This window comes from Archocentrus centrarchus, chromosome 4, assembly GCF_007364275.1.
Source record: "Archocentrus centrarchus isolate MPI-CPG fArcCen1 chromosome 4, fArcCen1, whole genome shotgun sequence".
Lineage (NCBI taxonomy): Eukaryota > Metazoa > Chordata > Actinopteri > Cichliformes > Cichlidae > Archocentrus > Archocentrus centrarchus.
In genome coordinates this window covers 7,472,621-7,741,613 of record NC_044349.1, presented here as the reverse complement: position 1 = coordinate 7,741,613, position 268,993 = coordinate 7,472,621, and the positions used below count along the sequence as shown (strand labels likewise).

Sequence of the window (268,993 nt, the reverse complement as noted above, 5' to 3'; positions counted from 1 at the left end):
ATGACAGACATAAATAATGGGACTTTAAAATGGATACATCTTTATTTGCAGTATTCAGAATATATCAATATATTTATATGTATCTGAGACTTCAGTATGAGGAGTCGCAAGTTTGCCAAATTGGGGGGGCTTAAACAGTCATTCATCAGTGAGTGCCTGCTGAACCAAATTATGCCAGGGCCCTGGGCTTCTTAGCTAATGGCTAATACACAGGATGCAATGCTGCAAAATGCTCCTGCATAATAGACATTTTTCTGCATACAAAAATATCTGGGACTACAAACAGAGTTTTGGGAGGCCTTTTACTAGTAATCTGACAGACAATTGATTTTCCTCATTCAAGGTGCAATATTTATGTGTTTGGTTTCACTTACCAGTGTCATAGTTTCCAATTTTCTTGTTTCTATATAGAAATGAGAAGTGAGCTAGAAGCATATTTTCTGGTCACCGCTTTTGTCAGTGACATTTGCTTCTCTAGTTGCGAAGCAGGAGAATTATTGGCACGTCTTTGAGCTCTCTATTGTGCCGTGCAAGCTGATGAACCAAAAGCGCATTTCTAATTGTCACATTCATTCATGTGATACTGCAGTTGTTTGAGTTAATTTGACAAAAATGATCATTAAGAGGGATTGAGCTTTAAATCGAATCTTGTGCATTTACTCAGAAATACTTTTCTTACTCTTTGAGAGCAATCAAGGCTCATCTGATAGATGGTGGGCACTGGTTGTAGAGCACTGCAACACAGCTGATGTCTTCCTTTCACACTGTTGAACTCAACATTCAAGATGTCACAACATGACTAAGGCAAACTGCTACTCCACATCATGCTAAAAATCAACCAATAGATTATTAAACTGTTGCCGTCATCCTTTAATTGTGGTCTTCTGTCCACATTAATTTTTTTATGGACCGATTTCCAGTGGTTGGATGCTTGTCACAGAGAGAGTGTAGGCTGCTCCTTTCAGGATCTGGCTGCTAAAAAACTAAATGGAGAGAAAGCACAATAACTATCAGAATGTTTATCACATTTTTTTGTGTGTATTATATCACTGAATGTAAAGCATTCACAAAGTAAACAATAAGATATGGCTTTATCTACCTGCTGAAGAAGGCTAGAGATGGTTACATTGCTGAACACACCATATGTAGTTATTCTAATCTTTAGATGTGCCAGTGCTAAAATCATCACATTTAGAACTGAATAAAAGATCAAAATATTTTTCATGAATGCTTGTGTTACAATATAATACCAGTAATTGCTGCAGTTGTTGTGGTTGGAGCTGCGGTTGTTGTGGTTGTTGGTAAAGATGTTGCTGCTGCAGTTGAGGTTGTTAGTGGAGTTGTTGTGGTTGCTGCTGCAGTTGTTGTTGTTGCTGGAGTTGCCGTGGTTGTTGCTGGAGTTGTTGTGGTTGATGCTGGAGTTGTTGTGGTTGCTTCTGCAGTTGTTGTGGTTGCTGCTGCAGTTGTGGTTGGTGGTAAAGAAATTGTGGTTGTTGCTGCAGTTGTTGTGGTTGGTGCTGCAGTTGTTGTGGTTGGTACTGCAGTTATGGTTGTTGCTGGAGTTGTTGTGGTTGCTGCAGCAGCTGTTGTGGTTGGTGCTTCTGTTGTTGTGGTTACTAAATCAGTTGTGGCTGCTGTCACAGTTGTTGAGGTTACTGCTTCAGTTGTGGTTAGAGCTTCCGTTATTGTTGTTGGTGCTTCGGTTGTTGTGGTTTCTGCATCAGTTGTTGTGGTTGCTGCTGCAGTTGTCGTGGTTGCTGCATCAGTTGTTGTGGTTGCTGCATCAGTTATCGTGGTTGCTGCGTCAGTTGTCGTGGTTGCTGCATCAGTTGTTGTGGTTGCTGCATCAGTTATAGTGGTTGCTGCATCAGTTGTCATGGTTGCTGCATCAGTTGTTGTGGTTGCTGCATCAGTTATAGTGGTTGCTGCTTCAGTTGTTGTGGTTGCTGCATCAGTTGTCGTGGTTGGTACTGCAGTTGTGGTTGGTGCTGGAATTGTCGTGGTTGGTGCTGCAGTTGTTGTCGTTGTTGCTGCAGTTGTAGTGGTTGTTGCTGGAGTTGTTGTGGTTGCTGCATCAGTTGGTGCTTCTGTTGTTGTGGTTACTAAATCAGTTGTGGCTGCTGTCACAGTTGTTGTGGTTGCTGCATCAGTTGTTGTGGTTTTTGCATCAGTTGTTGTGGTTGCTGCATCAGTTGTCGTGGTTGCTGTTGCAGTTGTCGTGGTTGCTGCATCAGTTGTTGTGGTTGGTGCTGGAATTGTCGTGGTTGCTGCATCAGTTGTCGTGGTTGCTGCATCACTTATCATGGTTTCTGCATCAGTTGTCGTGGTTGCTGCATCAGTTGTTGTGGTTGCTGCTTCAGTTGTTGTGGTTGCTGCATCCATTATATATTATCTCATCACAAATAGTAAGGAAATTTGTGTTTGGTCGATTATTTCTTTGTTGTTACAATGCTTCTTTGCAATAAATTTTGTAATGTTGGAAAAACAGTTTCTTTGGATTTTGTGGGTTGAGTATGAAGCTTGAGCCCCTGAAAAACTTGCCTAATCTTCTCTGCCAATGTTAATAAGCTTATTCTGCTATGTGTGTGTGTGTGTACTGCTTCTTGTTTATCTGTCTGCAGTAATATGGAGGCTGTTCTGGTGAAGAGAGCTATGAAAGCAAAGGAATTGTTGAGTTTAGGCTCAGTCTACATTCCCACCCTCATCCATGGCTACAAGCTGCAGGTAGCAACTGAAAAGAATGAGATTGCAGATAGGCAGAAAGGCATTTCCTCCAATGAGATATGGTGAGTCATTCAAGAGAGACTGAGCAGGGTCATAGTTGGGGGGAAAGGTGATGCTCACTAACCAGGGTCCCAGTGGCAGGAGACCCTTTGCATGCCTGGAATTAAAAAAGGGGTTTTTTTGTCTTTTCATTTTAAAATTCCCTGAATAGATCAGTTGGGTAACTGAACTTTGATTTTGAAAGTGGGGACTATCTCATCCCACTTTCACCCCATGACATCTCCAAATCTTGTGTTTCTTTATTGGACAGAGTGAAGGTTGCACTTATGGTGATAGGAAGAATGAGGAGAGGGCAGAGTGTGTTAAAGAAGTGTTACAAAACTAAGATTGCGTGTTGAAGCGTTTTTATACCATGGGAATCATAAATGCTCCAAAAAATGTAAGAAATGTTTGCACTCTTAGACTTAATATTCAAAGCAACTCATTTAATCATCAAGTAATTCTAGACTGCAGCATATTGAGAAATGTGAGGAGATTTTAATTATATCATACGAGAAATATCACAGTTTTTTATTATATGTGGTATTTGAACAGTTCATTAATGGCTACCCCGAGGACAACTACAGATTATTGTATACTGTTTTCAACTAAGTTATTTTTTTTTTAAATATTCAAAAGATGTGAGAGCAGTATGAATGGGGACCCACAGAGCCCACATATGTATAACACCCTAGGTGCTCAAAATTGACCTACTCCTACACAGTGAAAGGAGCCAGTGGTTCGGGCATCAGACTGAGGTATGCCCAGCTGACAGTAAGCTCTGGGACAGATTATGTCTATCAAGATGTGCTGGAAAGATTATGTCTCAACATCTCAGAAGAACTGGAGGAGGTGAATAGGGAGAGGTAGGAGCCTGAGCATTTCTGCTTAGACTGCTGCAACCCGTATCATTCCAAGAATTTTACCGCTCAGTCACTTCTGTGTTTCTTTGCGGGCATACATGCACGCTAATGACTTTACTCTGCCCAATCTAATTTTATTAATTCTAAGGTGGCAAAATTTTAATTATTTTATAAAATTATTTAGTACAGGCATTCTTTATTTAATGTGTTGCAATTTTTAAGAACAAATTAATACATTGAAATCTAATTTTGATTTGATCTTGCTCACAGTAACATGGATTTCGTTATAGAAGATTAAAAATTCTGGGAGAAGGTACTAAGACTGTTTAGTTAATTAATTAGTATTATGCTACATTTACTGGTATTGAATTACTCCTCTAAAGCTGTTTAATTTTAACCTAAAACTTAAAAAGTAGAAACACTGATGAAGATGTGACTTGTAATAAATACTTACTTTGTGTCTGGGATGTGTAAAAATGTGCAAGCAGACATATCCAACAAAGCATTCCTCTATTCATGATGAACATAGTTATTACTCACTGCTCTCAGACAGACTTTTTTTTTTGTGACTGCACATTGTACATAGACAATGAATAGCTCCTCCCTCTATTATTCAAAAGAATGATCACACAACAAAAGAACCGGGTCTGTGCACTTAAACATAAATGTCTATGTAATGTAGGCCAAGTTAAATACTAAAATGCATCACATAACTGAAAAATGATTAATGATGCAACATGTGGAACATACAGAATTTAAGGACACCACAATTGTAATTTTTAAAAAGTGAGCTATATTTATTTTAGATGGCAAAAACGTCCATTGTTGACAAAATGTCTGAAATATACAACTCTAGAGGTCCTATTTGCTGTTTAATTGTATGTAAAACTTAAACAGTATGTAACATATAAGAAGTGTGTTACATGAAGTTGCAGTGGGAGCATAGAGGGAATAGTTATATTTCAATTTAATGTTGTAAATGCATGAAAGCAGAAGTTCTGCACATGTTGTAATAGTATTTACTAATAATTTGCTGTATAATTTTATTCAGCCTTGCCAAACTCCAAATCTGAGTGACTGAGATATTACAACACTGATGCAATGTGTAAAGATTACCTTAAAAGATCAGGTTTTTTTTGGGTTTTTTTGTGCAGTGCAGCTCTTTTTTCTTCTTGCCAACCTGATTTTGACCTCAGCCTCTACTAATCTCTGTGATTACTGTACAATTTACAGTTCTCATTCAATTCAGTTAGTTTGTTTTTTCCTGGCAGTTTAATTGGCTGGTTTGTGGAAATATTGTTATTTTACTATTACTCTCTATGGCACCCATTTTAATATTTAAATAGAATTTTTAAAAATTTGGGCTACTAGGTTTTTTAAACTAAATCTCCTAAAGAAACTACTGTATGAGCTTTCTGATGAGAGAAGCCCTAAAAGGAATTTCCTTGCTCTGTTATCACTTATTTATGTTTTTTTCTATTTAATGGCATCATTTGTTACAATAGTCTCATGTCCTTTCACAAATATGACTTTGAAAAAGCAATATTTGTCATATTGTGTGTTTGTAGGGCTATATCACACATGCATTTATGAAATAAAAATGCTTAGTGCCAGGCTCTAATGCGCTTACTTAAATTGCATTCAAAACACCAAAATCAAAACCCAGTAACTTATTTTGATGCTCACTAATTACATGAGACTTTAAGGGGACAAATAAGATAGTGGTTTATTTGTTCATGTTTTGGCTTTTCTTGTTTTTCTTTAACCATGCCACTGCAGCATGAGTCACTCTTGACTCTTCTTTAAGAATTTTTTTTTCTACTACAGCTAAAATTGGTACAGCTGAAATAGTTGCAACCACTGAAGCATCTCTGTGCATGTAACACAGTTTATTTATTTTTTAAAAGTTTTTACAAAAAACCTTTTCTTCTTTCAGCCGCTCCCTAGCATCCTCCTCTGTCACACCAACCCTCTGCATGTCCTCCTTCACTACATCCAGGAACCTTCTTTGTGGTCTTCCTCTTTTCCTCCTGCCCAGCTTTGTCCAGTATATCCACCATCCCTCCTCTGTACATGCCCAAACTGCTCAACCTGAGCTATCCTTCTGATAAACTCATTTCTTGTCATGGCTGGCGGCTGTGCAGGCAAGAAGGGGGACCCCAAAACGCAGACTCCAGGAAGTGTGTAATTCAGTCACACACTTTATTTACACCAATCTTACAGACATCAACATGAGCCCTCCCTGGCATACACTTAACAGGGAGAGAGACGTGAAACTAACTAGACTTGACTTAATCAAACAGACGAACATGCAGGACAGTGGAAAACAACCAATGACGTGACGACAGGCAAGGAAAACACCAGACTTATATACACAGGAGGTAAAGGGCAGATGGAAAACAGCTGGGAGGGAACACAGACAGCAAAACAAAACCTAGAGCAAACAGACCAAAAACAGGAAGTAGCCTGACACTGAACACAAAGACTAAACACCTAGGGAACACATAGGCACACCAGAACAACAGGGAGACAAACACAGAAACCAAGATAAAACAGAACTATACAGCAAAACATAAAACACTGGGCCATGACATTTCTAATTATGTCCATCCTGGTCAGTCCCAGTGAAAATCTCAAAATCTTCAGCTCTGCCTCCTGTCTTTTTGTCAGTGCCACATTCTCCAAACCAAAAATCATAGCAGGTCTCACTACCGTCTTGTAAGCTTTCCCTTTTGCTGCTATCCTTCTGACACTCATCTCCACTGTTCATAAGCTGAAATGTGAATGAAAGTAAATTCCAGGCTTGCAAGCTGTGGTATCTGACCTATGGAGGTGTGTTGAAGACATAGTATATGCACGACATCTATTGTTTAGGAGGAGACTGAACCTTAATAATACTTAAGCACAAGAATAAATTGGGTAAAATGGCACAGTGTTCATGTCAAAGCCACCTATAACCACAGCTTCAAAGACATATTGGTGAGTTACAGATCGTAGCTCAACAGAAAGTTCTAACAGAATTCCTGAAATCATTAATAATAATCTAGAAAATACAAATGTAATGTATGTAAGTCTTTTACTAAGTTCAACCTGCACTGCCTGAAAAGTAAGAACAAAGAAATCATCTAATGCTATACATTTTTCATTTTAAAGCTTGCATGTTTGTCTGATTAGCTGTCGTGAAGTTCTGGTTAAAGGACATCAGAGGCAGACTTGTGTAAACAAAAAGAAAGTGTTAACAAGACATTGGAAAAAATGACTAACAGTGTGGAACAGGAACAAATGAAAGAACTAACTAAACACAAAGGCAAAGACAAGAACAGCGAGGCGCTGGAGGAGGCCAGAATAATATGCAAAGAACTCATGAACCAAATTCAGATTGCACACTCCAGGAATCCAAAATAGAAGTCAATTATACATAATAAAATATAAATTAACATAAATCACCAGCTAGTATTAATAATTGGCTGAACAATCTTAACCAAACCACAACAAAACCCACAGACTTCAGCAGCTTCAATTTGCAAAAATTTGCTTGAAAAATTACTGAAACTATTAATTAATAAAACTGATGCTCATAAAATTTATGTTCTTTTACTAATGTCACACTCTTTGTTTTAATCTCTTTATTTTTGATGCTAGCGTTCTGCCTCATTTCTTTCCTCTTCCTGTATCTCCCTGTAGTCTGAGTGAACTGAACCACTTCATGTTTACTTGCTGTTTCAGTTTGGATCTGAAAATCCTCGTGTGGTTCTATTTTTGCTTGTGTCATGTCATAAACCCCGTAAGTAAAAATAGTTTAACAATACCTAATAATATATCTGTGATGTGATGTGATGTGAATTACTAAATGACAGTGAGTGGGAACTGCACTGTGGTTGTTGGATGTTTACCTGAGCAAACAGCAAAGCAAAAGAAAAGAAAAGAAAGAAACAAACAAATTAACAAAACAAAAAAATCATGCTTGAAATGCATTGTCTACCAGGTCAAGGTTTTGACATATTATCACGTTTTAATGTCTTCAAATGCAACTATTTATAGATTGAATTATCCTGTGTAATTTAATCAGTAAGTAAGCATTACTAACACAAAACATAAATGCATTTGTTATGAAGATGTTCCTGTGACTCATACCAGCAACACCCATAATTGTAAACAACAAAAGTTTAAATGGGTCAGTTACATAACAAATAAATAAATTAGATACATTTAAAATAATTACACCCAGTATTATTCATGATGTAAAATTCAGATATATAGGCTGTGGACAGGTTAATTTCTTCATTGATGATGGATGTTCTCACAAGGAGAGCCTGATAGAAATGACTAAGTTTTAAATAATTTCACTTTTTCATTTTAAATTAAATCCTCTCTGAGAGGACACCTTCAGGTGCATAAGTAGTGAATTTGGGGATGTACCCCAGCTTTTAAATAAATGGTAAAAATCAAAATCCTGAAGAATTAAACATACAGGCTTGTGTTAATCATTAATTAAACATTTTTAAAGATATAAATATATTTGCTTCTGCAGTCTCTGCTGTGCGGCCCATCCCTGCTGACTCCATCTGCCGTGCCTCTGTTGGAGTGTCAGACAGAAGAAACATTAAATAGCTTCAGCTTGTGCCTCCTCAACTCCACCAGAAGGGGACAGTATGGCAGCAGCATTGAAAAGCACCCGACCTGGGCATTGGCTAGGGCTTTGGGGGTCAGGGTGACTGCATTCTAGGGTAGCTGCTTGTTCTGGGGGCATTCATTTGCCCATGCATCAGAGGGTGAGTTGATGTGGATGAGTGTGTCTCATTGTGCATTTGTCTTTGTCTTTATATATGTCTGTGTGTGTGTGTGTGTGTGTGTGTGTGTGTGTGTGTGTGTGTATGTGTGTGTGTGTGTGTGTGTGTGTGTGTGTGTGTACATGTGTGGCTGGTCCTGGGTCTGGAGCTTTCTGTGCCTTGGCCCCTGTGGGACATGTTTGCTCCCCACTGGCTGTTGCTGCCCACCCAGAAGGTGGGCACATGGTGGTTCCTGGGTGTTTTGTCATGGTTGTTGGCCCACTCCCTTGGGGGTTGTGATTTGGGTTAGCTCGGGCCATCCCAGCACGAGCTGAGGGCAGGGCCCCCAGTTTGTGCTAGGATGGCTTGCCTCTGGTGGGGTTGGCTGCCCATTGTCTCTGGTTCTCTGGTGTTCATGCCCTTTGGCTGTGGGAACTCTGGCTGGGACCTCCCTCCTTCTTCGGGGTTGGGCACGAGATTATCATTAGGATGTGTTATGTCGGGTCTTCAGTGCTCTTAGGGGGCTGCAGACAACCTGGGTTTCCTGAGTCTTTCTCTGTCTGTCTCTGGCTGTGGGGGTCATTGTTGTGGCTTCTCACTCTTGTTGTCAAGTACATTTCATCACACACACACACACACTCACACACACACACACACACACACGCACACACACACACACACACACACACACACACACACACATAAATCTTCCTTCTGCCATTCTGACATTTTAGAGATGTAATTGTAATGATCTTGGATTTTCTCTTTAGATTTAAATTATCTTTTGTTTTATTTTGTAATCATTGGCTCTTGTGCATCCCTGCCAGTTTTACATCTTTCCTTTCCTTTCCTTTCCTTTCCTTTGCTTTCTTTCCTTTCCTTTCCTTTCCTTTCCTTTCCTTTCCTTTCCTTTCCTTTCAGTACTTTGTGATTTTCTGCCTTGCCGTCATTAATAAGCCACCTTTGTCACACCTGTATCCATATTCTGGGTATGTAAAATCCCCCCCACCACTTTCAGTTACACTTTAGAGCCAGTTCCTAAGTCCACAATCCTTTTCCCCCTAGCTGATTTTGTACTTGTGTGCTTCCTTGTGTATGACATTTTGGACTTTGCTCTAGCATACTCCATTTTCAGACCCCATGATTCATTACATTAATCTGGTTATATATTAGATTTTAAAATTAAACTCATGATATGTGAAGGAAGTTATTTACACATTGACCTACAACTATTTTACTTAATTTTCTTAAAACATTTTAAGGTAAGTCTATATGCACTTTGAAAACCACATTTTGATTAACGTTCCTTAAAAAAAAGACAAAAAAGTAATTGAAACCCAGATGTATTTTTATTCATCTGTAATCAAAGTCTTCATGTTTTTAAGGGAAGAAAATATCAGAAATACTTTTAAATGTACTGAAGCAGGTTCACCATTAACACCCACTATGACCTCATTAATACACACAAAGCTGGGCTGACAACGCTAACAAAAATTGAACATTTATGAATTGTCAAAATAGAGTGTTAGACAGATTGTTGTTACTTATGTACAGCTCAGTCAGTCAGGTCAGGCTATGCCTTCCACTGGTAACCATGTAACCTAGTATTACTTGGTGTTACCTCATGCAGAGAAGGAAAACTCTGTCAACAACCTCCGCTGCCTTGTGGCCACACCTCATTTGAGGGAAGGCTTCAGGAGTAAACCTTGAGAAAAAATGTGGAGTTGGAGTCCCATAGGCAGTTTGTGGTTGTATGCAATCTCGCTCTGGTAACCACTGCGACGACACGGGTCCCAAGCTGTATCGGCTCTGCTGCTCCACTGGATCAACCAATGTTGTGGAGAGGGGGGACCTGCTACTTGGGCAAAAGCTGGTCCTTCACATTACCCTGCCCTGGCTTGCACCCTGGAGAGGACACTCCAGCTTTGCTTCACAGCATTGAAACAACACAGGAAGCATATACTGCTCAATGAGTGTGCATGAGAACAAAGAATTTCAACACAAAAATAATAAAATTAAATCTGAAAAATTGAAAAAGGCATACAATCTGTCACTTACTGTGTGAGATTGTTCTCCTGTAAACACGATGTCTTGGACCAAATTTTAGTTATACTGTAAAGCACAATACAAATAATAGATGTGCCAGTGCTTGCAGGCCTGTAGGGTCTAAAAACTTTTTTTTATAAGTGAATAAAAGAACTTATGTGTCTTATGAATGCAGGTGTTTAAATATAGCACCTTCCAAAACCATCACTAAAGAAGTCTTTAATTATAGTTACAATAAGAATTTTGGCACATTTGTTAATGCTGAACAATCACACAATTACATTCATGGTGCCGTGCTCATTGCATTTGAAACCCTGCTATTGTGGTTTCCAGATACTTTAGCCATAATTATTATTGTAAACATTATTTTATTTGCTTTTTTTTTTAAACCTTTATTTAACCAGGCACACAGATTAAGAACATGTTCTTATTTACAACTGTGGTCTGGGACTGCTTCAGGTGTAGTTGTCGCTGCTCCAATTGTGGTTGGTGCTGCAGTTGTAGAAGTGGATACTGCAGCTGTGGTGGTTGAAGTGGTTGCAGCTGAAGCAATGGTAATTAGTACTCCAGATGTAGTGGTTGATGCTGTTGTTCGATTCAATTTTATTTATATAGCGCCAAATCACAACAAACAGTCGCCTCAAGGCGCTTTGTATTGTGGGTAAAGACCCTACAATAATACAGAGAAAACCCAACAGTCAAAACGACCCCCTATGAGCAGCACTTGGTGACAGTGGGAAGGAAAAACTCCCTTTTAACAGGAAGAAACCTCCAGCAGAACCAGGCTCAGGGAGGGGCAGTCATCTGGCATGACCGGTTGGGCTGAGGGGAGAGAAAAAAAGACATGCTGTGGAAGAGAGCCAGAGATTAATAACAATTAATGGTTAAATGCAGAGTGGAGTATAAACAAAGTAAATAAGGTGAATGAATGAAAAGAAACATTGAATTATAGGAACCCCCCCAGCAACCTAGGCCTATAGCAGCATAACTAAGGGATGGTTCAGGGTCACCTGATCCAGCCCTAACTATAAGCTTTATCATAAAGGAAAGTTTTAAGCCTAATCTTAAAAATAGAGAGGGTGTCTGTCTCCCGAATCCAAGCTGGAAGCTGGTTCCACAGAAGAGGGGCCTGAAAGCTGAAGGCTCTGCCTCTCCTTCTACTCTTAAGTATCCTAGGAACCACAAGTAAGCCAGCAGTCTGAGAGCAAAGTGCTCTATTTGGGTGATATGGGACTATGAGGTCTTTGAGATAAGATGGAGCCTGATTATTCAAGACCTTGTATGTGAGGAGAAGGATTTTAAATTCTATTCTAGATTTAACAGGGAGCCAATGAAGAGAAGCCAATATGGGAGAAATCTGCTCTCTCTTTCTAGTCCCTGTCAGTACTCTAGCTGCAGCATTTTGGATCAGCTGAAGGCTTTTCAGGGAGCTTTTAGGACAGCCTGATAATAACGAATTACAATAGTCCACCCTAGAAGTAATAAATGCATGAATTAGCTTTTCAGCATCATTAGAATGTTTCTAATTTTAGAAATATTGCGCAAATGCAAAAAAGCGGTCCTACACATTTGTTTAATATGTGCATTGAAGGACAAATCCTGGTAAAAAAAAGACTTCAAGATTTCTCACAGTATTACTGGAGGCAAAAGTAATGCCATCCAGAGTAAGTATCTGGTTTGACACCATGTTTCTAAGATTTGTGGGGCCAAGTACAAGAATTTCTGTTTTATCTGAATTTAGAAGCAGGAAATTAGAGGTCATCCAGGCCTTTATGTCTTTAAGACATTCCTGCAGTTTAACTAATTAATGTGCGTCTGGCTTCATTGATATGTAAAGCTGAGTATTATCTGCATAACAATGAAAATTGATGCAATGCTTTCTAATAATAGTGACTAAGGCAGGGGTCGGCAACCTGTAATCCGGAAAGAGCCATTTGAACCCAGTTTCCACGGAAAACAAAACAGTGAGACCCGCAAATACTAGCGGAAGCTGGTAGTGGCTACCGCGAGTGACGCACAGATTGAGAAACTAAAATAAATAAATAAAATAATTTTATTTTAATATTTCAAGGTCACAATAATGTCCCAATTTAAAACTACAACAAAAACCGAACTGACAAAAATAAAATGCACATGGATACTTATAATTTACTTCCGCGAGCCGCATAGAGCCGCAGATTATGCCTGAATGAGCTGCATGCGGCTCCGGAGCCGCGGGTTGCCAACCCCTGGCCTAAGGGAAGCATGTATAATGTAAATAGAATTGGTCCTAGCACAGAACCCTGTGGAACTCCATAATTAACCTTAGTGTGTGAAGAAAACTCCCCATTTTCATGAACAAATTGGAGTCTCCATCCATCCATTCGCTTCCGCTTATCCTGTTCAGGGTCGCAGGGGGGCTGGAGCCTATCCCAGCTGTTATAGGGCAAGAGGCAGGGTACACCCTGAACAGGTCGCCAGCCTGTCACAGGGCTAACACAGAGAGACAAACAACCTTTCACACTCACGCTCTCACTCACACCTATGGGCAATTTAGAGTAGCCAATTAACCTAACCCCAGAAAGTGCATGTCTTTGGAATGTGGGAGGAAACCGGAGTACCCGGAGGAAACCCATGCAAGCACGGGGAGAACATACAAACTCCACACAGAGAGAGGGAGAGGCCTGGGCCAATCGAACCCAGATGGTATTCTAACTGAGGCAGCAGTCTAACCACTGCGCCACCGTGCTGCCAAAAAAAAAAAAAATGTAAATTGGAGTCTATTAGATAAATATGATTCAAACCACTGCAGTGCAGTACCTTTAATACCTATAGTATGCTCTAATCTCTGTAATAAAATGTTATGGTCAACAGTATCAAAGCTGCACTGAGGTGCAACAGGACAAGAACAGAGATGAGTCCACTGTCAGAGGCTGTAAGAAGATCATTTGTAACCTTCACTAATGCTGTTTCTGTACTGTGATGAATTCTGAAACCTGACTGAAACTCTTCAAATAAACCGTTCCTCTGCAGATGATCAGTTATTATACCTCGGAGTCAGGCACTTCTGATTTGAAGCTTTCCTTTGAGGATGTAAAACTATTGATGAGATAATCTACCTCACTGGGAGCAGAGTTTAGGTAGCTGCTCTGCACTGTGTTGGCACATGGCACTGAAGAGCATAATAATGAAGGTATTAGATCCTTAAACTTAGTTACTTATGATGTAAAGCAGTTTGAATTGCCTTGCTGCTGAAATGTGCTATACAAATAAATTCATGCTCAAAAACCCTCCAGTGTGGCTGAGTTAAAACAATTCTGCAAAGAATAGTGGGCCAAAATTCTTCCACAACAATGTGAAGGACTCATTGCCAGTTATCTCAAACACTTGGTTGCAGTTCTTGCTGCCAAAGGTGGCACAACCAGTTATTTGATTTAGGGAGCAAATACTTTTTCACACAGGACCAAGTACTGTAGGTTTGGATTTTTTTCCCCTTTTAATTCTGTAAAGTTTGAAACATGAAATAATTGCCAGAACATGCAACTTTTTTGAAACCACAGTGTTTATTGAACATCTGATAAATACATTGTGTTTTTCTTCTAGGACTGAGATCCGGTATGCCAACCGAGTCCCCAACCATGATCTTTGCTACACCCACAGAGCTGGCATCAGAAGCAGGGCTGTGGTGGAGCAAACAGTGTTATTGACCCCCAGAACTTATTCCAGGTAATGCAGAGCTGAGGCTGAGTAAGGTGCCAATTTCACCAACAAGCAGTGACAGTTCACAACCAGCTTGCTTCGAAGTAGTGAAGATTGATTAGGATTAGTTGATAGGCAATGTTTATTTCACTCTGTTTTTAATGGCTCTCTGCCGCTCCCAACCGCACCACCGGCAATATTCACCACTCAAGATGCATTAATAGAAATCAGATTGCTCTGCCAAGATTTAACCAATCATTAGGATAAGTGGAAATCACACTATCAAGTGCTACAATTCTTGCAGCAAGCAAAATCCTTGTCTGCATGCTCTGTTGTGCCAAACACTATTTCTGAGCCAAGAGGAGCTGTATTGTAGGCTCTATTTGTTAGTTTATTTTATTTTCTTTCTTTGTTTCTTTATTTACAAGTTTAAATTGCATTCTCCAGCAACACCCGGGCCAAGACAGAGCAAGCCCCAGACACACACACACACACACACACACACACACACACACACACACACACACACACACACACACACACACACACACACACACCCCTGGATCATCTAATTTAAAATTTTTGCCATTATTGGGTCGAGAACATGGTTTGTACTGAGCACAGGGCTTACATTTGTAAGCCTGTTACCTCACTGTGTAGCTGTATTTTTTATTTTGTTTTTGATTTCATAACCACTTTTACCCTGTCTCAGTGACGTGTATAATATTTGCAGTCACTGTGGTTGCAGAAGTTGCTCCCGGAGCTTTAGAACTGTACAAGAGCTGCCTCAGCTAACAGCATCCTGCTGGCTGCTCTCAAAGGTAGATTTTTTTTTCCCAGAGAACTTTCACTTTTATAGTACTGGCGGCTATGGCGGACATCATGGATTAGATTTTGATTCCCAGCAGAGTGTTATCTGCAAACCTGCTGGGCAGTATGTTAGTAATGCCACTGAACAAACCTGTGCAGCCGTGTTACTCTACCACAAGCTTCGTGTCTCAGGTTGCCACAGGTATTTGGTATAAGTCTTGAATTTAGTTTATGGTCCTTTTTTAATTTTTTTTAATTTTTAGCCCCATCTGACGCTTTGCACTGAGTTTGGCGGTGTAAGGCTTCTGTAAAGCAGCTGTTTACAGCAGCTGAAACCCATTCCATGAAGCTCTCTACACACTGTTCTTGAGCTAATCTGAAGGCCATGAAGTTTGGAGGTCTGCAGCGATTGACTGCAGGAAGTTGGTGACCTCAGTGCACTATGTGCCTCAGCATCCACTGACCCCATTCTGTCATTTTACATGGCCTACCACTTCATGGCTGAGTTGCTGTTGTTCCCAATCACTTCCAATTTGTTATAATACCACTAACAGGCAGGGGTAGGAAGTAACAAAGTACAAATTCTTTGTTATTGTACTCAAGTAGAATTTTCATGTACTTTACTTGAGTTTCCATTTTTATTTTTACTCCCTACATTTTTACACAAATATCTGTACTTTCTATTAACATTTTTGAAACAGGCTTGTTACTTTAGTATGAGGGAAGTTTTCATTTCTGATCTGAGTCTAAATAGAGGAACAATAACAAATAAGGGATAATCGTACTGGCCCATCCATCCCTGGGGCTTATCGCATACAAAGACATGAAAGAGTTAAAACCATATAATTTATGCATAATTTATTGCACTGTACTCAGGGGTTACTGTGGGCCAGAACGATCGCAACAACGTTTTAAGTTGTGGTCGAGTACTGCAGTATCTAGCTAGCGCTACAGAAGAGGAGCAAAAATAAAGGGAGTAATGTACTGTCGCAGGCAATTCAAATGCAATGTTTCTAAATGCTCACCAAACATCAGTAAACACAAAGAGTCTGCAGTTTGTCACTCAGCTTAATGGATTGCAATTTATAAGAGTATATTAACACATTGAAATCTAATTTTGATTTGATCTTGTTCACAGTAACATGGATTTCATCATCATAAGATTAATAATTCTTGGAGTAGGTACTAAGACCGTTTAGTTATTAGTATTATGCTACAGTTGCTGATATTGAATTACTCCTCCAAAGCTGTTTAATCTTAACCTAAAACTTAAAATGTAGAAGCACTGATAAAGACATGACTTGTAATAATACTTAGTGTCTGCCAAGGATGTGTGAAAATGTGCAAGCAGACATAGCCAACAAAGGATTCGTCTGTCCATTATAAACATTGTTATTACTCACTGCTCTCAGACAGACTGTTTTTTTTTTTTCAGTGACTGCACATTGTCCATACATGAATTGCTCCTCCCTCCACTATTCAAAAGAATGATCACACAACAGAATAACATGTCTATATAATGTAGGTCAAATTAAATGCTAAAATGCATCACACACCTGGAAAATGATTAATGTAGATCAGGGCTCTTCACCTCCAGGCCTCGAGAGCCCCTGTCCTGCAGGTTTTAGATGTGTCTCTGCTTCAACACACCTGAGTCAAATATAGAAGTCATTAGCAGGACTCTGGAGAACTTGACTGCATACTGAGGAGGTAATTCAGCCATTTGATTCAGATGTGTTGGATCAGGGACACATCTAAAACCTGCAGGACAGGGGCTCTTGAGGCCTGGAGTTGAAGAGCCCTGATGTAGACCATCTGGAATTTAAGGACACCACAGTGGTAATTTAAAAAAATAACTATATTTATTTTAGATGATACGTTTATTTGTTTTGTTTAATTGGATGGTAGTGCTACTGGTACAGTATTACCAGCTTTTCCCAGTTCAAAGAATCAATACACAAAAACATAAACAGTATGCAACATATAAGAAGTATGTTACATGAAGCAGCAGGGGAAGCTTATATATTTATATACTTGCTCACTATTTTTCCGCTTGCCACATGCCAGTCCTAGCTCACCCTTTTTTATTACCACAGTTGTTGAACAAAAGCACACACTCACACACAAACAACAGAGTGGATATAAATGAAACATTCCAGTGTCAAGGGCAAAGTATAGTGCCATCCACTTGGTATGCTTTATTGGAAACCCTCACTGAAGTTGGCAATCAGGTTTTTCATTTATGCAGTGCAGCTCTTTTTTCTTCTGGTCACCTCAGCCTCTATTAATCTCTGTGATTACTGTACAATTTACAGTTCTCATTCGAGTCAGTCAGTTTGTTTATTCCTGGCAGTTTAGTTGGCTGATTCAGGGTGTTTGTAGAAATACTGTTATTTTACTATTACTCCCTCCATAAGCTGACACATTCACCCAGACTGCTGAAGTTAGTGTATTAACTGAAAAACTCTGAAAATCCAGGGAAAAGTTGAGCTTATTTTCTTCAGCGCTCAGGTGCAAGTTGATAGAAATAACATTCAGACTCAAGGCTGCATTCAGGACTTTGTCACACAGGTACATGGAGACCAAGAACATATGTGCGCGCACACACACACACACACACACACACACACACACACACACATGCACGCACACACACACACACACACACACACACACACACACACACACACACACACACACACACACACACACACACTGTTTTCTGTACTGAAGGGGACCATGACCTCATTTTCAGAACCTTCTCTAGCATTTAATGTTAATGAAAAACACTGTTAACAAATGTTAACAGTGGAGATGCGTTCTGTGGAGTGCCGAATCACACTGATTGATGAGTTGGGTTTGGTGGTTGCCAGGAAAATGGTACTTGTCTGACTGCATTATGCCAAATGTAAAGATTGGTGGAGGGGGATTATGGTGTGGGGTTGTTTTTTAGGAGTTGGGCTCTGCCTCTTAGTTCCAGTGAAAGGAACTTTTAATGCTTTAACCAAAATGTAAAAATTAAAGGGTTGAAGACACAAGATTGTGACACTAAAATTGTTGTTATACTATGAAGCATAATACAAAATGTGCAACAAACAAAAAGGGCTTTAAAATTCAGTCTTTACAGTGAACCTGAAATGTGTACTTGAATATAACAGAATCACTTACAACAAGGTTTGTCAGTTATGCCTGACATTTGATTTTCTGAGGTGCAATATTCATGTGTTTTGTATGGCTCACTCACTCTAATTTCACTGTTTATTTATAGAAAGCAGGAGTGAGCGAGAAACATGCTGGAAAGTTTCCTGCTTACCAGGGTTGTCCAAGTGACCTCTGCTTCTCTAGCTTAGGAATTACTTGCAAGTTTAAAGTACTTACTTACAAATCTCTGACAGATAAAATGTCCAGGTTTGCGATTCTCACATTTATGCAAAATACAACCTAAAGTGTGGCACTGGAATTACATAGCTGACTGAAATTTAGTTTACTCAGAAATGCATGTGTCGACTTGTAAATCTGGTGGCTCATGCAAACCATTGTAGATACAGCCATTGTCTTGTTCTCACACAATTGAACAGATATTTTGCAATATGATAAAATAAACTGCTGCCTACCAGTATTTTAAAACAAAGACATCCTTGAATTATTGTCTTCATACATTTGCCTTTGATGTTTGTCCAAGCAAACATCTTATGGGTCAACTCCCAGTTTTTGAATGTTTGTCACAGAGAGACTGTGAGCTGTTCCATTCAGGATCCGGTTGCTAAAAAACTAAACAGAGACAAAACACAGAGAAAAAACATCTTAATGTTTATCTAATTTTCAGATCACCCAAAGTCAGTTGTAAAGAATACAAAATTCAAATGATTTTTAATTAAGATATAATTTTGTATAGGCCTACCTCTTCAAGTAATTTGATGATAGTAGCATTGCTGACCTCTCCATGGGTAGTAATTCTCATATTTATATGTGCTAGTGCTTGCATGCCTACAGGGGTTGAAATTATTGGCGTGGTTGGCTCTGGGGTGGTGGTGGTGGTGGCCTCTGGGGTTGTAGGATCTGGGGTGGTGATGGTGGTGGTGGAGGTTGGCTCTGAGGTGGTAGTGGTGGTGGGTTCTTGGGGGGTGGTGGTGGAGGTCGGCTCTGGTGTGGTGGTAGTGGTGGTGGCCTCTAGGGATGTGGGCTCTGGGGTGGAGGTGGGTTCTGGGGTGGTGGTGGGTTCTGAGGAGGTGGTTGTGGTGGGCTCTAGGGTGGTGATGATTGTGGTGGTCAGCGCTGGGGTGGAGGTGGGTTCTGGGGTGGTGGTGGTGGGTTCTGGGGAGGTGGTTGTGGTCGACTCTGGGGTGATGATTGTGGTGGTCAGCGCTGGGGTGGAGGTGGGTTCTGGGGTGGTCGCGGTGGTGGGTTCTGGGGAGGTGGTTGTGGTTGGCTCAGGGGTGGTGGTGGTTGTAGTGGTAAGCTCTGGGGTGGTTGTTGGGTCTGGGGTGGTGGTAGTGGGTTCTGGAGAGGTGGTTGTGGTTGACTCTGGGGGGGAGGTGGTGGTTTTGGGCTGGTGGTGGTAGGTTCTGGGAGGTGGTTGTGGTCGGCTCTGTGGTGGTGGTGGTGGTGGTCAGCTCTGGGGTGGAGGTGAGTTCTGGACTGGTGGTGGTGGGTTCTGGGGTGGTGATTGTGGTTGACTCTGGGGTATGGGTGGTGGTGGTGGGTTCTGGGGAGGTGGTTGTGGTTGGCCCTGGGGTGGTGGTGGTTGCGGTGGTCAGCTCTGGGATGGAGGTGGGTTCTGGGGTGGTGGTGGTGGGTTCTGGGGGGGTAGTTGTGGTTGGCTCTAGGGTGGTGATGGTTGTGGTAGTCAGCTCTGGGGTGGAAGTGGGTTCTGGAATGGTGGTGGTGGGTCCTGGGGAGGTGGTGGTGGGTTCTGGGGAGGTGGTTGTGGTCGGCTCTGTGGTGGTGGTGGTGGTGGTCAGCTCTGGGGTGGAGGTGAGTTCTGGACTGGTGGTGGTGGGTTCTGGGGTGGTGATTGTGGTTGACTCTGGGGTATGGGTGGTGGTGGTGGGTTCTGGGGAGGTGGTTGTGGTTGGCCCTGGGGTGGTGGTGGTTGCGGTGGTCAGCTCTGGGATGGAGGTGGGTTCTGGGGTGGTGGTGGTGGGTTCTGGGGGGGTAGTTGTGGTTGGCTCTAGGGTGGTGATGGTTGTGGTAGTCAGCTCTGGGGTGGAAGTGGGTTCTGGAATGGTGGTGGTGGGTCCTGGGGAGGTGGTGGTGGGTTCTGGGGAGGTGGTTGTGGTCGACTCTGGGGTATGGGTGGTGGTGGTGGGTTCTGGGGAGGTACTTGTGGTCAGCTCTGGGGTGGTGGGTTCTGGGCTGGTGGTGGTAGGTTCAGGGGAGGTGGTTGTGGTTGTGGTCGACTCAGGGGTGGTGGTGGTTGTAGTGGTAAGCTCTGCGGTGGTTGTTGGGTCTGTGGTGGTGATGGTGGTGGTGGAGGTGACAGTGGTAGTGGAGGTTAGCTCTGGGGTGGTGGTTTGCTCTGGGGTAGTGATGGTGGAAGTGGTAGTCAGTTCTGGGGTGGTTGTGGTGGGTTCTGGGGAGGTGGTTGTGGTCGGTTCAGGGGAGGTGGTTGTGGTCGGTTCAGGGGTGGTGGTGGATGTAGTGGTAAGCTCTGGGGTGGTTGTTGGGTCTGTGGTGGTGATGGTGGTGGTAGAGGTGACGGTGGTAGTGGAGGTTAGCTCTGGGGTGGTGGTTTGCTCTGGGGTAGTGATGGTGGTAGTGGTAGTCAGTTCTGGGGTGGTTGTGGTGGGTTCTGGGGAGGTGGTTGTGGTCGACTCTGGGGTGGTGGTGGTGGGTTCTGGGGAGGTAGTTGTGGTCGGCTCTAGGGTGGTGGTGGTTGTGGTAGTCAGCTCTGGGGTGGAAGTGGGTTCTGGAATGGTGGTGGTGGGTCCTGGGGAGGTGGTGGTGGGTTCTGGGGAGGTGAATGTGGTCGACTCTGGGGTATGGGTGGTGGTGGTGGGTTCTGGGGAGGTACTTGTGGTCAGCTCTGGGGTGGTGGGTTCTGGGCTGTTGGTGGTAGGTTCTGGGGAGGTGGTTGTGGTCGACTCAGGGGTGGTGGTGGTTGTAGTGGTAAGCTCTGGGGTGGTTGTTGGGTCTGTGGTGGTGATGGTGGTGGTAGAGGTGACAGTGGTAGTGGAGGTTAGCTCTGGGGTGGTGGTTTGCTCTGGGGTAGTGATGGTGGAAGTGGTAGTCAGTTCTGGGGTGGTTGTGGTGGGTTCTGGGGAGGTGGTTGTGGTCGGTTCAGGGGAAGTGGTTGTGGTCGGTTCAGGGGTGGTGGTGGATGTAGTGGTAAGCTCTGGGGTGGTTGTTGGGTCTGTGGTGGTGATGGTGGTGGTAGAGGTGACGGTGGTAGTGGAGGTTAGCTCTGGGGAGGTGGTTTGCTCTGGGGTAGTGATGGTGGTAGTGGTAGTCAGTTCTGGGGTGGTTGTGGTGGGTTCTGGGGAGGTGGTTGTGGTCGATTCTGGGGTGGTGGTGGTGGGTTCTGGGGAGGTAGTTGTGGTCGGCTCTGGAGTGGTGATGGTTGTGGTGGTCAGCTCTGGGGTGGAAGTAGGTTCTGGGATGGTGGAGGGTTCTGGGGAGGTGGTTGTGGTTGACTCTGGGGTGGTGGTCAGCTCTGGGGTAGTGGTGGTTGCAGTGGTAAGCTCTGTGGTGGTTGTTGGGTCTGGGGTGGTGATGGTGGTGGAGGTGACGATGGTGGTGGAGGTTGGCTCAGGGGTGGTGATGGTGGTAGTGGTAGTGGTTGACTCTGGGATGGTGGTGGTGGTTTCTGGGGAGGTTGTTGTGGTCGACTCTGGGGTGGTGGTGGATGTAATGGTAAGCTCTGGGGTGGTTGTTGGGTCTGTGGTGGTGATGGTGGTGGTAGAGGTGACGGTGGTAGTGGAGGTTAGCTGTGGGGTGGTGGTTTGCTCTGGGGTAGTGATGGTGGTAGTGGTAGTCATTTCTGGAGTGATGGTGGTGGTGGGTTCTGGGGAAGTGGTTGTGGTCGGCTCTGGGGTGGAAGTGGGTTCTGGGGTGGTGGTGGGTTCTGGGGAGGTAGTTGTGATCAGCTCTGGGGTAGTGGTGGTTGTAGTGGTAAGCTCTGGGGTGGTTGTTGGGTCTGGGAAGGTGATGGTGGTGGTGGAGGTGATGATGGTGGTGGAGGGTGGCTCAGGGGTGTTGATGGTGGTAGTGGTTGACTCTGGGATGGTGGTGGTGGTTTCTGGGGAGGTTGTTGTGGTTGGCTCTGGGGTGGTGATTGTGGTGGTAGTCATTTCTGGATTGATGGTGGTGGTGGGTTCTGGGGAAGTGGTTGTTGTCGACTCTGGGGTGGTGGTGGTCGGTTCTGGGGAGGTAGTTGTGGTCGGCTCTGGGGTGGTGATGGTTGTGGTGGTCAGCTCTGGGGTGGAAGTAGGTTCTGGGGTGGTGGAGGGTTCTGGGGAGGTGGTTGTGGTTGACTCTGGGGTGGTGGTCAGCTCTGGGGTAGTGGTGGTTGCAGTGGTAAGCTCTGTGGTGGTTGTTGGGTCTGGGGTGGTGATGGTGGTGATGGTGGTGGTGGTGGTGGTGGTGGTGGAGGTGACGATGGTGGTGGAGGTTGGCTCTGGGGTGGTGATGGTGGTAGTGGTAGTGGTTGACTCTGGGATGGTGGTGGTGGTTTCTGGGGAGGTTGTTGTGGTCGACTCTGGGGTGGTGGTGGATGTAGTGGTAAGCTCTGGGGTGGTTGTTGGGTCTGGGAAGGTGATGGTGGTGGTGGAGGTAATGATGGTGGTGGAGGGTGGCTCAGGGGTGGTGATGGTGGTAGTGGTTGACTCTGGGATGGTGGTGGTGGTTTCTGGGGAGGTTATTGTGGTTGGCTCTGGGGTGGTGATTGTGGTGGTGGTCAGCTCTGGGGTGGTGGTGGTGGTGGGTTCTGGGGAGATAGTTGTGGTCGGCTCTGGGGTGGTAATGGCTGTGGTGGTCAGCTCTGGGGTGGTGGTGGTGGGTTCTGGGGAGGTGGGTGTGGTTGTGGTTGTGGTTGTGGTGGACTCTGGGGTGGTGGTCAGCTCTGGGGTGGTGGTGGGTTCTGGGGAGGTGGTTGTGGTTGACTCTGGGGTGGTGGTGATCAGCTCTGGGGTGGTGGTGGTTGCAGTGGTAAGCTCTGGGGTGGTTGTTGGGTCTGGGGTTGTGATGGTGGTGGTGGAGGTGACGATGGTGGTGGAGATTGGCTCAGGGGTAGTGATGGTGGTAGTAGTAGTGGTTGACTCTGGGATGGTGGTGGTGGTGGGTTCTGTGGTGGTGGTGGTGGGTTCTGGGAAGGTGGTTGTGGTTGTAGTTGTGGTTGACTCTGGGGTGGTGGTGGTGGTGGTGGTGGGTTCTGGGGAGGTGGTTGTGGTCAGCTCTGGGGTGGTCGTGGTTGTAGTGGTAAGCTCTGGGGTGGTTGTTGGGTTTTGGGTGGTGATGGTGGTGGTAGAGGTGACGGTGGTAGTGGAGGTTACCTCTGGGGTAGTGGTTTGCTCTGGGGCAGTATTGGTGGTAGTGGTAGTCAGTTCTGGGGTGGTGGTGGTGGATTCTGGGGAGGTGGTTGTGGTTGGTTCAGGGGTGGTGGTGGTTGTAGTGGTAAGCTCTGGGGTGGTTGTTGGGTTTTGGGTGGTGATGGTGGTGGAGGATGGCTCTGGGGTGGTGGTGGAGGTGACGGTGGTGGTGGAGGTTGGCTCTGGGGTAGTGGTTTGCTCTGGGGTGGTAATGGTGGTAGTTGTTGTCGGCTCTGGGGTAGTGGTGGTAAGCTCCGTGGTGCTGGTCATAGTCGTCTCTGAGGTTGTGGTGGAGGTGGTGGCGACCTGTTCGGTGGTGGTGACGGGCTGTTGGGCAGTGGTTGTCGTCTCATTGGCGGTGGCGGGCTCTGGGACGGTTGTGGGGGCCATGGTGGTTGAGTCTAGGGTGGTGGTAGTCGGCTCTTGGGTCGTGATTGCTGAGTTGGTCAGCATCGTGGTGGTGGACTCTGGTGTGGTTGTGGTAGGAAGCTGTGCCATCGTTCCTGTTGTTGCAACAGGTGATGTTAATATCAATATTTTTTAACATTGCCATCAAATGTTTTCATGAGTAAACGTTTGATGGCATGAGTATTTATTACTCATGAGTATTTATTATAACATGGTCCCTTTCATTTTGTACTCTATATAAAATACATTTTGTTTTTTTGCATTTGCGTTATTAATGACAGTCTCCGTATACTGAAATTATGAATCTGGTTTTCTTCATTTATTTGTTATGTGTATAATTTTAACTACTTTTAATGCTCATAATGAAATTTCATTGTGTCCACAATGAGTTTTTTTATACACCAGAAAAAAGTTTTTATTCTTCATCTCAGCAGATGCTGATTGATGTTTTGCCTTATATTTTATATGGGAGCTGTTTTTCTCTGCACTTTCTTTTATTTTCATGGCTATTAAAAATTAAAAAACATTAAAAATGACTCTGGCATATGATTTCAGGTATCCCTAGAATGTAAGCAAGATCTATTAATTCATCCATGTCCAACCCAACTAACTGAAGTACTTAATACATGTAAACTAAATGTGCTTTAAACAACAAATTATCGTTTCTTTAAACTTTAGCACAGAGTATTTATCCTGTTATTACTCAATGTACTGTAATGCCTAAAAAAATTAGTGGAATAAGTTTTGAAGTACTCTGGAAACTATTTGTTTTTAATCCGAATATCAATCACTTTTGGAGCATACACTGAAAGAATGCAAACATCTAGCAATATTTTCTGTACTTTAAAATAAATGTAATTTAGTTATAGGTGTTGCACATGGGCTGCTAACAAACTACAAGGATAAACAATGATAAAGCTGTGACTTGTAATAAATGCTTACTTTGTGCTGTATGAAAATATCCAAGCAGAAATATCCAACATAGGATTCTTCTTTCCATGGTGACTGTTGTTACTTCTCACTGCTCTCAGTACAGACTTTTTTCTGATTGTACATTGTACTTAGATCATGAAGTGCTCCTCCCCCACTTTTCAAAAAGGGTGTGACTGAGACAAAGCATCAGGTTAACACTGTTGCCTGCACAGCAAGAAGGTCCTGGGTTTGAATTTGCCATCTGGTTGGGACCTTTCTCTGTGGAGTTTGCATGTTCTTCCCACGTTTGCATGGGTTCTCTCTGGGTATTCTGGCTTCCTCCCACAGACCAAAGACATGCAGTTAGTGGGGTTAGGTTTAATGGTGATTCTAAATTGCCCATAGATGTGGATGTGTGAATGGTTGTCTGCCTCTCTGCATTAACGAATTGGCAACCTGTCCAAGGTGTACACTGCCTCGTGCTGTGTGACAGCTGAGATAGGCTCCAGCTCATCCATGACCCTGAACTGGATGTGGATGAATGGATTGTAACAGTATTGTATTGTTCTTTTGTCCACTGCATTTGTTTCACACACTTAAAAAGAAGAAATGTAAACAATTTGTGTACATAAAGTACATATACACACACTTTTCCAAGCTGTGTGTGTCAGTGGGATAGATGCTGTGTAGAAGCATCTTGCCATTGCCTTTTGAACTTAAAATAGATGGATCAGTATAAAATTAAACTGAAAGCATACAGCCATAGTTCAAATACTAAAGCTAGAATTTTGAAAGCACAATTGTGCAAAAGTGCTAGTGCTGTCAATCAACTAAAATGCCATTGCAGTTAGCAGGAAAGCTATTCATGAAGTTGGCAAACAGGTTTTTAATTGTGTGGTGCAGTTCCTTCCTTTTATTCTCTCTGATTTTTATTCAAAGAGAAAAGAACTCAACCCAAAAACATTAGATAAATTAGGCTACACATTTTTATTTTTATTTAAATTTCTCACACCAAAAGACAAGACTTAAACACAAAAAACAACAAACTGAACAAAACTGGAAATTTGCAATCACCAGATCACCAAAATTAAAATGGATTAAATGTAGAACAGCAGCCAAATAAAAACAAAGAATGCTAAAAGGTGAATGTAAAACAATAAAGAGATAAAAATGAAAAAATGCAGTGTGAAAATTAGAATATAGACTGAGAATGAAATATGTCAAATAGCTATATAAATAAAAGCAATCATACTGAAAAAAGGCTAAATTTGCAAAAAAAAAATAAAAAAAATCAGCCACGTAATGAACACCAGTGTATTTTATTTTAGCCTTTATTAGATAGTGCGACAGTGAAGAGTAGACAGAAAAGTGGAGAAGAGCGGGGGGTGCAACAAAGGGAAGCGGCTCGGGGTCGGACTTCAACCCGGCCCGCTGACTTTCAGCCCTAAGGCATATGGTCGCCTGCTCACACAGTGCTTATTTATTTGAATATTTAACTTATTATTTACTTAAACCATGCTCATTTGAGTGAAGTCAGTGACCCGGTTCAGCTGAATCACCTGAGTCAGCCTGATTCAGGTAGATTCGAGTCATTAACCCGGTGATTCAGGAACCGGCCAGCAGACCAGCGACAAGAGCAGCAGTTCTGGAGATGCTCTGATCCAGTCGTCTGGCTATCCATCAGTTTGGCCCTTGTCAAACTCACTCACATTTTGCCCATTTTTCCTGCTTCTAACACATCAACTTTGAGGACAAAATGTTCCCTTGCTCCCTAATATATCAAGTTCCTTTGACCAGCTGACTCTGCGGTGAGACCCAATATATTAATCAGCTGTTCGCGGCTTGTAAGGTCAGGAAACCCGCACTTCAGCAGCGATCGCCTGGCGTTAAAGGATAGACAGAGTGTAGAGTGCAAATTTAAAATTTAATATCAAGCAGGCTGCACAAACAACCTACATAGGTATACTGTATACGAATTGTTCATCCCTCAGTGTAATTAGAAGAACAAAACAGGGCAGAAGAAACAGGATCAACTCCTCAAAGGCCCTTGTTTTTTCTAATTTCCAATATTTTGTTTTATAATTTGTATTTGGAGCACTCTATTATATGTTGAGTATATAAAGAAATGTTTGATATAGGCCTCATGTACGTTTTTATATTAGTAATCCATTTTACACTTTTTTTTTTTTATTATTAAAATTTAAGGAGCCATTTGGGAGCCGAAAGAGCCGGTGTTGTGCCAAAAAGTGATCGTCTGCCAAAAAGTGATTGCCAGAAAATGATTGCCCATATTTAAACTGTTGTAAATGACTTGCTGACCTATAATCTGTGAAAAATATGTCAAACATATCTCTCCTTAATGATATCAAGTCATTTTGAGTAAGAAACAACATTTCTGTCACAAGGTAGAAGCTGCAATCAGTTTTTGGCAGCGACTTTTATATATTCTTTATTTATCAGGTTAAAAACTGTGATTGGCCAGATTTTAAAGAGATATCTGGACAAGAGGGCAGCGCAAATCAGAACAAATATGACATTACACTCTATATAGATATTTTAAGTGACCAAAGAGGACTGGATTTATTATAATGTACGTGCAATAATGCAGAGTCATAAACATACTTGAATAACAGGTCATTTCTTCATTTTATATTTAAGCCCTTCATAAATCCTATTGACTACACTCTATTCACCAATATAAGCAAAGACATTACACATAAAAGCACATAGAAACATCAAAAATCACTTTCTGGCAGACGATCACTTTTTGGCACAACACCGGCTCTTCTTTGGGAGCCGAGCCTAAAGAGCCGGCTCTCTGAAAAGAGCCGGAACTCCCATCACTAGTGTCTAGAATTAATATTATATTTGCAGTCAGCGGTAGCCACCATGGTTCCTACATAGATCTTGTTTCCTCCGACTGTTTGAGTGTGACACACACACAGCGCATGCTCCTTCGTGCATGAGTCCTGGCTATTTGGATGTTTTCGTCTTTTTATTTTTGCGTTAGCTAAATTTTAATAACTGAAACAAGTGTCTTTGTCTAGCAAGAGTAGAGTGTCTTGGTGTGTTGTGCAGTAATATTTGGAGTTTTTGCGAAGACAAACAAACCGCACAAATGCGGAAAAAATATTAGCGTGACTGTTTTGCTAGTTGTTAGCTAGCCAAAAAAAAACCAAACAAACACAGAGAAGCGCTGTTATCTAACTTACTTACATTGGATTGGCTCTATCAGTCTTTTCCGCAAATAAATATTTTTAAGGCTGGCAAAAAAAAAATTGCGTAACTTTAAAAAAAAAAAAAATGTCCCACGCAAGGTAAGATCCCAGCTGAGCACTGGGCCGCTGCAGTGTTTTTCTCTCGAACAATAATGTGAGTTCAGTCCCGTAAAAGCAGAGAATGGACAGAGACCTGTTGAAGCAATGTCTCACGTATCACGGACAATCACTGTTCAACACGCTGAAATGTGAGCAAACGGAAAACCCAGACTTCCAGGCGGTGGTGTCTGACCTCTGCAAAGCCACGTATGAGAGGTATGAGCTCCACGGGGCGCTGCTACAGAGTGCCTGAAGCCATGAGTACAGACAAAATGCTATTGTTTCAGTATTTTCTTAAGTTTTCTTAGGAGGTAATGATGATATTGCATATGAGCTTTGAGTTAAATGGTCCAAAAAGAAAGATGAATGAATATCACAGTATCCTTAGGTCCGATATGATTTTACAGTGTAAAGCTGCCATTGCTCGCCCAGCAGTATTTAGGGTTAATAAGGTGAAAACCTTCACACTTGATATGCTGAAGCTAACGAGCAGTTGGCAACATTTGCACATCCATCCATTCATTTTCACTGAATTTAAACGAGCTTATAATCAAAATGTACATTATATGGATACGTCCATGTTGCAGTCTCTGAATTCAGGTGGTAAAATAAACAACCTATCCATGCAGTCTGCCTTTATAAACATTAGTGAAAGAATGGGACTTTCTAAAGATCTCACTAAATTTGAGTGCAGCACTTTAAAAGGATGCCACCTTTGCAATAAGTCAGTTTGTAAAATTTCATCCCTCCCAGGTATTCCATGATCAGCTGTCAGCTGAAGTACTGCAGAGTGGAAGCATTTAGTAACCACAGCAAATCAGCCCTGAAATGGAGGACTACCTAGTTAGAAAGAGGCTGAGACGCATAGTGCGTAAAAGTCCCTGATGCTCTGCAGAGTTCCAAACTTCCTCTGGCATTAACATCTGCACATAAACTGCACAGTAATCAACCAATCAATCACTTAGCACAACTTTTATTTCCAGGCTGTTTTTTTTTTTTTTTTTGTAATCAGTGGTATAGTTAATCTGCTATACCACTGTATTAAAGGGGATGCAATACATTGCGTCCCTTTTTAACTGGTTGTTGCAGCTGTGGTTGTAGAATAAAAATCTGATATATAATACAAAATCCTAATGAAGTGACGAAAGAGCAGCAATGTGTGGAAATTCAACTTTTTTTGCTGCATTATTTAATTTTCCTTTGGTGTCATAGGTGACCTCAGTCTAGTGCCACTGCTAATTATTATTTGATTTGATTTATCGATCTTTTTGTTGTCGTTGTCCCGTGCAGCAGGTCTGAAGAGAACAGCAATGAACTGCTTGTGGAGCAGTTCATTGCCAGGAAGGCTGACATCCTGTTCAGTCCAGCATGGAAGACTGCCGCTCTTCGAGGAGAGGACCACGAAGAAGAGGAGGCTGTAGGTGTGTGTTTGTTTGACCGCATACTGTTTCTCGGACTTCATCCACACTAAGCTGTTAAATTGCAACAGGCTTTTATGTTCCTACATAAACTATGAACTTGAGTATGAGTTACTTAATCTGATGTTGAGAAATATGTCTATTTTGTGGGACATACTGCATCTCATGCACGCTTTTCCAGAGCCCTATGCAGTCATGCCACCGATGGAGTTATTCATGGAGGTGCCATATGAGGAGAGACGATCCATGATCTACAGGGATTTGGAAAGAGGAGACATTGTGGTGGGGAGGATCAACAATATTAGAGAATATGGCTTCTTCCTCACTCTGTTTTGCACGGCAGGAGGTCTGAAAAGAGACATTGAGGACTTGGAGTTGTCGGTAGGTCAATAAGTGAAGCCATTTGAATGTATTTGATTTATTTATCATTTATATTTATTACACTTTGTACGTGTGAAAAGTCCATCACTGTAGTTGCTGAAAAATGTTACAACTGTGGTTGAACCAGTTGTGTGGTTCTGTGAATTCCTGAGTGACTGCCAGGAATGTCACAGGTTACAGAGTTATGTAAGCATAAAGTTACTCTTGAAATTCATGTTATGACTCCACGCGATGACTTTTGTGTCATTACAGTCATTTGGCCTTGTGCTTTATGGGATGTACAGGAGTGGCAGTTGTGCAGGAATTTACAAAGATTTAATCGCTTCTTTTCACATCCTCACACACCTGGTGTAATGAAAGACTAGCTGGTGGCATTTGGCTGAAGCTCACCATCAATTATGACTTTCAACTGAGGTGTTAGAAGTGAAACAATAAATCCATTACATTGTTGCTGTCTTAACAAGAAATAGTTCTCTACAAAAAGATTCCTGGAGGATTTTTGTTGTCAGTTTTTTGGCTGTCTAGATTTGTGAGGGCAAATGGTGTGTAATAAGCTTTATTGCTTTTTCCACCTGACCCACTCCTGCCATCCACTTTGCATTCTACTGTTGTTTTATAAAGGCAAAACTTTTTTTTTTTCTCCACTTTTCTTTCAACCTTCAGGCTCTGTGTCATGTCAGAGAAATTCCCTCCACTGGCAGCCATGACGACCCTCTGTCCTACTACCAGATTGGAGACTTCATCAGAGGTTTGTTAAACAACCAGAACATTGAAGTCTAAACCTAAAATTAATATGGGGTTGTGATCTCTCTCTTTTTTTTAATCACAGTTTTCACTACAAGATCTTTGTGCTATAATTTCTAGAATTATATAGTGCAGCTCTTTTCAGGAGCCTTTAAAAGTTTTTATTTTTATTAATAGACATGTTAGATTTTGTTGTATTGCAGAAAATTGTCTTTGTTGCTAGATGGTGTGGCCTTAATAAAACTCTGCTTTCTGTGTTTTTTGATTTGGTGCTGAGCACAACCTAATCTTAAAGTTTGGAGAATTCCACAAAGGGATTGTGTTTGGAATTATTAAATTTCTTTTGTCACAGGTTTGCTGCACGTTTGCAATGCAGTCATCACAACAGAAGAAATCCTTGCAGGATTTTGAATTCTGAAATGCTTCTTCGCAGTAGTGTAGCTGGCTGTGTAAAAGAATGAAAATCACATCCAAAGCTGTCTTTTTTTTATTCCGTAGCTGGAGTGAAAGATATTGATCGCTACCAGGAAAAAATCACAGTGTCCCTTTATCAGGCCTGTCTTTCTCCCAGCTTGGAGCACATCAAACTAGGTGTCATTACCCGGGAGGAGCTCCCCATACACTACAGGTAACAACACAACACAGATTATTTAATGAAGAGAAACGCACTTACCTAGTTCAAGGGAACCTTGCTGGATACCATTAAATGAAAAAGAAAGTCTTACAAAATTGTGAACTAGTTATTCATATCAAGCTTCAGTTGGTTGTAGCTGCAGTAGCCCTGCTGTATTCTCAGTCACTGTTCATGCAAAGGTTTTATTTTTTATTTATTGTGAGCTTAATAATCATTTTATGCCCACTAGAGAACATACTGGCCATTTCAGTCCGACCTCACTGTTGATATTTGTGCTTTTCAAGAATATGATAAAAAATATTTTCATTAGCAGAATCTATCTGGCTGATATGTTAGCTGAGCTTAGTGTTTGGTTGTAGTGATGCTGTACTGTTTTCTCCTTAGTCGTAGCGTTCGTGCAGCCAGTGACTCCAGTGAGACATACCAGCATATACTGACAGGTTGCCATGGCTACCACAACCCGTCTGTAGTGGACTACTTGCTGGAGAAGGTCGGAATTAGTGACACGCAGCCGCCGTCAATGATGCGGGGACTGCAGAGGTAAACCTTTCAATTGGTGCGACCATGCAGCATTTTCTATAATTCTGTACAAATTTCAAAGTAGATTCTTGCATTACTTTTTACACCTGAATCCTAAAAGTGATTTTTGTTCCTGAGATAATAAAGGTCTTCCTGCGCTTCTAGCTAGGCTATTAAATAGTGGTGCCTGTGGTCCTTTTCTCCACAGTAAACTTTTCCAAGAGGAGGATTTTGCTTCTGCGATCAGGAAGAAGCAGTCTGCATCCTGGGCCTTAAAGTGGTAATGCTGTTAACTGTTATCTTTAACCACAGGCAATGGATGGAATGAGGCATTTTTTTTTATATCTCATCATGCCACTTATTTCCCCCGACTTATCTTCACATTAATACCAACCTGACTTGTATCTTGCTTGTTTTCCTTAAGTGTCCGTGCAGGGGTGGACCACTTCAAACACGGTCGCCATGTGGAAGCCATGAATGAATACAACAAAGCCTTGGAAATAGACACGAATAATGTAGAAGCACTGGTGGCACGCGGAGCTCTGTGAGTCTACTTTCAGGTTAACCGGTGAAACCTGTTTTTTGTTATAATGCTGTATTACTGTGTCCTTGTTTGTGATATTCCTTTGTAAGGCCCTGCATACACCTTTTGGTAAACATTTCTCATACCATTCTTTGATATGAATGGTATGAGGAACAGTAATTGGGCCACCACGGCTTTTCCTGTCATTGTTTTGTTGCTGTTAAACACAATACACCTTTCATATCCTCAAAACATGACACAGTTCATTTTGAGCACACCTATAAATTATTGTCCTCTCTGTGTTTCTTTCACCTTATTCTCAGGTATGCTAACAAAGGCAGCATCATGAAGGCAATAACAGACTTTGAACAGGCTCTTGAGAACTGTCCAGATCACCGCAACGCCAGGAAGTATCTGTGTCAGACACTAGTGGAGAGAGGAAAACAGTAAGCACTTCTTCACTGAGTAGGCAGACAGGATGTGAGATCTTACAATTCAATAATATCTTGTTCCATAGGGGTGACAACAGAGCGTCTCCATTGGTTGTTTTAGTATGTAAAGTAGCTCAGGTTTGTCCACTAGTTATGAAAGACTGAGATCAGAGAGAGAAGTTTATGTTCTCAATAGTGGTGGTAAGCAGCTGACACATCTTACTTCAAGAGAAATGTAGTAATTAGAGGCATACATGTTTAGTGTAAGTGGAAGGATTTTCTACAACCTGAATCCTGAAGAGCTGCATTATTTGAAGCCTTTTCTTGCTATGTATAATGTTTCTTGCACAATGGGTCTGATAAGCAAGTATAAAGATATCATCATCAAACAGGGAAGTCTTAACAGCTAGGTAGAAGGTCATATAAAGTAACTTGAAATTACTGACTTTTCCCAAGGAGGAAAGTAGTGCTCGTATATGAGGAGGAAGTTTATTAAGCAGGAAAAAAGCCACAGGCTAGTTTGAAACGGGTGAGTGAGCATCAACTGGTCAGTAATAGGGAGTGAAGAATTAACAGGAATATTGCTATACAAATAAGTATTACAAGCAGGATGGTGGTACGGTGGTTAGCTCTGTTGTCTCACAGCAAGAAGGTCCTGGGTTTGAATCCACCTTGGCCGGTGCTTTTCTGTGTGGAGTTTGCATGTTCTCCCCATGCCTCCCCAATAAGCAGAAGAAAATGGATGGATTGAAATGAGTATTGTTGTTGTTTACTCAAAGGATTGTTGTTTGTGTTTGTAGGCTTGAGGAACAGGAAAAGCTAGTAACAGCAGAGGGATTGTACAGAAGAGCTCTAGCCCTAGATGATTCAAACCCTGAGGCGCAGGAAGCCCTGCACAAGATCACAGACACAATACAGGTGAGTGGACACAACACACACTCACACCTGAGGGTTTCGCAAAAGTTGCCAGGTATGCGATGTGTGTATTTCAGGCTTAACTATTACAGCACATGTAGCAGTAATGGGCATATCAAAGCTTAGTTTCAAATGTGGGGTTATTTATGTGTGACTTCAGAAAAATGAATGAAACGGGTGGAAAAAGTGAGAGCCTGCTTGTTTTCATAGCACAGATTAGTTTCTCATAAAACCAGCTAACAAGTTCCCCAAGTGGTATTTATGTATGCTCTGTTTATCTTATTTGTTTTTAACTAATAAGTGTGGGTCAATATGTTTTTGAGATAAATACTGTTAACAGAACAGTGCCTGTGGTTAATATTTTTCACTTGAACAGTGGGTGGTGCAGAAACATGAATCTGAAAGGGGACCGTGATGATTTTACTCTGTAGTTTAATTGTAGTTCGTTTTAGCCTGGTACCGTATTGTTTTGGGTTAATTTTTACCGATTATCTTTGGTTACAGCAGTCAGAATTTTCAGCAAAAAAAGGTCTGACATTCATTTTCTACGACCTATCGAGCACCAGAAAACAGGCACACAAAGTTAGCAACTACCCGGTGAATAGTGGGCACTAAACAGCTACAGAACCAGATGTTTCTGTCAGCAGTCAGGATTTTTCCCTGCTTAAAAGGAGCCTCTTGGGGTGACTACACACATGACCACTATTGCATGTAGCTAAAGCAAAGAGTCTGTTAGTGAGGAAGAGATTGGAGAAATACCCTTGTCACAAGTGCTTCTCAGTTTCTCTACCAGACGGCACTCTGCAGCTTCCCTGTTGGCATGTGCTTTGGGTGTAAATGAGTAATCCATGACTTGTAACAGCAAAAGTTTATTTTTAAACTGCATTTTCAAATGATCTTAGTACGGACATGTAAATAACTACATATAAAAAATGTCAGGGAAATCTGTTTATGTTTGTGTGACTGGGAAAAAAAAAAAACTGGCTGATATATCAGATTTTTAAGTCGCCAAATATCAGTATCTGTCTGAAAAATCCTATATTGGTCGAGTTCTGCTTTATACTCCCATCAAGAGGGCAAAAATATATTAAATTCAAAGTCTGAAGAAGTGTGAATATTACAACATTAGCAGAAACTTTACAGGCCAGTTTATAATAGTAGGTTAAAAACAGGTGTTCCTAATTATAATGATGAAGGCTCTGTTATATGTAGGGTGATGCCCTAATAACTGTCATTACCGGTGTCCTTATGTTAGAATGGCTGCTGTGAAAGGCTCTATTGTTAAGATAAGATAAGATAAGATAAAACTTTAATGATCCCACGACGGGGAAATTTGTGCATTGGCAGATTCTTAGTAGTGATTCTTGCGTTCACGCTAAGGCCTGTTAAGCTTGACTAAACCTGTGGACAACTTTTACATATTTAACAGCTCAATCAATAAGGAGTGAAAGAGAAGAGCAGAGTGAGACAACAAACAGTATAACAATAAACACTGAATGTCTGAGCTGCTGTCCATGGTCCTGAAAGCTGTTTGAGCACATTTCCAAAATGCATATTCTTCATGTAGGCATGTCTACTAAAAACAAATACACTAAAGCTTTTCTGCTTAATCTAGTTATTTCCCAGTACTGTGGTTTGTAATACTGATGAAGTGTTTTGGTGTGTATGTGTGTGTCCGCAACCCTTGGACTCTGTCCCCTGACCCTCCGACTGCCACGGCCTTGCCACCTGCCTTGTGGGGGGAAAAATAACCTGCACAATGCCAACAATGACTCTTCTTCTCCTGGACACTCGTGTCCTGGGTCCAAATACGGTAACATTGAAATCTTCTCTATCTCAATCTGGGACAAATGCTGTTTGAATTCTCTGCACATCTCTGCCTGCACCTCTGTTCATCTGCTTTGATTAAAAACGGCCGTGCTCTTGGATTTTACCACTTTCTCTATGGTAAATCTGTGACTCATCACATGTTTTCCATCATCCTGCAATCTGTTTGGTTTGTGGTGGTGATGTTCTTATCTCCTCCACAAACCTTTGATTTTTCTTTCCCTCTCCATGCATACTTGATGCAAATGACTGAATAAATGAATGAATGAATGATTTTTGTTTTGGGATCTTTGCATGGCTTGGGTCATGGCGTGTATTTTTTTGAATATCTTTCTGTGGGCTTTTGCCTGCCTGCCTGCCTGCCTGCCTACCATTGTTATATCTTGCCTTGCCTCGCCCGGCGACTAAAGAAATCGATTCGCCTGCGAGAGGAAGCATTGGCAAAGGAGCAGGTCACAACTACGAGCAGCCAGAGCAGCGCTGAGAAATTACGTAAGATCTTAAAAGAGGAGAAGAGGTAAGCTGACTGACTTATTTATTTTCTAAGTTATGGCAGGTACAGATACTGCCGTTAAAGACCGTCTTGTAATACCTCCATCTATTTTAAAAGAAAAAAGATTATCAGTAGATATCTCCTCTTTTTCAGGATGAAGAAAAAACAGAAGAGATCAGCATCTTCCTCTTCCTCATCCTCCACTTCTTCCAGGACATCCTCCTCTTCTTCCTCATCGTCCTCCTCTCGTAGGCGGTCTAAAAAGAAAAAAAAGAAGCGGAGGAAATCAGAATGTGGAAGCAAGCGCCATCGCAGAATCTCCTCAAGGGAGAGCAGGAGAAGCAATGAGGGTAAGAAAGACAGGAAGGAGAAAGAGGAGGATGAGGTGGAGTGGTATCCCGCACCTTCCAATACCTCCGCTACTTTTCTCAACCAGTTGGGAGGCCTGGGATTTGGAGTTAGGGATGAGGAGCAGGTAGAGGGGAAGGATGGAGATGATAGAAAGAATTTCAAACTATATTCTCTTTCAGCAGCTTCAGAAGAGGAAGAGTCTGACTCCTCACGGAGAGAAAGAAAGAGAAAGGACAGAGAGGAGAGCAGGACAAGGAAAACGAAGAATAGCTGGAGCAGAAGCCCAGATAGAGAGAAGAGGAGGAGCAGGAGTAGAGAAAGGAGGGATAGGAGTAGGGATGTTGATAGGAAGAAAGACAGAAGGGAGAGTGACTCCAAAAGGAGAAGTAGTTTAGATGAGAATCACAAGCGAAAATTATCGTGCTCGTCAGGTGAGTTGGAGTATTCTCGTAAATCCAGCTTCCGATCTGAGCATTCAGGAAATTCTAATTCCAAACACCCACAGAACAGGATGAGGCATGACTCATCAGCAAGGAACTTCTTTGAAGGTGATAGGTGCGAGAATAGAGGGAGGCTGGAAGCTCGTGAAGTAGATGAGGTGAAAAGAGAGAAGGAAAGTCGAAAGGAAGGCGGCAGCATGCCAGACCAAGGACACAGTAAAAAAGAAAGTGCTGGAACTCATAATGAAGAGAGCGATATGAGGCGTAAAAAGGACCTCCCTGCGAACCTGTTGGATATTTTTAACCAGATTGCTCAGTTTGAGAAAGACAAAGGAGTGAAGCCAAAAAAATAATAAAAGCCCATAATACCCAGGTGTTGATTGAAATGTGTACCATGAAAATACTCTGGACTGCATCAATACTCACTATAGATCTCTGTGGCCAAGTGTGTTGCTGATTGAATGTCACCAGTTCTTGTAAGTTACTTTCAGTATTGCATAAAATGAGCCATTTTACTTTGAAAGGGTTCTTATTCTTTATGTTGGACTTGAGGCCTGCTGGCAGCTGTAATAAATCCTGGGTAAGTGTTTGTCAAAATGTCATGAAATGTTCATCCGAATGGGTTTAACACTTTCAAATCATACTCCAATAAATTCATATTTTTAAATGGCGGATCAGTAAAACCTCATATCTAAACATGGGAATACCAGATTTAGTCCATATTATTACATTATCTTTGTAAACAACCCTTTTAGAGGATGATTTTCTGAACATTTTTGACAAGCTGTTACACAACTTGGCTCTGTAGGCTTTATCTCATTCTGTGATGTTGGTACTTTTTCCCGTTAAAGAAGGTAAAGGTAACTGCCTTATGTTTACTGATGTGTGCCATGTTGTGCTTTCTTTCTGTGGCTTGTTAAACTTCTGTCCAAACAATCTTAAAAGGCTTTACTTAGTGCAGAAGTTCCAGCTGTATTCCAAGTCATTTTCTCCTGTAGTAAAATAAACTCAGTTTAGTCAATAAAGCATTTCAAAAGTCAAAACTGTCATTGAAGTCCTTGGTTTTTAGTTTTCATTCTATACATGTATTACATTTTATCTACAGTGATGAGCACTGTTTTATGGAACTTAAAAGGAGACCAGGTTCAAAAATGATAATCTAGTACTGTTAAAAAGTACACAGCGCAAAAAAATAAAGGAACACTTTGAAAACACATCGGATCACAATGGGGAAAAAAATCATGCTGGCTATCTACGCTGATATGGTCTGGGTAATGTTTTAGGACGAAAGGATGGCGCATTGTTTGAAGGCTGAATTCAAAGACACCCCAAAAATCAAAGTGAAAAAATTGGGTTATGCAGCAGGACAAAGATCTGAAATACACCAGCAAGTCCACCTCTGATTTTTTTGGTTTGTTTGTTTTTTAAAACGAAGGTTTTAGAGTGGCCTAGTCAAAGTCTGGACTTAAATCCAAAGGTTTACAGGGGTTAGGTTAACTGGTAATTGTAAATTGCCTATAGATGTGAATATTAGTATGAATGGTTGTCTGTCCCTCCGTATTGGAAGGACAGACAACACGGTGACCTGTTTAGGGTGTACCCCTTGGGATAGGCTCCAACTCCCCATGAATTGTATAATTGGAAGAAAATGGATGGATCTGAAACAGAAAGTGTGATAAATATGCAAAAAAAAAGAATAAATCAGCAAGGAGCCAAATACTTTTTCACAACACTGAACATGAATAACAGTGGTGAGCATGATCGCTCCATTCTGAAGATCTCACCTCTAAGATCTCACACTGATAAGGAAGTACTGGATATCTCTGCTCTTAATAAGCAGCGAGGCTGTCCTCAAGACCCTTCGTAGAGCCACAGTAAACCACACTAAACAGAACAAAGGTCAGTGAGTTTCAAAAGGTTCCACTGGGCTTGACTTTCCACAGGCCTCTCAAAATGGTGAAACCTCATAAAATACACCAATTAACTAAAAAAAACCATTGCATTCAAACAGCTGTAGAGAAACTGTCCTTGATTTTTACAAACTGAAGTGATCTTTAAATCAAGATCAAAGCAGACATGGAGAGACCTCACGTTCAGTAACAAATTTTAAAAATAGATTTATAATCAAGGACAACATACAGCCAAGGTCACACGCACTCTTAAAACAATCGATATATTAAGAGTATCAAAGAGCTTATTAAAAAAAAAACACAGTACATGATGATGTAAGTGCAACCATGCAGAAAACCCCCCAGGCTGTTTCAAGTGAGTTGCACAGGATCCTTCAACAGAGAGAAATACCACTGTATATGCAGACACATTGCTACCTCTCTTGGCTCAATAATATGTGTGGAAGAGGATTCATTTTCCAGCAGCGTATTGATCGTGAACATGCATGGAAGCTGCTGTATATGGCCCTGTTTGAAGTTCTGGGAAGGCACAAGTACTGCAGGCCTGCGTAGCTTTCCATCCACTTTTCAAGACCTGAACTTCATTCAAAAGAATTAGGAAAAATCCAAAAGTGGGAACACATGGCAACATCACAAGAAACTGATTTAGGATACCGTGAGAGGGTTGGTTCACCCAAAGCCAAGTGTACAAACTTGACACTCTGTTCTTATAATCTTAGTAACAGCAGAGACCTTCCCCAAGGTCACGTCGCATGGTCTTTATCACCACTTAAAGTTTGTGCATTAAACCACAGTGATCAAAGTTATGGGAACTCTTGGAAAGCTTCATAAGTAATTAAGTGAACCTTGATTGGATATTATTTTTAATGATTTGGGTAAAGTTTACATAGAGCTAGAATACCGTTGAAGGCAAACTAGATGCCAAATGTTAAAAAAAAAAAAAACTCTTCAACTTCTGTATAGACCACAGGTTTTAAAACAATAACATGACCAAGCCATCTTTAACAATAAAAGAGTATTCAAGTTCAATTTTAGCTGGTTTCACTCCATATATTTCCCTCGGTCACCTATGACCCCCACAGCCCACGCTTTGAGAACCATGACGTATACTAACACACTTGATATGCTCTTTTTTTTTTTTTTAAATTTAACATCTATTTATTCTTCTGTAAAATTGTTGTAGTATCTTTAAAGTGAGGGAACACTGTCCCAGAAATCATGCGGTGTAACGCACATGCGGTTTCATCCCTGAGCAAATTAAAGCCACAGTGGCCTTATGGCTTATTGGCGCTTTAAGCTACTTGGTGTCACATATTTGATTTAATAACTGGACACACACGCGCACACTTTGGTGGCTGTGGGACCAGCCGTGCGTCACCCCGAGCCAAAGTAGCTTACTTCAGGCTTAGCTGCCAGTCTCCTGCTTTCCTCCTCCATCATTACTGGTCCCATCATCAGTGATGCAGTGGAGAATGGTATACATCAGAGTCTATCTTGTTAGGGCAGATTAACCACTAATATACAGGCAGAGAAGAAGCCTCTTCATCTAATGCTGTTCACGCACAGACTCCTGATCCTGTCCTTCCTCCCTCAGATGCCTGACATCTTAATCTTTATAAATACTGAATACAGGAGATCTCACTAAGTGCTCACTCTGTGGGTCATTAGTCCCATAAAGAGCCACTGGAGAGGAGTTTTTGGTCCTCGCCAAGACGCATCACTGAACACATGGATTATTCCATCCTAAAGAAAATTGTGATAAATGGATTCTCAGGCAGATTATGCCCTTCACTTTCAAATATAACACTGAATGGCCAAGAAATGGCACAAAAGCAGATGTCTTTGCTGAACAGTAAAAACATTTCGATTTTTCTCTTTTTTTGCCAGTGATCTTCATCTCGAACACCTTTGCTTAGTAACATGTACATTGGACATAAACAGGAAGGAAGAAAAAATCTTGTTCATCTATAATGAGGACATGCTGTGTACTCAGCACTGATCCCACAAGTCTTTCCTCTGCCTTTTACAGCATCGAAGGAAAGAGCAAAGGAGGACATGGTAGCATTCAAATGTTGGTCTCTAATTTGTTATATCTGATCCTTTTTACCTGCAGGGAAGTTGATTAACCTGGTAGATTTTATTATTTGTTATGTCTTTTTTTAAAAAACAAACAAACAAAAAACCGAATCTAAACATAGACAACTAGGTGGAATTGTACAGACACAGTCCTCTACCACAACAATAAACTATATTGTGAATTGAGACACTGAATTGAGACAAGTTAATTATCTTTTTATCTAAACTGGGTGTATTGGGGTAAAATTTTGTCATTTAACATAAACAAACTGGATTTTCAGTGTGTTTACAGGACTATTTCTAGCTGCTAAATGCATCCTAAGATGTCAAATTATCAATCAACCAAAACCTACAGGATATGACTATCAAACAGAATCTCAATTTTTAAATAAAATACTTAAAGAAGACACTGACCAATGACTTCCTCCAGGAAAATCCCCCCATCTAACTTAAAGATCGCTCAAAATTACATTTTAAAGGGAATAAAACAAACTTAATTCATTCTCACTCGGGTTGACTGCAGTTCTGCAGCGTTCCACTGGAGGGCAGTGGAACACTGCATTTGTGCACTCCAGAGTTGTGTCTTTGGGAAGTGAGCAGACCACAGCAGGCCAGTGTGCTCTCCATCCATACTGCTGGAACTGCCTGGCTTTGTCTGAGTCATGAATTGTACTTTAGGTACAATCTTTCTGTGAGTGAACCTGAAACAGAACTTTGCACTTTAGAAACAATGTTTCACTGGTTTGAATAAACATGTTGCCTCAAATATCTGGGTTTTTAAAACATATTTCACTTGAAGCTATTTACTTATGTAAAGTTTTTCTCTCTGCTCAGTTTGGTGTTTTTTAATGAAGCCAGAAAAAAGATAAAATAATTGTGTACATTATGAATTTTTATGATTATTTTTTTTTATTAAAATAAAATTTAAAAACAGCTACATGAGCTAGACAGATACATGGATGGACAGAAATAAAGTTTTTCACTTTATTATTATGTAAGACTGGAAAAAAAGGTGAAAAATTGGTCTCTGTGAAGCCACAGACTGGTTAAAATCAGCATATATTCAGTTCAGCCATCTCTTAGAATAAAATTTCACAGTGATGTGTTAACAGGTGATTTGTTTAGGAAATGTAAAGTACTTTTCTGATCACTCAGACAGATCATGCTGTGTTCTGTCTTTGTTTACAACTCCGTTGGTCATCCCGCAGTATAGGGAAAGGATTCACAGCCGATTCCATGGCATAAACACAAAGATGTGCGCTGGATTTCAGGCCCAGAGAAACCACATCACTTTGCTCTTTTGCAAACCTGAAGGACTTTATTTCTCCAGGTCATGTCCTGAGCCTGCACTGTTGCAATAAGTGAAAAAGTGGCTGTGAAAGAAAAAAGAATGGCAGAGGGAGGGGGAGAGGGAGGAAGGCTGCCTGAGGGAAAAGAATAAGAAGACCTTTAGTCCTTGAAGGTGCGGGTCTCTCCGCTAGTTCGGGAGGTCAGCGGCAGCAGCTGTCCTGCTTGACCGACTCTGATGAAGCTGCAGATTTCTTGCCTTCGTGAATCATCCCACTCCCATTCTCCTCCTCCTCCTCCTCCTCCTGCTCCCACCTGGACTCCTTTTCACAAAGAGGGGATTCCTCCTCTTAGGCCTCTTTCTTCAGCACTGAGGCAATCAGACTGTTGAACACGCAGAGGGAGATGAGACATTTTAAATTAGTGTTAGGAGAGGGGGAGACAGAGAGAGGGAGAAGGGGGAAATGACATTTTTCATTTTCTACAATAAAAGGTACTACATTGAATTCTCGGAGCATGACAATACAGAGCAGTAAGTAATGGAATAGGAGCAGACGTGGTGTCTGTGTGTTAGTGGATAATGAGGAATTTAAAGATGTATAGTCCTCTGCTGCCATTCAATCACACTCTCACCCTGCTGCTGTCGCTGGCCCTCGTCTCAGTGCTGTCACAATACTCCACAGGGACTCAAACTTCTTCTGCTGGAAGACTTTGTAAAATCATTTCTGGGGTCATTCAGAACTGGTCTCTGAGGGGTTTGGGGTATCAGCTAATCAAGAAAAGTGGACCCTTGTACTACATTTCTAATGTTCTCAGCCACTGTATTTATCTGCAGTTTCGACTTTTACAGTAACTAGGCACAGTGGGCCAATGCCCTACAGCCTCCTAACAGCAAGGGTCCTTAAAGAAAATAAAAATAAGGGCCGTTAAAGAACTACATAAAAGTACAAACCACCACTGAAAATCATTCTGACTGCAGAAGAGTAATAGAATGTGATTGATAGAAAAGCTACACAAATACAGCATTAATGTTTGAAAGATAAGGACTTGCTTCTCCTTTTAGTAATAATGTCTTGTGGAATCTTTAACTGCATACAGAGGGGCACTCTTTTACTTGGGATTCTCAGAGGTTAAACATTATATAATATGTACAAAGTTGTTACAGCCTAAGGCAAAATACACAGTGTGCATAATAAATATACTACAAGCCCAGAGTAATCCCAAGGGTAAATTTGATCTAAAATCAAAGCAAAATGTCTTTCAAAGGCACATAAAAAGACCCTTGTGACTCAAAGTGCTTCACAAATATGCCTTAAAAATAGAAATAAGCCACCAACCATTATATAGGCAAACTATTTTAGGGATGAGGTTTAAGAGTATTTTATCAAATCCAGCACTGAAACAACAGGTCTGTTTAAGTTTAACCAAGCTGTTAAAAAATAAATATATTAGATGCAAAAACTCTTAATTGGCTCTTTAAAATATCAAAGAAGCACAGATCAAAGGTTTGATTGTGTGAACTTCCCCTTTCCTTAATAATTCCAAGTCTGAAATACCCCCCCCCAAAAAAAAAAGAATTAAAAAAAAATCATACTTCTTGAATCATGCCAAAGAATTTCCCTGTATGACTTTGTGTATATAATGTATTATAGTATGCATATAATGTTTATCACAAGATCACAAGACAAATAACTGCTGCACATTTTTTGGCCCAATAGAGACTTTAACTTTTTATTGTTGTTTGTTTGTTGTTGTTTTTGTTCTTTTTGCCCTTTGCTATAAGTCCACTTGAATCCAGCTTATTTGTTATTTATTATTCTTATTGTTTTTCCACTGTAATGTGCACAATACATTTGTATTCAATTTTGAAATTAATTCAAATCAATTCAATTCAATTCAATTTTATTTATATAGCACCAAATCACAACAAACAGTCGCCTCAAGGCACTTTGTATTGTGGGTTAAGACCCTACAATAATACAGAGAAAACCCAACAGTCAAAACGACCCCCTATGAGCAGCACTTGGCAACAGTGGGAAGGAAAAACTCTCTTTTAACAGGAAGAAACCTCCAGCAGAACCAGGCTCAGGGAGGGGCAGTCATCTGCCATGACTGTTGGAAGTGTGGGGAGGGAGACAGGACAAAAGACATGATGTGGAAGAGAGCCAGAGATTAATGATAACTAATGATTAAATGCAGAGTGAAGTAAAAATAGAGTCGAAAGAGGTGAATAAAAAGAACCAGTGCATTATGGCATTATTTTCATATTTTCTGTGTTTGTGTGGTCAAGAACAGTGTTAGGGTTTAGCTAGCAATGGACTGCCATGATCAAGAACCCTGTAGCAATTAATTATATCCGCCCAGTGCTCACCTCCAGGGGAATTTTAAAAACTGTGTCATTCAAAGAGTAGAGCAGGAGCAAGGACATGCAATTTTCTTTTAGAGTAATAAACTCTTCATGGAGATTACAGTCGAAACTTTAAGATAACAGTAGAACCAAGAGCTAAGTATAATACTGTGCAGTGTATTCTTTACAGCAAAGTACCCTTTGTTTTTACAGTAAAAAAATGCTGTTGCAGATTACATTACAGATTAAAAACTGTAAAATAGCAGTTTAATCTAGCTGTCGGTACATTAGTGTAATTTAAGCTTAGTTTATCTGGCTACACCTCAAATTTCATTTTTGAACCTCTTTAAGATTATTTCCAAGAGCAGTTGTGACCCTCCACCCACCCCCACCCGCTACCCTCTTAAAAACATATATTTAGTGTTTGCAGTCAAGAGAAAGAGTTTCCATCAATTTGATCCAGCTGTGATGCTTTTGGCTGCTGTAGAGTAAAATACAGGCCCTAGTATAAGAGCGTGCACAATAAACATCCGTTTCCATACATTATTTATATTCTTAAACAATGCGTTGCAGACATCACATGCTGAAGTGTGTCAACACAATCATGTTTTTCTTCTTTGCTCATGCTGACAATAATAACCGTAGTATTTGCAAACTATAGGCTAATATATCATTTAGGGACATTATATGGTGACATAACGACATGATAATTTCAACTTCAGAAATCCTGTCAAGAACTGAAGGGCCCATCTTCAGAAGGCAGAAAAATTCTTTACTGTTACAACTATAAACACTGTTTTGACATAATTGCTGCCCTGAGAGTGCATGAAGTGGAGAGTGTACCTCATTTATTAGAGTCTTAGCGTCCCCAAGGGGCTGTTTTCCTCACAGCGAGCAGTCATTAGAAAGCACATACACACAGCAGGAAGCCTCAAGACCAAATGCAAACATGTTAGCGCATCATTATTGTGTGTATCCTCTGAGCTGTCCCTCACAGCCTAATGCTGTATTGTTTCATTTATTTCTTCTGATGGATTTTGGCAGAGGTATTCACTGTTCCACATTTATTGCTCTGTACATACAGTACAAACTTTTTTTAAAATATAAAATGCACAAAGCTTAATGTGTTGTTCTCATAATACAGTTTTGACAGCTCTATTGTCAGCAGGTGGGCAATCTCTTCTGTCTTTCCTCGCAGCCGGGCGGTTTTTAATTCCACACAGTGTCAGGATGTAACCTTCGAGTGTTCAGCTCACAACCAATTTAGATTTTTTTTCACCTAATGAGTTTGTGTGTTGTTGTTGTTGGTGTGTTATTTTTCTCCGCTCTCTCGCTCATTATTGAATCAGAGCCACAAAGGAGGCAAGGGTTCAGACTAGAGAGAGACTGTACAGCCAGCCATCAGAACATCCTTCAACTCATGTGGATAAAAAGGATGAATGTTCTGGAAGTGTTCAAGGCCAGAGTGAGAGATGAGAGGAATCTGTTGATTTGCTAATGGAGCAGAGGTGGCAGAGAACATACAGCACCCTTTGAACAAAAACACTTCTGCCATGACCTGTTTTTTTTTTTTTTTTTTTAACAAAAATAATTTTTACACTTTGCTTCTGTTTCCTCTCGCCTTTCACAATTTTCATCATTCCCTCTATATTCATCTGTATGCATAAATAAATATTTCAGTCGCCACTTATGACTGATATTTTCTAAGTCTTCAGCATTCTATTGTTATAACCTCAGTTACTCTGAAGATGCGGGGACAAGCACATTGTGCGCCCAAAGGAAATTTCCTTCCAACAACAAAATGACATTCAGATACAAAACAGTCACACGCGCCCGAGTGTACAAACGTACGCTCGAACACACACGTGCATTCTCCCATTGGTATACAAGTGTGTAGTAGCATGCACGCAGATAGACACTTGGGAAAATGGATGTTCTCACAAAGCTTTCAAAATTCCATTACACTGAAAAACTCCCCCTCAAAAAAAAAAAGAAAAAGGATTTGGGTTAATTTAGTAAATACAGGGTCAGAGCTGCCACAAGAGCTGAGAGGAGCTGAGGTGCATCTGCACGGGCTTTGGTGTGTTTGCACATGTGTGTGCGCGGGAAAGAATCGCTGACTGTGTGAAGCAGGGAGTCCTGGCAGCAGCAGCAGCAGCAGCAGCAGCAGTCTAAACCCAGCCACACTCTCCAGAGATAGCGCTTCTTTCTCATTTGCTCTGGCCCTATTTTAATAATAGCTGTGCATAAGTAATTTCTAAGAGGCCAGGCAGGCACATGGGCACGGGTGGGGGGAAATTAAACTCATTTTATCTGTGAGCAGGTGGATTCCTATTTATCATTAACATGCATAGAATTTGCACAATGTTATTTCTTGCTGCTTCTACTGATGGCACGTCATCCAAATAATGTCAGAGGAGGGTCTGCCTTTTTTTTTTTTTTTGCTTATGCTGGAGTGAAATTCATAGATAAAGGTACTAGGGAGCTTTTTTTCTCGCAATTTTCTGCAAACGGAAACTAATTCTGGGAAGCTTCTTATTACAGTGCAGGCTCATTTGGTTTGCATTAAAAGAGGGACAGGAGCGACATTAGGATTTCTGCCAGATTTCCCGGAGATGCTCCAACATTCACTCTTATATCATTAGTAACGCTCCTCCCCCCTGCCTTTTTTTTTTTTTTTTAACAGAAGCCCCTTTTCCACTTTTAACTGGCATTAAACAATCTCAACTCATTATTGGCCCAATAATAAAACTGGAATAAATGTGACTTCCTGATTTAGATCCTATCAAAATATTGGAATGTAAATGTGTAATTTTGAACGCATGATATGGAGGTTAATAATTGCTGGATATTCTCTGTGTGATTTTAGCATAATTCAACAGCAGGATTATTTGTCGTTCATTTAAAATTACGATTGTTCTTTCTTCATCTCTTTGGATTGATAATATTTTTTTGTTGCAGCTCTTTGGGAGCTGTTTCTAGTTTAAAAATATATGTATTTTATTCTTATGCCATATATTTTTATAGGTCAGATCTCATATTGATCAGCTTTAATGTGAAATCTTCAGATTAATGGATTTTGCCTGATCATTGAGTTTACCAATAAAGATCCAAGAAGCAGAGAATTTCTGATCAAAAGACAGAAAACAGTCAATCGATTAAAGTTTTTTGTTCTTTAATTTTGTAGTTTTAAGCATCAAACTTTATATTTCTGTGCTATCTCCTCAAAACACTTTGCAAATCAATCTTTCAAAATGAAAACCCCACAAACATGATATGAAACTAAAAATCAAAGCGCATTTAACTGAGCCCTCTTCAGTCACCCTTCCTGTCACCTCTGCACCCCATGTTGTTGTCATGTAGTGGAACAACATCACACGGTGCACTTTGCAGAGGGGGGATCATGGGAGATGCGTGTGCAGGCGGGATTATACTCTCTGTGACCAGTCATTCACACCAGTGTTTACGGCGATGAGGAGTGAGATGATGATGTGTGTCTCTGTCTCCTTTTCTCTTCCCCTGACAAATAACAGCATGGCAGCTCATGGCAGCTTCCACAGCTCCTCCTGACAGCCAGCCAAGCAGCCAAGCAGGCAGGCAGTCAGCCATTGTTTTGTAATGTGTTTCACTCTGCCAGCGCTGATCCTTGCTAAGGTACTTACCACGCCATTGTTGTCTAAGTATGCTATTTTCTGGCTGGGCACCTCCACTATAGAATAGGGTGCTTTCTCCCCCCTTTTTTTTTTATTTTTTTTTTTTTTTTTTTTTTTTCAAAAGAGAGGTTTGTTACAGTCACCGTCATACTAATCCTGGTGTGTGATATGTATATGTGTCAACACAGAGAAAGAGAGAGGGAGAGAGGGGAGTCTTAACCCATGAGAGAAGTGGTGCGAATGGCACAGAGAGAGAGAGATAGACAGACAAGTCCCATTCAGTCTTTACTGTCCTCCATGACATCAAATTACTGTTTATCAAAATAAGACGAGCAGTATAATAAGGATACTTTAGGAGTGTATCGTCTAATGCGTCTCAAACGTGTACAGGCCTTATGGCATTTCCACAGAAACATTCACCAGAAGATTAACAGAGCAGGTCAGAGGAGGACTTTGAGCTGCAGCGGGGATTGATTATTAATTTATGCGGTAAAGAGTCTTGTTGCAGCGACGCCAAAGAGCGCTGCCATTGTTTGATCCTAAAACTTATAATTAGACATTATGCTAAATGTTTATTCGGTTTACTACAGAGAATTAGATGAGAAAGTTGACACCATCTTTCCAGTAAATGTGAACTTGGCTTAACATAGTTGGAGGAAGAAGCTAGCCTGGCCCAAGTTGGGTGTCAGTCTAAATTAATTCTGAACAAGAATCTTTAACTATTTACTGAGTCAACATAGCTTGATGTTTACTCAGCTGAGCAATTTTATTTTAGATTCAACCACATATAGATTCAAAGGGACCAACAACTACGACCTACGTAGCAAATTTGCATCACCTTTCAGCAAATTTAATTTACCTACTAATGGTCCAAATGTATTTGGGGGCCAAAATAAAGACAAAAGTAAGAATATGCATATAAAAATACAAGAATCAGCTATATGTGGAGTTTATTTACAATTGTAGAATAATAATTCCTCAAAAAAAAACAAACCAAAAAAAAAACGAATCTCAGAGACAATCCCGATCACATGCCCACAGTGTGGCTGCATCGGCTACACCATAAAATACATTTTAACTGCGGCATTTCTCTCTGTGACAAATCGCTGCACAATCTCCACTTTGATTAATCGCCACTCAGGGACCTTTTATTTTCCCATTTCTGGTTAACTGTGCATATTTCACTCAGCCATTCTGACAGTGGAACAGAAAATCTGTGGGAGCATTAATAAGCTTAATATAGAAACATATTTGAACCCTGGCCCTCCACTAAGTAGATTATAAACATTTATTATTGCATGTTATCATAATATCCTGCACAGCATATTGCAAAACTTCTGTGGGCCAGTTTTTCTCCCGGTGCAGTGGAAGATCATAGTTAATTCAGCAGCGTTATGGTAATGTAGAGGTCCCTATCGGTCCCAGCATCACACATACTAACAAGCTTAGGATAAGCCCAGCCTGGAATGGTATGAGGTTTGAATTTCTGGAACCAGTGCGGTCTCTGCAGCCAAATCTCACTTCAGCAGAAACCAGTGGGGTGATTCCTCTGCTTAAAAAAATTAGTGCTAGTGCATATATTTTTTTTGCAAGGAAAGGAGGTTTGATACCTCGCGAGGGGAGAAAAAAAAATGCACTGTATGTAAAAAAAATATATATATATTTTAAGGATGGCAAAAATCGTCTTGAGAGGGCTAATCAGCTGGCAACTCTGAAAAGCCTGTAAGGTGCATTAAGAGATTTATACACAGCGCAGGGGTAAAGCCTCACAACATTGTTGACTCATTTAAAGATGCCAACATCTCAACTTTGTGCACTGCTAACAAATGCACACATGTTAAGTTGGTGTACTCTGCACTTCTCCTGTCTCTGTAAATCGGAGTGTATCTGCCATAAGCATGTTATGCCCTGGGGCTCATCAGTACCATGTGATCCCAGGCAGAGCTGCCACTATGAGACAACATGCTAAATCCTGTTTGTGAGACTTGACTGCTCTCAGCTCTTAGACTAATCTAACCACCCTCAACCTCCAACACCGGAGAGGAGCGTCTGTCGATCCGTGCGGAGGGGAGGGAAGCGGAGTGGAGAAGAAGGTGCTGAGCAGTTGGGAAAACAGTGCATTCATGTTTTTTTTTTTTCCATCAGTTTAAGAGAAATGAAGAGTGCAGAGGAAATTTTTACTCTATATTTCAGGCATTTAAGCATAACTGTACATAAAAGACTATTAATGAAGCAACCACAAAGATGATTATGCCTAACACAACACTAATTGTGACTTCCTTCAATTCACATTATTCAAGTGCCAAAACCTTCTTCATCCTGCAGCCGTCAGAATGTCAGAATCGCAAACTTGTCAAACTGGATGTGCTGTATGTTCATCACTGCATCTATGATACAGTTCTATTCATAAAATGTTATCAAACTATATCAAATTATCAGTGAAACACAGTGGTCATTTCATCAAAGGTATACCTGCACAACATAATCTGGTGCACAGGATGAATTCCTGTATGACCACAGAGTTTTGCTTTTACACTGAACCATAAGACAGAGTGGCCGTAGTTGTATTTTGCACTGCATTCATTTACTTCATAGGTTCTCAGTCCTCCACAAAGTTTGTACCAAACATCAACTCTCTGATCCAGGCTGACATCTTGTCACTCACAGATGAACTGAGGCGGATATAAAGTTAGTATTTGTCTCACTTTTAGTCTCTTTTGCTGTTTCGGTTAACGGTCTTTCTCTTTGTCTGTCCCTGTCTGTGTCTGTCTGTCTTTCATTTCTCTCTAAATGATAATTCAGAACATCACAGATTTGGCACTTGTAGCAGGTCTCGCAGAAAAATTAATTAATGCAAACTCCAAGTGCTATCAAAATTATACATTTGGAGCGAGTGCAGATACAGAGAAAGAGAGCGAGGGAGAGAGAGAGAGAGAGAGATGTGAGGACGTTCTGGTCTCATTAAGAGAGCAGGCAGAGTGGAATTAGTCTGAATATAATGACAGGCCACACTATCTCATGTAAAAACAGCCCTGTTTTCCTCTCTCATTCATTGGCACTAGTAATTAGTTTTGGCCCTAAAACTGTCACCCTTTACTCTAGAAAAGGCAGATGTGATTTGAGGTGCAATTTAATCTTGCTTTAATGAAGAACTAATGGACGCATTGCAAATTACTTTTTCTCCCCCTCCTCTTCCAACCCTCCGTGTGATTGAACAGGGGGGGAAAAAAAAATCTATTTCCTGCTTTTGAAAAGATCAAGAGTATCTTTGATAATGGTGAGAGCGTCACCGGCAGCTTCATTGCATCGAGCCAACAAGCTCTTTTAGCCGAATCACAATTCAGTGGAGAGGAGGCCACAATTAGTGACAAAGCACAGAGAGCGCTGTGGGGCCCGGCCAAGCAGAAAGCCTCCCGGTGCTCCAGGCTCCTTGTTAGAAACAGGCCCTGGAGGTGTCACACAGGAACAATGAGGCCTGATAAATTACCCCTCAAAAAAAAAAAAAAAAATATGTACTACTAATTTTCAATTACACCTATAATGCATTCCCGATTGGAAAGTGAAATTGGACATGTGTGGAAGAGAACAAACAGCCATAGGCTTAACACTCCTCTCTCTGTTTGTGACACTGGCACTTACTAAGGGCTTATGATATCCAGGGTGTATTAGCAATAAATGACACAGTGTTTAATATGGCAGCTCGCTGGTGATTTCGCTCCACAGATACAGAAAGAGAAACCTGGAGAGGAGGGAGCAAATATTGGTCTCCAATAATATCTTGTCATTACGTTAGATTTTTGTCAAAGGATAATCACTGGGAAAGAGACAAAATTGCATTCTTATCTTATTTAACCCAATTTCCAAAATGATGTTGTTGTTTGGAAAATGAACATTTGTACAGGCCTCTTTCAGAAGAGAGAAAAGAGAGGATGTGTATGTATGTCTCTGTGTGTGTGTGTGTGTGTGTGTGTGTGTGTGTGTGTGTGTGTGTGTGTGTGTGTGTGTGTGTGTGTGTGTGTGTGTGTGTGTGTGGGAGCAGCTCGCTAAACCACTTAAGGGGCACTGTGTTTCAAACTGGCATCGCTAACGGATGATGTTGTAGAGAATATATCAAGGCCAAATAATAGTCCTTGAAATGGGTGAAAGGGGATGTGAGAACTGAGGAGGGTCAGACATGTGGAACATGTGTATCTGTCTTTTTTGCGTGTGTGTGTGTGTGTGTGTGTGTATGTGTACGTGTATTTGACTACAGCCAGAGCAAGAAGGCAGAAAGCCTAATGGGAGTGGGCTTAACTCCTGCACACAGCCTCGCTACATATCTGATTACTGGGACCAGTAATTTTCTTTCCTTAAATAAGGAAGAAATTGGATAGGATGAATGAAATTTGGCTGTCATATTGCAATGATGGTGCAGCAGGGAGATTATGTGTTTCACATAATCGTTCATCATTTCCCAACCAGTGTTCGGGCTTAGCATAATGGAATTGGTAAACTGGTTTAAATCAGAACGTGAGGACAGACTATCAGGCAGACTGTGAGGGTCTGTGGTAATGTCTTCAGACCAAACAGAATATTTTCACCACAGAGCTGCACACGAGCTGAATTACACACAGTGCAAATACTACAGGAACACGGCGTTTTCATCTCCGGCTCATCATAGTGTCAGAACACATCAAAAGATACCTCAGCGTAACCTATTTTTATTTTTTCTTCTGTGTAAAAAAAAAAACAAAAAAAACCTTCTTGATTCAGATTCATGCATCTGGTTTTATGTTTTTTAATGCATGCACTGATTTAAAACTAAACAGCATACTTCATTTGTCATTTCACCGAACAGCACAGTGTACTGTGTAAGTCTTATTCTGAAAGCATTAAGGCTTTGAGCCACAGCCACTTCAATAAATCACACACGAAAGAGGAAAAAAACAGAAAACTGTAATTAACAAATTGACTAATTATTATAAATCTACACCACCGAGTGCTCTTGCATGTTTTTGGTATGTTGATTTAAATTCAACATATGATTATTATACTGCATATTGCACATTATGTGCAACATACGGGTAACAGTGTGCTGTTGGAATAAATGCATATACTATATATTTTAACACTTTACATTTTTCTTTATTGAATTGTATTTGGCCATTTCAAAGCAATAAATGCCACAGTCAGTTTCATTTTTTTTCCAGGCATGTATCAGCACAACTCTTTAAAAAGGCATTCTGGAATAAAGAAAATCTAGATACCATTTCAAATAAATGGTTGGCATTTATAGTGTAAATTATTATATAATAAAGATTTTTATCTGACAAATGAACACTGTCATTTTAATATTAACTTTAACCTTAAAAATAACAATAATAATAACAAACTTCCATTGTCACACAGCACCTTTTGAAGTGTTAAAAGCACCACTTACTGAGTCAGCATGTCTTCACATTTTCAAACATTAATTACAAGCAATGACGATTAGAAGACAAATGTTTACTTTGTATGTCTTTTAGTTTATTTTCATTACAAATAAAGATCACTGTTGTATTCCCATCAATCTGAGAATGTTTACGGAGTGAAAACATTAGGAGTGAAAACATTTTCCAGTCATTTTAGATGTCCCCAGAATTTTGTTGTAACTGATCTTTTTGTTTTTATAACTAAAGAAAGATCAAAGTGACATTTCCCAACTGATGCAACTTAAAACTGTTCTCCATTCAACATTACATGCAAGCAAACGCTGAACAAAAACAATATACTAACATAGAAATATCAGTATATACCATGCACACACTGATATTATATTGCTAGGGCTGATTTTAACATATAGTTTATCTCTTGTGCAGTCTGATGGTGGTGCCAGAAATAATCCGGTATACACTGTACAGGGATAAGAGAATACCTAATCACCACTAGGTGTCACAGTGGCTGTTTGTAAAAGATGAGCCAGTAACTGCTCTCTGTTTGTCTGCCACTCTGTGCAGTCTTACAGTCTGCCGGGGAGCTTTAGAAGAATGAAACCTGATTTAAAAGATACACTCAAATTAGTCATGTTTTTCAGTGAAAGCAGGGATAAAATAATATTGGACTCAAGCACCATTAGCTGGAAGCAAATGTCACCTGCAATGGATGTAAAAGTATTTTCAGTACTTCAGTACAAGTTTGAAGATTTGGGGGTAGCTGTTTTGCATTACACAGCTTTGATACAGTTTCCTTTGTGCCAGATATTTGAACATCTGTTAACAAAGTAGTGTGAAACTGGCTATCTGTGATAAATCATTTTACAAATGAGCCAAACTTACTCATCTGAGGGGAAAAATGTAATGCAGACTATTACGTTACTCCTCAGAAAATACACTGGGGGGGAGAGACCTGCTAAAGACTTCTTGCCATTTTTTTCTGCACCGCAAAATAATGATAATAATACAACTCTGAATTTTAGAAGGCTATATCTTTCTATATCTATTTGTGAGTACAAAGCAGTTTGTTTGAACGTGGTAAGCATGGTGATTATTCATTATGCTGTATTACACACCAATATCTGTCGGTCACCTGATTCAAGATACTTCATTGTAATTTCTGCAGTTGCAAGGCACAACAGAAACAAAATGGTGTTTCGCCTGGAACGAAACAGTGCAAATAAGTGCAAATAAAGTTAAAAGCAATCTAACAAAAACATAAATATACTAAGATATAAAAATAGCAATAAGGCCAGCAGCCAGCAGCATTCATACTGAGTAGTGAGAGCCTGTGTGTTGAAGTGCATATGCTGTACTGTGCAATTAAGATCGTGTAAATGTTCAAAATGGTCACCGTTTGTTTAGTGCTCTCACAGCCTGTGGGAAGAAGCTGCTGAAAACTCTGCTGGATCAACAGCTGACTGATAACAGAAACATTGAGTCTATCAATAATGTGCTGTCCCACAAGTTTCTTAAACAGTTTTCAGAGAAAGACATTTGTTGTGTCTTGCACAATATTTTGATATTATTACAATTAACATTGCCAACCTGTGTGCATGCCTAGTGGCTATTGTAGGGGCTTTTTTTTTTCAGGCATACCAATCATTTTAGTTACTACTGTCATCATTCTGGAAGAATGAACTTTCATCAGGACCACAAATGCTTCACTGAAGGACAAATGTCATCACTCTGTGTGACTTTGAAGTGACTTGTACGTACAATGGCAATACAAGGACTGAAAAGGGATTCACTGGACCAAATCCACACCTGTAAAAAAAGAGCCGAGCAACCAGAACTCTTCACAAAGATGAGGTGAAGTCCCTGTATTCTTCTTCTTCTTTTTTTTTTTTTCCTTCTAAGGCACCACAAGTTTGCCTTTTCAGACCTATTCATCAGACTGTTTAATTTTCCCCTGCTGTTCAGTACTTTGCTGCATTTTTATACCTGTGAAGATGAAGTTCCTGAGGTACAGCTGAATTAAAAAAAAATTGGTTTAAATGCTACAGATTTAAAAACTAATAAATGATGCCACACAGCCAGTCATGTTATCAAACTCTAACCACAGGTGAACAAAGTGGTTAACCCTTTTGCCACAACTCCCATTATCACTAAAACATACTCAAACATCAGAGGAACCACATTTGCCAAAAAGTGATCAACTCCATTATTACATTACATATTTTTATTAACAGACTACTACTGATGGTGTGGCGTAGTAAATAAATAAAAGACACCTACATTCATACTCTGTTAGTGCAGTTATTAATTTCATACAAATTTGTAATTAATTACAGTAGAGTTCAGGAAAGTAATAGTAACAATTTGTCCTGTCTGCCTATGATTTCCCCTCCTCGAGCCTGGTTCTGCAGGAGGGTTTCTTCCTGTTAAAATGGAGCTCTTCTGTTCCACTGTCGCCTAATGCTTGCTTATAGGGGATGATCTTATTGTTGGGGTTTTCTCTCTAACACTGTAGGAGCTTTACCTTAGAGTTTGAAGTGCCTTGAGGCAACTGTTGTTGTGATTTGGTGCTATGTAACTGAATCAAATTCAATTTGAAGTGTACTGACTGTACACTTCAAAGTTGTTTTTTACTCCACTACATTTCCAGGGGAAATATTGGTCCTAAATATCATATAATCAGATCCAAATGAAGGCATCATGAGAATAAATAATTTTATCTATCACAGTTACAGTTACTTTTCGTGCTATTATCCCTCCACCCTGGTTCTGCAAGGAAACATTGTTCTGGGAAACAGAGGGATTTTCAAACTAAAAACACTGTGTCAGCTATCTTGATTATGCCAGTGTGCTTTGATTAACTCAGCCTGATTGTGGAATGTACTGTATTATTGCACATAATGAGGATTTTGTCATCCCAGCTCTTTTAATGGTCACTATGGACAGGAGGAGTGACTACGAATGTACACAAGTCAGCAGTTAAACTCTTTGCTGTCCAAAGAGCATTCCTATTTTGTACTTTCACTTTTGATTCCTTAAGTTATCATTTTATTTTAATACGGTTTTGAATGTACAACTTTTACTTGTATTGAGTTGTATTTCATCACACTGTTGCTAAGTTGGGAATAGCCCACTTTTTTGGCAACAAGAGGCTTATTGCACTCCCCATCTTATTTAAAACAAACGTTTTAGTAGCTTAGGTTTAGTGAGTGTAGAACTGTGAAAGCAGTGTTCAAACTTCAGTCCTCTTGATGCTTGAAGGCGCACCTGTCGTCCCAACATCCTTTGCGTTTCCAATATGGAAGAACTGGCGGTGGAGGTCCGTGGCTCCAACGGGGCTTATTACAAGGTAAAAACCGGCTTATCAATACAGTTTCAAGCGTAAAAGTTTTTCATACGGTACAGTATGCTAGTTTAAGTCCGATGGACTGTGCCAGCATGCTCCGAGTTGCTCTGGACGTACCCGAGGGTTCGCTATTAGCTTGTACTAGCTGTGTTAGCCAAAATTAGCGAGCTAAGCTAGCGTGGCTCCCAAGTCTTCGCCAGATGACACCTTTTTGTGGCAACCTTACTTTTAAACCCAGCTTGGGAGAACCACAGCCTCGCGTGGGATAACTCGGATACATAACACAGGACAACTGTTATTAATTTTACTTGACTTCCTGTGTAGCTTTCTCGAGCTAAAGGTTAGCTAGCGTGCTAGTTGCTTAACTGTTGACGTCAAGAGATGTTGCTGAAGTAAGTTGTATGTGCAGCCGATAATTTCTTTGCTGTTCTTTATAACTGCTATCACAGCACCGGAGGTCCAGCCCATTATACGGACATGTAGTTTTTTAAAGTGTGCAGTCTTCTGAAGGCACCGTAGCTGGTTATGCCAGCGATTTTGAAGTCTCTCTGCACAGACTCCACGACTGACTGTCGCTGTCTATTATTCGATACTTCATCATGCCGAAGCTATTTTTTCGTATGTGTGAGCCATCTGTTCCTTGTCAATCCCGACCAGCTGGCATGCCGAGTCGGTCACTGATACCATCGACTTAAAAGCTATTTCTAGACGTGCTGCCCAATAACACTCTCGCCCCGTCTCCTCTCCCCTCAGTCTCATTTTTGTCCCGACTTACATTTTATTTCTTGTCTCACCTCCACAGTCAAGTCTGCTTCTGTACTACTGCGCTTTCATGCTGTCCTCGTTGCTTTTAACCAAACCTAGGTTCATAGGTGACTCTGTCCAGTCTGCCCAGACTTAGTCTTGAACTCTTTAGACGTATGGATGTGGCTTTCTTAAACTGTAACCCACACCCACCTTCTCAAAAGAGAGACACATGGCTTAAAGAAAAGTTGCTGAACACAGGGTTCAGTACATTCAAGTCTGGTGTGGAGAGTGGGGTACCTTTCATGTTTACGTGATCACCTGCCAAAAAGTGATTTCTAATGTTTCTATGTGGTTTTTTTTTTTTTTTTTTATGTGTAATGTCTTTGGTTATATTCACAAATATACTATAGTCAACAGGATTTATGAAGGGCTTATATATAAAATGAAGAAATTATCTGTTTTGGAACTATCTTTATGACTGCATTATTGTACCTACATTATAATTATCCAGTCCTTTTTGGCCACTTAAAATATCTCTAAAGAACTGTGATATTTGTTGCAATTTCTGCTGCTCTCTTGGCCAGAAATCTCATAAAAAGACATTTTTAATGTCAGTGACAGTGACAGTGAAAGTCATTGCAGTTTCTACTTTGTGACAGGAATCTGTTTCTCACTCAAAGTGACTTCTTATAATTCATGAGACATATATTTGACATATGTTTCGCAGATTATAGGCCAAAAATTCATTTTCACCAGGTAAAATACAGGTAATCATTTTTTGGCAAATACCGGAAATCACTTTGTGGCACAACACCTGTACCCTGCGGTACCTTTTTTTTTTTCTTGTTAGTTTATTCATTTTGAAATTCAACATTGTCTCTTGCAAAATAAGTTCATACTTCTCAAATGAAACATTTTGTTATTTATTTACAACATTTTACACACTAAATCAGTTGTCTTCTGACAGTGACTGTGATGTTGATGTCACTGTCACAGTGTTTGCATACCATAATTTTAGATAGTAATGCTAGACTATTATTGGTTTCACACAATCTCACATAATGTAAGATAGTATGTTTATGATTGTTCACTGTAAATAGCATGCTAATAAGAAATTTCTGTGCAACCAGTGTTCAATAAACCAACACAGTGAAAAAAGCCCATTTCTCTGACAAGAAGTTATGTACTCAGTGCGACTGGTGTGTTCATATTGCCCATCAAAAAACGCTGGTAGTTGTGATGTATCTGCAAAAGACAGTAGAAGAATACACAGCAACTGGACTACACCAAGTCATTTTTATGCAAATGTTTTTCTTTAAAACTGTAAAATTACAGCCCCACCTCTCAGGTTGTGTTAGTTTAAAACCTAGAAATATTTGTTGGAAAAATAATCGTTTATTGTTACACTTACAATACTCAGTATCCTCTGTGCTTTCATTAGGTAAATAGTTAATGCCGCAGTTAATTTTAAAGCCTTGTTTAAATAAAATTAAAACAATCAATCAAACAAAAAAAACAACCAAAACTCATTTTAGTCTAGTGGTCTGTGTAATAGTGAAGCTGCAAGGGGTAGAGGTAGTGAAGGAAGATGAGTTTAAACCATCCCAAGCAACAAACAGTGCACAAAAGAGGTGAAGAACAGAGTGCAGGCAGGGTGGAGTGGGTGGAGATGAGTGTCGGGGTGATTTGTGGCAGAAGGATAGCAGCAAGAGTGAAAGGGAAGGTTCACAAGATGGTAGTGAGACCTGCTGGTTTGGTTTAGAGCCAGTGGCACTAACAAAAAGACAGGGGGCTGAGCTGGAGGTGGCAGAGTTGAAGATGCTAAGATTTTCATTGGGATGGACAAGATTAGACATGTATACAAGTACCGTATTTTCCGGACTATAAGTCGCACTTTTTTTCATAGTTTGGCCGGGGGTACGACTTATACTCCAGAGCGACTTATGTGAAATTATTAACACATTAACCAAAATACTCCAGCCACTTGACATCTCCGTGAACCGGTGTTGTGCAAAATTCTGTTCCCCCGCGAAAATCTGTTCCCCCTGTGTCGGGAGCGCGAACTGCAGCCAGAGAGGCTGATGCGACTGTCTTCACGGCCCTTCTGATCGATTTCTCGATAAAACGACACTGTAAAAGACTTGCTCGTAAATTAATTTGTTATAGTCCAGTGCGACTTATATATGTTTTTTCTTCTTTATTATGCATTTTTTGGCTGGTGCGACTTTATACTCTGGAGCGACTTATAGTCTGAAAAATACGGTATGAAGACATGAGAGACAGCTCAGGTTGAACAGTTTGGAGACAAAGTTAGAGAGGCAAGACTGAGATTGTTTCGACATGTGCATAGGAGGGATAGTGGATATATTGGACAAAACAAGGCAGGAGGAAAAGAGGAAGACCACAGAGAAAATTAATGGATGTAATGAAGAAGGACATGCAGAGGAGGATGTTATGTAGGCAGATGATCCACTGTGGTGACCCCTAAAGGAAACAGGTGGAAGAAGAGGTCTTCATTTATTGCGTTCAGATTTTATTGACCCAGTTTTTAAGAGCTCTGTGCTGAGATTCAACCACAATGCGATGGTTATTATAGTTTTTCATCCATATGAGCGATTAATGCCATCCGTAATCAGTTTACTAATAGACAAATACCTTACTGTTATTTTGAAAATTTACCTGCTACTTCCTAGCTAGCCCTGGCTGTTTTCACCACCTTTTTTCCCTCATTATCAGCTGGCTTGCTGCTCAGGTTGCTGTTGTGGTGGTCATCAATATCAGTTGGCTGCTAATTAACCTCCAACTCCTGGAAGTTGGAGTGAACCTGTGGGAGGCTAGGCTATTTGGTTATTAAATTAGTTGCAGAAGAGCAAATCATTTTAATACCCAGATAATATAAACACATGATTTAAATTTTTTTAAGAAAGTCAGTGCATGCCTTTCATGCACCCAAGCTCAAGTTCACTTATGTGCATGCACATGCCCACCTCCTGCAACAAATTGAATCTAAATCTGCGGGAAATTTAGTTATGTTCAGTATTACTCTTTGTACTGTCACACTGTATTCTAGTGTTTAACAAATGTGTTCAATCCGTTTCCTTCCATGTAATGTTTTTAAGTATTTAAATCAATTTTTGTGCACATTCTTGTATATCAGCAGTTTTCTTCAATGTTTGTCAGTGCTTTGCATGTCTTAGCATGTTACTGCCAGTGTTAGACAGATGCAACAGTGGCTAACCCTCAGCAGGAGCATGCACCCTGTCACCAATGTGTATACACTTTGTGTACATGCACAAGATAAACAAAATGGGGTCCTATACCCAAAATATCCCTTTCACTGCTAGACAAAAAAAAAAAAACACTCCACAGGTAGTCTTTAAAAGCAGAAACTATATTTAAACCCATATCTGTGTCTGTCCATCCTGCAGGGCTTTGTCAAAGATATCCACGATGACTCTCTCACCATTGCCTTTGAGAACAAGTGAGTCTTTATTTTATGTCAAGTTGGACATTTTAAGACAAATGTAGGTCCACTATGTATAGGCAAGTTTAAAAAAAAAAAAAAAAATGGTTTCTATTTTATCAGTTGGCAGCCAGAACGCCAGGTGCCCTTCAGTGATGTCAGGATGTCCCCACCTGCTGATGTCAAGAAGGAGATTGGAGAGGGTGAAGAGGTGGAGGTGAGGACATGGTTATAGGTTCTTTTTTTTCCTTTCCTCGTGTCCTTGCCTGTTCCTTTCTATGTGTGTCTTATGCTGCTTCTGATTAAATCTCCTGGCAGATCTTTTCCAGAGCCACTGAACTCGAGCCGTGTGGGTGGTGGTTGGCTAAAGTCCGCATGGTGAAGGGAGATGTGAGTAAAACATTTTCTTTTGCACATGTGACTTTAAACACTAAGAATAATATCTTAATGATTCAGTTTTTTGTTGAACCTGTTCATATTTCCAGTTCTATGTGATTGAGTACGCGGCCTGTGACGCCACCTTCAACGAAATAGTGACCTTTGAACGTCTGCGTCCGGTCAACACCAACAAGGCCATCACCAAGAACTCCTTTCACAAGTGCTTTGTCCCTGTTCCTCAGGATCTACAAGAAGCGTGCGTACAGCACCTTTACAGGAACAAAATTAGATAGTCATTAGCAATGACAGTGTGTGTATATGGACTAAAGCCTTTTTTTTTTTGTAGGTGTTTTATTGTCTGTGTCGTTTTTTTTTTCCTATTAACAGGTGCCAGAGTGAAAATGCTCATAAGGACTTCAAGAAAGCTGTGGGAGCCTCTTGTATCTCATACTGCCCTGAGACCAGCCAGCTGGTGATTCTGGTAACTGACTTTGTGTAATTTTGTGGTGACATGTGGATATGTACAATGGCACCTAGACTACTGGATGATGTGCTACACCTTTGTCCTGCCCTCCATATGTGTATAAAAGATGACTCAGCTATTCCTTTCTTTTTAGTCATCATGAACAAAGGAGTTGCCCTGCATATTTGCCGAGCATAATTATTTTCATTTCCTCTGTGTGTGTGTGTGTGTGTGTGTGTGTGTGTGTGTGTGTGTGTGTGTGTGTGCGTGTGCGTGTGTGTGTGCGTGTGCGTGTGTGTGTGCGTGTAGTCCATTAACGAGACGACAGTGAAGCGCGTGTCTTTGTTGAGTGACATGCACCTGCGCAGCCTCAGAACCAAGCTACTTCTAATGTCACGCAACCAGGAGGCCACAAAACACCTTGAGGTAGGGTGACAGCAAGGAAAAAAACTGTTACTGAAGTGACCTGGGGTTACTGTATGCACTGTAGTGGCCTTGGAACAATATTTTAGCAGTTCAGGCCAGTTATTATAGTAAATGGTAAAATGCAATTGTACTGCATAAAGTTTCCTAAAACAACAGCAAAACTAAACTTTTTATTGGTTTACAGTGTTGCTTATAATTTTATTGTACCAATTACTGTTGGGCAGTTATCTCTATAGACTAATTGTTGTATCATTCCCCAATAACGGAGCTGGGAGAGTGGGGTTAACATAGTTTGGTGCACCTTCTGTAATGCATACTGTGTGGCCCAAACACAAAAAGAACAGAAGAGTGCTGCTGCTGTGAGGGAGAGGCATGGACTGGGGAATTTATTTCCTGATTCCAGTTTGAAGAGAAATAACATAAGCTATTCCAGCAGTATGCCCTTTACATACAGAGGTGGATGAGCCTGCCTTTTTTCTTTTCTAAACTTTTCTTTCAACAAACTTGTTCAGTCTGTTTTTTTGTGTAAGATAGCTCACCTGTCTCTCCTCCACCCTTCTATGTGGAAAAGCTGACATGAAACTATAGTGAAGCTGATAAAGTTAATCATGAATCTGATGATAATGTTTACTAAAATATAATGCATTAATGGAAAAACAAGACAATAAAATGCCTCGATTGTCAAGCTATTAGTAATTACTGTGATTATTGTCAGTCCCTGAGCTCAGCATCCATCGACACAACCATATTATCAAAGATGTTCTAATAATCTTATAATCTTAACCCCTGTAAGGTTGAGCGTTTTGTATTTGAATTTAATGTCAGAGCAGAATGTTCAGATATTTTACAGATATCAAAGTGATTACTACAGTTAAATGAAAAGTAAACACATTATCCTGTTTCAGACACTGCAGGAAATCTACAGGAAAACTGATTTGAGTTCATAGATTGTGACTTAACGAAAATGAACTTCACAGGTGTAACCGTTTCCTTGTTTCCTTTTTTGCAGAACTCGAGGCAGTTGGTGTCATCTTTCCAGGAGGAGTTTACGGTGAGATTGGATCTGATGGGCCTGGCCATTGGCAGCCATGGCAGCAACATTCAGCAAGCTCGGAAGGTTCCAGGTGTAACTGCCATTGAGCTGGATGAGGAGTCAGGCAATTTCAGGATTTATGGGGAGGTAGGGTGGTGTGTGGCCCTCAAGCAAATACAGAAATGGTGGTTACTGGGGTGCATGTATAGTAGAAATTGCCGAAGTCAGATTCAAATGGCCTATGGAATTTTATCCGACTTGTAAAAAAAATCTGTCTTATGTGTAAGTTGGATAAAATCCAATTCTTCAGAATTCTTCAAAATATCAGACAGTTTGTGGTCTTATATCGGATTTCGTGGCAGTGGCTTTCTGCTTCATCCCTGGATTTGCTTCCGCAAATTTTATAATCTCATATTTTTGCTTGTGTGTACGAGTTTGTAGCTTACGCTTGACTCCTGCTCTTGTCATGATTGTCTCCGGTGAATGAACTGATTCGCCCAAAGTAGCCAATCCAGGCATCACGTGACTATGTAGACACTCAAGCGATCTCCAGGCGTTTAGTGTGTGTAGCTGTGCATGAACGAGCCGATGCATGGAGTTTGCATAGATATTGGAATTGGGTGTGGTGGCAGCTGAGGAGGGCTTTAGCGCTAAACTCACCTGACTTATGCAATCTCATTTAATTGGAAATGCGTTACTGTGAGACCGGATTTTTCATTCGAGGTAGCTGAAAATCCGACTTGTACGATCCGGTTTAGGTGATATTTTTTATTGGAATTAACCTGCAGAAACCACTAGAGCGAAAATCCGATTTGTGTGACTTCGACATAGGCGATGTCTACTGTATAAGCAAAGTAAAAGTAAAAAAAACAAAAACTCAGTAAGTAGTTTGCATTTTATTTAATTTAACTTGGTGAGTGTGAGCACAGGTGAACACATTAAGAGGCGAATTGGCTGTTTCTGTTAGTCTTTCAAAATAAGTGTTCGTAAACGAACCATCAACAGGGTTTTTTTTCTAAACACCAAAATGAGGAAGTAATAACATCTTTGTTATGAACTTATTATGTTTTTAGTTGATAGGATGTCTTTCCTGCACAGACTTTGAGGACACTGTAAGAAGTCCATAACATGGCAGGTTATGTGTGATTTAATACAAAAATGCTGACATGAAATTGTATTTGTTAAGTCTCTTGTTTTTGATAATGGCCTCACATGCAGAATGTTAGATGTGAATGAGTGGAGACAAGTGTTTACAATGAGAGAAACAGTGTGAGATTATGTGGACTTGCTCTTTAAGTAGCGTGCAGCATACTGTAAGTGTTCCATTGTCTACTTTCTTTACTGTGGTTTTCTATACATGATTGTATTTAGTACATGCAGATGGTCACTGTGGCCTATGCATGAGTTTCAGCTGAGTGTGTAACACATGTAAGTGACCCTGTGTCTTCCTTTAGACAGCAGAGGCAGTGAAGAAGGCCAGGAACTACTTGGAGTTTGTAGAGGATTCAGTCCAGGTGCCAAGGAACCTTGTTGGTATGTAAATTCAACAACTTTTGAGATGGTTTGAAAAACAAAAACCTGCGGTTTAAGAATGACATCTTAAGTTGGTATTTATTACCAGAAATGAAATTCAGGACAATATTTCTGTAACTTAGAAGCAACAGAAATCCCTTTCATAACAGAAACTGAAATTGCTTTCATATGCTGTGGTTATATACCCTCAGTCCCACTAGTTTCTCATCTTTTTGGCTTAAGCTTCTGCTTCTGACCTTTTCACCTTTCCCTGCTTGGTGTCTTTAGGCAAAGTGATTGGTAAAAATGGTAAGGTCATCCAGGAGATAGTCGATAAGTCCGGGGTGGTGCGTGTCAGGATAGAAGGAGACAACGATACCAAGCAGCCCAGACAGGAAGTAAGCCTGCTACTGCAACATGTTTACTCCCTACTAATAAAACACTGTTTAATGTTCCAGATGTTTAGAAGTCGATACAGGCAGTGCACACACTGTCATTTAGTCCAGACAGTCCCATACTAACATGTGTGTCCTGTTTTTCTGATTTGTTGACACAGGGAATGGTCCCATTCACCTTTGTCGGTACTAAGGAGAGCATTGGCAACGTTCAGGTCTTGCTGGAGTACCACATCTCTTACTTAAATGTATGAACACCTTTGTGTGCGAGAGTGTACGTGTGTTTTGATGCGTGCGTGTGTGGTGTTGCTTTTGCCAACTGTTTTTCTTCATCAAGTTCTGCAGTGTGAATTCACAGCTGTCTCAAGCTGCTTTTAATGTCCATCTGCTTTTAAGGGCACAAGACTAATGACTCTGCTTGGCCTATAGCATATAAACAGTGCATGATAAGCATTGCTCCATCAATATTGCTTCTAGTATGTGCTTTGCAGATACTGTTCTCAGATGTGTTATTATAATTTATCATATTTAATTTGATTTGAATATTAAATGCAAAAGGAGGGAGAATATGTTTGCATGAAGAAAAAAGAATCTCAAATTTTGTCAAACTATTTCATATTGAAGGCCACTGCTTTAGTTCACATAATGGCCTCCATCCTTATTGACGAGCTGGATTTTATTTTACTGCCAACTCGGTCTTTAGTCTGCATCATGAATTGAAAATTTTATACAAGTAATTCCAAATAATCATAGATAAATTAAATTTGCTTATCTGCAGTCTGTATTTTGCTATGTATCCATTTTGCGCTGTGTGTTTGTGTGTGTCCTGTGCTGTTTGCATGTTTTGTGCTGCGTCGGTGCTTCGTGTGTATTTTGTTTTGCACCATTTTTGTAGGACATGGTGGAGCTACTTGCAGAGGGCCAGCAGCTAGAGGAAGAGCTGAGGCAGATTGTGGATTATACACAGGGAAGCAGCCTAGCAAGATTCAGAATAAACAGCGCAAGGCTAACTGGATGTGATGTAGATGTGTGTATGATGATTGTGCCTGTGTACACAGTGATGGCTGTCTGAAAACAAAATTCTCAGATGTGCTTTTATTTAAAAATGTTAAATCCTGCTATTTTTCCCGTGTTATTTATCTTCTACCTTTGCTCTAGGAGGTGGAGCAGCTTCGTCTGGAAAGGATGCAGATTGATGAACAGTTGCGTCAGATAACCCAGGGGCACCGACCAGTTGACAGGGACAGAGGAGAGAGGGGGGAGAGAGGAGGCGGACATAATGCAGAAAACAGTGCCAATGCTTCCTCTACATCCTTGCATGGCAGTCGCTCGTACAACAGTCGAGGCCGTGGACGCAGGGGCCACAACTACAGCAGCGGATACGGTATGCGCCTTTAAGAATTAAACTGTAATTGTTGCCACTCGTGCAAAAAAAAATCACATATAAAATCACGCAGGAGTTAAAATGTATATTGTCTCCCTGTTTGTTCTACCCTTTTGTGGTCTTTTTTGTCTTCTCACGTGTGTCTGCTCACACTCAGGCAACGCCTCAGAGCACTCCAACGCATCTGAGACCGATTCCGAGCGCAAGGACGAGCTTAGTGACTGGTCCCTGGCTGGAGAGGACCAGGAAAGGTGAACTTATTTTCTATACTCAGACTCATATGTGTATATGTTTAGTTCTTCTTGGTACCAGTGGATACTACATTATCTCAGCTGTCTGTCAAAACCTTGCTTGCTGTTGTGTGCAATCAGTTTCATTTGGTTTGGTGTATTTACAGGGAGCGTGAGAGAGGCCCACGGCCACAGAGAGATGGGCGCAGAAGGCCAGGACCCGGCCGAGGAAGAGGAAGGGGAAGAGGAGGAAGAGGTTACAGTAACAGCTCTGGTAAAATTCACAATTTAAGGACTATAGGGACGATCGAAGTTATAAATTTCTCTTGTTACAGTCTTTATGATTGAATTGTCTGTTAATCTGATCCTAAATGTGCAGCAGGGCCTCGTGACCATGAGGACAATCATGCATACGGAGCTTTGGAGATAAACACAGAGACCGACCAGACAGCTGATACTGATGCTAGTGAGTCCAACTTGCCTGCAAACCGCCGCCGAAGATCTCGGCGACGCAGAACAGATGATGACACCACTCTAATGGATGGCATGAGCGAGTCAGACAACGCCTCTATGAGTGAAAATGGAATAGGTATGGATGTTGATATAAATATATATTTTTTCGACAGGTACCACACACACAGTCTCACACAGTGTATTTAAGTAATACCTACTGCTGATTTGAGCTGTGCACTGCATCATTTCTAAGTTTAAATGTAAAGGGAGCCAGCGCAGCTCAAAATTAGACGTCTGGTTTGAAGGCAATTTAAGCCCCCCAATCTCTCTCTTTGTGATGACCTGACACCCTTAGATGACCAGGAAGCTAAACCTCAGCGTCGTAATCGTAGCCGACGTCGCCGAAACCGTCTGCCTGAAGAGAGGCAGCCAGGTAACCAGGCAGCTGCAGCTCCTAGTGTGCCCTCCTCCAGTGAGCACTCCGAATGACTTGATTAAAAAGCCTTGTGTTTGTTTGTGTTCCACCAACAATGTACTAAACAAAAACTTTCAGAGCTACAGAAAACTGAGCATTCATGTCCTTGTTGGCTTTTGCTGAAGGATTAAGTATGACTGGTTGACAGTTATGCCTGTTGTTAATTTAATACTATTATACTGTTATTGTAATACAGGATTTTCTAACAAAGTTTGGTACAAGTATGCATTTTTCTTGTGTTATTTCATTAGCATAATACTTTTTTACTAACTTGGTCGCAACTTGCTTTTGCTTTGTCAGGCTGACATTAACAGCAGTTGCAATCCAGGTTTGTTTAGTTATCATAGTAAACTGGCTCTAACATATTTTGGAGTAATCTTGACTCTAAAATGAGTAATTATTTTAAAAAAATGTTCTCAGGCTGTAAAACGGACACACTTTATTTAACTGTGTAAATGGTTTTGTACACAGGTTTAATAATACCTCACTTCATGTTGCAAATGCCACTGTTGTTGTGTTGTGTGTGTGTGTTTCACTAATTTACAGGAACTGTGACAAAAGAGGTTGAAATCCTGATTAAGTTTTGACCATCTAGATTGAATTTGTTCAGCATTCCTCTGCACTGATATGAAGGACTGTCTGCATTGACTTCACTGGCTTGTTTTCTCTGGTGTATTTGTGTAGTTACTGTGGCCGACTACATATCCAGGGCTGAATCTCAGAGCAGACAGCTGACTGCCAAGGACTCCCAGATAAACAAGGATGTGGTGAGTACTTAGTTTGTGATGCACTCACTTCTTGCTCCTCAGTGGTGATTTTGTGTGAATCCATTCATTTATCGTCTTTTCTCTTCTCTGTTTGTCTCTTCTTTCTGTTTAGGGTCAGGTGGATGTCATCGCTGAACACAGCCCAAACTCTGCCCCGGCAACCACTAATGGCTCAAACAGTGCTGCCGACGGTGACGGCAACAATGACACAAGAGCTCACGGGTCTTCCTCTGAGAAGCCCGCCAACGTCTCCTACAAGGGGGACCCTAACCCACAAGCTGTTGTTAATGGACTCTCTTAGTCAGTGCAAAGAAAATGGTTTCAAATATTTGAACTTCTTTGGCCGCACTTGATTGAATCTCCATGACTGGAGCAGCCTCAGAAGTGAACCTTAATATTTAAACAAGCACTGTTCTTTTTTTCTTTTTACATTTTGCAAATATTTGAGACCTGTTCCGCTGTGCAAATTTCAGAGGTCTGAACCTTAACCTCCCCTTTACACCTGTTCTGTCCACTATTCATTTTACTACTTTTTTTTTTAAACAATAGTTCTTCCTGTATGAGCTTGCCAAAGATAGTCAAAAACACAAACTTATAGACATGTACACGAACTGTACTTCTCAATCCACTCTTCGCTGAGAGCTCAGGGAGAGGCTGGACTGAGTACAATATTTATAAAATCAGACAGGGATTCCACTCAAACCCATACTGTGGTATGAATGCAGCAGTTCTTTTCTATTGGTAGAAACATCACAGCAGGGTTTTAAAACAAACAAACAACAAAAAAAAAACATCTGCCTTTTACCAGGTGGACCCAGAAAGTTGCTTCCACAAACTTATTTCAGTGTAAATGAAATGTTCTGCATGAGCAGTACCACAGTGCAGATAGGTTTGTGGGAAACCCAAGTATGTTTGACATACACGTGATTAGCTGTCGTGCCTTGAGAGTAGATTCAACATGTCGTTGCCTGGCTCTGCACACCTTCTGAAATCCTTTCACCTGTTTCTGTGTTAGCCGTTGGTCTTTATCTGCCACAGTGGAACCAGTTATGGCGTCTCCATGTGCTAAATGTTCTCTTATGGTACTGCGGACAGGTGAAGGCAACCACTGAAACACCCTAAAAGGATTTCAGAGGCATCTTTTTAAAATCAGGAGTGTCTGTTTTTTGTTGGGGTGGGGTGGGGTGGGGGGGGGTAATCCAGTTATCTAAAATATATCTGTTGAAGAGTTTCACATTAGCTGCTTCCTGTTTTTCCAATATGCAACCACTTTGGTCACAGAAGAAATGCTTTTACAGCATGTCTGGAAAAGATGGTAGAAGAGTTGTTTTCTTTGCACTGAAACATAACCTTTTTCTGTTTAAAAAAAAGTGATTGTAGTTGAGTCTGGAAACTGGCCTGTTACTGTTTAGTGCTGGACTGATATGTACCATCAGTGCTGGGTTTCTTGGAAACATCTCATTCCGAAATATTGTTTCATTAAGTACAACACAAGTTATTATTTATGCTGATTTTTAATCCCCCCCCCCCCCTCATTGGGAATTCAGTTAAATCCGAGATTCTCTTGTAAGAACCATCCACTGTGGTGTTGAGATGTTTCCAGAAAACCAGGCCCACGTGACGATGTCATTTTCATGGTTCTTCCACACTGGCTGGCTGGAAACTGGTCATGACTGTTCCACTAAGGAAGGAATAATATTTGGTTTATTTATTTTTAAGAAAATGTACAGTATTTAAAAAACAAAACAAAACAATCTCTTCTTTTTCTTGACACTAACATGCGATACCTAGAGATTTTCTTTTGGGACAAATGACAATTTGGACTACTGAGAGTTGTGACAAGTGTTTTTGTTGGGTCAAATACAGTATAGTTTTCTTTCTTTCTTTTTTTTTTTTTTTAAAGGATCGTCTGGTTGGTTGATGTGCAATATGTTTTGTATGCAGGTGGTTCTTAAATAAACTCGATCTTTCATGTAGATCTAAAACCTATCTCTGCCTCGCTGTACAAACACTTCCCAGGAATGCTGTGTTGCTGTAAAACTTTAATGTGTATCCATGAGTGAAGATTCCCCACATCTGATTTGGATAGTGAACACGACATCAGTATACTGGTGCAGTCATTAGAGAAAGAAGAGTAGAAGGGTGCGTTTTGTTTTACAATTTCAAAGTGATCCAGATCTGCACCAAAATGTTCCAGCTCGTTTTAGTCATCGTCTACCTCTAGACCAAGTTTAATGAAAATTGGCTTGTTTTTGTATTATCCTTCTGCTAGAAAAATGGTGCTGGAAATGCTGATTATTTTAAATAACTGAAACACTGTATAGATACAAAGCAGGAGTCCTTCACTGGCCGTGGTTTGTCTGTGACAGCTGTGTAGCTGTTTTATAAGTTAAATACTTTTGCAAAGGGTACATGTTCAATTTCAGCTCTCAACGAGCCTCGTCTCTCCTCTGCCCTCCTGATGCACCTTTGGGTGTTAGACAGCCTTTAATATGATGCACTGAGACTGATTTCTGGTCACAGTCAGAAGGGCGAGGAGGCACAAATGAGGGAAATTAGAAAAGCCTTTTGTCTCTTGGCTGGATGTCATGAGCAGTGTCATGTCATCATTCACTCTAGGCTTCTGCTGAGCTCACCAGTGAGCTCTTTTCTCAGAAGGTCCCGAACTGTTGATTTGGCCACTCCTAATGTTCTGATATCCATCTGACAGATTTGCTTTTCTAGCCTACAGATGGCTTTTTCCACCGAGAGTTCTCCTGGTGAGGGTTCATGACATTTCCCTATGCAAATGCCAAACTTGAAATCCACTCCAGATGTTACCTGCTGAAGTTATGAAGAAATTGCCATGAATCTGCTTTTAACTTTTAAGTCAATTATCCAGTTACACTTGAGTCCGTAAGAAACAGGAGACTGTGTAAAAAAAAAAAAAAAAAGAGGCTGTAATTCATCAACAGTTAATGCAATATTTTTGTTCAGCCCTCAGCTGAGTTTAAGCTCGTATTCATTGTGTAACTTAAGCACAGAAGGTTGTATGAAGTTTTAAATGCAAGTTTTTAATGCAACCTTTTTACGATGCCACTAACAAAGCATGCTGTCCAAGGACAGTCAATAATATACTCATGAGACCAAATTTATCCAGAAAAATCCAGGTAATAAAACTCTTTATAAAAGCACTACACTCGCTGCTTTCATTAAGGTTAATAAATGTTTATGAGACATCTGCAGGCTGGAGTTAACACTGTAGAGCCTGAACCATAAAATAATTGCCTGAAAATTATAATTTTTTGAAAGTGGAGTGTTTGTTGAACCTTATGACAAAAAAAATATTTGGATATGCAAGTTTGAATTTGTATCAGTTTTGCTAAATCTGGCCAGTTTGTGTAATTTATTGCTCACAGTACTTTGCACATGTGATTAAAGACAAAAAAACAATAATCTGAAGCCCCCTTTAGAGAATATTACAGTTAATTTAAACTCAGAGTTAATAATGACAGAGCTCTGTTTTGCATTTGTACAGTGTCATTTTATTTGAGAACAATTAGAAAAATCCAGACTTTGCTCAAGTGAGTCAGTGTATGAATAAGATCAGCGTGAAGTCACTTATTTCTTGGCCTGTCCTTCCATCAGATCCTTTGCTTCATTTATCTTTGCTGCTAGGTAGGGAGAGCCACCTGTAATTTTACACACACACACACACACACACACACACACACACACACACACACACACACACACACACACACACACACACACACACACACACACACACACACACACGATCATGAAATTTCACAGTGAACTACAAAACAGTTTCTACTTTTATGCAGGATGTCTAAATTACACCTAAGACCTGTTAACAGGCTCTCACGACTTAACAGCTCAGGACTACATGCTGAAGGTAAACTGTATGTACTGGCAAAAAGAATAACCCAAGTATCAGGTTCTGGGCCTCTTATAATATTTTTCAAGCCATAGTGGATCAAATGTTTTCAGTGGGTGAGTCATTTACTATGGAACCATTCTGCAGAATGTCGTTTAGCATTGTCCTGCTGAAATAAGCAAGGCCTTCCCCCTGAATGGCGGCATATGTTGCTCTAAAATCTGCAGATATTCTTCAGTACATACGTCCAAATGAACCCTGCCACGGGCTATGTAAAGTAGCTCTCAGTGCATCTGAAAGAAGCTTGAGCCCAAGGAAGGCAGCTGCATTTGTGGATCTTGTTTTTGCATGCTAAACTTTTTCATTTGCACTTATAAATACAGCCAAACCTGATGAAATCACTGCCTACTGACCAATCAATTCTCTGGAAAAACTGCAAGTAAGTCTGGAACAATTTTATAATTTTACACACCTTAATCCTAAAGCAGGACACCTATTTGTACTTTGTAGACCTTGTATCACGTTTGTACATATTTTGCTGAACTTGTCCCAACCTTTTTGAAACAAGCCGCTGGCATTAACTTCACACTGAGTGTATTTTTTTCAAATTCAACAAAAATGATCAGTTTCAACACTGCATATATTAACTATGTTTTTCCTTTACATATAGGCTTTTAATGATGTGGAAGCAATTGTATTCTGTTACTGAGATTCAAAAAAGCATCACAGCTTTCATTTCTTCATAAATCAAAGAGTTTCATTCACTTTTCAAACCAAAAAAAAAAAAAAAAAAAAAAAATCAAGGGGTTTCTCTGGTTCTAGCTTTAACATGACATGAACTTCTGCTGTTCTTTGTCATGTATCAGTTCACACTGAGACTTCTAGAGATAAGAGAAACTGGCATTTGGATTTACATGTAACAGATTAATCAGAAAAAAATAATCACTCCATGAGTTACCTCTATCTGGATGGTTCAGGATCATCAGTTTTCTATGGGCTTCTCTGATCTTATTCTTGTTGGCTGTGGGACTAAAGACAGAAAAGTGGTGAAACAATAAGCGTATGTAACAGTTTGTATGATTAGTAGTGGTTGTAAAATTTTCTGCTGTAGCCAAGAAACCAAAAACAACAAGAAAGGTAACCACGCAGCACAAGACCTGACCCATGAATCTAAGTATTGTAACCGGTAGGCTAAGAAACAGCGCTGAGTGCTGATGAGAGATATGGATGTAAACATCCACATACCTGACACCTAAAACCAGAGTGGCTTCTCTCTTTGTCATCTTTGGTTCAAATCCACCTCTATAGTACCCTCCTCCAAATGCCTGTAACAATGTGTGAAGTTGAGGTTAGGAATTCTGAAAGAGAAAACTAAATGCTGACTGATTGTAAAGATCAAGATGTGTCTGTGTTGTCTGCATATATTAAGTACAAATGGCAGAGTTGTCACAGCCAACAGCACATTTGAGGTTCCTCTTACTGTTTTGGGGAAGCTCTGAAGGGCCTGTTTCATCTGGGGCTCCATCTGCTTCATGGCCTGCATAACATAGCGACCTGGTACGTGAAGAAGAGGAGAAGCATAGGTTGGTGTCGGGTTAGTGGAAGGTAAATCCACTTTATCTCAGGTGACATATTAATCTGTGGATTTGTCCCTTAAAATGTTTTACTGTCAACCCTAATGCAAACCACAGTTTAGGGTTGGTCATCAGAGTAACCAGAGTAACCATGATAGTGGTGCTATCAAGTTACAGCGATGCTTTGATGTCTGATAGATTGCAGCTTATAATATATCAAGATATCTGAATAAACATGCACCTAGTGCTAGCTTTGGCTGATTAGCTGGAGAGGCTGCGGTTGGAAATAGTGACTCTGGTGATTCAAACTTGCAGGGGAATCCATTTAGAGCACCTGCATGTTAGAGGTTAGAAAATATGGCAATATTATTAAAATTCACTGGTCATAAGGCTGACTGATATGATATTAAAGAGTGTTTTTCCAATATGGGCAGCATGATGGTGCAGTGGTTGGCACTGTTGCCTCACAGCATGAAGGTCCTACGTTTGAATCCATCATCTGGCCTTTTCATGTTCTCTCTGGGTACTTCGGCTTCCTCCCACAGTGTACAGACACACAGTTGGTCTTGTTTTGTCCAAACCAAAATCGATCATATCAATACAGTACGAGTCTAATGACAGTAATATACCTCGATCAAGCATAACATTATGACCACCTACTTACTACTGTGTTGGCCCCCCTTTTTGCTGAGAAAACAGCCCTGGCCCATCGAGGCATTGACTCCACTAGACCCCTGAAGGTGTGCTGTGGTATCTGGCACCAAAATGTTAGCAAAATATGCCTTTAAGTCCTGTATCACAGATCAGACTTGTTTGTTCAGCACATCCCACAGACGCTTGATTTGATTGAGATCTGGAGAATTTGGAGGGCAAGTCAACACCTCAAAGTCGTGCTTGTCAAACCATTCCTGAACCATTTTTCCTCAAACCATTCCTGAACCAGCATTATCCTGCTGAAAGAGGCCATAGCCATCAGGGAATACTGTTTCCATGAAAGGGTGAACATGGAACAATGCATGGTCTGCAACAGGGCAATGCAACACGTCATTGCCCTGTGGTCCAGTTCTGATGCTCACGTGCCTATTGTTATTGCTTTCGGTAGGTGACAGGCGACACCTCGCTATTTTATCTATTATTCCCACAGAAGCACGAGTCACCAAAATCCGCCAGATATGCTACTTACAGCATTATTTGTAAGACAATCTCCATATTCCTGCTGAGGTTAGTGTATTAAACAAAACTATTATACTATTAATGTGCAAAGTGCAAATACAACTATTAAGAAATCATTATAAAATATAAATTTACACTTATAAAATTTTAGACTGTGTAGTTTTTTTTGTGTCATGCAGATATGTTTATGCTTTTTCCCCTTTATAGTTTCCTTATATTTCTAGAATTATAATTCCTTAGAGCTTTACACTGAAGTTCAGTGTCCCTGGTGTTGTACACTCGCACAGCACTGTCTCACAAAGTTAACAGCAAAACTTTTCACTTGCCAACCTGCAAATCCAGCTGCTGCCAGAGCCAGTCCCGCTGCCACCATGGAGCTGGCCTGCAGACACAGACAGGTGGAAATCAGAAAGAACCGAAACATTTTCAGGACACAAAGCCAATCACCCACTAACAACATGCTGTCCTAAAGGGCGCTGCAAACAAAAGCGGCCGTACTGCAGCCCAAGCTGCGTGTCTACATTTGCTTTAAACTACAATCCATGGTGAGCTGGTTTAAATAAGGAGACCATCAAACATTAGCTTAGCTTTGATTCTGTCGTGTTGGGTCATGTAGGGTCAGATGAACGTTCAAGTAAAGCTAACACTAGCTTAGCTATTAAAAATAACGCTTTCAAACGCTATTTCGACAGACTCTCGAGCATGCAACAATTTCCACATTTCATTTAGTAAATTACCCGTGCAACTTACCATGTCTCTGTGTTACGTTCTATTTGTGTTAAAGATTGCGACCATAACTTTTGACCTCTTGTGTTTTCGTAGCTCAGGCGTCCATGTGTTTATGCCGGAAATGGAGGACAACTGTCGTAAACGTCGGACAGACGCAGCTGGGAGAGCTACGTCTTTGGTTTCTCAGATTTCTGTTTTTTCCCCCCAGATAAATAACGAGAATAAACACACATTTGCGATAATATTAATATTCTTTGCCTCCATAAAATCATGCAAATTCATAAATTTTAAGGGGGAAAAAAGTGAAAATAATACATTCTGTGCATGTGGCATTTCCTGTTTACTGGTGGCATCTGTGGAGCGAGGACGACGACTCAACCCTGCAAATTAAACAATGAGCTCCCTGCCGGACTCCCTTCGCACAGCAGTCATTGAAAAAAAAAAAGAAAAGAAAAGAAAGAAAATTATCTATTTAGTGTTGGTTGTTTCATTCAGGAATCTAATGGCCTGTGGGTAGAAACTGTTTGACAGTCTTTTAGTCCTCAATTTCAGACTTCTGTAGCGTCTGCCTGAGGGCGGAAGTGTAAACAGGTGATATTTTTTTAAAAATATTTCTATTGTGCTTTTTTCTTTTATATACAAACATAACAACAACACAGCACCACAATACAAACAAACAAACAAAAACTAACCTAACGACCTAACAACCAAAACTCACAGAAACCACAAGGTGGGAAAAAAAACAAAAAACAAAAAAAAACTCACTTTTGACCATCATATTCCCAGCCATCAATTACGATATTAGTATCTCCAAGAAAACGATAAAACAAGTTCCAAAATTGCCCAGAAGATGTCTAACCTGTTTTTAAGCGTGTAGCTTATCCTCTCCAGGGCCAGGTGCAAACACATTCCTTTCAACCACTGAGCAACAGTTCAAATTTTCTAATTTTTCCACATTATGTTTATGCATCGTTTGGCCTCCAGTAGACAAATATTCAATAATGCTCTCATATTTTTAGATGGGTTAAAGTATTCTGGATATATATGCAATAAACACAATTTTGGAGTAAGAGGTACTTCTTCACCAATAATGTGGCTCGCAACTTTCATTATTTTCTTCCAGAAGGCTAATATTAAGGTGCATCCCCATACACAGTGGCACAGCGATCCCTTCAAAAGCTTACATTTAAAACAGGTATTAGGGATGTTAACATTAAAACAGTGCAGCCTAGCTGGTGTAATATACAACCGGTTTAACATTTATATTGCAGTAATTTTAAGTTCACATTTATAGTTTGAGAATTAACAAAACAACATGCTTTGGACCAGTCTTTCTTTGATATATAGCCTCCTGCAAATCTATCCACCAAGAGTGCAGAGTGTTGTCTAGGGTTTTTCATTTTGTTTAAATAATTTATTCTTATTTTCAGAATATATATATATATATATATATATATATATATATATATATATATATATATATATATATATTGTTAAGGGGTTAAGTTAAGGGGCATATTAATGAAATATGATTCCATTGTGAGCCACAAGGGAGGAGATTTATTATCAAAGTAAGACACCCCAGCCCTGATCCGTGAAGCCCAGTAAATAACACTCAAGGTTCGGCAGGTTTCACCCCCCCCCCCCCCCCCCCCCCCCCCCCAATAAGGTAAATATAACAGATTTAACCTAAGTATAGGGCATCTATTGTTCCATATAAAGTTTGAGAAAAGCTTTTTCACATATGAAAAAAAGGATTGTGGAGGAGGGAGAGGAATGGACTGAAAAAATATAAGAATTTAGGTAATATTGACATCTTCAAGACATTCACCCAACCAATCACAGAGATGGGGAGTTTTGCCCATCTATTTAGCAGCTGAGTAACCTTATCTAATGTAGGACTGTAATTATTAGAGACGATTTTATCAATGGTGGGATAAATCCAATACCCAAATACGAAAAACCATTTGACGTGACAACTAAAGAAGTTGAAATAGACATATTTCTTGCCTCCTCTTTATTCAAAAACATCATCACAATTTTAGATTAATTAACTCTATAGTCTGCAAAGACACCAAATGACTGTAAAAGATCAAGCAGGGAAGGTAGAGTAATTTCCAAATTAGAACAGAACAGAACCACATCGTCGGCGTATAACACTATCCAATGTTCTAAATTCCCAGTGTCTTTACCTCTAAAAACTTTACTCTGCCGAACTGCCAGAGCCAATGGTTCAATAGACAATGTAAACAAAAGTGGTGACAAGGGACAACCTTGCCTTGTTCCTTGCTGTAGGAAAAAGGGATGAGAAATCAAACCAAAATTACCCCCTGTGGCTGTGCGTAGAGAAGTTTAATCCAACTCAAAAAATTTCCTTTTATACCAAATCGTACTAGCACCTCAAACAACTAACACCATTCCACCCTGTCAAACGCCTTTTCAGCATCTAATGACAAAATGGCAGTATCTTTGCATCCAGTCTTCTTGAAGATTACAGTAAGAACTCTGTGAATGTTGTAAAAACCTTGTCTTCCACGAACAAAACCATTTTGATCTGAATGCACCAGCTGCGGAAGATACATTTCTAATCCTTTTGCCAATAATTTACACAAAATCTTAATGTCATTATTAAGAAGTGAAATAGGTCCATACGAACCACACGAGGATGCTGGTTTTCCTGGTTTCAATAGTAGATCAGTTGTTGCCATATTCAAAGAAGAGGGGAGATAACCTCTGACCAACAACTCACAAAACATTTCAAGCATAGGAGAAATTAGTTTATCCTTAAAAATTTTGTAAATCTCAATGGGAATTTTATCCGGTCCCAGAGTCTTACCCCCCCTTCATGCGGGCTATAGCGGTGGAAAGTTCCTCCACAGTTAAATCAGATTCCAGGGAATCCATATCTCCCTCCTGCAAAAATGCAAAAGTTAGAGAATCTAAAAATTCTTTCTGCTTAGATAAAGCCACATCTGGATAATCTGACTGGTATAAATTTTGATAAAAATCCAAAAAACTGTTATTAATATCCCGTGGGTCGTTTGATCCAGAGCTACCCTCAACCTTAATTGCATTGATTGTCCTATCTGCTTCTGCCTGTTTAATACGCCAAACTAAAAGTTTACTAGCTTTTTCTCCTTGCTCATAATAGGATTGTTTTAATCTCAACAAGCTTTTAGTTGCTTTATTTAACAACATAACATTGTATGTGGCTCTAAGTTCATTAAGTTCAAGAAATAAGGCTTGTGATGGAAACTCAAAATATCTTCATTCAGTATCCTTTATTTTCATTTCCAAACTATCCATCTCCAACCTCCAAATTTTATGTCTAGAGCTAGTGAAACTAATCATTTGGCCCCATAGATAAGCTTTAAAAGCCTCCCAACGTATACTAGCTGGCTCATTAGTATTATTGAAAATAATAATCAATTTGATACCCAATATATTTCATAAATTCCGGATCTTTAAGCCAAAAATGTTGGAGACGCCATTCAAATGGTCTAGAACAAGCTTAGACAAGTTCATCTTAAAAGTAACTGAAGCATGATCTGTGATAACTATACTGTTATACCAACATTGTGAAATTACAGGTATCAACAAGGCTGAAACTAAATAATAATCAATTCTAGAAGAGGACAGACTTGTGCTTGAATAACAAGAGAAAGTTCATTGAAGGGGGAACTCCTTCCTCCATACATCAACTAAATTGAAATCCTTAATAAATTGAGTGCTTCTTAATAAATTAATAAATAATAATAAATTATTATTCAGTGTGAAATTCTTTCAGTGAAGCTGAATTTAGTTAACTTATATGGGCCCAATGATGATAATCCCTCTTTTTTTAGACATCTTTTTTTTTAAACTAGCTAAACTGCAGGGCAATTTTATAATAGGTGGGGACTGAATATTGTCTCTTATCCCTGACCCCAGAATTCTTTTTTTCTAGCTGTGTGTCCTTCCCCTCCTGTTCTCCTGTGGTAATACTGCCTGCACCATGCAGCCAGTAGGAAGGCAAACATGAGAAGGCTGTTTAAAAGTTCCTCCACCTACTACGCTTGGTCCGTTTCATCAATGCTGTTGGAAGCTGAAAGCTGACATTAACTTTTTGGCAGTGAGTTCAATTTAACGCTTAGCAATGATAGTTTCAAAAACAAATTTTAATTTGTAAATTGTGTTTTTCTGTGTGGTCAAACTAAATACAACTGTTACCAACCTGTTTAATATTATCTTTCACTGAATGCTTTGTGGCACATATGTCTGTGCTCATGTTTAAGGTGGCTTAAGGTGAGTTTGACACACTGCAGCTACGGAGTGTCTAGGACACTTCATGTGTGATAGACCAATGTAAGCATTTAAACTGCACCCCAAAGAGGTGAGAGCTCTGAAAAAGAACATGACACTACATGTAGTAAATTAGCTATTTAATCTTTGCTAAACAAAGGTCCCTTTGTTCACAAGTAACCTGTTGTAGAGTATATGAATTGTAGAATGTCTAACATTAACACAAGTGGAGTGGTCATGACATCAATGAAATTATTTGCTCATTAATAAAATGCAGTGCCTATTACAAGTATGTTAACACTGGATACCATAAACTGGTCATATTTTCAAGTGGGACACGTGTTGATTATGAATTACTTTTCATTTGAAAGAAGAAAAGTACAACAAATTCTTGATCTTTGGTTGGTAAAGCATTCTAGACTCAAATGTGTGGCCATTTGTCCAGGAGCTAAAGCTTGGCCGAGTGAAGGTCAAGCACGACAGCAAATCTCCAACAGAATGGCTGAAAAATAAAAGAATCAAGATCTTGCAATGGTCCGGTCAAGTCCAGACCTCAGCCTGTCTGCTCTGGTGGGACCTTATGAGAGCTGTGTATAAACAAATGCCTGCAAATGTCAATGAATTGAAGCAATGTTGCAAAGACAATAGGGCCAAAATCCTTTCACAACAATGTGAGAGACTGATAATGTATACTATGGGAAAAATATGAAGAGGTTAAACACATAATAAAGACTGAAGGCAGCACAGCTGCTGCAGACAAAGCAGCAGCAGGAGTGTGTGTGTGTGTGTGTGTGAGAGGAAAAGGATTAACCAAAGCGCTTTAAGTGCTTTGGTCAGTAACATCCACTAGGCCTATATTAATAAAGTTTACCCTTTATGAAGCAAGGGAGGAAAGCTGGCAAAATGCAGTCTGTGTAAGTTAGCAGACTTATCAATATCACAGCGCTCTCATTATGACACGTGAGAATCAATTAAATGTGAGTTCAAATGTGGGCTTTAGTCTACATACAAATAGGAAGTAAGGGCAGCAAATATCAATAGGTGCCCTGTTTTAGGCTGATGTATTATTTTTTTGCAGTTATTATTGGAAATAAACATTGTTGTAAAATTGTTTACAGCAACAGGAAAAATAATTAAGGAAAAAGTTGTGTCTAAGAATCTGTATTTATTACTGATGCTCATCAAGGAAACACAAAGACTTTAAACACTACTGAAAAATTTTTGACTCTCCTACTGTCCATGCACAGAGGTCTGAGGGATCTTCCAGGAATTATGATGCTATTTTCCAGAGAATTGATTGGCCAGTAGGCAGTGATTTCATACTGTTGATCTTTAATCTGGAACATAATCTTATCAGGGTCATATACCCCGGTAAGAAATGAACCATCTTCATAGTATGGAAACCTGAAGTTAATCCTGAAGTTAGCTGGACAAGTAGAACTCCAGCTTCATAGTACAGGCATCAGACATGGATAAGAGTCTTTTTAAAATTTTTTCCTGATACTTAAAACCTTAAAACTGAAGGAGGGTGTACCTTCTTTTTACATTTGGATTTACCTATCATAAAGCAAATATATTTAATAATAAATTTATTTCAACTTACTTTTTTTAACATTCCATTAAAATTTATATTTTTTAGACCACTGCAACTCAGGGTTTTTTTTTAAACACTAATTATTTTGTGTTTTTTAAGAGGCAGGAGTAGTATGTTAGCAAACTTCCCAGCATGCACTGTTTAAAACTCTGTTTTCTTCAAAAATAAAGTTTGAGATGGAACCCTGCTGTAAGGCAACACATCTGAAGTGAAGATATGGTTGGTGTGATTTAATAATAATGGTAACTGTGATAATCATACTAAACTGAACTGCTTCTCTTCCCACACAGTGTGTAACAAAGTGACTCAGCTGCCTCACATGCTGCCGTTTTGCTCACCCTCGAGCTGCTGTGAATAACAGTTAACGATTAGAAAATGAAGCCAGACAATGTTAGAATCTAACAGACCTCCTTTTTTTAATGCTGGAATTGTTGTTTAAATCAGCATAATTAGGTCCCAGAATAGTTCAAAATAGTTCAATGAATTTATTTACAACCTCAATCCTGAAAAATTTGGGATGCCTTGTAAAATGTAAATAAAAGCAGAATTCAATGATTTGCAATGAATTGAAACTCTCATAAACCCATTTTCATTCATCATCTACAGTACATATCCAAAGATTCAGAAAATCTGGAGAAATCTCTGTGCGCAAGGGACAAGGCCAAAAATGAATATCATTAAAAGGAGGCATGATTCTGCATGGGCTCAGGTAAACTTCCAGAAACCACTGTGTGAACACAGGTCACCATGTCATCCACAAATGCAGGTTAAAGTGCGGTTGGTGTGACAGAACAAGAAGAAGAAGACAGAGGGAGCATTTTCACAATAGACCATTTTAATTAACCTTAGATAGATCTGAAAGTTCAAACAACTACTTAAAAGCTTGTTGTGATTACACAGCAGGAAATGGTATTTAATCAACATAACATTTGGTGCAGATGGGGGTGCCGGGGTGGCTCAGTGGGTGAGCAGGCAACTATATATGCTGCAGGGCTGGGTTGCAGCTGCATTGGGTTTGCATCTGCCCCGTGGCCCCTTGCTGCCCCCCCCCCCCCCCCCCCCCCCCCCCCCCCCCCCCACCTTGGGGCTGGGATGTGGATTAGGGTCACATCAGCATGGCATTCCTAGAGTAATCTTTGTTTGGATTTAGTAATCAAAAGTAACCTACAGGTGGCTTTCTTCACAGTCATGTTAGTTAGCAAGTAAATGTTAGCTAACAAGGACTAGTTGTTAGTTGCAGGGTGTGGCAAAATACTGTCTTGTAAGGGTGCAACAATTCTAAAACCATGGCCAAAATACAAACCTGAATTTTTGTTTTTAATTCAGGGTTCAGTAAACTCAGTTGTTAATTCCTAGTTAAACCATGCTAGTTTTGTAGTGGTAATGTTTGAAGATCATTTAGATATTTTTGATTTTTTTTTTCCCTTTAAATTTTTTTTTAATTAAACCCTCTAAAGAAAAAAATAAGGTTTAAACCGAAATGCAAAATTTGTGCTGCTGCTAAAACTTTTGTCCACAACTGTATTAAAAAAAGTTATACGCTGGTCTTGTATTCTCTGTACATGTCATGTAGTACATATAATAGTGCAACACGGCAGTGCAGGACAACTTTGTGCATGCTTGCTCACACTTACCTGCCATTTTCACACATACACATTTTTTGAGGCTCAAAAGTCATGGCCAGGAGAGGCCTGCTCATTATTTCCTGACAAATGAAGCAGGTGAGGTCTGGAGCTGACTCTAGTTGCTCAGGTTGTATTTGGTAGTTGTTCACTGGACCTCTCACTATGAGATCCAAAGAAATATCAGTGCAAGTGAGGGAGGCCATCATTAGGCTTAAAAAACAAAATAAACCTATCAGAAAGACAGACTAAACTTTAGGAGTAGCCAATTGGCATATAGGGAATGAGATATATGGATTCTAAATATTGCATCACTTTTGACCTCTGAACTCTTCTTCAAGGTCAAATAAGGTCAAATTTTCATTAAATGTCTTTTATCTTTAAAACTCTGATGCCTTTTTTTCTATTGGCAACATTTAGGAAATTATACTGGTATATGAGGATTCTAAATATCACATTATAATTTACATCCAAATATGCCATATTTGACCTCTGACCTCACTTCACATCTGCCTTTCTTTCAAGTTGACTCCAAAATGCGTTACATCTTTGAAGCAAGGACTGTCAAGAGAAAGAGCATGAGCTGTCTCGTTAATTAGAAATATACTGTAGTATAATATTATATAATGAGCTCAAGTTATTCATGTCCAATTATTTAGAAATCAGTACCTGATATCCATAACTACTCCTACATACTGTTTGTGTACTCAAACACCTGCCATGCTGCCGTTATCTGATTTTTTACTGCACTACAAACTTCTTAAAGTAGTTTTAAAAAGAACAAAAAAAAACTAAATGAATATATACAAAATACAATACTATTCCTTTAAAGGTAAATACTGCCCAGAGACTGAGCTGCCTCAGTGGAGGTTTGTGCTCTCTGAGTGCTTCTTGTTGATGATGTGACTGCTCGAGTATTCAGGGCTGCTCAGATTGCTGCAAAACTGATCAGTGCTTCACAGTGCAAATGGATAATGACCCAAAAGCAACCCAAGAGTTTCTCAATGCAAACAAAGGGGATGTTCTTCAGTGGCCAAAGAAGTCACCTGATCTCAACCCAACAGAGCAAATCTGAATGCAGAGATACCCACACATACATACAATACAGCTAAACTGACAGCATAAGCAAACGTAACACACAGCTAATGTTCACATGTAAAACAGAGTGTGTGGACTACAGTGGAAGGTCTTGCATAGCAGCAGGCCTTTATTCTACAGTGTTATGCACAGCTACGCTGTGGTATGTAGAGGCACCCTGGCTTAGGGTGACGGCTAGTTTTAGAACACAAGATGCTGTGAACATCTGCAGAGAGCCTGTGAGGAGCAATTTAAACCAGAACATGCCCTGCTGCGTTTCTCCTACCCTTGGACTGAAACATGACGGCAGTCAACACAATGGGACAGTGAAGGGCCTAATTATTGCCCCTATCATTTGGATAATTACAATGTTTTTTTTTTTTTTTTTCTGAAGCAGGGGCAGTATAGAAATTGTAAATTGTAGTGGACTAGCTGTCTTTCCTTAGTGGAAGTCATATTTAAATGGAAAGAGCCTGTTCTGCTAGCCAGGCAGCCAGGCAGCCAGGCTCAGGCAAGAGGTCCCAATCAGCCAGCCTCACAGAATGTTCATTCAATAGGATTTAAAAAGCCAACTGTGTGGAGAAATGAGAGTTTTGCCCCCCAAATCATATGGAATTACAGTGCTGGTTGCATATGGGGGGAGCCAGTGGAAGGCACAAAAGCCCACAGGAAGCAGCTATTTCTGTGTGTTTTATTAACCCAACCAAGCAATTTAATTCTTTTGTTCGGGGGAGTTCTACTTCATTGATTAACAAAAGCGGGGATATAATTTTTTCAGCCCCTTTTGAAAAGCCTGAAATGTCAAGCCTTTTAAAGGAGATTATTCTGCCTGTGTGTGATGAATAGAGCCCAGAGTAACCTTTTGTCTACAATTAAATATTCCAGCATAAATATAAAAGAAAATCAGAGATGGGGAAGATTGAGTCAGGAGAGATTGGAGAGGTAGATCCTCTGCCCGATAGTGGCAACAGCCTGGCTCTAATTAGATATGCCAGGCGGGCTGTGAGCAGTCACTCTCCACAGCACGCCGAGAGAAGAGGCAGCCTGAGAGAGGAGGACAGAGGAAACCTATCTGCTCATCTGTCTGTCCAGCGCCTTCCTCTGGGCATCCACAAGGTATTTCAGAAGACTTTGTTTTGTTTTGTCTTCCACCGTTATTTGTTTCCCCGACATCTTAGCTGCCAGAGAGGATGAATCTAAAAGGCAATGCCTTCTGGGAACTGCATAAGTAGATAGGACTGGAAAAAGAAAGTTGTGAGATTGTTTATGATTCTGAGGATTGATTAGGATAACAATAAGATACTTTAGGGACAGCGAGCGCTTTCTCCACTCAGGAGCTAGACAGTGAGGATTCCTGAAGGAGATGAAAAGGGATGATACTAAGTTTCGTATCCTTGTAGTGCTGCATTCAATTGTGTTTTGCGAGTTGCAGTTGGACTTGGCATTTGCATTGTGCACTTAGTAGGCTGCAGGTGATCCGCATGCTTTGATAGGAAAGCCGTGTTTTTATTCCTTCCGGAAGCATTTATCTGATGATAAAGTTCTGTCATTAGTTGATTAGAAGTTTTTCAGACTTGTGCAAATGATCAGATGCTTTCTCCTCTGAGCAGCACAGATGCATACGTTTCTGCTGGTTTGATCTGTGCTAAGCCAGTGCTAGTCTCAGTCAGGTTATAACCTCCTGTCAGCAGATTATTTTCCTGACCAATCATTTTCTGTGGTGACTTCATGAGAGCGACTCCATTTCAGCCAGTAGGCGTGGTGCTCCCTTTGACTTTTAGGCATTATACTCAGGACACTTTCAGACATAGTTTTTCTTTATTTTCTTTTTTTAAAAATCATGATTCCGTCTGCCACGTGTTTCATCAGTCTGCCCCGATGCTTAATTTGTACAGTTCTACAGTTTGCTTTCACACAAATTACTTTGAAATGTTACACAGCCTCTCTGAAGTAATCACAAGTGCTGTTCTGATCTTTGAACCACTAGAAAACGGATATTATCAGCACTAAGGAAAGAGGAGCATTTCAGACTAATATATTGACATTTATTAGAGGAATCACATTGTTCAGTCACACAATCTTGAGCTTGTAGCTGAGAGAAGAAAAGCAGTATTTTCAATGTTTGTTGCTGGAGAGAAAAAGCTTTTTGTCCTCAACCACTCCACAAAGAAAAGGCACGCGGAAACAGCTGGATATTTACATTTTTGGTAGACTCACAGTCTGAAATCTTTTTCCAACATAAATTATGTCGAAGTTACTCAGTTTGGAACATACTTTGTATCTGACTGCGCAAGGAAGAGCATGCTGGAGAGCCTTTCAGCTACAAAAATCATGTAACAGTTAACACAATAAAACAGAAAGTAGCCAGTTGCTTTGATGCCCTCTCAGTCCACACACAATTGAGCAATTCAGAATTAATTACAACCACGTCTTAAGTCCGTGGCAGTGATTGTGGTGGCAACTCTGCCTGGACAATAGATGCAACAGGCTCCCTGGGCCAGTTAAATGACTTCTCACTTGTCACTATTGTGTGTGCTTGTCTCTCCTGTCCTGAATTTTGTAATCAATGATCTTGAAATTGACTCTGAAGGTGAATTGTGTCTTTTTTGAGTCAAGCAAGTTGTCCCTGGTACCCCCCCACGGATTTTCATCTTTTGAAAATGCTGCCTTATCTCTTCTGTTTTTCCAGTCAGGATCCCCAGAAAGACATTGTGACTTTAGCTTTAGTGCCGAGTTTAAATCAGAAGTAGTCACAATGGAAGCACCCATCACATATATATTTGTGTGTGTGTGTGTGTGAGTAGTTTAGAATGACATCAAATTAGATGAGATTTCAGGGGCAAGACAATTTTAATGTATTTGCTTATGTAGGAAACCCCACAAAAGCCTTTTAATATTAGTAGGTTTAATGAATCAGTTTTTATCTCTTGTCTTTTAGGAATGATAACAAACAAAATGATGACAATCATGAACTCGGTGTGAGTGACCAACAGGTTCACAAATTAGTATTCAGCTACTGTGTTGATTATAAAGGAAGCACTCACTAGTTCAAACTGTGTCTCACAAATTGTACACTGACAGAGTGCTAGCTTGGAATTAACTAGTGACATGTTGGGCCCAGCTGATGAACTCACAGGGAGCCTCTAGAGATGATTAACCTCGTGTCTGAACGTGTGTCAATCTGACAGAAGTCCAAAGAAAGGCTTGTTTTGGTGCTGTTATGTCTTTTATTCTCTGTACAAATAAACACACTGATAAAACAGCAGTGCTGGAAAATGTGGCTTCTTTGAATCGCATTAAACCAAACACGAGAAACACTAAAAAATATTTAGTTTCACTCCTTTAAGAAATGCAAAAGTCGATGTTTTAACTCACACGTGGGTCGACCTTTTCAGTGATGAACAGCAGACAGTTACTGGTCTCCTAAGATGGATAAGCATTTGTGTTTTGTGCTGCATATTTCATCAATCAGACTTGATAGTGCTACATACATTGATGGTGCTGCAAAAGAGAGGGGACTTTCTCAGAATATTGGATATCATTAATATTCAACGATTGATGCTGGCATGGAGTTAGATGGTAAATACTGTACTCTGATGAATGTAAAATAGTCTCAAATATTTAATACAGTAATACAGTTTCATCACTGAGCTATGCACAACAGATACTTAGCAAGATGTAGTCATTTTTATGGTGACATAAAAAAGTCAGCATTTTCTAACAGGAAGAATCCAGGCCTGTTGTAAAGCAGGTAGTTGTAGCTCCCAAATTCATTGAACTTAACACACTGTTGTTTTTCTGTCAACAGTGTGTCTGTCTTGTCATTGTCATTTACCTAATGTGTGAGCCCTTGCTTACTTTATCATAATCATAATCAAAGAAATGTTGTCCACTCCTGTTTTAACTTGTACTGTATTCAGTGTATTTTCATGATGTGTTGCTGTCAGATGTGGGAAGTAACGAAGTACAAATACTTCGTTACTGTACTTAAATAGCTTTTTCAGCCTGAAAAATAAATACTCAAGTAAAATATAGATACCTGAAAGGTATCTTTAATTAACTTTACTTGAGTATTTATTTTTCTGGCATCCTTTTACTTTTTACTCCTTACAGTTTCAAAACGTTTTCGTTACTTTAGGTTTACCGCGTTTGAGGGAAGGTTTTATTTCCGGTCACTGCGCCTTCACATCTGAGGCTAAATGAAGGAACCAGAGGACACAAAAGTCAGTCCTGCTGGAGTATCCTCCATCACCGGGACTTATCGCACACATGAAATGATGAAAGAGGCAAAACCATATAATTTATCTATCATTTATAGCGCGGTGCTCAGGGGTTACAGAGGGCCAGGACCGAGTGTAGATGTCGTAACTTGTGGTTGCGGTTACTTCAGCAGTTTAGCCAGCGCTGCTGAAGAGTAGCGAGCACAAATGGAGTAACGTGTTGTGGCAGGTAACTTGAAATGAAACGTTTCTATCAGCTCAACAAATATCAGCAAACACACGAACTGTTTGTGTGCAGTTTGTCACTCAGTGTGTCTGCTAGCTAAAGGTACACCTGCTGTTTTCCGGAATGAGAGAGAAGTTCACTCAGAGATGGCGAAAGAGGAAGCAGAGGTTAGATTTAAAGGTAAGGACTGCTCAGTGACGTGAGATAAACTAGTAATTTAAAACCTATATGTAATGTCATATGATGTGAAGTTATGTTTTTTCATATTGTGAACTGTCCTGTAAACAAACTGAGGTTTACTAACTTTTTGTTATTCAAAGGTTGCTTGAAAATACTGCAGTTTAGTGCAGGATACACAGGTTAGTTTGGTGTATTTACAGTAAAGCTCTGTGTTGGAACTGGTGCACAGTGTGTGTGTTCATGATCAGAGTTACAGGTTACATCAAGTGTAGCAGAGATGAGTTTGAATTTAAGCTGGTGGTGCTTAGATTCATTCACTGAATTCAACCTTTATACAAACAGTATGCTGTCAGTGTAGCAGAAGGAAATCAGCCCAGATAGCTTGTGACATACTGGGTTACATCTTGTTGAATGCACTTCATCCTCCAAAATCAGTAAACCTCAGAGTAGCAGCAGCACATGTCAGCTGATCGCAGCCTGTACCCAAAGACAATCTACTGGAGCTCACAATAGAAGTTATTGTGATTCTTTTCCCCACACAGAGCCACTACAACTGATCTCACAGTTCCCCCATCTGCTGAATCCCACTGACTGTACTAATATATGTGTTTATGTGTGGAAGCATAGTCACCCTCTACAATGTCAATTTCTAATGAATCTAAATTCTAATGAATGTAACAGATTCAAGCTGAGTACATTCATTAGAATTTAGGATGGAATAATGTTTGTATTCTCAGTTTATACCATTTCATTATTATTTTAATATAGCAGGTTCAGTTAGCTTTACACAAAAATAGCTGGTATAAATGTCCTTCAGTGTACTTTTTCACTTTCACTTGAGTAAAGAAGCTGAATCTGTACTTCAGCGTACACCAGAGTATTTTAAGCACTTAAGTACTTATACTTAAGTACAGAATGTCTGTACTTTTTGATTGCTACTAATCAGTCTTGTTGCTGTCATTTTTTTGTCTGTATATTTTTTTCCAGTTTTTGATAGTAATTCTTTAGCTACACAGTTTTACAAGATGGGAGCACAAGCAGTGTAGAAGCCAGATAATAGACAGAGAATCTGGTTCAAAGCCAGACTGTAGTCTTTGACATTTGCCATCACTTCACTCCATTCATTATCAACTTACTGCAATCAACTTGCTATTCAAACAAATATGCAAGAAACAGAGTAAATCTTATAAATCCTCTTTAAATATAAATATGTACAGTACTGTGCAACTTGAACCACCCCCTCATTTGTCCGGTCCTTGTACCTGACCATTTTCAGTGGAGTTTTTTTTCTTGATTGTTAAGCCACTGAACACTGAGCTATAACTAATTCAAGCATAAAAAAGGCAACTAACCCAAGGGGTAAGCCAGTGTTGTCTTCACTTAACAGACAACTTAGCAAAGAACCAATTTTAAATTGTGTCTTTAGGCACTTTGTTACTAGAAGACTGTCACAAAACACATTGTTTGTTCCCATGGTACAACAGTGAGTCTCTACAACTATCTGTAAAACACGGTGGAGGCTCTGTCATGGTGTGGGTTACATTTCAGCCAGTGGTGTTGGAGATGTTGTCAAAATTGATGGAATTATGAACGCAGATAATTATCATTGGATTTTGATCCACTGTGCAATACTATTTGCAGCAACTTCATTTTTCAACATGACAGTGATCCCAAACACACTGCCGACGCAGTAAAAGCATACCTGGATAGAAAAACACACAATGAACACTCTCAGTCATGGATTAATAATAATAATAATAATGATAATATGTCTTTATTCACAAGACCATAAAATAATAACATCCATCCATCCATCCCTCCCTCCCTCTTCTGCTTATTTGGGGCTGGGTCGTGGGGGCAGCAGCCTAAGCCGAGAAGCCCAGGCCTTTTCTCTCCCCAGCCACCTCCACAAGCTCATCCGGAGGGACCTCAAGGCATTCCCAGGCCAGCCGAGAGATTTAATCTCTCCAGCGTGTCCTGGGTGTACTCCGGGGCCTCCTCCCGGTAGGACATGCCCAGAACACCTCACCCAAGAGGTGCCCAGGAGGCATCCTAGTTAGATGCCCGAGCCACCTCAACTGGCTCCTCTCGATGTGGAGGAACAGCAGCTCTACTCTGAGCCCCTCCTCAATGGCCGCACTCCTCACCCTATCTCTAAGGGAGAGGCCAGCCACCCATCGGAGGAAGCTCATTTCTGCCGCTTGTATTCGTGATCTTATTCTTTCAGTCACTACCCAAAGATCGTGACCATAGGTGAGGGTGGGAACGTAGATCGACCGGTAAAGCTTTTACGCTCAGCGCCCCTCTTCACCACGACAGACTGGTGCAGTGTCCGCATCACTGCAGACGCAGCCCCGATCCGTCTGTTGATCTCCCGCTCCCTTCTCCTGTCACTCATGAACATGACCCCGAGGTACTCCACCTGGGGCAGGAACTCATCCCTTAGCCAGAGAGGGCACTCCACCCTTTTCCGTCTGAGGACCAAGGCCTCAGCCTTAGAGGTGCTGATTCTCATGCCAGCTGCTTCACACTCAGCTGCAAACCATTCCACTGCGAGCTGGAGGCCACTGTTACGCCCCGGCCTAGGGGAAACCAGAGCACAACACAAACGCCACTCTCCCTGCTCGCTGCTCCCAAGAACAACCAGTGCCACACAATGAGGTCATAGTCTCAAACAGGTTAGTTTATTGGTAGATTATTTCAAGGTGGGCACAGCCAACATAACAAACAAAACATTCTGAAAGAAAAAAAAAAAGACTAACTTACCTACCCAAGGGTAATCCAAAAGAAAATACAGGCCTCTTACCTGCCTCCCTAGCCAAAACAGGAGGCTACCGGGAGAATTAAATGTACTTATGACAGATACAAAGAGCTCTAATCTCCCACATCCAGACACCAAAATACCCTGCACTACATGCCTCGAATGATGACACAGCTTTGTTGGGAGCAGGAAGGCAGCAGAGAAGGGCCGAGCCAGTCTCGACAGGTCTCAATTTATTGACTGGAGCACTCCTCAGGCTCCAGTCAATAGTCAGCCGCCACCTGGAACTTGCATAGCCATGAGCACAGAAAAGAAGAACAAAAACACATTATCAGCACCACCTATGGAGGGGCAAACACAATGCATCAAAACCCAGGTCATAACAGCCACCACCTGATGAAGCCAACAGGACCACATCATCCACAAAGAGCAGAGACGAGATTCTGAGGCCACCAAGGCAGAAACCTTCTGCCACATGGCTACGCCTAGAAATTCTGTCCATAAAAATTATGAACAGAATCGGTGACAAAGGGCAGCCCTTTAGTAAGAACAATGGAATAAAAAGGTGATCTAGTTCCAATTGCGAGTATCCTTCTTTACGAAGGCTTCTAATAATAAATCGAGACTTATTGGTTTCATAAAGCTTGGTCTTAATGTGCAAACTAAATTTACAGTTAGCCTGCAGAGTTACCAATAATATAGTCCTACTATCGTATTGCTTTATGTTATATATCGCAGGATATGTGTTATTGTCATATTGTTAACTAGAATGGTAGAGTCATCTGCATACTTAGTGAAAAATGCTGCCCAACTAACTCAAGATCATTCAAACACAAATTAAACAAATAAGGGCCACTGACAGAGCCTGGACCTCAACATTATTGAAGCAGTGTCTTGACAGAGAGCAGAACAAGAGGCAGCCAACATCCAAAGAAGAGCTTTGAATGTCCTTCAACAAGGATGGAGAACTATTCCTGAAGCTTACTTAAAGAAATTACAGGAAAGCTCCCTAAGAGAGTTCAGGTTATGTTGAAGAATAAAGGTGGTCATACCAAATATTGACTATTGACAACCTCTGTTTTTGCCTTGTATATTGTATTTCCATCTATGTTCGCACATTTCAATAAATTGTTGCACCTATTTTCCATTTTCCTAGCATATAAAGAAATGAGGGGTGGCTCAAGGCTTTAGCACAGTACTGTATGTTGGCTTAAACCCAACTTTTCTAAACCCTCTATATTTACCTAAAGTCAAAGTCCCAGCACAAACTACCCGACATTCAAATCCATTGCCAACCTCAACCTAATCTTAATCCTTACAGTCAACAAAAATGTTAAACTAAGCTCTGCAAGAAGTGAAGAGCATGGGGAAAAAAAAACATCTTTAGGTGTGTTTTTCTCATTTTTCAATGACCGTGAGACTGTCGTGGTCCTCATAAGTAATGAAGCGCAACAATAACACACACATACAGAGCGGGCCTGTGCTCTAGCAGTACTAACACACATACATAACTCGAATGTCACCTCTACTCCAGCAGCCTATTTGCTCCTGGAGGGCTTTTTTAGAGCTTTGGAGAGCTGATTGGAAGAGACAGCAGTAATGACTGCAGGTCAGGAGGTCACAACCCTGTTATGATAACTAAACTCTGGGGTCAAACACCTTAACGGCAGCCTGCTCTGATGGCTGATTATGCCCTGATAACAGCAGATGAATAATACTCTGTTATTTGAACAGTTTAAATCAGAATTAAATCAAAATTGAATTTTCTTTTTGCTCAATTGTCATGCTTCAAATACTGCAACTTGGTAAACCTGACTGACCCAAACATAAGTATTTTTTGGCAAGTTATTTTCTTTGATCGTGCATTTAATTTGAAAATGTTGCAGTGGAAGAATTTTGAAGACTTATAGAAACATATTATTGTGTTTATTTATGAACATTAAAAAAACTTGTACAAAGCTAAATACTCATCAAACAGTGCAATCATAAACTCAGATGAAGTAAATAACACAGATATAGTAAAAAAAAAATCTTAGTAAGACTTAGATTCTGGATAAAAGACAGACTACAGTAATAAATCAAATGTTATATATTTTTTAAAAAGTGTCTGTTATTTCCACATTTATGACCCCCCCAATGCAAGGAACTGTGCTTGAATTCTGTTTGAAATGCTGTCAGCAACCACAAATACAGTCATCATCTCTCTGTACATCCCCGGGCACACATGGAAACATTCAAACATGTACAGTAGGCAGGTAGTCAGACATACAATATTGGCAGACTTACTTCTACAGAGAGTCAGAGCACATGTTTAAATCTGGCATAATGCTGATTTTTACTTTCCCCGAAGAGGACTGCTAGGTTGGCAGAAAGGAAACAAGAATTATTCAATCAAAAAAAGCTCTCCTTCCATATCCAGATTTGACTCTAGCCACATAAAGCTGGCCACATAATCCTTTTATCAAACCTTCCGATGCAATATTCTTATTGGAAATGCCCAGAGAGAGAAATAATATTAAGGTCATTTCTATATCTAGTTTATTTTTTTTTCCTTAAAAAAAAAATCACCCCTGCCTTCCATTTTTATCTTGAGACAATAATTACTTCAGGTTTGCTGCTGGAGACCAAACTGCTGATTATGAATGTTCTAATGCCCACTAAGGGAATCTCAGTCCTCATCAGTAATAACAAAATCAAATTGTCCTCATTTAAAAAAAAAAAAAAAAAAAAAAGGCCCCGTGCTCCACTGTGGTGATCCTCGGTCAGGCAGGTTGGAGGGAAAGTGTAGTGGGTCGGCTGATGATGGTGGCTGGCTGGTAGTACTAATATCTCTAAAGTGGTAGATATGGAAGCTGTGAGAGCTGCTGTTCTGTCTTGTCAGCATTTCACAGCTTTATATCTCTGCTCTCCAAAGCTCAGTGTGTGGGTTGAGCTTGGTGTGTGCAGCCTGCGGGTTTTTGCTGGACTGAAACAATTTTCTCTACTGGAAGGAAATTATCTCCTTTTCTATTAGATCCTTTGCTTCTAAGAGGTGCTTAGGTGTTTTCTGAGTCCTTCCCTGGTGTGAATATAATTGATAACTTACAGTTATATTTGTTACTGTTGAGAGAGGTTGCATGAAAAGTTATCAGCTAAACGTATGAAGCTTGTTTAGCAATCTGCATCCATTGACTGTATGGGTGCATCACAGAGCCGCAGATACCCTCCAATTAGTGCAAAAATAACTCATTTATTACTTAATGCAATGCTAAAATGTAATTCACTGAAGCTGAAACCTGGACTTTTGGAACGATCTGTTGGTACAAATGTTGGTCATTATAGTTCAGATATTTCCATGAAAAATGCACACGAAGGCATCAAAACACACAGTGTTTGGTCAGTTCAGTGGGTCTGATTAGCTGAGGTGAGGCCTAGCAGACACCCAGCAGCTCCAACTGCCTATGTGTGTACACATCATTCAGAACGGCCACTTCTTTAACTTCAAGCCTTTACAAAATCCAAACAGGTGAGTGATTTGAATTAGAGACACCTGACAACTAGTTGGCACCCACCTTTCATTCACGGCAAACATGCCTGCAATAATTGTAACTACAGCTCTTAATACAACTTTAATGTACGATTCCTTAATCCTTATAATTATTATGAAGGGTAAAATTGCCTACATACTAGTTTTTATAATAGACTGGAAACCTATGGCTCTAAGGTTGTTGGTTTTATAATGCAGGTAATTTCCAGCCCTGGAGGTTGCCACTTTACGATTAATGGGCACTTAGCAGTGTGTATAGGTGAAATGAAGAAAGTGTATTGTGGCAGTATGCCACGTTCATGTGGTTTTTGGAGTAGTTTTGAATAAAACGTGTTTTTCTGTTGTGTTGAGACTTAAACTATGAGGCTGTGGCTACACTTACTTTCATTCTGGTCTTGAATTAGTCACAGCTAAAGATTGAAATGTTAGTAAGCTGTAAGACTGTAACAAACCAGGTAAACCTAATACTGCTTAGGTGCCAACATGATAAAAAAGTACAATATCAAGTAAAGATTTGTAGTGCTTTTAAAATTGCCGGAGCCTTTGTTTTTTTTTTTTGTAAAAGACTTAAATATTACTGATTTCTGGACAACTGTAACCATGTTAAGACCAGTTCATTCACCTGTTGGCTTATTTTCAGTCATACATTCCTGAGTTTCATGGCAGTTAAAGTAACTGTGAAGTTGCTCAGGGTGAAAGAAACAGAAGGAAAAACAAAAGCAGACTTCTGCAGTACAACATAACCACTGACAAAGGTTGAGTTTGTGCCTGTGAAAGATGCCGTCGGACCTCAGTAATGGCTGCCATTTTAACACGTTGATGCACACTGCGACCTGGAAATTGATTCCCGGTCAGTGGATCAGGGAATTAAGTGGCTTCTCTCTATTAGACTTTCTGACCAGAGCGGCCATGCAAGGTCTCAGACCATCTCTTCATCTGGGTGGACTGGTAATGGGAAAACAAGTCATAGTTCACTGTGCACTGGTTACTCTGCTGCATACATGTATGTTTGTGTTAGAAAAAACCCCAACAGCTTCAGAGCAGTGTGTGTATGTGTGCCTAGAGAGCTATGATTATCCTCTGGAGGAAAACAAGTGCAGAGTGAGGGGTCCATTGTGGAAACAGGATTATAGCCTGTGAGAGAGAACAGAACAGTCTGTGCATTGTGTTAATGTGCAGTGCTTCTGAGTTCAGTCTAAATGGTTTGATTTGAGGTGTGTGTGTGTGTGTGAGTGTGTGTGTGTGTGTGTGTGTGTGTGTGTGTGTGTGTGTGTGTGTGTGTGTGTGTGTGTGTGTGTGTGTGTGTGTGTGTGAATGAATCAAACGGTGAGTTTGTCTCATTAGATTTTTTTCTTGTCTTCTCTGCTGAATATGCTAACCTTGTTGTCTTGGAATGCAGCCTGTTGTAGGCCCAGGGCAGGTCGTTATTAATATGAATACACATATACACACACACACACACACACACAGACACACACACACACACACACACACACACACACACAAGGGTGAAAGTAAACACTTCCACAATCAGACACCATTTAGTTTGTTTTGATCAAGGTGTACAACCCAGAGAGAGTGTAATGTGCAGAGACAAGAAGAGTGAAAGAAAGGAAGAGAAAGAGAAGGCAGACTTTTCTTTCTCAGAGTTCCCCGTGTCAGTCGTGTAAGAAAGCCACCAAACCAATAATTTTGTCAAGTTCTTTTTTTAGCGGAGCGGCTGAAGCGTCTTTGGATTGCCACATGTATAAAGGCAGCCCATATAAAGCCATTCACAGCACTGAATGAACACGCCATCTGTGGGGCTTTCTTATTTCCTCTTCTCTTTTCTTCGCCTCCTTTTTCAAGCCTTGTAATCAAATTTGAGCAAAATCAAATGGCGGGAGGATAGAGGGAGAGCAGTGGGGGGGGGGGAGGGTTCAATGAAAGTACCTTTTGTTGGTCTGAAACGAGCAAGTAATTTACAAAATGCCCTCCCTTTGTGCAGGGGGCTAAGGGAAGAAAGAAATCAGTAGCTTTTAGAAGCTAGGCCTTGCGCTGCGACGGGCAAGATAATGAAAGCCGTCTTGTGTTTGTGGGCTAGAGAGCATCTCAAAGGCAGACCAGGCCCCGGCTCAGGGTTAGCTCGGCTGCTGGAAAAAAAAAAAGGAAGAAAAAAAAAAAGCCCCACAACACTCTCCTCTGTGCATGTGTGTGTGTTTGTGTGTTTGGCAAAGAGCGGCAAAACAGGACTGCTGTGCCTGGCTACTCTTGGCAGAGACACTCCGAGGAACAAGCAGAGTTGTCGATGCTGAGGAGAGAAGAGGAATGAAAGAATGATTTCAGCGGCACGGAAGGCTGCTCATCTCATCTTACCTGTTGTCCTGTCGCAGGTGCATCTGGCCGGCCCTGCATTCAGAGGTGGCAACACCTCCGCAGAGGAGTCTGAAGCTGGAGAAGAAGATGAGGAGGAGGAGGAGGAGGAGGAGGAGAGAAAACATCCTGCAGGGATCACTGTGCTGAAGGATTACGAGGGGCAGGGAGAGGATTTGAGCTGACTGGTTTCATGTTGCATCCTTCTGTTCCTCTGCTTCCACATCACGGAGTTGAGCACCTGACTGGTGAAGGACAGTCAGCCTTTACCTGCGTGGATCTTCTACGTTATTACCTGAGTGACACCTGGTTAGATTGCTCCCATGGATTATTACAGGTTAGATCATTTGCAATGTTCAACTTCTGTAAACTGAAATTAGTCAAACCTGTTAACTGGCAATTAGAGTAAACTGAAACTACCTGTAATAAACATATCTAGAAGTTATTCGTCTACCTAGCTACACGAGATCTCTTCAGGAGACTGATAACTTGTTATATACTTAACAGCGTTGTTGAGACCCAGTGATGCAGCGTTATTGAAAGTTATAATGACCAGATATGTCCTGTTAAGTTGTAATATTCTGTTTAAATGTCTGCTGTGTGTTCACCTGGCCTACAGAGTCAATCCTGGTTGACAGTGGATGGACTGGTACCTGAAGACACTACCTGCAGTGCAGCTCATTGTGAGTTAGGACACAATATGTAATGTGTTTCTCCTGCTTCCTGCACACATACACTCTCTTCTCACCTTCGAATCAGCTGTTTTTCTGTGTCTGTCTGAGGCAGCCATTTCCTCTTTGCTCCATACTTGTCTTAATCTTACGCATCATCTGAAGTGCCTGAATTATAGCTAAAAGGATTTCTTATGACCCATATTAGCATTGCTCTCTCATTTGTTTGTGTGTGTGTGTGTGTGTGTGTGTGTGTGTGTATTAGCTTAAAAAGCTTTTAAAGTTTTACATATTGTCAGTGAGGCTGCAGAAGATTGTGATAAGTGAACAAGAACTAATCGGAGCCACCTGTCTGAGGGAGAAATCAGATAACATAGTTTTTAATGCAAAAAAAGTGAGTGGCTGTATTTGATTACAAACTCACTCCTCGTGTCTACAAAGTATTGCATGTTTATGCTGCTGAAAACTGAAGCTGATTTTTGTTGTTGGTGAAACTGTTTCAGAACCTTTCTCTCCCCTCCTGCTTCCTCTCATATAGAAGAAAAACAGTTGAGTGAAAGAAAAATTAACAAAACAATCAAAAAGTCAGGAACTGGAGTATCAAGATTTGAATGAATGATGTCATCGGGTGAACTGGCCTTTGGGAAGCTGTGGATGTGTAGAGGGCTTTTTGTTTGAGATGTTGCACCCAAATGTAATATCAATGTGAATTATGAATTTTTGTACATATCTGAAATCACAGTGTTTACTATCTTACTCTCATGCACATTAACCTTCTTTAGGCAGTACTTTGCATGTGGTGGAATGTGCCTGTGGGAGGCTGGAGGTTTTTTTGAAATGTATGCAGCACTTTTTTAGCCTTACTGATCACGCAAAGTGCTTTACATTCAAATAGTGCTTTATTAAATGCACTTCAGGCTCTTTATCTGTGTCAAATCCACACCACCAGCCAATTTAGCATCTGCAATTAAGCTAAAGTGCATGTCTTTGCGTGGTGAGAGGATGGCAGAGCATCCAGAGAAAATCCAGATAGGCACAGAGAAAACATGCAAACTCCACACACAAAGGCCCCAAGAGGGTTCAAACAGAGTGTCTTCTTACTGTGAGACTGACCAATACCAAATTCCTGCGGCCATTATCGATTTTTAGGTAGTCAGAAATTCAGATCTGCCAATATTATTTATATGTATATACCTGCATCCATCCATCCACGCGTGCATGACTCCACACCACTGTGTGATAAGTGTTGATGCACACAGAGCTGAGGGTTAAGAATGATGTTAGAGCTGCTCTGCTAGACAAACTATGTGGTGACATCATTTCTAAATATCCCAAGCATTCCTTTGTGCACTATACTGTATCAGGCGATCAATATTGGCTCGTCTCTAGAGTGCAGTACTGCAAAGGGTTCACCTAAGTGTCTTAAAAGCCAAGGTGACTTTAGATGTGGGTTTTTTTGTCGGTCCAAATTCGATCAACTGTAATATAAAGTAAAATAGCAAATCTTTGAAAGACTGGAAAGAGCAGTTTTGTTTTTGTGCTTTTGCCTAAAAAAAAAAGTCAGAGTTGACGAATAAATATTGCCGCTTTATAAAACTTGTAAGTACTGAAAAATGTGGTAAAATGTTAAAACATTAACAATGTAGGCCTTATTGCTCTCAGGAGTTTTGCCGTTCTGTCTGGTATAACAGTGAGAGCAGTGTGAAGGTATGTGCAGTAAGTACATTTAATCTGGTTAATACTGATTTACCTGAGACGACTCAGTCACCCTCTTACAGAAGTTTCATACTGTTTCTCCTCCTCCTACTTTTTAATTCAGGAAACAATAAACAAGCAAGCCACATTCAAATGAGCAGATTTCTCTGTTGGCATATTAAAATGTCAGAATTTGCACTGGAACAAAAACGCTGGTTAAAATTCAATTGGAACAGAACGGGTAATGAGCTATCTTAGTGTTGCCACACGCTAACAGGCAGAGTCCCAGACTGCCTGGAGGGTTACAGGCACTTAGACACATGGCATGCATCAGCGCTTTGATTGTTACCAACACATCTCTGAGCCCCTGGCTCCCCAGCCCAGGTGTGAGAATGGGGGATGAGGGGAGGGGAGGATAAAGATACCTTTTGGCCATGTTTTTATTGATTTAATGCATAATAACAAAATATTTTTCTTTAATCAGAACAAAAGGAAAAAAAAGGTGAATTTTTTTTTCATTTTGTAGTATTCCCTTTTTTTAATTTGTTTGTCTATGGAAATGAAAATCTGAAGTAAAACAGAAATTTCCTCCACACTGCTTATGGTGCACAGTTCTAGAGTAAATTATTTGAAATACACAATAATATAACTGACTGATTTAGTGTCTTGCATGCAAGAAGTCATTGTTCATTGGTCTCCTGATGCTTCTGCTTAAGAGGTAATGAATATGTACATGTAGGAAATAATGGAAGGCACTACGGTCCATTTAGAGACTCAATAAAAAGAATAAGTTACAAGTATGAAAATCTCACTTCATCAGAACTTTGCTTCCGCTTGTTTGCAGCACAATATTAGTAGCATTTTGACTCGTCATAACAGGAAAAACAGGTGAATGTTTTTAAATTGCTGCTGAGTTCCTTATAGGAAATGATGACAGCCTGCTGGCATGTTCTCCAGGTGGCATGCAGCCATCGTTAATGCTGTTAAGAAGATGTGATGTTGACAGCAACCTGTTTGGTTACATTACCAGCTGACTTCTTCCTAAAATTATAAGAAGTCTCCTTGTGTTCGGAATCTTTCAGCCCAACGGATTTATAAACCAGCAGCAGCATTTCTAGCAAATCTATTATGAATCTTTATAACGGCATAAATGTTTTATGGGGCCTGTAAACATGAAGCATATGAAATAATTATTTCATCTTTAATTCCAGTTGCTCCTTGTTATCTTTTCACCTCTTTCAGTCTGTTATTTTCAATTTGACCACAGCAGCATTGCCTCTATTAAATCTCATGGGTTATTAATCTCTTTTAGGTTGGCAGTGTGTTGTGACCCGTACAGCTCCCTGAGGGTCCTGTAATAACTGCTAATGGGCTGTTAAAGTAGTGGGTGGGGTCCGTGCCACTCACGACTGGATGGCCAGGTCTCACCGCCAATTACAGCTCATCGAGCAGGAGAGGTTGAGGGCTGATTACATCTGTAATCTATGAGTGTGTGAGTGAGACTGCACCTGCATGTATGTGTGTGTGTCTATGCGTATCTGTCAGTCAGACTCTGTTTCCACCCAGCTAGCTGTGAGTCATTAGCAGCAGCAGCTAGTCATTAAGCCCGTCATTTCCTCTGTCTGTCAGCTGACCTGCTGATTTGGACAGCTTCTATACTTAACCTATGAACTCTGATTCCCTTTCTTGTGAGGAGGGTGTGTGTGTGTGTGTGTGTGTGTGTGTGTGTGTGTGTGTGTGTGTGTGTGTGTGTGTGTGTGTGCTGCGTGCTGCGTGCAGAGCATTCTGTACAATCAATGAAAGGAACCATATTTAATGCTGGTGTGTGCATGTGTTTGGTTGTGGGGTTTCTTTGCTGAATAAATGTGTTACCAAAACTGAAATCAGGTTTTGATTGGTTTCAGGAACAAACCTGCGGAGTGCACTTTCTCACTGACATGTCCTTCTGTTGCTGTGTTGTTACTTCATATGCCAGTGACGAGATCAACATTGCACTTATTCCTCTAGATTGACAGTGATGTGTTTGTTGTTGATCAGCTGAGTAGGAAGATATATTTTTTAAATGATTTTAGTGATTCAGATGGTGTGATGTGTTCGATCTTCTGTTATAACCTGTTACATTTTGCAGCTGTTGCCATTCTGTAAAGTGTTTTAATAAAGCTCCATTTTAAGGAGTAGGACAGGAATCCAGCTTTAAGCAAAAATAATTATACAAATTTTCCTGTGTTAGTATAGAGATGACCTGAGACTGGGACTCTGTAGAATCATTTTGAGTCAGCATACTTGTTCCCTAATGTGGGAAACATTTGGGTTACTGCTCAAAATTAAACACTGTGAGTAAATGTAATACAATCTAATCTGGTAACTTGCCTGTCTGTCTGGGAAAGATGATAGCTCAGTATCATGAGTGTAAATGGAAAATTTAGCTGCATGTATTACATGATGTCTCTTTGTTGTGTTAAAGTCTGAACTAAAGTACAGTAGAGAAGCCAAACACCATCGAAATGTGATTTTGTTGCAACTGGTTTGTTTCTCTTGACTTTCTTTCTTTCATACAAAACATCACATCTCAACTGCCACAACTCCACAAATACATCCTAATTTCATTCAAGCATGTGCTGCACTTTTACTGAATTGCCTAATAGTACTTTGAAAACCTGCTGCTGGGGGGGGGGGGGGGGGGGGGGGGGGGGGGGGAATCATATTCTCCCTCACTAAAGTTTTAAACAGGTGTATACTGTTCCCTTCATTTAAATATCTTCTAATACCTTCTGACTTCTCCACTGCTGGGATTAACCTTGTGCTACTTTGTCTTAGCTGCTGCTCCGTGTGGCTCTCAGGGAGCCTCCTGGAGCCCTGCTAGTGGTGATAGAAGCAGAAATTAGGCAGCTTTCTGCCCCAAAGCTGCTGCATTAAGACAGCCCTCACCTTGGCCCGCGGGAGTTGCGTTAGTCGCATAGCTAATCCAAAAGCTAGCAAAGTCAAGCAGTCAGACCTTGAGCTAACTAAAGCTACCTCTGGTTCCCTTTGTCTTCCCAAGATAAGGTAATAGGGATACTGAGGGGTTAAGGTGAAGTTTTGTGGTTGTATTTCAGTTTCAGGTGCCACTTGTAATGGATGACCAGTGAATATCTCAGTAAATACAGACTGCTTGGTAGAAGAGAAGGAATCACGGGGGTATTGTCTTAAGAGGATAAGGCAATGAGAGGCTTACAGAGTTGTATCAGTGGACCAGGATGGGGAGACTTGCATAGTAATACCTGCTATCTAGATGTGACACCTGAGCTTGGCCCTTGAGTACAGTAGGCAGTGTTAATATTCCCTTTTGTCTTGTCCTGATAAGCTAATGAGGGTTATAGCGAAGGGTGATGGAGTGTTAAGAGCTGCATTAGTGGACGGAGAGGAACAAGGGCGAGTCGAGCTGTTAAACCTCCTTGTTAGATTCTGTAGGGCAGCTTTTAACCCCCTGTGTTGGTTTGAAATCAGCAATTGTCTGTTGCTGATAAGGACAGAAGAGGAACAGGTTAAAATTAGAGCTCATATTCATATATAAACTCATTACTGTATAAACAGTATGTGTATTTATTTATATTTTTATATATATATATATATATATATATATATATATAATATGATTGTGTGCATTGTTTCAAATTTTTTTCTCAAACAACTTAACATACTTTCATGTGTAGTTTCCTCTTAGTCATTGAAATATCAGTTTTACAAATGATGACAAAGCCTTTGAGCAGGAAAATGGGAAATTTATTTATTTTTTATGATCCATCCAGCCATTATTTTAGGTTCAGTGTTTTGTTAAGAGTCTCAGTAGAACACGCACATCCAAAAATAAAATGGTGCAGGAAAATGGAGAATCAATAAGAAATAAGAAGTCCGCACACCAGAGCACTGCTGGAAAAAATTTAATCCAAACAGACCTTCAAAAACGTAACGTTTTGGGCCAACATGCCATTCTTCGGACTTGGCCCGAAACGTCACTTTTTAGAAGGTCTGTTTGGATAAAATTTTTTCCAGGAGCGCTTTGGTGTGTGGACTTCTTTATTTCTCAGTGTTTTGTTAACCCTTAAGCCAGTTGTTTAGCATTTATAGGCTGTCATTGCAAGTAAAAGCAAAAAATGATTACATGTTTACTGTTGACATGGTTAGTGGATTAAAGGACTCCAATGCAGGACTTAAAGGTGGGATGAATAAATTTTTTTAAATTTGGGTTAAAAAAACAAAACACAGGCCAAGAGTGGGGAAAACAGAAATCCAAATTGAGAATTGGGACAGGAAATCAGGAAAAATGAGGAGCACACAGACACTACAACAATAACTAATAACCTAATAAATAATGTGAATTGGATAAGTGGAAGAAAATGGATGGATGGATGGGTAATCAGGGAAGTAGAGATAGCTGGGGAAACAGGTGCAGTCTATGATGATCGAGGGAAGGAAGTAAAACTCAAGGACAGACACTGGAGGCAAAACTAGAATAATAGAGAAAATCTAAACAGGAATTAAAAATACAGTAACACAAAAATCTAAACTATAATCACTGGAAAAAACAATTAACCAGAAATTCTGACTCAGATATACAAAACCCAGAGACTCAATTATATAAAACAAACAAGCAAAAAGAGGCAAAACCAAGAGCCATGACAGTTGCCGTTCAGATCAGTGGGCAGTAAATAGCTTTAGTAGCTGTGTTTAAAGAAGTTTTCAAGTTTACCTTGACATGGTAGTCACATTCATTGCAACCAGATTTTGACCTGGAGCACTAACAGTTTCTACAGCTAATTCTTATATTATGAAGCCGGTAAGTGCAAATAGAAATATTAAGTTAGTCTGTTCATCTTATGCAATTCAGTTTTGAAAGACACATGGGGTGATTCTTTGGGTAAATCTTTTGCCTGAATATTAAATCCTTTACTATAGTTTCTGTTGTACCTACAACCTCAACCAAAGATGGGCAATGTAAATGTATTGTCACTGTTCTTGTGTTGGTTATAAAAATCGACTAATGCTACACCATGGTCATTTTTGTGAATTCAGTTAGCTGTGAATCATCATATTTTACTATTGTAGTGTAATCTTGTTTCCTGTGCCATCTCAGACGGATGTTATTGGAGTTACATATTCAGAGAATCTTTGGACAGGATGGGAGGTTTCACGTTTTCCACACATATACACATTTCATTTTTCACAGAGCTCATTTTGGGGAACAAAGTGCTGCATGCAGATGCATTAGTCAGAAGAGGCATAGATTTGATTTATTACTATTTCAAGTAATGTTGAAAACAAGCAGGAAAGGAGATCTCGTATCAGTTAAAGGAGCCACATAGTGGAGAAAAATCATATATTTAAAAGAAAAAAAAGAGATATATAGAGTAGAATATGTGATGGACGCCAGCTATAGAAATAGAAAGCATAAGTATGTAATACTTTTTTTGTCTTGGGAGGAAAGTGGTGTCACTGACTAAGCCATGCACAGAAAGTGAGTGAATGATCACAATGGAAGGTGTCAACAAAAGCATCGCTTTGTTTTTGTGCGTGTGCTGCCTTTAAAGATGCCCGATGGATAAGCAGCAGCATATGCTGCTGTTTGTGTCTGAGTGTGGATCTATAACTAATGGTGCTGATTATGAGCCAGAAGATGTGGCCTTGTGTAATTGCCTGCCATTCATCACACAGCAAGCTGACAGCATCACAATATAAAGCCTGGGGGAGCCCAGGAGGACAAATGACTGGAGGTGAACATGCATGCACACACTCAGAAGAAGTTAGACACACATGTAAGCATGATTTAATACAAACACAATTAAACATCATGAAGAGAATGAGAAGAGTATTTTACACTTAAGTGTTCAACATAAACTGCTTCTACACTTCACAGCTCTAATTCTCCATCTGTGTGATGCTTCAACAAAATATGTTGATAGTGCAATTTTGTTTGTGTTTTATATTACAGTATATTCTGCATCATTTCAGGTATGAACTAGTACTTGCAATGACAGCTGTAAGGTTTAATAGACTTATACTTACTATTGATTGGAAAGTGTATTTGTGAGCATACTTGTTTCTGCATGTGTGTGTAAGCCATCAGTTGTTGTTGATGGCAGTGTGTGCAAGCCTCTTGAGGCCTCAAGGCCTCTTGGCTATGTCGTGCACACACACAAAGGCAGACTGAGCCGCGCACACATCGACTGGCACCCTGCTCTGCTTTTAGAGCCATTACTGTCAAACAGCTGTTAGCATGTCAAGAGAAGTGCTGTTGATGGGATAGAGAAAAGGAGGGAGAGAAGCTGAGGGATAAATGGTCAGGGCCAATAGATAGATGGATAGATGGACAGATAATTGGGTGTAGAGGAAAGGAGGAGGGGTGTAAGGGATGAAGTGGTGAATGGGGTGGTTTGAAGGAAGAGCAGAGGGGGGTGAAGGGCTGGGCTAGGTCTTCTCTAAGCGAAGGCAGATTGATGTGGGTGTCAGAGAGGACTCCGGAGAAGAACAGCCCTTTATTTGACAGTCAATTATCAGATAGACCCAGTGGCCTTGCAGTCCAACAGCCATCACCTTCATACAGTACACAAGTGCGTTTCAAACACTGGCTCGGGATCTAGAGTTGGACAACAGGAAAATAAAACGAGGTCTTAAGAGAAAAATGGCAGTTCCTGTTGTTAAGTTTTTCCCACCATGATCTGTATCATACTATACTTTAGCCTCTGTGGTGTTTTCATGTCTTTTTTTTTTCTAAAGCTACACGGGGGGTTAGTAGACTTGACAATGAAACTGTTTTCTAAGTGAGCAGTGATAGATAAATTGCTATATTAGAGTAGCTTGATTGGTAGAGACCTAACAAAAGCATGAACAAGAAGTTGAGAAGTTGAGAAAACTTCATTGCCATAACTTGCCTTGTTGATTTGATAATACAAGACAGAACAGCATCCATACTAACATAATATAATAATTAATTAATAATAACACAAAGCACAGAAAAAATAATATATATAGTGATATTACAGTATAAAGTACAGGTGAGGAGATCTGAGTTTTGGATCTTTTAGAATCCTTTGACTTTCATTTCTAAGGTATACTACACTTTAGTTGTGGATTTCTAGAAATTGAGTATTCATTGTAACATCTAGCAACAACCTTAGTATGTTTTAAAATAATTTCAGTTTAGCACCTCTGCAAAAACATGAATGTGAGACTCATTTGGTAAATCCACCACAACACAGAAAGCAGTATTTCTCTTTTTGTTAGCTTTGAAAATGATGTTGCCCATGTAGCAGGTTCTTTTAGTGAAGCACACTCAGTGGGAATGGGGAAGTTTTTGAAGGGGCCTCACAGAGCGTGGCAGCCTTGCAGACAAGGTCAGCAGAGTTGTTTCTATTGGCTAACTGTGGGGTCTGGTGATGAAGCCTCATGTGTGCTATTCAGCACTTAGCCTTGAGCTGGGATGCCATAGGCAAGTGTTGTGGAAAAAAAAAAATCCAAAACAAAACACAACACGTGTACACACAGATTGACATGATTGCTGCCCATGGGAACAGACACATGAATAGATGTACTTTGGAGCCCTTTAATTTCTCTGCTATCTCAGCTAGTGAAAGTGGTAGCTGTCCAGTTTAACCCAAGCAGGACATGATGGAATTTTGAATCACTTAGCCTATAGTGGAGTACAACAGTGGTAAAGAGTGCTGTGTGGCCCTGTGTGGTCCTCCTACACGATCATGAATTGAGCAGCCGAAACTGGCATGCAGATACTTTATCATGATTGAAGTCTGAAGAAAAAAGACATTTTGACAAATTTAACAGTTTATTAATTTAACAAACAGGGGCCTTAGCAGCATGTGAAAGAACCATACACAGCCACAACAGCCTGGCACCTCGTCCTCATGCTGGTCACCAGCTTGGTCACACACTGCTGTGGGATGACATTCTTCAGACTTCAATCATAAATCAATCAAATCAGCGATGCCAAACAAGAGTTTTTCATGGGCACAACCCACATACTCACCCACATTCTCCTACATTCTCCTTACAAATGTTTAATGTCATTTAAAGGGAAATAAACAGGATTTCCAACAGTATGAGATTTATTGCCAAGAACCATTGTTCCAACAAAGAAATAATTGACCAAACACAAATTTCCTTACTTTTTGTGTATAGTTTATATCAGTGGAACCAGAACAACACTGATTCCTAGATTGGTTTCAAAAGTTAGAGCATTACTTTCTCATCCTTAATAGATTTGTCATACAAAGATACTGTAGGTAATTTGAAAACACTGGCAGTCTCTGTCCGTGGTGCTGAAACGCTGCTACATGCAGTCAGACGAGGACAACACAAACACTTTCTCAAACAAAACTAATTTAATAGCCACATCAGTAAAGCCATGAGTTTATATAGAGGAGGTAATTGGATCATGTTGTAAGGACAAAAACATTCTTGTTTCTTTGAAGACAAAGTGGTTAGTATCTGTTTCATACAGTCTTGATCTTGCTGTGGTATAATTTTGCAGCAGCTGTTACAGCAACATTTTCAGGGTTTTTTGTTAATACACCAAGTTGATGTGATTTTTGTTTGTTTTGTCTATTTATAAGTGCAGATGACTGTAGTTAGATTAGATTTGTTTTAAATCTTTGGCTGACACCTAAACATACCTCTTCTTGTTGATGCTTTATGTGGTGATTTTTTTATGTTTAGGTCAGCCAAGGCCTGTTGTATTCTGTTTTTTGAAGAAAGTCAATGAAAACATTCCCAGGACATGATATTGCAATACACACAAAACAGAGTAGCTATTTTGTGACCTGAAGTCCATGCTTTTGCTCCTTCAGTGAATCTTTTGTTTAATTGAGGGTGGGTGCTAGCAATTTTGTACAGTGCCCTTCATATCTACATACTTTCACAGTGACACATGTTTATCTCATACTGAGAAGCTGATATCAAATGAGCAGCCTATTTTGAAATGCAGGTCAAACTAACACCATTTAAAACAAGACCTAATGAGATCAGGAAGAGCTTTGTGTCTCTGTGCAGGTTTGCAGCATTTCCAAAGTCAGATCAGCCACTTCTATGTATCAAATCTTCCATGGGACTTTAACTTCACTCATCTTGTCTTGTTTCTTCATCTGAATAAGTGTTTTTTTTTTTTTTTTAAATCATAAGAAGATGATTCAAAGAACTTTCTTTTTTTTTTAAAGCAAAAAATCTCAATGTTAACAGCACATTTGCAGGAATCATGAACTAAGGCAGTTATTAAGACAGTGGTTGTTTTTCTGTGAGATGTTTTGCATTAGGTAGTGCTGGAGCAGCTATTGTGTAGCTAGAGAGATGATGGAAACGGATCAAGCTTTCATGGCCACATCTGCAAGAATGTTTCTTTGTAGTTCTGAGCTTACTCCTCTGATACATCTAGCATCTATAGCTTGCTTCTTTGGGCTTGATTTAATGTGTGCAGATTTACTTTGTTTATGTGTGTGTATCAGCAGTGTGCTATCAGTGCCCCCTGCAGTAAAAAACCAAAGGGAATAAAGAGACGAGGGAACGAGAGAGACACAGCGGAGGAAAGATAGGGAGAGAGAGGGAGAACAAGAGGATCGTTTTCATTATCTCCAGCCGACAGAGGAACTTAATCACAGTCATACAACAGAGAGGTCTTATAGCCAAAAAGGGATCCGGTGAGCGGAGGTACTGTATCTGAAATGTACAAAACACGCAGCACTCTCCGGAGATTTGCAGCAGTCACGCAAAAATGCACAAATCAAGTGCATCCTGAGGTTTTATTTGAACAGGTAATGTAAATAAAATGGCAGGAATTATGCATGTCATCTAAAATCTGGCTTAAATATTTTTTTAAAGATGAACATCCCTGCTTCTGCTGGGCAATGATACCCTTTTTCATTCAGGGATCCAACAGGAATGTAGCTACAGAGAGAACAGTGTGTTAAAAATGCATTTGCTTTCATCCACTCTTTGTTTTTGTTGGGATATTTACTCTTGAAGGCCTCACGTAGCTCAGTGTTCCTCCATCTATTCAGCTGCATTTTGTAAGTTATGTTCAGTCTCACCCTTACTGTTATATGTAGGCAGGTATTGGATCTCATGAAGGTCTGAAGGCTGTTAGTAGCACAAAATGATCAGATTTCAAGGTGGTCAGTGTCTACAAATTGGCAGTTAAATTATATATATATTTTTTATAACTCATATTTGCCACAGACTTTACCCTGATTAAGACATTTTGGCACAAAATATTCAACACCTGCAACCTTGGATAAATGCTAGCCTTTAATAACTGTGCCTTTTCATCAATACAGGGTACAGGGGGTGTTTGAGTGTGAAATTGTAGACAGGGGGTCTCCACATTTAAAATCTCTGACACAGTTAGAGGAGTGTGTTTTATTTTTCTAGAAACTGAGAGCAGCCAACTGGGATGCATAGCTTTTTTTTTTTATTTTTTTTTAATCCATTTGTGATCCAGAATCCTGAGGTGTATCGTGATCCAACATCACGAAAGAAAGTATAGTAGTATTTGTTTGGGTCCCCACTTGAACAATAAGCTAAAAAATAGCTTAAAAAAGTGTTAGGTTTCATTTTTCTGCTTCCAAGATATTTGTGAGTAATTTTTAGCCAAAAGCCTCCCACCACTATCACCACCTTTAAAGCATATTTATTCAACAAATAGGCTGATATTTTGCATAATGGTACGCAGAATAATAGTACAAATGTTACCACCCACTTGTCACCTATGTTTGGATTTTTCATACTTACATTTGATCAGTTAAATAGCCATCAAAAGGCACCATCAGTTTTTTTTTTTACTCATCTAAATTTACCGATTATAGGTCCATAATTCCTTCTTTCTTTTCAGCAGCATCATTCTTTGGAGCTTTTTTTCTGTGTCTGTCTAGCAGTGTGGTTTTAGCTTTAAAGTGGCTCTCCTCTCTGTTAAAAAGGCAGCTGGGGCTCCAATAGATGGCATCACAGCACTAGGCTTGAGCCATCTCTCTGTTCTGCTCTGCAGTGCTGTGGAGGGATGCAGCTCGTGAGCCGCGAGCCCTGCTGGGATGCAGAGCACATTAACAAAATATAAAATAAAATCACACACACACACGAAATATGTTCAGGTTTTTAAAAGTAAAGCCAAAATTGAGACAAACATCAATAAATTATTATTTCTTTTTTGGTTTGAGTTGCCAAATATATCTTAATAGATTTTCCCTCAGATTAGTATTACATTTTTATTTACAGTGTTCAAAAAAAACACAGAAAACAGCGTTCTGCTTCTAGACATCATATTACGTTGTAATCCCAGAACATAAATATGTGATATACACATGTATTTGTACCTGTTTTATGATGGCTAAAGCCATTTTATTCTACTTCAGCTGAAAAAGATAAGAAAAAAGAAACAAAAAAACAAAAACATATAATATGGATAATGAATGCATTTCATGTGTTTTTAATAAATAAAACTGGAGAATTAATATGTCAAAAAATAGGACCATATGCCACATCTAATTTTGTGCTAATTCAGGTTTTATTTTATTACCTTTCGGCCTTTTGAAGCCAGTCAGTCCTGTAACTCAGTGTGATTCACTTTGTTGACAGTTATGACTCAGGATTATAACCCGTGTGTGTGTGTGTGTGTGTGTGTGTGTGTGTGTGTGTGTGTGTGTGTGTGTGAGAGAGAGAGAGAGGGCATGTCTCTGTAATGTGATTAATCACACTCTATTATCCCACCCTCATTTGTCCTCACAATAAACTGTTTTGTAAGGAAGAAACACAGGTATTTATGGCTAGTGCAACAAATCAACATCGGCACCTTGCAGCTCACATGAAATAATGTTTTTTTTGAAGAAGCGTCGGTTTGGCTTTGCTGTGCAGCCCTCCATGAATCTGCCGTTGTGGCTTTTAACTGAAGATATGTGTGTTTCAGCTGGTTGTCATGTGTTTTTGTGTGTGTGGGAATCCCCTGCTGGTCTGTTTGGTGCAGACACTTAAGAAAGGAGAAAAGATAGCCAGCTTGGATAATGGTGCATTTCTCTACAGCAAAATGTATAAAAAAGGGGCTCCTGAAATGACACATGATTGTGGCCTAAAGCAGGCAGCGACAGAAAGGGGGGGGATATATTCATTAGAAATTACATGTGGATAGCAAGGAGCGCTGTGTTGGCTTTCAGTGTGGCTAGATGTCGTGATTTGAATTTGTGTTTGGTGCGTAACGCACAGAAACACAGATTCTGATTTCTCTTCCAAGGCCAGTTCCTTTGTGAGAGACCAAAATGTTCTTGTAAGTATAAAAAAAAAATGTTCTGCTTGATAAAAGAATTTACTTTGTCTTTTTTAAAATAAAACAAATGTAGAATGTATAGATATAGACATGTAGATATAACAACACACTATAACACAGTGATACAAAAAAATACTCTTATTATATATTTTCCTTTAAATAGTGACAACAACTGTTTTATGAGTGGTTGTAATTTTGCAGTGGTGCTGGTATTACATAGCAGCACTGTAATATTTAAAAGGTCAGAGCTCCTCTGCTGGATTTTGTCATTTTCCTCAGATAGAGGTATCATATCAAAATGACAGCCGCTCCGTTTAATGTCCTTTAATGTCATTTAAATCTCTAACTGTTGTGTGCAGGCTGATAATCTTCCTCTTTGTCATCTGCGTACTAATGAGACCTCTCGTCTCTGCCTCTCTGTGCTGAAGTCTCCATCCTAATTTCTTAATGTTGAAACACAAAGAATTGGCTGCAGTGTGGCCTCAGAGGAGATCTGCGCTGACCATGATTTGATTGAATAAAGAAGAAGAAGAGAGGGTGAAAAGGAGGGAGGTGGAGGAAAAATACAGGCAGTGTGAGAAATAGTGGCGGTGCCAAGCATTTTTAAGGTAGTATTGATGAAAGGCTGTCATTTTAGCCAATTAAAGGGATGCAGGGAGGGGGAGAGGCTTAATTTTACGCTAACGGCAACCACCTTTGCATACAAGGAATGAAAAAAAAAAAATCTACCAATCTTCTCTCTTCGCAGCAATGTCACATCTGTGATTAGCACACAGGAAAATCTGAAATGATATTTAATGGCAGATGAGAGGAAGGACACCCTTTAGAGGAAAGTGCCGAGACCTGGGCTGTCCTGCTAACATCACGGCTCACGCTCAAGGGTAAAGCATGGCCTCGGCTACGAGGCATGAATACAGATATTTGCGTGTGATAAAATATGCAACTGTGTTTTCTGTCAGACTCAAACCTAAATATCAAGATTTTTTTTTTTTTTGAAATCTTGCTGTTTAAAAATAAAAAAAAATATGAACCACAAAACTTTGAACTGTTCATAAAATTATGCAGTACTATAAGAACCATAAAGTGGTGGGTGTGTCGGAGGGAGTATTCCAAAAATATTGCACAATGTTATATTTTCTTTAGCATGAGAATTAATCAGTATCATTTCAACAAAGAAAAATGAAACAGTGTTTCAGATGGACTATTGTACAATCTCCAGCGTCCCTCATCTGCTGCCTGGTTCAGCCCTATCCATTGTCATTAAAACAGCTGTAAAGGTTGACTTAAGATTGCTTGCAGTTTCCCGCTGTAATATGTTAATAAGCACTGTGAACGAATGTAATAACCCAGTGTATGTATAGTATCCATTTGTACACAAAGTAAACAATGTAGTTTTAGATGTATATTAAGAATACTTAATTACATGTTCGAAACACATCAATACCAAGACACTATACTGGCAGACAATGGCTTAAATGCATCTACATCAGCTACACCATGACAGATATGATCTTATACAAAATGCTTAAAGCCTTTCTGTAGTCGTAAGTCTTCCTCTCCGATGCAGTTTGATAGCTTTCAATCTGGCTTTTATTTTGAAATATTTTACAGGGCTTCAATCAATCTTTGTTCCTGCACGTTCTCCATCTCTCAATCCCTTTGTCTTCATCATCAGACCTCAGATAATAAGCTCCCTCACTTGTCTGCCTTGTCTCAGTCAGCTTGTCTTGTCTCCATCTCGGCATTTCTTTGCTTATTTTTTTTCCTGCATCCTTCAATTGCTCCCTCCATCTCAAGAGGTCTGAGATTTGTTGTTGCTGAGGCGCACAAGCACTGCCTCAAGGTTGACTTTTATATCACAATTTATATTAAAAGTGTGAACTTTGCTTCTTTTAACTATGAAGTGGTCTGCACTTTTTGTTTTACATTGGAATGTAGAATTTAAAAGCATTTTTTAGTGGTTCAAATGATGAGGCTGTGGATATTCCACACTGCTAAAAAAAAAAAAAATAATGGAACATTCAGAACAATCAGATCTCAGTGTGAAAAAAATCATGCTGATATCTGTACAGATATGGACTGGGTAATGTGTTAGAAAGATTCCACATTGTTTGATGGAAGTGAAAATTACTGACCTACTGAGAGCTGAATTCAAAGACAACCTGAAAAATCAAAGTGAAAAAATGATGCGGCAGGCTAGACCATTTTGGCCAAATTTCATTGCAGCAATTCGAAATGGTACTCAGTAGTTTGCATGGCCCCAATTCCTGACAGTGTTGGGGCTTGCTCCTAATGATGGTTGATGCTGTCCTGGTGAATCTCCTCCAGATCTGGACCAGGGCATCACTGAGCTCCTGGATAGTCTGAGGTGCAACCTGGTGGAGTTGGATGGACCAAAACATAATGTCCCAGAGGTGTCTTATGGGATTTTGGTCAGGTGATTTTGGGGGCCAGTCAGTGCTATCAGTTCCCTCATCCTTCAGGAACTGCCTGCATACTCTTTCCACATGAGGCTGGGCATTTTTGTGCACCAGAAGGAACCCAGGATCCACTGCATCAGCGTATAGGGTCTGACAATAGATCCAAGGATTTCATACCTAATGGCAGTCAGGGTGCCGTTACCTAGCCTGTAGAGGTCTGTGTGTCCCTCCATGGATGTGCCCCTCCAGATCATCACTGACCCACCACCAAACTGATCATGCTGAGCAATGTTACAGGCAGCATAACGTTCTCCACAGCTTCTCCAGACCCTTTCACACCTGACACATGTGCTTAGGGTGAACCTGCTCCCATGTGTGAAAAGCACAGGACGCCAGTGGTGGACCTGCCAATTCTGGTATTCTACGGCAAAATCCAATCAGGCTCTACAGTGCTGGGCAGTAAGCACAGGGCCCACTAGAGGACGTCATGATTGTTTGAGAGGTCTTTTGTTTTAGAAGTCATTTTGTAGGGCTCTGGCAGTGCTCATCCTGTTCCTCCTTGCATAAAGGAGCAGATACCATTCCTGCTGATGGGTTATTTCTATGTCCATGTCCAGCTCTCCTACAGTAACTGCCTGTCTTCTGGAATCCCCTCCATGCTCTTGAGACTGTGCCGACACAGCAAGCCTTCTGGCAATGATACATATTGAAGTGCCATCCTAGAGGGTTTGAACTACCTGTGCAATCTCTGTAGGGTCCAGCTATCACCTCATGCTGCCAGTAGTGACACTGACAATAGCCAAATGCAAAACTAGTGAAAAAAAAAACAGAAAGGAAGGAGGAAGGAAAATGTCAGTGGCCTCCACCTGTAAAAGGAAATAATTTAGGCTTCTCTGAAACTGAACAGGAATTTATTGGACCAAAGAACTTGAGGTGAGTCTCAGAGACACAGCATGTAAAAGGGAGCTATTACTTATGGTCTTTTCTTGGGATTTGACAGCAAGAATAATAATAACCATAATAAATAAATGGAATAACGCCACCCTCATCTTTTACAAGTAGTGAAATAGGTTATTACTGTGGTGGACACAGGAGAGTAATTTAATAATGATGTTATGCCAGTGTTAGGTAATTGGATTAGCCTGAACAATATTTAGGTAAAGTGCATTAAATGATTTCTGATTTCCACCTGCTTGGTGATTTACTTATGTAAGAAAACATCTTGCTCAGCCTTGAACCAGGTCTGTAAACACACACACACACACACACACACACACACACACACACACACACACACACACACACACACACACACACACACACACACACACACACACACACACACACACACACACACACACACACACACACAGACAACATGAGTGTGTGCTCATACATTTAATATATTACTCACAGATCAAATACCGGCTTCCCATCTCCTTCTCTCCCCAGAGAGAGTGAGTGTGTGTGTGTTATTAACCCCAGCAACACCGCTGCTTGTCTACCGGCATTAACCCCATTATCCTCTCCTCTTTCCCCCCTCCCCTCTCTTTTCCTCTTTTCCTCTCCTCCCTCTTTCCAGCAGCAGTAATGAAGTGCAATAGGCGCACCTTTCCTCTCTCATGTGCTTATTCTTTCCTCTTTTACTCTCTCCCTCCGTTTCTCCACAGTTGGCAGTGGCAGAGGTTAGACAAGCACACTCGTTCTCCACTCTCTCTCTCTCTCTCTCTCTCTCTCTCTCTCTCTCTCTCTCTCTCTCTCTCTCTCTCTCTCTCTCTGCATCCACCCCCTCTCCCTTCCTCCCGCTCTCCCTCCCATCATCACTGGGTCCCTGAGGTGCTTTCTGCTTAACAAGGCTGGATATCTGTTTCCTAAAATCAATCGTCTGTCTTAAACGAACATCCCTGACCATCTGCTTCAGGGGCTTACACACACACACACACACACACACACACACACACACACACACACACACACACACACACACACACACACACACACGGGCGTTTCACTGTTCCAATCCCAATATTTGTTGAGGGTATGATCCAGCAGGCTCTTCAAGGGCCCCTGAGAGCCAATGTCGTTGTCCTCCCGAGGCCCCTCAGGCTGCCTGGCCGGGGGCCTCACACTTGGCCCTGCTCCCTTCCTCCTTTCTTCTCCCTCCCTCCCTCCCACTGTCACTTTTCTGTTTGATTAATCTCTAAATCTGTGTGACATGTGGACGAGGCTCTGAGACTCAGCCAGGGAAGTGTGTGTGTGTGTGTGTGTGTATGTGCATTTGTGTGAGTACGTGAGTCTGAAGAAAAAAAAAAATGAAATGCTCAGCTAATCCCTTTAGCAAGCTGTTAGCTGTTGTACTGTGTTTGCGTGGTAACACTGGCGCTAGACGACTTCACAGTGATAATCTCACATCTTAGTAAAACACTCTCACCCCTGTTCACCTTGCGACCTTCCAGTTCAGTGATGCTCAAACTTCAAAGGAATGTTTCTAAAGCCCTGTCCACATGTAAAGCGATTCCCTCTCTGCCCTTCGCTTTGTAGCTGACAGTTGGTCACTAGGCTTTGGTTGAGTAGGTCTATTTCCCACCCGTTTGTATAGCAGTCATTATTATCCTTCACTCCCGCTGGTAGTCGCTTCAGCAGCTTGCCTCAAATTTGGCAAAGTTGGCATTCCATTATTGCCACATCACTGCTGGTCGCTCCTTGTGTCTACGCCTGTTAACAATACCAAACTTGCTTTTCAGCATCCCTTGGTCATATATTTTCTAAGCATTTTATGTGACCTCATGTAGGACAATAGTGATGTAAGATGTAAAATTTGAATTTGAAAATCAGAAACAAAGTTGGACTGATGTTAAAATCCATTTTTTGCCTGTTGACAAAATGAAGGAAATCTTTTTTTTTTTTGTGTTGGGCCTTTGAGTTTAGCTTATTCAGTATAGATGGCACAATCCAAATTAAACTCTAGGAATTTAAATTATGAGCTTTTCCATATAATAATGACCCCCAAATGGTCTAATTCCAAGATAATAAATATGGAGTCTTTCCAGCTTCAACCCAATACAGCTGGAATCACCGTTTAAAACCTCATATCTTTTCAACCCCAGATTCCACCCCCCTCCTCCCTGAGCTCTATTGTATTCCTGTATTCCCTCAGCCCCAACCCCCCTTCAGTAATTACAACCAAAGTCAAAAGACGTTCCTGTCAATCAAACACTCAACTGTCACTTTCTATGCTTTGTCTCTCACATCTCTGCCTGTCTGTTTGTCTGTCTGTGTCTTTGTCTCTGCTGAGTTCATGCTGGTCTATCAGAGCAGTGCTGTGTCGTTCTGTATGTATTCGGCTATGTTTCGTCTTCGAGCATGTCTGCGTTTGTGCGTTTGCATCGTCTCCATAGTTTATGGGCTGCGAGAAGCAATTAATACCAGCCATCCTTGTTTTTTGGGATAGTGGCGTGTGCGAAAGTTGATGTCATTACTGCTGGCACACAGTGTGCTTTGGTGCGGCTTCTGCTAGTTACACATCTCCTATTTTTTATAACCTGGCCTGAGCAACATGGTTGGTATGTACGACCTAGAGGCACAAGTGTGAGAGCAGGTCAGTGAAGGTAATGAGAGATCAGTGTTCCAGGAATGGGCCTATAAAAATCAAAAACCTGGTCTGATGTAAATCTGGCTAATCTCTGTTTTAAGATCTTGTCAAGCAAGTCTGGGCTGTTTTTTTTTTTTTGCTCGTGGTGCTCCCTTTGTATTTGTGCCTCTGGGATGTGTGGTTTGTGCTTTTCAGTGCAACAAAACTTGATTTTCATTTTCATGAAGAAAACGAAGCATGTTGATGTGTCCAAAAAACTCCTGCATTTTCAATGCACTCTGTGCTGGCTCTCATCACAGTTGAGGCCATTTCTCACAGTTCTTCCTCAGACCTTTCGGGATGTTACAATTGAGCTCGGCATTGACAGTTCAGAAACCCTTGAATGTGTGCACCTGGTCTTCTTTACATGTCATGCTGCTTTTGGGCTTGGAAACTGCAGACTTGGACTGAAAACTGCTAGGTCATAGTTAGAGGCCAGGATCTCATCCCAAATGATAGTCCTTCACATGAAATTCAAGTCAGTTTGCAAACAGAAGTTGTTGCTTTTTGTGCAAGCTTGAAGCAGAAGGTGAAATTAAGGACCAATGAAAAAATAGCTGCTGGTCTGAAATCTGTCAGGTCATGCCCAAGAAGATGATTTTGACCAGGAGAACCTGCCTAATTTAAATCAGGTAAGGTTTTTGGCTCTTTTTTTTTTTTAAACAGTTGCATACAGGCCCAGTTTTTTGTAGAGGCATCTCTCATACACAGTGAGGCTGTTGCAGCAGCTGGAAAAGACGATCTGTTCTGCAGAAAACTGTGATTAAAAACCTCTGCAACTGTTTTGTTTCCTGTTCTGAGTTTTTCTATTCCTTGGCAGCTACTGAGTTGGTAAAAACTTTCACACTGACAAAGCTATCCCAAAACTTCTCCCATTGTGGCTGGGCACAGTCATGTATAAATTAAGTCAGAAAGACATCATGTTAAGCAGGCTCTACGATGAATAACTGATACCTCTCTTATTCATTCCGACATCAACATGCCCCCCCGGTGCCCCCAGCTACACAAACACACTGTCTGTTCACCTGTCATTAGTCTCTTAAAATCTTTTCAGTCACATACCCTCTGCACATGGAGCCTTGAATGGTGCCTGCAAAAATGTGGGTAGCTGGTGTATTCACCTTGGATTACAGCAGTTACCACAGATTCAGAGTAACCACACAGTAAAAATATTAAATTTGCATGAAAACATCCTTTCCGTTGATCCATATATTGTATTGTTATTTTTCAAACACCTGTTTTGTGAGTGATTCTGAGAAAAGAAAACATGTTGTGCAGTTTCAGATCCAGCTTACCTTTGCATTGATGAAGTTTTTAACTTTTGAGAAATTACTGATGATTGTCAAGTAAACAATTCACATCTTTGATGGTGGTTATTTCAAGACTTAAAGTAAATATGGAACTTGTGAAACATCTTGCTGTGTGAGGATACTACACACACACATATATCACATATATCGCAAATGGAAGCACACACACATACACTGAGCAAGTGAACGCAGGGCTAACAGGGTTAATTGTCATGTAAAACCATCACTGCAGTCAACTTCACGGCCAATCACTCAAAATCTCTCTTTTACACACACACATATTTACACATACTCCCGTGGGATCTGGCCTTGCCCAGATGGCTTTTTTCCCGGTGGTTGTGTGCTCTAGCATTTGTGTGTGTGCGTATTTGTGTGTCAGTGAGAAGTGAGTGTGTGAGAACCTGGCAGGCCACAAGGGGCTTTGCGGTGAACACAGCGCATCTTCTCCGTCTAATTAATTTACTATTATATAGCACCTGTTTCAGGCTAGATAGAGCTGGGGGCAGACACACACACACACTCAGAGACACACACAGACACAGGCTTATGAAATGGAGAGGCAGTGGGGGAGGTAGGGCAGAGAGGCAAGGATGGACAGAGTGGAGAAAATAAAAGCTGCAGAGGTAGGAAGGGCATAAAGGAAGGGAAAGAAAGGGGTGAGGAAAGGATGGAAGGAGAATGAAAAGGCAGGCTGGGGAAGTAAGCAGTGGAGGGAGGGAGGGAGGGAGACGGTAATAAATGGGTTTTGAACTGATTATATTAAGCCGATTCTTTGATCATATTTAAGGCCTTAAAATGGAAATATGTTTTCTCTGATTGGGGAGGAATGGAACTGGCGGTAGAGGAGGGGGTAGCTCATTACATTTGAGCAGCAGAAAAAAAAAAATAACGCAGCATCCTTAAGTAAAAGGGTCATTTTGTAATCTGTCATTTGAATGTGGCTATCACTTCCTCCAACCTTTTATCTTTAACTTATTACTTTTTACTTTGTGATTTGCTCCTGTCATACCTTCATTTGATGCATGGAATTTGTCAGTTTCTCCCTTCTTTTAACTTCGGTTCCTTCTATAAAGCCGCTTTGTAAGTACCAACGCGTTACTTAGAGTACGACCTCCCACAGGGTACCTTAACACCTTGAAATCTATTTTTAATTCAGTTTCTTAGCAGTCAACTGGATAAATCACTCAAACTTGAAACTTAGAAAAGCCTTGGCAGTCTATTAGAGTGATGGAATTGCTTCTTTTAAAGTCAGCTGTGTTACAAAACATCTGCTTCTTTGACAAAAAGTTGAAGGTACAGCTTTTCAAGGAAGACTCTCAAAGTGCATTTCATTAATGAACGTTTGTCACTAAGCTTAAAAATTTGTGATGTCAGCTGCTAACTGCTAAAATCTGTGGTATTACATTTGATGAAGAACTAGGACAACAAACACATTAATTTCTCCACTGGTCCCAGTGTTTTATTTTTGTGATAATATGACAATTAATTGTGATTAAATCTGCCAAAATAAAAATGCATATCAATTGCTGTCTACATACACAGAAATTCACATCAAGTAGAAATTCACATTAACTACTTACATTCAGAGTCCAGGCAGAACCTCATAGATGTGAAACGGAAATTGAGAAATTCCTCCACAAACAGTGACATCGTGGCTGACGGACAGTGATTTAACTGCATAATGACACAGACACTCAGCAACCTTGCTTTTATATAGGAATAGAATCAGAATACATAAACAGTTGGCAATGAGCTGATGTTACAAAGAGATGTCTTGCTGATGAGTTGTGCTCATCGACAAACCGATTTTGGTTGATTCTTTGCCTCCCAGCATCTGTCTGCTTTAGAGTGAGAGAAACAAGCTGTGAACTCTGAGATATCATTACCCTCTACATGAGCGTGACAAACTTAGCCAGTGGTTGATTGTGCATCTAAAAGAAATGGTTCATTTGGATGCATGTTTGTGGCTACCTGGCAGCTACTGTACGTTAAAGCTAGTGTGTGTTTTTTTTTTTTTTTTTTTTTTTTGGTGTAAAAGTAAGACATATCAACATTTTGGGCATAGCATTTTGGAGAAATACATCAAATTAGGTTAAAAAACATGCAAACTAAGTTCTTTGTGAAAACAGTGGCCCAAAAATGATCTTGTCCTCAGATTTGAGTATTTGACTGTGTAAGAACAATTTGGCAAAATGGAAATGATGCGTTGTTTCATTTTGAGGTTATTGGTTTGCAGCTAAAATAGTGTTATTCCTGTACCTCTTTCTGAATTGCCTTTCTTCACATTATTATTATTATTTTTTTTACATCAAGCCCCCGCGATCTGTCAGTCAGTCAAGCGATCACTGGGTAACACATCATCCCAGAGATGAATGCACTTTAATTAAGCACAGCGCGAGTTCTTTCCATGTGTGGGAACGAGTAAAATAAAGCATCAATGATACAAGAACAACTCCGCTCCCAATACTGTGATACACTGCCACCTCATCTTTCCGAGTTCATTAGTTTCCAGCCCGGTGCTTCTCCTGGATTACCATAACCTGTCAGCCGTGAAACACCACAAAACAATTTTCTGCTTGTAAAAAAAAAAAGAGAGAGAAGAAGAAGAAGAAGAAGAAGAAGAAAAAACAGCCTACCTCGCTCCGCTGCCTTCCACAGCCACAGAGAGGAGAGAGGGGAGGGAGGTTATGCTACCTGTATGTTTTTCTAATGAACATCACGCCGAACTAATAAAAACATGTCAGGCAGGGAGAAATGCTTGGAGTAAAGGGGTGGATGGAAATATATGAAAGTGGAATTAATGCAGACAGATGGCTGTGTTTCAAACAGGTGATAACTGGTTAAATATGAGTTACATGAGCAACTGAGCACAAGCTGTGAGCAACAAGTAGCGGATTTAAATATATCGAACGCAGATGTGCTTTTTGTATATGACTGTTAATTTGCTGCATCTGCCAGTGAGCTTATCCTGCAAGTCCTGCTTATTTACTTTAAACTGCCTCACAGGCCAAACATACTGAAGGTGTTCTGAACTTAATTTTAAACATCTAAAACTAACAATTTACAACAATTCTCCTTTTTTTGTTTTATATTTAAGAATTTATGTTTTAAAACCTTATAGCTATGATCCTCCAGGGTTGTGATTAGGGTTGATAACAAGGCCAAACACTGAACAATAAACAACAGCATCATATTAATTACAGTCTGTGATTAAAAAACAAAATCCAGTGTCCTGCATGACTTTGATATAAGTTTGAAGTGCAGTATGCTCACTGAATACTGGTAAGTAGTGGTAAATTGCATGGTAGGTAATCATCCAACCAACCAACCACCGGGAGTGAGGGCACTGCGGCAGCAGGCTACACATAGTAGTCAACACTCGCCTCAACAACATCTAAATGGATGTGTGCATCCAGCCTAAAGCGTTGAACAGCCTTCAACTTCCCCAGATTCTAATCCGATCAGGCGTCCATGGGATGCACTGGAGCCAGTCGGATCCACCAAGGCCCTACACTGTAACCCGCATGACCCAAGAATCGGCTATCAAAATGCTGGAGCCAGCAACAACACAAGACATTACCAGAGATGCCTGTACCCCTCAAGGGTCAGACCTGTTTTGGCAGCATGAGAAAAACATAGACAATTGGTGGTTTTACTGTTGTGGCTGATCAGTCTGTTTCCCATAGGTTAGGAAACTGTCCAATTAAAACTTGTCCAATTAAATTAGGAATTAAAACATCCTATAAAACTGAATGGGAAAATTGTCATAAAGTGAAACGGCTGAAATTGGAGGCCAGTATTGGCTATTTGTGAAAATATTGGCATCTGTAATGGCCAATAAATTAAAATTTAAAAAAGTAAAGAAGAGAAATTATTATTATGAATGTTGACATTACATAGTCTGCCCACCAGAGGACAATCTGCGACTTACCTGCTGGCAACATGGACACAACAACCAGCAGAGTCAGGTAGAGTGTAAACTAGTAGTCCAACAACTTTTTGTGACAGTAAAATAATAGTATTGTCATTGTCATAAGGACTCATAAATAACTATGCATAACAAATGTTTGTAAAATCTGTTTGTTCTGTCTGAAAGAAAAAAAAAATCAGCTTATTTATTATTTTTAAATCACCTAATCACAATCACTATTAGTATCGGTCTTAAAAACCCTATATCAGTTGTGATCAAGTCAAAACCATATCCATTTTCATTTGAACTGATGAAAAGTGCATAAAAACTCATAAAACTACAGCCAGTATCCAGGGATCTCTTGATTGTCAGTGCTATTTTGTTGCCTATAAACATCTGTGAAAATAGAATAAAATCACTTTAAAAACTGAAATAATATGTACAGGTAGTACATCTCCTTCTCATTATCAAGCATCATAACTGGCTTGAGAGATTTGCCAACTCAGTGAAAGCTCAGTTGTGTTTGTCTTCTTTCACAGATGTATATAAGCCAAAAGGTTGTTAAACAATTTCTCTATTTCAGTCTCTCTCAAAACATCACAGGCTTCTGTGTCTCTTAACTATGTCCAGTTTCTGTCCAGTTTCTGCCATCACACGATGCTTTTGAGTGTTGATGTTTGATTTCCTTGACAACACGCTGGCACAGATAAAGAGACTTGCTTCGTGGAAAGCAGTTTCTTGTCTCACTGTTCCAACATCGTGAGTTTACCTTCCCCACTGCTCTCTGTGTTTGTTCTGATAAAACTGCTCTCTCCGCTAATTAAAAATCGGACTTCTCGGTGTTGACAGTTGAGATGGCTGAAGGTGTTCCCCTGTGAATATTGACCCATTACTTTTGGTTGGTTGGTTCTTCTGAATGCAGGGTACTTTCAGAACTAGACTTGTTTATTCTCATGTGCCGTCAAACAACATCCACAGATCACGTCTACTGTTCAGATACTTTAAACCTCTGGAGAAAAGTGTCAAAATCTTGTAAATCGATGTCCTTGCAATAGTTATTAATAATACATTAGGCAAACAATCTACTTTTCTAAGTAAAAGTGGTCAAGCACCCTTTGTATCCTAGTGTCATTTTTCTTTCTAGCCTTTTTTATTAAAAAAAAAAAAACTAAAAACATTAGCTTTGTGTGGGCTGGTTACAGGAGTTTTATTTTCAATTCAGTTTAATTTCAGGTAGCATTCAAATGTCATTTGCAAATGTAAATATGTGTGGTGTGCAATGACACACACACACACACACAAAGAACTATTTCTTATATTTGTATTTGCTTCCTGTCCATTGCAAAAGATGAAAGTAAACTGCTATTATTCTGACAGAAGTTAATATTTTGATAAAGATGAGCAAATTCAATAGGGATGCCTGTAATTTGGTGATTGAGGAATAGACAGGATGTGTAGAACACATCTCCACGCTGCTGTGACAGAAATTCCACCTTCCAGTGACTTTCACTGTGGAACCTGCCTCTGGATGCAACATGGGAGTTCAGCAGATTTGCAATTGCTTTGGGCTAAATGACTGTAAAGAATCATTAATGATAGCGTTAGTACATGACTTGATGTTGATATTTCTGTTTTAACAGCGACCGGTAATATTTGGACTTCTGGGTCTCTGTCCTCCCTGATATGCTTACAGGATTTGTTGAGCTAAACAGAATTGTTGTTTTTATAACCACATACAAAAAGTCAACTTATTCCATAATATAAATACACGGAACAAAAGTAGTTATCAAAAATATGACTATCCTCTCAACCTCTATCTTACCAGCCATCAAACATATGCTTACATCAGTTATGAAAGTCACTGCCAATATCCATGTAACCTAACTCTCTCAATTACCAGCATAATTACACAATAACATAAATAATATTGAATAAGAAGAAATGACAGACCTCACTCATGTTCATGCACATGGGTCATTTCTGAGGCTGTAGCTGTAATTATAACTGTCTGTGGGTCACGGTGGTACAGTAAATGAGTGAGACTTGATGTTTTTGGTAGCAAATCTAATTCTTACAAAAAGGCATGGACACACACACACACACACACACACACACACACACACGCATGCAAGCAGAGAACTCAAACAAGGAGCTGTTTTTCATTCTAATATTTATTTTCTCACTTTCTCCCTGCTCTCATTTCCACATCAATGTGTGTGTTTTTTGTGTGTGTTTCTGCGTATGTGTGTGCAGGTGATTACAGTCTGAAGGCTCCCCTACTTACCTTGGTGTGAACAATAGAGAGCTGTGAATAGGAGCTGCTCACGTGGTTTACTCTAATGGCCTTGCAGGGCCAGTTGCTTGCTGTGTTTGTGCATGTGTGTGTGTGCGCGCATGCGTCTGTGTGTGTACACATGCATGTCTGTGTGTGAGACATATAGAGACAATGCATGTGCTTGTTGGCTGTATAATTACAGGTGTAATCTTACTATGCAGATGGTTTTGTTCACTGGAGTGGGGGAGAAATGGACTGACTTAAAGAGTATAGGTTGCAATATATTAGAATAATGTAAGCTTAGTCTAATGTGTGCTCCTGTAATGGCACCCCAGCGCACATGCTGTGGTCTGAAAAAGGTGAAATTACAATTATCATGGAAGAGTGGAAATGAAAAATAATAACCGTGTAGTTCAGTAGGGAAACATGAAAATTCTGGTTTCCCCCATACCATCATACTGACATTGAAATGAAGCAGGGTGAAGCTTTTGGTCATGTTTCTTACTGCTGTTATGTTTTGGATATAGAAGAAATATTTACACATATGTTTGTTTTATATTAAACTTGATTTATATTAAACTGCCTCAAGGGTTTAGTACCTAGAGAACAACAAAAACAACCACTGAATCCTTCTAATATATTACAATATCTTCCAATATAGAATTTTCCTTCATTGTGGTTCATACCAAGAAGCTACCGTATATTTGAAGTGAAATGAACACTGGGCATCTTGTTTTAGTCCAGTGCTTTCTGAGGAAAAATTAGGTCCTGGCATGTATGATGCTATTACTTTGACACCTAACACCAACCTGAACGGACCCAGCATGCCCCTATAGCAGCAGCCTCCCTCCTCAGAATGGCACACACTGCATGGTGGAAATGCTGGTCAGAGCAGCTGAAGAAACATAAAAAAAACTCCAAGCTTTGACCTGCTCTGCAATCCAAATCCCACTCCTACTGAGTATCTATGGAATATATCGGAAGAAGCCTAATTCAAAGAAACCCCACCTTGCAAAGCACAGGACCTAAAGGATGGGTGTGAGACACCACAAGACAACCCCCAAGGTCACTTGACCCAGTGAGTCAGGGCTGTTTTGACAGCATGGGAGAAAAATACATACAATTACATAAGGCAGCGTTTTGTGGTTGATTGTTGTATATCTGAGCACTTTTCTACTAATTGGTACTCCAATGGACAACAAATCAGATTACTGAATTTTATAAGCACATATACTATTCTTTTCACAGCAGGTCCATCTAAAATAGGCTAGTGCAAAAATGACAATGACCAAAAAAGAGAAAATCACCTCTCACCAGTTGTGCTTATTAAAAAAGGGCCATGGTATTTGCAGAATTCCCTGTATGACTGAAAGGAGTATCCAATTAGTCTGTTTACAGAGAATTAACTGTCAGTACTTTTGATGATAGTTATGTTGTTTAGCTAAAATCTCTCAATTTCTTTGTTTTAATTCTTTTCCTGGCCTTATCGACAAACTGAACAGTAAATTGACTGTGGATCTTCACTAAATGACCAATGCTAATTGTGCTAACTCGGTGAGGAAAATTGTGATGGACTTCAACAAACAAATAATTATTTGAGAAAATAGGCTGTCAGTTAATCAGTACTGAAAATAATTTGTAGTCTTTGTCCAGTGTGAAGAGCATTTGTGAATAACCTCTGTGAATGGCCATGGAGGTAGCAAGCAGACCAGCGTACTGGATGATATACTACTCCAGCGATAATCTGCATGCAGAGAGAAATGTCTTTATTTATGGATTTTTCTCGTAGAAGCTATATTTGCTTTCCAATAATAAACTCTCTTCTCATGCGGGTTAAGATCAGTCTCCAGCCCACAGTGTTAGATAGAGATAAACCCAACACTCCTAATGGACTTTCTACTGTAGATCTTTGTAGCTCCCTCTCTTGCTTGCTGTATATCTCTCTCCTCTCTCGCTCATTGTCTATAAAAGATTACAGAGGGGGAGATACTTTCAGAGAGAGATGAAGAAAGGGGGAGAGTTGGAATCCTCAAGCCAAGTATTTAGCAGCCAGTTAATGTACTGAGGGATAATACGACGTGTCCACAGGCAGCGTCTTTATGTCCAATGTGTTTTTACCAGCTTCTCAGCAGCTTGGCAGTGTTTACACACTCTAATAACAAGTGGCGTCTTTCAGGGACCCTTCGGTTCATTCACCATTCAACCGCCAGTCCAGCTTTAGCCTAATCCCCCCCTCCTCCTCAGCACGCCACTCCCGTACAAACAGAAGATTTCAATTTTTTCACTGTAATTGCCTGGTTTTTAATTCCACGCACTCCATCAAGCCAAGATTGGAGCTCTAGCCAGATTTCAGGGAGGGGAGGTCATCCAGGGACTGTTGGGCAGTAAAGATTTTGGGGCGGGAGAGGCACAGATTTGGGCAGCTTGGAAGTGGAACTGGGCGAAAGGGAAGTAGTTTGAAAGTGGTCTGCGTGGCTACGATAAAAAGTAAGAAATTAAAACGTCTTAGTTTTTGAACAGCTGTGGCTGAAGCCCGTGGGTCGTCCGTTGTGGCAGCTCAGAGCCACACAAATAATCTGCTCTGTTCTGGGAGACAGAGGCCTGCTGGGTGAGGATTGAGGGATGGATGAAGGGGAAAGCAGAAGGAGATGCGGGAAAAAAACAAGGAGTTTGTGGGTGATATTAAACTTTCATCTCTAGTATAAGGCTACTGTGTGGTCACTCAGTAGCTAAGGCGCACACATACACATGCACACGCACACACAGACAGTGTCCATCAAGTATAATAAAAAGATGCTGTATCCAGGGTTTATAGCCATAACTTTTTACATTTGATTACTTTTCTTAAAAATTGCTAATAAATATTAAAATGGATAATAAATTTGAAAACTGTAGCTCTATAGATGTTTCTAAAGGTTTGACATTGAGATTTTACATTTTCACCTCTTATAAACAAGCATTATAAAGTACAGTAATGTTAGAGCCAGTAATTTTACAGCACTGAAAGCCACGCTTGTCCTACAAAAGTGGCGCGGTGTGATGGTTGCAGCCATGGCGGGCTGTGCTTCCTCAGAGGAACACGGGTTGATTTGACAGGCACACGACAGGTGACTGTATTCAAACAAGAAAAGCAATCAAAAACAACCCTCAAAAGTTGAATTCACACCACCAAATGAATCAAGAGCCTTTTCACACACAGAGACAGCTCTCTGTTAGCATTCCTAACCTTGATTGTTTTACCCAACGCAACAGCTTTGCTGATCGGATTTGTTTGGAACTAGTCAAAACATGACACTGCAAAAAATGCAAAGCAGCAGAATTAATGTTATATTACCCACAAAAGCTTTTTACTGAATAGTAACTATACTGAGATATAGCATGTTTGTTGTTAATCTAGTTAGTTAGTCCCCATCCATAGCTATATGGCTAGTATTTATTGTGCTTTCGGTGTGGCTAAGACTCCTTGGTTCCCTTTAAGTTTAATTTTAAAGATATGCACTACACACTGTTTTAGACCTCAGAATGCTTTCAGGCAGAAAGATGCTTGCTATGCCTGTACATAGCAAAGCCCATAGGTTTCTGTGTTCTGAGTTTGTTTAGGAAGAACCTAAAACGCCTACGAGAGCAATGACATCAAAACTGAGCCGCCACCTTGCAAATGCATTGGAATAACAGCTGTACATTGGTCCTCACTGCCTCATCACTGTTTGACCTGACTAATGATTTGGCGTTTCTGTGGCCAGGTTACAATACCTGTCATCCTGGCATGAGATATTTGACAAGCACATAGTGGTTTAGTGTTAGGGTGTCCACATACATTTGGTCTTGTGTGACTTACTTCGTAAACATCAAAATTCAACCATCTGCTTTTACTGCTGTGATTATCATATTGTCGCTCATCGAAACCGAAGCTGCCCATATTTAGCTGATTTAAACCCAGCTGATATAATGCAGACTCACAGTACGCCTCGCTCTCTCATATACTGTACAAACAGTGCTATTATCTTCAAGTGGACAGGAAAAAGGCTTTGATTTTCTCTTTAATTTGGCTTCTACTTGATGCTGGGATGCTTTCCAAAACTCACTTTCTCCCTCTGTCTCTCTCACACTATCTCTCCTCTTGTCTCTTCCACACCTGTTAGCGCCCCACAGATGTGCACTTGCTGCGCTGTACATTTGTTCGAACAACAACACCGTCTCCATCATCAAACCCAGGATGAGCTAAAACAATCAGGCACCATTTAAACTGAGCGCCGGCCAGCTGCACTGCCCATTACCTCCATTCACACTCAAACGCTCTCACACACACTCATACACTCTTTTGTACCTCACGACAGCGCTGAGTATGAATATACCGAATATATCCACAAGAGAGTAGTTATTCTCCATTTCCCATCACTCATTAAGGTTTGTGCCGTTCCTCATTTATCTTTCTCCGCTCATCATTAAGCTGCTTTGATCGCACCTTAACGAACGACGCAGTGGCTTCAAACAAAAGGGGGATATTGTGACAGTCATAGTTTTTGTCTTTTGTCTCTTCAGAGTCTTTGATTTATTGCTAATGAGGATGAGGGAAGCATTGATTGTGGAGCAGGAGGATGGCCTTACCTGCCGCACACCATCACGCCTCCTCCTTTTTTTTTTTTGTTAGCATGTTGAGAAAGAACGCTGCAGTACTACCATCTCTGTTACACAGGATAGTCTCATAAGGATGGAAATGAATTCAGCTTCAAATTGAGAGCCACATGTGAGTAACTGGTGGCTGTTCACAGTGACATTATTTTCAGGCGATGCAAAGGCGACTTTAGCGTGAAGCAATCAGTCCCGTTTTTAGACTTAAAAGTGTATGAAGGAATACACCATCTCTCCAGGAAATTAGGCCATTGGTCAAGGTGCATGTAGTCAAAATCAATCCTCACTCTCACTCATATCATACAAAAAAGCTCATAAAATAGAAAATTTCTTCCCTACACTGATTTTAAAACAGTAGAACGGTGGTAAATGCTGGAAAACATATTATGTTGACCTGTAAGTTGTTCTGACCTCTTTCTCTCTTTTGTTTTTCTTTGCATAGATTTTATGTCATGTGGGAAAATATTTTTCATTCATTGACACTGGTAGATGGCTGCCAGATGGTGATAACTGTGGTTGCAAAAAGAGAAGTCTGTAGAAGTCTATGGTAAATGGTAAACGGTAAATGGACTGGTACAACATGCCTCATTCACCCATTCACACACATTCATACAAGCACTTCTTTCTACACTTAAGTACTTTTGGTCTAACATTCACATGCGTACTCTGATGGTTGCATCAGAGAGCAACTTGGGGTTCAGTATCTTACCCAAGGATACTTTGGCATGCAGACTGGAGCAGCCAGGGACCCAATTAGTCTTTCTGATTAGTAGGTGACCTCCTCTACCTCCTGAGCTACAGGCACCCCAACAACTTTCTGATTTGACCTCGGTGAACACTTTCCTGCTTAATTTATGGCTTCAGTCATTCATTTCGGGTCATGTTGAGTAAAAAAATTAAGTCTATTTTTTAAATCTCTGTCTTTCTTAAATCTTTATCTATGTTTCAAAATGGATTATCTATGGTACACTTATTGGCTAATGGCTTGAGATTAGCCAATGAGGAAGCAGTTTCACAGTTAGACGTGTCCCTACTCGTCACCTCCAGCTTTTTTCAGCAACCAATGGATGACGTCAATGTAGCCACATACATCTTTTATACTGTCTGTGATTTCATGCTAATGTGTGGAGATGTACTTATTTGTTTTACAGTGCACATTGTGTCTGATTTTACCAGCCATGGGTATGCCTTGTGAATGAAATCTTTCACATTATGACAAGTAGCTACAAAGACCACATCAGTGGGTACTTTATAAAGATTTTTCTTTCAGTTACAGCAAATATGACTTCATTTGAAAGCAGTTATCTCAGATTGTGCTACTCTGTCTTAAACCTGCCAATTTGAATACTCACCCTCAAGGACCACTAAACAATAATTAGTCTGTAGGAGGAGTATGCATCCTAGAACCAGTGTAAATGTCAATGCTAGTTAGCTAGCTGGCCACTTTTCTTTTGCCAGATATGAATGTCTCACATGTTGTGACACTGGTCTTTATGCATCTTAACTTTCACAACATTTATAGTCAAATATCTCAATCTTAATTTCTGTTAAGGGCACAACTTTGTTCAATTTTAAAATAACACCACTCTGTTAAAATTAAGACTAGAAAGTAGGTTGTAGGGATGTCATGATACCAGAAATATAGTAGTTGGTACCATACTACACATGGTGCTGGCAGGCAGTTTATTTAAAATGTTAACATTATATTTTGCTGACAGGATAAAGACAGAAATGTTAGGATGGTTGCAGAGTAGCCTGCTATGAGTTATAACATTACTCACATTATGCTAGCTCAAGTATTACATTAGCCGTTGCAAGTAATTTAGCCTATGAAATGTAGTTGTTTTTATAAGCACAATTCCATGTATCTCAAAAAAAGACAAAAACAAAAAACATAACAGTGGTAACATACATATATTTCGGGATCCCGAAATACATATATTTCGGGATACACCCAAAATACTTCCATACCTGACTGTTGCTGACTTTTGTAACAACAGGTTGAGGTAGAGCTATCACATGCAGAGTTTTTGCTGTGCCATGCGTAGCTTTTGCTGTGCTTGTGAACATCCTTCTTCTTCTTCAGCAATACTAGACTTCTGTAAGAACAGACTAAAACACCTAGGCATATGCTGCTCTATCACTTCTGGAAAAACTGCAGCCTTTGGTACATACACTGGTGCCTGGCATACAAAAAAAAAGAAAAGAAAAAAGAAGCAAAAATTAAAACATTAAAATACTATTGCATTTTCAAAATTTGGTATTGAAGGGTACTAAGTATCAGTTCCAGGAACATCCCTAGTATGTAGTGCATTTTCTAAAATCTTTGTAACAGTGCTTCTTGGCGATAAATCCCATACCGTTGGAAAGTCTGTTTATTTCCCCTTAAATGGTGCCAGATTTGTAAGGAAAATGCATTTGTGGGTTGAGCAGCAGAGTGGAATATGCGGGTCACATCCATGAAAAACTTGTCAAATCTCCTCTGTCAATGCCAAACAGCTTATTCTGCTATTGACTCTTGTTTGGTTTTGTTTATTGGATTGATGATTGAAGTTTGAAGAAACAAGACATTCATTTATCAAGCAGGGACATCAGCAGCATGTGGAAGAACCATACACAGCTGCGCCTCCACCTCATGCTGGACACCAGCTTGGTCATATACTGCTGTGGGATGGCATCCCATTCTTCAACCAGCATTTGTCACAAGTCGGCCAGTGTGGTTGTGTTGGTCACTCTGGCATGAACAGCACACCCAAGCTGATCCCGCAAGTGTTCAATGGGGTTGAAGTCAGGACTGCAGGCAGGCCATTCCATACTCTTCACTCCCAAATTCTGGAAGTACTCTGATAAACCCCACTCTCAGAGGATTGAGTTTGGGCCCAGACTTTAGAGTTATGGGATTGCCTCTGGTTGCTGAATTTCATCTCAATTTCTCTCTGCATTGAGATTGCCTCCAGTGATGACCAGCCTGATTGTCAGAGTCAATAGCAGAATAACCTGTTTGGCATTGGCAGAGAGGTTTATCATGGGTGCAACCCACACACTCAACTCTGCTGCAAATGAGGGACCAATTGAGGGGAAATAAACAGACTTTCTGATGGTATTAGATTTATTACCAAGAAGCATTGTTACAACATAGAAATAATCAACTAAACAAATTTTCTTACTTTTTGGATTTTTGATGAAACATTACTCTATTTTTGCAAACAGTAAATAATTCTATTATATACATTGGTAATAGTTATAGTAGTTATAAATGCTACAGCTTATTATTACTGAATCATAAAGAACGATGTCAAGGAAGGTCCATGTAGTAGTCCATGTAGTCCAAGTAGCCTGTCAGTGGTGTACCAGAAATACACGAATGCAGGTAAATTTGCCAGCATCTTCCTGAAAATATAATTCTGACTGAAGAACAGTCTCAATTTTCTGAGCTGAAGTTGGTTTGATGTTACTAACCTGTAGGTCTCTGCAGGCAGCTGCAAGGTTTCTAAATCGACGACCGGTACATTTAAAAGAAAAAAAAAAAAACTCTGCTTGTGTGTCATTGTGATGTGGAGATGTGGTCTGTGTGACCCAGTGTACTTCATCAATTACCTGCAGGTCCTAACCCGTAGTACTGAGCTGACCTCTGGGCCTGAGAGGTTAATAAACTATCTTAGTACTGTGTAATTGACAAGCACAGACACACAGAGACACACACAGAGTCTCAGAAACACGCAGGCTCTGATGGGTTTTCTCTGCAGCTCCTTCTCTTCTTTCCCTTTTTTCTCTTTTTGTCCTTGGTTTCCTGCATTTCTCTCTCTCCTTCTGTGCTCCTACTCCCTCACTTGAGGAGGTGGAATATCTCTGTGTGTTAGTATGTGCCTGCGTCTGTTGTGTATCATTCCTCATGCGAAGCCTTGGCGAAACTATCAGTGTTATCTGCTAACTTTACCACCTGTGTTAAATTGAAGGCAGTGATGTGGAAGAGGTGTCTACCTTGCTTTTCTCTCTCCTACTATCTCTTTCTTTCAATTCATTCTTTTCTCAACCCTCCCTATTCCTTTTTTGTCTATTTTTCTTATTCCATTTAACTTGCCCATTGCCGCCACCCCCACCCCTCATATCATCTTCCCATTAAACAGGATATATGTGTGTAAACCGGTTCAGTGGCTGTTGATGCCAGTAAATGAGAAGATCTACAGTGAGGTTTTTATCCGGGTGGTCGCCTTAAACATGCAGTCCAGAAGCCATTTTTTGCAGGCTGCCCATTCAGCTTCAACACTTTGCAGTCTGGCCACGACATAATCACAAATTGTGACTTCCTGTATCCAGTTTTTGATATTTTCTTTTCTTTTTGATTTAAATACATTCTTTTTCACACCTTTTCTAATTCTTTGCAGCATTTTCTCTCCACCACTTGCAATAAGCACTATAATTATTTTGGACAGAACTATATACCATAAGATTGAGACAAAGCTGTTCACTCATTCAAATAAACACTTTGATCAATGTAGCCATGCATATGTACACAGAATCCCACACAGTGTTCCCATGCAGTCTTCCCATGCAAACAGTGCAGAGCAGATCAGTAAGATTTGATTTGGTTCTGTGACTGTGTGTGTGCGCATTGTGCTGTGATAGTGCATGTACCATGACTCCAAAGAAATCTATCTCCCTCAGTAGATTTCACCCCTCGCTTCATTTCCTTAATGACTAAAACAGCGCCACTCCTTTCTCTTGGTGTGCAAGCCAGAGCTGTGACACGCATGCAGGCACCCAGAGCATGTGTGCTTCCATGTCTGAGAGAGCTGAAAATGGAAGTATGCCGCCTTTCATTTGTTTTTATGCATGTTTTAAATTTGCACGACCTGAATGAAAATTCCAGCTGTATTAAAAGCAAATTAACTAAAATCACAAAAAAATGTAAATTTGGGTGTGGAAGAAAATCTAATATGTTAAATAGGAAAATGCAATGAATGCTGTTAGTAACAGCCTTTTCCAATAAACCTTCTTCTAGTTTTAATATCAGTAGTTCATCCAGGCTCAGGTTCATTTTGCACTTTCTTTTTCCATTAGAGATTTCAGTCGTATTCTTTGACTGTCTTAATCTGTCTGAACATAGACTCTGCAGACGCTTTTCCTTCATTTGGAGGTCCTTGATTAAACTTTTCCCATTACAACTGTCAGCATATGTGCTTCTAGGTGCCTGCACATATATGTCCTATATACTACTGTAATATGTATGAGTGTTATTTGAATGGGGGGTAGGTGGTCTTTAGAGTGGTCATATAGCTCATAAATACCCCCAGTTACCCCAGAAAGAGAGAGGAAGAGATGGGGGTGAAATCTATTGAAGTGGTTCTGTAAAATAGACTTTGTTCAGGTAGTCACTTTGTTTTCATGCTGATAATATTCATTTAGAGAGGGAGATCTTCCTTCCTTTTCTTCTCTGCTCCTCTTCCACGTCTTGCTCTCCTTGGTTTAGCTCCTGGCCGCGGGATTAGCCGCCGGAGAAAATGCAGGGTAAAATTAGCCTTCGGCTGTCCTCGCAGGCCGCGACCATTGATTTTCTGCCACAGATGGGGAGAAAACGCTGCTGCTTAATGTTCTTAATACCAACACACAGAAAGGCTTTTTTTTTTTTTTCATTGCCTTGGTTTTTGTTTAGCTTCTCTTCTTTCCACTTCTTATGGCCTTGAATGGAACGGCACTGGAATTAGTCCTCTGATTTTGCACATATAAAAAAAAGATGGAAATGCACAGTTGATCAGTGCCAATAATTGTTTTGAAGATAAAGTCTGATGTCTTTTTAAAGGGGTACTTTGCTTTCAATTCTTTTGTCAGTTAACAGGAATTTTGGTCAACTTGGACTTTCCAAGAGAACTGTTGAATTATGTTTCCAGATTTTCTTTCATTACTGGTGTTAGATGTGCTGTCATTTTATGTGTCAGCTGTTTTAGCAGTGTGTTGGAGGTTGGTAATCATACATTAGGCTGTCTGGTTACCAACCAATGGTCAGTACTATCAAATACTTCATGAAGCTTGATTTTAAATTTAATAGTTTTCCTTTTTTTTTCTACTATGCTTAGACAGTTCTTAAACAGCCACTTTGTGTTGCTGTCAGAGTAGGAGAACGTCTAAATTCAGTACCACTTGGGCTTAATACTAACTTTGATACCAATTTGGGGAAATGTACACAATATTGACAGCTTACAATTTTAAACCATAGTTAAAAATACTTGAAGAAATGCTTTTGTCACACATTCAAAGTATCAGAGTACAAGAAAAAAAATGGTGTCAGTGTATCTATTCCTCAGTAGATAAATGTTTTAAGCCTCCTCACGTCAATATTGTAAAAATCAAGTGCAATTTTTTAAAAAAGCTGCGCAGTTTTAATCGTTTTAAAGCAATAAATGCGTGGGGAAAAATCAAACTGTGGTAATTACTGTTCTTATAGACATGCTTCACAGAAGCCCATTATTGTAGCCTTAAGTAAAAGACAGCACTGTGACTGAATGGAGGCGGGGCCATGTTACTAGTGTGGTATGGAACCAGCTGTTATAGAGCGGAGACAGCAAGCTGGTATTGGTATATTTATTCTGCGGAAAAGGAGCACTGAAACCATTTCAAATATTCTGCATCACTATAGGATGAAACGCAGATACTTTTGCGGTCTCTTTTGATTAAAAAATGTTTCTACCATCAGTGTCAAGAATGTGGAAAAAAGTAGATTTGTTATTGATACAGAGACGTATGTTTATGTATGTAGACATGGTCAAGACGACCTGCGGAAGCTCAAACTGGGTATCAGAATAGGGAAGAAAGGTGGTTTAAGTGACTTTGAATGTGACGTAGTTCTTGTTGCCAGACAGGATTGTCCAATTATACCAGAAACTGCTGATCTGCTGGAATTTTCTCACACAACCATCTTTATAGAGCATGGTTTGAAAAAGAGAAAATATCCAGTGAGCCAGAGTTCTCTGAGAGGATATGCCAGGGGATGCCAGAGGTCAGATGAGAATGGCCAGACTGCTTCAAGCTGATAGAAAGGCAGCAGTAATTCAGATTCAGACTCACTGCAACCAAAGTATGCAGAAGAGCATCTGTGAATGCACAACAGCAGAATAAGACCACACCGGGTGCCACTTCTGTCAAGTAAGAACAGGAAATTGAGGATACAGAAGAGTGGAAAACATTGGCTGATCTGATGAGTCTTGATTTCTGCTGAAACGTTCAGATGGTAGGATGGACGCATGGATCCATCCTCTCTTGCATCAGCAGTTCAGACTGCTGCTGGTGGTGTAATGGTTTGAGAGATATTTTCCTGGTGCATGTTAGTACCAACTGAGTACTGTTTAAATGCCACAGCCTACAATTTTCTGATGGTTGCGGGTTCACTGTAGTCAAATGACCTCCACAGTCACCAGATCTCAATCCAATAGAGCACCTTTGCAGTAGTGTTCCAGAAGGTTGAACAATTTTAAAGTGAGAGTCCAGTGAGCTTAGCAAAATCAGCTGTCTGTGGATACAGACCCTAAAACATGTACATTTCAAAATTCCCAGGTGGGAAAAATTCCTTACCATGGAGGAACACACACACACACACACACTCTACCACATCTTGTTTATATATTGAGGTTATCTTTGTACTCCATATGATTGACCCAGAGGAGTTAGGTGATGTGGATAATTGCTTTGAGACAAACCACCTGATTGTCTCCTGCCTAGTCTTGAGGCTTCTGTGAAAACCCATGCAGCGGAAGCAGATGTCTGCTGTTTGTATTCACTTTCGTGCCAGCAGCTTAATTATTCTATTGTCAGGATAGTGAAGGCATATCTGGTATATTACTACAAGAAGAGACTCATGCGGCACGCATAGGGAGACTTCAGTTGAAAATATTGATGGATGATTACTGTGAGTCTTTACTAGTTTAAGAAGGCACTAATGGGGGATGTTCAGTGGTACCCTGTGGTCTCCAGCGTGGATAAAAGAGCAGCTTTGGTCTTGAGTGTGGAACCCAGAGTGGATTGGGTACCTGCCTCATGTGGACATACTTCTCATTTCTGCTGCCAAAAGCTGTACTATGAATGTTTAGTTCTGAGCAAAACAGCTGATGGTGGTAGCTCTCCAGGCAGATGCCATTAAACAATCTTTGGAGACATGGCTGCAGTGAGACATAATTAAGAGTGCCAGTCAAACATTGGTTAGTAGATTAAGCATGGAGAAAATATGATGACATTTTGTTTTTTCTGTGCATTAATTGTATAAGTTAATGTTTTTATAAGTCCATAACATCAGATGTATTTGATTGCCACAATTTTTTCATCCCTCTATTTGAGCAGAGACTCATGCACTTCGTTCACGTTACAATTCATTTCCTAAGTCTGGTTTCACGACATCTGTTCTGCAAATGCGAATTTACTGGACGGAACATCGAGAAAGAGTGTCCTTGGAATTTATAGACTTGCTTAAATGGTATTTCCAGAGAAAGGTGTCACTCCAGCATCAAAGTGAAAAAAATCTCATGTTATTTTATTTATTTTCTACTGAAAAAGCTGAAAAAATGTAAAACCATTAACAAATGTGATCTGGTTTGAAGTAGCAGCATTTTCCTTTAGCGGTGTCTAGAGTCTTTGGGAGTACAAGCCTGTTCTTTTATTTTTTTGGTAAAAGAGTGGAAGTATAATTTTGTTTAAAGGTCATTGGTTTGCTCCATAGCAAGCAATTATCTGTGTCACAATGGGTTTATAACTAGGTGGGTGAGAGAGGCAGCCTCTTCGGTCCGAGAACCACCGTTAAAACCTTTCGCTCTGTGCGGATAAAGAAGGTAAAAGAGAAGAAAGTAGGCTGAGTTTTTTTCTGCTGATAGACAAAGCAATTTTGTCAAATTATGTATTTTGTCATTAAGTTCAGTCTCTTGTGGATTTTTATGTACTATGAGTAAACAAGACCATTGTTACTGAAAAGCAGTGAAATTATCTTCATTGATTTGAGGCATGAGCACAAATTAAACTAATTAAACTTGTTGTTGTGAGTCCTCAGTACAAAACCTGCATGGGGGTTGGTTGTGTTCATGAAGCTGAGAAGATATTCAAAACCAACCTATGCATTCTTTGAGTTTTGTTTGACATTAATAAATGGACTATTTCTTTGTTCTTGTTCCCACTTTTTGTGGTTTTGAAAGGTGCGATATTAAACTGTGGTGGTTAAATGATGCCAAGTCCTTGGTTAATACAGTAAATTGATATTTGTTGCAGTGTGTTTGCTACATTTTGTTTTCTATGGTCCAACATTAATTGGACTTGTACCACAGCAGATTAAAAGTGAGAGGTGTTGATGTTAATGAACCAAGTGGAACGGCTATTAATGAGCTTTTTTTTCCTGCTTGTCCAGCATTCATCTAATTTTTAGCTCAAGGCAATTATTTAGTTCAACAAAGTATAAAAGATGATCTGTTTCTTTGGAACCACGTTAACTTTCTTCAGTGGCATTAACACATGCATGCACTGTATGTAAATCTCTGTGTGGAGTCAGAGGGCTTGGAATTTCCTTCTCTTTTTCTGTCTTTCAGTTTTCCACATTGGCTAATCTCTGCTCTTTCTCTCTCTCCAGCCCTCACCATTACCCTCCCCTCCTCTCCCTCCAGTCATGTCATCTTGTCCGTACCCCACCTATCTGTTCGGCTACATCTCCAAGATGCTGTAATTTCCTTGGCCCGGCTTGATGTTTATTGTGAGGCTGAAATTGAAAATGGCCTGTAATGGAGCGAGCCTCGCAGCCCCGGGACCAATTCACAATCTAAATGACTTGCTCCTTTTCAATGGCATCGACTGGAGGGCTCTTTGTGCAGCCTCGTACCTAATCAACCTCCGGTGTGACCCCCAGCTCTCGGGGGCCGCTGTTGGATTAATGATAAAATCATTGGTTCAAACAATTATTCGACCTGAAATGGCTGGCCATTTTATTCTGAAAATTAAAGAATGTGAAATTAATTTTTTTTCCTACGCTGTGTTGTAGCAGCGCCACTTATGGCTGAACTCTGCCCTCTAAACTCTTGATTTCAAATGAAAGAGTGCTGTTACTTTATCTAGTTTCTCTCTTTTAGCTTTTTTTTTTTTTTCTTCAAATCCCCTTTCTGCGTATGTTGTTGCAAATAGCTTCCCAGGTGTCAGAGTAGCAAGGCTTCAGCTATGTGTTTGTCTTTCTGTCCTTCTGTCTGCCCGTCTAACTTTCCTTTTATCTGTGCTAACTAATCTGTCTGCCTGAGTGTCTCTCTGCCTGAGCTTGTGGTTAATAGCTATTCTCAATAAATGACTATATTAGTTGTTTAATCAAGAAAAACAGCAGATAACATTGAACAAAAACATGAATGAGATTAAATGAAATGTCTTGAAATGGAGAGATAAATGGTTTATACTACTGACTGGGACAGCCACAGTGAGGTATACGTAACTATTTTTAATCTTGAGTTTACAGCATAGTTTTCTCTTTTAATATAGGTTGGTGCTTCCTGTACACATCCTGGCACTAAATCTATACAGAGAACAACAAATTATAATATGCTTCATGGTCCAAAATGCTTGGATTTGTATGTTACCTTAACTAGTTTTGCAGGCAGGGACAATGGAGCACTTTGATCTCAGATATATCACATATATCAATAAATGATGTAAATGCAGTGAAAAGAAATGACAAGACTGTGGGGGCACTGTGTCAGAGTGCAGGCTTGTTGGAACAACTGATCCTGTGGTGATGCAATGATGTAATATTACTGACTTTTGAGGAACTGAGACAATTCATCTATCCAATTCTCTGCTTTTGGTTTTTTTGAACTTCTCTCTAATTATTTTCTTTAAAAACAAACAAACAAAAAGCAAAAAGAGTCTGCAATGAGATGACACTCGCGATATCATCACTGAAAGAGATATCACATCTGAAGTTTGACAGGAAGAACTGGATCTTTGAAATTTTTTGTTCATATTTTCAGTTCATTACCTGAGAATACCTCCAGTGTGAGACTGAAAGTTCTCCTTTTGGTTTATGGAAACATCGCTTTTTGGAAGTGGCTGCTGTGTGACTGTTTTTAGAGTTTTATGTCTGTTTTCCTGGTGATCTGTCCAAGGTGTGTCTCTGCCTCTTTCCCAGTGGGTGCCGGGATAGCGAGGCCAAACAAGATGGAAGCGGGATGGATTATAGATCGCCTGCCCGTGTGCAACTAAAGTCTGATGAGCCCTGCTGTGCACTTGTGTCCATCAAACACCACTTGATTACTGGCTGTGTATTTATCATCATCATTGTCATCATTATCATTATCAGTCTGCTCTCCTCTCTTAAGTCTGAGACAATGGCGTCTCCTTAAAGGCTCTTATTGAACTGGGGCTCGCTAGCCTGTGCAGCCTCAGCCCAGTCCTACTTCTCCTCAGCAGTCTGCAATGTGGCTAGGTAATTACCCGAGGATTGATTCCCCTTACAGAGACCATTTCTTCACCTCCTGCAGAATCACTAAGAGGCTTATAATAAGCCCTGCTCACCTCCATAGCTTCCTAGCTAATGTCTCGGTGAGCCAGAGCCTCTATTGACTTGTTGATGGAGATGCTGAAGCTGTGCTAAATGCAGCCGAGCGAGGGGAGGGGACTCTTCACTGTAGAGACTTGATTATTAAAACCCCACAAAGTTCTGTTTTCATCACACCTAAAATGATACACATATATGTGTGCGTATGTGTGTGTATGTGTGTGTGGAGATGGAGAATTCACTAAAAATACATCAATGAAAGGTTTTTGGGGACTTAAAACAATCCCAGACCTTTTGCTCCGTGGCTCAGAATAGATGTTGGTGATTTACCGAGAAATATCTGAGAGATCTGTTTGCCTTTTAAAAGTGACAACAGAAGCCAAAGTTTTGGATTAAAATGAAGTTTTGCTTTTAAAGTTTAAGGGTATCAGAAGTCAGTCAGGTGACCAGAAGGTTTGGCTTCATTATGTCCCTTTAAACAAAACCGCCTTCATGGCTTTGCTAATTATCATTCTGAGGACGCAGCAATTTGTTACTTCCAATCTGCCAGTCAGCAGCAGGGCATGAAGAGGGCCGTGAGCCAGAGAGAACAAAGACTTTCATTCATTCGGTGGAAGCAGGAACCACTGGCACAGGATTTTTTTTTTTTTTTTTGGTGTGTCTGTGTGTGTATGTGTCCACTAGAGATAAAGCTATCTTCTTGTACATCTTCATCACTCATATCAGTCACTTGCTAGCCACTGAATTCTTGTAGCACCTGTAGCAAAGTGCTGCAACTAATGATTATTTGTTTATTGATTAAGTTGCCGGTAGAGTAATTGTTGGTCTGTCATGTTGCTTGTTGATCTGAACAATGATATAAGTCTATGAACACAAGTGGATACTCACATTTGCAACCAGATTGCAAGTTGGAACTGGCTGGTTGCAGGTCAGTTGCGATACTGATTGGAAAACTGATTAAACAACAAAGTTTTTCATTGTGATTACTATGCCTTCAGACCGTAGACTGTGTGTAAAAGATGGACATTGGCACTGTGATATCAACTACTGGACTGAGAATTCTAGTAGTTGATTTTAACATAATGGATGCTGCTATATTATTTATTTGTTGCCAGAACAGATCATATTTAGATGAGAGGTTGGCGTCATCTGCTAGCAGAGGAGCCCACAGACAGTCCAAGACAATCATAGCTACTGTGACATAACTGAAGCAGTTTTGAAGCCTTGAGATTAGCTAGTTCACTGCCACCATTTTAGTTTCAGAAAACCGAATGTGATGAGGAGGGACGGGTCTGACTGTGAAACTGCTAAAGACTTGTAAGGCATAAATCGTTAGCCAATGCGCATACCACAGAAGGCAGTCCTTTATTTTGAACCATAGTATTATCAAGGTTTACAAAATATTTACAATTTACAAAAATCTTTTAATGTAATATGACCTGAAATGAGTGACTGAGCCCACAAACTCAGCAGATCAAGACAACACTTTTTCTCATAAACAGCTACAGGATTTTTTTTTTATCGCCATCTGGTGGGCTTCAGATAGACGTACACCCCCCCCCCCCAACACACACACACACACACACACACACACACACACACACACACACACACACACACAGACTGGAAATCATTTCTCTGTTTGTTTCTTTCTCTGTAAGCCGAGCAGAAAACATCGTTGCCTGCATTTCTGTACATCTTTTCACCTGAACTGCTCCCATCCACCTAAAAATGAACACTCATGAATAACACTTTCATTAAATCGATTACTTTTAAATGCCGAAATGCAAATGATGTGCGCATCCATACAAGCTTTCAAAGTGTTTTCATTCCTGCGTTTGCTTCTGCTGTATTCTGAAAGGTAAACACTTTTTTGCCAGCTTGCCCCAATTTTGTGAGCACAGTACAAACTGCTGACTGTCAGTTTGTTTGCGTGTGTGTGTTGTGATGAATATGGCCGAGCACAAACACGGTGGCCCTTAGAAATAAGACTTGTTATCCACAGTTGTAGTCTTTATGTGGGAGAGAACTTGAATTTTCATGAGATTTCTTTCTCACTGCTTAAAAGTCTATAACCTCTTGTGGAAGCTTGAAGTGACAAAATTTGGCAAAGAAAGTAGGCAGCTGCAATTACTCATTGAAGTCTCTAACTCTTCAGTGCCCTCCCTGCCTTTTTTCATTTGCTGTTTCTCACCCTTCCCACCTTCCCAACTGGGACAAACATTTCTCTAATGAGGGGATTGGTTGGGAAAGCTGTGGGGAGTGGAGCGTGGATGTGACCTCTGGCATAGTTGGACACTTATCATTGATGGGACCGTGTCCTGTTTGTAAAAAAGTGAGAGCGGGTGTTGGAACATGGAGTTAAAATATTTCTATAAAGCTGTAAGGTTGTTATGTAACTAACTGGAATCATGAATTCATATTCATTAATTTTTTTTTTTTTGTGTGTGTGTGTGTGTGTTTGAATGCAAGAGTGGTAATTGAGTGTTTCAGGAGTGAGTTGAAACTGGCTGGGAAGTGTGTGCGTTGTGTGTTTGCGTGTGCGTTTGGGGCACTCAGTTTCTAAGGCGGCTGTGTCTCCCTCTGACTGAAGCACATTGTTCCAGATCAAGGGATGGGAATGGGGCCTTTGGCATCAGGCGAAAGATGAACACACATGCTCTAAAGACACACATACAGTATGAACAAGAGGAGCAGCTCACTGTGATGCTGCCCAGCATCTATTAATAGTGTGTGACAGTTCAGTCAGTACCAGTATTTGTGGAAAACACAGATTTTCTGACTCACTCACTGACAAATACTGGAGCCTCACTCCTTTCCTCTCAGTTCCTCACGTCTACTCCCAAAATTCATGCTTAATGAACTGAAATAAGGTCCAAAAGTTTAAGTAATGCTTTTGTATTTGTAAATGACAGATTCTGTAAGCACACTTTGTGGACACTTTATTAGATACACATGTTCAATTGGTTGTTAATGCAAATGAGCCAATCATGTGGCAGCAACTCAATGCAAGTAGGCATGTAAACATGGTCAATACAACCTGTTAGAGTTCAGTCAGAATGGAGAAGAAATTGCCAGACATGAGTATTTCAGAAATTGCTGATTTACTGGAATTTTACTACTCAATCATCTTTAGAGTTTACAGAGCATGGTCCAAAATAATAATAAATAAATAAAAAAATATCCAGTGAGTGGCCAGAGGTCAGAGGATATTGGCCAGACTGATTCAAAGGAAGGCAACAGTAACACAAAATCTTCCAGTATCACTGCTCTAGTCTACTGATAGAGGTTGATGTGAAATAAAATGCTAGTTGTTTCTGTGCAGGTTACTGTGTACTGTGTATAACACTGAAATTTGCAACAAATAAAACATGAATGTTTTACATTTAGTATTTTAATCTGTATCTATGGATTACATTACTGTATATAAAAGATGGACAAAGCCTCCCAGTGAGAAATGTAAAGCACCTAAAACAAGCATTCTTTTTAATGGCCAGCAGGAGGCAACTGCTGTGGTTGCAATAAGAAATCTCTTTGTACAGAAGGCTGTGGGAAAGTTATCTCACTGCCCACCTAATTTATTACCTCAGTAAACACTCTCTTGATAAGTTTGTGAATCCCAAATGCTGGTGGCAAGTCTGCTTCCATAGAACATGGTGTTTGTTTAGTGAATTATGGTCCCATGTAAAGTAAAATAGATGATAAAGCAGGGTATGATGGGCAAAATGCTTAAGACAGTGCTTTAAAATAGGATTTCACATAACACTGGGTGATGTTACGGTGACTTTGTCACCGTATATACATGTAGCAGTTCTATACAGTTTTCTGAGTGCACTATAGAGTTTTTAAGGATATGTACATTGTTTTGATTGCTCTATACAAAAATAAATTACAACTATAAGCAAAGCTCCTTCCTGTCTTTACCATCTAAAATAGCTTTAAGACGGCTATGTGTAGAGTATTTTTGGCCACCTACTTACTTCACATGGTGGAGGATTGGTCATCTGTGGGTGGCCTGTGTAAAGGTCAGCTGGCTTAGCAAGTAACCAGGATCCATGTGTGTGTGTGTGTGTGTGTGCCTGTGTGTGTGTGTACGTGTTCGTGTATGTGTGTCACAGCTTGGAACACAGTGCTTCCTTTCTCCTCCTAGAGCTGCAGTGGTTTCTGGGTAAAGCCTGACTCAACTGGGTGTCCCAGACACCACTGAATAGTACACACACACACACACACACACACACATGCCCGCACATGCACACACACGCACGCATACACACACGCACATGCACAGACACACACACACACACTTACTTCCCTTCCAGTAAACCATCTCTCACAGCTACCACAACCACCACCATGGCAGCGAATTCGGTGTTGCCATGGGACTCCCAGTGTTTTAATGGCAGCCCCTCTGACCTGTAACGTCATCAGAGGAACCGTCATTTCATTGGAGCTCCAGTAACCATGATGCATGATGAACAGGGTTGCCATTCACTAGTGTTGGCAGGACTGGATCAGCAACTGTGGGAATGACACACTGAAGTGGAATTACAGGAAATTAAAACAGATTTAAAAAAAAAATCCACATTTTACCACCTGTTAAAAAGAGAATTTTGAATGTTAATCCACAAAATAATATAACAGACTTTACTGGTCACTACTTAGAAATCTGCTCAAGGATCATTGCAGCTGGTAACTAATTTTTTGACTCAGACAAGCTAGCATCACTATGTACCACAGTGATAAGATTTCCTACAGCCCTAAACATCACATTTGTCTCATACACCCTCTATGGCAGTCAGTAAGGCAAAACTTTGTGTTATGCTTAAACCCAGACACTGTGACTTTCACATTAAAAAGTATTAGATGTGAAAATGAATAATAAAATTATTAATTGAGTCACGAAAGTAGCATTTGTGACATTTTTATGGGTGATAAAGGAAAAGCCAACATTAGTACCATTTTAAAGATTCTGCAAGTTTCTGGAACTTTACTGGAGGGATGGCTGGAGCATCGTTCTTCTAAAAGGTTTTCCTTTCATTTGTCAACCATTTGCAGACAGCATTCAGTGCAGAGACATGCTGTCATTTTCATCACCTTAGTTTTCATCCTGCTCCCCATCTTTTCCCAAACCCGATCAACATGGCTGAACCTTCTCTCTCCGAATCTGTTTGTCTGACTCGGCCTGTCTCCTTGGCTGTGTTGATGGCGACAGGAGACACTGGCGTGCTGGCAGGTGCATGCCACTAAATTACCATCCGCACACGTACACACAAACACGCACACACGCGCGCACACACAAAGCAGGCCTCTCCTGTGCTGAGAAGGCTGCCATTATCATATCAAAGCGTCTCTCAGAGAGACGTGGCAGCGCTTCAATTTAAGCAATTAATGCAGAGAGAGACTCTGACACACAGCCCAGAATCCCCCCCACTCACCCCCAACCACACACACACACACACACACACACACACACACACACACACGCTTGTACACATGCAGGGCTCTCTTGGCACTCTGAGACAAACAAAGGTGTTGGGAAGCGAGGATCCATTTTCTCAAGGCCATCATGCTGCCGTTCTCCTTCAGATGTGCCCCCCCGCCAGTCTGCCTTAAAATGAAAGAGTGTTTTTCACACTTTATTCTGGGTTTCTCCACCTGTAATAGTAAAACATGTTTGCTAAGGTGTGCTTGCTTTTAGTATGTGCTTTGTGTTGAGATTATTACAGCAATGGATAGATATAACCTGCATGCTTTGACCTGGAGATGGACAGCAAGTAGTTTTTTGTTTTAAAGTCATTTTTTTGTAGTTTGCACCAAAGCTAAAAAGGTATATAAAGGTATGTATAGCTTACCGGTGCTTTCAGGAGAGTTTGAATTGACTGTTAAAAACCTAAACGGTTTAAGAATGGGAAGTTTTGGCATGGCCAGCAGTGTACAGGGTCTTAAAGAGAAAAAAAACCAAACACTAGTAGCAATGGTGTGTCCTTGTGTCCAAAATAATGAAATCCAGAGTCTGTAACTGAAATATATAACTCAATCCATTTATTTGTTTTGATAAATAATAGAATTAGTTGCAGAATTCGAAGTTGTTAATAATTTGTGCATGAGGGGAGCAAGCATTAGTAACACTGGCTGAAAGAAATGCAAGAGTAGAAAAGAATCCGCTGCATCTGTTTACAAGATATTTACAACATAGTCCACAACCAGGCTAAGGCCCATCTAAATCCAGTCTGCAGCATCCTGAAAGCAAAACAAAACAAACACATAAAAATCAATGACAGGCATCATTATTGTGAAGCTAATGACTGCAGTAATGACTGCAATGTCTGAATTGCTATTTTGTTTTTCTTTTTTAAACTTGATTTCAATTTGATTTAATCTGCATTTCACCAGGAGATATGTTACAAGACTGCCCTGCCCTGGTCAGGATAGGCAGCTCAACCAGCAGTGGCTAAAAAAAAAGCATGTTGGTGTTTCTATCCTGTACTGAAAAATGAGGTATATTAAAAAAACTCAACATTTTCACCCACCCTCAGCATCCAGATTATTAATTATTACCTTGAATTCATGTAGTGAGAACAGTTCTCAATCATATTAATTTCAAGGAATCATATTTCACAAAGTATTCAATACTTTGTTCACATCCAGGAGGTTCATGCATTATTTGTTGAAAAACTATTAATGGATAGTGGCTATAAAGTTAAAAATACTACCACCAGCATCCTTCTACGTTAGAGGCCAGAATCCCAACATATTTGTTTGTATGGATGCCTATTTGTCTGCAGCAGTTAAACATTAGCTGTAGCTTCCTTGTTTTAGAGCATGCTGTTTAGTCCGGAGATTTGTGACTTAAGATGATCCACGTTCAGTGGCACACTACCTTCTACTGTCATGTTACAGCAGTGTGGCAGGCAGGGTTTGGATCCAAATGCAGGACTCCAGAAACGGACGTATAGCTCAAGGGCAGATTTATTAAGGAACTTCAACATCAAAATATACAAACACAGGCATCAGCCAAACTGGAACTAATAATCAAAACTGAGGGTAGCAAAAAAAACATGGAACACACAGACACACTACCATGAGGGACCCCACAATAAAGAACTGGGACACTGGGATAATTAAGGGAAAAGAGAAACACAACCAATCAGGGAAAACAAGACAAAGGAAGCAAAACTAAACAGAACGCACACGAGAAAAGAGGCTAGCAAAATAAAACAGAAAAAGATTAAACACGACGGACAGAAACACAGACGTGACACAGAGAAAACAGGGAAACCAGGAATTAGATTCAAATAAACTAACCAAGAACATAACTCACATAACTAAACTAAGAAGGCTGGAGGATGCAAATAAAGAACCCAACCAGGAACTATTTAAAAAAAAAAAAAAAAAAAAGGTACAAAACTCAAAACTGCAAAACCCCATAATAAACCAAGCATCACACAGAGATGTTAAATAGAAGAATGTGACACACAGCCAGGATCATGACATCTGCGACAAATGCTGCAGTCTTGGTACACAGCACATGTGGGACAGATGCAGGATGGAGGGACTTTTCAACATGCTATCGATCTAAACACGCACAGGCGGATCCTCTTCAAATCAAACAGTCTGCTTTTAAACCTGAGTATCCACCAATCAGTGCACTCATTGTACCTTATCCTCCCTGTTAGGAGAAATTGCCCCCCTGTCATTTAAGCTTTTATCAAAATCTCTTCATCATCCATCCCCCTCTTCCTCCTCTGCTGCCTTTCTCTTAGCGTTGGATTGTTGTGAAGTACTCCATTTTTTCCCCCTTTTTCTTTGAGGCGAGACACTTTATTAGACACAGCTGTTCAACCGAACCCAGCAAGGCCGAGATTCACTGCCAAGTGCCTCTCCGTTGGTCTGTTCCTCTCTCTCTTTCTCTCTCTCTCTCTGTCAGGTGGGATGTAGAGGGATGAATAGGCGGTGATGGGGAGCTGCTATATGAGGCTGTTTGCTCTGGAAACCTTGGCTCTGGGCCCTGCTTCTCTCCACAGCAAGCCCACTGATGAGCCATGGTTTTATCCTGAATGGACAGAGAGACACAGTCTTTGCAGATCATGGTCAGTACTCCGTAGGATGTTTAAGTGACAAATCATTGATAGACAAAAGCAATAGGTACTTCTGCTTGAAGCAAAAAGAAATACAGATACAAGTTGCTGTCCTTGACTTTGTCTCAGCTGCTGATTGCTCATTGCTATAATGTTTCAACCAAACTCTTGTTGATCAAACAGAATTTCCTGTTCTTTTATTTGGTTGTATCCACTGATGAATCCTAGTTTCTGCATCTTAGTTCATATTATTTTGTAACTTGTCATTTAACGGGAATGATCATTTTCTGAAAATGAAAACTGAAAATGTTAATCAGACATGACTATGTGCAATGATTTTGTGATCTTGTTGCCTTTGAAATTGCAGTTAGTTGCCATCTTCAAAGTGACTTTGATCTGTCAAGACAGCGATAAAACGGCAGAATCAGTCATGCTGTCATTCTGCTATCAGTTTGTGACTGAATGGGGTCAAGTTGGCAAGAACATGCAATCGGTTTGTGATAATTTGGCAATTAACTGTGACAAATTAATGAAAATCACAAATCTGTTGCAACCAGTTGCACTCATCGGCAAAGACTCGTTCAGACTGATTCAACATGTTGGCATTTATTAATCAGAGGGCAGTTATTTTCAAGACTTCACCAATCTGTCTGAGAGTGATTGCAGTCAGTTTGAGTCAGATTGTGATTGTTTGGAGACAGGTTGCCTCCCACCCAGCCTGTGCAAGTGCCTTGCAATTGAAACTGGCCCCCCAGTGGTTGATCTTGCATCACTCTCAACTCCTGGGTGACCAGTTGGTCACCATAACTACTTGCAGTCGGTATCCAATCGTATTAGTGCAATCACTAATTTTTCCCAGTCACAAAGTTGTTGCCATCCTACTTTTACTTTAATGTGACTGAGCCATAAAACAAAACAAAACAGCAACAAAAACAATAAAAACAATCTCCAAAAGTTGTTTAGATGCATGAAATCAACACCCCTCTGCCTCAGTGTGTTTCTATTCACATCATTATCAACTATTTCAAGGACGCTGTTTGTATATTTAAATTCTGCAGCATTTGAGCATCCTTATTGAAGACTTTTAAAACCTCATGGACACTCCCCCAGCCAGTGGTAATTTTTTTTCCCCTGTTGTCTTTAAGAGGTTGCACCCAAAACTCGCAGCACCAGTTTTGCAAACCTGTACCCCACTGTCTGCAAATATCAGAACCAGATTACTTTAACCCCAGAGTGCTGTTTGTTGCTGGAGCTGCAAAGCCAGCAAAATTAGGCAGGCTGAACTCTTAATAAAGGACCCTTGTGGCACTGCTTAAATAAGGGTAAGCAAGAAGGGCTGATGATCACTTGACAGCTGCAGATCACTTAGTGAAATACATTTAATGCTTCTGAGGACTTGACCTCTCTGTCCCTGTCACATCTCTGTCTTTTTATTTTTCTACTATAACATAACACATTTGTTGTTTTTCTCTTTTTATTTGGGATTAGCTGTATCCGTCTCCTCACCACTTGTCTGTCCCTTGGCCTGCCTCCCTCTTGCTATCTATATCTCTCTATAAGTCGCTCTGTGGTTGCTACAGCTGCTTGATGTTTGTGACAGGCGGTGCGATAGCACTGACAGGCTGGAGACGGTTATCAGGGGGCGAGAGGCTCCGTCTGGCTAAATTGAAAATTGCAAATGAAAATCCTGCTCAGCACGTTTTTTTTTTTTTTTTTTTTTTTTAAATTCATCAGCCATTATGTCAGATGACCTTTTGGGCATCAGGCTCTGCTGATAAAACTCCAAATGACAACACTCGGCTCTGATCCAATTTTCGACGCTGTCCCCTTCCTCCTGTCCTTCATCCCTCCTCCTCCTCCCTCTCTCCGTCACCGTTCGACCCAGTGCCAGTGAAAATGATAGGCTTTCAGGAGAGCCTCCTTTGTGCTATAGATGAAGAGGTTTTGTTTGGAGAAGATGGCTTTGCAGTGCGTGTATGTGTGTGTGTGCTGAAGGGAGTGTGAGAGTTTGGGGGCACTGAGCATGACCTGGCTTGGCCTGTTTTGGGCCCACTGTTGTTGTCCAATCACAGTGGAGATCACAGGCCAGGAACCTGCAAGCATTTAGAAATACACCAGGGGTATGAGGACAGAGAGAAAGGTGTAAGGGTATAATAGACACTGAGAGTAGATGTCACTCTAAATGGCTTTTCCTGGGTGGGTCAATGTGTGCCAATATTGACTGACATATGTGTGTGTGTGTGTGTAACTGTGTATCATCTCAGGAGAAAAAAGAAGGAACAGAGCCGATCCTCTACCGGCCTGTAATTGAATTCTCTCTCTCCACCATTGTTGTTGCCTTTGTCTCTGGGGAGTGGGTGGTCAGATTTTTCTTTTTCTTTCTCAGGTAGTGCTGTATTACAACATCTATGCCTTACCTTACAGACACATCATATAAAATGATCTGGGCCAATTTTTGACATTGGTGCAAAGATCAAGTGACCTTAAAATGCCAGCGCTCCATGCAGACACTATAAAGACACGTTTGGATGTTGTGAGGTTTACTAACACTATTCTCTTCGGTTTATCTAAGCTGCAGTTGTTCATTTAACTGTTCCTGCTGTATATCTATATTGGCCATTGTGTGATACTGTAGTGTGGCTTATCCAGTAATGATAGATGTGCAGAATGGCACAGTCCATGAGTTTTACCCACAAAACTGGAGTTTATGTCATGTGTGAACCATGCTCACATGGTTCAAATGTGGAATTATTATTCTTAGACTCAGTGATTGGGGAGATCAGGGATCATTTTTATTTTTTTTTTACATTCTGGTGACTTTTACAAATATATTTAGTGATTTAAACAGTTTTGAAGGTGCCACATCTTTTGGGTCACTGTGTTTAACAGTGTCACCTCATAACAAGAAGGTCCTGGGTTTGAATTAGCTGGCTGGCTGGGCCTTTCTGTGTGGAGTTTGTGCGTTCTTCTGGTGCCTGCGTGGGTTCTGTCCAGGTACTCCGGCTTCCTCCAGCAGTCCAAAAACATGCACATTACATTCATTGGTCATTCTAGCAAATGCCGTAGGTGCGAATGTGAGCATGAGCAGTTTCTCTGTTAGCCCTGTGAGAGGGTGGTGACCTTTCCAGGGTCGGTAAGCGCTGCTGTTTTTGCCGCTGTTTCTTGCCATTATTAAAACTTTCTGTTTTAATAATGGCAAGTGACTCCAACTAAGCGTTGGTGTTGAACTCCAACATTTAGTGAATAAACTCTCATTTGATGTGAGAATCAAACTGTCCATCAGAGGGAAAGTGTGATTTTTTTTTTTTTTTTAAGGACACTCAAGATTAGCATTAGCTGGAATAACGTTAGCTTATAACAGCTTTGTTTTTGTTTAGCTCGTTGTCAGCTGTCCAGAGATGGGAGGGTCTAATGTCTAATCTGCTTACAATAAGTAATTTGGACAATATCGGGAATAAATAAGCATGTTTATGCACATTTTTGTGTGTTAAAGCCTTGACTTCAGTTCAGGAGATGAAGAATGAGGTGAGGAAGAAGAGGATGAAGTGGAAATGAGGGAGGAAAGAGCAGTGGTGGAGGAGGCAGATGAAGAGAAGGACATAATGAGGAAGAAATTATGAAAATATGCAGGTACAAATGTTAAATAGTCATACAGTTTAAAAGGGCTATGTGTGAAATTGAAGTTAAAAGTAACTTATAAGGTGTGCTACATATGTGGCCGGTCTTTAGCCACGTACATAAAATGCAATTAGGCAGAACAGTGATGTCGATCTCGGCCACTGTATTCATGATGGTGGGGCAACATGGCAGCTTCCCACTTCAATGTATTTTAATGGGTTAATTCTAAGTTTATGAGAATGCTTGTGTTAGCAGATGTAATTACACAGTAATTAATGTATATTTATGAGCAAATCCCTCCCTTTTTATTTATTAAATAACCTAAAAAAAAAAATCACTTACTGTACCTTTAAAGTGATTCAGTGTTATTACATAGTTTTACAAAACAAACTCAAAAGTCAATGACAGGAGTCCCCTGAGATTTTTGACATGCATCTTGTCATGTATGACATCAATAACATGAAATTCATGATGGCACAGACTATGAACCGGTGTCAAGATGTGTACCTGTGCTGCTCACAAGTTCATCATGAGCAGTTCAGCAGTCTAGTGTCAATGTTCAATGCTACTCACTTTTTCACTTTTAATACTTTTACAGCAGTAAAAGTTAGCCAAACATAAGTGTGTCATGTTGCATTTCTTTAACATTAGTCACACAGCATGTATCCATCTGAACTGTGCATGTTCCATGTTTTAGCTCTGATCTGTTGGTTATTAAACACTTGTACCTAAATGTACCTAAAAATGTTTCTCTTGCTCTTGTTCTTGAAGCTTGTGGTATTTGCAATAAAAGTGTGTTGAGACTTATTGCTTCCTAAATTTGTATGGCATGTGTGTCTTTTTGCATTTGGCTCCAGATACACAATCTTAATGCGTATAATTTTGTGTGTGTGTGTGTGTGTGTGTGTGTGTGTGTGTGTGTACGCAGAGTGTGAGCGCACTCATCAGCATGTGCACATACTTGCATATGCATTGATGATGTGTTGGCTCTTTCTCTGTTTACAAGTGTGTCTCAGCATGTGCCCACATCTGCGTGTGTGTGTGTGTGTGTGTGTGTGTGTGTGTGTGTGTGTGTGTGTGTGTGTGTGTGTGTGTGCAGCTGTGCCAGGTGTGCGTTATTAATCAGTTATCAGGGCAGTTTATTTGCTGGGTGACAAGTTGCAATTTCCCCCCCGATTCAAGGCCTTTTTGTCAGGTGGGAATTACTCTGAGAGCACATGACAAAACACTTCACCTCTCTGCTTCATTCCCTTGCTTCTTCTCTCTCCCTCTGGATTCTGCTGTCTTTTCCTCTCCCTCTTGCCTCTCCCCCTTCACTCCTCTCTTTCTTTGCTCATCACCTCTCACTTCTTCACCTCATCTCTTTTTCTCTCTTTCCTCATGTAATCTCCCTCCATCTTTCCCCATTTTCTTTTTCTATATTTATTTCTCCTCCCATCAACAACACCATCCTCGGGCCTTGGAGTAAAAAAGGCGGACTGTATAATTAATCACACAGCTTGGTCTAATTAGAGATGAATACACGCTGTCCCTCCAGTGACACACACACGCACACTCACCTCTCAGTTTCCCGGACCTAATAGCAGCTGATGCTGTATTAACGGCAAATGGTGCAATCCCCACGAGAGCCACTCTTGCCTTGATGAATCTGATGAATGTGACAATAATTAGTGAAGACAGATGAGAGTTAAATTACCACTGACAATGTAATGCTATCCTGTCTGCAACTAGGGAGAGAGGGAATGATTGCCAGGACATGACACACAGAAGTGAGAGGGAGAAACAGACAGTAAGAGATGCAGAACATAGTTTAGTTTCATGCAAATTATGATTTTCATGCAAATGCCTTGATCTAGTTTAATGGAAAGCCTCATAGAAAAATGTGTAAATGCCCTCAACTTGTGAAAAGTTTCTACTTGTATTCTAAATGGACACTAAAACATTAGAAAGACTAAATAACTGTTAAAAGCTGCAGTAAAAATTACCTTCTGACCTTTTTAACACCTGTTAACTGTTTGTTTGGCCTTGCATGGCTTACATTAAAAAAAAAGAAAGTAACACATGCAGACTGTGATTTGCACTATGACAAGGTCGCAAGCCTTTAGTTGAAAATCAGCAACACTGATAACATGCCTAATGATCTGTTTTGTTCTTGTTTTTTTGTTAATGGATATTGGTTGTTAGTACAAAAGAGTTCCATCAACTGTTCATTTTACAGGCCGGAAAGTTAACACATGGTTAAAGTTAAATCTTACAGGGCAGCTCTTGGAGAAGATGACACACTTTGTTGTCACTTAGAGGAAAATAAAACATTACAATTAAACTCATCACTATTGACTCAAGAGTTAATGTAGTTATGTAGCTCTCTTCAGGAAAAGCAGGGACCTTTAAATAAATCCAGAGGAAACAGATATATTTCTGAAACATAGTTTTAATCCCACAAACCTAATTTGGTCTTGACTTTTCCCTCACCTCCGTAGAGCTTAGATACTGTCCTGATAGCTGGATGGAAATGCTGAAGGCCTCAGAGAGAGCAAGAAAGACACATAGGAAGTGTAGCAGCAGCAAAGCCTCAGGACTAATTAGTGCTCTCTGCCAAAAGAGAAAGAGCAAAGATGATGAGGGAGAAGCGAGAAAGAGGTGGAGGGGGAAGAGATGGTAATTGTTTTCGTCAGAGGCAGTAGGGAGCTATCAGGGTAATAAAGTTAATTAGCAGAACAAACAAGGGGAGAGAGAGAGAGAGAGGAATGGAGCGAGGGAGAAGGACAGAGAGATAGATTTGATGATGATAAACGGCAGCAGATCTGACACCAGAAGAAAACAGTGAAATCAATTATTCTTATTTTCTCCCTGCGGTGGGCAAACGCACACAAGAGCCACTGTAGAGCTCAACTGAATGGAACCAAAACTCCTCCTCCTCACTTATCTAGAGCTCATTTACCCTTCATACTCTGCGGCTCTGTGTGATCAGTTCCCTTTGTTGTATCTGTATTTTGCACACATTTACTATTGGTGCAACATAAATATTAACATGCACATATGTGGGTTTTTTTCTATTCTGAGTTTAGTTACACCAATGCTAAACTGAGGCTACAGATTTCATGCCCTGTTTTAGCCCTTACTCATTCCATACTTACACTGACCCTCAAATTAAAGCCATAAAATCAGTTACTTTTAAATTTTTTTCATTACAGCTCAGAGAAACAAACAATTTTACTGTTCCCAGTTTGTCACAGACTTATGTGGACACCCACATTTAATCACGAAGGGGGCTTATCACATTAACGTTGGCAGTCCATAAGGATTGGGTACACTTATGGAGCACATCAGATTGCCTTAATCCAGGATACTGTGTCTAAAGTCATTCTCAAAAATAGAATAAAAAACAAATTATACAAAGTTGCACACTAAATGCTGATATCAGCATACTAATAATCTGTAATCATGAATTTAAGATGGTACGACATCTGTCTAAACCGCACACTGTAACAAATGTCCCCGTTAGTTTACAGTAAAATACTGGCAGATAGATTTGGCAGCATACTCAAATGTGTACCTACTCTGATCTTCTTTTTTTTGCCTTACTGTAGAAGTACCACAGACTATACTGCGAAGTAAACTTTACAGTGTAATACTGATCGCTGTGTTGATGCAGTTACAGTGAATTAAATCTTCTACTGTATCTTTCTTCTTCTTCTTCTTCTGCCGTTAACAGTTTTTTAAACTGTGCCCTGACTTAATTTTCTTCAGTTCATCTAACCCTTGCACTGTATGGTGTATGATTAAGTCTACACACAAAAGATCTTAAATAACAGTAAATTGATGAAATGTTTGAGTATGGGTGACATGTATTGGCAATATTTCATTTATGTCATAATTGCGATTTTTTTTTTCACTATTTATAATTGTGACATGAGAATCTGATATTGGGCCAGCTGTAGTTGCTGCGCATACTTATTGAGACTTGATCCAACATAATTCTGTTTAGATGAGCGATGGTTAGACTGACACACAAGTCTTGTGTAACTGAAAAAAAAACTGTATAAAGATCATAAAATTGTACAGTGGCTTTCTGAGAATATTTATTTTCCTCAAAGGTATTTACCTCTATGTGCAGTATAGCTCAGTACACTACGTATGAATGCCAGGAAGAGTAGTTGTTATTTTTGCAGTGGCTATTAGGGATCCAAAAACAGTAAACTACTGTATAAAATCGTCAGTGCTTTTATAGCACAAAACACTCACAGCACAAAATGTATCAAAAATAAAAGTTCAAATGCTGTAGCGTGTGCTCCGTAATAGTGCACCATTTCCAACAGCTAAACCAATCACAGTGTTGTATTATTGAATCATGTGGATTCCTGTGCCTCTCCCCATAGCAACCAAACTGTATCTGACAGGTTGTCACCACGGCGATCTGGTGACAGGTCAGGTAATGGAACCTGTGTCACTGACATCACACACACACGGGAAACACTTCATTATAGGATGGCACTGTGTGTGTGTGTGTGTGTGTGTGTGTGTGTGTGTGTGTGTGTATTTGAGAGAGAGAGCTGAATGATAGAAAACACAGTTCTCTACAGCACTAGTATCCTTACTCTGTCATGTCTCATTTCCAAGGTGCTGTAATTCTGTAATTGTACAAGGCATGCTCTGTGTGTGTGTGTGTGTGTGTGTGTGTGTGTGTGTGAGAGAGAGAGAGAGAGAGAGAGAGCGAGAGAATGCGACTCTGCATTACACTGAATGCTATGATAAAACTTGTGAAAATCAATTAAATTTTAAATTTTCATTTCAGTTGTACTTTGAGAACATAACTAATAATCTAAATCGCTGTATTTCTGTGTATTTTACTATGTGTATGTCGCGACAAGTATAGATTCATTTAATGAGAAATAATGCACAGCAGCATATCCTGATGGGTGAAAACACTCACCAAGGTGCATTATTTTTTTTTTCAAATAATGCACATATTGCTTAATAAGGGCAAAAAATTGACTTTATTTCTGTAAATATTTCAGGTCAAGTGAGTTTCAACAGTGAACTAATTTTTCAATAAACGGAAGCATTTTTGTTGTTCATATGCTTCCTATAGTTTAATAGAGCAGTGATTGGGATGTCTCTTTAATTTTACAGGACACCTGGTTAAAAAAAATCCTGCATTTTTCTAGTGTTTTTTCCTGGTCAAGCTGTTAGTTTCTGTAATCACACAACATGCTTTCTTTATCAGTGCAACACACATCTGCGCATTTTCTTCATTAGAAACACTTTGCAACTCATTTTTTTTTGCTGGGGGTTTTCACAAAAACAAACTCAAGCCTCTCAAGAGTTTCATGATTCTCTGATTGCACACAGCCCAAATGTTTTTATGCTCTCTTTGAAAACACTTATGCATTTACCATCATATTTATGGGGATCAACAAAATAAACAGATAACATTGCCAGCACAAACGCATCCACTGTACATTTTTTTTAAAAACAGCTAACTGTAAAATTTGACTTTTCCTGCTTTCTTCTTCTGCAGTAACCTTTCTGTGGGTTTCCTCTACGCTAATCCACAGTGCCCACTACAGTGTCAGAGAAAAACGGCAACAAGCACGTACAGTATATTTGTAGCACTGACAGTACAAATGCACATTCAGAGGAGAAAAGCTATAAGTTGCTGCAGTGACAGTCTTGAGATGTTTGAACCTGAGAGACTGTGTTGCCATAACACACCACACTTACAGTTTCATTTGCTGTATTGAGACAATGTATAAAATGCTAAATTCTTTTACAGGTTTATTTATTTTTCTTGCCACTGTTGTGCCTTGTGTGTCGCGTCTGGCAAGGCTGATTCAAAATGTTCTTTGGAAACTGCTCTGCAGTAACGCCACAGTGCTTGGTCTCAAAGTGGCTTCCTGTGCTGTAAGGCCCTCCAGTGGCTCTCCGGGCCAACATGGTGAATCACCTGCAGGTTCCTAAAAATATACTTTCTTATCAGGGATCCATTTCCTTTTGGAGCAACTGGTCACAAATAAAAGACTCTGCTTTTTGTTAGTTTGTTTCAGGGAAATGTATGTATGATGTATATTGTCAGGTTTGGTTTGTTTGGTTTGCGTTGCTAGGATGTCTGGCCTGGGTGCAGTTGATTCGGTTGTCAGGCAGTGCCTTTGGACTGATGTGCTTTTAGAGACCATCACCTGGGACATGTGATAGCTTATCAAAGTCTGAGCAGCCCTTCTGCTACACACACACATGCACACACCTTTCACCTACCACTAGAATAGGGTGTATTTAGTGTGTGTTCACTATGTGTCTTTGTGTGCTAGTATGTGAGTGTGTGTGTGTTTCTCTAGTCGTCAAGGGAACCCTGGTTGGAAAGACAGTTTGACGTCTCGCTTGGCATCATGGGATACGACTGTCACCTGACGATGCTGCCACCACGGAGATAACCTTCAGGGTGACAGTCGAGACAAAGACACACACACACACACACACACACACACACACACACACACACACAGAAGGATGTATATGGACAAGCACACACTCACAAATGGAGGCACATACATGCATGACTGCACAAATGTGTATAGCCGACTTCACCTGCTGAGCTAACCACAGTGGGACTGATACTAATTAGTGCTAATCAATATGTTGATTGATAGTTTCACCTCAAAGAAATTGCTCAACCTCCAACAAAGAGAGGCCACAGCAACGTCTTTTAATTCATTTCATAGTCTGTATGAAGGGCACCATGAAACAGTTTCTATCATCCTGTAGTATTTCTGTGAATGAAGTCAGGACTCCACCTAATGATGATCTGATAATGAAGTCCTGGGAAGATTATTATTATTTTTTCTGATGGGACTTGTTTTCAGTGCACACTGACAGGCGATGGTGAAAAGTAACATGCCAACATATGATGTTATTGTATACCATCGTCTGACAGTGTGCACTGTGGATCAGGTCTGCTTCATCACATCCTGGAGATTCTTCATTGAATTGGGAGCTATTAGGTTTGGAGATTGGGGTGGTGTGTCCTTCTGACTTTCCTGAATAGTTTTTGTTGAGTGTCCTGGCCGAGGGCAAAATTTTGGAGCTGAGAAATGAAGGCACTGTGGAAATGTCTCAATCCCCATTGACTCCCATATTAAAATGTCCAATATTACAGCATTAAAAAGCATATTAACAGCCTGGAACAAATAAGGACAGTTTCCTGTTTCATAATACCTCTGAGGAATATGATTTTTTTATATTTATAACTCATCCACCTGGATACTGGCTTTGGCTGATTGGTGTCCCAATCCAGGTAGCTGGAGCTAATCAATGTCTGCTAGGCCTCACTCCATTATTGAACTCAAACACTGTGTTTGTGTTGTTGGTGTTTTGGGGATAATTTTTTGTGCATTTGCTTTCTAATATTTTGGCTTCCTGTTTGGCAAAGACAAACCAAGCAGTGCTTCAGTTAGTGTGTGTGTGTGTGTGTGTGTGTGTGTGTGTGTGTGTGTGTGTGTGTGTGTGTGTGTGTGTGTGTGTGCGTGCATGCATGCTGCACAGTTTATAGATGCAGCTTGCTAACCAAGTTAGCTAGTGTTAGCTGACAACTCAGAACTCTACTCTTTCACCTAAATAAACTAACTTCTGATTCTACTTTGTCTGCAGAAATGTTTACATGGGTGGTACGAGCCAGAATAACAACAGAATGAATGCTGGAACCCAAGGGTACCAAGCAATGGTAGTAACTTTGGTCTTGTTTTAATGTTGTAGTTTAATGTTACATTAAAGGTCATATTAGGGCATGTAGAGATCACCTAAAAACTGCTGCCTTAGTTCCCAAAGGTTCGCCACAGTAGATTTTTTGCATCCGGTTCCTTCTTTTTGCACTTGGGTCATGTTTCTGCTAACCTTATTGTATGGCTGAAGCCGCTAGTAGCTACCTGGAAAGGCGCATGCTAACCACATCTATGTGAGTATATATAAGATAAGATAGTGATAAGATAGTGTTTTATTTGTCACATGCACAGTTATACACAGTACAATGCACAGTGAAATGTATTTTGTACCTGCAACCATATATACACACACATATAAATAAGAAGAAGAATAAAAATAAAAAAAAGTAATTCACACTATACACTATACTCTATATACTATACACTATACACACTTTTATAAATTATAATATTTACATTGTGCAATAATGGTCCAGTTAGGGCTCAGAGTTGAGCAGACGGATGGCTTGTGGGTAAAAACTCTTCTTCAACCTTTCAGTCTTAGCCCTCAGGCAGCGGTAACGCCGGCCTGATGGGAGCAGGGAGAAGAGAGAGTGTCCGGGGTGGCTGGGCTGTTTTAGGATCTTCATGGCCCTCAGCCTGCACTGCTTGGTGTAAATGTCCTGCAGGTTGGGGAGGGTGGTTCTGATGGTCCGTTCAGCTGAATGAACCACCCTTTTTAGGGCCATGAAGTCCTGCTTGGTGCAGTTTCCCATCCATATATTTGGGTGCATGTGAGCATAAACATTGCAACTGAGAGCAATTAGCTGTTTTTTAGTATGGCAGTCTAGCTGTCGATACACTTTGGCCAATCCCAGGTCACACAAATCTGTTCATAAAGAGGCTGCTCTTATCAGCTGTCCTGACATCCCCTCAGATGGTAGAAAGGCTGATTCAGTGGCAAAAAAATTCTGTTGTAAAGATTTCTGTTCGATTAAACATGATCTTTGACTGGCCTCTTGTTTTCTTATCTTGGCAGCTTTTGTTGTATGAGACTTACAGTATAATTTTTCCTCTTCCTTCTTTGTTCTGTCGAGCTGTAATGAAGTTTCTTGTGTCTTCGGTTCCATCTGTCTCCACATTTCTGTCATGTGGATTTTCCTGTCACGCTGACAGGTTATCATCTGACCTTTTGTCCCAAACTCAGATAATTTCCCCTTTTTGTACCATTTCTGACAGAACAATCAGTACAGTAGGAGTGCTTTAATTGGCAGAACTGGGTTTTTAAACATCCAGCTTTTATTTCAGTATTACTGTGCCTGCGAGGAGCTGACAGACTTGGTCAACCAGGATTGTTTAATTGATGCTAAAAACTGAAATTCTCACCATTGAATTTGCACAAACACAGATTTACTGTATGATTTTGTAGAAAATAAACATTATTAGTGAAATTATGTGGTATACTCATGCCTGATAACAGTAGAAAATTAAACAAAGCATTGTTGCATTTGGTTGACTCTCTTTTCAGACTTTACAGCTGCAATCAATTCATTTTTAACAGTTAAAGTGTGATCAGGTGTTAATGTAAGTCATTTATCCGCTGTTAATCTTAACAGCTAGGGTATTTAAAATTTTAAATGTGTTATTCTTCAGCTGAGACACACACACTCTTACACGTGGTTCATTGTCCTGAGGGGGTAACTAAAGTCCTAAGAAAAAGAAGGTTTAGGAAGCCCCATCGTTTTCCTGCAGAGCTGCACTGTCATGTAGATGCATCCCAATGATCATCTCCCCCATTCAGCTTGATGTCTTTGTTTTAAGTCCCCGGTCTTTGTGTGCACATGTGCATATGGGTGTGTGTGTGAGGGAGAGAGTTAGCGTGTGTGATGCTTGTGTGTAAGTAAGTAGGTAAGTATCCCTCCCAGCATTTCCTGTCTTAGGAGCTCAGGCGGCGTTAACCAGGGTTAGCTGCAGCTTTAGCACCTGCTGTCACTGCTGCAGTCCCACTCACTTGTCCAGACACAATGCCTTTAGCTTGGAGATTTGTGCTAGTAATCTGTGTTAAGAGCATTAGCTTGGCCCTGGGTGGGTAATAGATTGTTAGAAAGTAGCAGACAATAACCAGGAACTGACATTAATTGAGTTGGCAGGACCAAGCAAAAAGCCTGAGGTTTACTGGATAAATTATGGCAAGGAAAGTTTGTCTAGATGAAAAATTTATGAAACATGTAGCCTGGTTTATGTATGAATGTTGCAAACGTAGCCAGTGAAACAGAAGAGGAAAGTGGACTTTATCAGCTTATCCAAAATCCAGGAAACAGAAGTCATTAGCAGAGATTTTGATGACTATTGTTTTTCTTTCATAATGTGGACATGTGTTACTCAAATGTGCATTTCATCAGTTTAGAAAATTATGTTTTTGCCTTGTTTGTGCACAGTAGATGGGTATGAAGCTTAAACAGCTCCCCAGATATTCAGAATATGAATCATATCTTTCACTCCAATTGACGACATACAGTGCTGTGAAAAAAAGTATTTGCCCTCTTCCTGATTTCTCTTTTCTTTTCTTTTCTTTTCTTTTCTTTTCTTTTCTTTTCTTTTCTTTTCTTTTCTTTTCTTTTCTTTTATTTTCTTTTCTTTTCTTTTCTTCCATATTTGTCACACTTACATGATTCAGATCATCAAATAACATTTAATGGAAAAAAGCTATCAACCCTACCTGACCCTGTGTGAGAAAGTAATTGCTCCCCTTGTTAAATCATAAAGTAACTGTGATTAACCACATTTTTTTTTCTTTTTTTGGAAAACTGAGTTCAGTTTCTCTAGCCACACCCAGGCCTGATCACTGCCAGACCTGTTGCAACAAAACTTAAGTAGAACCTGTCTGACAAATTTCTAAGGCTTTGGAATTCCAGAGAACCACGGTGAGAGCCATTATCCACAAATGGAGAAAACTTGGAACAGTGGTGAACCTTCCCAGGAGTGGCTGTGCCATTACATCTGGAGTAGAACTAACACAGCCCGGCCATCAGTTCATACCCTGAAGCTCAAGCATTCATGGAGCAGTGGAATAATGATCCAAAAAAACACCAGGAAGTCCACCTCTGAATGGCTCAGGTTTTGGAGTTACCTACTCAAAGTCTGGACTTAAATCCAATTGAGATACTTTGGCATGACGTTAAACAATATGGCTGAATGAAAACAATTCTGCAAAAAAGAGTGGGCCAAAATTCCTCCACAGCGATGTGACAGACTCATTGCCAGTTATCACAAACACTTGATTTCAGTTCTTGCTGCCAAGGTTGGCAAAACCAGTTATTAGTTTATGGGGCAGTTACTGTTTCACATAGAACCAGGTAGGTATGGGGAGCTTTTATTGCCTTAATAAATGAATTCATCATTTAAAAAACTGCATTTTGTGTTTAATCAGATAATTTTTGTCTAATATTAAAATGCAAAAAAATCTAAGAAATCAGGAAGGGGGCAAATACTTTTTCACAGCACTGTAAGTGTCCCTCAAATGACTTGTGTTTTAATTTGGACATTATCGGCATTATGCTAAGAACCGAGTGAGAGATTCATCTTTTTTGTTCCCCCAAAGTCACAAACCTGACACTGTAACACACTGGAGGCTGCATTTGCATATTGGTGCAAAATGAGATTACAGTGAAAATGGGAATATTTAATATCTCAGAATGGGGATACCAGGCAAGAACGTCATTCTGATACAAAGTAGACTTTGATGAGCAGACCAGTTAAAGTGATCAAGCAACTCTGTTTGATGTTAAGGCCTGTAACCATTAAATTAAAGGTAAATGAATGATTTCACTTAATATTTCCAAAGCATTTGTGAAGATGACATATATGCATTGCTTTATGGTTTAATTAATTTAACTGTGAAGAATGAGTAGCGTGGAAATGTTAGTCTTTTTGTGCTATTTAAGGTCCTTGTGTGCTCAAAACTCCTGTTCTTTTGTATTTTCCAGAAACTCTTGTGTCTTGTGTGTCATCTCTAAAGAAAGTAACGCTGAAACCATATATTTCACTGCCTAGCAAAGGATTCATGTTACTAGAAGCCCAGTGCTCCTTATTATCCATGGTAGATTATATCACACAGTGGTATAAGTTTTAATTAGTTTGGTATATTTTCACATTTTTTTGAACATACTGAAAATTTGACCTTTTTTTTTTTGGCTACCGCACAGCAAATATGTGTCTGTTCTGATAACATTTAAGTGGAACTGCAGTGTTTGCCTAACCTTACAGTGGAGCTATTGTGCTTTTCCCTGTTTTTGCATAATTTATTTATTGAATTTATTGAACCACCTGTCATTAAAAACAAGAAAACAAATATTTTAGAAATCTAAAACTAAAACTAAAAAAATTACTTAAGTCACTGAACCAAATTCATGTTTTTATATCCAAATTTGAGCCAGCACACTGGACTTCTCTGAGAAGTCAAAAATTAGTTGAGCACAAGATTTAACCACTAAAACTAATTTCTCTGTTCAGGAGTGCAAGTAAGTAACTGTAATTTGGCATCTTGATTAAAAAAAACAAACAAAAAACATGTGCTTTATTTTTTTAATTTTTTTTGTTAAATAGAACATTTGAAAATTCATACATAATTAATTGATTAATAATCATCAACAATTCTATTTTAGCATTAAAGATATAATTTGATTAAAGTGCTTCTGCACGCTGGTGGATTAACCATTCCAGAAACATAAAAATAATTTTGCTAATTATCAATAGTGTTAATTTGGGGAAGCACTGGTATAAACCTTATATTGGTTGGTCTAATAAATTTGTTAAGCACTGTATAGACTATTATAATTGTGGATGCTTAAAATAGCATGGGCGAAGCTTCAAATATTGAGGGTGGGGTAAGGGGGGTATCTTTACTACAGTCATCTCAGGCACACAGCTTCTGGCTGTAAGCACTGAAGCCAAATCTACCTGCTGTTCAAACCTTCTGTTTTAGGGCAGCCAATGTGAAGACAGTGAGGGGGAAAGGAGCTATGGCTGGCCTCAGACAGTGGAATGACCTGGGGTCAGGCTGAGGCCCGGTATAAGATAAAGAAGGAGTATTTTGAATTGTGAATCATGCAAAACTACTCTAGTAGAGTCCAAGAATAAAAGTATGTAGTTGGAAATGAGCATAAGGAGTCCCTTTTAATCAAACTGCTTTTGTTGCCTAAATCAAACTAAAGGTAGAGTAAAGGATCCAATGCTCTCAGTGGACCTCAGGTATCTTCCTTTGATTTTTTACAGTAACTTTTTAGTCTTCAATCAAGCAAACACTGGCACATTCCAGACAGCAATTTTCCCATCAATGGTGAGCATTTGTTTGGCCTCGACTATGGCCTTTCAGTAATGGTATGTTAATTTCATTGGAAAGATGAAAATCTGTACACTCAGAGTAGCAGTGGAAACCTTGAGTTGTTTTTATACATTTATAAAAATGTTTTTAAAACACTGCCATACACTGAAAGCTCTAAGTGTTTCTAGGATGAATCATATTGCTTCTCTACTGATTAGTATCTCTCCTCCTCTGGTAAGAAATATTATGATCACTGGTCTTCTGACTGACATGCACACATACAGGGACCACTCAGTGGGGACCAGGTAATGATGGCTATTTCAGTTTCTCTACTCCTGATGTTCACTGGCAGCTTCACACTGAGACAGATTATCTCCTCTCCTCTCCTCTCCTCTCCTCTCCTCTCCTCTCCTCTCCTCTCCTCTCCTCTCCTCTCCTCTCCTCTCCTCTCCTCTCCATCGGTTGGGTATCAGCTATAAGTCAGTCAATGTTATAGGATCCTCACATATACTCACAAGTACAGACGCACACACACCTGTACAGAGAGGAAAAGAGTATAGGAGGCACTGATGGGAAGGAACAAACACAATTTGGAGGAAACTAAGCAAAGAACTTAAAAAAGCAGAAAAAAAAGGAAAAAAACAGGAAAGTAAACAAAAAAACAAACAAAAAAAAACAAACAACAAAAAAAAAAAAAAAAAAAATATATATATATATATATATATATATATATATATATACAAAGCCAATAAGCCATTTAGTCTAATTGATATCTAATTGAAATGAAGGAGAAAAAAACTAACCAGCATTAGCTGCAGCAAATCTCCACAAAGAGTGAAATCCAGTAGAACTCCCTGGCTCAGTGAAGGAAAGAAGAAGCATCAGCAAAAGATGCGGCGCTGCGCCTTGGTAACTGAAAAGGTTGTCATAGAAACTTGTGGCAAGAAAGAAGCATCTGAAAGTGTCTGTTGGTATAGCAAACAAAACTAAAAATGAAACTGATATCTTTGCTTGAAGCTATAAATATCTCCTCATCTCGTGTATACCTAAAAGGCTTCAGTGTCCATTTAGATAAGAAAAAGAATGGGGCAAAAACAAAATGGTCTTGATACATATATACATGTGCACTGCTTTATTTTTAACACAATTTGTTCTAATTGTTGTTAATTAAACCTGCGTATGTTGCACTGGTACTCTTACTGTATAAAACACTCTTTGATATGAGGGTAACAGAGAGGAAGGAAATGAAAGAGGCTTTCCATGTTTCCTGCTGAACTGGAGGTACTGAACTGTGTCTCGGCGTGTAAAAGACACAAGACTAATCACTCTCATTGTGGCCTATTTCCATGGTAACTCTGCACCCAGTGGTAATTTAGCCTCACTAGCTAAAGACACAGAGTGAGCCATTATCTTAGCGCCAGGCTAGGGCCCCCCATTTAAAGATTCACACCATGAATGAACAATTAGAGACCAGATTGCTGGCCTAAGTGGTGGAGAGAGGAGACCAGGCCAGTATGTGGTCACCCCTTTGCTTGTCTGTCCGCCCATCCTTCTCGCCATCCAGCCAGGGATGTGTTGCTGCTATATGACACGATCATTCCAACATCTGAACTCAAGACTGAGCAATCATCCTCGTTCAGAAGAGAAAAAGTGCAGACAATAATATACAATATGTAGCCAACAAGAAGTAAAAATGTGAACACAACATGCCAGCATTGGAAACACGTGATCACCCATGACCCAAGTAATGAAATAACCATGCATTTCTCACTGGCCAGTGCATTATAACATTCACCTTTTTACCACATAACCCTGCATTTATTTGTCGAAGCGCTCCATGCCGTAGCGTCTCTGTATTAGAACACTAACTTCATTAAAATGAATCCGACAGCTGCATTTACTTATTCATTAGTAAAGTGGTGCTACTCTTGAAAAATGTGCATGTTGTTGTTGGTTCAACAAAGTATGTGATCTTGGGTTGACTGTGATCTTTTCCTAACCTTAGCCAAGCAGTTTTTTGTGCTTAAAAGCCAGGGTTGGCTTGAAGCTTGTTTGTGCAAAGCGTTGAGCAGACACATCTGAGGGAAGAGCTGTTTATTGCTGGCAAGCAAAAAAAAAAAAAAAAAATCCCTGTGGTCATGGTAGCAAGATGATTTTGACATTTTAGAGCATCTTTATCTCATCTTACTTACATATTTGTATGTGAAACTGAATATACAGGTGGTGTTCAGCAGCTTAGGCTTTAAATCAAGCCTTGCAGGTATGACTGAATTGCTGACAAGCAGATGTGGCTTAGCAACCTTCCTCATCCGTGTGGTTAGACCAGGAGGATAATGCTTAATTAAAAAGTTTAGCTTCTGAAATCCAAGCAGTCCTCCTAATTTGCAGTCACTTTGATGGCCACCTGCTAGTAAAGAGTTTTTAAAAAAAAAAAACAAAAAAAAACATGTTAGCAGTCACAAGAAATATATGAGCAGCTAACCCATGGTCACAACATTAAAACTTTCCCTGTTTCTTTGAATCCTTACTTTTGTAGATGCAAGTTTTATCATCTTGGAAACACCTCGGACATTATGGCAGTTTTGGCAAAATTCTGTAAAATACCTGTATGTTAGGTTAAGCCACTACATAATATGACCCACGCCCCGAAAAGTACTGCATACTCACAATGTAGGACTGAGGATACATTGTTGGTTTTTTGGCTAAATTACCCAGGAATTATGCAGAACTTAAATTTGCTTATAGGGTACATACCTGTAATTACGTGTACTTACATGTAATTACAGGGTACGTACGGCCTTAGTGTTACCAAAAAGCAAAACAAAAAACAAACAAACAAACAAACTAGAAATAACCTATTGTCATAGTCGGCATTACGCAATCTTCCTATAAATTCTCTTCAGTATCTCTGGAGTGCCATGGGTCTGCCTTATTCAGATTTTACAGTCATGTGTCGACTAACTGCATGATATTAACTTGTCCACTGTTTTGGATGTGTAATGTTTTTCTGTCAAGTGAATAATGCCCCAGTCACACAGGCTAAGAGACCGAATGGAAACTGACTGACAGCCACCAAAAAAATGTATTCCTGAACTGGCTGGCGACTCATTGCTGGAGTTCAGTGGCACCCACTGGGAAACTGATTGCTAAAGCCTCAATCACACAGGCCTAGATACTGGTCACTGACCCCTTGGCAACCACCAGTCACTAAGGAAAAATGTGTATTCTCTGACCAGTAGGTGAGTGGTTGTAGGAAGTTGCTTACTGTCTATCACTAAAGGACATTGGTTGCAAAGAAGTATACGGTCTTCTGTCCCTAGCACCTCCTCTGTCACACCAACCTTCTGCATGTCCTCCTTCACTGCATCCATGAGCCTCCTCTGAGGTCTTTCCCTTCTGATTGGTGGTTCAATCTTCAACATGCTATGGCTAGTATATCCGCTATCTGTCCTCTTCCATGTCCAAACCATCTCAGTCTTGCCTCTCTAAATTTGTCTCCAAACCGCTTAACCTGAGCTGTCGCTCTGATGTACTCATTTCTAATCCTGTCCATCCTGATCACTCCCAATGAACCCCTTAACATCTTCAGCTCTGCCAGCTCGCTTTGCTAGTTAGTGATACAAACTACAGGCAACCATGGCAATCTGCTAGCAACCAAAGCAATCACAAGGGGGTCTTTTGGTGCAGCACCCTCTTTGCAACCAGTTTCACCCAGCGAGACAGAAACCTTTGAGAACCACTCACCAGTCAATTAAGGAATACACATTTTTCCCAGTAGTTGTATCACATCCAATATGGCAGACAACTCTTGAGCAATTTGCACATGACGTCACAATAGAAACCGAAATCGGTTCAGCAAATACAAATATGGAAGGAAAGTGCTAAATCAAAATTTTGTAATTTACCGTTGGGTACCAGTGTCCCAGCTGCTTGAAATAGATTTCAGACGGAGAACATCTTAAACATTTAGAACAAGCTTGTGGTCTGAATACTCACTTCACTGACAATCACTTTACAGTTTGCACCCCTCAAACACACAGACACACACATTGTGTGAGAGCCATCTCGAACAACAGCACAGTAACCCTCACCAAGGTCAGTGTCTTACTCACATTGTACTGTACTGTTTCTCTCTCTTTTAGTCTCTCTCTCTCTGTCGCTCTCTCTCACTGTCAGGCCTTTTGTGTGCCTCCTTCTAAAGAAGCTGTCAAGCTGTACTGTTTAAGGGCTCACACGAGGGACAAAAAGCATACTTTGTTTTGTTTTGTTTGCCTGCCGTGGTGTTCGGCTGAATGAATGAATGAGTGGAGTGGGAGAGTGAGAGAGAGAGAGTGAGAGTGAGGGAGAGGTAAAGAGAAGCGAGTGAGAGCTGAGTGGGGGGTAACATGTAATTTACTGTTTGCCCCACTCTACTGTACATTGCTTTAGTTATGCTAATGCTACTCTTTGTCAGGCTGAAGAGATAGCCATCAATCACCTGTCAATTGGTCAATTGGAAGAAAAGAGAGAGAGAGAGAGAGAGAGGGCCCCTGTTCCCTCCCTCCTCGTCCTCCTCTTCTTCTCTTTCTTCTCCTCTGCTACCTAGCGGACTTGGGGGTCCGGGGAAAGCCTGGCAGCTGGATCCCGGATCTGGATTTGGAGGCCAGGTGGAGAGCAAGAGGAAGGCCTACAGCAAAGCCATGAGAAAGCAAAAAAAAATAAAATTTAAAAAATAAGTGTACAAATCTGTTTTTATGTCTTTACATTTAGCTGTCTGCAGGACAAAAAGCCATCTGAGTCTTTGTTTTCCTGTTGTTGTTGATGTCTAAAAGCTTTTTTAAAAGAAGCATCTAATTCTAATGTGACACCTCTAGAAACTTGCCGTGCCACTCACAGTCGTCAGCTGCTGTCAGCAGAAGACAAACCCTTTATTATGCTAGCTAATGTTAGCGCTAAGATAAGCTAACGGGCCCATTAGTGCCAGTTCATTTAGCTCGTTAGCCGATGCCTCGGGCTGATGACATTCATTACATAGCATTAGTGCACAATTAACATGTCTCACTCTGACAACCGTTGCTCCCAGTGTTACATGACACTTTTAATCATGTTTTATGAAATGTTTCCGCCGGCGTGACTTGATTTATGAGTTTTACATGACATGGCAGTCATACATTAACCAGCTGTAATCATAAATGCTTTTGCAGACTGATTCCATGCCCAGAGCTGGAGATCTGGCGCTGTCCTTGTGAATGAAAATTGGCAGTTCTTTATTTAAAATTTTTTTCTTTCCTTCTCTCACTTTAGTGGCTCTTTGCTGTTCATCTTCAAGGAATGCAGTTAACATTCTGCACAGCATTCCACTGTGTCAAGGTAAAAAAATAAATGAAGCCAGCCCAGCTTTCACTGTTGGAAGATATTTATAACCTAGTTATATTGTAATTTGCTGGACTGAAGACCCAGATACTCTGACATGAGTGTATCAGCCATATGTGGATTTTTAAAGGGGTGTTATGTTTGTTAAACGGCTGCTCTCTCTTTTGCACATCAGATTCAGTTCACTCCTTGCTGGAGCACCTTATGATTTCTATAAAACTATAGATAAGTGATATCACCAGAGATGTTAAGTTGCCCTAGCTGCGGGTCACTATTTTCCAGCTCAACCTGTTACAGATTAAAAGTCAGGACAGCTTGATGTTTGTTGTATTGGTTTTACACTTTCTTTGCTGCGGGATATTGTCTTGTGAAGTAGCTGAAGAAGCCTTTTAATCATCGCGTATAAAGTCCTGATGTGAAACAAGTTAAGCGATACTGTGCGTAAAGTTATGTATCAAACTTAGCTGCCTAGTTTTTGAGTCAGATATACACACACCCACACCAAGTATATTACTTTGAAATCTTAATTTCTTAATAACCTCAATTTAAAAACCACAATAAAATTATATTTTACTTAAATTCATATCAAAATTATATTAATGATATAACAATGAAAGTTGGACAAATTCACAGAAATCAACTTAAATTAGCTTGGTTTTGTCCTTTGTAAAATGCTTAAACAGGAGAATTGTATTGTGACAATACAATTCCACTGAGAGTCAGCTGTATTTTATACAGAAATGCTGTTTGGGCTTAAATTGGGTGGTTGCTTAACAGACCTCCAAATGCTTTCTGTCGATTTCAGGTGGGTTGCAGTTCCACATTGTCTTTAACAAGAACAACAGCAACAAAAATCTTCTTGTTTTTAATTTGTTTGAAGTAAAGGTGCCCTCACATTTGCTTCAGTTAGTTCCTGTACAAGAGAACCTTGAGAAATCGTTCATATACAAAGATCTAAGAATGCTTAAGACACACACACACACACACACACACACACACACACACACACACACACACACACACACACACACACACACCACACACACACACAGTATTTTCTTTTTTCTCCCTATCACACTCATCCACCCACTGATCCACACTCAGAGACAGAGCGAGCAGTATTGATTTTGCTGTCTCCAGGCTGTTGAGAGTGTGTATACTTGTGTGAGTGTGTGTGTATAAAAGGGATTAAGGCCTCGCTCAGCTGAGATACCATCAGCCATCAGCCCTGCTAGTCCGCTTCGGGCTTTCCCGCTGCCGCATTGTCTATTCTGCTCCGCTATGTGAAAAATGTTGAATATCACAATGGCTTTCAGTGGTGTATTGTTGAGTTTTTGTATGAACTAATCTTGCCTCAGTGAAAGAGAACCTAGGGCTTGGACAAAACGTCTAGAGCCACAGCATTCCTAGCTGCTCTCCCCTTGAACACTGAGCAAAGGCTGGGGGCTCTGGGAGGCAGAGTGGAGGGGAAGGCAGGCTGGAGGAGAGGCAGGGAGAGGGAGAGCTGAGGCCGGGTACAAGCTCCAAGGCTGGGGGTTAAGGGGATGACAAGCCAGGCGAGGCTGTGGGGGGTTGAGGGTGGGTGGGTGGTAGTGAGAGGGTGAGAGGGCGGGGTGCAACCCAACTAAGGTGAGAAAAAGGTAAGGGAGTGGAGGCTGAGAAAAGGCCGCAGTGGATGCTAGGCTAAGGAAAAGTGATGAAGAAGTAGGTCACTAGGTAGGGAAGATAGAGTGTTAGTGAAGAAATCAATTTCTTATCCAGCCCAGAAATGTTGCAGGTCATAGTGTAGAAGGGCATTTAATCTGAGGAAGTCTAAAGCTCATTAGGAGGCTAGGCTGAGAATGGAGGGAAAAAAAGAAACATGAGGCTTGCAACAAGACCAAAAAAGAGGCAGAAAAAGAGACAAAAAAAGAAAGAAATCAGTATTACAGCTTTGTGAGTGTGGAGTCTGCTTTCCTTTCCCTGCCATGGATGTAGTGCTGGTTTGGAGTACATCCAATCAGATGAGAGGACCGTGGCCCTTGTCATAATGACAACCATGACATCATGGCAAGGTAAGCTGACTGAAAAGACTTGGGTGGATGATTTACTGACTCTGTTACCGACTGACCGAGCGATACAGAGTGGTTCGATTGGGTGTGCGAATGTCTTCATATCCTTTCCCTTTTTTCTCTCTTTCACTCTCACTCTTATTAAAGCAAGCTACGCCACGAGAGAGCCCAGGTGCGGGTGCAGATGTAGAGGGAGTGAGGAATAAGTGTCTCTAAGCAGGCCTTCCTGGCTGTGCTGGTGTTTTCATGCAGGTTTATCTGGGAGCAAAATGCTCACGGTGCTGTGTGTCTCTGTGTGTGTTGCCATCTCTCTCGGCATGTCTCCTTCCTGTCCTGCTGTGTCTGAGGGTCCTCCTGCGGGGAGAGGAAGAGAGCTAGACGTGGGTTGCAGGAAATTATTCTTTTTTGGCTCTGTTCTGTAGCTGTGTTCATCTTGGAGTTATGGTAGAGTAACATTATAGTAAATTAGAAGCTGTCTGCACAATTTGCTTTTGGATAATATCTATCCACTTTGCACTGTACGCTTTATTCAAAAGTCCTGCAGGCATTCTCTCACGCAGCTGACCAGGACATCCATACATGTCTGGAGACCAGATACATTGCTTAAGAGCACTGCAGCAGTGAAAGTGGAAAGAAGACTGTGTCCCAGTTCCTTCACTTTTAGTTTTTTTTTTGTAGCTAGTTTAAGAGGAGATGCTACTATGGCACCAAATTATTATGAGTAGGCTATTCTAGTATACTGACATTTGTAATGCTGCTACCATGAAGCTGTCATTATTTTGCCTCTCAGTAACACACTGCAATCTCAAAACCTTCTTGAATTACTGCATGGATTTTAGGACATAGGGAGCAGTTTTCCTGCTCAGATTTTACCTGCTGCTCAAATGTGAAAGTCTTCCCTGGTTTTCATGTTCTTCGTCTTCTAGCTTGCAGTGTTTGACTTGAAGCCGGCGTTTTTGTACAAAATTAAGATCTATTTTACATTGCACGCAAACAGTCTTGTGGAAGGGATGGGAAGTTGCAAAGAAGTTCTTCCATTTTTCTTTACAGACTCTACAAAGTGACTATTTCAAATAATAATTTTTTTGAGGCATGTTCTTGATAAATCTCATTTGCTTTCAGAGAGATAAATGCATTCAGCAGAGTTGTAGTTTTCTCTTTTGTAGTACATCGCAATTAGGCTCTCAAATTACTCTCAACAGCCTGTGTGTGGCACCGTGGAGTCTGCAGGGGTCAACTTGGTGTGTGTGTGTGCGTGCGCGTGTGTGTGTAGGTGTGTGTGCAAGTGTGTGTGCGCACGTGTGACTTTTTGGGGTCACTGCCACAGAAACTTGGAAGTGAGAGATGGTTGGCTTAACCCCTCACCCCCAATACATACATAGACTCTCTCTCATACACACACACACACACACACACACACACACGGATATGTGAACATCGGTGCAGTCTAATCAGTGGCCTCTGGTGATTTGTCCTCTCAGCTTGAAGCCATGTCATTCCTCCCAGCTCTCCTCACAATTACAGCCCTGAACTGAACTAGAAAATCTGCTCCAATCTAGCAATTAGTCCTGAGGCCACTGACTGTGTGTGTGTGTGTGTGTGTGTGTGTGTGTGTGTGTGTGTGTGTGTGTGTGTGTGTGTGTGTGTGTGTGTGTGTGTGTGTGTGTGTGTGTGTGTGTGTGTGTGTTCTTATAAAGACTGAACAGGATGACTGAAGTTGACAACAGGCCAAACAGTGATTCTTTTCGTTTGAGTTAGAGACATTTGTGCCGATGGCAAGTTAATATTTCTACCTTCTTGAAATTATTGTAAACAAATCAGTGCAAGATGATTGTTATGCTCACACCGATGAAGCTGTTCCTCAAAATTAAGAATTCATTTATCCCGAGTCCCTTAGAAAAGATGCTGCTGCAAGTTATTACTCCCCTCCTTTGTGTCTCTGGCTGCTGTGAAATTAAGCAACTTTTAATTTTTTAGCTCCATTTATACTCGGCAAATCAATCACCTGCATGATTTGTGCTGTAAAGCACCACAGAGTATTTTGTCAAATGATGCCAAAAGATACAGTTAACACAAACCATTGCATTGTGAGTGAAGGTGTTGCATCTTGACTCAGTCTACCTGTAGGGAAGACTTTGAAACTTTTTCATCTTTTAAAATCTGTTTTCCACCTTTAGACTGCCCTTTTTCCACTGTGTCTGCTGTAAAGCCATACCTGAATATTGCACCAAAATGTGCAGTGCTGCTCTTTTTATGAGTTTGGGTTCATGGTGATTGTATTAATATTTCAACAGTATTATGGTGAAATTAAAATGGGGTACTTCAAACCTTCAGCCCTGTGGATACACACAACTGAAAAACATCATCTTCCATAATTCTTTGTATGCTACTTTTGATATAAAAAGTATTTTTATTTTTACATACTTTCTCATTAAATGTAGCCTAAAGCATGTATGGTACACTGACCTCACTGAGACACGTAGTGACCATGTCGTAAGAGAAAAAACAGTGCGAGACAGCCTCGGGTTAACAGGTTTAAAGCATGGACATGAAAAGTCCTTATAAGAGTGGCAAATCTGAATGAAAGTGGGAGTGTGTGAGGTGGGATGAGAGGAGGAAGTGGGCAGAGGAGGAGAGGAGGACGCTGCGGTCAGAGCGGGATGTGGTGCGGGGGAAGGGGGGGAGGTTTTCATTGCCGGGGGGCAGGCAGGCCTGACTGCGCAGCAACAGAGATGCTTAGTGCCGCCTGGCTTCCTCCTAAAGACACCCCCCCCCTCCGCCCCATCTCACTCCTGTGTCCCCTCTTTCTGCTCCGCCACCACTTTTTCCATCACTTCCCTCTCTCCTCCTTTTGTGCCTTCTCTCCTTCACCCTCCAGTTCCTCCTGCTCGGTCTCTTTTTCTTCCTCCATTCCTCTCACTTCCTTAGTCCCCCCCCATCCACCCACCCACCCTACTCCACGTCTGGGCCATTACAGACACTCAGCAATGGGCTGAGGAGGGGTGTGGGGATTGTGGTGGTTGGATGGAGAGATTGAGGGGGCACAAAAGGCCTGAGATGCAGCGGTCCAACGAGAGTGGCTGGCTTTGAAAAGATGCCGTCCGGCTTCTTAATGCAGCAAGTGGACGGACAGACTCAAACAGACAGACAGAGCAGACTCAGCCCTTTATTCTCATCCTTTAGTTGATGCCTGTTTCGGCCAAAAAAGCACATCATCTGCCATGTGCCCTTCCCTCTACGCCTGATGTTTTATCAAACACATTAAGATGTGATGGAGGGATAGGTGGAGGGAGGAGGAAAAGAGGGTAATATAGCTGAAGGCCAGCCACTTAAGAGGCTGACAGAGAAAACTTTTTTCCGCTCCCTAAGCAGAGGAGAGGCATGCACGTGGATGAGATAGAAGTGCGTGCATTCATTTCTTTTTAGAGGTTGCCCCTCTTTTATTGTACATTAAGACATTACACATTAGTATTTTACTGTTCGTCCTGCACATCTGTTTTTAGGGTTAATGCTAAGGAAGAAAATATTGACAGCACGGCACAATGAGAGAGCTGAAAATGCCTCTTGCAGGTTTTTACAAAACAGCTTTTGAAGATGGAGCTTAGCTTAGATTAACCAGCTGCATGAAAATGCTAACATGATCAAACACACATCTTGTTATGACGGTGGTGGTTTTTTTTTTTTTTTGTTTGTTTTGTTCTTTGGTCAGAAACCTAAATCTTTTTACTTTGTCGGCTTTTTTCCTTGCAGTTAAGAGATCAATGAAAAAAGAAATACAAATAAATACAAATGCGTAACTCTTTGTGACACTTATCTTTGTGACACGCTATCAAACACAAACTACAGTTTTGTTCAAAAGCTTCAGCAGTAAACAGATGAGCTGAATGGATTTACTGTCCAGGTCCCATCTTTTATCAACCTAATTCTTCAGCCAATTATGGCAGTTTGTATTCAGCAGTATTATTTCACTCAGATAGGAGGGATCCTCAAATGATATTTTCTGCCTGCGTTTATTTACTTGCGTTGGCTGTGTCTTTGTTGTGGGTGGTGTAGGAGTATTATTATGGATTTGGCTCTAGGAGCTTAGCTGCTCTGTGATTCTGATATCAGCTGGACTTTGATCAAATGCAACAAGCTCGAAATCCACTTTAATCGGCACTGTGTTAGTTTAGCAACGAGGAGACTTCACAGCATTTCAGAGGAGCTGGGGAATAAACGCGCACTCACTGGTACTTGTTTGTGCTCAAAACTTTAATCTGAAGTTGCACTAAAGAAACATTTTTTGTGATCAGGGTTGTCATCTGGATGCAGGGGCTTGGATGACAAGCTAAATGAACATGCACTAAGTTCAGTGGCTTTCAGCATAAAATCATTTGGTTTGGTTTCTATCACTCAAAATGACTGCCTGTTAAGTCAAAGTTGGGCTGGTGCAGTTTTTCTATTATATAAAATGTATTAATCTCAAACAACAGTTAGTTTTACATTTTCCTGTTTTTTTGTTCTACAAGACATCTAACAGAGCATTTTAAATCTGTCACATGACACCCTTTGTATTCAATTAGTCATTGACAGGAACCAAATCTTTAAATTAAACCATTAATATGATAACTTAATCAATGGAGCCATTCTTGTATTAAATGGTTAGTTTCTTTGCCCTTTGAACCCTGAATCCAACCTCAGCCCACTCACATTTGTAGCAGTTTAACTGACCCTGACCTTTAATTTAACTGCCATGTCAGTCAGATATGTGACCTGTATTGACAAGTGTCTTTTTTTCACTCTTTGAAGCCTCTTGTTGGAATAATACCAGTGCAAATTAAACATCAAAAATGATCTTTGGAACAATAATACTGTAAGACTATATTTCAATTAACTCAATTTTATTTATATAGTGCCAGTCACAACAAACAGTCGCCTTAAGGTGCTTTATATAGTAAGGTAAAGACCTACAAGAGTTACAGAGAAAACACAGCAGTCAAAACGACCCCCTATGAGCAATCACTTGGTGACAGTGGGAAGGAAAAACTCCCTTTCAACAGGAAGAAACCTCCAGCAGAACCAGGCTCAGGGAGGGGCAGTCAGGTGCCGTGACTGGTTGGGGATGAGGAGAGAGAGACAGGACAAAAGACACACTGTGGAAGAGAGCCAGAGATTAATAATAACTAATGACCCTGGGATCCATTTTTACCCATTCACTTATAATTTTCTTTCTAAGACCTATAACAGACAGTATATACAAACAAAAATCAACTTTTCTTCATGCAAAATATAACTTTCATATTAAAAGAAATAATTAAACTTTACAATTTTCCCCAAACTGCAGTAAGTTACAGGATTTTCTCTCACTGAAGCAACTGAAAGTAAAGTGCTCTGCTACTGGCAAGATGTATCCAGTAATTTGCTGAATTGCTGTACATCCAAAAAATACTTGTGGTGAACCTCCTGTGGTTTACTTTGGTGAATTTTGTGGCTTCACTCACAGTGAACAGCTTCCATGCTAATGACACATTAGCATGTGGCTGTGACATGCGTCACACGTGCATGAAATGGACCAGCTTTTAATTGGTTTACTGGTCACCGGTAAGGGCCGAGAATGCTGGAAATCAGTCTGTGGTTGGTTGATCGGTACATTTCTATTTAATTCTGTTGTTTGTCTTGACAGGACAGACTTGTCATTTGTAGCAAATCAGTCCTTTCCCCATTTCATTTTGCAGACTTGATGTGGTTTCATGTGTGAAAATCTGTACCAAAGTCTCGATCCTTGTTTCATGGAAATGTTGCTCTGCCCCCACTGATGTATTATAGCATATTAGTCCTAAGTGTGTTTCCATGCATAAAGTATCAAACAAAGAGGTTATAACAGATGAAAAAGGATGGGTTTATTGCACAACAATGGGTTTATGAGGCTTAAACTGATCTGCTGCATACCTATGACGACCGCCAAGCGTGTGCGCGCACACACACACACACACACAGATGCAGGCATGCACATGTATGCGTCCTGCAACCCCATTCAATGTAAGCATGTGCCCACAAGTTACACACACAGTGTGAATAGCCAAATCCGGCTAGCCTTCTTCCACGTCTGGCCAAGTTCATCATCTGTAGCCATAAACACACACATACACACACACGTACACACACACTGCCCAACAGCCAAAACCCAGTGACACCCAGGCCAGCTCACAATTTAACACGGACACACATGTAAAATGTAACCACACAGCTAAGCCCCCCAGTAAGACCCACAGAGCCGACCATAGCTGTGTGTGTGTGTGTGTGTGTGTGTGTGTGTGTGTGTGTGTGTGTGTGTGTTTGTAGCGGTCAGTACTGAGGCCTTTTCTGTGTGGTTGGGGAGAGCGGATGGAGGGATGGAGAGGCAGAAAGACAGAAAGAGGATTAGAGTGATATGGAGACAAAGAACAACAATAGTTTGTCACATTTTGTCAGAGAGGATTTTATGGAAAAGCTGATTTGGAGTCTGCCACCAACAAACAATGATCGGAAATATGGGATTTATTACTAAATCAGTTTGAGAATTTGCATGAAGTTTAACAATGCTTAGGCGTGTGTGATCATTTCCAAACGCCTATGTGTTCATGCAAACTCGATCAAAATCTTATGCGAAGTAAATTTCAGCTGTAAAACATGATTTAAAAGTTGTTTTAGTTTGTGTTTGTGAGCACTATGTTGGTATTTGGTTTCATACTAACTACTTTATACCTACTGCTGTTAGTGTGCTCTTAATGTGATGTTTGTGCATTAATATTTTTTGCTATGTGAAGATGGTCTTTCATGAGCATGTCTTCAAATTTTTTCCTGGAAGTACATGAAATGCTTTCTCAGACTAGAATTATCATGATTATTTACATTATGTGTTCATACATTATGATATTGTTTATTAGCTTGACCTAAAGCAAAAGCATTCTTGATTAAGATCCTAAGAGGTCATTTATGCGACCACCATCTCTTTGCGGTGTAAACTTGGAATAGGTGGTGCTCAGAAATATATTTGAAATAAACTTGTGGTAGATTTAATGTCTTGCCGCTGTCTTCTGAATTAAGCCAAACCATAAGGTTCATCCAGTGTCTGATTACCAAAACGAGCCTTTCCTTTGCTCTTTTACCTCTCTGCCTTCTAAATGAGGCATCGCTGCAGTATCATAGCCTCTGAGATCCAAGCTACTTTCATCCAGTCCACAGTTTAGTGAAAATGTCACCAAAGCAGCAGGCAGCGGGAGATTTCAGGCACAGGCAGTGTGTGAGGAGGAGGCGGGGGGGAACAGCAGGATCGGTTTGAAGTGAATGAAATGATTTAATGTTTCAGAGTCGGCCTCGCCCCCAGGGAATGGAACGATATGGGCTCCTAATTGACACCAGGTCAACTGCCTCCCTCTCTCACACTCTCACACTGCTTTCTGTTTCATACTGTTTCTGTTTCAGCTGCCTTTCTCTCAGACTCGCTTACACACACACACACACACACACACACACACACACACACACACACACACACACACACACACACATTACAGTTTCTCTGTTAGCCAGACCAGTCCAGTGCTGACCGGTGCTGGACCAACAAAGGCCTATGCTGTCTGAATATAATGATGGATGACCACCAGTCTCACATTTTATAGGGATTTCACAGGAGTCAGTACATTCCCAGGCTAAGCTACAAGTCAATAGTCTTCTATCATGCTTTCCAAAATCTCTAAAACCATGTTTCTGAATACTTTAAAAAAAAAAAAAAGAAGAAGAAATGTTTTATGATTTTATTAGGCCTGAATAAGTCTTGTTGTGCAGTGGTTAATGACAGCTAAATGTGATTAGCAGAGAGTGGAATGTTTTATTAGTGTCACTATCAGCTGATTGACAGAGTCCCAGCGGTCATTATTGTTCACTTTTGGACTGTGTGGACATATTGTGCACAGCAGTTGTCAAGTGAGAGTTTGTTTTTGTGCTTTTAGATGGACTGAATTGCCATGATACCTTTTATGAAGTAAACCTCTGTCTTAACAAGTCATTTAGTCTTTTATTGAGTCCTGAAATCTTGTTTTCCTAAGATAGGCCGCTAATGGATTGGCATTACTGCACTCCGGTTTGAATAATCTTATTTGAATCATTTTCAGAACTCAAATGGAATTCTTCTTGATGCTAATGGGCTGACCTTGCCTTATTGCCTTCTTGTATGTCTTATTCTGATGAATATATATATTAAGTCTTTTTGAACTGGCAACTTTCAAGATGGACCAAAGAAGCATTTGAAAACCATTATGAAATGCATCACAAAAAGCTAGTGCTGGTTGGTTTTTCTTATTATCTGTAGCAGGTTTTAAGAACTATTCAAAGGAGCATTTATATTGAACAAACTTAGTTCAGCAGATGACATTCACGGACACTTAATTATATTATTAATTGATTGTGGCTCCTCTATAGTCTTTGCAGAAGCAGTTATTTGCTTTTTCCAGAGAACATGAAATAACCTCTTCCTTAGCCAAAAAAAAAACTGGTAACATTATACTGAAGAGCAATGCAAAGACATATTCAGTCCATGCTGAGGAATGGTCTCTTAGCAAACCTATTGTCAGACAAAAAAGCAAACAGACAATGGTGTAAAACCTTACTACATTGAAGGACATGCTCCTCTTTGCTGTCAACAATATTTTTGAATAGCAGCTGCAAAAGGTTTAGGAAAGAACGTGGTTATGCCAAATAAACTATGAATATGGTATGATTAGGGTTAAACCACTTGATTACAGTCAGAGAAAATTGTGGATTGTTGTTAATAAAAACAGGATTAATTGCGTGTCTGTTAATTACACGTCTGTAGTAAAACGGAAGCTCTGTTCTCCTCAATGAAAGTCATACACACTTTATGCTCATCCACCCTGACCTTAACGTCCCACATAGTGTCCTACACTGGCAGCACAGGCGATACATAAAAGTGGATGTAGCCTCTGGGTCTAAATAGCAAACACATAAATGAAGTGCATAAATGTCTAAAAACTGTCGTCTTTCTAATGGGCACCAAGGGGGCAGTCTATCTAGATTAAAAAAGAAGTTCAGCTGTATAGAAATCGATGAGAAAACAATTCTTCTGGTCATTTGATTTATGATGCCACCAAATAAATTCTTGATTATTCCCTAGGTTCAAGTTTTATTTAATGCTCTGGAATTTCATAGAGTGGGGGGGATAATTATTTGATCCCCTGCTGAATTTGTAAGTTTGCTCACTTAACAAAGAACTGAACACTCTCTAATTTTTATGGTAGTTTCTTTTTAATGGTGAGAGACAGAATCTCAACCAAAAAGTCTAGAAAATACACATTACATAAAAATTATAAATTGATTTGCATGTTACTGAGTGAAATAAGTATTTGATCCTCTACAGTCCAGCTGGAATTCTGGTTCCCACAGATTGGCTGTGTCCATGTGGCACACAGATTAAAATCAATCAATCAATTACAAATCAACTCATTATGTGTATAAAGCACACCTTTCCACAGAATCAATTTCTTACCTTCCAGTCTCTCCACCATCATGGGCAAGACCAAAGAGCTGTCAAAATAAGTATTCCCTGACCAGTCGGCAAGTGGTTGTGGGAGGTTGCTTACCATCACTAAGTGAAATTGGTCACACAGAGGTATAAAATGCTGCACAAAAAAATCTCCTTGCAATGGCTTTGGCCACTAGCAGATTACCACAGTCACCTCGTAGCTTAGAGCTTGTGCCTTAGAGCTGCATTCAACACATTTAAAAAAATGCAACTATTACTTTGAGTCTCTGTTTCCAGAATGTGGAGCACTTTTTTTTTTTAATTTTCACTACTGCTCTGTGTTTGCAGTGAAGTTGGCGTCTTCCATGCAAACTATGGTTGGCCATGACAATCTTCTAGGAGCCACAGCAATCCAAAGGGGTTTGTTGGTGCAGTGCCATCTTTGTTAAAGATTTCACCTAGCTACAACCACCAACCTCCAGCAACCACTCACCAGCCAGTCAGGCAATACACATTTTTCCCCAAAAACCAGAGGTTGCCAGGGGATCAGCAACTGGTCTCTGAGCCTAACTTGCACTGAGATTTGGTTTAAGACATAAATCTTGACCTGCACATACCGTAGATGTAATGGATATGCAGGACTCTATGGTAGATTCAGATGGTAGAAATACAGGTTACAGCTGAGTGTTCTCAAACCACTGCCTCTGTTGAACCCATTTTAACATTGGCTGGAGACCCAGATGTTTTCTGAGGAGACGTTAAATTTAGAGCTCTTGGATTCACTCAGTTGTTAGATTTGAACTGAATTTGGTTTAATTATATTTAGCTCAGTTTGGGCAGGTAGGGTCTCTTACATTGTTGTATCTGTATGTCTAGTACCTGATCTAAGTAGATCTAAATACCACCAATCCTTTAGCACATTATAATTATTACATAAAAAATGGGCTCTTTGGCATGACACAAAGAGTGTGAACAAGTTACATGTATTACTGCTTTTTTCCCACCTGTGGTACTCAGTCCTCTTTCTGTTGAGATCTGTTTGGGTTGATACAGTCTGACTGGCTCTAGTTATCCTTTGGTCTATTAGTGTTTTTACTCTGGTTAAACTGGGATCTGACCGATACAGCCGGCAGCTCCACCTGCAGTTTATTTGTTTTTTTTTTTTTCTTCTCAGTGGAAGATGACTTTGAAAGACTGCAGTGACTCAGTTCTATATTACAACAGGTTTGAATCACTCCATGAATTTTCAAGCCGGCACATAGGTGACCTTGTAAACATTTGCGAAAGTAAAAGGGAAAACATAATGTAACAAAATAAAATCTGCTGAAGTTAACAGACCTGCAGATGGAAGCCGTGACATGAAGAGAAAGGGGTGCAGGTGTCAGAGGCGACGCCAACAGATGATCAGCTCCCTCCATGACATTTTCAACCCTCTGATTTATAACGTGCAAGCAAGAAAACACGTCTCGCGCATCTGAACAGCTCCGCAATGACATCTAATCAGATGCCAGAGGAGACGATTGGTGTCAGAGCTTAGAGAAAACACGCTGATTCCCTACCGGCTGTATTGTCACTAAACGCCGCTTCTCTCTATGGACTGTAAATGATTTAATTTGAGCGCCAGATGTGGTGTTTAGATGCTTCTAGCACTCGTTGAGAGAGAGAGACAGAGGGAGGAAGAGAGCGTGAGAGAGGGAGGGAAAGAGAATGAGGAAATGACAGGAAGGAGAGAAACAGCTTGGCAGACCGACAGCCAACAGCAGCCCAGGCACTTGACAGAGCTCTCAAACACCATGATTGTGTGTGTGTGTGTGTGTGTGTGCTCATGAGTGTTTTTTTTTTTCTCCACTTGTATATCATGACAGCTGAATGAAAATCAATCTGCTTCTACATCTGCCATCTTGAGTGTCGGGGAGCGCAGATGGGCCTTCCCTGTCACACTGAGCTTGCTGGCAGCCAACCAACTCAGGTTTTCCACCTCTTCTTTGCTCTCTTTTCTAATCTCAATCTCTTCTTCTCTCTTCTCCTCTCCTCTCCTCTCCTCTCCTCTCCTCTCCTCTCCTCTCCTCTCCTCTCCTCTCCTCTCCTCTCCTCTCCTCTCCTCTCCTCTCCTCTCCTCTCCTCTCCTCTCCTCTCCTCTCTAATCAGATGCCAGCCTCTGAAGTGGAGTTTTTTCCTGCGTTGTGACATCTCCAAGTCACTCTGACAGCAGCTGTTTGGGACCTTTTCGAAGCTGCAATCTGGGCTCTAATCACCCTCATTGACGGCTCCGAGGGCCCCTGTTGCAGCTCTGAATGGCAAATTAAAGCGTTTTTAGATAACGTTGGTAATTTGCTAAATCGTTTATAAGCCCGGAGATCACACTTTTAATCTTCAGCCTAACATGACGGATCATGAAACCAAGACAGATCTCGTCCATGTGTCCTTGGCCCTGCGTCCCGTTTTGGTTTCTTTCCTGATGTGCTGCAGTAATGTTTGATGCTTAATGATTTGCCCATCAGATTAACAAACACTAATCGTTCTCTCTGCTGCAGTTTGTCTCACTGTCAGCCCCCACCCCCCCCACCCCCCCATCCTCTCTCTCCTCTCATCTCCCAAGCTCATCTCATCTCTGGCATTAACTCCATTAGCTTGGTAATTGGCTCTTAAAGCAGCGGCCACAGACTCCGAAGGCCACTTAATGTCCATCTCCTTCCCTCCCTTCTCCTCTCTGCTCCCCAGTCGATCATCTACCTTCCTCAGTAAATAGCATTAACTAGTCCTGCATAGAAATCTGAGGCCATATTAGTGTTATCCTCCCCTCTCAGCCTATTGCCAGGCTTATGAGTCCTGATCGCTGGAGGTGATATGGCTAAGTGGATATTTTCTTTCTCACATCACTCCCAAATGGGACCCCAAATAACCCCCAACTCTCAAAGATGAATATGTAAATTCTGCGTATGGAGATCTCTTTCCATTTTCTAACTTAACCTAAGAAACTAAATCTGTATTTAAAAGATGTGGATGTGGAAACTCAGCTCATCATCACAGTCTGGGCCCCTCTTCAACGTAGGCCTCGCTTTCATTTCCGTATAGAAGATAAAATGTTTGGACTTTCGAGCTTTCGAGAAATAGTTTTCATTTGCATTTTATTTTTCTTCATTGATTTTGTGTTCTCTAATATCAGGTTAAAATGCACCTGCACTTCCTTGATTTTACTTCTTTAATATAAAGATCAGAGGTCAACAATTTCTTGGTTATTGTATCATATGGTTTAATTTAATAGAGTCATTACCTTTCTTATTGTGTGTATGGATGGCTAAAATAAACAGACACTAATCTTCCACAGTCCAGCTGCCTTCTTGATAGATTTTGAAACTATTTCTTAACCACTTGACATTTGACAGCGATATTCAGTGGAAGTGATGGATTTAGTAAAGTTTGGTGTAAAAAAAGTGGCTCATCATAAGTCTAATGGCCCTAATGATTATTTACTGTTACAGCAACTTTTTTATTAGGAAGCAGTACAGTGCCAAAGCCTGTTTGGTACTTTCTTTGTGTGTGTCTTGAATAATGGTTCCCAACCAGGGACACAGAAGGAGGAATTTTTTTAGGGAGTAAAAGAAAAATTAATACCACAGCCAGCAACAAAATCAGTTTTAACTTTGCCCCAACTTGAGTGAACCAAATGCTATGTTTCAAATCACAAACTTTTATTACATTCATTTTTGACTGCAGTAGCACATCCAAACTATTTAACATATATACCGCCACACAAGGTTCTCTAAAAGTACCTCGATTGTATACTTGCAGTGGTCCAAATGGTGAGTGCTTTACACACTGCCCACACATTGCCCTCAGTGGTAGCCATCTTCAGTAAGTAGAGGAAAGGGAGGGCCCACCAAACAATTTTCAGCCAGTAGAAAGAGGAAAGTGCTGAAGAGGACTCCAATGCTAGCTAGCTAGCTACCAGGGGCAAAATTTTTTTCAAGCACTGCAGATCAGAACCACATATTATTTGTGTTGTTGTTTAGCGCTTATGAGTATTAAGTTGTAGAAGCATTCTGTTGGTTCATTATGGATGGCTAGAGGCATGGCAAGTTGTAAATGTCCATGAAACACAGTAGCTAGTATGACAAAGCACAACTTGCTGTGTTTGATTTGAGTAAACACCACCATGTATGAATAGAAATACCTGGTGTAGTTAGTGTATGACATGAAAGTGCACTATCGAAAGTACCAAATTGCAAGTGTCTTTGCTTTTCATCTTCCACATGGAACACTGTCTGCTTTAATTTGTTATCCTCAGTTTTTGGAACATCTTGGAAGTCACCTTAAATCACTCCTTTAGAGTTCAAATGGCCTCCACAGTCAGATCAATCCAATAGGGCGCCTTTGGGATGTGGTGGAATGGGAGATTTGCATCATGGATGTGCAGCTGACAAATCTGCAGCGACTGCGTGATGCTATCGTGTCAATATGGACCAAACTCTCTGAGGAGTGTTTGTAACAAGTTGCTGAATCTATGTCATGAAGAAGGGCATCCAACCTTTATTAACAAGGTGTACCTAATAAAGTGACAGTGTATATTATGTGAATAATCAAACTCATAACATTAACTAGTAAAAGTAACTACTACTACTATAAAAAAAAATTCATTATATAAGGAATCCTTTGGCTTTTTTGAGAAATCCTGTGTATTTTTTACCTTTTTAAGTTAACACTTCTATGAAACCACCTGAGACATTTAGTGCAAAAAATTGCAATGTCATAAATATAGGTAGGTAATAGTAATTTCATGGGCTCACAAAGAAAAACCTTTAACCTTTTATGTTGGTAAGTTTTTCAGTTTTTCTGGGGTATTACATGACATCATAATATTACACCGCATTTCTTTTTCTGTATTCAAGTATTTTTGTACTGCATGTTTTCTGTTTGCTTTTCTAGAGGTTGCCGAGTTATCCTGAGAACAGACACACAAATGGAAGTAACACAAACCAACAATCAATAAATCTTTTTGGGCGCCCCGATCATGAAGGATGTTTAGCATAAAAGGATCCAGGAGTGCACGTGCTCATTAGCTCTGTGACTTTGCTTCTCGTTCTTTTGTGTTGTATTTATAGACCTTTTCCTCTCAGGACCATCACCGTGGAGCTTCTCTGGGGGCTGCTGTGTGAATATCGTTCAGATTAATGACTTTAAGACGTCCTCAGAATTTCTACACTGACGAAGGTGAAAGCAACATCAGGCCCAGCAACAAGCAATCCCGTCAATTAGTGCATGCTAGACGTCAAGGCTAACCAGCAGAAGCATTTCTCTTGTTCTTGAGGCTCTGATGATTCTCTTAAGCCTTCAGATCTGTCCGTGTCCCTTTGCTTTTTCAAAGCTCTTCTGTTTGTTGTATGAAACCTCGGTGGCTCGTCTGAGGGATTTTAAAAATGGAGTAATTAGCGACAGAGAATCCGTTGGTGTGAAATGATAGCTGCCATCACCCTCCAACCTCCCCCACCCCGAGAGAAAGAGAAATCAATCAATAACCCACTGATTTATTTTCACGTCCTTATCATCTAATTTAATTGCTTGATCTTTTGTATCTGCGAAGTCGTGGGGGAGGCGGTGGTGGTGATGCTGAGGGGGAGATAAATATGGAGGGATGTTAATGGAAGGGGAAGACACAAGCGGTGAGGTTTTTTTCTTTTTTCTTTTTTTTTGGAGGGGGGGGAATCGTGTTTCGTGTTCTTGTTTCTTTCGCCCATGCATGGCAGCATTTTGCGGGGAGGCGTTTTCGACACGCAGCGCCGTTCAGCAGCCTCTGCAGTCTATTCACCGCTGCAACACTGCCTCCATTGGTTCATAACTCGTGAAGAAGCAAACACACACGTGGGAGGGGAGGAAGAGAGGGAAGAGCAATCCTTCCAATACAAATTATCAGAAAGAAAAAATTTAATTAGCAATATAAATGCCGGGCGGACTACATTATGTGCAATTGTCTTGCTATCTTTCCAGAAATTAGTCTTTTAAAATGAATTTGCTGTATTAATCATCTCCTGAAATATTTTTGATCACTGAATTAATAGTTTTGCGTTGGGGGGCTGTGTTTTTTTTTAGGTATTCATTGACATAGGTGATTGCCTCTTAATTATGACAGCGTCCTCCTCCTATCCGCGCCTATTAATTCCTGTGTTGTGGCGTCGCCGCAGCCCGCTGCCTGGCCCTGTATCTACTAATTACTTCTCTAATTGAATTTGCTCTCTGTTGCCAGGCTGTTTTTTAAGTGGCTGTTTGTTGCCGGGCCTCATTGTGTCTTTGTGTGACAGCTAGCTGCTTGCTGCCATGCTGATGGGAGCGGGATGCGCTCTCTCTCTCCCTCTCGTCTTTCTCCGTGTCTCTTCCCGCTTTCTGTATTCATGTCTGTCCTTCTGTATCATTGCCTATACCTCCTAGACCTATGTAGCATTTTCAGTTTAAATGAAGGAGGGAAATTAATTAATGATAGTCGCAGAAACAATTACACGCCCCTCCCCACCCGCCACTGTCTGCCGCCTTGCTGTCATTGGTTCAAGCCTCTGTAGGATTGTGACTAAGAGCACCTAGTATTTTAACCTCCAGTTCAGGCTGGCATGTTTGTCAGGTTGGTAAGTAGCATACAGGAGAGCTGTTTAGTTGCTTTCCTATTAAAACACAGGTGTGTATCAGCTTTATTTTAGCAGGGTATCTATACATGCATCTACCTGTATGCATCTACCTGAGAGCAATTCCTGCACCTGGATATGGAGTTTAAATTGGATTAAATATTTGGTGGCTAAACAATGTGACATAAAATATTCATTGTTCAGTAGTTTCAGTTTGTGTCTTCAAATTTGTCAAATGAAAGGGCGCCTAGACAGCAGAGTCCTGAGCCAATCTTAATGCCAGTGCAATATTATGCCATTTTAAATGAAACAATCTACATCCACCCCAAAAATGTTTATTTCTTCATTAAGTTTGATGCTCTTCATCACGTTTGCCCTGATATTTCTTACACAGTCCCATTGACAGGGCAAACAGAGAGATATAGCCATTTTTCCCTCTACTCATTTTACATCAACCTCATTGCTTCCTTTGTGATGAGCCATATTTGTAAAGTGGGGAAATCAGAGTGATAGCATTGGTTGAGAGGACTGGCAGACTATGGATGTGAATGGAGTGAAAAATACACATAGGTTATTGTTATAATTTAGCAACTGCCACAGTGTTTATTTCAGAAATGAATCCATCTTCCATCTAAACCACTTATCTAACTCTGGGAACGCTGTTACAGGGTGAAATGCGGGGTACATCCTGGATAGGTTGTCAGTCTGTTACAAGGCTAACTCATAGAGATAGACAGCCATTCACAGCAATGGCCAATTTAGAATCACTTATTAAGCTAACACGCATGTTGTTGGACTGTGGGAGTGCACAGAGAGAACCCATGCAGGCACAGAAATATATGCAAACTCTACACAGAAAGGACTCAGTTCTCCAGGGTAGTCAAGCCCATACCTCCTTATTCCTCCTTTACCACTGCACCACTTTGCTACCCTGTTCAGAATTTAGCTCTGATCAAGCAGCCTGCAGCCAAGCCTTGATATAACTTATCTAAACTTAAAGGAGCTTAAAGGAGCATATTATACAGTAAAAATAACACACACAGACATTTGTTAAATATTTTGGTTGCTTTTTGTCAGCATTGTTTGTGAAGAAACAAAAAATTGTTTTTACGTCACTTTTGCTGTTAAGTCTTTAGTGACAGTGTCTGTAAATTCACTGATTACATATTAGGAATTTCACATTTTAAAATGGGTCAGTGAAGCTGGCTTGTGCTGACCTTAAAGCAGGTTTGGCGAGTGAATAGAAAGACAGAATTTTCAGGAACACGGCAATGTACTACATGTTGTGCTCCTTCTAATGTAACATGCAGCAGGTAATTAGGATAACTAGGAAATGTATCAGGCCTCCTGCATGAATTATCAAGAGACATTTAAAAATGTGAGAAGGTGAATTTACACAAATGGTGCACGCAAACCCTCTAGATTTGTGTTTGATTTCCACCCAGTGTTGCTGATGTCACCGTTCCTTGGTCTCAAGAAGTACCAACATCTGGAGCAAACTGGACTAAATTAGGACCCTGGGTCCTCTGTTTGGGTTGCACGTACAGTACACAAAATGGGGCCAAATGACTTGCTTTCTCCTAAATTTAGGCCCCAGGTCCCCAGTGTTCTGGAAAAGTTCCTCTTAAAGAGCTCTTTCAATGCCTGACAGATATTAATACAAAGATGTAATTTTACAAAGAAGTGAAAAACAGCTTTCAGTTATTTCTCAGTTTTGTCCCTGGAATTGAAGTGACAGTAGAAATGCAGACTCTTGGGCAGCCAAGCTTATAAAGACTAATTAACAACCTCGCATCAAGCAGTGACAGCCTCTCATCAATAAAAATACTCAAAATAGCCTCAAATGTTTAGCTGCAACAGGATGTAATACAACATTGCTGCTATCTTTATCGACCCATCAGTCAATCCCTGCTTCCTACCTACATTCCAACTCTCAGCATCCTCTCCTGCATCCTTCAGTCCATTATCTTCCTCTCGCTCCCTCCTTCTGTCCTCACCCAACCTCACCCCTCCCTTGGTCTTTGTGCAAACTTTCTCCTCATGCCTCTCTTTTGATATCGATCCTCTCTCTCTTTCCCTCTTCATCCGTCCTTCTCGTTCTCACCCCCTTCTCTCTCTCTTCCTCTATTGATCCCTCCTTTACTCCCTCTCCACCTCTCTCTCTCTCTGCTTGCTGCTATCTGGCTCGGCCTTTGTCTTCTTATCGAGGTTTCAGGGTTTATTCTGACTGCTGTTATTGACAGGCCTCTCGCTCCACGGCCAACTAATGCATCCCTAATCCCACCTTTGTTACTCTGGAATGTTCTCTCCCACACATACACATCCATACATAACCGTATAAACCGCACAAGTGTGTGTAAGGTAAAAAGGGGCCACGAGGATGTTGATCCCAGCTTTTTATTTGTTGGGGAAAGCCATCTATCAATCAAAAAAGGCCCAGCTGTCTGTGTGTTTTTGTATCTGTGAGTGTGCACGCACACGCATGTGTGTGTGTGTGCGCGCGAGCGTGCGCGTGGGTCTTGAGTGACAGGCCGAATCGTGGCTGAGGACGTTTGATAAGCTTGTATTGTCGGTCGTCTCCCCCCCACCCCCACCCCACCGCTCCACCTCCCTCCACACCTCCACCTCGATAAGAAATACATTCGACTAGAGCTGATAACGGTGTCAGGAGCAGCAAAGCCCCACTCTAAAGAGACACACACACACTCACACTGTGCCACGGGAGAGGTGTCTTTCTTCAAACACCTTGGCTGTAAATGATACTCTCAACAAACAGCGATGACAACACCACTCAGGAAAAAAAATAGATCCAGATATCGTTTGTGTGTGTGTGTGTGTGTATATGTTTGCAGGGAGAATGATGTGTGATATGGCTGGAGGATATGCAAGACTTATTGAATAAGGTCTTAGTGATAGCACTGGTATGTGTGTGTCTGTTTGTGTGTGTTGTGAACAGCGCAGAAAGAATACAGTAATAGGCTTAGAGAGGCTGAGGCAGAGTGTCAGACTTAACAAACAACACACTTTTCTTAAAGACTGACTGACAGCTGTCTCTGTGTGTGTTTGATGCTCCCCCATGAATGGCTCATGTGATTCAGTGTACAACAAGCTTTTTATTTTTTTTTTAAACTTGAACGTGTCCCGATGCACAACGGGTTTTAAAATGAGATCGAGATCTCTGTGAACATCAGCTCTTCTGTTCGAAACGTCTTTCAGTAAGATTAAAAATGTCATCGCCTGACCTCAAAAGGCCATCACCAGGCAACAAATGCTGGCAAAATGCACCTTCGTCAAGTAGCAGGTCACTACATTAGAAACATCACCACGTGATGGAATGTCATCGCTGTGGCCAGAGAGAGACATCACTGCCGGGGTTTGAAAGGTCATCACTGTAGGCGGAAGTATCACCACCATGAGAGGAAACATTATCAGCAATGACAAAAATATAAATGCAATGACATGAGAGTGGCCAAAACAGGCTGGTCTCACTCTCAACTTGTCATGCAAAGACTAGGGCTAGTTATGGATTTTTTAATATTCTAATAGACATTAAGAGTGGCACTGTTTATGAGGCCGTTTTCTTTTTTTTTTTTTTTTTTTGTGCCCTAAAATATTTATTTCCCTTGGATACAGTCAAATACTCTAAATGATCACCTGCTACCTATATTTCCTAATCACTTTTCTTTGAGCTCTGTGAAAAAAAAATCATCAAGTCAAGGAAAGCTGTGGAGTAGAGTTTCTGAGGCCTTTAGAAAAGCTTAGTGCAGAGAATCTGGACACACTTAATGTGATCTGCTGTTTTGAAACTACAGTGTCCTAAAGATGGACCAAATGCACATCTTACTTCACCTCAACATATTCTTACCATACTGTTTCATATAAGCGTGAGCCATGGCTGAAAAATATCAGTTCATTAAAAGGGCATATATAAGGTTATGAAAATGGAAAACACCCTTATTTATCTGCATTGTCGTGTTTGTTATCAAAAATGTTAAGAAAAGTTGCTTTTGGGTAGTTGTTGAACATTAAAATAGATCAATATGTTTTAAGCATTGACTGCATATAAAAGATGCACAGGGCCACTATGATGTTACCCACTGGCTTTTGTGAAGCCTCAGTGTTAGTGTTTTTGGCCTCCACTATTTTTTGGAGCTAGTAGTGGCCATATTTGTATGAGAGGATGGAGCGTTATCAGCTGATGCTAGCAAGTTTGGCTAGCAAGCGGCATCTATAATCTGTATGGGCAAAATATTTGGCCACATGTACCTGCTAATTAATGCTATGTAACACACTATGAAAATACTAGAATTTCACTCATTAAACCTGGAGCCCAGACTTTTTGGTCGGGCTAGATCTCACAGTGAGCCATAGTATTATTCCCAGAAAGGCATCAGCACCACAAAACACAGTCGAGGGGTCCAGCTAGCGCGTTGAATTAGCGCAGGTGAGGGCAAGCAGTTACTGGCTGTTTTTATGCACCCTCAACTTTAAGTCTTAACAGAAATATAGTTATGAAAAACTTATGTGTAGTTGTTATGAGGCAGGGTTTGATATAGTGACCCAAAGTGGGGTTTTTCATGCCTGGCTGTAAACATTTTAATTACGTGGCTGAATAGCTGAAGTTGAGTATTTTAATAAGGCAGTCCATGGAGATCAAATGGTGACTGGAGCTAATCAGAAGTGGGCAGTGGAGAAACTTAAATTTTGTTTTGGCCTAATTTTTTATTTTATTTTTTTTACCCCTGGAGGTTGCTGCTTTGTTTTATTACATTACAAACTAACTGATAGTCATAGATTACTAGCTTAAACATTTTTCAGTGATATACAGAATTGAAATGACAGATTAGAGCTTACTGAGATTTCAGAAGTATGAAAAAAATTAAATATTTTGAAGGTTGATAAAAGTTGATGGACTACATATAAGATATAAATGTGCTCAGAAGTGGTTGACAACATCAATATGTGGGATATTCACTTCAACAAAAGAGAAGAGAGGTTAAAAAAAAAAAAAAAATCAGGTTGTACACGCGCACACATAAACACACACATTTGCACAAGTCCATTATGGCAAAGAACAGTGACCTGTGAAGAGAGTTCAGGAATAAGGCCGGGGCACAAAGTGAGTGCAGGACGACGGAGATAAAGGAGGAAAGAGAAAGAAAGTGAAAAAGATAATGAAAGAGTGAAATTACCAGAGGGCAGGAGAAAAGAGGGTTATTGTGCATGTGCATTAACAGGGTGTATGATGAAGTTAGTTTTTTGTGTTGTGTGCAGTGACTAGGGGCTAAGGAGTCGGGAAGACAGAGGGAGGAGGGGGGAAATCAATGGCAAATTACATGCGCTCGGCTTGCCCATTGTACAGTATGGCTGCTATATTCTAAAGAAGGCACTTCCAAGATGATGCAGCCAAATGGTGGATGGACTCCAAGATCATTTTTATTGATTTTGAGGAGCCATCAATAGAGGAGAAGGAGGGGTGGTGGTGGAGGAAGGGGTGAGTGTGAGTGTATGTGTGTGTGTGTGTGTGTGTGTGTGTGTGTGTGTGTTGAAATTGGGATGTGTGTCACATGGCCAATACAATACCCCATCTTTTTGTCCCTGTCCAGACATTAGCAGCACTCCCTGTCCCACTGCTTTTCATTTACATTAGAGCCTGGATGGGCGAGCGAAGGACACTGAGAGAGAGTGAGAGAGAGGGTTTTCCATTAAAGAGTTGGTGTGGTAGCAGATGCCGGCATTGTTTGGGTTCGGGAGCCCAGAAATATTCGGTATTGGGACTCCGTCAATGTAGTCATTCAGTTTTCCACATCAGAGCTAATAGGTGTACAGCTGTAATGAAAATTGAATTTTTAGGTAAATTATAAAGTAAGTATTATAGTCTAAAGAAAAGCCAAAGTTTTTCAGAGAGAATCAGAATTAAAAAGATTTGTTGCATTCTCACAGCATCATGCCAGATTTGAAGCAAAAGACAAAGACTGTTATGGAATATCTGTAACGCTACATAAAGACATTAATATTCACTCATGCTGTTGAAAGAATCGGCACATCTAAATGTTTTATTTCACACAATACAATTAAAAGGTATGCTGACGAGTTCAAAGTCCTTTGATGTTATGCAACAGGTTTCAGTGTTTAAAAAAAGGACAAGCAGCATGTGTCTGATACACTGGCTGACAGAATAATGAGGCTGTGTGTTGGTGTTACATGATAAACCTTGGCAGTGTGTGATCATTTGATTCTATCAGAGAGTGTGTGTATCATAGAGCAGCATGGCAGCGCTAAATGCAGCAGATGTTAGCTGTAGGAGGCCAAAACATGACAGCTTGGAGCTCTTTGGTAGATGGCAAACACAGACACACAGAGACACACACACACACGCAGACGCACGCACGCGCTTGACATACATGCACAATGATAATTAGTGGCATGTGCTTATGGATTAATGCCAGAAAAAAAAACAAGCCGCTATGAGAAGTATTAACATGTTCTAGCCTAAGAATGCGTCTGATGGTGAACACACACGCAGACAATCATACGCGCATGGCAAAGACATCACAAGTGTTTTCACTGCAATTAGTTAGTACTGCAATTTCGCACAAACAAAACTACCAAAATATTTGCTGCAGTAGGTCCAAATTCACTATTAGCAGACATATGAATTTCTTATCTCATAATATAGCCCTATCAAATGTAATGTTTTCCAAACTGGAAGGATTAAAGTGAAGTAAATGCAATCATGTAGACAGGTTTGTGGGAGTTGTGGGTCATCTGTAGGTCAGAGGGTTCTTGCTGGTTTAGATTGTGTGTAAAGACAGTTTACCTAGACTACACATGCCTCTGAGCGCAGGCTGCATCTCAGTGGGGCAACTTAAAGTGGCCTGTCCCTGCTTTCAGGTCAGGTTATATACTGTTCTTGAGTTACTTTGTATCAAGGTTATTATGGTTAACTAAAAGTAAATTAAAACTAAAACAAAACATTTTAGTTAACTGAAATGTATAAAAATAGAGTTAAAGTGCAGTCACAAAATTATATATAACTTATAGCAAGAAACACATAAAAGCAACACTTGCTCAGATTTCGCCTGGCTTAACAAGAACCACGTCAGGTGTTGGGGAACCAGGACATGCTGGTGGGCTGCTGGAGCAAAGCATACAAGGACACGGACTGAAAACATGGAACTGATGGAATACTGATGTGCCTGGAAATCCGATGAGAAAGGTGATATGCAACACATGGAACAGAAGACCAACATCCATACTGACCAAGAAACACCTTGTAGCTCAGTGCTATAACATTGTTAGAAGACGGCTACTATCAAAGCTGGAGCTCCAAAGGCTACAGCACAATGAAAACACAAGTGAGCAGTATGGACATAATGAGCTGACCCTGGTGGAAGAGAGGAGTGGAACTGAACTAAAAGAATGAAATTTAGTGAAAAAATGCAAAACTATATCTATTTCACACAGGCAACATTTAAATAATTATATGTTGTTACAATGTGGAAAGTGTATTTAGTTAGTGATATGAAAATGTTTCCAAAATAGACCGATACTGGATTAGAAATATGTCAGTATACACATAGGTGTTAAGACATGTCACAAAAAGCCTTTTTCACACTGGAGAGTCGGACTTGTCATATGAATAAAGGTGCTGACGTCAGTAAAAGCATTAACAACAAACAGACGGGTGGAAAGAATAGTGCGTGCTCTTATGAGGTCTTGGGCATATCGGAATCCTTTACCTTTCACGCACTCTTGCACAGATGTACACACGCACATACACAATAAGTGAGGCAAACAGTCCTGATTTATTTTCCCGTACCCTCAACGCACTTTGCGTCCTTTATGAGCTGGTTGTGAAATTCAACAGGCCCTGTTTAAACAGGACGGAGACAAGCAAGCATATGCGTGTTAGCTCGGGGCACGTTAAGTCACGGCTTGCTACGGCCACAGTGTTTGAGTCTTTCTCGAAACGCACACATTATCAGTGAGGTGTGAGGTTCCTCAGCCTGAAGTTAAACACTGAGCATTTATGACTTTTACACTTTACAGCTTGTTGACTCTGCGTTTCAGACTTAGACTATCTGCAGGCCCGTCGACGTAGACACTGTAAGATGAAATACCTGCGTCTGTGGCTGGGTGTTGCAAAAAGAGCAAATATGCCTGTTCAATCAGCAACTTTGTGTGTGCTGAAATTTTCTTTTTATGAAAGCATATTCAGCTTTCTAAGTAAACATTTCTTTGACTATTTTTTTACAATCTGGGTATTAGTGTTTTTGTCTTTACATCACTTCTCTAATAAAGACTAATTTATTGAGGATTCCGTTTTAAAATAATGTCCGGGTGGACCCAGGAGGTATGAACCTCTGTGTGTGCACGGTCAGTGGTGAATCTATGCAAGAATTCTCATTGTCTTGTTTTGTAACCAGCTGTTAAACAGACAAGAAAAGATGTGGAAGAGAGCAAACTTTAAATATTTACATGTGCGTAGGGAGTATTAGTTTGTAAAGCTGTGTCGTGCCGTGAAAAAGACAACTTGCGGCGAGTAGACTGCCGGGTCCTCCACGATAGGTGGCAAAGAAGTACCACATTGTGTTTGTTTCCTGTATTTAATGCAGATTATTCTGCATTTCCTCTTTTTGTCATTGGCAAATTAAAGCCACAATGATAAGCTGATTAACTGATTGGAAGATGAACAGAAATACTTTCATGCAAAAATGCAGAATGAGAGAGAGTGAATTAGCTGCCTTTTTTCTTATTGTCATTTGTTCATGACACACATTTTTTATTTTTTCTTCAACAAATATGTTAATGATAAATCAAGAAAATAAAATTAAGAGATCAGTAGCTGCAGCTTCAACTTCTGCTTCTTCTGTGTAGATGACAACATGGTGATTGTTCTGATTATGAGTGTTAAATTTCACCAGAAGAGAGTGAGTTAAGTTTAACACTCGTGTTTTTCCTCCTCCCTTTATTAACCTTTGTTTAACCTTGCATGTGCACCCGTACGTGTCACATATACCAGTGTGTAAGTAAAGACCAGGGGAATGTCCTGGTATGTAACCAATGCAGGGCCATTCCCTCGCTAACCAACCAAGTCAATCACAGAGCTCTGATCCTGCCATGCTCATCCACAAACCTGGATAAACATCAAGACTCTCTTCTCCTCTCTTCCCCTCTCCTCTCCTCTCTGTCTCTTTCTCTTTCCTCACCTCTCTCTCTGCTAATCAGATGCCAGGCTCAGTCACTTTGTCAGAAGACATGCCAACATACTCTCAGTGTGGGCCGCTGCTATCTCTGTGTGTTTGTGCCAGGCTTAAATCTTCCTGATTCTCCTGTTGCCTTGACGCCTCTCTACCCTGGTGACCATGGCTTACACTCTCCCCCCAACACACACATATGAATCAGTAAGCATGAGCAGAAATGTGTGTATTGTGTTTTACAGCATCAGACAGTCGCTGCTGTGTGTGGAAGTTGTTTTATTTTATTTTTTTTCTGGGAGAGGTATACTTCACTTAGAATTCCAAATATGTTAAATGGCATTCAGTCTCAAAAGGGTATAAATTGGATAAGTCATAATGTCCAGGAGAAGAGGTTTTATACCCATGATTCAGAAAGCTTATTGGACACCAGTGTCCATCAGTTAAAAAGCAATATGAAGCATGAAAAATATTCAGTTGTTTAAAATTTAGTTTGAATGGATCTCGTTTGTCTTTAGTTAAGACACACAGTGCTCCTTTTTTCACTCATTTTACACTTTTAGATCATACAATGCATGTCAAACTAAAAACATCTTAAAAATACAAAATCACCAATGTTTAGGTTGGGTGGTGGGCTGTACTGGCTCAGTGGCTTTCCTCATACTGATGGAAACAGTGACAAAGAAGGTTTTGCTATCTAGCCTGCTCATTAAGCTTAATCTATAGTACTGCTTTGAATTCCTATGTCGTAGTTATCTTTGGTGGTACTTATACTTGTGCGTTGGACTAAGAGCTAAAAATATTGAACAGGACGTAGAGAAGACTTCAGAGTGGACTGACTGTACACATGTGAAAATGAGAAAAAAATGCACTATATGGACAAAAATACTGGGCCAGGATCTGCTCTGCCACAGTAACCCATACCATGAAGCTCCCGGCACACAGTTTTTGTGCTGATGTTAATGGCAGAGGAGGAGTCAGCAGAGCATTGGCGACTTTTACACACTATGTGCCTCGGCACTCGGTGAGCCCACTCCGTAATTTCATGTGATCTGCCACTTTGTGGCTGAGTTGCTGTGGTTCCAAACCATTCTTTCACAAATGCTTGTAAAGGCAGATGGCATGGCTAGGTGCTTGACTTTACACACCTGTGGCAATGAGAATAAAAACACTTTTACTCAATGATTAGAAGTGTGGCCCACACTTGTTTGCGTAGCATCTATCTACACTGCCAAAATACGAGCTGCTGCATTAGCATAATGAGCATGCCAGATTCAGTTACATCCTACTACATTTAGTTAGACAGAGATATCATCTTTGTGCTAAACAACATACTGTGTTTGCAATGCATATTACTACAGAACATATCCTTCACTGTTGTTGAGGTCTGCCTTGCTGTGACATGTAGTGACTTTTCTGGGAGGGTATAGGGCTGTGGCAGAAATTTAATGCATAACTACAAATCACGCATCGCCTTGAAATACACCAGCTGCGTGTCTGTGACGTCACTTCTCCAACTCAGTTTTGTTCTGTCCTTTGCATGGCTCCAAGTCACACCGGGAGGGTTTCTGAAAGAAAGCGTACAGTCTGCTATAGTCTTTTATTTTGAAAATGCATGAGATTCTCCATGCCATTCCTGTGTCTGATTTCCTGCCCTCTTTACCTGCTCTGTGCAGCAGTACGGAGAGACGCTTGGCGGCTAGGACACAGCGTGCTCAGTGTATTTCAGGGGGCTAGTCTATGGAAAAGGGAAGATGCAAATGCTTGAGACTGATAATTATTCTTGGCATTTAAAGCCAAATATTAGCAATACCAATGGCATTCATTCATTCATTTTGAACTGTCATCAAAACAGATTTCTTTCACTTTTGATGTGTTTTAAGAAGGGCTTAAAAGTCTCAAATTTAACTTTCTTATATCAGTAGAAACCCAGAAACAAAGAGCAGTCCATAACTCCCTTGGGTTCCACCTAAACCTAAATTTAAAACCCGGGTTTTAAATTTAGGTTCATATTACAACCAGATTTTCATTTGAAACCATTTAGCAAAACATGCTCAAACCCACAGAATCTTAAAGCATAAAAAGGAGCTCAAAATTTCTAAAGATGTTCAAGATAATTTACTACACCAGTGATGAGATTCATATGGTGTAGCAATACTGTAAAAACAGACATCTTAAATTAGAACTCTCTCTCTCTCTCTCTCTATATATATATATATATATATATATATATATAATAGCTTCATTATAGCTTTTAAACATACATATGATCAAGGCTATAATTGGAAATTTTCACAGAGCCTGCAGTCGTGTACTTTTTCTTGCTTCATAGCTACTTAACAGTATTTAAGGTCAGTGCTTGATCAAGTTCAAGTGGCTCAGTGTGTACCTCAGGAGCAAAACAGAAATAAGTGTCAACAGTCAATGTCCTCACATGTATAGGAATACAAATATGTATCTGTGTGTGTGTGTGTGTGTGTGTGTGTGTGTGTGTCTGTGTGTGTGTGTGTGTGTGTGTGTGTGTGTGTGTGTGTGTGTGTGTGTGTGTGTGCGTGCAGGCGCGTGTGAAGGTATCATCCCGGCTCGGTAGCAGCTAGCTACCAGCTAAATGACTCTCCACACTTCATTAGCAGCGATGAGGTGAGCTGCTCATCTCCTCATTGTTAGCTAGCGCTAAGCTGCAGTAATCCCAAACAAAGGGCCAGGGCCTCGCAGCAGCCGGCGTGGATTAGAGAGATTCATTCTCATTCAAATTGGCCTGTAAACAAAACCAGCGGTGGCTGGGAGAGAGATGAGAGTGGAGAGAGGAGAGAGATGAGTGTATGATGGAGTAAGCATGAAGCATCTTATATGTATACACATCTGTAATATAGCTGCAGTGTGTGTGTGTGTGTGTGTGTGTGTGTGTGTGTGTGTGTGTGTGTGTGTGTGTGTGTATTCCATGTGAGTACAGAGAAATGTGTATTTTGTGTCTGTGAGTGTTTTAGTGTGCGCAAGAGGCCAAGAAATTGTTAGTTTGAACTGGAGCCAATTGTGTGCACAAACTGTGGCGATCCTATTTTCTTAGTTGCCACAACTGGTGTTCTTGCCACTCATTCATGTTTATTTGTCCAGGTCGTGGGATGTTGGTATGAGATGTGTGAAGGTAGGCCATCACATGGGAAGTCAGTAGTATTTAAGTTTTGGTGCCAAAAGCAATCACAAAACCGGATTTAAACCAAGTACACAAGAAAATTCAATAATAGTGAACGGTCTTATAGCAGCTTTTAACTTCAACAGTTGTGTCACCCACTGTCACACCCTCAGGATGCAAGGTGCTGGCTGACATGGGGTTCAGTGTTTTGCTCATTGACAGTTCCTGGATGTGAAGAAAATGCCATCCTTCTGACAAGTAGGCAACCTTCACTGCAACCTAAGCTACAGCTGGCTCTAATAAAGTTTCAGATCACAGCATATATATTTTGTCCACTTTTAAGGATCCTCTCTCCACTTTTGGTTGGCATACAGATGTCACAGTCTTACATCATGGTGTTATGTTGTGATTCTGACACCTGGTGAAGGACCAGAATTCCAGGAACATTTCTTTTCTATACTCACCGCCCCTCATTGAGCTGCACAAAACACACCATCAGTGTCTGTCAGTGTCAGTGAAAATAGCTAGTGAGCTGCGTGGACTGGTTTCTAAACTTTTTCAGCTTAGCATGGTTCCTCTTTGGAAGCTAAACTAACAATAACAATTTAGTAATAATTCTGAAAATTCAGAACTAATCAGATTCAAATGCCATTATTACAGCAAAAAGGTTTCAAGACAGTGCACATTAACCTTAGGTGATACTTTTCAGTGACTGGTCTTGTAGCTTATAGCAGTGTGTAATGCACCTGCTTTAGTGTGAGCGTGTTTTCAGTTTGGTCATTTGGCTCTTCTTGTCATGAGGCAGATGGCTCTAAATCAGATTCCACTGATTTTATTTTCTACTCTTTTCAGCGTGCTGCAGTACATTTTGAAGTGTCACTCAAACGATGGGAGTCGTCCTTTCATTCGGCCTGCTAATCTGACTTGATCACTAATAACCATCAATCAGCTCAGTGAATTGAAGTTATTTGAAAGTAAAGGCTTCTTTTTTTGGCTGATCTGTGAATCTCATGTTTCGATGATTTTTTTTTTTTTTTTTTTTTAGCTTAATGCTGAGCTGCAGTCCCAGCAGACGCCCTGACATATCAGATCAGTTATATTTCCAGATGCACGTCACTTTTATAAACACCAATTCTTGTAGGGTTTGATCATTATTAGCTGTCAATCAAGCAAACTGAGTTAGTTATTATAAATCATCATTTTAATGTGATTCCAGTAGCTGCGAATATCTCACTTCAGTTTTCCCTCGAGCATTTTAATGATTGATGATTGTAATTTGCCGCTTTATGATATCGGTCATGTAGTCCCATAATTCCAATAGCTTGAGCATTAGTAACCAGCAGTTCTGGTTTGTTTAACACGATGAAGCCTTTAAGTTGCGAAAGTTAGCAATCAAAACATTATGAACACTATCCATAAACACTAAATTAACTAAAATGTCATTTTAATCATCATCCAGATAATTTGTAGCAGTGACAGCATTCACTTATACAGCAAGGCAAATGTCATATTTAATCTGAAATCTAACCCTGTTTGGATTTGTCATTCCCTGCAGAGTGACATTTAACTGCATGTGTAATTGGTGTTTTTAATTTAATGGTGGTCTCAGTATGTAGAGACGTGCTGCACAGTTATCTTCCTGTTAATTCAGAGTGATGCTGGTTTTCATCATGAAATGTGTCTTATGTAACCGGTCATTGAAGGTCAGGGCAAATTTGACTCTGCTGAGCCTCACTACTTCTTCCTGGGGCACTCCTCAAATGAACGTGGGTAAAATGAATTGAAGTTAACTAATGCTTCAGTCACACTAGGGAAAACAGTGGTTGGAAACCACAGCATGACCAAAATTATTGTGCACATGTGCAATGAACGTGCGATCTTGTTTACTTTGCTTTGAAGATGGGGGCCTGGCCTGCGACCACTGCGACCATCTTCAGAGCAACTCCGCTGCATCAAACAATAAAACGTCAATAAGACAGAATCAGCCTGCTAGTAGTTTGCGATTGAATAGGGTAAAGTTGGCAATTACATGCAATCAGTTTGTTATAATACAGCAGTTAGCTGTGATAAAAGCTACTTTCAGCTGCTCCCTTATTCACAAGGGGTCGCCACAGCAGGTAGCTCTGCATGTTTGATTTGGCAGATTTTTTTATGCTGAACGCCTTGCCTGACACAACCTGCAGGGAACTGTGTCTCGTCCCTGGATTCACCACTGTTATCTGTAATAAATCAGTGAAACCTGCAAATCTTTTGCTGTCTATATACAAACCGGATTCCAAAAAAGTTGGGATACTAAACAAATTGTGAATAAAAACTGAATGCAATGATGTGGAGGTGCCAACATCTAATATTTTATTTAGAATAGAACACAAATCACAGATCAAAAGTTTAAACTGAGAGAATGTATCATTTTAAGGGAAAAATATGTTGTTTCAAAATTACATGGCGTCAACGAATCCCAAAAAAGTTGGGACAAGGCCATTTTTACCACTGTGTGGCATCACCCATTCTTCTTACAACACTCAACAGACGTCTGGGGACAGAGGAGACCAGTTTCTCAAGTTTAGAAATAGGAATGCTCTCCCATTCATGTCTAATACAGGCCTCTAACTGTTGCTTCTTTGTCGCACCTTCCTCTTTATGATGCGCCAAATGTTCTCTATAGGTGAAAGATCTGGACTGCAGGCTGGCCATTTCAGTACCCGGATCCTTCTCCTACGTAGCCATGATGTTGTGATTGCTGCAGAATGTGGTCTGGCATTATCTTGTTGAAAAATGCAGGGTCTTCCCTGAAAGAGATGACATCTAGATGTGAGCATATGTTGTTCTAGAGCCTGAACATAGTTCTCTGCATTAATGGTGCCTTTCCAGACATGCAAGCTGCCCATGCCACAAGCACTCATGCAACCCCATACCATCAGTGACGCAGGCTTCTGAACGGAGCGTTGATAACAACTTGGGTTATCCTTGTCCGCTCTGGTCCGGATGACATGGCGTCCCAGTGTTCCATAAAGAACTTCAAATCGTGACTCATCTGACCACAGAACAGTCTTCCATTTTGCCACACTCCATTTTAAAAGACCGGTCCAAGTCGAGCCATGATTGTTTGAAGACAGGTTCCCTCACACCAGGCAACCTCCGCAATTGTCTTGCTATCAAAAGTGGTCACCTAGAGGCTGAGCATGCAACATCCTCAAGCCCTGGGAGACCAGTTGTCCACTGCAACTGCTTTCAATCAGTCTCAGACAACAACAAAAATTCAATGCATTCATCAGGCAACCACCAATCTTTTCCTAGTTGAAAGGAGGTTGTGGTCTTATTTTTACATTAGTGTGACTGAGCCATAACTAGCAAAAAAAAGAAGAAACTTGCATGGGGAAAATGGTGGACAGTGGGAAGAAAGCTAAAAACCTGAGCTAATGATCGCTCACACCAAAGTCCCGTTAGAGGCAATTCTCAGGTTTAAGAAGCTTTTTATCCATCAGAAAGTTAGACTTCAAGCATCCTCTGCTATTACAGAATCCTCCCATAGGTTTGAATTCAGGATTCTCTGAGTGTTGTCTCACTCTTCTAATGTTTCTGTTCACACGCTGACATCAGAACACTGAATAAATACCTAATTCTTATGTTTTGCCTTCTTGGGTGTCTTTCTAATTTCTTCAGTGACATATTGTAACATAGCATAGAAGATTGTTTTTCAGTGTACAGATATTGCAAAATCACCGTCATGTCATGCACTCTGTCATTAACACCTCTACTTTCTCTATCAGCTTCTTGACCAAACTTGAAACAACATTGTCACTCTTTTCTACATCAGTGAATGAGCCAGTGAGAGGTGGAAAATGAGGATGGCGGTTTTATTCAGAATGTTGATAATGACATAGAATAATCTAATACAGTCTGTAACTGTAGAGAAACAAAACCTGATCAAAATGGATAAAAAGCTACCTTAGAAACAAGCTAGCAAGTTTACAGCTATGCAGATTTGAGGCTGCAAAGATTAGAGCTAAATGCTAACAGGATGCTAACATGCTTACGATGCATAACTTAGTCTCACAGTTTTGTCGCTTTTGCTAATTAGCTCGAAAGAGAAAGTACACCTGAGACATATAAAAAGTCATTGGTTTGCACTACTAGAACATAACTTTAAAAATCTAACCAAGGGTTTTGGTTGGAGATAGTTCCTGACACCTTTTGCTTGATGTATGTTGCAGTGCTTTTATTTATGTAAGAAAGCTTACCTGTCCCCTGTTAAAGAAATCATCAAAAATAAAAGTATTTGTTAATGAGTAGAGCATTCTTGATAAACCGAAAATGCTGACCTTCTAGTGGTGCTAAAGGAAATATCTAGGGTTCACCAAAGTCATTGTTATTATTCTTAGAATAGATATAAATCTGTGCACCTAAATTTATGGAAATTGGTTGATGGAAACCACAAATGCAAACTTTTTTCTTGGTGGCTTAAGAGATAAAGTCAAACATCATCTGGGGAACATAAAAGGGGATTTATCTGATACTCTTTTATCTGTTTTGTACTAAATTAATCGTAACATTCAGTCCTCTAACCTGAACCATAACTAAAGAGCATGGTGGCCTACAGGAGGACGCTTCTCTGTTTAAACTGTCCGTGTTGCATTCTTCATTAATGAGATGCCAGTATATTGTGTTGTTCAGCAAATATCTGACAGCTGTGTCCGTATGTCTTTCTGCCTGCCCCCTGAACAAACAGCTGCAGGACCGACCGACCACCTCCCTTCTCCTGGCGGTCAGCATTTTAGTATCTTCAAAGCTTTAATCCTCAACTCCACGGCTTCTGTCCTGCGCTTCTCAAAGGCTGACCATGTCCACATTGTGGCAGATAACTTTTAAAATGCCGTTCGCATATGGAAATTTATGTCCACTCTAGCATTTTCAGACTTTTTTTTTTTTTTTAAGTTGTCCGTCCACTCTGAAACTTGAAAGCAACATCAAAGCTGTGCTGCGCATCGTGTGGAGGAGTGGGACGGCCACAGGCCGATTACTCTGCAGAGTCTGTGCAACATAAACCTTCAGTCACCCACTGTTCTCCAGCAGCACATGCTTGGACTCCTCACTGGAAATTGTAATGTGAGGTTTTCTGACATCATTAACTAACAGCTAGCTTGTTGCTTTCTCAGCATATAAAATTCAGATTTTTTTTTTTTTTTAACTGTTTGTTCAGTTAAATTGAGCAATGCAGCATAAATTGCCTTGTTGATACCTTTTGAGATTATAAGTATCATGGCAGGAGGGATAAGAGGGAGGAAGGAAAATGGCTTAACTGAGGAAATAGACTTGAACTCAGAGTATTGAACATAGTTTAGGTAATGCTGAGAGCCTTGCCAGTGACCCACAATCCTCCAAACTGCCTTTCAGCAACGTTACTATTTCTTCTCAAGGACGAGTGTATTGGTGTTAATGAATGGGTATTTGTGTGGTAATGTTTATATTTGTAACATGATTGACAGTTGGTTGGCCACGTCTCCTTCAGCGGGCCTCCCTTTTCACTGATTACTGTGTCAGTGTGTCTGTATCACACAGACACACAGGCATACGTGCGCACACAATGCTATGCGGACACACAAAAGGGGGTGGGAGCCCACCGTGTTTCTCCCATTAGGCCGAGCTGCAAAAAAACCCCTACAAAACACACACACACACACACACAAAACAAACAACACTGCAAATGTGTCCACTCTCATGCATATTGAAATGTAGGCACGTATGTGAAATATGCATCAGTTTGAATGTCTTTGAGAGCATAAATGTGTGTGTGTGTGTGTGTGTGTGTGTGTGTGTGTGTGTGTGTGTGTGTGTGTGTGTGTGTGTGTGTGGCCGTTTGCTTTGTGTATGTTAATAGTCAGCCTGAAGGTAAAATGCATTAGTATTCAGTGATGATGCTGGTCGTTCTAAAAAGCTCTCATGGTGCCGGTGAACCCCTGCCTGCCCCCCCGCCCCGCTCCCCCCTTCTCTAGCTCCAGTTTTTCTAACATGCTATCATATTCGCCGGCCCCTGTGGATGGGTTTATAATTAAAAGTGCTCCCCATCTCTAATATGAGTGGTATGACTGTGATTTAGACTACATGGCACAGACTGATCAGATAAGCCGCAGAGTTGTGTTTCGTTGCTGCTGAGCGTATTCACACTGAGAGCGCTGATCCCCTCTCTCTCTCTCTCTCTGCCATGTTTTCATCTTTAAATCTTGCTCTGATGCTTTTTCTTCTTGTCTATTTTTTTTTTCCTCTCGCTCTCTGAATGTCTTCCAGGCCTTTGCTCCTATCAGTCATCGCTTTGTTTTTGTACCTTTTGGGTTCACCTGTTAACACCTCTGCCTCTCTAAATTCCTAAATGTAGATGTAATTCTCTTATAAGCTCAGTGATGGGTAGACAGTGGATGCAGTGCATGCACAGTAGGTGCCTTTCATATATTCTGCTGCTGGAATTTCTGTCTTTTGCGTTTTTATGCAGACTTGATGGGGAAAAAAAAATCTCTAAATTCTGGAGAATAGTCTGTGCGCAAGTGATTTTAGGCATAAAAATACAACAGCGTTTTTTTTTTTTTTCAAATAAAATAACACAAATGGAAGCAAATAGGTATTTATTTATATATATATATAATACAAATAAGTTCATTCAAAACCTGTTGCTAAACTTCCTGTCGCAGCTGATTGTAGGTGATTCAAAAGGCAGAATAACTGAACAAGCTGTCTATACTGTGTGTTTCTACTCTGCAGGGGAACCGATTTAGTTCATACAAATGTAAAAAAAGGTTTCTGCTTTTGAAATGGAGGCATTTTAGAAGATGGTGTTTGCACTCCTGCATCACAGTGAAAGAATACCAGCAGACGTCGCTGATGGTGGCACTAAAACCAAACTTTACATGCATTTTTATTTAAATGTGAGAAAAAAGTTATTTCATTAGTCTAGCCGTATTTTTCATATTATATAAACTGATGCAGTAAACAATCCTTCCAAATAAAAAGCTGTCAGAAGATGTGAGGCCTTCTTCTTAATCCAGTGGATGTGCGTTGATAAGTGCATATGTTTCTATAGGGATAATGGCTACAGGGGAGAGCTGATCCTGTGTGTGCTGCTCTGTGGCCCTGCCAGTTCGAAATGTGATTCTTGGCTCGCTTCTCCTCACCTTTTCAGTCCTCCATTATTCCCCCTTTATCCCCTCTCTGCCCTTCTCTCCTTCCTGTCATTCATGCGCCTCTCCTCTCACTGCCCCTATCTTCTCCAGCTGTTCCCCCCCACGCCCCTCCCTCACCCTCCAACCCAATGATAGACAGGGTGTCCTCACCTTGTAACGATCAGTGACATCCAATATGTTTGGCTTGGGATCATCCCCTGCGTGTCCATTGTGCGTTGCGTTAAATGCTTTATTGATTAGCCATGAGTTAATTACAAATTACATCAAGCGTGGGCAGACCGGGGTGGCTTGTACACGGCTGCAGGATCCATCCCGTGTTGACTGCACGCACCTACAGGCGAGCATCTCAACCTCAGCAGGTTACATTAGTCACCCTCATTCCCCCCTCCTCCTATTAACACCCATGCATTTATGACATTTCACAGTGCCTTATCAGCACTTTAAGGGCATGCAATATTTTTGCTCTGCGATTGTAGTGAGAAGGGTAGAATTAGAAACAGGAGGTTTTCTGCAAGGCTCCCTGGATATGCACCCGAATACTTAATTCTGTGGAGCACAACTTGACACACCCTGTGCAAAATTATGAGACTGTGCGAAATCCACAGCAGACCTTTGGAGGCTAATGTATTCTGGATTTAAGCTCCATTGTAAAAGCGACATGCCTGCACCTGACCTGCCCTGCTGCAGCCCTGAAAACAACCCCTCACATCTGACTTTCGCCAGTTAAGATAATAATAATTAATAATAATAATAATAAATAATAATAATAATAACCTTTGCAATGTGCAACAGCAAGCAGTTTTTCTAGCCTTTTTGCTTTTCATCCCGTGTCAGTTTCTCTTTGACATTGCCGTGTACTTTGCAAAAAGAAAAAGGAGCGAAAAAAATCTTTATCAAATCCCCATTCTGAGGCTTTCAATAAGGCAGGCCATTACCTCACTGGCGCTTTTGTTCGGCCTATACAAGAGAGAACAAAATGGTTATTCAGGAGGACGCTTTAGATTTTTATTGTGGGCTCGCTATTCACAAAGAGCACCGTTATTGTATTAAAAAGAACCATCTGTGGCAGAAACAATGGCTTCAAATTATCTGTGAATACCCAGTGAACAAAATATAAAGCTTTTTCCTGCTCATTATGTGGGCTAAGCTAGGGGGTGGAAGATAGGAGAGGAGAGGCATAGACTTTGCTATAACTGACTTTTGTTGTTCTTGCTTGCATTCTTCTCCTTTTTAAATCGGCCCCCTTTTCACATTGTGTGTCGCCATAAACGGCTTTTCTTGTTGCAGGGCTAGCGGAGAGAAGACAGCGGAGCTCCAGACAGACAGCGGGGCTGCGCCGGGGCTGCACGCCGACCAACACGCACCGGCTGCCGGGTCGAAACCGCGCGGACTATCATGTGGTGGTGTGGCGGTGGGGGTTTACCAGAGGAAAGTGCGGGATAGGTGCCGGCGACTGGAGCTCTGCCCCGGACAAGCTGAGGCTCCCTCATCTGGGGTGGGGGGGAAGCGAGAAAAAGACACGGAGGAGGTTGAGCGAAATGGCAACTTGTTTAATTTCTGCCAATCAAGACGAGAGGAAGACAACTCCCAAACTGGCAGTAAGTTGGAGTGCGGCGGAGAGGAGAAGCCCTGTACGTGGTGTGTGTGTGTGTGTGTGTGTGTATGTGTGTGTGTGTCGGTGTGTGTGTATGTCAGTGTGTGTTTGACTCTGTGTGTGTGTAAAACACGCAGTGTTGTGGAATGACACCGCCTGGAATCATGAGCTTGACTGACTGCCTGAGTTGTTTTTGGCCGGTTTGAATTTCGTAGCACAAAGATCATTAATGCAGACACGATCTATATGATCAGTAAATTTCACATTTTTAGATTTTTTTTCTTTTTTTTTTAGATTTCCATCTTCTAATATTTATTTTATTTTTTCAATACTCACAAATATCATAGGCTATTTTTCGAGCTGTGCTACAAATCCAACCCCGACTTATTGTTGCTCACAGGCTTATTTATGCGCCTCATTTTAGTGCAGTAAATTTACAATAAATTCGCGTTTAAATTTTATTTTCATTTCACACTTTTCCATCCTTATCTTATATAATCCCTCGTTGTCTTTTAATGTTTATTGATATCGATTTAGTTTTACAATATTGTTAAACTTACAAGCTTTACCATATAATCTAATTAATTTCCCTTAATTACATATTTAGCTAAATCATTTTCGGTAGCAGAACCATATTAAAAGTTACACAGCAGCAAATGATGACTACATCTTTAACCTGCTTGCTCTTTTATAGAAAATAAAAAAATATATATCTAAATATATATATATATATATATACATCCCTCTAAATTAATCTGACAAAATAGTCTTGTCTGTATGTTGTATTAATTATTCCTGTTTAGATTAAGTGTTTTTCTGGCTGCGTCTGTAGCCCTCGGTACGGCCCCTAGTGGCAACAAAACGACAAGTTTATTTCATGTAAATCTGTCTTTCTCATGGCCTCGCATAGTTTGTATTTTTGCTCTACTTTAACAGCATTAATCTCTTTATAGATTTCCCCATGTGTGCATTTAAACTTTGCCTGGATTATGTGTCGCCACTGGTGACTCACCAGTAAACTCAGATGCGATTTTTAAGATACTCTAACGAGAGATACTTCCTGCGAGGCTGTCCTCAGAATCATTTTCACTCATACTTTTTTTCCCCCCCTTTTTCTTGCAGAGATCCTATCACCTAAATTTGTGCAACTATATAAACAGTATTTTAGTGTCACAGCTTGCTGCACTCTGTATTTGCTGTTTCCACTCCAACCTGGTGTATACCGGGGGGCTTACAAGTGGTCTGAGAGAGCCGCCCCACTAGTTTCTCCCGTTTTTTTGTTAAACAAATTCAGGATGATTGCGGATGCATGGGCCATTCCCGACTGGCTGGGACCTGCTTTCAGAGAGCTGCAGAGCCCCGCTGTTCCTTTATTATCATAAGCAGATTAGAGGTAGGGGGAACACACTCAGATGCAGATAGCAGCCGAGCGGCCCATTTCAACCTTGCATTATAATGGACCGAGCTGCATGTGTCGCCTCTCGCAGCCTATTAAGCACAAGATGAATCTTATGTAAGGTTGCCGGGGCCGGCATAATGAGTGCACGGGGGCTCCGCTCCTCTATTTATTATCAAATGACTAAAACAAAAATAATACGGCTTGATCTGTTCACTTTCAATCATGATTTAATCTGGAGGCACCTATTTAAATTGAATTCTTTCAGGTGCACGCACTTGATCTATCTTTAATTATCGGGATTGTCTGGCTTGGAGAGATCCAGGCGAACAGATGTGTGACAGGTGACTCAGATTTTTAGAGCTGTTTTTCCTGTGGGCTGTTTTTGTATTTTTTTTTAATTAAATCATTTATTATGTGTTAAACTGAACTTGTAACTCATCCGCGACTCCTTCTCTACTTTGAGAAACCCCCTTCTTTTTTTTTTTCCAGTCGCTTGTACATCCCCTTCTCTCCACTAGGCGGCACTAGTGCCACGCAGCACAGCGCTCTTTCCCTCGGCTGCAGTTTCAGGTGGGGGGGGGGGGGGGAGAAATAGCAAAAACAAGTGAAACTAACACTTCCAGCACCCCCCAAAAACTTTACTCCCTTTAGACTCTAAAACCTTATAGTTTCGCTTTAAAGTGTGTGACGCTGGTTTTTACTTTATAGCAGTGTCGGTGTGGTCGGTTTGATCCGGGCTATAGTGAAGCAGGTGGAGGCCGCTCTTTTCTCACACACTTATTGGCTGACACGCTTGTTCGGGCTTATTGAAGGAGCTGCGCCTTTTGTGCAAACACACTTTATCTTGAAATATTCCTCACCTTTATTTCCCCCCCCCCCCCCCCCCCCCCTGTCTTGTCCCCCGGTAGACCAGCCTCCCCCCCATCTCTCTCTCTCTCTTTCTTACTCTCTCTCTCACATACACACACACACACGCGCGCGCACACACACACACGCACACACACACTACAAAGCCCTAACAACAACAGCAGCACTCGCAGTGGAAGTGACGTGGAGTTGGGTCTTTGTCCGGACAGATGTAGCGACAACATCCCAAACAAAAACCGCTTATTTGTGCTGAGATGAGCCCGTCTGCCTTCTGTGTGTTGGCATTCAACTTCACTAAAAGACTAAAGGGGGAAACATCTTGGATTACCTTTCCTCTTTTCAACGCTAAACCCCCACCCCCCCCACCCCCATTCCCTCCCTCACACACACACACACACACACACACACACACACACACACACACACACACGGCCATTCAATGCTTTGAGTTAACTAACAAAGTTTATTTAAGTGTCATTGTGTTTTGGGGGGGTTATAAGTGGAAGGGAATTAGTGCCTTTTTGATTTGGGACAAGGGCAGCTCCACAGGCCGTGGCTTGTGTCAGAACAATACTGTTTCCACCTTTAGCGACAGATTATACTGACAGCATTTGATCATTTAATTTAACACTCTTTTTTTCGTGCTTATTCCTGGCATATGCGTGTGACCTTTGAGCTGTGGCTTTTTTGTTGTGCGTCGACACGGTGTAATAGCGATGATAAATAATTTCCTGTGAATTTCTACATTTTTATTTTTAGCTTTTTATCCAACTTTTTTGGTCATGTGCAGGTCTTAAGTTTGAAGGACAGCCACTTTCTCGTTTCCTAAACGCGCAGTGAGTTTCTGCATCATGTTCTCCCTCAGTATGAAATATGAAAATAATTGTGAAGTGTTCCCATTAATATATTCCCAGAGAAAAATCCCCATCAGCTTGGAAATAGTAAATATGTACTCTTGTGTTGGCTCATATGGGCAGCCTGTGTGTGAGAGTGTGTGTGTGTGTGCGTCGGGGCAGGCAGACTCCGCCCCTTTATGCTAATTAAGGTCTCCCATTGGCGTGTCAGTGGAAAAGGCCGGCTCTGATTGGCCAGGTCGAAGCCATTTATACGCTGACAGCCCCCGTCACATGAATGGTTGTCTATTAACTTGTTTCAAAAACTATCTGGAGTTGTCAAGGCTCAGGCGGACAGAGGCGAAAAAGTACAGTTTGTTGATGCTTTTCGGAGAAGCGACGGGAGAAGTTTTGTGGACACAACATAGAAGGGACCTGTTGGAAGAAGACTCTCTCACACACACATATTCTGACACACGCTCGCTGCGAGGGGGAGAGAGAGGGAGAGAGAGAGAGTGTGTGTGTGTGTGTGTGTGTGGAGACGCAGCTTCATGCTTGTTTTTGTCCAGAGAAAAGTTGCAAAGAAAATCGACAGGTAACTTTTCGCAGCAGTCCTTTGCGCTCCTCACTGTCTGCTTCTCTGGCTTGTGGAGTTTGTCTCTTGGCTTTTTTTTTTTAATTCTCCTCTTCCGTCTGCTCGGGAGCTCCAACTAAAAGCTGTTCCTGATGTATAACATGATGGAGACTGAACTGAAGCCCCCAGCTCCCCAGACCAACACGGGGGGCACGGGCAACACCAACACGTCCGGCACCGGCAACAACCAGAAAAACAGCCCCGAGCGGGTCAAGAGACCCATGAATGCGTTCATGGTGTGGTCCCGGGGCCAGAGGAGGAAGATGGCGCAAGAAAATCCCAAAATGCACAACTCGGAGATAAGCAAGAGACTGGGCGCTGAGTGGAAACTTCTGTCGGAGAGCGAGAAAAGACCTTTCATCGACGAAGCCAAGAGGCTGCGGGCCCTGCACATGAAGGAGCACCCGGATTACAAATACCGGCCCCGGCGAAAAACCAAGACCCTCATGAAGAAGGACAAGTACACTTTGCCCGGTGGGCTGTTGGCTCCGGGAGGAAACGGGATGGGAACCGGGGTCGGTGTTGGGGTGGGGGCCGGACTCGGCGGTGGTGTGAACCAGCGCATGGACAGCTATGCCGCGCACATGAACGGCTGGACCAACGGGGGCTACGGCATGATGCAGGACCAGCTGAGTTACCAGCACCCGGGGCTGAATGCACACAACCCGAGCCAGATGCAGTCCATGCACCGCTACGATATGAGCGCCCTGCAGTACAACTCCATGACCAGCTCCCAGAGCTACATGAACGGCTCCCCGACATACTCCATGTCATATTCCCAGCAAACCACGCCGGGAATGACCGCCCTGGGTTCCATGGGGCCCTCCTCGGTGGTGAAGTCCGAGTCCAGTAGCTCCAGCCCGCCCGTCGTCACCTCGTCATCCCACCGGGCCGCCCCGGGCTGCCAAAGCGGAGATCTGAGGGACATGATCAGCATGTACCTACCCGGGGCGGAGGTCAGCGAGCCGACCGCCCAGACCAGGCTACACATGTCCGGGCACTACCAGAGCACCGTGCCCGGGACGACGATCAACGGCACGCTGCCGTTAACACACATGTAAGAGACACAAAGCAGAAAGAGAGAAAAAGAAAGAACTTTTATAAGAGAAACTGTGGACTACTTAACGTTGGACTATTTTTGTACAGAAAAATTTCGGGGTGGGAAAAGTTGTATAGAAGTCTCCAGGAAAAAGGACACGCTACTCTTTTTTTTTTTTTTTCCTCTCATTTTATTCTAAGGAAGCTCTAGAGGACCGGTAGGAGATCCCCTCTTCAATGATGGATGAAGTTTGGAAGACTAGAAAGTGGGAGTCGCAATCAAAATGTTTTATTATTGCAATCACCTTTTGTACAGTATTTATCAAAGAAACATTACAATCAGACGAAATTGTTTGTTAAACTGCAAAAGGTTGCATTTTTTTCTTTTCTTGTTTTATATAAAGCAACGTCAGTTCTGCAGAAAATATTAAAAGTGAAAGATGGCAGAACTGAAATTCTATTGGAGCGATCAGTTGTGCTCATTTAATACTTCACACATTGGAAAGAAAGGGGACATAAAACGAAGCAGGTAAAACTGCTTTTTGTTTTTCATTTTAAAGGCAGCATTACTTAACATTTTATTTCTTGGAAAAAAATACAACGCATTTGTTTGTTTGTTTGTTTTGTTTTTTTCTCTCATGCAGCTTAAAATATAGGTTCTTAATTTATATTTCCGTCTCCCACTTTTCATCTGTTAGAGGTATGACGCTTGTACTTTTTATTTTCTAATTGATTTGTACAATTTCTGTATATTTCCTGTGATATTTTAAGTTTTTATTTCAAAGAAAAAAAAATTTCATTCCCGTAGTTGTATTTTAAGAATTGTGGCCTGTACGCAGAAGCCAACCACTCCATGTATATATATACCGGAACTAATACCATCCTTATAACAGTTACAATTTCAGCTGAGTATATATTTTTTTTTTCAATATGCAGTTTGAAATGAATAAATTTTGGAAATTTGGATACTTGAAATTGTATGAGTTTTGATTTGATTTCTCTTTGTTTTTATGTGCGCCAGGCAGTCATCACATGTTGAGTTTTCATCTGTCTGTGGAGCTTTTCCTCCTTTTCTTTTTTTTGTTTACTATAAATTCATGACTAATTTTTGAACATCTTTATTAAGTATTCTACTCAATGCTTACAAAATACAGCTTTGGGGCGACACGCCTCCTTTAAACTCCAAATAACTGTGCGTCGTGGTTAACCACGTTTCTATTTTCTAGTGCCTGCGGATGGCCCCATCAAGCCCAAAGTTTGTTGCCTGTTTCCTAAAAAGGGGGAAGATTTTTCCACCAAAATACCCATCATCCCCAGGTATAGATTGTCATTTCTCCTCTTTTATAATTATTGCTTTTGAGGCCCAATTTACATTTTTTTTCTTTTTAATGAAAAAACTGCATTTTTTTTACATCTTGGTATATTGGGCCTGATGGATGACTGATCATGCAGCGCTAATATCTGCCAATATCTTGCTTGCAAACAGACAAAATTCAGATTCCTGATTATTTTAGGTCAGACATGAGTATGTATATCATCCATGGGGTTTGATTTTCTACTGATACCATGCAGCAGGGTTTTGTTTGTTTGATTGTTTAATTTACAGCTGCCTAACCTTTGAGTTCAGGTTTTATTTCATGCTGCACATTTCCTCTCGTTCTTTCAGTTTATTCAGTAATATAATCACAATAATATCTGTTAGTTTTGGAAGCTTTCCCAATTTTTTCCCCTTCCAAAACCCGGAGCGGGCTTATCAGGCTAAAATGTCCAATTAGGTGTAAATTGAAGGTGAGCCCTCTTGAAGCGGGACCAGCCGGGATGCTTTTTCTCGGCCGTGTAATAGCTCCACACAGATACTCGAGTGTGGCCATTTTAATTTAATGTTTAATCAAACTGGTCCTGCTGTTTCCCGTTAACCCCGCTTCTCATGGTTCAAGCTCTCCGGTGACTCGCTGCACACCTCCTCCACCACATCCACATCCAGCCTCTGCCTTAAAAAAAAAAAAAAAAAATCCCCAAAAATCTTCCCATGCATCTTTCTGCTATCCAGGCTGATAATAATAATAATAATAATAATAATAATAATAATAATAATAATAATAATCCTTATGATGAGCTAACAACTCGCCCTAATTTTAACTAACGGTTTTTAATCTGGGGGGAGTGGTGTGTGTGTGTGTGTGTGTGTGTGCGCGCGCGCGTGCGTGCGCGCGCGTGCACTGAAGTAGATTAGGGCCGTTGTGTCTTGCAGGCTGGGTCCCGGGGGGAGCGGCAGATGAATATTTGAAGAGGCCCCTCGGTGTTTATCCGTCCACTTCTCTCTCTCTCTCTCTCTCTCTCTCGCTCTCTCGCTCTCCTAATCGGACCTTCAAGAGGTCAATGGATCGTTGGGAGCCCCATTAATTATTGACGTGAACAGCTGGATTGGTTGTAACAGCCTAAGAACGCTGGTGATAAACAATTTGTTTTTAAAGGTCGGACCAGTGGACGCGTAAAAATCCCCCTCTGTCTCCAGGAGTGCCGGGCCCCTGCAGGCCCAGAGGCCATGCGAATTTTTTTTTTTTTTTCGCGGCCGACCGTTGCACCTTTGATGTGATGGAAGAAAAAAAAAAAAGCTTTGTGAAGGCAGAGAATACCCAAATGTGCTTGATGATCGACTTATCTTTTTTGTGGCGTGTCATAAGACCTGTGGCTTACTGGTAAAGACTTCGTGTTGACACAATCAGGATGCTCAGGCAGGCAGGCTTTTAAAATTGTCTTACAGCCCGTGTTGCACACCTTTATGCTATTAATGCTCTTCGAGCTTCGCATTTTCTCCTATTTTCTCATATTCTTTCTCCCTTAAAAAAACCACTTCAATAAATGCTTGAGTGAGTGAGGCCACATGCAGTCACAAACTAGGACACGGTGAGTGTTCACTCGGAAAACACTGATATCGCGCTATCTCGGTAGAAAAATATTAGCCCCGCATTTAGCCCCTGTGCTTTCCAAAATCTGATTTAATCTCAGAGGCGCTTTAAGCTCAGCGGCGCTCCTGTTCAAACATTAAATAAAAGGTGCTGCCCAGCGCAGCCAGTGCAGTGGTGACACAGGTGATACCGGGAATCAAGTGGCCTGACTAAAATGTTACACCCCACAGGTGGTGTTCATGCCGGGGGCGTGGACGGAATTCGCCGGGATACTTTAAGCAAACCTCTCAGAGTTTAAATAAAAGTGTTCAAATATATATATTTCAGCTTTAGCGCAACAACATGTGTTTTGTTTGACCCGCATAGGCTGAAGCTGGGAGGCCCGGTTAAGGCGTTCCCCTTCATCCTTTCGTTCGCCCATCTACTCTTCCGTCCATCCATCCATCCATCCATCCCGTGCACCAACCCACCCATCCATCCTTCTGTTCCTCGCGTGCAGAGTCTGGCTGCCGCGGCTCGAGGGTATTGGCCTGCAACAGGTGGTAAGCGCGCGCCTCCTTTTTTTTTTTTTTTCGCCTCGGGTTAAAAAAAGAAAAACCTCTCAGATGTTATCTATGATAACCTGGTGTGCGAGTGTGCCTTTATCATAATATTGACATGTTTCTTTACAAAGGTTTATATATATATATATATATATATATATATATATATATATATATATATATATATATATATATATATATATATATATATATATATATATATATCCAACAAAAAGCATCTGTAGGCCAATCTTATAAGATGGTATAAAACTCAGGTTGTTGCACGAATTGAGCAGTTTTAAACAAGCCGTTGAGTCTGTAGAGGCCTCTTATAAATGCTCTGTAAAATAACCTAAATTTAAATAGCTTAAATGAGGTCTGATAGAATTTAAATATAAAATAAATGAAGAAAAAATTAATCCACAACGTGAGAACCAGTTAGATGTGTCAGGTTTACGCTGGCCAGCGCTCTCTAAATCCTATATTTGTTGTTGAGATTATATGATTTTTTTTTCTAAAATTAGGTCAAATGACCCACCTACCAAACGCGCGTGCACACGCACGCAAACAAAGCGAGCTTAGTGGCCTGTAATCCCAGGAGAGCCACTTTCCCTTTTCACCACCAAGCAGATAATAAGGAGGGGGAGGGGGAAGGGGGATGACGTCAGCCGTTCAGCTAGACGCCTTACAACGTAGGAACTTATAAACGTGTATGTATCTCGCATCTTCATAAAATCACTGTTTAAGATTTTTTTAAACATATTTTTAAAATTATAAATATGTGATTGTTTTAGTCGGGTGTAGACTCTCAAACCCAGCAGTAACGCACCTCAGGATGGGGAACCTGGCTTTGAAACCAAATCACCACGCAGTTAGTTTTTTATTTTAACAGCAGGCAGACACAGGAGTAAATCAGAAACATGATTAGTAATAAATTCATAATGATTAAAAAAAAATTGTATTTGTCACATTTTTGGTATTCTTTCTTTATGTAAATGAGGCACCAGTAAATTGGCACCCATGCAGAGTGGGCTTTAAAGTAACCAACAAGTTACGGTGTGATTAATGAACAAAGATATTGTTATTTAGTCCACTGACGCTTCCGTAAGGCATAGTAAATAAAGGCAGCCCAGCCGTCCCCTTGTTCTTGGACTGGTTCAGTATAAATGAAATGGAAAGCGTCTATAAATAATCGTTGTTTACGTTCTTCCTCTCCTGTCGCGTCATTATTCTGCATCCCTGAAGTGGTTTTTAGGCTGCCTGACATCTCTGCCTTCATCACAGGGAAACACAGCAAGAATAGTTGAATGGCAAAACTGTCAGAGCAGAGAGCTGTCGTGTGTTTCAGTTGCGTGAGTGCGTGCGCCTGTGCGTGTGTGTGTGTGTGTGTGTGTGTGTGTTTGGAGCGCAGAGGGACTGAATGGCAGCCAGTAGCCTGCTGATCTAGCGCAGGTGCAGGGAAGGGAAGCGGGGTGGTGTGTGTGTGTGTGTGTGGTTCTCTCTCTCTCTCTCTCTCTCTCTCTCTCACCCCTTCTGCACACTCACTTCCATTGAATAGGACCACACACTGACACAGACCAGCATGCCATCAGCCTCGCGCTGCTCTCGGCCTGCATTCTCAGAGGTTCGAGGCCTCTGCGACAGCCCCCACCACCACCACCCCTCGCTTCTTCTTCCTCCCTACTCCCTCTTCCTCACCCTTTACTCCCCCACCTCGTCACTTGCGGCTCCAGCTCCGTTTATCATCTCTGCTCATTGATGCTGACAGCTTTATAGAGCGCCATCATTAAGGACATGCACAGTTTGCAGCGGATCACGACTCTTTAAGAAAAAAAAAAAGCCCACAACCAAAACATTTATCTCTATGTTGTACTGTACCTCAGGTGTCCTTTTTTTTATTCTTATGCTCCATCAGAGCACTGACTCCTTGTAAAATAAGTCATTAAGATTTATGCGCAAAACTTCATAATTCCCTCCCACTTGCAGTAACATTAAAACGCTGCTTGCATGAATTTTTTTATTTTTACTTTCTGTTGAGCCGCTTCTAAACTCTTTTTTTAAAGCCATCACTAACTGCCTATCATTACTAAATCTGCTTCCCGTGTCGGTCGTCGCTCTGAATGAATGACAGTTCTGAAACTCATGTTTCACACCCACGTGAATGCTTAAAACTTGACATATTCCTGCACTTTGTTTTTCTTGTTTTTGCTTCCTACCAGAAAAAAAAGATCTTTTGAAAATTAGCACTGTAGGCCTCGTTTAAAGGCCTCTTAGGCGTCCTGAAATCAAATGAAACAGTCTTGTCTTGGTCGGATTTAAGGGCTGCAGTTCTAATTAATTGTATTGATTGAAGCTAATAATATGTCTTATTTTGCTTCTCGGCGCTATTAACGCAGGACTGGAGAAAGAAGAGTGGGAGAGGGGTGGGGTGGGGTGAGGAGCAAAGGCGGATTTTTTTTTTTTTCTTCTGACAAAAACAATATAAGGCCTGTTGCAGGCTACTGTAGCCTGTTGGGAAATCGTTCTGCGTTGCGCTTAAAACTGATCTGAGCTTTGCCACAAAATGAGCAGTGTTGACAATAAATCAGTCAGCTCATTGCAGAAAACAATTTCAAAGTAACGTTATTACTCTTTATGGGCCACTTAGTAGATTTTCCAATCAATTATAAACTCCTTAATCGCCACTTTTTATATTTTGAATAATCTAATTGAACTGAATAATTGAGGATAACTTTATGATTGTTTTAAATCTTTGTTTACTTTCATGCCGGTTTAATATAGCTCCTATTTCAGTATTCACTCCAATCAAAACAAAACAAACACAAAAAAAAAACACAAAATCAATATGCACATTGTCTTATAACTAATTCGAGTTAATACAGCCATAATGACAGTATAACGGCACGCTAATTGGCCTTTTCCCTTCACAACAATGCTACCAGATCAGCATCTCTTTATTATTTAATAACGTCAAACGCTTGGCTGGCTGTGCTGGCTGCTGAGCCTGCTGGCTGCTGTTGGGAAGAGGACAATGCAGCTCCAATTCAGGAGTTTCACTCAAGAGCTATATGATCTCTTAAAAAAAAAAAAAAATCAGAGTGTCGGTGATGGTGTCTAAATCAAACCGAATCAAAGCGTCGTATATATTTATGCATTTCTTGTTCCGGATATTTTCGTCTCCTTAGAAAGCTCAGAGCAACAGGTGACCGGTGTGAGGTCCGTCCTGCAGCTACAAGTGAAAGTGGCGCTTGGTCTCCCGGTCCTTTGTGGTCCGGAAATTAGGAGAGTGTGTTTACAGAGAGGCGAAGGGGGGGGGGGGGGGGGGGGGGGGGGGGGGGTCCGCCCCATTTTTCGATTAGAAATAAAGAGTGGAAACAGCAGAAAGTAAATCACACTCAGCACTTTATTGACATACACAATAAAAAGGCAGCAGCCCAGCCAATAATCTAAATTTAAAACAACAAAAAAGCGGGTTTTTTTTCGTTGAAACTTTTTTTTAAACAGAACAACAATTTCGCGGCTCCCACGGCACGTCGCTTGTCTGGAACAATATCAGCGGGTTTCCAGGCTGACTGCCACCCAAGGCCGGCTCAGGCAACTCAAGGAGACCCGGAGGGGAGGGGGAGCGGAGAGGAAAAGTGGACGGGTGGGGTGTCTGCTGAGACATAGAAAGGGACGATCTGTGCTGCAGTGACTGGCTTTTCTTTCATTATAACCCCCTACTTCACCCCCCCGTGCAAGTTTCGATCCACTTGGCTGAGGTGTTTTACTTTTGATTTTCGGCAGCGTCACTTGTTCAATCAGGACGAGTTTGAAACTGAGCTCCCGGTTTCTCTGCTCCTGGAATCAGTCTTTGAGTGAATCTGATGTTGTTCGTTAGTCCACACATCCAAAGACACTACAGAGGCAAGATAAACTGTACTAAGAAGCTCTGAAGCCCGTTATTAATAGTTCCACGCGGAGAGAATCGATTTTCCTCCCTAATTGCGCACTTTAAATAATTTTTGATAATGATAAATGAATATAAGCCACTTTTCGTTTTCTGAACTGTTAAAAATCAAACGTAAAATATCGGTTGCGCAGGAAACACGTGACAGACAAATTGTGATTGATGATATGAATTTCTGCGTATGAAGCCAGAGATCGGCGTCAAAGCGACGGCTTTTCATCTTAGACAAAATGAGAGTGTTTAGCTGACAATTTTACTGTTAGGAATCTGCCTCTGTGGTGGCACCATCTAGCTGGAGGTGGTTTGTAGGCATTCGGAGACTCTTTGATAGAGAAGGCTGTTGAGCTGATGGGACTGAATCATCATTAACAAGCCAACAGACACAGGAACCCCCTCCTCTGGTCTCATTTCCCAGCATAGACACTAACCTCTTTCACTCTGTCATCAGCCTGACTCTCTCCCTCTCTCTCCCTCCACCGAGTTCAGCACAACAGCACAGTCCATTGTTCCCGCCCCCCCCCCCCCCCCCCCCCCCCTCTGCCTGGCCCCCCGACCCAACTGTTGACCAACAACTACACTCGCACATTAAATCGGGAGGGGGGCGGCGGGGGTTGTCCTATTTTAGTATATGACACATCTAGAAATGCATGCTGAGGAAAAAAAAAAAAAAAAGACGGTCTAAATGGCAGAAAAGATGCGGCTTTGGGCATTTTTAGTCCAGTAGATAGGTCGACTTAATAAGTGAAATAAATAGGCCAACTCGAAAGAAAATGCTAAGTAGCCTACACAAGTTACAAATACAATCACATTTACTTTTCTTTTAATTTAATAGTCTGATATTGTGCAGAGTGAATGCTGTTTGGTCATTTATACTTAAAAATGTGGGAAAGTGTGCTTTTCAAAATAAAAGCATAGACAGCGCAATGGATATGTGGGAATCTATCTATCTATCTATCTATCTATCTGGGATTATACAGAACCAAAATAAATCATAACAAATAATAACCTTTCTTTTCTTCAAATATGCTTTTCATGTCTTCTCACCTTCTTAAAAATACCAGCCCTTTTGTTTTCCTCAAACTGAGCTTTGATGAAAGAATCAGTGGAGGCATTTTTTGTTATTTATGGATTATAAAAAGTTATGAAATGATAAACGCTGAAGTGGCATACAGTCTCCTCAAACCCAAACCCAAGCAGATTCCTACTTCAGAGTTGTTGTTTTGTGTGTGTGTGTGTGTGTGTATTTTAACAAAGATTACAGTTTGGTTTAGTGTTCAAACATGGACAGCATTAAAAAAAAAAAAAACAGTACACAGAATCACCAAAAACTTAATTACTGAAACGAGTGAAACTGAGCTTGATGCCTTTTTATACTGTACTGTTTGAATGGGCCTTCTTTTAGTAATGTGTCTACAGTTTTAACACATTTTTGTGCACTTTTTAAAAATGCATAAATTAAACACGTGTAATTTCATTGGGATTCTGTTGTCAGTGTTTTGGAGATTGTGACATGTCACCAGTCAACCCTGGATTTGTCAGAGTGTGTTTGTGAGAGCTCTCTCTCTCTTTTTTTTTTTTTTTTTAAAGGAGACCCACAAGAAAAGGTATCCATGTGTGTTTTTTAGGCTACACTCACAGCATGTCACAGAGGGAGTGCAGTTCTTCAAAGCCTGCTGGGATGTCAACATGACAGTTTTCCTCAGCTACACGCACAGCTTTTACATACATGTAAGGCCTATTTGTGTCTTCCCTGACTTTCCACTTATTTTCTCCTGTCTGTAACAATCAGCACATCAGATAAAGGCCCGTGCGGATGAAAACATCATCTATATATCATTTGCCAAATGTTTTCATGCCTTGGGCCTCAGCAGCGGGTGCTGCGATTTGCTGAGATACTGGGCGGTTATGATAAATCATGTCGACACACAGGCAGACACCACAGATTACTTTTTTCCATGTAGAAATGCCACAACTCTTTCAGTAGTGAATTATTTATCTGAGCCATAACCAGCAGCTTGTTTACTTAAATTGTGGTCTGCATCCATTTTGAAAATGTAGTTTTTCTGTTTTAAAAATTTTTGACAGTAAGTGAAAGTAAACATTTTGCATTTAAGGCGTAGTCTTTACCAAACTAGAGAAGCTACAAATGTGCAGCCATCACACTGAATCCAGTTTGCTGCATTTTCTCTCTCTGAGTCTCTGTTCTCAAAAGCTAATTAAATACAATGTGACTGAACTCTCTTAATAATAAAAGGTGTTTTCTGTAAACCACACTTACAACTGATCACAAACCTGACACTGATAACAATTACAGTCCCCTCTGTGGGTCATCAGGAAGGAGGAATTCCCATTTAGTTATTAACAATTTAGCATCATGCTAACAGAAGCTCTCACACGATCTGTTTGCTGGCATAATTCATCTTTAAGAAGATGACGATGTCATAATGATATCACGGTCGACCTCGTTAACCAGCTCTGTCGTTTAAAGGTGCGAAGGTGGTCATATCATTTTGCTTTGGCTGGTTCAGATTGACTGAACTTTGTCAAACTTTTGTGTAATGCTGCTTTTCAGAGTTCAGGAAATGTGTGAGACCACATTTGGCCAAAAACATCTCACTAGTGTTTTTGTTGTTGGTGGGTTTTTTTTTTCCCCAAGAAGCAAAAACATACAGTTTTAAAAGAAGTCAAACATGCTGTGGTAGACCTTTCCCTCTGTAAAATTTCTGCATTTGTTCAGCTCCAACCGAGAGCAATTTTCTTTTATTATGCGTAAAATCTGGTTCGTGGCCGATCACGCAGACTGTAGTGTAGATTTCGATTGATTGCATCAGTCACTATCAGGCTATTCTGGGGCTGGTGACTCTGAGGTCTCCCTCTCTTCGTCTCTCTGACAGAAGCTGTTGTTGAATGGAAGAGTGGCCTCTTTCAGTGTGGGTGTCCCCTCGGGGCCAACTGGGAGAGATAATCAGACAGGACAGTTACAGACAGACAGGCAGGCAGGCAGACAGACGGGCAGATGCAGTAGACTGAAGTTGTTTCTCCCAAACTCAGAAGAATTTGAGACGGGGGTTTGTTATTTTCAACATGTTAATTTTGGTTTTAATTGAACAATTTTCATTCTCTTACCTTTAAAATCAGTCAGTGAGGTTTTTAGATCCTTTCTACAGATTTGTAGTGGATATGCAGTAAAATATTCAGTCTTATTTAAAGAGTAGGAACTTAGATTGGACCGGATTAGATTCGATGAAATCTAAGTCTTAATGTTTCTTGTTGCACAGTATATTGAATAGGAAGAATTGTCTCTGTTAATAAATGACAATATGAAAACTGATAACTTCTGAAACTCTGTTGCCTTACTTATATTTACTGGAGTTCCCTTTAGTTACTTATTTCATCCATTAAAATCTACGTGCCCAACACATATGGACTTAGACATCAGAAAAAAAAGTATTTTCTCTCCAGGGAACCATAAATCTGTATCTAAAGAAAGCGTGTACCTTAATATAACTGTGCATAAAGATGTATTTGAGCTTTAACTTGTTCTTCATATGCTGCTAAGTTAAAATACCCATGTTTGTATTATTCTTAATTTATTCTGAACAAACTTGCTTGCTTTGCTGTTCGAGTCTTCGCTGCTTGTGTGCCTGTGGATATTTTCCTGGACAGGGATGCATTAAATCTTTGATTAAGTGGCTTCACACTTAATCACTGTTAGGTGATCTTACAAATATGAAATGTATTAATGTGATATATATATATATATATATATATATATATATATATATATATATATATATATATATATATATATATATATACACATATATATATATATATATATATATATATATATATATATATATATATATACACATATATTAATATGAAAAAACAAAAACTCAACCTTTACTTGAGCTCATATTTCAAAAGGTTGCATGATCATCACAGCTAGCCTCATTGCTGGAAGTTTCCATCACAGGTTTATGAGTACACCTGTATGTGTGTGTGTGGGTGTGTGTAAGGGAGGGTGAGGGAGAGAGGGACATGGCAAATATAGGGCAGAAAGAGGGAAAGGGGAGAGAGAGAGAGATGTCTGGCCTGGGTTGGGTTGGGTTGGGTTGGGCAGGTCAGTGCAGCAGCATTTGATTGTAAATAAGAGAGGAGTCAGTTCACACGCCGATCAAGTAACTGCCGGGAACAAGCGAGCCATTTGAATCAGGTGGCTATCTCCCTATCTGAGAGATCAGAGCCCTGTCACCCCCTCCTTCCAGCCCCCACCCAACCTGCCTCCTCCCCGTGCTCTCGTCATTGTGTGTTGCGCAGTAAAGGGACACACACATGCACGCAAGTGAAATGACATGTCCCTCCCTGCTGGCTGTAAGGGCAGGCAGAGTGGCTGGATGAGATTTCACTGTCTCACATTAGAAAAGGAGAGGAGGAAAGAGGAAAGGAGAGAGAAAGAGAGACCACCTAGAGGATAACATCCTGAAACCTTTCCTGTCATTGGCTTTTTCGTCTCAGAGTCCCTGCAAGAAGACAGTGATTAAAATAGCCTTTTTGTTTTACTTGTGGAACAAAAAAAAAAAAAATCACTGCAAGTCAAAGAGAGTATTGAAAAAAATTTGGATATCATCATCATCATTTCCATTTTTTAATCCAGTAATGAGTCCGAACCCCCCAAATATTGTCTTGAGCAGATTAAATCAATTTTCTGATTTCAGTTCAACAAACAATTCATTTTCAAAATTACTCTCAGTTCATTTCCATCAACAAACCACTAAATTACTTATTTCAGGACTAATTTATCCAAGACAGCCAAAGCCCTCATTGCAGTCACCTTAAAACCCCAGGAAACCAGAGGATGCTCTGCAGCTAGACTGCATGTGACAATAAATACCTGTGAAAAATGGATCTGATAAAACATTAAACGCAGCGCGCACACACACACACACAAACACACACACCACATTCACATGCGTTTCCTTTTAATGCTGCGGCTTGGCAACGACCCCCAGGGGAGACGATGATGTGTGACAGCTGCTCCCTGTTCATATTGATTAAATGACAGCCGGGATCATTTACCGATTTACAGGCTGACGGAGCTCAAACGTGCGGCGCTGCCCTGAGGGAGGTTTCCAGACTGTTAGCCCGGACAGCCCGAGGTTTATGTTCGCAGCCGCTGCTTTAATGTGAACATCATTCTCTCTCCCACTGCGTCCCACAGGACGCACTTAAAAGATTACGCTGTTCATTTTCGATGTTCAGATCATCACTGCAGTGACTCCTAAACAAGTGCAGATTAAGTCATTATGACACAGTATCAATAAAATGTAGCAATAAAAAAGGGATTTAAAGGAGTTTTAGTAACTGTGTTTGATTTGCAATTAGTAACAAAAAGGTCAAAAGACCTTTTTTTTTCTTTTTTGTTTCCCGACAGGTACATTGTTACTAGTATGCACCTTGCAGCCAGTTTCCATGTAAAATTTTATCACTCTGTGTTGAGTAAAATTTCATATGAACTGAAGAGATGGGGCAAAATAAGCATTTTTCTTCTTAAAAACAAAACAAGAAGAAATTCACAGATTTTTTTTTCCCTTTTACATAATAATCTGTGAGAGTAGAAACAGAACAAAATATGCATGACTGGATACAAACAAACATCTGTAGGCGCTATACACACTGCATAGCAGAAGAAATTTGGGAAGAGACAGAGGTTATTGATATATAACATATATATAATAATCCTGCTCACATATTAGCCAACAGATGTCTTCAAATTGCTGTTAAAGACTGGTAATATCCACATATTGCAACCTCTTAGATTACCAAGGCTATCAAGGTCTCAGTTCGCTGTTGCTGGACGTAAGCAATTTTAAGATTCCACCATCATCCTACACATGTAGGTTACAGCACGAAAGGAGGAGGACAGTTAGGAGTTAAGACAGCAAAGGAAAGGACAGGACAAGACTGGGATGGACTGGGTGGGACAAGAAAGGACAAGACAGGACAGGTTGCGCAAGGTGTAACATACCTTTTGCAGGATAGGATAGAGTATTATACTGTATAATATGATAGGACAAGAGGATGCAAATTAAATCAGGGTGTGAGAGGAATGGCTATGATAGGTGCGGACAGAGAGAACAAACTGGACATCAGGATGGAGAAGCGCTGGTTATGACAGGAAACAACTGCAGAACAGGGCAGGAAAAGAACCAGCAGGAGAGCTTTGTAGGACCGGACGTAAGAGTACACTGTGGACATGAGAACGAAGGGTAACACGGGGAAGGTGCCCATGTGTGCGGTAAGCCCACAGCTACTGTATGGGACAGGGGGACATTTTGACTCTTTCTGTAGAGTGCAGCCCTGGGAATGATCCAGGTGAAGCTGTTAAGCACAGATTAAAGCAAAGATGGATCAATCGCCTCAATATTTGGGTGCGTGAGTGACAGCGAGCCCGAGGACACAAACACAGAGACTATTGATTTTGAGTCGCCTTCCCTCAGATCTCTCTGAATTGCTCCTCTCAAGGCATCCACACACAGTCAAACATTTACAGCTGCACACACACAATCATGACAGGCCTAGTTCCTTTAACTCTGTCTTTCATTCTTTCACTAATACTGTCCAAATCAGACACACTCTAGTTAAGAAGATTCCTGTGTGAGACTCTATAAAGCCGGAATGGCCCTCTGGCCATGATTTCTAATGAGTCTATAAGATATTAAACAGTGTGGTTGGGAGGTCATCTAAAGGAAGGTATTAACCATCAAGTGTTGCACAGCAGCTTGTGAAGAAGCGTAGCCTGAGAAAGTTCAAACATGCCGATCAATACAGATATAAGAGATTGCAAAAATAATAGCAAATTATCCAATACCAATACCAATATAAAGCGGGAGGAGGTGCTAATCCATACACATTTTTCACCAATCAAATCTTCAGTGCTCCCAGACAAAGATCAATGGAAGAGTCCTGAATAGTTAAAAATAATATGGATTTATATAAATTCTACTAGGTGTAATTATTGCAACTTACTTCCATTTAGTTAGTATGCTCGATTGCATGAAATACTACAATATCTATTAGCCTTGGATGTGGTTGCTATGGAGAAGAAGCCGTTCAGAGGCACAAATCAGAGCTGTGGCAAGTTTATTTATTACATTTATTTATTTAACTTATGGATCATCAACAAAAACCAGGATAGAAAGTTCCTAAACACAGTTTCATTTAAAAAAGAAGCAGCTCAGGTGGCAGAACTGGTTGTCTGCAAATCGGAAGGTCGCTGGATGGATGCCCGACTCTTCATAATTTCCTTCAGTCCACGTGCCGAAATATCCTCGGGCAAGATACTGAACCCTGAGTTGCTCCTAATGCAGCTGTGTGTAAATGTGTGTGTGTGTGTGATTGGGTGATTACGCATGTGAATGAGACTTGCAGTAGAAAACACTTTGAGTACTCAACTGAGTAGAACGGCAGTGTATAAGTACCAGTCACCCAGTCCTCAGATGAAGGTGGTCACGCTGGTTTTTTTGTGGCTGGGTAATAAAATAAAATAAAAGCTGATTACAGGATGTAGTGGCTATAGATTGATTGCATTATCTGCACTGAAATAATTTCATCACAAACCTCGCTTTACGCAGGCTCAGAGAAGAACAAGAAAGAGCTTTTGTTTCCCCAGTAGCTGCCGGTAGCGTTCCACCTGTTAGCTGAAATGGAGGATGCTGGAACAACTGGAGTAACTGTGGACTGGTCTAGAAAAGTTGAGCTGTTGGAAATGTGAGTGAGATAGAAAGTGAAAGGAAAACACGAGTAACCCTCAGACAGCCTTTTAACTTGCGTGTATTATCCCAATACACTTTTTTTTTTTTTTTTTTTAAATAAAACCTCTCCGCAACTGTATTCATTGTTTTAACCTCGACTATCTTATCTTTAATCAAGCACTCATTTAACAAACATGATCCAAAATCTGAAACTAAACTGATTTAAACACTTTGTTGTAGCTTATCAGGCTCTGTGATTGGATTTGTTTTAGCACAATGCTTCTTGGAAGTTTCTCTTTCAGTTTTTGTTTACACAGATTTGTGCCTTTGACACACCTGCTCATCTTTTGTTCTGTCAATTCAATCATTTTTTTTTTTTCATCCATTCAAGCTTTGGGAGTGCTCCAACTGTTAAGTCGCCTAATGCTGTCCATTGACAATAAACAGGATTTTTACTTCCGCCTTGAATTATTTCTTCCATTTGGGGGGAAAAAAAAAGTGCAAAATGTGCATTTAATAAAAGTTGAATGTATACAAAGATGAGGAAAATGTGAAACAAGCAAATAAACATAAAAAAAGCTTCAGTGTGGTAGTGGATGGTGGGAGGGAAGTCTGCATTGGGAGCAGTGGCCTAATAAGGCTAAATACCAGACTGTGAATAATCTCCCCGTAAACTGTCTACTCATGAAAAACACAGAGATGCAACAGCAGCAACTCTCGCTTTCTGCCTGGCTGCCCCCCCCCCCCCCCCCCCCCCCCCCCCCCCCCCAAAAAAAAAACCCACTATGTTTCTCTCTGTCCACACTGCTTGCTCTCTCTCTCTCTCTCTCTCTGTCACTCTCCTCTTTCTTTACTTTCCTCACTCCTGCTCTCCTTCCTCCCACCTCTTCCTCGCTCCTCGTCTCGTCTCGGTAAGTAGGATAAGGCTTGGAGAGCTCTGTCGTCGTGGTAACTGCCAGAAGTATTCAGTTTGAAGTTTGAAGAGGTCAGTTTGCGGGTCAGACTAACCCCCTCCCCAATCACACACACACACACACACACACACACACACACACACACACACACACACACACACAGAGCCAAGGACAGAGTAGGGGTGTTGAGGGGACCCCCATATGGGCTCGGGCCCTTATACATGAGGGGTTCCGGAGGGGGGAATTGATGCATTTGCAGGGGCAAGGGCCACTGCAAAGCTCTGCTTCTAAAACAGTTGTGGTGCCAGAACTTTTTAGATTTCTCAGATTGAAATTTAAGCTGATTATGAGTGATATCAGACATTGTTGCATTGGGATTTTTTTTGCAGCTCAGTGACTTCAATCAGTTTCACTCCTTTAGTATGATGATCAGCAAACTTACACATCCACGAGTGCTGATTTATGCTAATATGTGTTTTTTTTTAAAGCTCTTTTTCTGAAAAGGGGAAGAAATCAAAGTGAGTTAATGTAAAGAAAGCGTAACACACTGTACTTTCAGCTTTTTTTCTTTTATTTACTTTTTAGGAAATTTTTACCTGACAGTTGGTTTTGTTGTCTTGAATGAACTCAGGTGTTCACATTTCTAACCATCCAAAGTCGTGTTATGTCTTCCCAAAATCGACACCAAAGAATCTGATACATTACCAGCGTTGTACCCCCCCCCCCCCAAAAAAAATAAAAATAAAACAAAACCATTAATTCTGGCCCAGCCGAGGCCCAACGGTCACCAGAGTCCTGTGCTGTTGTCAATGAAACTTTGTTGTCCCCTTGACTATAAGCCAAACTCTCCCCGTGCGCATTAACAGCTCCGACAGTGTGTGGACTCACACCTTAAACAATCTGGCTATTGGGCAAGAGTTTTAGCCCATCAGTCTCAGACAAGTGCTGCACTCAGAGCACACACAGAAGTCCTCGACTGCCACCACACTGCCGCTGCAGGTGCAGCCCACCTCATCATAACACGCTGTAAAACACAAGTGAGTGGACAGGTTGTAAAACTGAATTGGTATTAGTGGAACAACTGCTACTGGAACCTGCTGCTGTACACGATAAACTGATTTATTCTCTTGTGGCACAATAGTCATTCGTAAAGACCGGCAATGCTGCCTCTAATATAAGTCAGGTTGACTGAGCAGATCACAGTGGTGATGGTTCTAGTAATGCCTCCATGAAAAGTACTTCTTTCTCTTCTTAACTTGTTCCGTTTCATAGTTTTGCTTTTCCTTTCCCTATCCTGGGTGGTTTCTGATGTAAATGTTTTTAGTCAGTTGGCGGCTGAGGCTCAGCAGGTGGTCCACCAAATCCACCGTAACCCCCGGTAACCCCTGTCCAGCCAATCCAAATGCTGCCCAGCCCGCCACTGCGCTTAGTTAGCCCTGACAGGACCTTCTGTGTGTGTGTGGGTGAGAGAAAGAGAGGCAGCACTCAAAGGACAGGCTGGAGTGGTCATTAAAAGTTTATTAGAACGTTTTCACATGTTGTGAGATTTGGTTTAAGCATCGGTGAGCACGAAGGCAGATGTGCTTATTGCGTTAGCGTCTGCCATTTCTTAGATAATCTGTTTCTCACTCCCATCCGTCCTTTTTGCTGAAGCAAAACAAAAAAACTCACTATATAATAGTTCCAATATAATTTCTATGACCTGTGGTTTTTGCACTTGTGTGTATTGCAGGTTTAAGAATAACATAGTCATAAAGTCACTGAAATATTTTGAAGAGAAGCAGGTTAACCTAAAAATGAACTCAACTTTAATAGAAAATTACCTTTGTGTAAGTGTTATCTTTTTTTGTAAAATATAACAGACTAACAGTAATAACTGTAAAACAAAAGTGTGCAGAGAGTGAATGAGCTGAAAAGATCAAAGTTTAGGACATTTCAGATTTTGAGTGTGGGGTTTTCTAGCCACCCAACCATCTAAAAACTACAAAATTTATAAGTTTCATAATGTGTATGTGTAAAGTATAAAGTAAGTAGTTGCATTTATCAGACTTTATAAAATAAAGTTATTGCGTGAAAAAAAAAAAAAATCAGCCAATTCATTATTCAAGGGCATTTAAAATTTGTGTGAGTAATAAGATTTACTTGATTAATAAGACTCTTTATTTTCACCAATTTAAATAAACCCAGAGTAAATTGCTTCTTTGCGAGTCAGAAATATAAAACGAGGTTTCATACGAGTCCCTCAAACTTTGAAATCGAGTGAGCGCTAACAGTTCTGCAGGAATCAAAACTGCAGTCACACAAAAATAGAAACACATACATTTTTAAATACAAATGCAGCGTACCATTTTAGACGCTGGTGTCTGTTGAGGTGAAATTAAGAAAAGCTCATCTCTGTCAAGTTTTTAAAGTTAACTGACTCAGAATTAAAGAGTTGCAAGTGGCAACAAACAAAATGTTGTCAGTCCAACACACTTCACTTTCAGCATGCGTGCCCTCTTCGTGGCATTAATTTGTACACCACTGATGTGTCTCTTGAGTGCTACTGATATACAAGAATTGTTCAGACATTGAATATGAGGGGTGCAAAAAAAAATTCTCCAAAACCACTGAAATTAATACCTCGATTGTTGGGCTGCAGTTTTACTTTGGTGGGAAGGAATAACAAAAAAAAAAAAAAAAAAAAAAAAAAAAAAAACTCTTTTTTTTTTTTTTTTTTTTCTTTTTTTTTTTTAACCACAGGCCGGGATTATTTGATCATGACTGAATCATCAACAACAACAGCAAAAAAACAAAAAACAAAAACTCCATTATTTGGCTGTATTTCCAATTCACTTGTTACCTGAACAATCTGCAAAGATTACAGCTTTTACCAAATTAGTGCACTTAAACCACTCACTGGCAGCTCCATGGAGACGCCAGGGCACGGGAAGATGGGAGGAGGATAAATATTTGAAACATTTCAGTTTCAAAATTGTTACAAGTCAACAGCATTTACAAGCATATTTGAACTGGCAGCTGTCGCAGTTAAAAAAAAATGTAATCGTTACTTCAAAGGCTAATTGTTGCTGGAAATTTAGCAATTAATTTTATATGAAATAATTTTCTAAAGCAACTGAAGCTCAGTCTGTAACTAGTGTCAACAATTCATTCAACAATATTGTATCACACGCATATGTCTCATTTAGGCGTACTGTAATTGAGGGCAGACAGCATTCAGTTTACCTGTTCCTCACAGGAATATTGGATTTAGGTGAACAAGGACACCCAGGCTGCCAGAACTGTCGAAACATGTAAATCTCAGTAAAGTAAAAACACAAAGAAGGAATTGAATCATGTTGCCTTGATAGTTTGTGTTCTCCTGCTTTTTTTTTTTCTTTTTTACAGTGCTGTGTGAAGAGCATCAAAATAAAACTTAAGGTTTCAGTGGTAATAAGATTCTCCCTGCATCATCTCCAGGCAGTGGCAGCGCAGGTTTCAGCCAATTTACTCAAACTGAGTTCAGTGCACAAATGCACCCACCGTTCATCAGAGGACCGAGCAGATTTCTGATTTATTTCGAATTCAATTAAACACTCCAGGACATTATATTTCACCTGCAAGCCAGCATCTCAGCAGAAAGCTCATCCTGTCAAATGAATCTCTCATAAATGTTTTTGCGAGTTCGTCTTTCACTTCTTTGGTTGTTACAAATGTGCCGTCAGCGTCGCTGTGTTCGCATTTCCTCCTCCATCTCGATGACCCTGCTCATTTTTTTACCCTTTACCTCCTGAGTGGTATGTTGATGGAGATTGCTTGAAGAAGACAGTTTTTGAAAATGCTTGTGTGTGTGTGTGTGTGTGTGTGTGTGAGAGAGAGAGAGAAGAAAAGCTGAGGCAGTGGATTGATGGATAGTATAAATGTCTCAGCTATCATCAGCTTTGATTGGCTTTGAGTGGCTCTGAGTGCTGGGTCCATCCCAACCGCTTTCCGGGGTCCTTAGGAGCAGTGGGTTCGTGTGTGTGTGTGTGTGTGTGTGTGTGTGTGTGTGTGTGTGTGTGTGTGTGTGTGTGTGTGTGTGTGCGCCTGATGCCCACATGCCTGTTTTGTACCCCTATCTGTCTTTGTGGTATTTCTGAGTGTAGATATTAAGTCCTTGTATGACCTGCAAAGTACAAAACCATACAAGGGCATCAAGGAGGATGAGTGGTTTTAGAGACTGCTATTCAAACAGAGGATGTAGGGTGAAACTGCGTCAGCAGGCAGCTGCTACCCTGAAGTGTCCCTTGAGCAAGACACTGAATCCCTATCCAAGAGTGAAAAGGGAAAAAAAACATTTTTCACCATGGGATCATTAGGAATCACAGCACCAGTTCTCTATTTTTCTAAATTATGCTCATATCAACACATTGAATGTGGTTAAAAATTAACATTTATTCCCACCAGAGCAGCTTCAGACTCTGAGCTGAAAGCAAATCCTGAGGCGTGCTGTTTAATATCCTCATTTATCACCTTGAAAACTTTTTTCTTTTTCTCCATAAACACTTTTGCTGGCGTCATGACACTGACTTTGTTTCTCTTTACGGAGCAAAGGAGCAAATAAAAACAACCAATAAACAATTTAGTGATGAATAAAAAAAAATTGTACCAATTTCCTCTAGGCTGAGGAGGAAGTGTTGTCAACCTGATTACCCAACTCCTCCTGCCTTCCTCTGAGCTGCATACATACCAAAGACAGCACTAGAGGGAAGAGAAAGGCTCTCAGTTAATATTTAACCAGGCTATGTAAAGACAGTCAGATAGCTGAGCTTAGAAGCAAATAAACTCATGTGTGGCACAACAGCCTAATGGCTGTCACTTACGGAAATACTGCAGCTTTGAAGAGACAGTATGTAGAAAAACATGTAAATAGTGTTAACATTAAAACATGAAGTTTACACAATGTGTCCATCATATTGTTTTGATGCATCAGTTATGCAAAATTAGAAAAAGTCAGCATGGAAAACTAGAAATCATTGAAATTATTCTCAAAACTGTAATTTAATGTAAATTTAGTGATAATTTTATCTTCAAAGCAGTGCACTGTTGCTTTGTAAAAATCAACAGGTTGAAGTATGATGGCATAACTGCAATCCTGTTAGGTGTGTGCATCATGGATATCTGCATGTGTCAAAAAGAGAAAGCGCTTTTTTTTGGCCAAGTTGGCATTACTTGTACCGTGTGTGTGTGTGTGTGTGTGTGTGTGTGTGTGTGTGTGTGTGTGTGTGTGTGTGTGTGTTTGTGTGTGTGTGTGTGTGTGTGTGTGTGTGTTGGTGTTTTGTATAGAAAGTGCTGTGTGTGGTAGAACAGGGATTTGGTGCCATCAGCACAGTGATGTCAGCACACAGAGGCAGACAAAGCCAGAATCCAAACCCTCTCCCAACTACCCGCAATCTCACTGGAAACTGTGGGGGGCCCAGCTCTGGGGCCCACTGCCATTACACACACACACACACACACACACACACACACACACACACACACACACACACACACATTAACGAGAGCTTCCAAACACAGAAATGAACACGCATGCATTTGCACTCACAGGTCAGTAAACACATACATGCATACAAACATGTAGTATACATGACAAACGTACTCAGGTGCTTAATTACGCGTGCACATCCACTCGGTGTATAATAGTAGCAGTAATCTCATAGAGATGTGGCCTATGATGGTAGAAATACACTGCAAAATTGGCCATGGTACTTTTTAATAGTAAGTTTCACCAAGTTATGACTGATTTTAGCAAACTAAAACCAGCTGCACAGCTCCTTGTATAAAGCACCTCCTGTAACTCTCTTTGAAGGAAGTTCATCATGTTACTTTTTAGGAAATGATAACTTACACCTGCTTTATAATAAGCCATTAAAACATTAACTGACTCGGTTGCTGCACTTTATAAAAATACAACCACTGACCGGACAGTGTATTCTGTGAGTGTCTGTAGTAACTGTAACAGCAGTGAGCGAGCAGTCAAATCAGAAACACACCTCTGTTTGCTTTGGCCTGGCCCTCTGCCGCGCTGTACCAGCCTCAGCTGTATGCCTTGCAAATGGGGAATGACATTACTGTTTTTGTGGTGTAATTCATATGAATGTACTGTGACCGTACCGACGCAGGTGTCGATAATGAGTTTAGATAGCAAAATGCAGGCCGAGGAAAGACCAAGAGATGTTGCAGATAGCTATAAATTAATGCATGCTCAAACTCAGAAACACAAATATTAACTTTTTTTCAGCACAGGCAGCAAAGATACACTCCTTAGGTTTTCCACCCGCCCCTCTTCCACTGCTCAGATCTGATGTCGCCTCTTCAGTTTTACAGAGAGGTCGCATGTGCATTACCATTTATCCAGATCTCATTTTACTGCACTTTGGAATGTTTTGTTTGCTTTTTGTCTGTGCATCAAATTTTATTGTTATTACTTACAAAAGTTCAATAATGAGGTTCTGCCTGGTGTGATGGTGGCTCACTATGGATGTAAACCTAAACATCTTAATCCCATTTTAATTCAAGTGTTAAGTGACGGGCTTGAATCCCAGCCTGTCAGCTTTTGGTGTGACACAGAAAAAAAAAAAAATAAAAAAATAAGTAAAGCTTTCTGTTTTAATGCTCCTACTATGTCCTTGTCGAGCTGTTACACAACAATTAGCGACTGTTGCTGTTTGTCTCGGCTCCTTAAATGCCCCTCTGTCCCAAACAGTAAGAGCCAGACTGGGGCTGGTTGTGTGTGTGTGTGTGTGTGTGTGTGTGTGTGTGTGTGTGTGTGTGTGTGTGTGTGTGTGTGTGTGTGTGTGTGTGTGCGGGTGCGGCTTATTTTGGGCAGTGAAATCAGGGTAACTTGGCATACTAGACCCAAACAGTTCTTCATTATGCTGCAGAAGGAAGAACCCGCTCGTACTGCCTCCTATTCAACCAAGATAGGAGTTGAAAGGGGAGCACTATGTATGTGTTTTTGTTCAATCTTTTGTTTGCATGCATCTGTGTGTGCGTGTGTGTGTGCACAGTTGTATACAGTGACTGGAGTGAGGCACACATATGAAGATATGTGTTGAGCGATTTTTGTCTGCGCTCTACCCTCATCCCTCCTCCTCATGCTGCCTGTTTGTGTGTGTGTGTGTGTCTGTGTTGGAGAGGAGTGATAACAATAGTTTCCTTTGACCTGTATAATGAGGGAGTTCCTCATATTCAGACAGCTGGGAGTGGATTTGCTGTAACGCTAGTTTTAGGCAAAGTTTCCCGTCGGTTTAACCACGGTCACATTTAACTTTCCGAAACTAAACTTTATTGAAGTGCACGGAGGGAGGAAAAAAAAAAAAGTCAGCAAGTCGCTAGCCCCGAACATTACTTGTTGCCTGGTAACACAGCCTTGCATCAGGAAACACTGGGAACTATTGTGGGTGTACAAGGATTCACTGTGAACTCTGACCTTATAGTCTCAGCAGCTTTTCACCAAGGCAGAGTGTTTTTATAAATCTGCCTTCTATGAATTCACCCACATCTGCTCTGCTAAACACACAGAAGGAACAATTTTTGTGTTTCTGTACTCTGCTGATCACCCATCAAATATGTTCTGTACATGGCAATCTTCCTTCTGGGTTTGGCTATCAGTGCACAAGCTGCCTCGAAACAGATCTTAAATACTGTAAACGAGGCAGAATGCACGTTGATTTCTCTTAAAAACAACACTCCTGTTTTCTTCTTCTTCTAGTGATGTAATGAGAGAGCGAAGATGCGATTGAGAGACTGGGACAATGGGAAATGGATGGCAAATAGGAAATGGTAAGTTTACGGACCACACCTAAATACACACTCTTAAACACATACACACGCGCACACACAGAGTCCCATAGAAAAAAGACAGCAATGCCTTGGAGGGTGCCAGTCATGCCCAGCTTCCGCTGCGCTCCAAATTGAGCGTGGCACAGAGTGTATGAAGTCAGCCGTCTGGAAGAGAGCCAAGCATTGTTCCTGCAAGCAGCTGGATGGTAATTACTAGAGAAGGAGAGAGAGAGAGAGAGAGAGAGAAGCTTTGCATCCTCACTGCTGTTGAAAGATTCATATAGTAGAAGTTGCACGCATACACATTGAGAATACATTGCTGGGAATTGATTTTTATTTATTAGCAAGATAATATAAGGGGCATAGAAGTAATGCTCAAGACAGCGGACAGAAAGAGCCCCCCCCCCCCCCCCCCCCCCCCCCCCCTCCCCCCCAAAAAAAAGTGTCAGCTGGTCATTTGAAATGATCAAAAAAATCAACCCGGGATCCCACTACTAGCCTTTTTTTTTTCAGGTTTGACAGTGCCTACGTACTGTAGCATATACAAGTAGCATATAATGTTATTATATAGTATGTAAATGTAGATATGTATGAAAAGTGAGCAAACTTCATGTGCAGGAGGAGTGGCAGAAAGCTGCTGATAAACCTAGTAGGTTTGAGAATATATAGATAAACATGTATCCAGAGGAAAATCAATTTTCCTGTGTGTATATTTTTAGTCATTATACTTAATTTCTTATTTAAGCCAGCGTAAACATGGGACCTGAATCTACCCACAAGCCTGAATTATATTAAATGTGATAATATGTTTAATGTATTTTTCTTTTTGTGTTAGAACTCTGACATTGATATTTTCAATAAACTGTAGTGGACTGCCTTTTTTAAAGCCTCTAATTAACCATCTTGTGATGAGGCTAGCTAACGGCTAGCTAAAACAAACAATGAGGCTAGCTAATGGTAGTACTAGCTTGGTTAGCAGAGTAGTATTAAATGGGATGCTAATTTTGAATAACTTTAAAAAGATGCTCTAAGCAGAGAAACTGAACATTGGGTTTAGTACAACCCAATGCTGCTGATGAAACGGCACCTGTGTGTCACTACCGCGTAACTTTAGGTCTTTATACAAATTAAATGGGAGCGGCATCATCCACCTACAGACTCCTGGGCACACACACACACACACACACACACACACACGCCCTAGTTAATCGTTTCTGTGACAATCACGAATTTGCGCAAACATATGGTGAACCAAGCTGATTGCTTGGACGGTTCTTATATGTGGGAGGACGTCAGCCACAGCTACTAAGACACCGTTGCTTCTTCGATGGGCCCCCAAATTGTGCATTGCCCCCTGGGCATTGGACCAGTTTGTCCATTGGATAAACTTTGGTGAGAGGTATAACGAATTGCAAAGTGGGAAATTATATATGTATAAAATAAAATTAAATGTGTGTGTGTTTTTTGTTAAGAAGCTTTAAAAGCCCTGTCCTCAACTACTGTACATTTCCTCTGTGGATTTACCTACACCAACTAAACTACTAGCAGGCTTAATCTTCCACTTCATCTCTGCATGCATACCTTTGTTTATCAGTTCCAAACATGTATGTTGTGTACATTAATCTGATTTTAAAAACAGCAACAGATATCGCCTACATACGGTGAAGCATCTCATGCTGTAAGGAGATAAGGGAAGAGCAGGGCAGATAGGGGAGGTAAGGAGAGATCTGCAAATGTCCAGCCTGGAGGAATGTGTCAGCTTGCTGTCAACTATGTGCTGCTTTGTCATGAGGCTGCAGAGCACTGAAAACACGTAAAGTTGCCTTTTTCACACCTTCGACTTCTCCCGCCCTCTTCCTCCTCCTCCTCCTCGTCCATGCACCCCCTCCCCTTGCCTCCCCACGCACACAGTGGCAGCAGTAGCCAGGCCAGTGCTAGTGCAGCTGTGACCAGAACAATAGCATTCCTCAGGTTTTAAACGCCTGGCACTTAGATTCCTAACAGTCAAATTCCTAGCGGGGAGAAGCTGGGGGTTGCTATAGGATGCCAAGAGCTGTAAGAAGCCTTGTAAGGAGACGTACAGCTGTAAAGCACTGTGTGATTTGGGGTTTTTATGAGAGGGATGGATGGGTCCATGGGGGTGGGGGGATATCTCTGTTGTCCCACCTCGCGTTCTTTTTTTTCTTTAGATGTGACATTTTCCACACTCCCGATTTTAGCAGTTTAGGTCGAGAGGCATCCTGCTGCTTCGCCAGGGCATGTGTTGGTAGGGGCACCTGTTAAGTCAACACGTGCACCTTGTAATTAATTTTTTTGGCACGTTTGGTGCTGGAAACCACACAGATGTGTTGAGAGCGACACATTAGTTTTAAGAGTGTTAAATTAGGTGTTAACAAAGGAAACAAACGTGGGTCGGTTGTTTTTATGTTTTTAGCAAGTAGATGCTATCAAACTGCAGCAACCTGAGCAGAAAAATGTGGACTTTCACATTTTTGTCACTAATTTTGTTCATGTTTTCATACAAAAAAAAGCTCCAACACATTTTAGATGTTTAGATCCAAAACTAAAGAACAATCAGTTGTCCAGTGTAAAAATTTGTGCTGCTGATTGTACATTTTAATTCAAACAGTTAATCCTTCCCTTTTTTATTAAAAAAATGTCTCAAAAATATATCATCTTAACTTTTTTTTGTCATGTTGGAGAAAATAGAAAGCCCAAGCGCTGCAGGCCTAACATCATGTGTGCGTCTTCTCTGATGGTTTTAGTTCACCCAGCACTGAGCTGCCCAGCTATCAGCCCATCTGAAATAACCCCCAAAATAAGGATTCTCTCATTAACCACGCCTGTTTCACAATTTAAATATAAATGAATCTAATTTACAAAACCTTGGCTGCGATGAAGGAGACTCATTTAGAGCCAATCTAAAATTAATGAGGGCATCTGGAGAGAGAGAGAGTGGAGAGGGGCCCAGTGTGGCTTAACAGATACTGGAGTTAACAAGCTACTGTACTTTAAACACTGGAAAATCCCCATTAATTTTAAAGTTAACACAGTACTGTAGTGTGAATGGTGGAAAAGTGCTTTAATGTTGGTTCAAGCACATTACAGTGACATTTTCAGACTGACTCTTGGCCTCTCGCTGTCTAACCCCCTTTATATTGTCATACATCAGCATTTGTCATTCTCTTTGTGGTCATGCAGTATTAAATTTTCTAGACGTTTTTTAATATAATGGATGTGAAAGTGTTCCTTTGTGTGTGTGTGTGTGTGTGTGTGTGTGTGTGTGTGTGTGTGTGTGTGTGTGTGTGTGTGTGTGTCTGTGAGAGAGAGCGAGTAGGATTCAACGCTGACACCTTCGTCCTGTCAGATTTACAGTTAAAAATCAAAGCCCTGTATAAAATTACCCACAGGAGCCGTAGGACGTAGTTCTCCTCACGATGCAATTGCAGAACTTTGAAACAATTATTCTAAAGACACTTGGGCAGCTATCTGTATATATTTTTTTTACTTGTGTCTGCTTAATTGGACAACAGGTTTGGCTATAAATCTACCCAGGTCTTGGATTTCATTCTGTTAAAACAGCACGTTTTCTCTGACACGGCGTTTGCAACGTCCTTTTCCCCCCTCAGCAGCCGATGGAGTGGCCCCAGCAGATGCCAGCCAGCTCCCACAGTGACTGTTTGGTTTTGCAGGTTTAATTCCCGATGGGTTCGGGTCTAGAGTGATTAGGCTGAGCCCTAAAGGCCAGCGGGCTTGTCAGGTGTCTCCACACATTAACGCTGTTCTGCTCACACCCTGAGCTGACAGCACAGCGAGGGGGGGGTGTCTGGTGCAGTGGGAGGGACAGAGGGATGGAGAGAAAGAGTTAGATTGTACTGTTAATACATTCCTAAATAACTTTTGAGAAGAAGTTTTATTTTTAATAAATTACTTTAGGAGATAATCAGTTCTGTTAAGAGAAAATGACCGTTGATGGCGTTGCATGGTGTTTCTTTCCTCCTGAAGGAAAGAAACCAGCAAGGCTGGGAACTTATTAATACTAATAGGAAAACATTTTGGGTCACTTTTGAATGTAAAACAAAAAACAAAGTCAAACTTTTTTTTTTCTGAGGAGGATGTTTCAGTCTAAAAATGTGTGTGTGTGTGTGTGTGTGGGAGGGGGGGGGGGGGGGGGGGGTGTTTTTTTTTTAAATCTTGGTTAATTGTTACTATTAAAACTACACCATCATCCATAAAGTGAAGGGCTTTTAGTTTAAGTCCAGAAAGTTTCAGCTCCATCATCAGTGGCATGCGGTCAATAGTTGTTCAATTAAATATGAACATTTCTGCTGCAGGATGTTTAGAAGCTCGTTTTTCTGACCTTAAGTTTCAGTTTTTTGTTTTTTTTTTCTTTTTTCTGCCAGTGAAGGCAACGCACAAGTGGGTGCTACCTCAACATTTTCTTTAACCTTTAACCCTAAAACCAGCTGAGTGACAACACTGCTGACTGTTCCCTGCTGGATTCAAATAAACTTGCATTGTGTCTGTGCACAAACAACTTCCTGCATGCAGACGTGCAGCTTGTTAAGGTGGGGGTGGGGGGGGGGGGGGGGGGCAATCCCCCCCCCCCCCCCCCCCCACCACCACCAAAAAAAAAAACAAAAAAAACCCCTCTTCCTGTTTCTGACCTCCAACCCCATCCACCTCCACCGCTTACACAGCATGGGAAGGGTGGAGGTGGTGGTGGGGAGGTGGCATTAGACATAGGTTTTGAAGTAGGGGGAAACTTGTGTCCTGTTCTTAAGGAGTGGAGGAGGTGGACAAGGTGGCGGGAAGAGGTTAGATGAGGAGACCTGCTGAGAGGGCAGCCTATATGCGCTCCACCTTCTTCCTGCTACAATGCTCCTTCCATCCCTCCATTTTTTTCCACCCTCCTCCTCTTCAACCCCCCTCTGTCTCCAGCCTCGGGGTAAAGTACATTACATGCTTGCTAATCAAACCTCCATTACAAGTTTGGGGGGGAATGAGGCAAGAATCTTCTTCTTCTTTCCCTTTTCTGCTCACTTCAGTAAGCCTCCTGTGCTCCTTCATCTTCACTCCCAAAGCTCTTCTTCACTTGAGTGTTATGTAAGTGCTACTCCAACCACAACATCCTTGAAGTGTACAGTGATGTGGTCGCATTTCGACAAACTGCTATTAATGATCTGAATTTGACCTGTGACACCAGTTTGCACAAACAGGCTCACGAGTTGCAGCAGTAGTACCACTAGAAAAGTAGTTAAAGTTAGAACTTCCAAATATTTAATTGTTTATTGTTCCATCTTTGGTTTTTCTCACATTCTGTCAGTGCCAAAAATAGATATGTCAAACATTTAATGGTACATAACAAGGGGAGACTCCAACATGATTTCAAAGGTTAAAAGCCCATCAAGCAACCCCTTACACCTCACTGTAGTGCCATTATTAGAACCTTAAATACAGGGTTGAAAGTGGATAATATGACCTGAGATCTGTATAGAGGAACAAGACTGCCAAAATCAGAAATATAAAAATAATTCAAGAAATAAATAAACATGTCATTAAATGTATCAAAAATATTGGTAAGCAAATGTAGGAATTATGTAATCTATCGATCTGTATTTTTTATTTATTTTACTTAAACTAAAAACAAACATAAAATATAGATTTATGTTGTGTATAAATTTATAAACACCCTCATTTATTTAGATTATTTTGGTGTATTTATTGGCATATTATGTCACTTGAATTATTTATTTTTGACACTGTAGAGCTTCCATAGTCCATAATAATTATTATTATGTCATGTCCAGGGAACAATGTTTCCATCAAATGAGGGGAGACCTTGAGAAAGATTCATAGAAATTTGGGTGTATATTTAAATAACAAGTTTTTAATCAATAAAAAAAAAAATCTGGCCCAACAGAAGGTCAGGTCACATGTTAGACATCAGTTTGGTGAGAAATTGATAGATTAAAACATGTGAAAGCAATTTTGGATCAAAAATCACTCACATTTTATTCTAACTAGTTAGTGCTATTTAGAAGAGTCTTGGCCACACTTACTTAATAAACAGGCAACATGGAATGACTGCCTTTGTTTCTAATCTCATCTCATTTCAGTCTGGATTTTCAGTTACAATTAAGCTAAACTAACAGAAGCTTAGATGGAGTAGTGCTCTGATTTGAATAAGCTGCAAAAGCTTGTTCAGAGCTCTGTGGTCTGCTTAACCATACAGGGGATCAGAGGATGAGGTCTGCACAATACCACAGTGACACACACTGGATCTACTGTACACAATATCTGGACTTACATATTAAAACCGATACACAGGAATACAAAAGACATAGCAGAGACAGCCTTAAAGAGGTAATTATGCATGCACTGAACCAAAGCTCAATTACCATTTTTTAAGAGCATGAGCTCTCCTGACATAAATAGACAGCTTTTGAAATATAATGCTTCGTCTTTGTTGTGCTCTGTAAACATAGGGGCAGTCATATGAGTCCACTATATTATCGGCTATTGTTATGCATAAGCTCCATGTTGGTAGTGCTATTGACCTTATTAAAAAGACAGAAATCTATAAACACAAAGTCATTTGTGTAAGAGTAAAACTACAAACTCAAAGTCTGATTGAAGTGTAGATGTGCTGCGACTGCATCCATTTGCACGACCATCTTCCTGAGTGAATGGAAAATGCATTTTCAGGCCGCTTTCGACGAGACGCGGGCTGCAACATGCAACTTATTTATTTACCAAACAAAAAAGAGAAGATGTCTCCAAATGATTTAAAACTAATAAATATTAATATAGCTGTTTCTCCTCTCTTCTGTTGCTTCTGTTGATAATTGGATTTAGTGAACACCTGTATGAGTGTATATTGTTCAGAGGATTATGGTCAGGGAAACCTTGAGTCACAACTAATTACCATCTATTTCTCACTCTTTCTCTCGCTTACTCACACACACACACACACACACACACACTTGCAGAGTCCCTGTATTGTTATCTGTGTACCAAACTCAGGAGATGTAATTGATATTTTATAAGGCTTTGGTTAAACCTTCAGAGCGGTAGTTTACGGGACGTGTTGTTATTTTATGATTTTTGGTTTCTCTTTGCTCTGTGTTGGGTTTGCATGACAGATATTCACGTTGAAGCAATCAAAGAGAGCATTTGGCCTGAACTTGCTTTTTTGTTTTGAGGAATGTAAATTATTGCTGCACTGCAGTTTTTGGTAATCCACAGTTTTGGCTTCTGCTTATGGAAGAGCACTTATTTCTAGGTACTAAACATTGCCCCTATTTCTCTTTAAAGCGAGGTTGTTGGGCCACTGTTCCTGCAGAACTACCTTGATGTTGGGGCCTAACAACATGTCTTCTCTGCGTGTCTGCTTGAGCTGAGATCGCCGCTTTGAGCCAGCAAAGAAACAAGTCAAATATTTTCCAGGTAAGAACTTTTTTATGCTGTTGATTCTGTTGCATTTATGGAGCAGATTTAGTTCTCTGTTTAATCATGTGCAGTGTAGTTGAGGTAATAGTCGGCATCTTCAACTCTAAGATTAGTTTTCTGGCAACATGATGGCATGAGGTGAAAATGTCTGAGTGGTGTCCCCAACTTCAGGACTTTTATTGGACTCTTACGGGGCAAAATTTTACTTTATTTTTATCTGTGTTCATGAAATGTGGGTTGTGACTGAACCCAGAAACATACTGCGTTCCAGCTCTGATGCAGCCACTGTAAACTGATCACACCCACTCAAGTAAATGATTCTGCCAGACTCGCCGCTGGGCGTTTCAGAAGTATCCTAGAAGTGGCTTTCCATCCCTCGTCGCTTAAAAAAAAAGCATCGGGTTTATTTTTACGGACACTGTGTGAAGCTGCACACAGCAGGTGAGGAACAACAAGGAGAATGTGGTCAATTTTAAATATAAAACACTCTTAAACTCTTAATATTCAGACCTGGTTGGAATCTGCTCCAAGGATTCAGAGTTTCTCTCAAAGGCACTTGAGCTGCAAAGAAAGCCTGCTGTTGTTTCAGAGCCACGAAGGAGGAGGCTGAGGTGGATAGATGGGAGAAAGATGGAAAACTGCAGTTTGTTTGTCAGCATTATTTCTTTTTACTGTGTCCATTCTAAACAAATCTTTGTTTAATTTAAGCAAAGTTTTTTCCCTAAACTTAACAGAAACTACTGATACACTATCATAATACTACAAGTCGTTTTTAGAAGTTAATTGCTGCCTTTTTCCTGTTGCCAGTACACCTGTATGGTTGGTTTAGTTGGAGGACTTGTTGAGTGACAGTGGACGGACAAAGTGAGGACAGAAGCCTCTGCTCTCAAGAAGTTTCTCAAGCTCTTTAGACCTGCCTTTGAAAGTGGAAATGGAAACAAGCATGCAGCCTCATTATGTGCTGTAACGTGAATATGGGTCAGTAAGTTGACAGAGCTGATGACCTCGAGCTAAATTGTTGGACAGAAGAGGGTTCGGGATGGGCAGAGAGTGTGTGATAAGTCAGGTGAAGCAAGAAATGAGCTAAAGGAAGAGAGAGTGACACATATAGAGAGCGAAATGAGATGTTCTCTGTCCCACACTGAAATTTGAGACAGCAGTGTAGCTCTTGACTGAATAGAGACAGAGTCCGTGTGTGTGTGTGTGTGTGTGTGTGTGTGTGTGTGTGTGTGTGTGTGTGTGTGTGTGTGTGTGTGTGTGTGTGTGTGTGTGTGTGTGCGCGCGCACGTGTGTGTCTGTTTTACATGAGCAATGAACAAGCTATGCTTGTCCTCAAGGCAGAGAGCTCCAGCGGCTTAAGCTCCGTCAGGCATCAGGACAGATGGGCACACTTTGGAATATTTGAACAGATGATATTTCATGAACAGAGGAAATGTGAAACAGAGAGAAAGGAAAAAGAAGAGATGGGTAGATGAGAAGGAGGTGAAGGGGAGGAGCAGGGATGGGAACATAAGGGTAGAGAGGCATCCAGCAGATGACAGAAGAGAGCACTGAAGAGCAGCGGACAGTTCACTCAGTCCAGCTTATTGATGTATTTAACTAACACTGAAAGTGATTGAAAATCTAAAGAAATAACCCTTCAGTTTTTCTTTACTGTGCGTTGAGCTTTCATTACTCGTGAGTGTCTGTAAAGATCACCCGCCAAACAAACAGGGTTGTGTAAACTGCGATTGTTCTCTTGGACTTTGCACTGATACTGAACGCAGTGTACCACATGACAGAGAGGGAAACATTTTCATCTCAATTTCAACTTTAGCGTCCGTAAGAGAAAAATCTGTGTTTGTGCGAAAAGCAACCCAAACACAGACATAGGACTATAAAACGAAAGACCAAAAAACAAAATGAAAATGAAAACGCATAAATGATAACGATAACTCCAAAGAACGATTTACATCTGTGGCAGCGTGAAAGCAGTTTTTTTTTTGTTTTTTTTTAATGAAAAACTAGTCATCATCAGTTGACTCATCCTAAACACATTTGATGGCACAAGAGACAAAAAGAGTGTCTCGTTGTTGGTACTGTGAAGAAAAGCTCAAACTCTTCGTGATGAAGACACGCTAAACCATTCACAAATAAAATGACTAATTATGCCATCAAATTACTAATTGTTGGTGTTTACAATAATCAAACCCCCGGATTTCTTTTTCATTACTATCACAATACACTACTAAATCATGCTGAAATGATACAGCAAGGAATTTAAAGCACTTCCCATACATGTAGCTTTAACAAACATTACAGTAATGTTAGTTCACGGCTATTAAACGAGTCATGACAGTTAAACCATTAAAACATAACAACTGTTGCTTGAAGGTTGATTTAGAAACTGGAGAAAGGATTCCAGCACAGGAGAAATCTTTACAGCTTTAGGTCACATTTTCTTTTTAGCTTCGTCAACTGATAAACTATGCACACAGTGTGCTGTGTATTGTAGTATTGCATGTATCTGGGTATTGAAAAAAGACCATTGTTGATAATAAGAATAACTGTTCCTGATTCACAAAGCATAAAAGCAGATGTAAAATACCTGCTAAAAATCTGAAAGACTGTGAGAAGTTTTGCTGAAACTTTTACTTTTGATAATTTCAATACCCAGAAATCCTGTAAGGTCATTGCCTTGTGTTTGGGTGAAGAAGTCCTGCTTTGTTGTCATTAAATTCAATTGAAAAGACTTCTAATTTGCACAGAGAATCAGTTCCTGGCACAAAATCACTAAATTCCAACTCCAAAAACAATGATGCTAATCGCCACAGCAAATATCTGTGACCATGAGGACTTTGGAATAAAGCGGCCTTGTTTTCTGCTCCATGACAGCATCACTTTATGATGCAGTGCTGAAATAGGTGCAGTTTTATTTCAAAACTGTGGCCAGTCTGAGGTTGGTGAGATGAGGATAGGGGGAGGAAGTGATGGACAGCCAGAGGGGGACAAGGGGGAGGAAGGGGGGTGGTTGGAGGGCAGCAGAAACTTCCCATGCTGGCCTCCCAGTGTGGCTACGTAATGAGGGCAAGGGACACGCACACACACACACACATGCACGCACGCACACTCGCAGACACACACTCGAGGCTGAGCATGGCCCCACGGCTGATTAGCGGCACACAAAGGCCCCAAACAGAAGTAGCAGAGAAAACACAATGGGAGCAGGGCCTCAAGGCGTGGTTTACTTCTGCCCCAAGGGAGGGGGTGAGAGAGGTAGAGAGAGACGAGAAGAGTGAGAGACATGGTCCCACTGTGCTGGATAGGCAACCGGGGGGGGGGGGTCAGTGGGGTTAGAAAAGTGACAGAAGCAGAGAGGAGTTTTGTTTTTGTCCTGATAAAGATGTGCTGAATTTCTGCTGACTTCTGTTTAGTAACTTCAGCATCAGGTGATTGGGGCCGGCATCGCGGCTGCTTCACTGCCCTGGCCAGTGGGTTTTCATTCCAAGACATAAAAAAAAAAAAAGTATCCTGCAATATTCAGTTATCAAATATTAATGAATTGGCTGGAGGGAAGGGGGCTGATTAGTGCGGTTTATATGGAAAAATAGTGTGAATGCCTCAACCTTTTCCTGTAGTCAAGATCAAAAATTGAAAATCCCATCACTTCAATTAAGTTCTTTTTGGGCCGCGCTTGTACTTTTTTTTTTTTCCAAGCTGTAATTTTACTCTTACACAAGTGTGAATGACATTAGAAAATCTACTTTACTGCTTTAAATATTGCGTTTTGTTCCTAAGCAGGGCCACAGTTTGAATTAATATCCAGGTCCTATTTTCAGGAAGGCTATCAGATTGCAGACAGGCCAATGAAAGCCATGACTCAAAACCAAAAAAAAAGTTAAAATGTTGTGTATTAATAGATGCTAAATATTTAATATTTCATGTTAACATTTTTTTAAATTGTGCTTTAAACCAACCTTTGAGCGATCTTATTTCTCACTGTGAGGTGGGTCATGTTAGATTTTCAGTGCTTCTTTCTCGTCTTCTTTTACTAACTTACAGCACATTCCTGCTGACCTCTTTATTAAAAGAAAGTTTGGAGAAAACTGTCACATTAGAGAATCCAAACTTTCCTGCTTAACTCTTAAAATCCTGTCTACTTACTTTCACTCCTACACGGTCCCACTCCCACCTCTGCAGGTCAAGCCCACTGCCTCCTCTCTCCCTTTGTCCATTATTCCTGCACACAAACACACCTGCAGCCTGTATAACTTCATAAACTAGTTGAGATGAATAATTAATGCTGTGTGTTTGTCATAAATTCACAGTGTAAATAAAGGCTGTATGTTTTTTTAGTATAATAAGCCCTGCTTTATTTTAATAGAAGGTACTCACTGGATATTCTTGCGTAATATTTATTCATTCATTTATTCACGGCTGCCTCCAGCATTATATCACAAGCCCTGTCGTAATATACTTTATTTAACTGTATTTGAACATGTATCCATCCATTTCCCACCAGTCACCTGTTCACCACAAGGCATTAAACATCCTCAGTTAAACATGAACTAATACTCTGGATAGTTTTTGAGAATGATACTTTACATTTTTATGTTTTTTTTTTTTTTTAATGGTGTGTTTTTAGTTGAGTAACATTTAAGTTATGTAACAGTACTCCTCCTTTAGTACAAATTGTCATTACTCTTTTCACCATTATCGTATTTATGTATGGAGACGGTCCCCCAGAAAACTATTTGCCTATTTACTTCAAACCAAAACGTTCTGCTGCCTAAACCAAACCAAACGGTGAGTGGAAATAAAAGTTAGGGTGGAGTAAAAGTCCATCCATCCCTCCATTTTCTTCTGCTTATCCATTTCAGGGTTGCAGGGACCTGCTGGAGCCTATTGCAGCTGTCATAGGGTGAGAGGCGGGGTACATCCTGGACAGGTCGCCAGCCTGTCACAGTGCTAACACAGAGAGACAGACGACCATTCATGCGCACATTCACACCTACAGTCAGTTTAGAATCCGCAATTAACCTAACCCCATGCATGTCTTTAGACTGTGGGAGGGAGTTGGAGTATCTAGAGAGAAACCACGCAGACACGCAGTGGAGAATATGCAAACTCCACACAGAAAGGCCTCAGCTGGCCGGTGGATTCGAAACGGGACCTTCTTGCTGTGTGGCGATGGTGCTAACCATCTCCCAGAGGGTGGGGTAAAAGCGAAACTCAAAAATCAGTCTCATAAATAAAAAGGCAAGGGACTGGAGCCGGGCGTGTTTGTGAAACCACAACCCCACCTGCCTCCTAATGTGGACTCTCTCAGCCCTTTGAAGTGGAAACACCACTGCATGTCACATTAGGAAGACCTACCTACGTGGGCCGTTTCAGACAGTAGGAACAAATGACCGAGATAGTCGTTGAGTTGAGAAACGCTTCAAGCGTTTTGCTCCCACCCTTTATTACAGGCCTGCGCTTCACTACAAAATCCACCTAAATCAAAGACTAACAAGCCTGTCAGCTGAGAGCGTTACATTGTGTGAAGATGACGATTAAATTCATGAAAATAACACGACAAGCCAGAGGCATTAATCAACCTCACAGTTATACAAGTGTCATTGCTGCTTCTTTTAATTATGTAATGTTGCTTTGCACACGCAGTCCCTTAATCTTTGTACACCACTTGGGTACAAAAACATACCTTGTAATTAGTAGTATCAGTTTTCTCATGCACAGCCTAGGACAGATGACAATAGCCATAATTTCTATTCCAGAATGACTGAAAATGGAAGAATACTGTTAATGACAAATAAACATTTACATTTCTCCTCCTGCTTTTTTCTCTCTTTTATTTTTTATTTTTTTTTGAGGTTTTCCAGCGAGGGAATTTCAAGTCAATGATGCGTCTCTACTTTCATAAACTTTGTTTTACTTAATGCGGTCCAGAGCTGCAATTCACTATGCAATCACTGCCTCAGTGAAGTCTGTCACAGTGTTACCAAGACTATCAACTGTGTCAGTTATTACTGGCTGCACAGGAGTCATCGCTTGCTAGAGCCAGCTGTTCCTGGACATTTATTCAAAATATATTCAGAAACAGATATTCATAAATAATCCCCTAATTCATACAACAAAAAATGTTATATTTGTAAATGAAAACATGATTTAAACAACATGCTTTATATTTGTCGTTTTGGCTATTTTTAAATATGAGAAATAAATCAATTCTGCACAGTTTATAAATATTAATAGAGTCCACTGAGTACACCTCTAATTGATAAAGCCCCATAAATTCAGTGCATTGCAAGAAAGTTAAACATAGAAACATGCAATATTTTTAAATCATGGTTGTTTGAGTTGCTGCTACCAGAGAACATGCTGAGGGCTTTAAAAATCATCCCAGCAGCTCTTTGCATAGATTACTATCTACATATTTCTACAGAGAATGAATATTATATGGCAACGACTAATGAACATGACCCTCTTTTCACAGAGGAGCAGCGGCTGCTGTAATCTCCACTGTTCAATTAGCTGCACTGACCGGGACGCCACCTACACTTCATTAGCTGGAAGGGAAAGGTATGGAATTAACCTCTTTCTCTCTGTGACTGTTTCTTTCCTTTCTCTATCTCCCTCTTTCCCCATTTTCCTCGTTCCTAGAGAAATATTGTTGCAGCAGAAGAATTAAACAATTTCAGATTAGTTTCTTTCTATCAGTTAAAGCACAGTTTTCTCTTATTTTACCTTTAAAATAGAAGCTTTTTGGATATTTACTCAGAAGCAACAGCAAGAAAAGAGAAAGGAGTGGGGAGGTGGGAGGTGGGAGGTGGGGGGGGGAGAGGTATAAATCCACAAAGACAATTTAGATTTTCCAGCTTCTCATCCTGTTTTTCCAATTACTTAATGCTATTTAAATACACCAGAGCTGACACACACACACACACACATACACACATTAATGGTCCTCAGCAATGGAGAGGCTCCTAAAATAAGTCATGCAGTAATTGTATTTGATAAATCATAAAGGGAGCCCATCAGAGGAAAGCTAGCTGTAATAAAATGATAAACTAGACAATTATGAAAAAAATCCCGGCCTTTAATTTCCTAAACACACTCTGGAGAGAGGCCGTTTAAGCTGGAGCGATTCGACGAGATGCTCAACACATTATTTCTCTTGTATCTGACACACTGAATTACACCACAGGGCTCTGAAATGTCTGTAACATTAGCACAACACCCCAGATCCACACACACACACACAATTCTTGTTCACATCTTCTCAGTTGGGTGTTTTCCAGTTTCATGAGATTTGTCCACTGAGAGCTCAGTACTGTATGTTCGGGGAAACAGTAATAATGCCCAGATACTTCATACAGGTTTTGTGTTTCAAAAGCCTCACGAGTACATTCTGCTTTGTAACTCCTTCTCTTTGTTAATTCATTTGAGTTCAGTTCACTTCAGTTTTATATGTAAATCAGTCGTTTACAGCAGCAGTCGCCTCAGAGTGTTTTATATTGTAAAGTAAAGACCCTTAGAGCATGAACAGTCAGATGATCTGCTGTGAGCAAGCACTTGGCAACAGCAGGGAGGAAGAAGTTCCCTTTAAAATGAAGAGACTTCTATCAGAGCCAAGCTCAGGGAGGGGCAGCCATCTGCCATGAGGTGATGAGGGGAAAGAGAAAAGGAAAAGAAGAAACCATGTGCAACAACACAAACTATGGGAAAGAGTAGACAAATGTTAATGACATGCAATAGTGCCATAATTCAGATTCAGACCCTGCCTGAAATATAAAATGTATATAATCAAAATACCCAACTTACGTTAAACCTCAGTTATAGAAGTGGGCCAGTACTCAAAAACAAGCATTTAACATGTAGATTTTCCAACATGTAGATTATCCAATATAATGCTGTAACAACACAAAGAAAAACATGGTGCATGGTTTTAGTACAGCAGGAAAACAAAAAAAGGAAGAAAAAAAAAGGTACTTTCCCCATTATTTCTAGAAAAAAGATTATTATATCTGAAAGTGTCTAATTGGTCATAATTCTTATTGTAACAGTTAAAACAGAAAGAAAATAAGAAAAGCATGAGCTATTTAGTATAAAACAAAATCAAAAACTTCATTTTAAGAAGTGCACAAATCACTTTTCTCTCATTTTTTTTTTTCACATTTTATTACAGCAAATCATCTGCCAACTACTCATCAACTGCTCTCAAATAGATTTCTGACAGTGTGGCTCGAGAGTGTACTGAGCTGATGTTGCATGGTTCAGGGCAAATGCACCTACTGATACATCCATAATTTTAGTAACCACAACAAACTATTTTTAGCAATATCAACAGCTGCGCTACTTTGTCTGTGGCACTTTGCACAAAGTCATTTGGTTTCTACTCGTTTTTATAAGGTATAGCTTTAATTTTGTTACGGGATCTGGTGAGATGTTTTTAACCGTTAATCGACAAGAATGAACATCTATAACATCTAGAAAAAAGCTATAGCTAGCACATAATAATTACGGGATTGCATCTGCACATGAGATTTGTTGACAGTAAGGGCAGAATAGAACATGACAGGACTCATCCTTTAAGTCAGAAGCAACTCTGTAGTAAAGTTCTTTTCTGTAAGGTGTTATTATGTTTCTGCTTCCCATATAATATTCACCATCTGCTTGTAATGTAGTCGGTCGATGAGAGGGTTCCTTGTAGCACATGCTGTGTGTGTTTAAGTGGCTTATGAACAAATGTAACTCAGGTGAAGTTCAATTATATATAAATACCGTATACATGATTAAATTAATGATATATCATAAAACCTCATGATGCAAATTCAGTGGCAGACTGCCCATCAGGAGCACAGGGACATTTCCCAAGTGGCCTGAGGATATTTTGGCATGCCATGAACAGTCAACATTGATGGGCTGCCCAGAATCCACGCATCAAGCACAACTCTTTTGCTCTTGGCCCACAGTTTGCCTGCTTTCCCTGCAGTACCCATGACATGAGAGTGCACACACCAAAGATGCACATAAGTGCATTCCCGCATCCTCTTTCTACAAGGCGTGCATCATCCACCAGCATCTCTACTGATAGTATGGCGGCATGGAGAGACAGACTTACCTGCAAACATTTACTAATTACTCATGAAATTGTGAAAAGCACTCCACAAACCTGAAATGGAGAATGTTTGCATTCATAGTAAAATGTGTTGGTTACAGCAGTAAAGTACAACTTTTACCTTGAAGGCAAACACTCTGTTCCCAGTTTTTTGTTTGTTGATGTGAATCACACTGAGCACATTTAGAAAAAACCCTGTATTGTCACAGGACGACATTAACACTTTGAGGCACTTTTATGGTTGAATAAAAATCTCATTCCTCGCTGACTTCTGGCTGAGATCGGCATGACGGTGTGAGATCAGCACCACAAAGAGTTAAAAAAAAATCTGATCTTTTGGTACCTCGTGTAAATGCAGACAGACTGTGTAGGTGTGTGTGTGTGTGTGTGTGTGTGTGTGTGTGTGTGTGTGTGTGTGTGTGTGTGTGTGTGTGTGTGTAGTGTCAGTGCTGCTGTGTAAAATAACATGGAAAAGGTGATTTTCCACTATAGTGAGGTTTCCACAGTGTGTTCCCCCAGGCAGCAGCAGAGACATGATTGAATTTTGTGTGTGTGTGTGTGTGTGTGTGTGTGTGTGTGTGTGTGTGTGTGTGTGTGTGTGTGTGTGTGTGTGTGTGTGTGTGTGTGCGCGTGTGTGTGTGTGCGAGCGTGACTAAGACGCTTCTGCTGCACCTCCACCAGTGTCTAATGGTATTTTTTCACTCATTGGTTAAAATAAGAATTTATTAAGTATCCAAACAATAAGGAAAAGACATTAGATATTTTTACAAATGCATGCTTTTTTTTTTTTAAAAAAGAAAATTGTAAAGAAACACAAGCTCATCTCCATAATTCCTCAAAAGCAGACTTCCCAGGGCTGTGAGGTTTTCATATTACATCACATTGATTGTGCTAGGAGAGAGAGGAAGAGGTTTTATTTTTACACAGACCTGAGTCGTATTTGCTGCTGACAACACACCCCAATCCTGTTTCTCTGTCTTCTTGTAGGTGATGCTGACGGTGTAACATCAACCAAGCGCAAGAGATGGAGAAGATTCTGACATTTCCCAGAAACACACACACACACACACACACACACACACACACACACACACACACACACACACACACATGGAGGATAGTAAATGGGAGACTTGTGTCGGGAGTGTGAGTCATTTCCAAGTGAAGAAAACAGAATTAAACTGAATCAGGCTGAACTGAAACGACCTGAGCTGAAAAGACAGTTTCAGCTGGACAGCTCTCTGAAGGTGTCGAGGGGAAAAAAAAAAATTAGATGACAAATAATTTGAAAATAATGCAGATGGCAGCCTGTGGTTTCTCAGGGGTGGCCCTGCTAGATTTCCTCTTCTTTTTTCATTTTCTCATTCAAATTATGTTCTATGACATTCATTAAACCTTAAATCTCAATGAATTTTGACACTGTATAATGTCAGCATGCATATACCATCTATTTTATTATTATTTTGTCTCATGTTATATCCAGCAGAAGTGTACATTAGGAATCGTTATGTTTCAGTTTTTTTGTATGTGTAACAATATTTATTTTGAAATTAAAGAGATATCTTTTTTAAAAAAAAATCTATTTTGAGTTAGTTGGTGTTGTTTGGTTGCCGCTTTCAAATCTTTTGTCTTTTTTTTACCCAAAGCCAGTTGTCTCAGTTTACACTTTGTAATGATAGCAAATTATTGTTTCCCATCTGAGCTGCACACTTGCATCAATGAATCAATATCAGGATAACCAGTACAACATATTTGCTCCTCTGAACACCACTAGTTTCAATGACCTTTACATTTTCAGTTAAACTTCAGTTACTTTATCATAAGACATGAATAGTTGATTTTGACATACCTGGAGTATATATATATGATGGTTTATTTCCACAAACTGTTCTCTTCTATGCGTGAACTTAAAGTCACCTATTGTCTAATTGTGCCCCCTTCATTTTGGCCCCTTTTCTACACAATAAAAAAATATCTTGAAAGCCTTCTAAAGTATTAGTTTTTCATTTTGATTTATCTGGCGTACAAAAAACATACACACTAATATACTGAAGCAGGTGTTGTGAATTCAGACACGAAATCTCTACACACAAGTACAGAGGGAACAGTAGCTCCTGGCTATCTGCAGCAGTGAGTGTAAATGATCGCATAGCTGTGGTCATAAGTCACAGTCATACATGCTGCTGATGCAAGCTGACACCCAGTGTCTGTGCGAGTGTGTGTGTGAGTGGGTGTGTGTGTGTGTGTGTGAGGGAGAGAGAGTCATTTTAGAACCATCGTGTCACTTCCTTTCCCTTCTGTGTCTTCTCTCTTTCCTCCTTATCCTCGATGCCTCAGGTGATGAAACTGACTCAGTTACATCAGACCAAACGACTCCTACCCTCACCCATCCTCCTGCCTGGTCCTATCCACACACACGCAGGCACACATTTGTTTGTTCTCACTTTAGAACCACATTAGTGTGTTTAACCTTATTGATAAGGTTTTGCCCATTAATACAAGTCAGGATGATCCATCACTGATGTCTCTGTGCGTCGGAGATGAGTTGATAGTGATGGATGGCAGATTAATCAGTAAACACGGTGACCTGAAGAGTACTAAGACACACACAGTGACAATGGCTTAAGTTTCACTGTTGGTTGCAGCTAGTGAAACACAAACTAAAACCTTTGATTACCAATGCATTTTTCTAATATATATCACAAGACAGTAACATTTAGTGAAAATAATTTGTAAAATTGTACACTCTTGCCCAACCATCAAACCAGCAAATGATTGTGTAGGTCACAGAGGCAACTGTACTGTATGTCTTTACTGTTTATAGATTTGGAGGACGTTGAAACCTGATAAGCAATGAAATGAGAGCAATCCAAACGGATGTACTAAGGTAGCAGTTTGAGAAATAACAGCAGAAAGCCAGTCTGTTGTGGTCTTAAAACACTGAATTTTAGAGTCTCACAGTACATTACTGGACATGAATGTCAATGTGACAACAACATTTTCACTTTGGCACAGTGCAGAGTTATTATCAAAGAAATGGCATGATTTATACTTGGAATAAAGGAGCAAATAAAGAAAAATAGAAAGAAGCTTTTAGTTTTATTCTAATTCTGAATGAAAATTCTAATCTCTAACAAATGGACTAACACAAATTATTAATTTTAAGCAAAATAAAAGTATATAAAAACTGTTCCTGTTAATTATGGATACTGCCTACATTTAGAGACTGGATAGAATTGATGCACTGATGCTGGTGAGCGATCAGCTGCTGGCCTGACTGTTGAGAGCAGTTTAGGGGATCACAGTCTTGTTTGGACCCTGCACTAAGTGGACAGCTCATTCTCAGTTTGCAGATGCTTGCACCTCCAGAGCTGAACAGCTGGCAAAATCTTTATTTCATTTTTATCGCCCTTCATCACTGGCCCGATGGAACGATGGGATGATCTGGTGTGTGAGAGTGTTTTTTTGGAGAGTGCGTTTGCTGGTGTCCAGAGCATCCTTTGTGTTGCTGGAATTAACTCGGACTCGTCACGTGTGAACGGCTGCTAACCTCCAGCCCCATTCAGGAACCATCCTCTGTGTATGTGTGTGTGTATGTGCGCGTGTGTGTGTCAGAGATAGAGATCAAGCTCAAACACAAGCAAAAATCATTGTTCCTGATTGGAAAAAGCAAAAATGCACCAACATAACCAGAAGAAATGAGTTTCCTGTGGATTTCACCTGCTGAATGGGTGACTTTTATAAAGTATCAAATTAATTCAATTCAATTTTATTCAATTCAATTTTATTTGTATAGCGCCAAATCACAACAAACAGTCGCCTCAAGGCGCTTTGTATTGCGGGTAAAGACCCTACAATAATACAGAGAAAACCCTACAGTCAAAAACGACCCCCTATGAGCAGCACTTGGCAACAGTGAGAAGGAAAAACTCCCTTTTAACAGGACGAAACCTCCAGCAGAACCAGGCTCAGGGAGGGGCAGTCATCTGCCGAGACCGGTTGGGCTGAGGGGAGAGAAAAGACATGCTGTGGAAGAGAGCCATAGATTAATAACAATTAATGATTAAATGCAGAGTGGAGTATAAACAAAGTAAATAAGGTGAATGAAAAGAAACAGTCTATTGTGGGAACCCCCCCAGCAGCCTAGGCCTATAGCAGCATAACTAAGGGATGGTTCAGGGTCACCTGATCCAGCCCTAACTATAAGCTTGATCATAAAGGAAAGTTTAAAGCCTAATCTTAAAAATAGAGAGGGTGTCTGTCTCCTGAATCCAAGCTGGAAGCTGGTTCCACAGAAGAGGCGCCTGAAAGCTGAAGGCTCTGCCTCCCATTCTACTCTAAGTATCCTAGGAACCACAAGTAAGCCAGCAGTCTGAGAGCGAAGTGCTCTGTTGGGGTGATATGGTACTATGAGGTCTTTGAGATAAGATGGTGCCTGATTATTCAAGACCTTGTATGTGAGGAGAAGGATTTTAAATTCTATTCTAGATTTAACAGGGAGCCAATGAAGAGAAGCCAATAAGGGAGAAATCTGCTCTCTCTTTCTAGTCCCAGTCAGTACTCTAGCTGCAGCATTTTGGATCAGCTGAAGGATTTTCAGGGAGCTTTTACTGTAGGACAGCCTGATAATAACGAATTACAGTAGTCCACCCTAGAAGTAATAAATTAGAAATATTGCGCAAATGCAAAAAAGTGGTCCTACATATTTGTTTAATGTGTGCATTGAAGGACATATCCTGGTCAAAAATGACTCCAAGATTTCTCACAGTGTTACTGGAGGCCAAAGTAATGCCATCCAGAGTAAGTATCTGGTTAGACACCATGTTTCTAAGATTTGTGGGGCCGAGCACAAGAATTTCAGTTTTATCTGAATTTAGAAGCAGGAAATTAGAGATCATCCAGGCCTTAATGACTTTAAGACATTCCTGCAGTTTAACTAATTAAAATAAAAAATATATATATATTTTATGTATATTTAGAGTTTTGCATCAGGCTCTCTTATTGGATGACTTAAATTTTTTTTTTTTTGTGAGGTTGTAAGACAAGTTGCAGTGTAGTGATGCTGAGCAATGAATGAAGTGTGCAATTCATGCACTATACTTTTGTATTATTTGTCATTCTTATTGTATAAAAACATGTATTTTCATAGTTTTGATTTCAACTCACCACACTCACTCCACTCTCCTCTCTTCTTACTGAAGATTTGAGTGATTGTTGAAGCCTGAAAATGTCATGAAAATAGACGCTTCGCAGCAGCACATGACAGTGAAAGTGAGTGACTGACTCTGCGACAGTCATAAGGCATAAACAGATACTGCAGCAGCGATACAGGTAAGTAACTCACAGCGTTGCTTCATATCTGGTGCAGTTGTGTTACAGTTCACATCAAAATAAATAACCTCTGAACAGTAGCTTCCTTTCTTTGGCACACATCTGTCCAAAGGGCAGAAACACACACAAGATTTTGCTTCGCTAGTGTAACCACAGTAACATGCCTTTCTTGTGTCCCTCTGAGATCTTCAAGGGTCCAGACTGAGACTTTAAAAGTATTTTACTTCAAACACACCAGGGTTATTATAGTTAACGAAAACGAACGAAATAACGAAAACTGAAATTGAAAAAACATTGTCGTTAACTGAAATAAATAAAAACTATAATTAAAAGGAAAAAACGATAACTAATTAAAACTGAATTGTGAGTTTACAAAACTAACTAAAACTAACTGAAATTATCGATAAACTGACTTTCATTTACTTGTTTTTTTGGGGGGGGTTTTTAAGCCTTGTGGATTGATATGAAATCATTGTTTCCGCTCTCCGAGTTTAAGCTGGGAGCGCCACAGGACAACTGTGTGAGTGCGCATGTGCGTGCGCTCGCCGCGCTGGTCCGCAAAGTAATGGCTGCGGTCTGCCGAGAAAGCGGCAGAGTCCCGTATGGAGGTTCTTTGAGTACAAACACCTGCACACGACCACAAGGTAATTAACACACACAATCCAGCTACACAAGCATAAATGCGGACATGAGGTCGGCAACTTCTGTAGCTTGTGTACAGAGGCCGCAAAGACCCTGCAGGTTTAATTAGCGAGCATCTAACCAAGCTAGCTCCAAAACAGAAGCAGCTTCAGGTGGTGAGAACATCAGGATGCAGATGGATTTGACCTTTGACTCCTTCAAAGAGTTTGTTTTTGTTTAACACCACATGTAGGCGTTATTAATCTGCTGCACTGATGCTGAAGTTTATTGTGGAGTTTATTGTAGAATTTATTGAGTTTGGGAGTTCATGTTTTTCTTTGTTTCTCCCTGTTGATGTTCATGTGTGTCCTTAATATTACACAAATTTAGCATGTCTTGTGAACAGCTGGTTGTTGACTATATTTCTTTAAACTGTATCTTTTGTCAAGTTTTCATTACACAATAGTCACTTTTGCGCCTTGAATCTTGCACCTGATCAGGTATGAAAATACTAAAACTAATACTGAAACTAACTGAAACTAACTAAAACTAAGCATGAAACCAAAAATAAAAACTAATAAAAACGAGCAAAACCTCTCTGAAAACTAATTAAAACTAACTGAATTAGAGAAATAAAAGTAAAAACTAACTAAAACTAAACTATAATGTAAAATCCAAAACTATTATAACCCTGAAACACACACACACACACAAAAATATGGCAATTTCAGCCATAATGTCCTGGTATTACATTAAACTTTCAAATATTGTGTATGAAATCCAGCAGAAAGGCCACATTCCACAGCACTTCATTTTAGCTCTGTTCTAATAAAAAAAAAAAAAGAAACAACACAAAGGATTTCAAGTCTGAGACTACAAATCCATAAAGTCTTGCAATAAAATTGATAATTCAGACATAGTTGTTGATATTAAGATCTCTGTGTAAAATATTTTAGAGCAATTCTCCTGTGAAACCTTTAAAAGAATGTAGTGAGATGGCTTAAATGCAGTATTGTGTCGTGTCTGCAGATGATGAATATCTTGTCCGGTACAGCTATTAATTCAGAGGCCTGCAACTGCACCTCTGGAAATTTACATTTACATTCAGCGGATTGGGGGCTACGTCAGGAGGCGCATCCAGCATAAAAATCTGCCAAATCAAACATGCAGCTCTGCCTACTGTGGTGACCCCGAGTGAATAAGCGAGCAGCTGAAAGTAGCTTCTTCATTTAGCAGTGTTTAAGTTTTTGCACCTTTCCTTCAACCTGCCATTCCTTCCCCTGAGCCACTTGCTTATGTGGAACCGATTAGATAACCTAACCTGACATAACAAACATTTCTTCTCTACAATCAAAACTTGTAAGTGAGGAATTTTACCTGCATCCCACATACAACACAACAGCTTTCTTGCCCTTATGTTTTTTCTTTGATGCCGCACAAGGTGTCTAGTAAACTGTCAGGAGCAGATGCCAGTGCTGAGGAATGTGACTTGGTCAGTTTGGTTGTTGTTTTTTTTTTTTTTTTTTGGACTTGCTAACAAAGATGCTGAAGGTTAGTGCTTCTGAAACAATTACCCCCAGCCAAATTCTTCAGCATTTGTTTGTAACCTTCAAACAAATTCAGTTCAGTGCAGCTGTATGCAGCAGAGCCTCGATAAAACTACTGCTGACAGCTAAAAACACTTTAGGCTGTCAAACAAATCCAACTGAAGACTGCAAGTACAGAATTATTCAAATGAGCACCTAAAAAAAAAAAACAAAATCATCATCATTATCCCAAACGTCAATCAATCGATTGATTCATTTCAACTGAGATGTCAACTTTTGTCCTGTCTTCCTCATCTCTAATTAAAACACCCCCCACCCCACCCCCACCCCTTCATATCTCAACAAGCTGCTGGCTTTTAGTAACTGGGTGAGATTCTGCTACTTTTTTTTTTTTTTTTGGGTAAACTTTTCAAGTGTTATTTGGGGGGTCGTTAAGCTCATTTCAGCCACCACATCTTTAATTATTGACTGTACTAAAGTAAAGGTTTCCATGAGTCACTGCTGAAAATGGTCCTTATTTATGTTATACTGAGCCTTAGGGCAGCTCCTCAGTTTATCCACACTTTCTTGGCTGCGCCTCATAAACAGAAGGTTTGAACAGCAGGTGGGTGAAGCTGCTGCGCCTGAGTCAATCATATTAAGGATGACCCCCCCCCCCCTTTTCAAAACTATTCAAAACCCGTAGGGATTGGGCTTTCCGGACTGCAGCACCACGGCTGTGGAATTCTCTTCCGCTGTCTTTATGCTGTATGCATCTGAAGACAGTTTTATACAGTCAAGCCTCTAATTAACTTGCTGCCTGTTTATGATATGTTATACTTTTATTTCTTGTGTTTTATTGTGAAGCATTTTGTGACTTTCATCTGTGAAAAGTGCTATATAAATACATTTTATTTACTTACTTTGACATCATACAGAGCATTTAGAGTCTCAGAGCCATCTTCACTCTACAGTAGATGATCTTATTTTTTAAACTTTGTCCACACATATATGTTTTCTTTATATATAACAGACAAACTGAATAGTTTGGGTGTACTGAAATCAGCAAATCCTCCTTATTGTTTTACAAAGCCAACCAGTCCTCCTAATCAGACATGAAAATATGTGGCTCTCTCATTTGAGTTGCTATTGCATGATATGCATGATTGCATGATATTTAAAAAATGATTCAACTGGCAGTTAATTTGGGTTTGGTTTAAACACACAGCCATGACGGTGTAGGTTTACAAGAAAAAACAAGTTCTGTTGAATGTTGCTAGGTAACATGATGCAAATTGCAGTGTCCCATGTCAAGCACTTTATGTGCTTTACATGACATCGCTTTTTCTGCAAAGGTTTTGCAACACTTTGAATTCCAAATACTAGTTCTACCTCCGCATGTCAGAGGAATGGTTAAAATATGGATACTTTTAGGTGTTTTTATGATGAACCAGGGTCATTTTGGTTTTGAAATCATCAACTTTCCAATCTAGTGACACACAAAATCTAATGCAGAGTAGAGGACATGTGTTTACTGCAATCACACTAATGTCTCATAGTTATCAGATCACACTTAAAAAACAAGCAGAAGGTATTTTATCCTGTCAGTTACAGTGTTACTGTCTGTGGTAGCTAGTGTTAGTGAGGTGTAGCTGGCTCAGAGATTTGTCATGTGAACACACACACACACATACACACAGACACACACACACACATACTGTAATTGAAATCCTACCTCTTTAACATTGTGAAATGCCCTTAAGCCCTCTGGAATATACTCTTCATCTCATCCCCTCCACTTCTTTCTTTCTCGTACATACACACACACACACACGCACACACATGCACACACACACACGCACGCATGCACACGCACACGCACACACACACACACACACACACACACACACACACACACACACACACACACACACACACACACACACACACACACAGTAGATTGAAACAGAGAGAGCTGGTTTAACATTATTGGAGTTCAGATAAATTCAGCGAGAAGGCATCTGTCTTACTCGTGCCTCACCTCTCTGTCTGTCTGCCACAAGATTATAAAATTGATTTCACCCTTTGAAAGAGACCTCAAGTAATTGGAGGAGGAAGACATGCAGGGAGACAGACAGGTTGGAATGATGTAAAAAAAAAAAAAAAAAAACCCCTCATCTACTCACCTAATATATTATAGAGATGGTCTGTTCCTTCATTTGAAGCTATGGACAGCTTACAGACATAACATGTTACCAAACAGCTTCAATCGATCTTGGCTCTGAGATTCTGCACATCTTTGGACCCCTACTTAGGTATGGAACACCATTCTACCATGGATGTTTCTTCATTTGGTGCTTTGACAGTGGTGGTGGGAAACCTTGTCTAACATGCTGATTAAATTAGGGTGAGATCTGGTGACAGCAAATGCCATTTCAATATGAATTCTATTAAATCATTTTCATCCTCTTCAAACTGTTCAGTGACCCCTTGGACTGCATGGATGACCACTCCCATTACAATAGAAATGTTTCATTATAATAGCAATCAAATACAAGAACTTATTGATTAGCAGTTCCCGCTATGGGACAAATACACCCAAATATTTCCAGCAAAGTGTCCCCAACAGCATAAGAGCCACTGAGGGTCAAATGTGTAGATACATGGAAAATAGAAACACATCCTTATATGTTGCCTGGGGGGGCTGTGGTTAGCACTGTTGCCTCATAGTAAGAAGGTCCTGGATTCAAATCCACCAGCTGGCTGGGACCTTTCTGTGTGCCGTTTGCATGTCCTCTCTGTGTCTGCATGAGTTTTCTCTGGGTACTCTGGCTTCCTCCCACAGTCCAATAACATGCAGTTAGTGGGGTTAGTTTAACTGGTGATTCTAAATTGCCCATAGGTGTGAATGGTTGTCTGACTCTTTGTGTTAGCCCTAGACTGGTGAGCTGTCAAAAGCGTACCCTTTCTCTTCCCCTATGGCAGCTGGGATTGGCTCAGTACAGCACTGATAGTTGGGGAGTGGTGATATGAGGCCTGCGGGTAATGTTAAGTATCACACAAACAGACAAATTCACATACTCACTACTTTATTGATTAATGTGTGTGTGAGTAAGTCATCAATTACTCCTTTGAAAAATGCTGCACAATGCCAACAGCCCTAGAGTGTATTGATGCCACACACCCACATGACTCTGTTTACAGACAGTGATGACACACATCTTTGTTTTCCCAGTCCTTCTCACATGGGCATTCACACAACGTGTTAAAACCACGTGAGATTTCTGGTTAAAGTGTTATCACTGCACTGTTAAAGTGTTAAGTGCTGTATAATTACTGTTTTTTTTTTTTTTTTAATTTCCAGTGTAATGTCACATTTCTGGGTACCAGTAAGTTGAAAGAGAGACTAAAGAGTCTGTCTAAATGTGAAAAATAACTTAAGAAATCATAAAGAATGAGCACAAGCAAATACCATATACTTGACATATTGCTCGTACCTTGGTGTCATGTTATTGCCGCTCATCTCTGATTTGTTTATCTCCTCACCCCATTTTACTCCTTTTCATCCTTTGTTCCACCTCACTCATCGCTTCATCTCTTAACGCTGTGCAACTTCTCTCATGTTCTAGTAATGGGCGTAAACTAAGGCAATTCCACATCATGTCATGACATTTACACTGTGTCCCTCTTTACTTCCCGCTGAATGACTGACTGAGTTCTAATGAAGTACAGGCAGTGACTGGAGTTGATTCTGACTGCCACAAACACAAAACACAATAAAGTCTCAGTGTGGAAGACACAACAGACAAGACTTTTTTCTCCTCATCACATGTCTGTCTTTCTGCACTTCTCCCCACATCTCTCATCGTCCAAACGCCCGTCTTAAATACCTCTTTTGTCCTGTTCTGCCTTGGTGCCTTTTGAAAACCAACCCAATTATAGTTACTAATTATTTTCAGTTTTCTGCAATTCAGATAAAAACAAATACATCTTTTTGATTATATATTTTTTAAACTACTTAACAACTCTCTCATTTACTTATACTAGTAACAATGAGTTTATCATGAGGAAGACGAGAGTAAGAGGGTTCTGCTACAAATTTGGATCATACATCAAATTTAAAACTTTTAGGCTAAGAAACAAAATCCATTTGGGCTTCTCTCTGGTAAAATCATAACAAACAGTAGTGATGGGGGGAAAAGATAAAACAATTAGATGGCACAGTACCACCCTTTGAGCGTCCAGCCCAGGACGGCCCATACTGGGAGCATGGCCAAGTGCTTGAGCGGTGTTACACAAAAAAAAGGGGGTATTTTTACACATTTGTCTTGAATTTGTGCCAGCTGAGAGGAATTTATTGTAATTTAAAAGCACATTTGTCCATTATAAATATCAGCTGAAGTGTGAAAATGCTGTAATGGGCATAATACCTAAGATGCGTGCTGCTATCACATGACTATCCGTAACAGGCAGGTGCGTGTTGTGGTGTCACAGCTCACCAGGGGGAGTTGCATGTGAAACTCAAACCGCTGCACTGCAAATATTTGCTTGTGTGTTTACACTTCATTTTGTCAAAACGAATGATAGTTAATGCCAAAAGTTGAAAATATTCCTTTGGTGAATGCTGTGTTGCCTTGACAACAGAAGCCGCATGAACCACTTAGAAACAGCGTTTCACAGGAGGACGCTGTGCACCTTGGCAGCACTCAGAGCTAAGTGTTGTTCCTCCTTTCTGCATCCTCCACGCTGTCACCAAGGAGTGACTGCCCACGTTTGAAAAATGAACCAGCACGGACTCATCAGGTGACGGCTGTCTTTAAGACTGCGGGGATGCCACTGGAAACCAGGCCTGATTTTCTGTAGGTATGGCTCTGGTGTAGCCTAAAAAAATAGGAAGAACTAGAATTTTGTTCTTGCAAAACAATACCCTCCAGCCAGA

General features: G+C 40.5%; 4 protein-coding genes and 1 long non-coding RNA gene across 23 annotated transcripts; 4 read left to right on the top strand and 1 right to left on the bottom strand.

Moving 5' to 3' along the window:
- Positions 1–27,710: 27,710 nt before the first annotated feature.
- On the top strand, positions 27,711–37,810 carry ttc14 (tetratricopeptide repeat domain 14). Of its 6 annotated transcripts, none has more exons than XM_030727108.1 (13): positions 27,711–28,307; positions 29,382–29,512; positions 29,691–29,890; positions 30,554–30,638; positions 31,133–31,262; positions 31,653–31,808; positions 31,996–32,067; positions 32,212–32,331; positions 32,634–32,756; positions 33,542–33,659; positions 35,894–36,000; positions 36,130–36,326; positions 36,510–37,810. In XM_030727108.1, the coding sequence occupies exons 1-13, from the start codon at positions 28,174–28,176 to the stop codon at positions 37,118–37,120; spliced, it is 2,184 nt and encodes a 727-aa protein (XP_030582968.1). In that variant the 5' UTR covers positions 27,711–28,173; the 3' UTR covers positions 37,121–37,810. The 6 variants fall into 6 exon arrangements, 5 of the variants coding, with proteins under 5 accessions (XP_030582968.1, XP_030582967.1, XP_030582965.1 ...); XM_030727107.1 differs by having other exon boundaries at positions 36,507–37,810; XR_004019865.1 differs by lacking the exon at positions 36,510–37,810 and having other exon boundaries at positions 33,542–35,469; positions 36,130–36,150.
- Positions 37,811–56,670: 18,860 nt separating this feature from the next.
- Positions 56,671–70,476, top strand: fxr1 (FMR1 autosomal homolog 1). 13 transcript variants are annotated; one of them, XM_030727033.1, is made up of 19 exons: positions 56,671–56,797; positions 60,970–61,022; positions 61,128–61,221; positions 61,323–61,394; positions 61,490–61,638; positions 61,770–61,863; positions 62,155–62,271; positions 63,281–63,451; positions 64,759–64,837; positions 65,105–65,214; positions 65,364–65,459; positions 66,107–66,238; positions 66,373–66,595; positions 66,753–66,846; positions 66,993–67,099; positions 67,205–67,414; positions 67,634–67,750; positions 68,438–68,520; positions 68,633–70,476. In XM_030727033.1, exons 1-19 carry the CDS (start codon positions 56,747–56,749, stop codon positions 68,819–68,821), a joined length of 2,241 nt encoding a protein of 746 aa, XP_030582893.1. In that variant the 5' UTR covers positions 56,671–56,746; the 3' UTR covers positions 68,822–70,476. The 13 variants fall into 13 exon arrangements, with proteins under 13 accessions (XP_030582893.1, XP_030582891.1, XP_030582894.1 ...); XM_030727031.1 differs by having other exon boundaries at positions 56,672–56,797; positions 66,370–66,595; XM_030727034.1 differs by having other exon boundaries at positions 56,673–56,797; positions 65,373–65,459; positions 66,370–66,595.
- Positions 70,477–72,021: 1,545 nt separating this feature from the next.
- Positions 72,022–76,015, bottom strand: dnajc19 (DnaJ (Hsp40) homolog, subfamily C, member 19). The gene is made up of 6 exons (XM_030727873.1): positions 75,898–76,015; positions 75,478–75,529; positions 73,881–73,954; positions 73,646–73,725; positions 73,359–73,429; positions 72,022–72,191 (listed from the first exon to the last, which is right to left on the bottom strand). The coding sequence occupies exons 1-6, from the start codon at positions 75,898–75,900 to the stop codon at positions 72,121–72,123; spliced, it is 351 nt and encodes a 116-aa protein (XP_030583733.1). The 5' UTR covers positions 75,901–76,015; the 3' UTR covers positions 72,022–72,120.
- Positions 76,016–97,923: 21,908 nt separating this feature from the next.
- Positions 97,924–258,540, top strand: LOC115778764 (uncharacterized). Of its 2 annotated transcripts, XR_004019862.1 has the most exons (8): positions 97,924–98,052; positions 98,335–98,398; positions 211,070–211,380; positions 219,423–219,598; positions 239,954–240,024; positions 247,342–247,473; positions 253,952–254,037; positions 257,564–258,540. It is a non-coding gene; the product is annotated as an uncharacterized LOC115778764 (long non-coding RNA). The 2 variants fall into 2 exon arrangements; XR_004019863.1 differs by lacking the exons at positions 97,924–98,052; positions 98,335–98,398; positions 219,423–219,598 and adding an exon at positions 173,749–174,170.
- sox2 (SRY-box transcription factor 2) lies at positions 214,787–217,111 on the top strand. Its single transcript, XM_030727070.1, has one exon. It carries the CDS (start codon positions 215,202–215,204, stop codon positions 216,168–216,170), a length of 969 nt encoding a protein of 322 aa, XP_030582930.1. The 5' UTR covers positions 214,787–215,201; the 3' UTR covers positions 216,171–217,111.
- Positions 258,541–268,993: the final 10,453 nt, after the last annotated feature.

Excerpts from the sequence above, each read along its gene's own strand:
- ttc14 (XM_030727104.1), top strand. The coding sequence starts at position 28,174 with ATGGACAGAGACCTGTTGAAGCAATGTCTCACGTATCACGGACAATCA. Across the intron at positions 31,809-31,995 it reads ATGATGCGGGGACTGCAGAG|TAAACTTTTCCAAGAGGAGG; the intron begins GTAAACCTTTCA and ends TTTTCTCCACAG. Across the intron at positions 32,332-32,633 it reads CTGGTGGCACGCGGAGCTCT|GTATGCTAACAAAGGCAGCA; the intron begins GTGAGTCTACTT and ends CCTTATTCTCAG.
- fxr1 (XM_030727031.1), top strand. The coding sequence starts at position 56,747 with ATGGAAGAACTGGCGGTGGAGGTCCGTGGCTCCAACGGGGCTTATTAC. Across the intron at positions 61,639-61,769 it reads CCTCAGGATCTACAAGAAGC|GTGCCAGAGTGAAAATGCTC; the intron begins GTGCGTACAGCA and ends TCCTATTAACAG. Across the intron at positions 65,215-65,363 it reads CCAAGCAGCCCAGACAGGAA|TTGACACAGGGAATGGTCCC; the intron begins GTAAGCCTGCTA and ends TTTTCTGATTTG.
- dnajc19 (XM_030727873.1), bottom strand. Across the intron at positions 73,726-73,880 it reads TTCAGAGCTTCCCCAAAACA|GCATTTGGAGGAGGGTACTA; the intron begins GTAAGAGGAACC and ends ACATTGTTACAG. Across the intron at positions 73,430-73,645 it reads ACTCTGGTTTTAGGTGTCAG|TCCCACAGCCAACAAGAATA; the intron begins GTATGTGGATGT and ends TTCTGTCTTTAG.
- sox2 (XM_030727070.1), top strand. The coding sequence starts at position 215,202 with ATGTATAACATGATGGAGACTGAACTGAAGCCCCCAGCTCCCCAGACC.